Genomic DNA, 288,358 nt, shown 5'->3' on the forward strand with positions numbered 1-288,358 from the left:
AACACTTACCTTAATTAGTTTTAAAGTATATGAGAAGTTTATGCATAAATATTAGATGGACATTACTGCTACACACACCATTTGGCAAACCCAAAGGCAATGCTGAACTAGAACACAATAATTCCACTCAAATTGTGCTAGGTTTTATTACCCTCATCTTGCAGAGCTGAGGCTGGGTGGCTGGGTGGCAAAGGCCACCTGCTGTGTTTGTGGCTCAGGTAAGTTTTGAAGTGGGACTTCGCAGCCAATTCCTTGGCTGTTTCACTGACTCATGCTGTGACATGAATGTAATGCCCATCATAAAATGTCAACCTATATTTATTGATGACTAATCCCTCTGGTCCTTAGTACTGTAGGGACTGAACTTTGAGAGAAACTCTCGATTTGATTTAGATACCAGAAATAAAGCATACTACTTTCACAAGAAATAGTTCTTAGTCAGCATCATATCTTAACGAATTTTCACTTCATGCAGTGAACACAGCACAGCTACTCCTGTTACTGACTTATATTTGCTGGATATTTTGTACTGAGATGGTGATTTTCACACACACCTCCCCAATTTGGTGTCTGTGTAGATCAGTTGATGGGAATTATTCGGGCTGTAGTTCTTTCTCATTGGTCAAATCAAGGCCTTTTCCAAGAGGTTTCTTGTGGAGTAAGGGGCCTCTGAAAACAAACAGGTTGGGATTTCCTGGCAACCATTCAATATACACAGTAGTTACAACTTCTCCTGATGTTGACTCCCTCTTGTTGTTTCAAAACAGACTCTATAGTATTTTTTTTTTAACAAGACTAAACATGTAGGGGTTTTCCTTCTCTTCTTCCAAAATAAGCAACTGGGCTTTTAACATGACTAGCAGGGTAGAAGGCCCACACCACAAACTTGCCTCTAGGTTTTCACTGTATATGAGTAATTGCATCACTACTCCTCAGTCCTTACCTTTCTCCTTTTTCCATTGGGTTCTTGAAGGAAGAAGCTGTCATGGACAGACACACTACGTAGCTCACATTTCTGCAGTACAAATACATTCTTTCCACAAAATATATGTGGATTGGTAGGCTCCTTGTTCTCTTTATTTCAATAGGAAGGAAGGTATTATGTGTAGAAGTTGGTAGAAACATAGCCCTGAATGGGCCACTATTAACAAACATAACCGATCCAAACCATGGCTTAAATCCAATGTCACATGAAAAGACTTCCTCTTGCTGTTGCCCACTCCACAGCCCCCTGTGTGTGCCCCAAATCTGCTCCAGAGGGTCTCCCAACCCTCTGGAGCAGATTTGATGGAACGCAGAAGGCTGCAGTGGTGAAGAGTGAACAGTTGTTCCAGCAGTTTCCATTCCACTGATGGACAGCCAGGACTGGATATAACCCCCACAACTTTCAATGTGAAGCTCAAATCTAGCCTGAAAGCAGATGTGGACAGATAAACTACAGCTCGAATTTGTTGCCATCCATGTTGACTCCCATATATTTCAGGGCATGGAGAATAGTCTCTTCCTAAAAGTGAGCAGCTCTGGTTCTGCCTAGATCAGAACTGCATGCGAGCCACTCTTAGCTCCCTGGAGGAAAAACAGGAAATAACAAATAAGTAAATACATTCCAATAAAATACATTTAAGAGTTAACATAGGACTATGGCACTGCATCGCGAATCCTGGCTAGTATAGCTAACAGTAGGACTGCTGTTAGATGCTGCCGAATGACCACTACCTGCAACTTTGTACCACCTTGAGCTTGACACTGCTTTATGACTGTCACCTTGAGATATGAATGAATGATAGCTCAGATACACCACCTTTGGCCATCTCCAGACCATGTGTCATTTACATGAAGTCTAAATTCTGTAGAAAATTAATTAATTAAATTAATTATTAAATTGTTGTTGTTGTGAGATATTTGTTAAGCCTTTTAGCAAACCTGAATCACTTCATATTCAGTTTACTCCTCAACACTTCTGGCGTCAGTTGTCCTGTGCTGTCTTATCTTCCCCTGCCCTTTTTCAATGTTTATAAAACTTACATTGAACTTACTAAGCCAGCCTTCTCCAACCTGTTACACTGCAGATGTTTTGGTTTGCAGCTCCCAGCATTCCTGACCATTAGCCATGCTGACTGGGACTGATAGGAGTTGAAGTCCAAAACATCTAGCAGGCATCAGGTTGGGGAAGGAAGTATCAAGTATCAAAGGTCCACTTCCCCCCACTGAAATGAATGGGAAAGTGAAGCTACCAAATGCATAAGCTAATCAGGGTCCATACTATCCTCAATAACTTCTCAAAATAGGGTATGGAAAATAATTTCATATTTTGAATGTATCACCAATTCCCTTTCCCCCCTTCTCTCTTAATTATACCACTTCAAGAGCACAGGAGATTTTTTTCACTAAAAACAATTTTTTAAAACCTTGTACATTTCAATGCAAAATGCTATTCATTTCTGTACAAAACCCCCAAAACCATTACAAAGAATTGCTAGAGTCTGTTGGACTCTAGGGGATTAATTCTGCTCCATATTGGGTTTATCTTGATACAGGAATTAACACTGTCATAGTGCAAACCTGCAACACTGATTTCTGCCTTGTTATGGGGAAACCAGTTAGGCTGTTGGGCTACACTGGACTTCTATTATTTATTATGAGCAGAGTATTTTACCTATGCATTCTGTTTTGTTTTCTCTTCTGTTTTCTACTCCACGCTTTCCTGATAGTCCCATGAGGACTTCCTCACTGGTGTTAACTTAATTTGCTTTAACATTATAGGTCCAGTGTACCTATGTTTTTGGAGTGTGACACTAATAAAATCTAGTTCTGTGTTAAAATGGAATCATTTTTAAATTAATCATTATTTCCAGTTAGGGCTTAAAGAGGTCTTTTAGATCCTCCAATAGTAGGTGGATACTGTCAAAACAAATGGTGTAGGAAGGTTAAATATTTTAACCAGGCTTTCCAATAGATGGGAGCCGTGTTTTGATTGTATGTTTCTTCATAAACGTCTACCACTCTGTCAACACTGCAAAACTGTGTTTAAACTATTTTTAATATTTCAAAGTATTGTTGTTGTTCAGTCGTTAAGTCGTGTCCGACTCTTCGTGACCCCATGGACCATAGCATGCCAGGCCTTCCTGTCCTGCGCCCTCTCCCGGAGTGTGCTCAAATTCATATTCATTGCATTGGTGATGCTATTCTAGCCATCTCATCCTCTGCTGTCCCCTTCTCCTTTTGCCTTCAATCTTTCCCAGCATCAGGGTCTTTTCCAGGGAGTTTTCTCTTGGCATTAGGTGGCCAAAATATTTGAGCTTCAGCTTCAGTATCCGTCCTTCCAATGAGCAGTCAGGGTTGATTTCCTTTAGGATTGACTGATTTGACCTCCTTGTAGTCCAGGGGACTCGTAAGAGTCTTCTCCAGCACCACAGTTCAAAGGCATCAATTCTTCAGCGCTCAGCCTTCCTTATAGTCCAGCTCTCACAGCCATACGTTGCTCCTGGGAAAACCATAGCTTTGATTAGACGGAGCTTTGTCGGCAAGGTGATGTCTCTGCTTCTTACTATGCTGTCTAGGTTTGCCATAGCTTTCCTCCCAAGGAGCAAGCATCTTTTAATTTCATGGCTACAGTCACCATCTGCGGAGATCTTGGAGCCCAAGAAAATAAAATCTGTCACTGCTCCCATTTCTTCCCCTTCTATATGCCAGGAAGTGATGGGGCCAGATGCCATGATCTTAGTTTTTTTAATGTTGAGTTTCAAACCAGCTTTTGCACTCTCCACTTTCACCCTCAACAAGAGGCTCTTGTTGGGTTAGATCTTTAGATCGTCTTCGTTTTCTGCCATTAGGGTGGTATCGTCTGCGTATCTGAGGTTGTTGATAATTCTCCTGGCAATCTTAATTCCAACCTTTGATTCATTTAACCCAGCATTTCTCATGATGTACTCTGCATATAAATTAAATAAGCAGGGCGACAATATACAGCCTTGTCGTACTCCTTTCCCAATTTTGAACCAATCGGTTGTTCCATGTCCGGTTCTTACATTTCAAAGTATTACTCATACTGTAATTGTATTTTTATCCTTGATATGCTTACTTTTTAAATAATGAACCACATAACAGTGTACCAAAAAGGACAATCAATATTAAAAGCCAAAGCAATTGTTACAAGACAGACAATGAATTGGAATCATAATCATAATACCTTATATTCCAGTAATGTTAAGGAAGATTAGAAACATTGCATAGATGTTAATAGAATGACGGGATGGAAAACAGAATTTCAGGGCATGTCTATGTTATGAATTTAAGCTGTTTTAAAAGCAGCAACTTCCCCCAAAGGAGAGTGTACTTTTGCAAAGGTGCTGAGAACTCTTTAGAAGAGAGTCATATCCCTATCACAGGCCCACAATTTTATAGGTGACAGTAATGACAGCTATTCAATTTGAAACTAGTTTATGTTCGCATTAAGATGCCCTCTTTCACACGGACTGGGTTTGCACAACTCGCGAACCCAGAGTTAGTGCTTGAGTGTGGTTTACTGGTGAACTGTGGGTTGATTGTTGAACCTTGGGTTAGTGTGTCGTCTGAATCCAGGGCATTTTCAGCAGGGTGGCTTGTTAACATGCAGTGTGGCTGATTTTTCTCGAACAGCAGCCTTGAGAATCCATGGTTTGTTGTTGGGTTGTTCAGGGTGGTTAACAAGCCACACTGCATTGTTAACAAGCCACTCTGCATAAAATGTCCTGGGTTTGGACAACACACTAACCCACGGATCAACAAATAACCCACTGTTCAACAACAGCTCACACTCAACCACTGAGTGTGGGTTACTGTACTATGTGAACAGCTGGTCTCAGAAAAGAAACACACTGACCTGGTTGCATGACACAAGAGCCCACCGTGGCTTAATTTACCTGCAGGGATCATTTTTGCTTGGCGCCTATGGTGTTGTGTGAACCTCAGCGGCAGGAGTTGTTTGAGGTTTAGACAACCCTCAAATAGCCCATGGGTTTTTTCAGAGTTGTCAACCCCTCAACCCGTGCCTTTTGGGTTCGCATGACAACCCACGGCAAACCTGACACCTGCAGGTGCCATGCAAAAATGGTGCCCACGAGCACTCAACACAGTGCAACAGCCACTGCGGGTGAATTAAGCCATGGTGGGCTATCCACCATTCATTTGCTCCGTTGAGATACCTTCTAAATGTGTGTGAAATCATCTTCATGAATATGCATTTGTGCTTTCTTGGCACAAACAGACATGGCCATGAGAGGCTGGTTGATGCAATCTTGAGTGTAGGGAGGCTTCTCATTGCTAGCATTACTGTAGTTTCCAAATCAAACCAGTATGGTCTAGCTATGGGTGTGGATCAGCAAATTAAGAACAGCTAGTGGAAACATGCCTAATAGAAGGCAAAAGTAGTTCCTAAGCCAGCTCACCCTCCATGGCAATTAACCTTCGGCTCATTGTTTGTCAGCTTGCACTTTGGTTCCCCAAACTGCAACAGCTCTGTTTCAAGTGTGATTATTGCAGTAATTCCTGAAGTAGATTTGTGACTACTAATTTGTGCGTGTTATAGTGAGATGTGAAGAGAAGTAGAGGCCAATTCTTTGACAGGAATGTATTTTTCAGATGCCCTTTCCTCGCCAAGTTAGTGTCAGCGTGAAGAAATAACTCCACATTACAAGATAAATAAGAGAAAGGTTAAGCGAGACTGAGCTCTGGAGATCCAGGTAAGCAGAAATGGCCTCAGAGAAGAACGGCTGGTGTGGCTAGAGCACGTCACTTCCAGAGCTGCTGTTCCTGGCCAGGGAGCTCCAGGAGCACCTGAATTTCTGTAGACGGGAGTAGGGAAGCAGCACCCGTGTGCTTGGGGCTGCTTCACTTGCTCACAGCCGTATCTCATGACTGGAGACTTCAGAGGGATGTGGGAAGCAATAACTGCCTGTCACCAAATAGTATAGATGATTAAATGCGACCACCAGACATTGAGTTCAAGCAATGGTGAATGAGGAAGTGAAAGGAGATGTGGTACAGTTGTTATATAAGAATGAGGACACAAGGGTGGGAAGCTGCACGATACTCAAACTATTATTTGTTTATAGGTGGGATCCAGATTTAAGAAATAACTCCACATTACGAGGGTCAACTGTGCTGGTGAAAGTTGACTTCCCCACCCCTTCCTTCCCACCACAGACCCTCCAGAACCCAGAAAATGTTACACAGAGAATTGGGAAGTCCTGCTGAGTGGGGTGAGCTGTGGTGTGTGGGGAAAGGGATTCCCCCAAATTAGGCGGAGGGATCTTCTGTTCTTCTCATGAAAGGCAGATCCTGGATCCTACCCCATGTTTATTAAAAGTATTTCTATTTTGTTTTTTCAGCCCACCAGGGCCCTCAAAGTGATGTACAGCAGAATCCAATAAAACTACAACATAAAAACTAAAGGTGCCCTGCACCAGTCGCAACATATGGAGAGGCAAGGGGATTTGGTAGAGCAGAGCTAGGAATCCCTGGGGAGCACCCAGAAGTCTTAGCAGTCCTGAAAGCTGAAGGGGAAAAAAAGTTTGTTTCCCCAAAAAGGTGGCCACCAGCTGCCCTGTTACCCACCTCTACTTTGCTTATCAAATGATGGAGATAGGATGAGCCGAGGTAGCATGAAATTAAACAAAAAAGTTGGCTACTTGAGGGTGGGCGTACTGCCACGGTAATGGCAGGATGGGTAAATCAAAAAAGACGTACAAGTGGCATGGGCCTTTTTCTAATTATTGGAGAAACTGTTATGGCTCCCCCATCTCTCCCGCCATTACATTCTTGAGTCATCAAGTGAATTGTCTTCGTATCTTATCAGTTCTTGACCCAGACTGGCAGACAGTAGCAAGAGTGCCTATTCATTGCTGTACAGTGGCACTCAAGAACACACAAGAGAACTGAAAACTACAACGACTGTTTTAATTGGGTTTCATTTTAGATATGGAACATACCGTTTGATCACTGTTTTGTACTAGAACAGACTGATGGCAGCACTGGGGGTGAAGTAGTTTGGCATAAAAGCCTGGCAGAAAATAATGCATGTGGCTCAATTGGGAAGAGAAAGCTTGCTACTGTTCTTTGCTGACTGCGTATACAGTTGCAGCAATACATTCCAATTGTGATTGTGCTCAAGAGGCTTAACAACTGGCTTGTTCAGAGGGATGGGGGAGGAGTGGAACAAACACCATCATGCGATAAAATTCCGTGTACAAAGGCAGATTGTCTCTGTTGCAGCTGAAGTTCCAGTTCTGGTGCCAAGAGTTGATAGCTGTTTCTTAATTTAGCTGTCTCATGGAATGACTGCAGTTGGCTCCTACGGTTAAGACTATGATGAGAAATAGTCTCAAATAACTAGATGCGTGAAAAATGTAACTTGCGACCAGAATTCATCAAAACCATCGACATTATGCTCTAGCAAAAGGCCTGCCATTAGGACAGGTTGGGTAGAGACTTCGTATGCTGCAAGAGGTGCGCTGCATCCCCCTGTGGAGACGTTTGTCAGCGAGGACTGAGCCACCCATGGTCAGGTTTGCCCCCACCCTAAGTAAATGTTACCCTTAAAGGTGGCCTAAAAATAACTTTAAATAAGTAAGTGCTGCCCTTTACTTTTCCCTATAAGGACTAACAGCAGCCATTCACTGATATGGGGGAAAGTAAAAGGGGGCATGTAGGGACATCACTGGGATGGGGACTAAACCCGTGCTCTGCCCTAGACAATTGGAGCCGTTTCTATGCAGCATCCCTTCTTTACAACTGAGCTATATTCTGGGTTCTGTTCTTTGGCTGTACTGGAGTATGACTTAACGTTTGAAACTGGCTTTTGTGTTTACACACATGCCATTTTAGAAAGCTTCTATTAAAAACTTCTCTGTCCCTCCCACCCACATTCCCACATTCCCATGGTCATGTCGCCCACCTGCACAAGGTTTCCAGGCATTCTTGGCATCACTTCAAACATCCAGTCTTAAACCTTTCCACAACCACCTCCCTGCACAAGTTCATCCATCTGCTATTCACCCTCTTCTTTGTCTCCTCTTACTGGTATCTCTGTACCTTTTCACCATGTAGATGCCAGCAAGTGGAAGAGCCTCTTTATAGCCCAAACACCTCAACTCTCCTTTCCTTTACCTTTTCTAGTACATCACCACTGCCGCCTAAGTTTCTCTCATCCCCACAATTGTTTTGTCCACTCTGCAGCCTCTTCTCCTGGTTTTCCATAAAGGGAAGATAGAAGAGCCTTTGAGTAGGGCTCTGTAATCTCCATATTCTGGAGAACCATCCCTGGCCTCAAGTGCAGTCCCCATTCCCACCACCAAATCTGATGCTGTGGCAGTGGCAAAACCATTGGTGGCAAACTGTGACGTGGCCTAAAAAGGCCAAGTTTAGCTTTAAAACCTTGGGTTGCTTTGGAGGCTGCTGCCACTGTAATTCAGCAGCATGTGGGGCGTGGCCCGGGAGGGTTCTGAGAGCTGAAATTGGAGCCTGGAGCCCCCAGTGTTGCCATCCCTGCTGCTGAGGGTCTAGTATGCCGTCAGTGCAAAGAAGTGTGTTAAAATCTAGGACTGCCTTTTACCATTGTGATAGGCGTATTGGACATGGCTTTAGTACATGGTCTAGTGAGATGGTCAAAATGTTGTTCAGCAACTGAGCCAGATATGTTGGAGTTGATTCAAATATGCATGTACACATTGTCTGATAACTCACAGTTGAACAAATGAACTGTCTCCATTAAAGTAGTTTAGTGAAGTGGTGCCAGGTGAGATGAAATCTCGTGTCTGTGGTCTTTGGCTTTTGATGGCTGCTTCATTTATACAAGTCAGCACTTTATGTTTTAATTCTGAGATACTTTGAGCATGGTTACACTTTTTTCTAATATACTACTCGTGCTTATGTGTGCTATGCTGCTACTGTGGTCATCCATAAACAGCCTTCTTTATAAAAAATAAGGGTGAAATCCTACGTCCGCTAGATGGCATCTAGACGGCCATAGGATTTTTCGGTTTCCAGAAACCTGACTCCCTGTCCCTTCACCTCCTGCCTCTGAGGCATGGGTCATCCCCAGCTCATAGAATCATAGACTACTAGGGTTGGAAGGGGCCTACAGAACCATCAAGTTGAACCCCCTGCTGAATTCAGGAATCCAAGTCAGAGCAACCCTGACAATGGCTGTCCAGGTTCACCGTGAATGCCTCCAGTGTGGGAGAGCCCACTACCTCCCTAATTGGTTCCATTGTTGTATTGCTCTAACAGTCAGGACGTTTTTCCTGATGTTCAGCCAGAATCTGGCTTCCTGTAACTTGAGCCCATTAGTCCGTGTCCTGCACTCTCGCATGATCGAGAAGAGATCCTAGCCTTCCTCTCTGTGACCACCTTTCAAGTACTTGAAGAGCACTATCATATCTCCCCTCAATCTTCTCTTCTCAAGGCTGAATATGCCCAGTTTTTTCAGTCTCTCCTCATAGGGCTTTGTTTCCAGTCCCCTGATCATCTTCGTTGCCCTCCTCTGAACCCTCTCCAGTTTGTCTGCATCCTTCTTAAAGTGCGGTGCCCAGAACTGGACACAGTACTCCAGATGAGGCCTAAGCAGTGCTGAGTAGAGGGGAACTAGTACTTCATGTGATTGGGAAGCTATGCTTCTATTAATGCAGCCCAAAAGAGCATTTGCCTTTTTTGCAGCCACATCACATTGTTGGCTCATATTCAGCTTGTGATTGACAACAATTCAAAGACCCTTCTCGCTTGTAGTATTGTTGAGCCAAGTATCCCCCATCTTGTAACTGTGCATTTGGTTTCTTTTTCCTAGGTGCAGAACTTGGCATTTATCCCTACTAAATTTCATTGTTATTTTCAGCCCAGCACTCCAGCCTATCAATATCACTTTGAATTTTGTTTCTGTCTTCCAGGGTATTAGCTATCCTGTCCAATTTTGTGTCTTCTGCAGATTTGATAAGCATTCCCTGCACCTCCTAATTACCTCTCCCCAGTTTGAGAAGATCCCATTGATAAGCATCCTTTGAGTCCGGTTCTGTAGCCAAGTGTGGATCCACCTGATAGTTGTTTCATCTAGCCCACTTTGAGCTAGTTTGCTAATCCGGATATCATGGGAAACTTTGTTGAAAGCTTTGCTGAAGTCGAGATGTATTACATCCACAGCATTCCCACAGTCCACAAGGGAGGTTACCCGATCAAAGAATGAGATCAGATTAGTCTGGCAGGATTTGTTCTTGACAAATCCATGTTGGTGCCACACTTGGAAGAGCAGCATGGAGCAGCCGAAAAGGGGGAGTTTCTGAGACCAGGGAGGGGACCGTGGAAGTGCTGGTATGACACTTCCTATGCGCCGTCTGGTCTCCCCGCACCCCCCCAGCTCCGAGGTGCCCCACCTAGGCAGCCCACATCGGCTGTCTAGCCGCAAATGCAGAGCGGCCAGAGCATGGAGAAGATCCCCTCCACCCATCCTGCATAACACCCATAGGATTGCGCCCTAAAGGTACCAAGATCTGAAGGGAAACTACGCTGTGGGGATAAGATTAGGATAACAACCACACACTTATGTTTTGGGGGTAGGTGTTTTTCCCCCCTAAGGGCTCTTGGAACCCGGATAAATCTTTAGCATTCTCACATTCCTAGCATTACAAGCAGTTACTGTTACAGTCACTTAGTGCTGAGCCTGCATATGTACTTGCCTGAGATGCAATAGCACTTCTATGGGTCTGAATGGGTCTGAAGAGTGTAGATCCTTACATCCTTAGCCCTTCAAATAACATCAGCCAACTTATTGTCCTGTGATGTTTCTACTGCTATGCTGGTTATTTTTGTGTTGCAATTACAGTCGCATGAGAGGAAGGCTCATCAGAAACTTTATCACAGGAAGTGTCTATTGAGCTAGAGTATGGGAACGCGAACAGAATTGTGCATGTACATCATTTCAAGTTTTTTTAAAAGGTAGAAAACGCGAAAATGATGACAGATGTCTTACTTGCTGTTTACGAAGGGTGCTTTATAACAAAATCAGTATAACAGGACAATGGACAGTGTGGCCAGTCATGCATCACGCGAGAGAGGCTGAAATGATCTTGTGTCAATGGGATGATGTGTGTTCTTGCTGGAATTGAGTAGCAGCTTTGTCATAAATTTAATGTAGCCTATTGTAGGAGAAATGCTATTTTTCACTTCTGTTCTAAGTGAACAACCAGAATGTCAATTTAGAATTCCTCCCACGCCTGTTGCAGCTAACAGAGAAGTTAGTCAGCTGGATATAAATACTCAAAGTGATATAATTCATGAATTAAGAAATTCTGTTAGCGTGTTGCATTATGATATGGACTTCTGATTGTGTTGTTTAAATGAATGAATGAATGAACTCCAAAATAAATGCCTCCTTGCTGGCTTCCAACAGTTTGGTCAGGCCTGAGATGTTGCACTTTCAAACCAAATTAAATTATTCTCTACCACTATACACATCTAGGTTGTATGGTTATTGGTCACCTACAGTACTATTGCATCATCCTTTGAGGCATATACTGTCAGAGCTGCTGTTCTATTCCATGCTTACTATTATAGACATATACAGCCATTAACCAAATACAGTCAAGAATGCTCAGGATATTGTTGTCGCCCAGATCAAAGTTCTAAACCCTTGGTTAGCACCCAATCATAGCAGTGGAACAATTTGAGGCGGGGGGGCAGATTTTTCCAGCTGGATAAAGCAAAGGGGGAGAAAAGAAATGTGTGAGGAAAAAAGAATCTGTGTATATACCCCCTCTGCAACTATGTGACAGCGATCCTTCATGTGCCCATTTCTCAACTTTGAGCTAGAAAAGCTTCAAAATCAAGAATGGAGGAAAGAAACAGACGATTGTGCAAACACTTGTGTCTCTTGCACACCTCGTTCCCTAAGGTCTATTCTATCCTACTTCCACCTACAGCATAAGTGGTGAAATCTAGATCCATGTGTTCCCTCATCTGCTGTGTGTGAAATTTATGTGAAAACTAGGCCTCCAAAGCAATAGGGAGAAGCAGGCCCAATTCGGAGTACCTCATCATATGTCTGTTGATAAACTTTATTCTTGACCAACATGTTTGTTAGGTCCTTTCCCCTGCACTGAACTTTTGTTTATATATCACCAAATACAGACTTACATTTATTTTGCTTCTCTCATACACATCTATATCCGGGTTAGACTTACTGCATATCTTCCCCAATACTTTATTTTCTTTCTTTACTCATTCTAAGTTCTTGTCACAATCTGTGGGAGCAACCAAATGCTCCAGGGCTGAGCTTAAATAGAAATAAAGACTAACACAAAACAATCATGTAGATCATGGCACAGGATATTTCAATGGAACTCCTGATTCATAATGAACAAACTAGTTTCCAACAAGCTGACCTGCTGTGGCAGCGTTCCTTAACTAGCACTGCCACAGATGTGTTGGACTACAACTGACCGGGGATTATGAGAGTTCTTCTCAAACACATCCGGCGTGTGCCAGGTTGGAGAAGGCTGTGCTAGGGGTTCTTCTTGTGGCTTCATTCCAAACCGAGTGGTATTTGTTGCTTTGGTTCTTGATTGCCACACAGGATAGGCAATCTGGTACCCTCTGGATATTTTGGACTACAACTCCCATAAGCCTCTGCCAGTATGGCCAATGGTCAGGCATTACGTTGTAGTCCAAAACACCTGGAGGACACCAGGTTGCATACCTCTGATCTGTAGTATCTAGCAAGGCTAGTGTAAGCTTCCTTGAAGTTGATGTTCAGTTGATGAGCAGCTACTTCCCATTTGGGAAAGGTTTGTGTTTCAGTAACTTCAATTTAGTTATTAAAATAATAGTCTAACTTAGCAGAAACATTTGCCTCATATATAAAGTATTATGCATCCTTGCCACCTAAAAGCATGTTTTCCAGAATTTTTGGAGTGGATTAGAAGTGATTTCAGAATTTGACTCTCAGGCCTGTTTCTTGATTACAGGATTTGGGGGCGGAGAAATGTTATATGAACAACATAATGATAATCACACTGGATTTATCACAGCGGCTCTAAACAGTGCCCATGGCCAGATGATGGTGATCACATGTAGCCAGCAAATTGTGCTTCTTGTACCAGCAGGGCAGAGGCAGCTGCTGTGTTGCATGTGAAAGCATAAAAAGCTACAATGATCTTTTATTGCTTACATTGAACAAATGTATGGAACAGCCATTCTGTGCTAACACAAGAATGGCAACTGTAAGCTCTGTTGCAAATACAACAGCTGTGTACGGCAATGTTCTCTTAATAAGGAAAATCCAGGCTGTTGCCATTGAAAGAAAAGCCATTTTTGCCCCTCGTGTCTAGTTTCCTCTGAAATTAGGACATTTATTGGGCCTCCATTTAAACACCACAATAACCAGTACTGCAGTGGTAGATATACACTGTGCCGATCATTTGGACTTGGGCAAGATCAAGCATCTAGCTTAGGAATCTCAAATTTGTAGCACAGACTGGTGATAGTGGAATGAAATTAAAATGCCATTATTATTAAAGAAATCCAAACACCACATGCTCACACCTGTGAGATTTAAGAGCACTTTATTGTTCATTAAGGCTACTTTTAAGTACAAAAAAAAGATGGCCTGCCAAACCTTTTTTAAAAATCGCCAGGTGAAACAAGGCCACAAAAGAATGATATATTACAGATTTACAAACATGGAGAGCATTGTTCAAGCTGAACTGTAGATAGCGTGGCTCTGTGAAAAAACATCATGTAACAGTGAGGTTAATATCCTTCCTCCTCTTCCCACCCTAACCCCTTTGGCTTTCACAAAGTAATTGTATTTCCCATAGGGTGTTTTTCCCCAAATGATTATACATCACACTGAGCCTGTAATCCCAAGCACACTTACTTTGAAGTATGTTCTACCAAAATCAATAAAAATTTGCTTCCAAGCGTCGTGTGGTTAGCACTGAGGTGCTCATCTTTGTCCCACCACAAATCCATTTACCTATCACAGATAAGTAAATATTAGGTTGTAATATTGTGCTTAAAATAAACGTGAAAGAAGTTACACATCCCACAGAGTCCATCTACAGTCATTAGTACTTTCCTGTTAGACCGCTCAGTAGCCTGTAGCAACAATACACTAGTGGCTATTAATTGCTAATGCAGTGTTCTTATAGAATAACTGTGTTCCTGCACTTTTACTGTATTACAGACATCTACAAACAAAAAAAAGATCAACTTTTTTCTCCAAACAGACAAAAAAGAGAATGATTACAATAAAGGAAAGGGAAAAATTAAATAGCTACATATCATTAACAAATTAATTGTTCCTCAAAAAATACCTACAAATTTCTCTGTACATTCTTTACGCACAGCGTAATGATGGTCTTAAAGTTACCTATATAAAAAGTGTGTTTTTTTCTGCAAATTTCTTACAGGGAGTAGGGTAGAGATTGCCTAAGGAGATCGATCATTGACTACCCAATATGATGATAGTGAAATGTGTGACAGGGGTGGTGAGGGAGGAGCTTCTGTTGTCCTTTTCCTGCTTTTAAAATTAGGCAGCCACACTCAATATGGAAAAACAAAAACAGATAATCTTCTGGTCTTTTCTACCCTGTGCCTTTTTCATATTAAATAGCTTTAACATTTTAAAAAGATGTAAAAGCCAATATGGACCCAGTACTGTAACACAGTCCAGAATACATCACATGTACTTCTGTCTTTCACCTCTTCATAAACTTCCTCAATAGAGCCAGTCTTTTCAGGTAACCCAGTATTGAAAGGCCTAGTTGTAACTGTACTGGGGGATGGTGGAATGTGTGGGGTGTAGATAAGGAGTGGGTGAGCTGCTGCATTTAACAGAAAGCTGAGAAGCTCATTACATAAGCCTGTTCTTTATACCTGCCTCTATTACCTAGTTCGTGGGCTATTAATACAGCAAATGAAATAAATGCAAGTAACATCTTTATAAACATTTAAAAAAAATGGAGGAATGTATGGTGCCTTGGTCTGGATTTATAAGCAGCCTCAAAAATTAAAGATTGCATTTCACAATCCGTTGTTTAGATAAAATATTTAACAAGATAGCAGTTTCTGCAACTAGTTAGCTTACACAGATATTTTTAATTTTTGTAAGTTTGTACTAAACAGTGGATGCTGCAAATGTGAATTGTTTATTCAGTAATGAACGCAACTACAGCATCCTGTACCTCACTGCACCGTATATTCTATAAACTGCTTCATTTGAGGCCTGACCTGAGGCGACTATCCACGGGTGCTGGCTGCTACTAAAGTGAATATCAAATACAAATATCAGAGTACAACTGTACCAGCAGTAAGTCTATCTAGGACTGTTACTGAAAAAAAATAAACTAGTTCTCAACAAAGGCTAATAAGTATTATATTTCTTACTGTCTATACATTAATAGATACCAGCTATTTTTTTCATAAAACATGCATCTTTAAGCACTATTGAACCCTCTGACCTCAGCTCTATTCTAACAAACTGCAGTGTTAAGAAATTTAAATGCCCATTATCGGTCAATTATGCAGTCCAGTTGCAAGCACTAAGCACCTGAAATCTAAAGAGAGAAAGACCTATAACCTGTATGAGACTTCCCCTTCCTAAGCAAATTTTGCTTTCTTGCTTTAAAGAGAGACAGAGACATCATCTTTAGACTTTTTTTCCAAGCAGTTTGCCCTCAGAATATAAGCATCGTGCGTGAAGTTGCTATGCAACTCTAGACCTCCTCCAATAGTGCAAATCATACATGACAGTTCTTTTCAAGTATATACATACAAAGTTACTTCACAAGGGGAGAAGAAAGCAACAGAAGCAAACTCCAGACAAAATTCTACTCTCAAGAAGCTAATCAAAGCACACAGCATTTGGGTCAACCAACTGTACAGAATGGCTTTTTTTTTCTTTTTCTTTTTTTGCCCATTAACTTGCTTCTGTGTTTTTTTAGAAAAGGGGATTTGCATCAGAGGTTTCTTTGGTAACTGAGGCAGGGGAAAAAAGAGTGCTACATCGTAGGATTTATTTTTTAATCGAATAGTTCCTGCTATCATCTTTTAAGGGCACACATATAAAAAAAACAAGCAAATGCACACAAAATGTGTGTTGAAACTAATCGCCTCTCATGTCCTCCCTCCCAAACACTATTTTGTTTTTGAGTACTTTTCCAAGCTCAGTCAAACCATGCAAATTCATGTTTGGGCGAAGAAATTGTGGTCCTCTCTTCATGAGACTACAGAAGGTGAATGATTATGATTGACCATATGAGAGGAAGGAGGAGAAGACGACTGGCCCCTCCTGGAGGCAGATTCAGGACTGCTGGACACTCCATCCTTTGCAGCTTTAATCTGAAGCCATGTATCTCCAAGTGCTTTGGCAAAGTGGTCATCAACTGATCCTGTGATGGATACAGAGTTTGTCGCTGTCTCAGGCTCCTTGTAATTCTTGCCAAGGCTTCTGCGGAAGTGCTCTTCCACCACTGGATCACAGGCAGTGGTCGCTACATTGGGAAAGGGGGAAAACTAGTAAGAAACTAACAACTACTGACGCTTACCCATATAACAAAAAATGCTTATAACTTTCCTATGGAACTTGCAATAGTCCTGCAATTACTGTCTTAATTTACATAAATTACATTGTCTCATTAATGTATTTATAATAGGCAATGCATCTGTCTTTTAGGGATAACCAGGAGGAATTTTTTTTTTCCTAGAAATGGTAGATTACACATGGGGGAAAAGAGTGATTATTTGCCATTTTAGTTTTAGAAGATCGGGTATTTGGAAAGGTTATTCCAGTCTCCATCTTCATTCCTGTATTAGTTGGATTTGGATTTCTAATACAGTCTTGTATGATGCTGACTACCAAAAAACAAACAAAGCTGGAAGTATGAGGAGGAGCAATAAGAAAAAGATAAATCTATACAAAAAGGTCTACATGAAAAAGGTTCAATCTCCACACAAGGCTGCCATTTCAACATGCCCCAGGTATTTTTTTTTCTTGCATATGTAAACTATCTTGTCTGTACATTTACTGAACTGTGCTCCTGGAGAATCACTATATGTACACAGTACAATTATCACAGAAACTGAAAACCAGAAAATCATGCGGGTTTTAAAGAATGGTTCCAAAAAAGGATGTAAGTGGTTTCAACACAAACAAAAATTGAGAATTTTTTAGAACCAATTCACTATACATAGTCCTTGGCTTTTTATTTTATTTTTATTTTTGTTCTTTTTTACTTTCTTCTTTAAAAAAGTCATGAAGGCATGAGCTTATGAGCTCATATCTGATCCTGCATAATACCGACACTTTCAGATATGCTGAAACTTGAAGGGGTTAGATCCAGAGCACGTTAATCGTACTTTGGTCCCAATGGAATCAGTAAGTCCTAGGTGTTTGAAACTTTTGTAAATCGCCCAGAGAGCTTTGGCTATTGGGTGGTATAAAAATGTAATAAATAAATAAATGTGACTAACTTGTTCTTGATCCAACGCAAGGGAGGGAGAAAGGCGGGGTATAAATGCAATAAATAAATAAGGAGAACTAAGGGCCCTCACCTACCCCACCCAGAGCATATGTTTTATGCAAAAAATAAATTTGTTTAACCATTCCTAACATTACAGTTAGGCTCCTTGCCACGCTACATGTGGTGCATAAGTAGTACTAGGGAAGACAGCAAAGGTAAGAGACATATCAGACTTATGAAAATAACCCCCCCAAAAGGCTGAAGCAACACTATTGCTTCCAAGGACAAAGAGTTTGAAAATTTTTGACTGGGGAACCTAGATTTTTCTCCTTCAAAGTATTTGCTCAAATGTTCTGGCATGACTGAAGCTTTCTGCTGCCAAAAACAGGGAGGAAGATCCCAATAAAAGCTCTATTCCAGTACACAATTACACATTTAATTTGACCCTAGCATACCCTCTCCCTAAAAAAACAACCCCACGTTACTCTTAATGCAGTACATATGTTAGAATTATTTGATGGCCATACGTAGCTTTCAAGTCCTCGGAAAGAAAACTGTGGAAGTGAAGCATTACTTACTGCTAGATGGCCTCCGATAACTGCCTGGTATGGCAGTACCACATCCACTGTGCGCAATTGGACAATGTGAGAGATTACAGTTACGATTGCTTGCAGAGGCACATGTGATTACAGATGGACGGTTCTGAGGGGCAGACAAAAAACCCGCAAAAAACAGTCATTAAGCACAGCTGCTCCCCCAAATCAACAGAATAAAACATGCATCGAATGAAACAAAGTGCAGTCAATGGTCTGGTAGCTGCTAGTGAATGCTAGCAGTGACATGGAGGAATTTCTTACACAAGTTCTAAATCTGCCCTCCAGATGTTTTGAACTACATCTCCCATCAGTCCCAGCCAGCATAATTAATGGCCAGGTATTATGGGATTTGCGGTCCAAAACATCTGGAGGATGCAGGAGGATGTTCTAAATCACCATAGGGAAGGGAGAGGAAGGTGAAAACTTGATTTCAGCAAAATCGTTACGACACTGGATCACACTCTCACAAAATATGATATAGGTACTTCAACAACATTTCAAATTCTTTAATGAAGTATAAAGCATCTACATGTTGCTTTAACATGTTTCCAAAGACTGATTCACACAGTATATGTATGATTCATCCAATACTAACACTTACTCACTGTTCTTGGTTGTGCATTCACATATAAAAACAATGTTCACAATTAGGCCTTTACAAATATGGCTAGTGGCAACTGCTGTGATTGCAGCAGTTAGGGGGAGAAATGCAGACTGTGATTATCCAGTTCACACATTACATCTCCCCACAGCACTGTATGCCCCCCGAAGATGGTTAGAGATTGCTCACATAGGGGAAAACCCCAGTGTGTGTATAGGGTCTGTCCATCACACACCCTCCCTGCAAATGAGCCTCAAGGCTCATGCCAGCTGCTTGCCCACTCCCTTGCTGCTATCTTCACCACAGACAAAAGAAATTACCACAGTAGCACAGGAAGGAACCGTAACTTAAGATGCCATAACTTAAGAACAATACCTAAGGGCAGAACAAGAAGATACAAAAAAGCCTCACTCAGCTGCTGTTCTTCTTAACATCTTGTCCTACTTATTCACATCTGGGCAATGATATACTATGTGTTTCCCCACTGCTGGTCACATCATTTGGCTGCCAAGGACTGCCAAACCCAGCATAATGACATCTGCACATGGGTACATGAAACCAGACATTACAGAGAAGGTGGGGCTCAACATGAGACTGTTGGTGACAGCCTCATGTTCTTGGTAATGTGTACTTCTCCCCTAGTGAGAACAGGGCGATACCTGCCATGCTGCAGGGTGAAGTGACCTGCTTCAGTTGGCATCACTGAAAAGGCGGGAAATAGATGAAGGCAGGAACTGGTGTCTGAGTGATACAACAAGACTTCTTAAAGTGTCGCCTGAGGGCAAAGGAGGGGATCACTATTTTGGCTCCCCTTCAGGCAGCAAAATATCCTGGGGTGGCGCTGTGAGCAGTAAAAGCATGTTCAAGGTAATGTATTGAAACAATACCGGAGACTGACACTTGAAACTTGCATGTGTAAAAAAAGGTGTGTGTCCATGCTGCAAATCAGCAACCCTGGATGCCGACTGGAACATGTGAATCTAGTCCAAGTGCTACTCCTGTCCAGACCTTCTGACCTCAAACAAGGGATAATCAGTAGCAAAGCTGCATTTGTTGACTCAGAACAATGCACTGAATTGGTAACAGATGCCAAGTTACTTGCTTAAGTAGGCACCGAGCTTGAAAGTCTCCCAAAACAGCACAAAAAGTCCACCACTAATAAGCAGGGTTCGATAATCTCGCTAACCTCCGCCCCCCCGCCCCTTACCAAGGCAAGAGGATCCCCCAGGTCTGGTGAGCAAGATGAGGCTGAACCTGGAACAACAGGCAAAAGCGAGCTGACTCGCGTTTGCCTCCCCTGTTCGGCTACCGGCTCAAGGGGAAAGGCAGAGGCTTGCCTCTGCGCCTGAGGGGCACTCCAAGCACAGGGGTAGAGGAAGACAACATGCCTCTGCTGCTGCCTCCCTCCTTCAGCTCTGACCTAAAAGGGGAGAGGTGGGGGCACATTAGCTTGTCTCTGCATCCCTTTCAGTTCTGTTGAGAGGCCAGGGTCTTCTTTCCTCCCTGCCCACTCCCCCCTCCACGTTTAGCGATAGAAAGAGGAACAGATTTTCTACTGACCTTGTGCTGCGGTTCAGATGTAGCATAAGGTCAGGGACAACACCCGACCTGGGTCCTGGCAGCAACAATTGGTTGGCTAGTATGGCCAGCCAAATTTTGTAGGGTGCTGCTGCTATGAGACTTGAACCCAGGTCCAGTTCAAATTGGAATGCCCTGGCTCTCAGAAGTAGTTTAAAAGCCTGCTCATAATCGAGAGGCTAGTCAGAATCAGACCCCAGGTCTTTCAACATCCTTCCTATGCATTAGCCTTAAAAACCACACTGACATACAAAGCAGCAGAGATCTCATTCTTTAAAGCACAAGTACAGTCAAAGCACCCTGAGAAGAGATTATATTTACTGCAAGATCAAAGGTACCCGAGACAAGTTTCAGCAACTTAAAAAAAAAAGCAACAGGTTGCTACTGTTTGTTCTGCTTCTATGGAGAACAATGTCATTTGCATCTTCCTGAACTGATAAGGAAGGCAAACATGTCTAAGATACTATAACAAAGGTAGGGAGGAACAGTAAGGAATATTAGTCCCGTTGGTTTATTCCTTCGTATTCTTCATGGCATGACTGGATACAGCGTATCCTATGTATTAGCCAATTCATACCTTAACAGAAAACTGTGGAAGCAATTTCCACATGGCCCAGTCACATTTGTAAAGGATCTATGTGAATTGAGATGACAAGGCTGCTTCCCTTGCAAGGCCACAGAGAACCCTACACCCACATCATTGTCCCAATCCTCCCTGTATACAGATGTGACTACATCAACATGGTCGCCGTTCCCACATTGCTTCAGTAACATCAGTTAGGCCTTTGTAACGATTAGAGTAGCAGGCACCCTCTTTACATCTTGTAGAGGTGTCATATAAAGACCCACTGGAATGAACAGAGGCTTTGCCATGGTACTGCTCACTAGACTGTTCTTTTTTTTTTTTTAATTAGCAGTAGTAGGATTAGTTAATCACCTCATAAATAATTTTCTAGGCGACATATAATCAATTAAATATTTAAAAAGATTTTTAAAAAATAATTGCAATACCATCAAATTGCACACTAAAAACCAAAGCTAGCACACAGGAATATGACAATTACAAACACAGAGAAGATTAGCATCCTAGCATATCGGGAGGTTGAGACGCAGTGCATCCAATGCTGCAAATACAACAAAACGTTTAAGAATCTGGCCACAATCGCCAGAATATAGTCCAGTAACAACAGTTCCGGAGGTACTCTTAGTGGCAGAGCTGGCTGCCAAGCTGAGAAACAATAGTAAGACTTATCAAAGAGCCCTAATGTCGTCAGTGGAAGCCTCTCCCTTCCTCGTCTGTCATCACTGGACCAACTATGGAGAGGAGGAGGTGGTGTAAGCAGAACAGCAGCACTTGGGTTTGCACAATGGATTATACAAAATAATACACCCAACTGATAATACAAGCACTTTCAAGACAGAAAGATTTCAGATTGTATCCCAGATGAGCGTACAGTACATAAGGATTGTAAGAAAAGCATGAAATACCCATAAAATGCCAAATAAAAATAAAAGGGCCAAAAAAGCACAAGTAATGCTGGATGGGAAGCTTCCCAAACTCATGAAAAAACTACCCTAATTTACAAGAAGAATGCTGGTAAGTGGAATGACCTTCCCTCTGCAATATGTCAGATACCAATGATCATGTGCTTTCAACGATTACTAAAAACTTGTTTACCCAGGCTTTTCTCAACCATTAATTTATCTAAATCCTGTTATGCTTTTAATGCTGTATTGTTTTGTAATACGTTGTGACCCACTTCAGGATTTTTAGTGGTACACGAGTAATGGTATATACATGTTCACAGATAGACAGATAGATGGCAGAGCCATGCTTGATGTTTATAGAAAATCACAAAGGCTCAGCTCAAGATACGTGCAAATATGTCCCTCTTATCACCCTAGTTCACTTAGCATGCAATTTCTAATATGCTGGTACCTTTAAAAACTATCCTGCTTTTTACCACCAGTAAAACAGTGGAGGAGCAGCAGTGAGGGAGTAACAGCTTCAGACACAACAAACTTGAGGGGAAAAAAGCATAAGTGAGGAAGGCAGTTTTATTAGCATCTATAGGAAGTCCCTAGAGGAAGCAAAAGATGCCCTCCATAGTAGTAATTTTTAGGACTACTAAAAATCCTAAAATTTAACATTAACATCCACCCAGGAAAAGAGTGCTGATATTTGCACTGCTTGCTTCACACTATAAACAGGAAGACCTGGAGAGGGAAATTATACTAGCCTCCAAGTAAGTGTTAGAAAAGATGAATTATCAGTCAGCACAAGGAAGGCAAAATGGTTGCAGTGGCTCCACACACTGGGGACTCAGCAGCTTTTTGCATCTCAAGTGAGCAAGATTTCAGTGATCGCCCTCTTTCCAGGCTAAAGAGCAGCAAGTCATGCCGGATCCTTTGCCCCCCAAACAGGCACGAACATCTCCCTTATCATATTCTCTCATAGTCTCTTCCTTGCCTCTCAGTGAGCAACGGAGATTTTTCAAACCTTATGTTATGTCTAGGTCTTAAAAACATTCTGTGGAAATTAAATATCTAACAGCTCTTTGAAGATTTTTCTAATAACCACTAGGAAAGTAACTGGCGACATTGCGGGTAAACTCAAACTTTAATTCAAATATATGGTCAGGAGTTCTCCAGTTGACTGGAATTCCGGGCAGGGGGCCTACCTTCCTCCATCCTCTCAATCAAGAAAGACTTTGGGCACTGGCTTGCTATTGCCTTGTGTGAACTCAAGAGAAAAAGACAAGGGGGTAGGGGTGAAACCTCTGCTGCTTTTTCAGACAGGTCTCCTTAGGAGCTATGACTATGACCTGGTCTACACCAATAGCAGCTGAAGTGATAAAACCGTCTTTGGACTGCACTACTTCAGCCAATAGAGGCAGAAGTGTGCGTGAACACTTCAAACACATAACATTGCCAAAGAAAGAGCACGCCAAGAAGATGATTGGACTAGAATCCTTCCTTCTTACACCTAGCTTTCTACATTCAGAGAGAGGGTTTTTTCTGTACATAAGATCTGCCAAGCATGCTGTTCCGACGCCTGCAATCTGATGATGTACAATCCAGAAACCATCTTCTTATGTTTGTGCAGACCAATACCTATCTTTGGGGAGCTATGGATGGTCTGCAAGCAAGAAACTGTTGCTTTCAAAAGACAGCTGCAGCTGCTGAGGACAACTGGTTGATCTGAGGCAGCAATAGTAACAAGTCCTCCTGCTCATAGAACCATAGAATAGTGGGATTGGAAGGGGCCTACAAGACCATCGAGTCCAACCCCTGCTCAATGCAGGAATCTAAGCCAAAGCATCCCTGACAGATGGCTGTCCAGTAAAGTGCGGTGCCCAGAACTGGACACAATACTCCAGATGAGGCCTAACCAGTGCTGAGTAGAGGGGAACTGGTATTTCACGATTTGGAAGCTATACTTCTATTAATGCAGCCCAAAAGAGCATTTGCCTTTTCCCACCCACATCACATTGTTGGCTCATATTCAGCTTGTGATCTACCACAATTCCAAGATCCTTTTCTCTTGTAGTATCGTTGAGCCAAGCATCCCCCATCTCGTAACTGTGCATTTGGTTTCTTTTTCCTAGGTGCAGAACTTGGCATTTATCCCTGTTAAATTTCATTCTGTTGTTTTATGCCAGCGCTCCAGGCTATCAAGATCACTTTGAATTTTGTTTCTGTCTTCCAGGGTATTATTAGCTATCACCCAATCTTGTGTCATGTGCAAATTCAATACGCATTCCCTGCACCTCCTCCTCTAAGTTATTAATAAAAAATGTTGAAGAGCACTAGGCCCAGGACTGAGCCCCGAGGTACCCCGCTTGTTACCCAGTTTGAGAAGATCCTATTGATAAGCACTCTTTGAGTCCGATTCTGTAGCCAACTGTGGATCCACCTGATAGTTGTTTCATCTAGCCCACTTTTAGCTAGTTTGCTAATCAGGATATCATGGGGCACTTTGTTGAAAGCTTTGTTGAAGTTGAGATATATTATGTCCACAGCATACCCACAGTCCACAAGGGAGGTTACCTGATCAAAAAATGAGATCAGATTAGTCTGGTAGGGTTTGTTCTTGACAGATCCATGTTGGCTTCGAGTAATCACTGCATTGTTTTCAAGGTGCTTACAGAATGATTCCTTTATAACCTGCTCCAGAAGTTTCCCAGGACTGATGTCAGACTGACTGGTCTGTAGTTCCCAGGTTCCTCCGTTTTGCCTTTTTTGAAGATAGGGACAACATTAGCCCTCCTCCAGTCATCTGGCACTTCAGCCGTCCTCCATGATTTCTCAAAGATAGTAAGACAGTGGGTCTGAGAGCTCTTCTGCCAGTTCCTTTATAGAGTCGCTCACCATGGGACCTTACTTATCATTGTTCTGAGTTTGTTAAAATTGGCTTTCCTAAAATCCAGGGTACGTATTTGGCTGCACTCAGCTTTTGCTTCTTTTAGAACCAAGAACTCAAGTATAACATGGTCACTTTCCCCCAGGGTTCCCGTTAACTACTACTTTATCCACTAAGTCATCTCTATTGGTTAGGATCAATTCAAGGATAGCCGATCCTCTAGTTCCTCCACTTACTGTAGGAGGAAGTTATCAGCAACACAAGTCAGGAATTTCTTGGAAGGGGCCATGTTTTGCAGAACTGTCTCCCAACAAATATCTGGGAAATTGAAGTCCCCCATTACTACTACATCATGCTTCCTTGAAACATTGACAATTTGCTTTTTGAAAGTTTCATCCTCGTCTTCTTGGTTGGGTGGGCGGTAGTAGACTCCAACCACCATGTTCCTTTTATTCTTTGCTCCATTTATTTTAACCCAGATGCTCTCGATGGGGCTACTGAGCTCATCCTCCTGTATTTCTGTGCAGAGATATATATTTTTAACATATAGTGCAACTCCATCTCCCTTTCTGTTCCTTCTTTTCTTTCTGAACAGGTTATATCCTTCAATTGCTGTATTCCAGTCATGGGAGTCATCCCACCAAGTTTCAGTTACACCTATCAAGTCATAATTTCCCTCCCACAACATTCAAATTCGTTCTGTTCGTTTCCCATAGTCTGGGCATTAGTATATGGACACTGAAGACCATGTGGATCTGGCTTTCTTCCTACATGTTTTTGAAGACTATTATTGGGCGCTATTAGAGCTGTTCTCTCCGTTGTGGTGCATGAGCCTTTGTCCACTGTTACTCCCAACTTTACGTCTCCCTCCCCTGTAGGATTCAGTTTAAAGCTCTCCTGATGAAGTTCTTCATGCTGTGGCCAAACACATTCTTCCCAGGCCTTGTGAGGTGCAACCCTTCCCTTGCCAACAGTCTATCTTCCAGGAGGTATAGCCCGTGGTCCCAAAATCCAAATCTCTTGCGTCAGCACCACATTCATAGCCAGTCATTCACCCAGAGTATTTTCCTTTCCCTTTCTATCCCTTTTCTAACTACTGGAAGGATGGATGAGAAAACTATCTGGGCCCCAAATTTCTCGAGTTTCCTTCCCAAAGCTTCAAAGTCTGACGTGATTTCTTCATAGCTCTGCTTGGTGATATCATTTGTTCCCACATGGATGAGAAGAAAGGGATACCTGTCAGTGGGATTTATGAGTGTAGGCAACCCTTCAGTCACATCTCTAATCCATCCTCCCAGGAGACAACATACCTGTCCATGGGTCACGAAGTATGTCACGAAGTCCATGGGTCTTCGTGACATACTTGGGTTTCAATCCCAAGCAGCAAGGAGTCTCCCACTACTATTACTCTTCTCTTCTTGTTGTAGGCCTTGGTTTCATTGCCTCTGCTTAATTGACCTTCAGCCTCTTGCTTGCTCTCATGTGGGGTCCCCTGTAATTCTTCCTCTGCAGGCTGTCCTCCAGTCTCATCCTCAAGTACCTGAAAATGGTTCCATAGTTCCACTACTTCCACTGGTGCAGACTGTCTTCTAGTTCTTCTGCTCCTGCCACCCTTTTCCACGGAGCATCCTCTACTTCATTTTTCCTCGCCTCAGCATTTTCCTTTTCTGCCTCAGCTTGCTGATGCTCTTCTAGCTTCTGTACTTCACTTTGCTGCTGTAGTTCCATCGTTCTTTCTAAGAACTCTTCGTCTTCTCTTATTCCCTGGAGGGTCGCCACTCGCCACTCCAGTCCTTTTACCTTTTCTTCCAACAGTGTAATCAGCTTGCACTTGTTGCATGTGTAGGCCATGTTGTTCTCAGGCGAGAAAGCAAACCCTGCATACACCTTGCAGGTCACCACCACCACCAGGTCTTTTCCTTCCATAGTCTCTATTCCCTTTTCGTTTCTAGCTTTCTGATGGTACTGGGATAGCCTGTGCTTTGTCCTATATTCACTGGGGGTTAACAACAGAGTCCTATTAGTATGGAAGTGTGTGTTACAAGAAAAGAAATTGAAAACAAAATTTGTAAGGGACCTCCCCCTTGACTTCCCCTGCCGAACTCCTGTTTGCTCTCCTTGTTCGCTTGCTCCGATGGCTCGCTCTGTGGGAGCCTGCTTGCATAGCCCCTAGACCAGCTGGAGCAGCTTCCTCTGCTCTGCGCAGCTAGGAGGCAGGAAACAGACTGAAACTCCCCACCCACATAGCTGCTGGGAGTACTCAGGCCACACCCTCTCAATTCAATTGGAGCTCTCAGGAGCACATGGTGAGCACACAGTGACTCAGAATGGAAAGGCCACCCCCTTGGCTTACTCCAGCCCACTCACCACTTTGCTTTTGTCTCCTCTTCCACTACAGCTCCTCTGCCAGATTCCTGTTTGCTCTGCCTGTTCGCTCGCTCTGATCACTTGCTCTCTGGGAGCGTGCTTGCTTGTATAGCCCGTAGACCAGCTGGAGCAGCTTCCATTGCTCCTTTTTCTTCCCCAAGGGTATAGATCTTTGCTGCCTTTGAAGGTGGCCCTGAAGGCTGGTTGAAGAGAGCCTCAACCTCCTTACTTCCTCAGAGGTCCAAACAGCTGAAAGACGGATGCGCGCGCACACACACATTTTTGAGGGAATATATAGTTTTCTACTCATCATCAAGCTATGTTGCTTGTCAGAACAAATTAAATCAGATCTCTCAAAGATTTGTGTATATAAAAAAAAGGTTTGCCCTGTATCTCCCTTACACTCAAGATAACTTATAACCAATTAAAATGTTTGTAAAATTGTAATCTGCATTAATGGACTTGCAAAGTTATAAATGAGAAGGAACTAGGAAAGTTAATCATGTGGATACAGACACCGTATATAAGCAAGCACAAATAAGCTTTGGAAAAACTAGGTGTTCAATATATACACGGCTACCCCAAAGGGCTATCCATCAAGAAGCCAAATACCTGCTGCCGTTCCACCGACGTCATTGTAGGAGTGATGCTCACAGACCTGGTAGCATCCATGCTGTTTTTGGTCAGTGCTAGAGGTTGATCCATGGTTAAACTTGGGATTGAGGCATATATGTGATTAGCATGAAGGCTCATTGTTGGTGCAGCAGCCCGTTCTATTGGACTCCGACTTCTTTCTCTGTGCTCTTTTCTGTAATCCCCATTGGCAGGCTTCATTCTAAGAGGAAAAAACGCAGACCACTGTTTAGCCTGATGCATTTAATTCAGGGAACACACTCTGGAAGAAGAGGAAAGATTTCAGCATTCCTTTTGTTTCCCTGTTATCTTTAACTAAACACATGAACGAAGTATTCAACAGGTGAACTGAAACCTATATATGCAATTTTAAAAAGGCAACAGAGCTATTAGTTAGTCACAACTAACTGTTCGCAGAATATGTATATATAATCAATTGTCCATAACTTGCTCATCCAACATCTCCATCACAGCGCACACTTTTTATGCCCCCATGCTGTGAACAGACATTGTCCCATTTCACCATTGACTGATATTGACTGAAGTTCATGACACATTAAACTTCACTTGACTCAGTCACTCTTGTCGTTAAGAGCAGAAAACCTCCCAGTGAGAATACCCTAAACCACCACCCCTTAAAACAGTGGCATTTTCACAGAGTATTGGAAAGCTGGTAGTCTGATTCAGCATGGGTGCTGGCAGGCAAAGAAGCAGCTGGTGCAACAGCTGTTTTACTGCGGTACATTGGGCTGGAAGGGAGCGAAGTCAAGGAATTGCTACACCAGACAGCCACAGTAACCTTTGCCACCACCTTTAGGCACCATCAACCAGTGGAAGAATGCTGGCTTTTCTCATCCCCATCCCCTGGTCCCCATTGTCAGAACAGAGGAAGGCCTCCATGAGCCAAGGGGGTGCCACTGGGCTGTAGCACACAAAAAGGGTGTTTGTACAATAAGCATTCACACAGGACTGCTTTGCACAGCAACAAACCCAAGTTTACTGCAGAGGATGTAAGCTACAGGCGGCCTGCAGTCAATGCCCGCTCTCCAATGGGTGCACAGGTATGACACACACACACTTTCAAGCACCTAATTGTCCAATTTTTAGATATACTCTTACAACACTTTGGATGTACACATATAAAATGAAGTATGTGGAGAGGCCACAGACAGACACTGTGCCAGTGAACAACAGATTTAACTACCCAGTAGTAAAAGACCCAATTCTCATGACCACAGTGGCCCTCCATGGCTGTTTAAGCCACAGTATGCCATGCTGGGCAGTTCTTGAATATTCAAGCTGCAGCTGCAGCTTGTTGTGTCATCTGAACCCAGATGGCAAGGACTGTGTGAGGGTTAAACAACTCTTGCATAGCCTAGAACAGGCCATGGTTATGCAAGCGTTGTTTAACCCTCGGCAGTACCTCTGCTGCCCAGGTTCGGATGACATGACAAGCATTGAAAATGGCCACCTGCACATGCTAGCATGCACTGCAGCCCACCATGGTTTAAATAAGCCACCATGGCTTTTTTTTTGGTCATGCAAACCAGCCCAATCCTTTATGGAATATGGATGCTGCCAAACCTGGATACAACACAGATACTTCCGCAAGAGGACAGGCTGTGTTTATTTCTCCAGCATTAAGATTTCAGAGTTAATTTATTTCAGGGATTCTGCTTAACCTCAATAAAGTACAACTTTTTCACAGAGATACTAATTATGCATTGTAATTACACTTCCATGAAAAAAACTTTGTTTATAAAATAGTGCATTTTTAATCTCTGTATATTGTATTTTTAATGTTTTTAATCTTTGTAAACCGCCCAGAGAGCTCCAACTATTGGGCAGTATAGAAATGTTAATAATAATAATAATAATAAGGCGCATGATCTTTGTAAACATAGACCATTCCTTCAGATAAACACTAGCTATATAAAAGGTTCCCTCCTAATTTGCTGACTTCTACTAACTAAAACTGAACAATAATTAACAGTTATCAGCGTGTGTGTGTGTGTGTGTGTGTGTGTGGTAAGGCTTTACAATGTGACACTCCCTATTATCAAATCATTCTCCCTCCTCCTCCTCTCTGAAATGTACTAAGAAACTGAAGCCATTTATATGACTGTCAGTTATCGCAATTCACTACCACCAATGTTTTTTGTGTAAACAATGGTAAACTCAACCCTTTAAAAAGAGGTCTCATCCTCCTGAACTTTTAATGTAGAAAAACCCCTTGTCCTTTTATTTTTCACCCAATTCTGTCCCATGCTGAGGCAAGCAAGAATTCTGGCCACTTTGCAAGTAACCCTGCTTAGGATACAGGGGGAGGGGCAGCTAGTCCGTTAAAGGCGCAATCCTGTGCACGTTTAGACAAAAAAAAAGTCCTAGAAATCTCAGCATGCCCCAGCCAGCCACGCATAGGATTGTGCTCTAAACCACCAATTTAATGGTTGTTGAAGACGTGAGGGAAACAATGTTAAACAGAAACTTCTGCACAGTGTGCAAGGCTCTGGGCCACTCTTCACCAATGCAGAAGAGCTTCCATTCATAGATGACATTTTCTCCAGAGCAGCTTAGTCCTTTGGGAGGCCATTTTGGCCCATGTTACTGGACATGATGTCACATTTAGCAGCCAACCCTTTATCTTACAATACATCTCAGATACAGACACCATCCTCTTCATGTACCTCTAGTACCTGGATAATTGATGACCCATCAAACCAAATGCAACCCACCAGTTCTGTAATGTGGCCAAGTGCTTGGCATCCTAGTTTTTCCAGCTCCCAACAGGGAATAAGGAGACTTAATGGGCCTACGATGGGCTTCCTTACACAGCTAGTGGGCTGCATTTCGCTTGGAGAGTTACATGTTCAATAGGCCTATGCTAGCAGCACACTTGCCACCACCTCCATGGCTGCTCCCATTAGATATACATGTAAAAATATTCTGCCCATGTGGTTCCTCTGTGGGTGTGGCATAGTAATACAGACCCCTAGCCACAGGGGAGGCAGTGTAACTGTGGCACGAGAAATCAATTGTTTAGGGAAAGAAAAAGATTTCCTATATCCTTTCTCATATGTATGAGATTTGATATATAGATGAATATATCCCAGTGGAAAGTGTAACATGTGCACGTACAAGAGCTCTGTGGCTCTGCCTATGCAGAGACTTTTCACTGCCATGGACTACTAGTTATGAACATAGGAAGCTGCCTTATAGGAAGTTAGACCACCGGTCCACCTAGCCCAGTATTGTTGACACTGACTGGCAGCAGCTCTCCAGGGCTTCAGGCAGGATTCCTTCCTAGCCCTACCTGGAAATGACAAGAGATTGAACCTGGTACCTTCTGCACGTCAAACCCACTGAGCTGGGTTTTCAGTTGTCGGGCAATAGCATGGTGCTGGCGAAGCAAATTAGAGATAGCTTTAGCCTGAGATTATAAAGCTGTCTAGTTTATGGACAGTGTTTTTCTTTCAGTTTTCTGTCTTAAGAGACTTGAGAATTCAAATCAATGCTAAGGCAGACTTTATTACCTACTATTTTTATATTTCCAAAAGGGCCTCATGCATTGCTTCTTTGCCCTGGCATGCCTCTGTGTAATCTGAGATGTTAATACAATGCACAGTTCTTTATTGAACTAAAGTTCAAAAAAACTTTCCTCTGTTACCATCTTAATGAAACAAACTGCAGAGAGCTTAAAACACACACACACACACACACACACACACACACATCTTCAGCCAAGGAAAAGCACTGCTGAATTGTGCCCACTACTTGGTCCTAATGAAGCTAAAATCTTTCTTATGCTTCTATTGCCTTTGGACACATGGGTTTACCTTTTTGGCACACCTACCAATACAATATGGCCCCTTACTGACCCTGTGCATTTTGTAACAAGGTATGAACATGCTATCTGAATTTAGTTCATACAACCTGGATTTAGTCTAACACAATTATAGTATGAAGTATCTCTTAATGTATGAACAGATTTATTACTATGCACAGCCTTCGTGTATGAAACGGTACTGCCACCCCCTCACTCAAAGCATAATCTGTTATTTTTCCTTGTGTTTAAAACAGACATTGTTTTCCCTCATTTTCCCCAGTGAATCATAATCCAGGCTCCAGTGCTTACCCAAGCATCATGTGCTTAGATGGATGACATACCAAAACCACACACATCCTGACTGCTAGAACCAAACTGTGGCAGATTTTCATCTTTGTTAACTGAAAGCAATGTTTGAGCCCATGTACTGAAAAGGTTCAAGTGGTGGTTACGACACATTGTCCTTAAACGATTCTTGTGTTGTAGAACTGCTAATGCTGCCTCTCTGTTTATTGGAACAGAGCAATAGGTAATTCACACCCATCCTGGAGAAAAGACTTAGCTTTGCCAACTGTTTAAGGAAGAAGGCAGAAAAAGAGAGCAAGAGAGGGGCCCAGAAAAGGGGACCGTTCCCTTACATTCATTTCCAGCACACAACTCTTTACAAGCAGAGCAGCCAAAAGCACCATTGGCAGAAAGCTAACATCTTACAATATCTTTTTATAAAGCCTCTATTTAAGTTGGCTTGATTTTATGATATACACCTCATGAACTGTAATTGATGCAATTTTACAATTAGTAATATACACTTACACAACCTAGAACAAAACGCTAAGCAAACAGACAAAAACAAAATGACACCAACAACATCCCATATTCTAAAGTGCTTAGGTGACTTAGTAAGCAATCCTAAACATGCTTACTATCAAAGACATTATGACTTAAATCTGAGTAAACACGCATAGGATTGTGCTGCATAGTACCTAGTTCAATTTGTGAAATCAAAAGGAAAAGAAAGAAAAAAACACTTTTGGAAAGTTCAACTGCTTGGTAGCCTGGAGGCCAGTCTTTCTCGCTTGACCCCCTAACAACCTGTCTGTTCACTGAGGTCATTTGCAGAGGTGCTCTTCCAGGTGTCCCCACACATCCCCAAATGTGATAGATGGTGATGGGACCTTCCCAGTTGTGGTGCCCCACCTTAGGAATTCCCTTCCCAGAGAGGCTCACCTGGCACTTTCATTGTTATCTTTTCAATACCAGCTAAGACCTCCATATTCTTCCTGGCTTTTGACATTATTTAATTGTTTAAATGCTGCTTGAATGTGCTGTTTCAACGTTTTCATTAATTGCTTTTTGCTATTTTATTTTTATGGTTATTTTTAATGTTTGTGAACTCTGTTGTTGTTGTTGTTCAGTCGTTCAGTCGTGTCCGACTCTTCGTGACCCCATGGACCATAGCATGCCAGGCCTTCCTGTCCTGCGCTCTCTCCCGGAGTGTGCTCAAGTTCATATTCATTGCATCGGTGATGCTATCTAGCCATCTCATCCTCTGTCGTCCCCTTCTCCTTTTGCCTTCAGTCTTTCCCAGCATCAGGGTCTTTTCCAGAGAGTTTTCTCTTCGCATTAGGTGGCCAAAATATTTCAGCTTCAGCTTCAGTATCTGTCCTTCTAATGAGCACTCAGGGTTGATTTCCTTTAGGATTGACTGATTTGACCTCCTTGCAGTCCAGGGGACTCGTAAGAGTCTTCTCCAGCACCACAGTTCAAAAGCATCAATTCTTCGGCGCTCAGCCTTCCTTATAGTCCAGCTCTCACAGCCATACATTACTCCTGGGAAAACCATAGCTTTGATTAGACGGACCTTTGTCGGCAAGGTGATGTCTCTGCTTCTTACTATGCTGTCTAGGTTTGCCATAGCTTTCGTCCCAAGGAGCAAGCGTCTTTGAATTTCATGGCTACAGTCACCGTCTGCGGTGATCTTGGAGCCCAAGAAAGTAAAATCTGTCACTGCTTCCATTTCTTCCCCTTCTATATGCCAGGAAGTGATGGGGCCAGGTGCCATGATTTTAGTTTTTTTAATGTTGAGTTTCAAACCAGCTTTTGCACTCTCCACTTTCACCCTCAACAAGAGGCTCTTGAGATCCTCTTCGCTTTCTGCCATTAGGGTGGTATCGTCTGCATATCGGAGGTTGTTGATAATTCTCCCGGCAATCTTAATTCCGACCTGTGATTCATCCAACCCGGCATTTCTCATGATGTACTCTGCATATAAGTTAAATAAGCAGGGTGACAATTTGCAGCCTTATCGTACTCCTTTCCCAATTTGAACCACTCGGTTGTTCCATGTCTGGTTCTTACTGTTGCTTCTTGACCCTGGTACAGGTTTCTCAGGAGACAGGTAAGGTGGTCTGGTACTCCCATCACTTTAAGAATTTGCCACAGTTTGTTGTAATCCACACAATCAAAGGCTTTAGCGTAGTCAATGAAGCAGAAATAGACGTTTTTCTGGAATTCTCTTGCTTTCTCCTTGATCCAGCGAACATTGGCGATTTGATCTCTAGTTCCTCTGCCTCTTCGAAACCCAGCTTGTACTTCCGGTAGTTCTCGGTTCGCATACTGCTGAAGCCTAGCTTGTAGGATTTTGAGCATCACCTTGCTGGCATGTGAAATGAGCGCAATTGTGCGGTAGTTTGAACACTCTTTGGCGTTGCCCTTCTTTGGAATTGGAATGTAAACTGACCTTTTCCAGTCTTGCGGCCATTGTTGAGTGTTCCAAATTTGTTGGCATATTGAATGCAGCACTTTAACAGCATCATCTTTTAGGATTTTAAATAGCTCAGCTGGAAGACTGTCATCTCCGCTAGCTTTGTTGTTACTAATGCTTCCTAAGGCCCACTTGACTTCACTCTCCAGGATGTCCGGCTCAAGTTCAGTGACTGCACTATCATGGCTATCAGGGACATTCAGATCTTTCCTGTATAGTTCTTCTGTGTATTCTTGCCACCTCTTCTTAATCTCATCTGCTTCTGTTAGGTCCCTGCCTTCTTTGTCCTTTATCATGCCCGTCTTTGCACAAAACGTTGCCTTGAGATCTCCGATTTTCTTGAAGAGATCTCTAGTCTTTCCCATTCTGTTGTTTTCCTCGATTTCTTTGCATTGTTCATGTAAGAAGGCCTTCTTGTCTCTCCTTGCTATTCTCTGGAACTCTGCATTCAGTTGGATATATCTTCCCCTTTCTCCCTTGCTTTTCGCTTCCCTTCTTTCCTCAGCTACTTGTAAAGCCTCATCAGACAGCCACTTGACTTTCTTGCATTTCTTTTTCTTTGGGATGGATTGAGTTGCTGCCTCCTGAACAATGTTACGGACCTCCGTCCATAGTTCCTCAGGCACTCTGTCTATCAGGTCTAATCCCTGAAATCTATTCCTCACCTCCACTGTATATTCATAAGGGATATGATTGAGGTCATACCGGAATGGTTTAGTGGTTTTCCCTACGTTCTTCAATTTAATCTGAAATTTTGCAACAAGAAGCTCATGATCTGAGCCACAGTCAGCTCCAGGTCTTCTTTTTACTGACTGTATAGACCTTCTCCATCTTTGACTGCAAAGGACATAATCAATCTGATTTCGATATTGACCATCTGGTGATGTTCATGTGTAGAGTCGCCTCTTGTGCTGTTGGAAAAGAGTGTTTGCTATGATCAGCGTGTTCTCTTAGCAAAACTCTATTAGCTTTTGTCCTGCTTCATTTTGTACACCAAGGCCATGCCTGCCTGTTATCCCGGTGATTTCTTGATTTCCTACTTTAGCATTCCAATCCCCTATGGTGAAGAGGACATCTTTTTTTGGTGTTAGTTCTAGAAGGTGTTGTAGGTCTTCATAGAACCGATCAACCTCAGCTTCTTCGGCATCAGTGGTTGGGGCATAGACTTGAATTACTGTGATGTTGAATGGTTTGCTTTGGATTCATACTGAGATCATTCTATCGTTTTTGAGATTGTACCCCAGTACTGCTCTTCCCACCCTTTTGTTGACTATGAGTGCTACTCCATTTCTTCTAAGGGATTCTTGCCCACAGTAGTAGATATAATGGTCACCTGAATTAAATTCACCCATGCCTGTCCATTTTAGTTCGCTGCTTTCCAAGATGTTGATGTTCAATCTTGCCATCTCATGTTTGACCACCTCCAGCTTACCTTGATTCATTGATCTTCCATTCCAGGTTCCTAAACAATATTGTTCTTTACAGCATCGGATTTTCTTTTCACCACCAGACACATCCACAGCTGAGTGTCCTTTCGGCTTTGGCCCAGCCGTTTCACTCTTTCTGGCGCTACTTGGAAATACCCTCTGCTCTTCCCCAGTAGTATATTGGACACCTTCCGACCTGAGGGGCTCATCTTCCGGCGTCATATCTTTTAGCCTTGTGATACGTTCCATGGGGTTTTCTTGGCAAGAATACTGGCGTGGGTTGCCATTTCCTTCTCCAGTGGACCACATTTTGTCAGAACTCTCTGCCATGACCTGTCCATCTTGGGTGGCCCTGCACGGCATAGCTTATGGCTTCACTGAGTTACGCAAGCCCCTTCGCCACAACAAGGCAGTGATCCATGAAGGGGTTGTGAACTCTACTGGGAAATTAATTATTAAAGGCATGATATATAAATTCCTTGAATGGACGGATGGATATTCACTAGGCTAGTGGGTTTTTGCAAGCCAGAGTTAATGTTTTTGATGTATTCAGCACCTGTTAAAATGTAAGCACACAATGGCCCAATTTAGCTTAAGTTAGCCGGGAACAAGTCTGAATTGATGAAGTCCAAAGTGGTACAAATCCATTCTACTAACTTAGGAGTCTACCACTGCATACAAAGATCCATTACGACTTCATTTAAAAACGTTTATATAACTTAAATACTCTCTAATCACAACTATTACCCTTAATTTTATATGTATGTATGTATTTCTATCTATCTATACCGGCCAATAGCCAAAGCTCTCTGTAAGACTAATAGCCCATTTCCAAATACTATTTCCCTATTCTGCAGATCCTGCACCCCCATTCTGAACTTCATTATTTCTTCTTCTTCAGCTGCTAAAAATTCTACAAGGCCAATTGCAGCAGGCCAATTGTTTTTTTCAGTGATCCCTGTTGCAAGACATATTGTCGATGTATCCTGCATGTTGAATTTAGTTTTCTGGAAACTAATCAACATAAACAGACATGAACTGTTCCAAGTAACTTAGCTGAAAAACTGAACTTTATTCTATTCTGACCAGGCCCCAAACACAAAATGAAAATGATATACTCTTTCCTCTTTTCTTGCCCAACTGGGTGTAATTCAACTTCATTGGAAATGCACACACGGATGTGCAGTTTCAGAGTGCGCTGTGTGACGAAACCAGCACCAGCAATGACTTTAACAAAGTACTTTGGTTGGCAAAAGTTCTACTTTTTTACCCATTTAGTCACCTTTATAAAGAATCAAGCAGGTGGTTAGTTTTCATATTTGGCCTCAGGCAAAGTATACCGCTCAATAAAGGCACCCAGAATTTTCACATGCCAGCTTGAAGCTTAGTCAGCGGTCAATTAAATGATACTTTCCTAGAGTCAAGTGTTGAACATCCTAGCCTGCCAGAGAAAGTAAATTTCCCTAGCTTGAATTTCAGTCCAGTGTTAGTTTAATGGACAAAATTCCTAAAGTCAAGAGTGAAACCAACCAGAATCAATATGTAGAGTTCAGAAGAGGAAGCTTCAGGAGAGAGGTTGTTTTTTCTTAAAGCCAACTGGAAGACCACCTTGCTGACCCTATCCAGAGTAGGGTTGGCGGAGAATTTCTCCCTGAAACTTCGGGGGGCCGAGCGCCAACATGTTCGGCCCCCCGAACAAGTTTCGGGGAGAAATCCTCTGAACCCCCCCAGCCCCCCGCACCCCCCCCCGGGACGGGACTTACCTTCGCCGAATGTCCCTCCCGGCGGCGGGTCCGGCCGGCGGTTCGGCGGGTGTTCGAGCGGGGCGGGAGCAGCAGCCGGTCTTTTGACCGGCTGCCGCCGCCGCCATTGCAATAAAAGAAAACAAAACAAAACACGCCCCCGTGATAGGCTACGTGACGATTCACGTAGCCTATCATGGCTAGATTTGCAAAGTCAGCCGTGATAGGCTACGTCAATTGTCGCGTAGCCTATCATGGCTAGATTTGCAAAGTCAGCCGTGATAGGCTACGTCAATTGTCGCGTAGCCTATCGCGGGTGACTTAAAAAAAAAAAGCGCGTACGAATAATGGCGGCCCCCATAGGGAGCCGCCATTCCCATTCCTTATTTGGTCGCTGTAGTCTACGTAAAGATTTACGTAGACTACAGCGACTAAATAAGGAACGCGAATGGCGGCTCCCTATGGGGGCCACCATTAGCGTACGCGCTTTTTTTTTTTAAGTCACCCGTGATAGGCTACGTGACGATTGACGTAGCCTATCACGGCTGACTTTGCAGATCTAGCCGTGATAGGCTACGTGAATCGTCACGTAGCCTATCAGGGGGCGTTTTGTTTTTGTTTTTTAAACTTTCGCATTCGCGGCCGGGCGAGGCGGGAAGCCTCCTCCCCGGCCTGAATTTCGGCCGGGGCGAGGTGGGAAGCCTCCCCCCCGGCCTGAATTTCGGCCGGGGCGAGGCAGGAAGCCTCCCCCCCCCGGCCTGAACTTCGCGGGGGGAGCAGCGAAGCGCCTCCCCCCCACCACGAACGTCCTTCGACGACAGGTAAGGGACTTTCGTCCACCCCTAATCCAGAGGCCTGAACAGCTTGCAAAGGCAGCCATTGTATTATACTGTTCCTTTCTAATGTAAGTAGCTAAAACACTGGAGGTGGAAATCAGTAAACCTGTTACTAGTTAATGAATTCTCAAAACAATTTAGCTCCACATACTATGTAAGGTCCCTAAGCAATAGTGTTGTATACTATGTGTATAATTATAATCCCAGGGTGAATATTCAGATAAATGCTTCACATATGCAAGGAGAGAATGTTGTAATAAAGTGGAATTAAATTCTACAAGAAAAATGTATTTAAAAGTTATCAGTTGCTATCCATATCTTTAGAAAGACAACACTTGAAAAGAACTGCATGCAAACAGATTCTATTTCATTGCTCCTCTGATGGTTGCTTTACTTTACTTTACTTAAAGTGACAAAAACTGTCCAGAAAAAGTCCACCAAGACAGAAATACACAAGGTGTATTCAGACACAAATGTTCCTTCTTCCCTTTCCTCCATGGGTAAAAGGTGGAGATTGGATGCTTCTGTTTCTGGTTTGCAGTTTCATCAAAAGTCAGCAAACTGCAGTTTGCACAAACCATGGTCCTCTAGTTCGGGGGGTCTTGGTCTGCAGGTAAACTGCAGGTAAAGAGAGGTAAAGTCTGCCAGTAAAGAGAGGGAAGGGGGAGTGTGACCCTGTTGATTCTCCTGGACCTCTCAGTGAATTTCAATACCATTGACCATGGTATCCTTCTGGATAGGTTGTCTGGGTTGGGAGCTGGAGGCAGTGCACTGCAGTGGTTCCGCTCCTACTTGGATGGCCGAGTCCAGAAGGTGGTGCTGTGGGATTATTGCTCTGTGCCATGGCAATTGTGCCATGGGCTTCCACAGGGCTCTATCCCCTATGCCGTTTAACATCTACATGAAACTGCTGGGGGGGGGGGTTATCCAGAGGTGTGGGATTTTTATTTTTATTTTATTATTAAATTTATTAATCGCCCATCTGGCTGGTCACCCAGCCACTCTGGGCGATGCACAACATACAATAAAAACAGTTTAAAACAATAAAATTCTACAATAAAAACATTTTCTAAAATACCCTAACCCACCCCAAATGCCTGCCTGAACAACGTTTTTAATGCACGACGGAAGCTCATTAAAGAGGGGGCATGACGGAGTTCCCTAGGGAGGGAGTTCCACAGAGTGGGGGCCACCACAGAAAAGGCCCTCTCCCTTGTCCCCACTGGTCTAGCTGTCCTGGCTGATGGGACAGACAGAAGGCCATCCGAGGCCGATCTTGTTAAGCGGCCTGTCTGGTTCTGCTGGAGGCGCTCCTTAAGATAGGCTGGGCCGGAACCATATAGGGTTTTAAAGGTCAAAACCAACACCTTGAATTTGGCCCGGAAAACAACTGGTAACCAGTGCAACTCCTTCAGCACTGGAGTGATGTGATCTCACCGGCGGCTGCCTTTAATCAGGCGAGCCGCCGCGTTCTGGACCAGCTGCAGTTTCCGAACCGTCTTCAAGAGTAACCCCACATAGAGTGCATTACAGTAGTCTAAATGAGAGGAGACCAGGGCATGTACTACCGATGGGAGCAGATGGTCGGGAAGGAAGGGGCGCAGCCGCCGTATCAGATGGAGTTGAATCAGCGCTGTCCGGCTCACAGCTGACACCTGAGCCTCCATGGACAGCTGGGAGTCCAAAATGACCCCCAGGCTGCGGACCTGGTCTTTCAAGGGTAGCCGTACCCCATTCAACACCAGGTCAACATCCCCCAGCCTCCTCTTGTCTCCCACCAAAAGTACCTCAGTCTTGTCAGGGTTCAGCTTTAGCCTATTCCTCCCCATCCAGCCACTCACCATCTCTAGACATTTGGACGGGGATTCTACGGCCAACCTTGGTGAAGATTTGAACGAGAGGTAGAGCTGCGTGTCATCCGCATATTGATGACACTGCACCCCAAACCTCCTGATGATAGCCCCCAGCGGCTTCACATAGATGTTAAATAGCATCGGGGAGAGGATGGAACCCTGTGGCACCCCACAAGTAAGTGGCCACGGTCCAAAACCTCCTCTCCCAGTGCTACCCTCTGGTACCTGCCGGAGAGGAAGGACCGGAACCACCGCAATACGGTGTCCCCAATGCCCAACCCCTCCAGGCGGTCCAGGAGGATACCGTGGTCAACGGTATTGAAAGCCGCTGAGAGGTCGAGGAGAACAAGGAAGGAGCATTCACCCCTATCCAGAGCCCTCCTCATATCATCTACCAAGGCGACCAAGGCCGTTTCTGTCCCATGCCCAAGCCTGAAGCCCGACTGAAATGGGTCTAGATAATCAGTTTCTTCCAAGTGTGCCTTCAACTGCACCGCCACCACCCGCTCAATCACCTTGCCCAAAAATGGCAGATTTGAGACTGGGCGAAAGTTGTTCAAACTTGAGGATCCAAGGAGAGCTTCTTTAAGACCGGTCTTATCACTGCCTCCTTGAGGGCTGATGGCATCACTCCCTCCTCAAGGGAGGCGTTCACCACCGCCTTGATCCCCTCACCCAGTCTCTCTCTGCAGCTCATAATGAGCCAAGATGGGCAAGGATCAAGTAAGCAGGTGGTCGGCCGTACCGATGAAAGCACCTTGTCCACTTCATCAGGAGGAAGAAGCTGGAACCGATCCCACAAAACCGGTTTTGCCACAGGCCGCCTCTCGCTCACTAACTGTATCCACAGCGTGCGGAGTAACACTCCTAATCCGATCAATTTTCTCTGCAAAGTGCCTTGTCAAGGCCTCACAGGAGGCCTTAGAATGCTCCAGTGGTTCCGGAGCCATAGGACCGACCAAGCTCCGGACCACTTGGAACAGCCTCCTGGGACAGCACTCTGCAGACGCGATGGAGGCAGTATAATATTCCTTTTTTGCTGCCTTCACCGCCACGTGATAGGCTGAAGATATAGCTCTAGCCCGTGTCTGATCGTCTTTGGAGCGAGACTTCCACCACCGGCGCTCTAACCGTCTCACCTCCTGTTTCAGAGCTCGTAACTGCAGATTGAACCATGGTGCAGTCCGAGCCCTGTTCAGGGGGAGAGGGCGTTTCGGAGCCACCTGATCTAATGCCCCAGTGATTGCGGCATTCCAGCCACCCACCAGGGTCTCGACTGAGTGGCCGTTGGCATGCCCCAGAGAATCCCCAAGCGCGTTCAGGAATCCATTTGGATCCATAAGACGCCTGGGGCGGACCATTTTAATGGGTCCTCCACCCCTGCGGAGGGGTTGTGGAACCGAGAAGTCCAATGTCACCAGATAGTGATCTGACCATGACAAGGGGGTGGTGGATATACCCCGACTTCCAGATCACTCCCCACTTCTCCAGAAACAAACACAAGGTCTAGTGCATGACCGGCTACATGGGTGGGCCCAGTTAGAATATGGTGCAGCTCCCAGGAGGCCATGGTCTCCATGAAGTCCCGAGGTGCTCCTGTGAGAATGGCCTCTGAATGTACATTGAAGTCCCCCAACACCAGTAAGTTAGGGGACTGTACACGCACATCAGAGACCACCTCAAGCACCTCGGCCAGGGAGTCAGTCGTGTAGCGGGGTGGACGGTACACGAGCAGAATCCCCAGACTGCCCTTCGCGCCCAACCTCCAGTACATGCACTCAGCAACCTTGGTCTCCCGGAGAGGGGGTCTGGTGAAGACCAAGGACTCTCGGTAGATAACAGCCACTCCCCCTCCCCGATCCCCAGCCCTTGGCTGCTGTGCATACGAAAATCCAGCTGGACACATGGCTGCAAGGGTTGGAGCAGCAGCCTCGGCCAGCCAGGTCTCCGTAATACATGCCAGGTCTGCACCCTCATCCAGGATCATGTCATGGATGTGGGAGGTTTACTGGGTAACAGACCTGGCATTGCAGAGCAGCAAAGGAAGGCCAGAAGATGGGGTCACGCCTCCCCCAGCCATCCTTTGGCTCTGGACAGGCCCGGAGCAGGGGACAGCTACTACACATCTCTCCCTTGTTCCCCTTACCTGGCATGGCCTGCCCCTAGCGCTCCGCCAGCGCCTGCCGCCCAGCCTCGGTATCTTCTGGCCCCCAACACTCCCCCCGCTGCCTCCATCAGGTGGACACATGTCCCCTCGCTCCCGCCTATCAGGCAGGCTACCCACCCCTAAAACCACAACAAAATCCCCCAGGAAAAACACACACACACACCAATTAAAAATCCCCATAAAATAATGCCAGGCCGGAGTCCACAGGGAAGGCCAGGTGGTGGTGGTGGTGGTGGTGGTGGTGGTGGTGGTGGCGGCGGCGGCGGCAGCAGCAGCAGCCACCGCAGGCCCAGCAGCAGCAGGCGCGCCTCTTCCCCGGTGATGGTGGTGGCCTCTCCTGCAGGCCCTGGCTCTTCCAGACCACCTCAGCCAGCCAGCTTATGTAGCCCCTCCAGGGAGGGCAGGTGGAGCAGCACAGCTGGCTCGGTACCTGGGGGCCTGGTCCTGCAGGGACTGGCGGTCTGCCAGGCAGAAGTCTCCAGGGAAGGCCTGGTGGTGGTGGTGGTGGCAGTGGCAGCGGCAGCTGCGGCAGCAACAGCAGGCCCAGCAACAGCAGGCCCAGCAACAGCAGGCCCAGCAACAGCAGGCCTTCCCCGCTGGTGGTGGTGGCCTCTCCTGCAGGCCCAGGCAGGATGAGGTGCCATCAATATGCAGATGACACCCAGCTCTCTCTCTTTCTCATCAAACCCATGTGAGGCAGTGGCTGTTCTGAATCAATGCCTGGGCACGGTAATGGACTGGATGAGGGCCAATAAACTGAACCTCAATCCAGACAAGATGGAAGTACTGTTAGTGGGTGGTTTGTCTGCCCGGCTAGGTGATATTCAACCTGTTCTGGAGGGAGTGCACTCCCCCTAAAGGATCAGGTTCGTAGTTTGGGGGTGCTCTTGGATCCAGAACTGTCACTTGAGGCACAGGTGAACTCAGTGGCACGGAGCACTTTTTATGAGCCTACGCTGGTATACAAACTACACCCTTATCTGGACAGAGGAAGCCTAGCTACAGTTATCCGTGCTCTGATAACTTCTTGTCTGGATTTCTGCAATGCTTTATACGTGGGGCTGCCTTTGAAAAAGGTCTGGAAACTTCAGCTAGTCCAAAATAGGGCAGCAAGATTGTTAACAGGGTCTGGCCCGTGAGCTCACATTACACCAGTACTTTTCTAGCTGCACTGGCTGCCAGTCCATTTCTAAGCCCAATTCAAAGTGCTGGTGTTAATATTCAAAGCCCTTAATGGCTTGGGGCCAAGTTATCGATCGCCTCTTCCCATATGCTGTGGCACCCCGGCTGTGGAATGAGCTCCCTAGTGAGGTTTGCCTGGCACCTACGTTGTATTCCTTCTGGGGCCAGGGGAAGACCTTTTTATTCTGTCAGCCATTTTAGCATTTTAGCTTTCTAGTCTTTTAGCTTTGGTGTTTTAAATCTGTATTTTAAATCTCTGCATTGCTGCTAGGTTTTATTCTGGTTTTATTCTGGTTGTATTGTTATATTACGGTTTTAATGCTTTTATATTTTATATTGTTTTACCCTGCACTTTCTGGTTTTAATTTTTGTGAACTGCCCAGAGAGCTTCAACTATTGGGCAGTATAGAAATGAATGAACGAACGAATACATAAACTGCAGTTTGTGCAAATTAATTTGTTGGCTTCAGACTAAACAGCAAATCTTGATTTGCCATAAACCAGGCATGCAAGTTTACAGTCTCCTACCCTTGCATGTGTAGAAAGGAGTGTGCAGACTTGATAACAGCTGTTGTCTGAACATAACCACAGTTTTCCCCCTTCAAATCAGTAGATGAGTTGTACTTTTAGATAGCATTTGTCTAATTGTCCTTTTAAAGTTCTAATAGATTTGTACAGCCTAAGGGAATTATCAGGCTGCCCCAAAACTTGAAATGTATAGTTTGGATCCAAACTTAATCATGCTTAGAAGAGAGATCCAGTGAAATCAATGACAGCTGTTATTCATGACTATCATATCCCATTGATTTCAATGGCTCTACTCAAGACATAACTAGATCCAACACTCAGTGTGTTTTCCTGTGAATAAGAGAAAACTTTTTCTTTTGTTTCCATTTCCTTAATTTACGTTTGTCATAATTACAAAATAAAAAACAAAGAAAAATAAAATAGAAGCAAGCATAACCACTATAACAAAGCAAACGTTGCATGTGGATTTACATCATCATTAAATGTGTCATCCTGGGTACATACATCATTACCTATATCATTGTCGTAAGCAAGCCCAGTGTCATTTCACTGTCTTCCTTCTATAATACACACTATATTTGTTAGTTCAGACCACATAAGGCTTATATTACAAGCAATATCTCATATCCAGAAAAACCAGCCCTGTACTAACAGAGAATCTTTTTCTCCCAAATAAGCTGCAGTTGACATTTTTGCTGCTATGCATAAACTCAAAGATTAACTTTTTCCTGTGTATTCTTAATGTGGCTCAAGCCAGCAAACGGGAAATAAATTGATGTACTTGATTTGTTTATACACAAACATAATTATCCTGGAAAAGGCCACCCAGTTAACAATGTAGTAGTAGTTTGAACCATAACTTTAGAAGAACTACAGCAACTGAGATCAATGCCAAACATCCCTTCATTTTGATGAATCCATTCCAAAATCTATTTGAAAGCCTTAGAACAAAAGGTGAAGCTAAAATATTTGCATGAGGGTCTAATTTTACATACCACATGCGATAAATTGTTGTTCAAGTGTTTCTTCACATAGCACATAACGGAAGCCAAATATGCAGCATTGACAGATGCCAAAAAAACTGAGTAAGGAATCTTAATCCATTTCACTGGCTTATAGTCACAATGTATTTAAAAATAATCATTTGATTATGTTTATTTTTTTTCTTTTCTTTTTTACTTTCTATGGTTTTACATCCTGATCACAGATGTTCTACCAAGTTTCAGGCAGAACATCTTCAAGATGAAAATATAATATGTTGAGCAATATATCCTGTAAAGCGTAATTCAAGCTTGGAAATAGCCACTCTTGTGCTAGCCTATTCTGAAAAAGAATTACCTCCATGAGATGATGAGGAAAACTTTTGTAAATTACAAAATTCTAGCTTGAGTCTTTCCTTTCAGGCCACTTATGTGCCACAAATAGCTAACACAAGTATGGCCAGACAGACTAGTAACTTTTATGGAGTTATTTTCAAGGCTGAAGAGAGTTTATAAGGCAGCTTTCCCCAACTGTCCAGATGGCCAACGGTCAAGAGTGCTGGGAGTTGAAGTCCAAAACATCTGGAGTTTCACCACTGGAATTTTATGTGCAAAATATGCTCCCTCTTTATTAGGGAACTAAGGTAACTGACTGTCAACGAATCTAGAAAAGTGAATTCCAAAATTCCTTCAAAGCCCTCCAGAGCCTTTTCCCCTCCAATCTCTCCACGATCGAGGTCCAAAGACCAAGACACTATTCTTGTCTCAAAAGACTCCACTACTTCTCACCCTTCTGGGAGACCATTTCAGGCCGAACAGCTCTAGGGTGCCGATTTTCTTAATTTCTTAAAATTCCTCCTGAAAACCCATTGTTTTCATAAAGCCTTTGGCACAACTCCCTAGTTCCTATGCCCTACTGTAACTAAGCCTGTAATTAAACCCAAGTACATGTAACTGAAATAATGGCATATGCTTCCCCTGTTTACCTGCTATGTCCACTTCCCTCCATTTCCTCTGTTGTCTTCCCTGTGTCAAAATTTTGATTGTAAGCTCCTTGGCCCCCTTGTACTGAGCACCATGCACACTGAAGATTCATAGAATCATAGGGTTGGAAGGGGCCTACAAGACCATCAAGTCCAACCCCCTGGTCAGTGCAGGAAGCCTGATTCCCAGGCAGTCTCCCATCCAAGTACTAACCAGGGCTGACCCTGCTTAGCTTCTGAGATCAGACGAGATCGGGCACATCCAGCCCTTTGCTCGTTCTATATATGCATATGCAAATGCAGAGACAATGACTAGGATTCATTTAAATTTCACAGGAGGCAAACCCAGTGAGTTTCTCATCTAAATAATTTCAAATAAAATAAATGCATCAGTTAATTTACAACCTGCCCCAGATCACCCAAACCAATGGAAAATGTTTTTTTCCCCTAAGTTTAATAGACATGCAGGGAAAGTGGGGGGTTTGGGGAGGGCAGGCACAGCATGGGAGGGGAGAGTTGAACTTCCCTCCCCGGCTGCAATCCCCTCAGAAGTCTCCCCCTGCATGGCAATTCAGCTGAGATAAAGCCTCTTCCATTTGGCACCAGTAGAGACAGGGCTCTGGGAAATAGATCTGGGGCCCTAGGAAATGGATTTGGAGCCAGGGTCCATGGGTCAGGCATAACAACGCTCCTGCCGGACAGTATTTTTACTTCATCCTAGAAGCTGGAATGGGATATGGGAGAGGGAAGTCACCTCTTTTAAACGCCACTATTAAGGGCCTGGTATCTTTAGATGGGATTGTACACTTACTTTTTTAAAAAAATTATATGTGTGTGTGTGTGTGTATATATATATATATATAATATGTATATAATGATTGTGCTTTAATGGGTTATGAAACCTTTTGAAGACACATCAGTTATTGTTTTAGTCTTGAATAAACTGTATTTGCCCCTGTTGAGTATATTTTAAATGGTGATCATTCAAGCGAACCGTTGTTAATTCGGTACCTTTAGAAAATGAATAGGCAATAACCTCTTTTGCCTCCTCACATCCTTATAAGAAGTGTGCAGCAGACGTCCATGTTCCTCAGATCCACCATGTGGCACATCTACATTTTGTCTAGCCCCAGGTAATACTGAAGTGATATAAATACATTCCACCCTGGATAATGCTGCACAGGGGTTGGTGAATTTGCAACTAAAAGCCACATATACGACCAAGACTTTTTTGTTGGGTTACTCATTTCACAACATTTTCTTTTTTAAAAGCATGAATTTCTAACCCAGGTGATTGCAGAAGGACACAATCTTGAGTATGTATGGGTATAGCTTTTTGTCCTCAAAAAGGGGTTAGCACATCAAGTATTCCCCATTTTCTGTCTGTCTCAAGTAAATATCATTGCAAAAAAAAATGTGAGGATATTAACATAATTGAAGTGATCAATATACATGAAGGCAATGTTCCCTAGGACACATGTGGGCAAACAGTGGTCCTTGGAGGTCTTCAGTGCATGGGCGCCCAAGCCCCTGAATTACACAAACCTGCCACTCAAGTGTTCAGGGGGTGCACAATGTGATGGGGAAGATGGTATGTGGGGAGGGTCATCCTCCCCATTACTCCCTATTATCTGTCTTTCCCATCACAATTGTGTATCCCCAGCCCACCAAGCAGACATTTGGTAGGGAAGTGCATTTGAAACAGGAGGACAGTACGCAGCAGGGCCATCCCTGCTTCCCTCCTCCACATATAATTCATGCCCCTTCCCCCTGCCCCACTAATCTGATCAGCACACGCTTAAGTTGTCCAAAGCACTAATCAACTGGGCATAGAATCATAGAATAGTAGGGTTAGAAGGGTCCTACAAGACTATCGAGTCCAACCCCCTGCTCAAGGCAGGAATCTAAGTCAGAGCATCCCCGACAGATAGCTGTCCAGCCTTGTCTTGAAGGCCTCCAGTGTGGGAGAGCCCACTACCTCCCTAGGTCATTGGTCCCATTGTCGTATTGCTCTAACAGTCAGGAAGTTTTTCCTGATGTTCAGCCGGAATCTGGCTTCCTGTAACTTGAGCCCATTATTCCGTGTCCTGCACTCTGGGATGATCGAGAAGAGATCCTGGCCTCCTCTCTGTGACAACCTTTCAAGGACTTGAAGAGCACTATCATATCTCCCCTCAGTCTTCTCTTCTCAAGTCTAAACATGCCCAGTTCTTTCAGTCTCTCTTCATAGGGCTTTGTTTCCAGTCCCCTGATCACCTTTGTTGCCCTCCTCTGAACCCTCTCCAGTTTGTTGGCATCCTTCTTAAAGTGCGGTGCCCAGAACTGGACACAGTACTCCAGATGAGGCCTAACCAGTGCTGAATAGAGGGGAACTAGTACTTCCCGGGATTTAGAAGCTATGCTTCTATTAATGCAGCCCAAAATAGCATTTGCCTTTTTTGCAACCACATCACATTGTTGGCTCATATTCAGCTTGTGATCGACAACAATTCCAAGATCCTTCTTGCTTGTAGAGCCATGTATCCCCCATCTTGTAACTGTGCATTTGGTTTCTTTTTCCTAGGTGCAGAACTTGGCATTTATCCCTATTAAATTTCATTCCGCTGTTTTCTGCCCAGCACTCCAGTCTATCAAGATCACTTTGAATTTTGTTTCTGTCTTCCAAAGTATTAGCTACCCAGCCCAATTTTGTGTCATCTGCAAATTTGATCAGCGTTCCCTGCACCTCCTCTTCCAAGTCTCATTAATAAAAATGTTGAAGAGCACTGGGCCCAGGACTGAGCCCCGCGGTACCCTGCTTGTTACCCAGTTTGAGAAGATACCATTGATAAGCACTCTTTGAATCCAATTCTGTAGCCAACGGTGGATCCACCTGATAGTTGTTTCATCTAGCCCACTTTGAGCTAGTTTGCTCATCAGGCTATCATGGGGCACTTTGTTGAAAGCTTTGCTGAAGTCGAGGTATATTATGTCCACAGCATTCCCACAGTCCACAAGCGAGGTTTCCTGATTAAGAATGAGATCAGATTAGTCTGGCAGGATTTGTTTTTGACAAATCCATGTTGGCTTCAAGTAATCACTGCATTGTTTTCAAAGTGCTTACAGACTGATTGCTTTATGATCTGCTCCAGAATTTTCCCAGGGATTGATGTCAGATGGTCTGTAGTTCCCAGGTTCTTCCTGTTTGCCCTTTTTGAAGATAGGGACAACATTAGCTCTCCTCCAGTCATCTGGCACTTCCCCCTTCCTCCATGATTTCTCAAAGAGAATAGACAGTGGCTGTGAGAGTTCTTCTTCCAGTTCCTTTATTACTCTAGGGTGCAGTTCATCTGGCCCTGGAGATTTGAACTCATTCAAAGTAATCGGGTGTTCCTTGACCATATGCCTATCAATCTCAAGCTGCAATCCTGTGCCTTCAGCCTGTACTTCACCTTTGCCAGGGGGGTCATAGACCCTCTTTTGGGAGAAGACTGAGCCAAAGTAGGAACTGAGCACTTCTGCCTTTTCTTTGTCATCTGTTATCATTTTGCCATCCTTATTTAATAGCTGAAGTACCATTTCTTTCCTTTGTCTTTTACTATGCACGTACCTGAAGAAAGCCTTTTTGTTGCTTTTAGCATCCCTCGCTAACCTCAGTTCGTTCTCCGCTTTAGCCTTCCTGACGCCATCCCTGCAATTCTGTGCTACCTGCCTGTACTCTTCTTTTGTTACTTGGCCTTCCTTCCTCTTCCTATATGTGTCCTTTTTTGTTTTCAGGTCATCTCTAAGCTTTTTGTGAAGCCACATTGGCTTCTTCTGTTGTCTTCCACCTTTTTTTCTTGTTGGAATTGTTTGTAATTGTGCCTTGAGAATTTCCTTTTTTAAATAGGAGGGAAATAGGAGGCACAAAGGAATCTAAGCACGCAAGGAAGGATGGTTTAACCCTCCCCGTCCCTGCATACTAAGATGAGGGGGAAGAAGAGTGTGTGTCTAGATGTGGGGAAAGTGTGTGTGTGTGTGTGTGTGTGTGTGTGAGAAAGAGAGAGAAAGAGACAGACAGACAGACAGCATGTGGGGGGAGGCTGTATGTACATACGTTTGTGTATGTGTTTTGTTGGCGGGGGGGGGGGGAGACCCAAGGACAAAGTGCAGAACTTGATGTTCCCTTTGTTCAGTTGAAATTGGGAGGCTACAAACCTTCCCACTGCATAGATCAGCACTGAGAGAATGGCGCCCTTAGCAAATTAAATTTAAACCCTACCAGACTGGGGGTGTGGGCTGCTCTATGACCAAGAAATCACCTTTTGACTTGGTTTTTGAGCAGTGAGGAGCATCTAAGACACTGAAAGCAAGAATTTGGGACGGGGTCTGCACGTTTGCCTGCCTCACCAACCCAGTATGTAGGATATCTGAAGGGGGCAACACAACAGAAATCAGCAGCTACAGGATAGGAGACTCGATTCCTACTGCAAGAATGATATGTCTTGCCCCCTATTCCCCACTCAGACACAACAAGCACAGGGCAATGAAAAGGGAGCTATCCAAAATCACTGCTTAGTGCTGTTCCACCTGTTCTGGAAGGGGCTGCACTCCCCTTAAAAGATCAGGTTCAAAGTCTGGGGGTGGTCTTGGATCCAGAATTGTCACTAGAGGCACAGGTGGACGCTATGGCACGGAGCACCTTTATCAGCTTAGGCTGATATACCAACTGCCCTCTTATCTGGACAGAGGTAGCCCAGCTACAGTTACCCATGCTCTGATAACCTCTCTTCTGGATTACTGCAATGCATTATACATGGGGCTGCCTTTGAAAACAATCCAGAAACTTCAGCTGGCCCAAAACAGGGCAGAAAGATTGTTAAAGGGGACTGGCCAACCTGATATTATGCAGTACTTTCCCATCTGCACTGGCTGCCAGTCTGGGCCCGATTCAAAGTGCAGTATTAACTTTCAAAGCCCTTAACTGCTTGGGGCCAGGTTACCTGAAGGATCGACTCCTTCCATATATACATGCCTGGACCCTAAGAACATCTTCGGCGGCTCTTCTCTGGCAGCCCCCACCAAAGGAAGTGAGCTGGGTGGCTAATAAGAAGAGGGCCTTTTCTGTTGTGGCACCCTGGTTGTGGAATGAGCTTCTCAGAGAGGCTCGCCTCGCACCTACATTGTGCTCTTTCTGGTGTCAGGTGAAAACCTTATTTTCCCAGGCATTTTAATCTTTCAGTTTCTGTTGTTTTAAGTCTGTTGCTGTTGTTCAGTCGTTAAGTCATGTCCGACTCTTCATGACCCCATGGATCATAACACGCCAGGCCTTCCTGTCCTCCGCTCTCTCCCGGAGTGTGCTCAAGTTCATTTAAGTTCATTTAAGTCTGTTAAAAAAGGTAAAAGGTAAAGGTGTCCCCAACCAGTTGTGTCCGACTCTAGGGTGCAGTGCTCATCCCCGTTTCTAAGCCGAAGAGCCAGCGCTGTCCGAAGATGCTTCCGTGGTCATGTGGCTGGCATGACTGAACACCAAGGTGCATGGAACGCTGTTCCCTTTCCCGCCGAGGCGGTACCTATTTATCTACTTGCAATTTCTTGCTTTCGAACTGCTAGGTTGGCAGAAGCTGGGACTGAAGACGGGAGCTCACTCTGTCACGCGACACTCAGGTCTTGAACTGCTGTCCTGCCGAACTTCCAGTCTGCAGTTCAGCGTCTTAACCACTAAGCCACCGCGGCCCTATTTGTATTTTAAATCTTTGCACAGCTGCTAGGTTTTATTTTGGTTTTTATCTTTATTTTAGACTGTAGCTTTAAACTTCTAAACTTTTGTATTTATTTTATTGTGTTGTATTTTATGGTTTTAATTGTTGTGAACCTTCCAGAGAGCTTCAGCTATTGGGAGGTATAGAAATGTAATAAATACATAAATAAATAACTTAGGGGGCTCGGTAACCAAATTTGCATGCATATTTTTTAATGCTATATTCTTAACTTTGTAATTCTCAGGAGTTTGAACAAGAGCTCACAAGCCACACTAAAGTCAAACTCAAAACAGAGGTTACATGTTGCCTACCTCCTGGGGTTATAATGAATCCCATACTAGAACTCCCTTTCTACAGCAGGAAAGTTAGCTGCCTGCTAAACTGATGAAAAAAAGGTAAATGGAATTCAGATCTGAATATAATTTGGTACACAGCCATACAGGCAAAGCAACTGTAGACATGAAAAGTTTGAATATATACCACAGGTAGCCATGCAGAGTTTGTAAGCATATATGAAAATTGGTGTTTTTACCAACCAGCTAATTTTTTAAAAAAAATCTGGATGCTGCATAAAGCTCACATAAAAAGTTTGGCAACAAAGCAGAAAATCTGAAAAGCCAGGTCAGTTTATCCTCCATGTTATTTATCTGCATATCAGTAATTTATTCTGTAGCAAGGCAACTTACGAAAGACAGGCCTGCAAACTTCCCATTAAAGGAAATGGTCAGATAAATGAAATCAGAAGCGTCACTCACAACACATCTTTAAAAAAAAAAGTTTTGCAATTTTCTTTAGGACAAGCACTAAGATCAATTAGGACAAGGCCTTCTCTGTGGTGATTCCTGAGCTTTGGAATGTCTTCTTGACTACTTGATCATTTCAACTGCTTTAAGACTGCTTTTGATTAACCTGCAAATGACTCAAATGCAAAAGGATAACTGTCTACTATATCAACTTTCTTCTTCACATAATGTCTAGATATGGCAGTCTTGTAATGTATGCTGCTTTGGGAGTGCATGACTCTAAAAAGTGGCTTATAAATACCTTAAACAATGAAACAAGTTTGTACATTCCTCCCCTTTCACCCCATGCTTGGAAGAAATCTTGTCAAGTCACATCTTATATAATATATCCTACAAAGTAACTCCGTGTAGGAAAAATGTCTGAAGTGTAGTTTGGGAGGGAGAGATGTTGCACTAGACAACTGCATACATCTCATGCCCAATTAATGCATTCACAATTGGAAGAAAACATTTGCAACCACACTTAAATCATCACATATTAACTTCTAAGCAGGAAAAGTAGTGTGTGAATGGTTCAGTGGAAGACCACACAACTCCTTGCCCTAGCTTTAAAAATGCACAATTACATTGCAGGCTGCCACGTGACAATAACAGTATTTCCTTGCCACCTGAGCTCGTCTGTTTCCAATTAGAAAAATAACAACCTTTGTGTGTGTCAAGTCTGACAGTATGAGGGTCAGTGTTTAGCAATAGTTACAGTCAGTGTCTGGCCTTTTCTTTTACGGGCAGAGGATGGTAACTAAAGGTGTTAGCAACATGAATCTGATGCATATATGGGAAGAAAATCACTACTACCTCTCCAGTAGAGCTACTGATCCACTCTTACACTTCTCTGTTCTGCACTTAAAGAGTTTAAATTAATTGCAGCTGAAAACATGGTGCTGCCATCTGGTTTGAAAACGCAAGATCTGGTTTGAAAAAGCAAAGATCAGGGAATAAATGAAAGCACTCTTCCCCTCCCCCCACCTCTTTTTGTGTGTGTACTAACCTCACTTTAATCATTGCCAAAGAGCATGAAGACAGCCCTGTGTCCTCCCACAAGAAAGCCTTGGGCCTCACAAACTTGGCAAGCACTCTCCTGCTCAAAAAGCTCAGCAGGCAGAAGCTGTGTCAAAATAAGAGTCCTGCCTCCTACAAAAGCTGCACTAAAAAAACAGCAAGGATGGATTTCATCTACACTTGTTGAATACCATTTTTGTGGAAACTTCTCTTCATTCCAGAGTAAAGTTTTCATGTTTTTGCTGAAGCGAGTCTCCCCTAAGTCCCCTAACCAAAAAAGGGAGAGGAAAATGTGTCTTAAGTCCCCCATGGAGACAGATGCCAAGAGATGGTTCTAAGAGTTGAAACGAAAAAGAAGAGCAAAACCACGGGCCCCAAAGCTTAACGGTCCCCTAGGCAAGTCTGAGATAGGCTTATTTGCCTCAGTGGACCAGTACACCGGTACTTAATGCAATTGAGAGATCATACTGTATTTCACATTGCAAAGCAAGGAAAACAGCAAGCTGGTACTCTGCCTGGGGCTGCCACGTGGCAATGTTTTTTGGCTGCCCGGGCAGGTTTTTTTTTTTTTTTTTTTTAAATCCTCACTTTCACCGCTGGTCACTCAGTTTTAACATGCAGCTTTTGGGTTAACTAGAGGCTCATTCAGCATTCCATATGCAAGTCTGTCTGTCTCTTTGCAATGCCATCACTCTGTTGAACACAAGATGATGGAATAAATTTGGTGCAAACATTATGGCCACAATTCAATATTTTATATATTATGATTTCAAGTTCAAATACAAGCTTAATCCCCACACCCTTTTGCAGGAGAGGAAATTACAACATGCACTGAGTTATCCCCCTTAAACAGACATCAAAATGAAAGTGAGCATGCAGGTTCTGAAAAATATGATGCATTTCAAGTAAGAAACCCAGCTCAGCCTCCACACCCATTTTCAAGAGGACCAGGAGCAAGTGATGCCCCCGAAACCCTGTACTTTGCTAGCTTCCCTGTACTGGCAGATGCAACACAATGACCCATTTCTTCCTCCCGAGGAAACAACAATCCCAGTTGTATGTCCCAACCTAATCTACACAGACAAATTATATGGAGAAGGCTCAGATAAGCACAGGTCCTGAACAGAGCTTCCGCTATTGGGCAGTATAGAAATGTAGTAAATAAAACAAAATAAAATAAAAGACGGCAACTACTCACACCGCCTTGGGAAGAACCACTGAACATTTTGAAAACTGTTTTCAAACATGCTTTGTATGTCAATCCATGTGTTAGTGGGCACTAGGTTAGGTGGTTAAGAGACTAAGTGGTTAAGAAAGTAAGCTATGATGCTCAGACTCCCTGGTTCAAATCTCAGTTCAGCTATGACCCATTTTCTCTCATTCAGCCTCCATCTCTAATATGGGATAATAGCTCTGGCCTACCTTAAGGGGTTGTTGTATATATTATATTGGCTTGGACTGGTTCAAACAACCACTTCCATATTGGATCCTTGCCCCTCTTCCCTTATAAAAACTGGCAGGGAAGGAACAGCTGGCTGGGCCAGGGAGGTGATAAATGCCTCCTTGCAAGAGGGAGAGGTCCCGGGCCACCTCAAAGGGGTGATGGTGAGACTACTCCTAAATAAACCTTCCTTGGACCCAGAAAATCTTAATAATTTTAGGCTAGTGGCAAATGTTCCTTTCCTAGGCAAGTGTCTTGAGTGGGTGGTTGCCAACCGGCTCCAGACACTCTTGGATGAGACTGATTATCTGGGTCCATTTCAGTCGGGGTTCAGGCCGGGTTTTGGCACAGAAACAGCCTTCGTCACTTTGTATGATGACCTATATCGGGAGAGAGACAGGGAGTATGACCTTGTTGATTGTCCTTTATCTCTTGATGGCTTTCGATACCATCGACCATGGTATCCTTCTGGGGCAATTGTCTGAGTTAAGAATGGGAGGCATGGCATTGCAGTGGTTTTGCTCCTGTCAGGATGGTTGGCTCCAAAAGGTGGTACTTGGGGCATATTGCACAGCCCCGTGGACTCTCCAGTATGAGGTTCCACAGGGGTCGGTTTTGTCCCCTGTGTTATTCAACATCTACATGAAACCATTGAGTGCGGTCATCCAGAGTTTTGGAGTGCGCTGTCATCAGTATGCTGATGACACACAGCTCTATTTCTCCTTTTCATCTTCTTCAGGTGAGGCTGTGGATGTGCTACGTAAATTGGTACCTGGCTGCGACAATGGACTGGATGAGTGCTAATAAACTGAAACTTAATCCAGACAAGACTGAGATGCTGTTGGTGGGTGGTTCTGCTGACTGGATGGAGGGTGCTCAACCTGTTCTGGATAGGGTTGCACTCCCCCGAAGGAGCAGGTTCGTAGCTTGGGGGTCCTCCTGGAGCCATCTTTGTCACTTGAGGCTCAAGTAGCCTCAGTGGCACAGAGTGCCTTCTACCAACTTCGGTTGGTGGCCCAGCTACACCCCTATATGGACAGGGATAGCCTGGCTTCAGTTGTCTATGCTCTGGTAACCTCCAAGTTAGATTACTGCAATGCACTCCATGTGGGACTGCCTCTGAAGACTGTTTGGAAGCTGCAGCTTGTGCAAAATGCAGCAGCCAGGCTGATAACGTGGACCAGAAGGTCTAAACATATAAGACCAATTCTGGCCTGCTTGGACCGGCTGCCTATATGCTTCTGAGCCCAATTTAAAGTGCTGGTTTTGACCTATAAAGCCCTACACAGCTCAGGACCACAGTACCTGACAGAACGCCTCTCTCAGCATGAACCAACCCATACACTATGCTCTGCGTCCAAGGCCCTCCTCCGGGATCCTCCTCTGAGAGAGGCTCGGAAGGCAGTAACAAGAGAGAGGGCCTTTTCGGTGGTGGCTCCCCATTTATGGAATATTCTCCCTGACAAGGCCCACCTGGCGCCAACATTGTCATCTTTTCAGCCCCAGGTTAAAACTGCCCTCTTCTCTTGGGCATTTGGCAGCGTATAACGAGTCTCTGACTATCTCTGGCTGATTGTTTTAAGTTGTTTTAGGTATATGTTGTTGTTATGTGTGTTATTTGTTTTATGTCATTATGTGAATGGTTTTTATATTTTATATAATGTATTTTAATGCTTTTTAATTTTTGTGAAATGCCCAGAGAGCTGTCTGCAATCATCAGTGAAGAATAAGAACACTGCCTGTAAAAGCCTACATCAGGGATGGGGATCCTCCAGCCACAGAGATTCCCATCTGGGCCACAGAGGCTTGGGCTCCCTCTGCAGGCCTGTCCCCTTCCTAAACCGTGTCTCCTGGGGGCTTGGGGAGGAGGTGGGGAAAGGAATCCTCACTGTTATCTCTGCTCTGTGACTGGATATAACAGTGGGGATTCCCCTGTGTGCTGATCCCCCTCCCAACTAGAAAAGCCCAGGCAAAGCGAAGCCTCCCTGGCCAAAGTGGGAGGCAGAGTGCCACACAAGGGATTCCCCCACTTAGTGCACCACTCGCTCTCCCAATTGGGAGGACAAGCGGTACGCAAGTATTTCCCTAGCCAGGAGCCTCAGCTGGGGAGACCTTCCTGGACAGAGCAAAGCTCAGCTACCTCAGTCCTCTTCACTCCTCAAAAGGAGTGAAACAAACTAAGCAAACTCAGCTTCAGCCGCCCCTCCTCCTCCCCCACAACAGGAAAGGTGCAGGGTGGCCAAACCACCCCAGCAGAGACACCAGGTGGGCCATCCACCTAGTGCCTCAACCGGGGCTGCTTCACTGCGTGCAGGCCTTCCCTGGCCGGTGATGCCCACACACAGTGGAACCTCATCCCCAGCTAAAGGGCCTTGTGGAGGATCCAGCCAGCACTTCAGCCAGAGAACAAATGATGTTGGGGTCTGTGGCCACACTCACTGACATCATTCAGCTGCAGAGGGCTGGGTGCAGCTGGTTCATCTGGTCCCTCACACCGAATAAATTTCCCACCCCTGGCCTAGAGGCACGTACCAATTTAACAGCAGCACACCCTCCTGCCTGGTGTATTTTTCAAAGATAGAAAGGTGGTATAAATATTTTGTAACTAAATAAAATAAATATATCTAGGGTAGCTGTTACTGGTGTTCAGATACTGCACGTAATTTATTATATTTGGTGAACGCAGTAAAAGCATTTCAACATTATCACCCAGGATATGGACCACTGGCACATAGAAGAGCTTTTTTTTTTCCTGAGTGATTGTTAAATCGATTCATAAATCAGACATGCAGATTTTTTAAATCCAGACATGAGATTTTTAAAATCAGGCTCAGTGTTGATAGCATTTGTGAAAACAACCACCCCTCTGTTAATGCATACATTTAACTAACCCACTCCCAATGTGAGATCAATTCATAAAGATATACTTAAAACAATACAAAAACATACACCTTTACCTTTAATTTTTTTAAAAAATGTTTTTCCACTGATAGACCCCCAAAATCCATCTCAACATCCTAACAATTGCCCTTTCCTATTCTCAAACCCTTTTCATATTTTGCCATGTCTGCAGGCTTGTGGCCTCTGCATATCATATTTCAGATGGGGGGTAATAAAGAGGTAGCAATGATAAAAAGTTTAAATATGCAAGTATCTTAATTGGCTTAAAGATTCAAGAAAAGAGCCAAAACATCTTGTGCAACCTTTTAGCACTACAGAAATCCACTCTTGAGCGAGTGTTAACACTTGGCAGTTTTAGACAGAATTAATGCCAGTTTGGGGGTGGCGGGGGGTGTTGGAGAATACAGTATAAGAGAAAAGTAAAAGATATTCTCAAATTCATCATTTTTAGTCTGGGGAAAAAAATCTTATTCAACTAAAAGTAAACGTAAGATTTTATTCCAAATCCTGATTTTACAGTCATTGTCTATAGCAACTGTGTCCATAACATTCTAACTCTCAAGAGTGCAACTTTCTAGTAAATGGTACATCTGTCAAACTGCAGGAAACATCTGGAAAAATGTTTGAACAAAAAGTAGCAAATTTAAAAACTTTTGCTCCATAAGTGCAAAATCTAGAGTACAGTTTTAAAGAGGTGGCTTGGCTATGATCCCATGCAGTTAATGCACATGGGTTCCGCTGAAATAAATGGATGTGCATGCATATCCAGGTGGTAAACTACAATCAGCCTTGTTTGCTTTGATATGTAGTTAGGGATGGGCCGTGGTTTTCCCAAGGTCTGCGAATGGCAACTGCCATTCTTTTTAAAACCTGGAAGCCATCCTGAGCTCAGTCTGGCAGGTGTAGAGGTAAGGGGAGCCAGTCCACTGCAGACCCTACAGGTCAGATTCTTGGGAATCTGGCTTTGAGTCTGCAGTGGATTTCTCCAGTATCCCTATATGTAGTACACTTTACCCTTGATGTTTTACCTACACTGGTTTGTAACTGTTTGCATCCATATACGTTATAAATGAAAAGTGCTTATATGCTTATTCTGCTGCTTGATTGTATGTGTACACATGGTAAGAAAGGCTTATCCCCAATTTTTATATATAACAGTGTACATGGTCACACAGACCTCTCCTCTTATACCTAGGTAGGTGCAATATCACATTAAGTGGCCAACTTACTACCATCTATCTTTAGTGGTCCTATTGAACATTTACCAGACAAAGAAATGCTGACTTTTATGATGGTAGCATCTTGTCAATTAATAGCAAAGAATTAGAAAGAATCTACAGATTGATCAATAATTGTGTGGTATAACTACCTTTGGAATATTGTGTTGGCTGAAAAACTAGCTAAATAGATAAGGGCACAAAGACAACAAAAAGAATCTGAGACCTTCCATACAATCTGGTATAAATTCATTGATTTCATTAACAAACAAGGTTCCCAGAGAAACCACCACCATGTCATGGATAGATACAAAAAGATACATTTAGATAATTACAACTGAATCTTAAACCCTTGAAGAACTTCTGTGGATAAATACAAGGTTATTAACACATTGAAACTCCTGTGATCCCCATTGACTGTAATTGGATTTCCTATGTAATGTTTGCACAACCTGAAGTTAAAGGTAGTCTACTTATATAACACATTTTCTACAACCACATTGTGCTCGAAGCAGCTCACATAATAGAGCTGATTAATTTCTGGTTAAATACAATAACCAGAAATTATAATACTTTATAATATAACATTAACAACTCAACAGTTACAGTTCATTTAAGACAACTGCCATCAGTCTGAGCCAGAATGGCCAGTGGTCAGGGATGACAGGACTTGTAGTCCAACATCTGGTGGGCCACAGTTCCCCAAACCCAATTTAAAATGTAGGAAAAGTTTAAGTAAGCATTAGGACATACCAATAGGTCAGTTACCAATATCCAATACCAGTAAAATCAACATTATGTGCACATTAAGTGATTCATTCAAAAGTTCATATTAAGAGACCTAACAAAAAGATTCTTAATCTACATAATATGAGCAGCCAGAAAGGAAAATAAAGAACAAAACAACCACAAAGCACTTCAGACAGCCCACTCCTCTCCACAACAGAAAGAGACCCTCCTCTCACCAAAGTTCTGTATTCTAAGCCAAGAAAGGGCTTGGCCATTCCCCTCCTGGCTGTCTCTAGGTGCAGCAGAATACAAGGAGAGGCAAGATGGGAAAAGCCTGCTATTCCTGGGCAGATATCCTTATTAAAGGGTATAGTGCATAAGAAAACACAAAAGTCTTTACACATCAACGGTAGTCTGAAGGCTGATGACCCCCGAACAAGGTTATACTTAACTCAAAAGGCCAGAAAGTCCCCTCACTATTCTTTCTGGCAGTAGCTCTTAGGGTTGGGAGTGGGATAAGGCTGTTCCACTTCACAGAACTCTGTAAGGCCAGGCGTATTACTAGCCCAAAATCACCCAAGTGAGATTCATGGCTAAGTCAGGATCTGAACCCAGATCTCTCTGTTCCAAGTCCACACCAGCTCTTATTTGAAAACACGAATAAATGCGAAATAGATATGTACCTGGAAGCCACATCCGATCATGTGAATATCCACCACTCATTTACAGAGTTGTCTCCCCTTTAAACAGTATGGTGTCCATCAAGATACACACAATGACTAAGCAGCAAGTTAAGCTGCCAAGTAAAGTGAAGAGCAGTCCTCAGTAATGGCAAGTTACTGAGAATTTATCATGATATTTATATAAAGAAAAACTGGACTCCAAAAAAAAAAGTACTTTCTTCATGGGGTTGATAGGGGAAGAGAGAGAGGGGAAGAAAGAAGTTTAACGTTTTAGGGTGCAATCCTATCCTATGCCTTAGGGCTTTTTTCTGTCTAAATATGCACAGGATTGTGCCCTATGGCTTCATGATTTTATTTTTTCTTTTCTTTTTCTCTCAATGCTTTAAAAAGGCATCAAGCCATGGTAACTGAGAAATTTTAGAGTGACCAAGGATGGCCAATCAGCAATGTGGTTGGGTTTTCTGGCACACAGTTGCTTGGTCATCTGTGTTACTACACATGTGGCATAATTTTTTTCGGGCATGCATTCTTATGAATTTTTAAGGTTTTTTTTCCCAAGCAGTAAGGCTTCCCCACATTCTTCCACCTGGTTCACAGTCACATGTATTAGCAAGTCATGGCTGGTGATGCTGACTAGAGAAACTTTTCCCTCCTTGTTAAATCACTATACTGGCTTCCGTTCCTGTCAACTCCATGATCAATAGAAGTGCCCCATCCTTACCTTTGAAGCCTTCCATGGCCTTGCCCTCTCCTTCTCTCTTCCCTCTCATATCCTGATACATTCCTGCCTGTAACCTTTGCTCCTCCAAGTCTTCCACCCTCCAACATTCAAAGGTCTCCTGCTCCCTCAAAATTCTCTATCCTTTCTCCCTTGCTTGATATTCTTCCCCAACACAGTGAGGGATGCTTTCAAAGTTCTCAGTAGCTGAGAGTCTTACTAGAAGCCAACAGCATGTATACTGGGATAGCAAACCTTACTTTTTACTGCTAATGTGAATGGTAGGTCAGTGGGTGTGCATAATTGGGTTCACAGTAAGAGTTGAGAAGAGAACAGTCTCCCAAATCATTTCCCCAAAGGTCCTTTATTATGAAGTAGGCTATAGAAAAGATTGGAAGATCCCCAAAGTAGAAAGCATATGTTGCCCAATCCTTATACTGGCAGCAAAGGAAACACACACTACAGTTCATTCATACACATTTCCTCTACATAAAGATGATCTCTCTGTGAGAACAACATCACATAGGGAGGAGATCTTAGCCTTTAGAAGGCAGCTTTCTCTGCAACCCAAAGGATTAGAAACAACACACCTGAAATTCTCATGAAGTCAAATTCTGAACAGAATATAACCAGTGTGTCAATCAATAGTTAAGAATTGCAACTTTAAGAGCAGCAACATGGAAATAAATTGAACAGAAATCCAAATAAAAAGCCAATTTGTTAAGTAGCACAACAATTAATTCAATATAGAAAAAAAATCTATCTCTACAACACATGATCTCTTGCACATGTTCTTCTCCTTAAGAAAATGCACCCCACCCCCAGACATTCAAGCTCTGAAAAAATATCGATGGTAGGATGATGCATAGGCTGGGGCATGAGCTCATGTGTATCTTATATAGATTTGGTAGAAAAGCTAATGAAAGTCTTGCTCTCAAATGAAGAAAGTAAATTAAGAATATGCTTGAGGTTAACCATGAGTTTAGCTGCCTTCCTGAACAAGGCCAGATTTAGTAAAAGTTGCTTTACTTTTTTAAACTGGGAGCTCTAAATGTTTCCCAAGCCAAGACTCTTGTTACCATATAGCACATCACACATGATCCATTTGGTCCATTGTCAGTCAAGCTATTCAACAATAAATGCAAGTTCTGAGATGCACCCGATCTCATCTGATCTCGGAAACTAAGCAGGGTCAGCCCTGGTTAGTACTTGGATGCGAGAACGCCTGGGAATCAGGCTTCCTGCATTGAGCAGGTTGGACTTGATGGTCTTGTAGGCCCCTTGCAACCCTATGATTCTATGAAGGTTTGCATTTCATTCTATTCATAACTTCGATAATGGAACCAAAATGTCTTGCCATACAACAGACCACCAAAAAAATCCAATTCCAAAAAGCCATACTTTGCAGATCAGTTGGTCACAGAGTTAGCAGGGCAAGACAGGACAATAATATTGAACACAAAATGAAATGTAAGCTCTTATTAAACACCTATTTTATGCTCACCATAGTTACAGTGCACTGCTAGGCCCGTTTCAAGTACATCCACCTGCAAGCTTGCATTAGTCTTTGGAGAAAAGCACAAAACTAGAGACTGTGTCCTAAGTCCTAAGTCAATCAGAGACTCCATAGGAATCCAGACAAAACTGGACCACCCCTGAATCCTTTCTCTAATTAATCTCTAAAGTAGTTCTGCAAAAGGTTGCAGCTTCCCACTTGTTTATTTTTAATACACTAAATTGTATATACAATGTTACCAATAAACAAATAAAAAGACTCAAACCTCTTAAGGTAGAATCAGAACAATACAAATCACAACAAAACATTCTGCTTTGACACAACTACTAAGTAAGATTCCGGAACACAAAAATCAATGCTTCCAAATAAGTTTGCAATACTGCATGAAGGATGGCTATACATATCTCTCTACTTTCTGCAAAGACAGGATAAAGCTTATTTACAAGCTCTACAGATGAGTTAAAAAATAAAACCAGGCTGTTACTTTTTTTCCTACTTTCTTAACTTTTTGAGACTTTTAGAATTTGCTTATTTTATTTGTTACTTGGAAAAGAAAATGACCCAAGGAGAAATGATCAAGCTTTCCAGCTCAGGGCAAGGACTCTTAAGGCAAAAACGATGCCTGCTGGGAAAAGGCTGATGTCAGCTCAAGAGCTCCCTGCAAGGATAAGGAGGCCTTTGTTTTCAGCTGAACTGTGAAAATGAGAAAATACCTCCAGCCTGACAAACAAGAAACCCACACAACATAGGTCAGGCCTGAGACCTCTACTTAAAGGGACAACACTTCATTAGTGTTACACTTGCACTGCAACTTCCAGACGCGTTCTACATAAAACAGAAGCCACACCAAAATAAACCAGAGGCATCTTTAGAAGTGTGTGAAACCATCCCACAATTAAAGTTGACAGTTGGTATGGGTTCTCCCCCACTCCTCACCAAACGATCTAGGTTTGCGTCTTTGTTGAAACCACAATACATAAATACCTCCTGAATGGGAGAAGATTTGAAATAGTAAGCATGGTTAACAGTATCTGAAAAAAAACCAAGGAATTGTGGGTGGTGGCAAATCAGACACGGAAGATCAAAATATAAATTTAATTTGAAAGCAATTTAACATTCAGCATTCATAACAATTATTCATTCAGAACAGATTATATCATTCCTCCTCAACTTAATATAATTGATACTAAGTTTTCTGGCTTGCATTGGGGCGGGGGGGAAGGCTGTGCAATGGGTAGCACTATACTGCTTCAGGCCCATGTGGATGCTAATGATTTTCTGGGTCCTGCCCATCTCTGTCTTCCGACATGGGAATGGCATCAAAATAATACTTGTGGCTTTGATTGACCATTTCCATTTTCCTTGTGTGGTCCTGAAGGGATACCACCAGTCACTCCTCTCCCAACCTAAGTTATATCTTCACCCAAGGCTGATACACAAGTGAATTCAGGTAAAAATGAAGAAGAAACCTTCTAATAGACATTCTGGGTTCCAGAACACTGTAAATCACCCTCATATTGGATGTGTCCCATATAGCAATAACTCTATTTGGGACACTGTGTAAAGCATTTTCCTGTAAGCGACATCAAAATAATTTTTTATTCAACTTGCCTTGTTCGGGAGTTGCAAAGTGGCTTCATTCTTATCTGTTTTCCTATCGTAGACTAGACTATCTGATTAAACATTAAAGTTGCATCCAGCAACATAGGAGGTATATCATGCCAATGAAGTGTATAATTGTGGTTGTGAGCATGATTTACCACAACTTGGATATATGGCAACACACACCTTCAATAGGAATTCAGCAGAAAGTGAAGAGGCACACAGCAGCAGAAGACTGTAACTGAAAACAAATCATATTGCTAGCTAAATTCTTTGGCCAGTGCATTTGTTTATTATTCCTTCTTAAGAAAGAATAGCAAACAGAATGCAAATTCCCATTTCCTGCACTAAACAAAGTAGTATAGAAATGGGCAGCTCAGCATTCAGATGGCTATTTTTTTCTTCATCCACCAGTGCTTTTGTAATCACCATTCAGTGGGACACCTACGGAAATGAGTGTTTTCTATAAATTGGATACCTAACATACCATTAAAAGCACTGGAATTTATTTATTTTTTTTGTAACCAAGACATTTTACGTAGGATTTGTTCTAGCAGGGCCACTTTTAAATTCTTATTTGTAATGCCATTAAACTTTGCCAGCAAATTAGTCGGCTTTTCCAGATAAGCTAAGAATGTAGTACAAGGACCATCTAAACATTAAATGTAGCCAAACTGAAACTGGGTACTTCCAAACCTAACACATACTTTATCTCTCACATCTGTAGTGATTTCTTATTTTTTGCCACAAATTAAAGTGCTTCTAATGGTTTGTAGGAGCTCTGCATCAAGTCTTAGAAAGGGAACAGATCAAAGCAATAATTCCACTATAATGGATCAATCAGTCCTCTGCCTCCACCTGCAGCTTCCTATACTCCATACAGAAGGATGTATTATCACAGCCATTGTACATATTACTATGGTTCATGAATACGCTTAGACTTCTGTAAATCTAAATTAAAATGTAGATTTTAACATCCATTTTGGGTGATGTTCTGTTTTAGGATTTCTAGAGAAGTGAATCTGAAGGTATCTGCATGAAATGAAACACTCTACATAACTACTACTTGCATTTTATTACCATTGTTTTTGAATTTGGAAGTCACATCTTCCCACTGGTCCCAAAATGATGTAATAATTCAAACATGCCTTAATTTTTCCTGTATAAAGTTATATGGATGTTGAAACACAGAAACTAAGTACTACACCTTCTTTTGGCAAACAATCATAAATCTTACTTTAAAGAGTGATTTTAATGCGGTTAACTGGGCATAAATACTGCATGTAAAAAAGAAAAGAAAAAACAGTCTCACTGTGAGTTTGCATTACTTTTGTACCGGAGCTCTTATTTGTAACAAATTCCAAATTGACAGTCTGCAGGCCTCTCTGACTAACACTCCTGTGATTTATTTCAGGATAAAATGCCTCAGTCCACATCTTATGACTGAACACAACAATCCAAAGCTGAGTGGAATGTGTGGAATGTGGAGTGCTTCTTGAGCTGAGGCAGCAGGCAAAAGTACATAGTTATCAAGTTGGCTCTGACTGAAATACTCCAATCGCTTCCTCTACACAGAAATGAAAGGAATTCTCTCAGCTTCTACTTCATGCCAACCACAGTTAGATTCTTAGGAATAAGAACACAAAATGGATAGAAACAGTTTTCTTCATTTCCAGCAGCCCACATTTTACCTGCACAGTACAATAACCTGTTGGCATGTGAAAATAGAAGCACGCAACTAATGTTTAGTAACAACCGTAGCCTGACCAGCTGTTGGTGTGTAGTCTGCTGGGCAGCTGTTCCAAAATTTCCTGGCCTAAAAACAAAACAAAAACCGAAACACTTTTTTTTCCTCTCAGGGTAGGAAGGCTTAAAGCATAGGAGATTAGTGAGGGAGAAAGTTAAAGCAAATAGAAATGGTATTTTTAAACATACCTAAGCACTTCCTGTCTGTAGGAACATGTAGAACTAAGGCTGTGGCAGGAAAAGGTACTATGTTCTTAACTGGATTTACATCCAGGGTTTCTGCTTTGTGAAAAATGAAAACAGCAGAGTCCACAACATATTCATTTGAAACTACTTTGATTTTCAGTCTGCCACATGAAGATTTGAATGAACAGCGGCCATAACGGTGCATTAGAAAGGCGCAGCCACTTTTCATCTTACTTAAACTGATTTGTAACAAAGAACAGAAGCAGACATTACAGATGCCATGGGGCTGCTACTGCAAAGTACATTCTATTCTATTCTATTCTATTCTATTCTATTCTATTCTATTCTATTCTATTCTATGCCAGCTCCATCATTTATAGCAACACCCTATGATGCAACACTGCTACACTAAGGATTTCCCTGTTCCACATCCCTGAGCAGGACAGAAACATACAGCATTGCATAACTACGTTACAGAGGGTGAGGAGGAGAATTCAACGTAAGGATACCAGTTTTGGTGGCCACTGTGTTCTGTGTCTTTGTAACGTGTTGTTCCATCCTGCATTACACACCTGTGTTGTGATACATACTAGATTGCCATTTTTCAAAACAAAATAACATTTGAATAAAAAAACTAGTAATCCACTAAGCACTTTATAAATAGTAACAGCATTCATTAGTTTATTCTAAACCTAAAACCATGCCACAGAAAAAAAATTAAAACTTACAGATGGGGACTGAACATTCGACTCATTTTAGAGACATGCTCATTTTCACAGTCTAGGTCATCGTCTCCTTGGTCCATGCTGAACTTCCTCTTGCAAGGACTGATAGGCGGTGGCCCCGTCCTATGGTTGGTTACAGCAGCGGATACTGGGAGGGACTGCATCCTGGGTTCTCCTCTTAGAGCAGCTTCGCCTAAGGAAAAAGCAGAGGGATAGTGGGGAGGTTTTAAAGGAAACACACAAATACATTATGAAGGGGGCCCTTTAAAATCCGCACCCTCTTAAAGCAAGTGTTTAACAACCCAATTGCTTTGTCAGACTTGTTAAAAACTTTTTAGAATGTGGTTAGAAGGTAAATATTCTTTTTCTTAAAATAAAACTTAATTTTTACAAATCAAATACTTGTTAAAATTCCATTTCTAAAATATAAGTATAGGGCGGGGGGGGGAGAAAAAGAGCAGTGGAGGGACAGGGAAGTACAGTTGACTCACCTCAGGTACACTTAAGTATTAACCTGACACATCTTTAAAGTATTTTTATTGGCAGACATTCCATTTTTATAGAAAGGAACAACTCAATACTGAATTTCATTAGCTGGAGATAATAACTTAGCTATCAACTCCATACAATTTAGTTTCAAATTGTTTTATTCTCCCTTTCTCTCTGCTCAACCCAGTATTGTTCCAGTATTGGTAATACAAAAGATATGCTTGAAAAACACCAGATTATTTTTTTAACCTGTATCTTCAAAACTGTAATTCCCATTCCCCCCCCCAATGTAAATATCATCAAGATGTTTAACTTCACAGATTAAACATCACGTGCTTTCCACATGAAGAAAAATTAACACCATGCACTTGCTCAATTCAAACATAATGACAAACCAAGATTTTCTGCTACAAGGCACAGCATTTCTATATCGATGATTTTATCCGGGTTTGTTTTAACTGAACATAGTTAGCACAAATCATGGTTCCCCAAGCTCAGACATCATGGGAAACTGTGGTAAGTTCAAAAGCAGAAGCATGGGCTTGAAGGTTCATGCAGGCTTGTTCTTGAAATGAGACCATCATTTGTTGTTGCACTTGAACTGAGCCACTGTCAAGAAGTGATCACCTATGTGCATTATGAAGTGGGACTGTCACATAAAAAGGTACTCTGTGAGCATGTGCACATATGAAACGGCTATACATTTCACCAACAAATAATTTCAACTTTGAATGGAAATTCTGCACATACAATGAGAGGAGCATAGTTTCGCAATGGATATCTTAAGGATGTAAGAGAAACTTTGTTGGATCTGACTAAGTTCCATCTAGTTCAGCATTGTCTCCCTGCAGCTACCCACTGAATGCCTCTGGGAAGCCATCCCCAGGGCCCTGTCAGGGAAAATCAGGGACCAGAGGTAGTTGCACCTGTTGAGTATAGACCTACAGGATGTGTTCCATACCTCAAGGTCCCTGTGGTAAGTAGCTTGAGATGGAAACTACAGCCTAAGATCCATCAAGAAAAGGGAGTGCTCTATTGACCAGGTAAGGGCACAAGACCACACACAGGTTTGGCAGATGCAGAAGCTCCACACTTCTGTGGTCAATGACTGATGTTAGACACCCCTATTCCATTCTGCACCAGAGGAAAATTCAAGTCCTATTCTGGTTTTCTGATCCAGTGTTCAGTAAATGCATGAGGAGGGGGAATGTGCTAGCCCCACCCCCTTAGTTGCCATTTCCATCACCCTCTACACATAGAGGGTGACTTTCTGAAGAGGAGAGCTTTCTCTATCCTTAGACGCTATCCATACGATTTGGAATCCTTATTATCCAGGATTCCAAACTGCGAAGAAAGCCTCTGTGGTTAGAAGAGATTCTCCCCTTCAGAAAGTTGTCCTGTGTTTACTATGCACAGAATCAGAGTGCCTGAATAGCACTTCAGACTCATGCACACGTGTGCACACCCTCACACCCAAACTCCGTGGCACCTCACTAGGCTAGGTTCTATTCTCAAGCCTCAGAGGTCAAGTGCCAAGTCCTTGACAGTTCCAAGCAACTGGTACTAAGGGGCACAGGTCTGTAAAGGTAGACTCAATTTGGCAGTCATTAAATTGTATAGCCAATCCTTGTTTCAAAGCCATTGCTACTGCTTATAGTAGTGAATTCTAGAAGCTATGCATTATGTGAAGCACATCTTCTGGTCTCTCTGCTATCTAATCCATTTTATTTATTCACTGCATTTATTAGACGGCATTCTAATATTATGGTGGAAAAGGAAAGGGAAGAGAGAGGGAATTCACAGTGTACTTTGACTTCTATTATGACCTTCCTTCATTTCTTAACTAAAGAGCTCCAAACCCTTTTCCCAGAGGAAAGGTGCTCCAACCACTTGATCGTTGTAGCTGCCATTTTCTATACCTATCCCAGTTCTATGATATCCTTTTGAAGATGAGGTAACTAGAGATATTCTTCACATAGTCACACTATAGATTTATAAGCAGTACTATATCACTATATATAGCTCATTTGTGCAGAAAGTAGCTCCACTCCTGAGCTAATTTTCAACTAAATAAAATAGTAATAAACCCAGGGAAGAAACCATATGAAAGCATTTATACAAACATTCTATAGTTGTGATGATGGTAAGATTTTTCCCATCAATCTATTAATTGTATGCATAGCACCTTATGCATAGCACCTTATGCATAGCATCAACCATTTATTCCATTTGTAACAGACTTCTTCCAAAGACAGACTTGCTTAAGGATATCTCTAAGTGTCCTGGCAGAATGAGATTTTGAATAGGAAGTCTCCCTGGCCCATTGCTAGGGATGTACGGACTGTGTAAAATCCACGCCGTCTGTGTTTTGTGGATTGTCAGGTGCCTTTTGTTCTGTCATCCGCGCACAGAGGGATGTGAATATTTTTTTTCATCATGCGGAAAAATACGGAAATAATTACGTAAGTATTTACGTAAGTATTTACATAATCTACCCCAGTACGTAACATTTAGTGTATTGTCCCCTATTCCATTCTACATTTCCTCAGCAGAAACTTACATATTTTTCTATGGATTTATATGCGTAAATTTTGGGAAAGTAAAAAAATCATCCGAAAGTCCACGGACTCCGCAGGGCCTGAGGGGGTCACTCTGCAGCAGATTCCGCAGGTCGGATTCTTAAAAATCCAAGCTCATTTTAAGCCATCTCATATTTCTCCAGCATCCCTACCCATTGCTTTACCAACTTGTGTTTTTTTTTTTCTATTTGCAATTTATAAGCATAGAGAGCCACACTCAATAGGAAATATGAAAATGATGCTGTCACCACCAGCACTCATCTACAAATCTCTTAGGCAAGCCTCTAAAAATATGTTCAGGTCAAACAAAAGTATGTAAGATCCTATGCTGATAGCATTTAGCTTCCACTCTTTAAGACCAAACTGGATCCTTCACTGGATCCAATAGAGATTCTGCAGGGAAAGGGAAGCCCACTTTTATCAATCCAACAAGCAAAAACTGCTCTCTCATCATCTCAGATACAAGCAGGTAGCCTGAAAGACAGGATCCATTCACAGGGATGGTTAGAATATACAAATAACTGGATTTCAAATTTGCTTATGCTTTTTACACAACTGTAATTAATATTATCAACAACAAAGAGAACATGGTGCTACTTTGCCTAAGTGCCATCACCCAATGATAGTATAACTATAAGAAAACTCTTATATCTGAGAAAGGAAATGTGTTTGTTATCACATATTTTCATATCCTAGGCAATGCAGAGCTGACATATAAAAAGAGCCCTGTTTAATATATACAACAAATACTATTTTGTTTTGAAAGGAACCACTAGGGACAAATTTCTACTATGTTTACCAGTAAAAATAAACATTTTGCCAGTTTAGTAGGCAAGATATAAACTTGCAAATATACTGCGGCCTATAAACACACCACAAGTAATTACTTCTATTCAAGACCCTGGCACCAAAACTAAACTGTAACTTTCCACCTGAACGCTAAAAGCAGAAAGAGTATGCTCCACAGCAGGCCAGGCACTCTAGTTAACCATCTAGACATCCTGTTGTGTTAATACACAGATTATGATTAACTCTGGTACTTCTCTCCCACCTCCCTCCCCACCCCACACACACTTCTTCTTTTTGCAGGGGAAGGGGGAATATATACATATACATTGATCTTAAGCGTTCTCCATGGAATGTGTAGCTGTATTTCTTTTCAGTCTTTAATGTTTCCCATTTGAAACCATGAAGTTACAATGTTAGCTTCTGAAAATAATTTAAAATGTGAAAACACACATTTTGTTGGCCCAAACTTGTGCAAACGTACGTAGGCCTAACAGTTGCACAAAACAACTGTTATAGGAACACTGCTCAAAAAGTCACATAATCCTACACCAAAAGGTAGAGAGTTCAAAAAAACCATTCCATCACTTCTATTTTATATTTATCTAAGGCAATATAATATAATATTCATCACATGTGCTATGCTGATACCACAACAAAAAAGCTTTTGCTTCTGAATTGGTAGCTTTATCAAATCACTTATTCCCAAATGGCAAGAAAGACTATTCCTTTAATTTTACAGTGTTTGACACCAATTTCAAAAGATGAAATCTTGGTCACTTGTAGCTGATTGATACATTCCACATTACTTTCATTGTGCTTCTGTGCTCAAAGTCACCTTTGAAATCTTCTGATAATTGACGAAAAAATATAATAGGAATCCAATAAGAATTACTATTATCCAACCTATACTCTATTTCGTTTTGACAACAGTAGAACCTCCTAAGCCATCCCCTCCCCCAAATGTTAGGAAATTATGTGCATCTAAGGCAGATACCTATTTCAAAGAGTACTAAATAATGAAGTGCATAAAGTAATAATTCATTTTACTAAGTACCACCATGTGTGTGTGTGTGTGTGTGTGTGTGCATGCGTGCGTGCGTATACATACATACATACATACATACACACACACACACATATACACACACACACCCTAAAATAAACATATGATTCTGTATTTTAAGAGCCTGGATGTTAAATATTTCTACCATCCACCCCCCACTCTGGAGGGGGTTCTCCAGAGCTTGGGGGCATGCAGGGGTGAGGAGAGCAAGGGCAAGTCCCATTGCACAACACTGGATTTAACCCGTTGAGTTTGTACAGGCTGAAGATGAGGGAGAATTTTGATAGGCTGTATCTACATCTGCAGCCTGTACAAACATCCTTTGAATATTACAAGACGTGTCACCAGCTGAATGCAGAAGTGACTGCATGTTTGGCTAGCAGTGCTACTTCAGTAACACCTGAAGGCACTCTTCACAAGACAAGGCAAGGCAAAGAGGCTGAAGTTGGCTTCAGAGTTTCAATAAAATAGTCACAGCACAACCTTGAGAAATTTCAGTATCTCATCAGATCTCTTGTGTAATGTGCAAAATGGGAACTTGCTACTCTCCCCTGTGATGAGATACAGGAGTTCTGTGTGCATGTAGACCTCAGGCGTCTCCTTTTTTGCCCATCACTCTAGGTGCCAGTACCTTACATCCTGGATTGAGAGAGATGAAGAAAGCACATCTGCATGGACATGCTACGCCTATAAAGGCAGCTAAAAGGCAGAGAGAAAAGCCCAGGCAAGCAAAGAGATGGGGAACACCACCAAAGGTTTTGCCTGTCTGTCTTAACTATTCTGTTGTACTCAGAACCGGGATAGGTAAAAGGATAGAATTTTCCCCATTGTTTCAATATGTGTTTAAGGATACCATTAGATAGTATCAGCCAGGCCAAGCTCAGCTAATCATAGTGTCTACAATAGTCACCATTTGAATGGGTATAGTATAGCACCCCAGAGAGACAGACAGAGAGAGGGAGTAAAATATCTTTTCTTCTTTCCAATACCAGGGTTACAAAATGGGAGAGAAAAACCACAGCTCAGTCTATCAAAACAAAATGCTGCCACACACTGCATTTGTCTTCCCCAGTCTGACCACATTCTATGGTAACCAGACTGACATCATCCCACTGGCAAGGTAACACACTGATAAAACTAATGCACTTAAAAAAAAATCCCCAGGGCCATACCCCAGTCTTCCAAATTCATTACCGTATAGGCCTTTGTCTGGCCTACAAGCGAATCACACACATAAGCAATGCATATTCATTGCACCACTCAGAATGCTTCTCTTTGTCTCAGCAAGCAGCTGAGCAGGGGCACTGCATATCTGCTCCTCTCAAATAGCTCCACTTATAGCTCTATTCATCCACTTTTTTTCCAAGATCTGGAATGTTAGGCAACATGATGAAGTATAAACAAGATAACCAGAGATAACAATGTGACGTATTGTCTGCCTCCTGTAATAGTACATCAGCACAGCGATATAGCTACAAGCTCAGAGAACAAAAACCCTTGCAGTTCAGGTATAACCATTTTCAGATAGCACATTTAAGTTCCCTCCTAAGTCTGGCAAGACTGACCTATATATCTCAAATAAGTTCATATGAATATACTTATCATGCTAGGAGATACAATACCTTGTAGCTCCTAGGTATTCCCTCAAGGAATACCTTGAGGGTTCCCCCCTACCACCACCACCTTTCACACACCAAATTACTTCTGGTTATCTGTAGACATTTTTCTTTACAGTTAATCCAGTCAGCAGTCCCCTTCCTCCCACAGATAATTAATAGTTATAATTTAACATGGCCTAACAAGATAGCTGAAATGCCTTTAATATTGCCCTAATGTCTGTATTAGAATGGATGCTTCCAGTTGAGGTGTTTATTGTGCAGTCTCCCTGCTGACGTCTTCCATTTCTATCCCCCTCATGTTTTACCACCACTTCTTTCATCTTTTTTCTTACCACAGAAAATCCATTAAGGAGGAAAAGATAGAATAGCGGCACCATGTCTTTTGATTGGTAGTGTGAGGAGCCATCTGTCTGGAAACACCCAAAGAGTGGCCTTAAAAAAATAGTTAAGGATGTGAGAGGTGGACATTTGGATGCCTGCTATATTAAATTTCATTCAGAATAAAGGGCCAAACTAGACATGATGTGGGCAGCCACATTTATTCATTCATATATCTGTTCCTTCCTGTTTAAAATAGTGGGTAGGGAGTCTACTTTTTACAACAAAATATGTGAACCTTCAAACCTCACTTCCTTGCCAACACTTGAAGCACTTCTCCCCACAAATTGGCTCTGATACCAGAAGTGAGCTGGGCTAGGGAGAAAAAGTGTTTGAAATGACAGAGCATGGGGAGGTAGTAAGACAGGAGAAGGCTCGGCTCCCCACACCTGAAAGCACATTTCATTGTAAAAAGTAGACCACTCCTCTCCTCCATTTTAGTTGTGAAAGGGGCAAACACAGGAAAAGCTAGCATGTCTGTCCCAACACATCTAGTTTACCCTAAGAAACAAGGTGTCACTTGCCTAAACACACCTGGTTATCACTGAGGTGGTAAACCTGCACTGTGTCTGGGCTGTATCACTTGAGAATTCAGGTGGGGTGGTCGCATGATTGAATCATTCTCCATACCAAAAAAAAATTCCCTGCACAAAGGAAACAATATATGAGAAAAAGGGTTCTACTCTAGCCTTCTTCTTGACATCCTAGTTTTCTATATGCAGTCTTTTTGAGAAAAGAGCATTCAGTCACAAGACCTCCCACCTGTCATCTGAAGCAGCACAGTCCAGACATAGGGGTGGGTTTGTGGGTTTGTTTTTGTTTTTTTTTTTGAGAAATCATTGTTCTACATATGACAGTTTTAGCACCTCACGTTTATATGGAATTGTCAAGGCCCTCACCTTAAGGACCCAGAAGTTACTGTTGCTTTTATTTTTCACACAATTTTCTCCATTTCTGTTCAGGCACAAGGGTTGTTGCTTATCTACCCATTTCAAGATGGGTATCAGCAGGAACCCCAAGGTTTGCAGAAGTAAATATACATATTTAAACGATCTAGGAAGGACCACAAAAACAGACCAATGAGGACTGAACATATTCAGTGGCTATTAAATGCTGACCGACTATCCAGAGAGTGGAGCAGAAAACGGAGTGGGAGAGAAAATAGAATTGAGTATGCTTGAGGAAGGCACTGAACAGGAAGACTCCATAGTGCAACATTTTGTTGCAGGTCCACGTGTAGGTACTATTTAACAGGAGTATATCCTGATATTTAAATGGAGTACCGCCAAGGTGGGGCACTTGTGGCTCTCCACATCTTGTCACTTTCCAACTACCATCAGTCCCAGCCAGCATGGCCAATGTTCAGAGATTATGGAAGTTGCAGTCCAGAAATATCTGGAGAGGCACAGGCTCCCCATCCCTTCTGTACCTGATCAAAAACTACCCTGGTCTGTTCCTGTCCTTTAACAAGGGTTTAATATGCAGAAATCAGCATCTGAAAGTAAACGTTTTCACCTAACTGCTGTTGATCAAACTGCTGTGAAAGGATCAGCTAGAGGCGCTTCATACTCATAGGTGAATCTAAAGTACAGGCTTCTAGCACTTAGTACTAATCACTAGGATAATTAAGAACTTAGGGAAAAAACGTAATTTCTCTGTTATCCAATGGCTAATATACATACAAATTCCACTGGATGCTCTGTAGGTGGCCAACAGAATTAAAGTGAGGACAAGGTATGTTGGAGAAGTTTCACATCAAGTAGTTTACTGAAAAACCTAGAACTCAACGGAGGGTAATGCTATTCTAGGCCCCATATTTGCCATGGTACATAAATATGTTTACGTGTAACTTTGGTGAACTGTATTATTAGTTAACTCGGTGTTTTACTGAGACACAGACAGCACTGTCATTCATACTGCCTTCTGTACATAACCAACAAAGCTAATCACTTCAGCTGTGATATTGTGATCTCCAGTATTTTCAGCTGCAAAAGGTGCTATATTAGACAAATGTATATTAATCTGTTATACATATATACATTATATTACACATTTGTGGAGTTACATTTGAATTCACATGAAAACTCTGATTGCCAATGACAATAATTCAGCCTTTGGATGCAAAAGCTGGGGTCCGCAACATGGTGCCTATGGACTCCCTGCCCCTCCTGAGTTTTAAAAACTTTTTTAGATTTGTTTTTAATTTTTAAAAAAATCAACAGGTCTTCAACAAAAGTCCCTGCAAAGTGAAGCAACTACCTCCAGTGCCACACCATCTTTATTTCCAAGAATGCCTCTGGGCCTGCATGGGCCCCAGTGGCATTCTTAGAAAATAAAAATGGCGGGTGTCCTGAGCCCAGTGTTTTGTTTTGAAGTGTGGCCATCAGCCCCCAAAAAAAGAAAAATGTAAACTGGGGCTGGCAGGGAGCATCCAAGGGGGCTAAAGGGTGGTTGGGAGAAAGGGGAATTTTTCACATGCTCTGAGGGTGTGTGTTGGGGGGGAGAGGTACCTGTTTTTTAATGGGTGTGTGTGTTAGCTGGTTTGTTGGTTGGATTATTGTGGGGTGGGGTGCGGTGGTGTGTGTGTTTGCCTGTCTGTCTCTGTGTGTACCGTAAATTTTGCCTGTTCACCGTGCCCCAATTTTTGTGTTTGTGTGGTTTGGTTTTTTGGTTTGGTTTTGTATTGCATATATGCCTGTGTGTGTGATTACATGTGTGAGATTTTGTGTGTGGAGTGGGAGGTTGCCTGGTTTGGGTGAGTGTTTTGCCTCCATGTGTGTGTGTTTCTCTATCTATCTATCTATCTATCTATCTATCTATCTATCTATCTATCGATCTATTTTATTAAATTTATCAATCGCCCATCTGGCCTGTCACCCAGCCACTCTGGGTGATGTACAACAATAAAAACAGTTCATACAATAAAATTCAACATTAAAAATATCACATTTCTAAAATTACCCTAGCCCACCCCAAATGCCTGCCTAAACAACCATGTTTTTAATGCATGGCGGAAGCTCATTAAAGAGGGGGCATGGCGGAGTTCCCTAGGGAGGGAGTTCCACAGAATGGGGAACCACAGAGAAGGCCCTCTCCCTCGTCCTCACCAGCCTAGCTGTCCTGGCTGATGGGACAGGGAGAAGGCCACCCGAGGCTGATCTTGTTGAGTGGCCTATCTGGTGTTCCTGGAGGTGCTCGAGATAGGCTGGGCTGGAACCGTATAGGGTTTTAAAGGTCAAAACCAACACCTTGAATTTGGCCCGGAAAACAACTGGCAACCAGTGCAGCTCCTTCAGCACTGGAGTGATGTGATCTAGTCAGCGGCTGCCTTTAATCAGGTGAGCCGCCGCGTTCTGTACCAGCTGCAGCTTCCGAACCATCTTCAAGGGTAACCCCACGTAGAGCGTATTACAGTAGTCTAAACGAGAGGAGACCAGGGCATGTACTACCGATGGGAGAAGATGGTTGGGAACGTAGGGGCGCAGCTGCCGTATCAGATGGAGTTGATACAGCGCTGTCCAGCTCACAGCTGACACCTGAGCTTCCATGGACAGCTGGGAGTCTAAGATGACCCCCAAGCTGCGGACCTGGTCTTTCAAGGGTAGCCACACCCCATTCAACACCAAGTCAACATCCCCCAAACTCCTCTTGTCTCCCACCAAAAGTACCTCGGTCTTGTCAGGGTTCAGCTTTAGCTTATTCCTCCCCATCCAGCCACTCACCATCTCCAGACATTTGGACAGGGATTCTATAGCCAACCTTGGTGAAGATTTGAATGAGAGGTAGAGCTGCGTGTCATCTGCATACTGATGACACCGCACCCCAAACCTCCTGATGATAGTCCCCGGTGGCTTCACATAGATGTTAAAAAGCATCGGGGAGAGGATAGAACCCTGTGGCACCCCACAAGTGAGCGGCCACGGGTCCAAAACCTCCTCTCCCAGTGCTACTCTCTGGTACCTGCCGGAGAGGAAGGGCCGGAACCACCGTAATATGGTGTCTCCAATGCCCAACCCCACCAGGCGGTCCAGGAGGATACCATGGTCAACGGTATCAAAAGCCGCTGAGAAGTCGAGGAGAACAAGGAAGGAGCATTCACCCCTATCCAGAGCCCTCCTCATATCATCTATCAAGGAGACCAAGGCCTTTTCTGTCCCATGCCCAAGCCTGAAGCCCGACTGAAATGAATCTAGATAATCGGCTTCTTCCAAGTGTGCCTTCAACTGCATCGCCAACACCCGCTCAATAACCTTGCCCAAAAAAAGCAGATTCAAGCCTGGGCAAAAGTTGTTCAGAACTTGGGGATCCAAGGAGGGCTTTTTTAAAAGTGGTCTTATCACTGCCTCCTTGAGGGCTGATGGCATCACTCCCTCCTCAAGGGAGGCGTTCACCATCGCCTTGATCCCCTCACCCAGCCTCTCTCTGCAGCTCATAATGAGCCAAGATGGGCAAGGATCAAGTAAGCAGGTGGTCAGCCTTACAGTTGAAAGCACCTTGTCCACTTCATCAGAAGGAAGAAGCTGGAACCGATCCCACAAAACCAGTGTGCCACAGACCGCCTCCTGCTCACTAACTGTATCCACAGCGCACGGAATAACACTCCTAATCTCATCAATTTCATCTGTCGGTGAAATTGGTATTTTGTTGTGCTTTGCGAGGGCAAATATGTGAGGAAAAGGTATTCAGCAGAGATTGCTGTTAACTGTGGAGGAGTTGATTTTAGGTGATATGATTCTCTTATTCTGGACAGTAGTGGCATTAATGAATGGTAGTGACATAATTTTAAAAAATTGTATCTTTAGTTTTATATTTTTTCAGTTTTTAAAATATTGAAATAATTTTAAAACATGTATTTTATAACATTTTTTTAGTTGGCTGGAATTCTAAGTAAACTTTTGGATGTTCATAGAAAGAAAGCTTCCCATACTCTCCTCTGACAGGCAGCCTCCCGTGCTTTATCCCATATTATTCAGGTGGTGCTGACCCTCCGGAGAAGCTTTTATGGGTCACAGATGGCTTCATGTGGGAGCAGGAGAACTTCCCTTCTATGAACTTAGTTAAGTTAATTTATCTCAGGATCTAAGCCATTGTTTGTATCATATATTTTGTAAAAGCCTTTGGCAAAAATAATAAATATTTAAATAATAAATATGCTGTGGGCATGCCTAGAAATTAATGTAAAATTTGTTTTCCCCCGTTAATCCTCCCTGTTTGTCCCCAAATTAATTATACTTTATTTTTTCTCCTTTCCAATGTGTGCTACTGTTATTTCAACAGAAATTTGTACTAATCAATATTTTGCAATATGCCATTTTCACAATTCTAAATATTTCCCAATTGAACTGCCAATTTTAACCATTTATTGGTAGAGTTGCTGGGTTTCCTAGGTGACTGAAGATTATATTTCATTTCTGCTAGACTGGATATCAACAAATTACAGTCTCTAACAATACTAACACTTACAGACATAAACACAAGTTCCTCTTGGGAACAAACAACCACCAGCTGTCCTCATTTTCTTCTATTTATGAAGAACAGTTTTACTCCAAATAATAAAAAGATTCAATTCCTTAAGGTATTATAAAAACAATTCAAATTAAAGCAATATATTTCACCTCCATGTTCTTAAAGGTTTGACTCACCCCATACAGAGAGAGAAAGAGAGAGATCCATTTCATTAGTCCCAACTGTCCCCAAGTATGCACTCACATGCAGAAGGCAATTCCCACAATCACAATGGCTGACAAAAGCACTGTAACAATCAGAGAAATTGTTACCGAGTGTATCCATGATTTAAAATTGAAATTTACAAGAAAATAGTTATCAAGAGTAGGCTTATGTCAAAAAGACCTTTCTATTTACTGCAGCAGGTTCTGTAACAGCCTCAGTGTTCCTTGTTTCTACTTTGTGACCCAATGGAAAACCTTGCAGCACATATAAATGTGAAGCATTACATAGAAACAGAAATATTTTCTATAGGATACAGAAAATCAATACAAATTGGACGACTGGTGGCATGCAAAAACTGGTGAATGGAGATGCACATCAAAAGATTTACTGAACCAGTTCAATTGGGCCCAAATGAGCTTCACAACCCAGATGGGGATGCCTGTCCAGATGTGCATCCTCTCAGCTACATGCACAATGATTGCTTCTGTCCCTGGATTTCCCTTGCTGATTTGAAGCATATATGCTTAATTAAAGAGAGTAACAGAAGCCTAACCACATTCCATGGAAATTTATTTTGTGTAAATCATTTGGATACATGGGAAAGCTATTTTAGCTTACTCTATAGATGGATACATTTACAAAACTAGAGATAAGATACCTCTATATTTTGCCTTTGAAAATGATTTCAGCATCCACACATTAAGGAGCCTGTGATCATTTAAAAAGCAAAACAATTTTCAGTCAACACACGAAGTTGTCCACCTAAGATGCAGTACATTAGATATGGAGTTCAAATTACCACTGCTTTCCAAAGTTATAGCATCACTGGATCTGTGTCTTCTTTTTCTCTGTTATCCAGAGAAGTGACTTGTTTGAAACAGAAGACACAGGAAAGCTAAACTGATCAAAGGCCTGTCTGTCAGGTGAAAATGATCAAAGCTTATTAACTGCCCTTCCACTTCAAAAGTACATTTGTGCAAGAGTAAGGTTACAATATTAAAAATGAGAACTTGTGTTTATAGTAGCATCTTAGTGGACACATTTTGGGTCTCTTGACACATTTTGCAATACTAATTTTTGAATTTCAGTTTTGCAACTAAGGGGATGAACTGTTGGTTAAATTAACCTTTATTTTACTTATAGACAACAATGCATGTATTTACTTATACTGCAGCAAGATGCTAATCACCACAGCTGGCTTCCCCACCCTCTTTTTATTCTGAAGAGGTAATTTGTATGTGCAAACCTTTTGGCAATGTCTTCCCAGCAGATGCTAAGCCAACTCCCTTCATCACTCTTAGCCAGCAATTTAGAGACGCTCTCTCCGATTCAGACTCTAGTTCACAAAACCTTATGCCATAATAAATTTGTTAATCTTTAAGGTGCCACAAGATTCTCTGTTGTGTTTGATTTCCTATTATTCAGCCTACACTGGATGTTTATATTCTTTTAGCCTTGCTGTCAAGTTGTTCTCTCTGGCAAGAATCTGGGCATTCCGGTTTCCAAAATCTGGAATTAAAGTAGCCTGCACATTTAAGTCAAATATGTCAATTCAGAAAAAAGATTTTAACAGACTAGCTGCCAAGCAGAGTCTGTCTAGTATCTCCTTAAATATTTTGGGTCCCTTGCAAACTAAATAAACATATCTACTTTTCGTAGTCTATTAACAACTTGAGCTGCTAATCATTGAAAGGCATCTCAGTGCACAAGCTCGTTCCCTCCTGTATCTGTTACCTGCATTAAACATTTAACAACAGACAAGAAACAGAAAAATTTTCATCATCTTCATGCAATTAAAAAGTAAAAAAATGTTCCACACCGTTTTATGGCTCGGACAAGAGAGGAGAAACAAAGATCCTGAAAGGCAAGGGACATTAGAATTACTTTAAGAACTCTAGCCTTTGCATCCCTCATAGACCAAATTAATTTCCTCTTATCTTCAGATTAGAGCTGCATATTGCTTAATATATGAAAAACATGTTTGATAAGAGAATAGTATCCAATATTCTTCAACCAAGATCCATACTAGCAACAACAACAAAAAATTAACTATCCCGACTTTAACTCTTGAGTAACAGCCCAGATTTTCTAGGCTTTTCTTGTGACAAGACCCTTGGAACAAGGAACTGATTATAGTCTAACCAGAATGGACGGCTGTATGCTGAGAATGGGCTAGGATGAGTTCACATTTCTTCTGTCCCATTATGGTAATCTCTCTGAGGGGAAGAAAATACAGAGCCACTTCTTTCCAGGAACAACCAAGTCATACGCTATTGACATGATAAAGGAAAGGCAAAAATCATAATCAAGAGCTTCACTTGGATTGACTGTTTAAAAACAGAAGTCGTTTGAAACGGAAGGAAACTTTTGTAAACGCATGTTATCACTCTTGTAATCCAGAGAAACAAACAACCTCTGGTGTTATTTTAAGTATTCTGAACAAGCAAAGCAAACTGATACATGAGAGTAAATCCTTTTTTAAAAGCACTTATCTGGATTCCATGCTGCATGCTCCCAAGTAATAAACAAAGGGCATAGCAAATGTTATAATCATAAAGTTAGGTTTTGTAACCACTATGGAAATATGGACTGAAAAGGTTAATTTAGACCTGCAAGGGCAGCAGAGAGTCCTTCTGAAAGGTGAGGAAAAAAACAATGCTAGTAGAGAAAGCAGTAGGTTGCAACTCAAGGCACCAAGGATCCTGTACTCAGATACTCAATGCATACCAAGTTGATGTTTTTTCCTTTCTGTGCTGTTTTTCTGAATCTGAGAGGAGGTGGTAGGAAAAAGCCCAGCAAATGACCCCCTCATGGTTAACTTGGAAGGCAGGATAATGCTTCCTATTAGCCACTGCACTGACAAATCCAGGCAAGATAATAAATGCTGTAAAATCAGGAACTTTTTAAGAATAGAAGAAAATCAGTTTCAGACCTGGGATACCCAAGAGCTGCTATTGTTTCTTTCTATAGGAACAAGCTACCCATAGTGTCATGTGACAAAAAGCAGAATTCTGTGGATAACACGATACATAAAATAGATGGCAAAGGAATACATTAAGAAAACATTACATAAAATTCAAAAAGACGGGCTGTTCCCAACATGACTCATTTCAGAAGAAAAGCTTAGGTAATTGCTCTGAAACTTCTAGGGACTTTCATACATGGAATTCAGTGGCTGACAAATAACCAATTACTTACCCCTATTGACTGTGCTACATAAGCAGGACTAGAAAATGTTCATTACAGCATGTCCAACTGTGATGTGTTTTTGAATTTCTTTGGCACCAACTCACTTTTTAAGTGAAATTCTCAGGACTATCAAATGCCTTGGTCATCCTAGGCTGACAATTTTCATCCTTTTTTCTTCACCAGATAATCCCTGAGAATACTATCCATATGAATAAGGAACAGGAACCATTTGGTTGGAAAAGAGACCAGTGTGGAACAGAGGTGGTGAGGAATTTGCACCTCCCAGCCAACTGGGAGTTGGGAAGGAGGGGACAAGTCACACATAGTCAGGAGTCGGTTAAAAACTGGCCACAACTTCTACTGGTTACAGCTTACAGAGTTTGGTGTGGCACAGGGCAAGAATCCAATCTTCAGGCAGCCTGACTGCTGGGTGATTCACTGCCTCAGCTCATATGCTGGGATAGCACCGTGAGTGGCAGGCCCACCACAGCATATGATGGGCCAATTCTGTGAACTGGGTGCGTGGAAGGCATATCAGCCCCCAAGCTGGGCTGGCACCTTAAAGCCTCAACTTAAGATCATGTAGTTGGATCTCTCCTTTTGGTAGCAGGTGCCCCAAACCCCTGCCTACTCCCTGAAATGGATCCTGCCGAATCCCTCTAATGCCAACAAAGAACAAGTTGAGATGTATATAAAACAGGAACCAACAGGAACCCCTGAAACACACAGCTAATCACATAAACAGATAGAATTCCTTCCCAACCCCATCAACCAGTAGCTAACCACCGTCCATAGCAACAAATAATCACTGGACCATGGGTGGGAAGTTGGCAACTGTACTAGATGAAGCCTTGGGGGTACCTCCTATTTATATCTCAGGAGCAGACCATAAAGGAAACTCTCTCTCCCAGGTCTATCCCAAGACTCTGTCCCCAAGAACCACCACCACTGGCAATAGTCTCTCAGGGTTATTCCCCAGTCACACTGCAAGAAGAGAATTCCAGCCATCACCCTTCACTTGCACCTAGAATGGCAGTGCAAATGGGGAACAGCACATTGCTGCAACAATTCACTGAGAAGGGCGACCATATTTAAACAAACAACCCCTTCCCCCACAATTCATAGTACAAGTAGGCAAAGCTCTCTTTAATGTTCCAGATGATGCTGTTTTCCTGTAGCTATTGAAAACTGACTTCACAACCACTCCAGAGAAGCAAATGGGATTGAACGATGAAGCTCATGATGCAGTAAGAGGTTCAGATGCTTTCTAAAGCAATCAAATTGTGTGGCTGTTACTGGGCGTGTGGGTGGGCAAGTGCAGGGGAGAAACAGATGACATATAAATGGTGCTGACATGGAATACTGTCTTAAACAAGGAACAAAGCCCCTTCTTGCTACAAAAAAGTCCTTAGATAAAAAGTCAGGGATGTATAATTAAACCTTTAAACAATTTTACAGTTCAATTTAGGTTCATTAAACTAGATAATGATTTTGTGTGTCAATGAATCTGGCTAACTCTTCTCCTTGTTCCAACCCATTATCTATTCAGTGATCTCTTAAAAAAATAGTATTCAAAACTATTTAGTGATCAAGAATGTACAAGGTACAGGAAGATGGTCCAGCCTAATGACAAAATGTTACTTTATTTGGAAAGATAAACAGCCAACAGATATGATTAACACAGTTATTGGCAGGAAATAAAACGTGACAGGAAATCTGAAGCAAACTTGCCATGATCACAACAGAGAGCATCACTCCCCACTCTGGTGAATGTGATGCTGAGAATGACAAGGATCATGTCCCATATCTCTTTCACAGCTTGGAGCAGCATGGGACGACAAGGGTTCACTCCACTCCTGCAGCTGTGCTGAGCTGCTGAAGTGGTCCAAACTTCAACATATAAGATATAAGATCCCTCCCCTCTCCCAAGAGGTTGGGGAGAAGGATCAGTCACAAGCACAAATTCTATCTGGCTACCAAGGATAACAACAACTTGCCTCACTCTGGTATGATGGTCCTGAGGTGCCCAGAGAATACATTCCCAGAAGAAGATAACATTTTTTTGTTTGTCCACCATAACCTGATGTAATTATTAGCCTTGTGTCCTTGATTTTCCTGACTTTGGCTTCATATGATTACATCATGTTGATCAGAGGTGGCTGAGAGTGCTCATTAGCCAATAAGTCATATGATCTAAAAATTAATTTGTTCCATTATTTTGCAAACAGAAAAGATCTATTCAAGAAGTATCAAATATCATTAAACGTGAACCCCGTAAAAGAGTCAGAAACCACAAATCCAATTTTATTCTGCAGTCCCAAACTGGAATATCTTCAGGTGGCTTGGTTACCTAAGCTCCTAAAAACATGAAGCTGGAACCTACAAATTATACAAGGCTGGGTCTTGGGAACTGATACCTGTCCTCAGGAATTATTTTAACCTGCCTAGGAAGATCATACCCATAACATCTCAAATGTGAAACTAATGGCTAGTTATTAACTTACACTCATCTGTGTGGGGTTCATTTAAAATATTTTATACTGCCTTTCCACAAAGGCATTTTAAAACAAATAATTAAATACACTAACCATTACAATACAAACCAGTAAAATAGCTAATAAATCATTAATAAAAACCATCAAAAATTAAATGCTGCCAAAAACTTGGACGAAGAAAAACATGTTTGGATGGCACCTAAAAGATAGCAACACAGACAGCGTGACCAATGTGCCCAGAGAGGATGCCACCGCATGCACACAGAGACCTGTCTCTAATAGCCATGGGGTACATCTGAAGGTGATAGTGGTGGTGGTGATCTAAAGCAGGACCTTCACAGAAGATCTAACACATACTATATGGATGCATATATTCCTTCAGATACCCCGATCCCATACCATTTAGGGCTTTCAAAGATGAAACATACAAACCTATAGCCAGTGAAGATTTTAATGATGGAATATAATCAGTTCTGCAGGTCCCAATTAATTACCTGGTTGCCATACTCTGAACCCACCAATGTTCCTGAACAGTTTTCCTAGGCAGTCCCATGTATAGTGTGGTAACTGAACTTTGAAGTTCCCAAAGCATGGAAAGCTGTGGCATGAACAGGTTCGCCAGAAGGGCCACAGCTAGTGCACCAGCCAGTTGGTAAAAAATCCCATGTTTAAACTGGGTTGCTCCCAGACATAAAACGTTTAGTGTTCTTAACACAACATGCATCTGGGCTAAACTGCTAACTGTGTGTAACCTTGCGTGGACACAGTTCTTTTATACACCCAGTACAACTTCTAAACCAGATCCTCCATATCATAATGGCTAGCTGCACTGCAGTGGCACAGGAGCCCATTCTGAACTCTTATTTGCTGGTGCAACCAGTCTATAGGAATTTCTCATACTGTGGTGCCATATACGGAGTGGCCCAAAAGTAGGTATACAGTTGTTTAGAATGTTGATGGGAGGGGGAGAGAATGTGTGAGTAGAAGATGTGTGGGTGGAGTCAGAATGACAGTTGGGAAGAGTGAGTGACAGGGAGTGACAGTTAAATCAGTTAAGTGTAGAGAATGAGGGGAGTGAGGCCTTTAAGTAGGTATACAGTTGTTTAGTTATTTTTTTTTACTGATATTGTGAATGATGGCAGCGAACTTGAGTCAAGAACAAAGAAAGTGGATTCTAAAGCAGTACTGGAAAACTGAAAATGCCGAGCAGGTGCGTGGCAAAAAGCATATGACAATCCTCTACCAACATATCTGACAATTTATCGTCTTAGAGATAAATTTGAAGCAACAGGTGCAGTGGGTAATGCACCGAAATCTGGACATCCTAGGTGTTGTCACCCACTGTCACTCACTCTTCCCAACTATCATTCTGACTCCACCCATCAACATTCTAAACAACTGTATACCTACTTTTGGGCCACCTAGTATATTAGGTTGGATCAAGATTTACACTAGATCAACTGTGCTGGCAGAAAGAGGTGGACTTTCCTGCCCCCTTCTTCCCATGGCAGCCCCTCCAGCTCCATGAAAATGCTACACAAAGAGTTAGGAGATCCTGCTGAATGGGGTGAGCTGTGGTGAGTGGCAGGAGGGAAAGAGACCTAAAAATCGGACAGAGAGACCTTCTGTGAGCAGATACCTTCCTCTTTGGATCCATCTCATTGTTTACACAAACTGGTTCACACTACCAAAATAATCCATGGCTTATTTAAGTCACCGTGGTTTATTTAAATAATTGCATGTACCAGGCATAATTTCCATAATCACCGACCAAGTATGGCTTGTTGTCCAAAACCAACAAGCCATCCTGCCCAGGTTTAGACAACAGAAGCTGCACCCAGGCAGTGATTATGGAAATCGCGCCCACATGATCAAAATAACCCATGGTGGCTTATTCTGATTGTGTGAATCAGGCCAAAGATAAGAAAAATATATGATCAGACTGATGTGCAATCTCAGATGATGTTCCCTTCATGAAGCACTAGAAAAACTGTCACAACATTCTAAAAGGCAAAAAAAGGCTTTTTTTGGTATTCTTTTAAATATTTGCATTGTATTGTATATTTTTAACCACTTGTATTACATTTTAGTCTTTTAACTGTTTGTAATTTGCCCAGAGAATTTTGTTATTACCCAGATTAAAAATATAATAAATAAATAATAATATATAAAAAGACTGATGTTTCTAGAAATACAGGACAAAGCAAGAAACACGAGTTGAGTATCAGTGATCAAGAAGCATGCAACTTAACTTTTCATATTTTGAGGCTACCATATTCATGACTTGTGGAGAACTACAAACGACCAACATTTAAAATCATTTACTACTATGTAGCAAACAATATGTAGTAAACAGATATTTAAACAGAGGCTGGACAACCATCAGTCAGGGATGCTGTAGTTCAGGGGTAGGCAATCTGGTGCAGGTAACCTGGACTACAACTCCCATTAGCCCTAGCCAGCATGGTGAGTGGTAAGGGATTATGGAAACTGTAGTCCAAAACATCAGGCAGGGGCACCAGGTAGTTGCACCCTGCAGTGGAGGGACTGGATGACCCTTCAAGGACTTCTATGATTCTCCTAAGCCCAGGCCCAGGTCAGTGCAGTCCAAAAATGCCTTTAGCTTCAGCCATTTTCAGGAGTCCTAAACATTTTAGGTTTTCAGCAAAATGTTTTCAGATTTCAAAGTTTTAGCATTTTTGCACTTGTTAAAACTTTGTGTTATGACATTTTTGTTCATGTCGCAGCCTAGTGTCTAGACTCAAACAGTGAAAAGTTATCTTTAACTCTAGTCTGTGGTTTCAGTGTGTTCAGCATGAAAACTGTGTATGTCAGCATTCTTCTAGCTGGCTCCATGTGATTTAATTTAAGCCAACCACAGAATGACTGTGATAGCTTTCTAAGATGCCACAGCATGCAAGCTGGGAGTGGGGGATTGAACAGAAGCAATGCACACCAGATGTTAGCACAGAACATCTAAAATTATTTATCCAGATCTAGCATACAAGAAAGAATCTTCCTTCCATGCTATAAACATTTGCATCTAATCCAAGAAGCCAGGATGCTTAAATTCAGTTAGTAGAAATCATATGTCACCTCTGTCTTCCCACCCATTTGTTACAATGAGCTGTGTGCTAGAGAGGGTTCCTGAATTTCGAGGGGAGAATTTTTCTACATAGCTGAAAATCACTGGCTTTTTCCTACATGATATTACACACCCAATTCAATGTCTAAGCCAGGAGCCGGCAAAGACATTTCAAAAGGCCAAAAAGTGACAACATCTGTAACCTAATTTCTTATGTGTTCTCCCTGGACTAGCAGGTAGATTGTGCACCATAAAACATATATTGAAAATTTAGTTCTGGAGGACATACTGCCAGTTGCCCATCCCTATGATAGGAGTACAGGAATAGGATTTCATATTGAACTGGCAACATAATTTTCAATGCCCAGGTTTGATTTGCTTGCAAGCCTGCACTTTACTTAGTAAAAGATAATAATGGATTATGAATCATATATGACCAGCTGCTGTACCCTTCATGATAAAGTAATATCGGTACCTGTTTCAGAAGGACAATGTACTTCATCCTACTTCCGGGGTCTCCAACATGGTGCCAGTGGGCAACAATATGCCCGTGGACACCTCTCTTGGTGCCCACCAAGCTCCCTGCCGCTTCTGCCTTTTATTTCATTTTTCTGGAGGGTTTTTTAATTAAAAAAAAATTAACTGGGAGGCCTGGATGCTGCAAAAAGAACTGCGTACCTCCAGTCCCATATTTATTTCCAAGAATGCCTATTAGCCCCAGTGGGATTTTTAGAAAATAAAATGGTGGGTGGCTGCGGCCCGATGGTTTTTACTGAAGTGTGCCCAGCTGCCCAGTAAAAAGAAAAAGGTAAGTTGGGGGTGGTAGGGAGCATTCTTGGGTATAGAGGTGGGAAGCAAGAGGGGTCTTTTGGCTATGGTGTGCTTGTGTGCACGTTAGCTGGATGGATGGTTGGTTTTGTCATAGCGTGTGCTTTACCTGGGGTTTGTGTATGTGGTGCATGTTTTGCTTGTGTGTGTTTCCCTGAGCATCACCAGTTTGACTTCTGTGAAATGGGTATTTTGTTATGCTTTGTGGGGATACATATGTGATTTGGCATTTCTGACTCAGACCCCACTGCCTTGTACTCAGTTTCTTGCCTAAGTTACTTCTCCCTGAGCCTCATCAGTTTGTCCTCTGTGAAATGGGTGTTGGAGCAGAAAGCTGTGGGTTCAAAAGGGTGTATTTGTGTTTTGAAGCTCAGACCCCACTCTTCCTTGTACTTAAGTTCTTGGGCATGTTGCTTTTCTTTTAGTCTTACCAGTTTGTCTTCTGGGAAATGGGCATTTTGTGCCCAGCCACACACACCATGGCAGCAATTTTGTGAATGGGCAAGCCCTGCCCATGGCAGCCATTTTGTGAGAGCACCCACAACACACACTCAAAATTCCAAATTTGTCCACTGTGTGCCCAATAAGGTTGGGTACCCCTGCCCGACCCAAACTCTATGATTGCTTTCTATGTTATAATGTAAAGACTTCTTCCTGCTTCCATCCTAACAACCATCGTCCACCTTTCCCTCTAGCTCTAACACAATGTGCTTAATTAAAATATGAATTTGATCAAAGTACTACAGTACTGATTCAAGAATACCTGTAATGGACATTCATTCCAATGAGACCTGTGCAAGTGGAATTACCACAGACTTTGCTCAAATACAACTTTGACAAATTTCTAGTTTTGTATGTGCTTTATGTAAGGACAACAAATTCTAACATTCCATTTTTTTCTGAGAATCCTATATTGTTGGATTGATTCCAAGCTCTGATGAATTTATATTGAAGAACTGTATTTAGAATATCAAAACTTCATGGCAGGAAGCTTCATGGCGGGACGGTAGGAAAAGCTGGGGGTGGTGTGTGTGTGTGAGTGTGTGTGTGTGTGTGAGAGAGAGAGAGAGAGAGAGAGAGCACACTGTTAAGTAACAGCACATGTACATTAATACAGGAGTGGACAATCTGAGGCCCTCCAGATGTTTTGGTGTACAACTCCCATGATCCCTCACCATTGACCCTGCTGGCTAGGGATGATGGGAGTTGTAGGCCAAAACATCTGGAGGGCCACAAGTTGCCCACCCCTGCTTTAAAAGAATTGTTTTACTGCACTAGAGTATTAAAAAATGGTAATATTATATTATTATAGCAACATCTATTTTTAAGAGCATGCAGAATTCCAATTCTTCCTGTCTTACTCATGAAGATTTCTTTGAATTTTAGAGGTTGCATATCCACTCACTAAAAGATGTTGGTCCAATTTACAACAAAAGACACAGGGCCCATACATATGTGTGTGTTGTAACATACAAGAAATTCACTCTTTTTAGGAATACTACATGGCTAGACATCCAATAAAATAAAATACATTTTAGATTCAATCAAATATGCTCAACGCACCATTAAAAAATATATTTAAAAATGTTAAATATTGATCAATTCCCCTCATCAGCAAAAAGAAAGCAAGAGCGTATACTAACTTCATTCTTCAAAGACAAGTTAAGAAAGGGAAAAAAGACAAAATTCATTTCCTTAATTACTAGGAAAATTCTAATTCCAGATTCTAATTCCAAAACAATACCATTTTAAAAAAGCTTGATTAGATCCCAAAAATTCTACAAAATTATCTCTTTATATTTTCATATTTTCTAGTGAACTTGTTACAAGATATTAAAAAATTAGGGTGTTATGGGTTTTGTTTTGCCTTTTAGGGTGCTTTCCCCAAACATGAATAGAATTGTACTCTTACACTGCTATTTTAGTATTAAATTATGTAAATGTGTGCTGATCATTTGGATAGCTTCAAATGCATACCAAAAAGTATGGATTTCCACTGCAATTAAGAAGAGAAACATTTATGGTGCTTTTGTTCTTATCTAACATAACCAATTGTAATAATGCAAAATGGTGCTTAAAACTCATATCCCATACAAGGCTAATAGAACAGCTAGGAGTTAGTACCAGAAAAGCACCTAAACCACTGTTCTACTTACCAGACTCACAAATGTCAGCAGACTTCCATTGCTCTTCCCAGCTGAAGTGATTAACGATGTTTCAAGACAACATAGTTAACTACTTGCACTCTTCAATATGGCTCACTGTAGTTTCACTTCCAAACACAAAACGAAGAGTTTATCTTTACCAGACAAGATGGTATGCAAATTCCACACAGTATATATGCAGTTATCATACTGTTGGATTAAACCAGTCATACTAGTGCCAAAATGAAGTTGCATTCTGTGGCACACTTGATGTATACATGACAGCAACCAAAATTTTGGTGCCTTAAACACAGCTCCATGTAACACTATCAATTATCTTCAGAGTGCATGGACTTTCACTGGAAAAGGAACAAAGGGTCTCTGTGTCAAGTAATAATTCTATGCTAACATTCAGGGTGACACTATAGTCTACATATACAGGCAAAGGATGGCAGGTGTTAAAAAATTAAATTAGCAGAACATCTCTTAATTCTCAATGTCCATAATCTAATTTTTGTAAACTTTCCTTCATAAAAACATGTTATAATTGCTCCTTCTTGCCATTATCTGTGAAGACTTATGGGCTCTCTCATTCTAGGTGACAGTTCTTGGAAAGAGTTTACTCAACTGCTTAGCACATTCTCTGCATGTAGCATGTTGCTTTCCAACACCTATTCAGCCAAAAGCAAGAAGTAAAAGCTCCATCTGTATAGATCTTAAAAAAAAGAATTAGAGAGAAATCACTGTCATGCAAAGCAGACGGGGGTGGGGGGATATAAAGCAATAGTGTTTTTGTATTCATACTTTAGTTGCCACATGATGCAGATTTAAGACATTCTGCACAATACAACACACTCTCCCGGACTGAAGAAATTTAAGCTCTGTCAAATGTCTTCCAAAGTGCTTTGATTTGCATACACAAAGACCAAGCACTGTTAACAAATCTGACTTGCAAGTTAGCAAGTCACAAGCAAATTGCTCATTAATGCAGAACTGAAATTTGCAGAGTAGCTCTCAGGCTCTACTTCCAATATTGCACATCTATACTACAGGCTGCTTTGGAAGACAAAAGACAAACAATGTTTGCCTTGTACCACACTGCCAAACATTACTTGCAGCCAACTAGTGCTCATTGTTACAGGAAGTAAGTGAAGTAATTATGTAATATGCAACTAAGTAATGTAAGCTGTCATACAAAATGGGAGAAAAAATAGTGGTCCTGTTCTTCACATATGGATCCAATTTCCTTTGTTATAAAATCCAGTCTTCTAGACTGACCATATAAGATATAGTAGAAATAACACTATTTTGAGTTTCATAACATGCCTAAAGGGAATTCTTTACAACTTATTACATTTCTCATTTCTTCCTCAGTTATGCTCCCAAGAATACAATACCAAAAAAAACAAAAAACAAACAAAAACAAAAATGGAAAAAGAGGAGCAAAATCCACCTTGACCACAGAGGCATCTGCATGCTCCATGGAACACACTCATATCTGGATAACGTTGTTTCATCTGCAGGCATGAAAAGTACGTTAGATGTCAGTTCCAACAAACCACTTTGTACAGAAAAGGTCTCAGTGACCATGTGTTTTACGCATTAGTTTTTCTTTTTCCACAGACCCGCAGAACATAACTCTCAGACTATAGCGTAGTTCAAACTACAGAGCTAATGCAAGAACCTCAGAAACATGCAGAGACCACCACCAGGCTCATGCTGAGGTACCATGGGGGGGGAGTACAGAACCTTACATGGAGACCAAGGCTACCCTTTTTCAGGCTACCATCCTCTCACAAATTGCAGAAATGATGTGACTAGCCTCAGCATAGAGGATAGATCTCATGAAAAATGTTCACTGAGCACTGTGGAGCCTTGGAGCACAACAGTTCCTCATGTTCTCAAGATACCCACCACTGGGCCAGGGTGTGTCTGCCAGATACAAAATGTTATGGCTTCCACATAGAGACCACCAAAACTTGCTTCTAGGCAGCAGCACTCCTAACTGAGACTGTAACACTTGTCAGCATGCCATTACTGCATGCACCAACTTGTTCAGTCTACACATGAACATCAGAAATTTTTGGCAGTTACCAACACAGAACAGGTCCATGGAGCAGTAGTTTTTGGGACAGTTGTTGGGACCCATCTAGAATCAGAAGCCTTAAGAAACTGAATATGAGTTTCTGTAGCAGCACGAAGTCAGAGTTCCAGTCCAGAGCACACCACATAGTGCTTCTCATTCAATATGAGGCTTAGGAAATGGCACAGCAAGGTCTCCTTCGTTGCCCTTTTAGTGCAGTAAAATCACAAATTCTGTGTGTTTCTTGATGCTTAAAACAAAATAGCATCAAAATTACAACAAATAGTTAAGTGAAGAATAACAAATGTGAACATTAGGTCTGGCAAAAACATTTATATTCTTAGGCATCAGCATCGCATATCTAGGTATTCGGGTGAACAGAAAATATTTATTTATTTACAATATTTGCATATTGTTCTATATGTAAAACAGATTTCGGAGTGGTGAACACAAAAGATAAACAAATAAAAGAATAAAAACATTAAATCACCATATTAAAATTATGGTAAAAAAAAATACAACAGCATGCTAATTGAAACCATGACCAGTCAATTAAGGAATGCCTCCTGGAACAGTGCTGTTTTCAGGAGGCACCAGGGCCTGCCTGACCTCTTCATACAATAACCTCTTCATACAACGGCTACTGCACTCCCCCCCCCCCGCAACATGTCTCACATTTATTTTTGTTAATTCCATACCCACCACCTCTACCAGTACACCACAGTGCTGACCTATAAAAAGCAGAAGATGTAATACTGCAATAGGTAAAGTGATTGATCCAAGTCAGAAATATTTGGCCTCCAAACCATAACTGGATACATCAGTTCCCATTCCTGAAGGCAGCCCCATGGCACATTGGGAAAAAAAGAGCAGAGTTGGCGGGTAGGTTAAAGTTAGTAAAAAAAACAGTAACCACCTATCTGGAACACTTAATCAACATTATGTCAAAGAAGAGCAGTTAAGATGAGCAGTATCTTTACAGACCTTTCAGTTGTAAAAAAATATATATACACACATTAACCAATAGGAATGATCACATTTTATTCTACTCTTGCCTTTCCCCCAATAAGCTTCTGCACCTTTAGCAAATTATTCTCTCACTGTCTTTTGCCTTTCTCCTTACTGTTGTCCATCTTGCCTATTCAGACTGCAGGTTTTTGTAGCAGTGACTGTCTCTGTTCTCTTCTCCACATATGATCAGGATCAGATTTCAGCTGAGACTTTACATCATTGTCATCATTCTATTTTATTACATTTATGTGTTGCTTCCCATCACAAAAAGCACTTTCATCTGAAAATGTATCCCAATACTTTTCCTGCTCTACCCTTTCTAGAAAAGAATGCCTTATTCTGTTGGAAAACAGATTCCAATTTTTTTAATTTGTATTACTTCATCTTCCTCATTACACTGGGTAGCAGGATCATGGCACAATGGGTGAAGATATCAAGAATATGCCTGACTGTTTGTCTGTACCACTACTGCACTCTTCTGAATGAACCTTCTAATCTAGTTCCAACTTTTGCTTCACACAAACATGCTAGCCAGCTCAAATCACATCTACGCAGATGCAGTGTTTTCCTGTTAAGTAAAACAGATCCCCCAACAGGAAGCATGCTTCCATGTATTCCCATCAACAAGACCATCAGGTTATCAGTATTATTTTGTCAGTGGTATTGTGGAAACCAAATTCCCACCCTAGTCCCAGACAGAAGAGCAAAGCTTATGATTAAGCAGATAATCTCTACAGTAAAATGCCTCTATAAATGAGCCAAAAAGGATATGAAGGTCATGCATAAAGAAGAAAGTTAGTTACTTTTCTTTAGGCCTTAAATCGATCATTTGCATTTTTGGTCAGTTCGTAAACAGAATGATGATGCATCATACCATAAAAGCAAACAGTGCACATTTAAACACTGTGGATGAAGTAAAAGCAAACAGAATTGGTACAACTCCCTAAATTAATTCCTTTTGTTGAATAATTGTCTGTTAATTGGAGACTTAATTGCAAAGGGTGAGTTTGAACAAAACAACAACCCACCCTGGCAAACAAGCCACACAGTGTGGGTTCACCATGGGTTGTTCTCTCCCTTGTTCCCCCTCAGTCTTCCAGCCAGCTCTGGCACATACCCCAAGGGACTTTGTGGTGGAACCCACCTTGTGTGCCTGTCCCCTCCCCCTCCTCACTCCAATTGTAACCCTTTTTTTGTTCCCTGCCTTTAAAAAAAAAATCATGCCCCGACATTCGCCCCGATATATATACACACATACATACACACACACACACATTTATATTACTACGAATAATATAAAAATTGTGGTTACTGCAAATGGGAGCTGCAAAAAAGGGGTTGACCTTAGATCTCTCTTAAAAGGACTTGCTGGAGACTTGGGCAAGAGTGGCAGGGAAGCAGGGCACCCACAAGTGTCAGTTCAACACCTAAAACCTGGGGTTCACCTTGCTAAAGGGGCGATCTTGACTCCCTTTCCTGACCTGTCAACAGCTATTAATGTTGCTTATATGCAGTCCCACCTTGTCAATTACCTTGTATGTTTCATACTGCAGTTCCTTCCCTTTGACAGCTGAAACATACAAGGCAATAGACAAGGCAAGGCTGTATATATTTTTGACCCCCACAAGTACACACTTGTGAAACTATGAATGCTGACAACCCCCCCTAAAAATTATGAATACATTTGCACAAATTCTTGGGGCTGAAAAAATTATATATATTCCAGCCCCATTTGCGCAAATGTCAGGGCATTAAAAAAAAAATTAAGGCGATGGCAAAGGAGCGACACCCCTTCCAAAGTGCCGTTTGGGAATCGGTAGAGGGGCTGTCACTGCAGCAAGGGTGAGATTGCCTGGGAAGAGCGGCAGCATTTTTTTCCACTCTTGCCGAACAGCTTGCTGCCCAGTCAGTACAACCCACGATGTGTTGGCTCTGCCGGGTTCAGACAACATGCCAACCCACTGTGGGGTAAACAACGCCTAGAACAAGCCATGGGTCATCACAGTGGATTGTTGGAGAAAAACAAGCCACCCTGCGGTAAGCGGTCCAGGCTCAGATAACATGACAACCTACCATGGCTTGTTTCAAATGACAATACATGACAGGTTGTTATGTCGTGCGAACCTAGTCAAAGCAATACTTATAGAGAGGACTTCAGAATTATTATATTTTACGGTGACTGGGAAATATTCCTTTAGTCAGGCCGACTGAATGTTAGTAGGCAAGAATAATTGATAATTTTTTATTAATGGGAGTGAATGGTTAGGAGATCAACTGAGGTCTTCCTAGAACATTTGGAAGAGGAAACCCATCAGATCCTGAAGAAGGTGACACACCCCATCTCCCCCAGTTAAGGGGGAAGGGGCTGATATAGGGGTGTGTGAAGAAAGGGGATATTGGAACAAGCACAAACAGACACAGAAGCAGAGACTGCAGTTAGTAGTTACATGTAAGCGGAAAGCACCTTCTAATGTGGGGTAGCAGATCTGCTTCCTACCGCTTGTCTTCACTTATGTTCTACTTGTATATTTGTAAATAAACTAAATATTGCAAAAGCACCATAAGACTCCAACACACTCTCTGTCAAGGATTCTAAGCCCTCCCACTGAATAGTGAGGCAACAGAGACCTGCTGTGCAATCCACAAACTCTTTTATTCAGTTAATAGCACTGGGAGCTGTTCTCTGGGCCTAATTAGCTAAATAGGGTTTTTGTTCAGGGAGCTATTGAAAGCAGGGCAGTTGCCTTTCAACTAATGGACGGGTTTCCCACCATGCTCAACAGGCTTTTTCTGGGCTCCTCCTTTCAGGGAGGATCCTCCCAACCCAACTTCTGATGGGCAGCCAATCTGGCAGGATGTCTCCCACCTCCTCTGAGCATTATGCATTTCTGCAAATTTAAAGTCATATTTGTGTAAATTAATATGCCTAAGTTAGGTGTAGGCAACCTTTTTGGGCCTGTGGGCACATCTGTCAATTTCACTATCTGTCCTGGACACCACCACAAAATGGCTGCCATGGGAGGTATGGCAAAGGACAAGTAACCTGCCCGAACGACTGAATATAAGACAAAGATGGTTTCTGAGCCCCAAGTCACTAAAGTCAGTTTTCAGCACCAACAAAACTTATTTCACAGTGATCCTACCAAAAAAATTAGAAGTGTGAGGAGTAGGGCACCTTGGCAGGAACCCAGAAGGTATCTGGGGACACACTGGTGCCCATGGGCACCACATTGCCTACCCCCTGGCTGAAGCAATATAAGAAAGAAGTCAGAACTATGCAGGCCTGGCCTATGCACCTGGCATGATGGGCCAAATGCTGGTGCCCACCACTGTTGACATCAGCCTCCTTTTAAAATGTTTAATTAAAAAAAATGTATGGCCCAGCACTCCCCAAAAGAAGTGTCAAGTGAGACAGCTGCAGCCATTGTAATCTTCATTCCCCAGAATGCCTCTGGGCCCCAATACAGGGCCCAGAGGCATTCTGGGGGAATTATAATGGTGACAGCTGCAGCCATCTTATCCAGCACTTCTCCACAGTGAAGCAGGCTGCTCACTACAACCTGTACCCATTGCTGTGTGCAACCACCCACCCCACCACCCGTGGTAAGCTCACAGAGAAGCTACAAAGGCAAGAAACCTGGTGTGACTGAGTTTTAGAGTATTTCCACAAGATCAATGTGTGCCCCACAACTGCATTTTACTACGTAGCGAATACTTCACTCCTCCCATAGTATCTTATCCATTACATGCATTAGCCTTGCAGCAAGAAGACAGCCAGTCTACTGTTTGCTATGCCCTAGTTTTGTTTTTTAAGTAACTATCTACATGGCTGTGTCCTGCGGATGGGAGGAGATTTACATATCCTCACTGAAGGAGGCTGAGGGGAAGACTGCAATACATCCCCCACACCAAAGACACAGACACATATAAGCACGTGAGAGGTTGAACAGATAAGCACTCATCCAATAAGTAATTTAATAGAAGAATCATACAAAAATGATGCGGACAGGGAAGAAGGAGGATCAATTCACCAGTCATCATTTATATCTTAACCACTATCCAGGAAGTTGACAACTATTTTCCATATGGCCATAATATTAGCAATTATAATTCTAAGTGAAGGGGAGAAATCACATCTCCATAAGCAACAATATATTGTCCTTTACGTGCTGCAATATCCCAATAATAAAGTGCTACCTCAAGACAGGACATCTGGATCCCTACTTCAAACTCTATCTATCTATCTATCTATCTATCTATCTATCTATCTATAACATACATATGAAGATTACTTGGAAAGTTCCTTAAGAGCTCAGCTCTCAATTGAAAGGCCATGTTCATACAAGGACGTTATTCAGACGGATGTGCTTCACTTCTATAAAGTTCACATGCTCTTTTTATGTACGCAAGGAAGATGTACTGCAAAGAAGATTATGTTCATTAAAGTTAAATGAGGATGTTCCCGAGTTCTCCATTGCTATGCTTGATTCTCTCTTGTGGAAAGAAGCATTCTAAGAAGATGCAGAGCAGGCATTATTCTGGAAGTGTTCATATTAACAGTAAATCAAGAGTAAAGGTTTATATTATGTATGTTCCCAATGTATATTCTGTGAGCAATTGCTCTAAGAAAAGGCAAACTATTTTTCCCCCAGTAGGAAAGTTATTTCTCTCTTACTAAAATCAATGGGATTTAAAAGTGGGATGCCAACCATCATTGTTAACACCCTTCTGAAAGATAAAGATTAGGCAGTGGCATGAAAGCTTCCTGCATTGAGCAGGGGGTTGGACTTGATGGCCTTGTAGGCCCCTTCCAACCCTACTATTCTATGATTCTAAGATCATTCAATATCCAAGATACATGTGGCAGTCTTTTATAATCTTTAAACCAAAAGAATATAAATATCTTGTTATAAAACCTTTCCAAATGTTGTTCTATGTTTTTCACTTCAGAAATGTTTAATTTTAGGGTTAAAGGTAACAAATGAGAAACAGCAGCAAATAATAATTGAATATTACAGACTCAAGACAACAAAAAAGCCTTTTTGAAAGGACTGAACTACTACTAACAAATGCTGCCAAAGCAGTAAAATTTGAAGGGAAAAATGTTGAGAAACTTGTTGGAAAGTAAGCAATCTCTGAGAGCATCCCTGATAAGGTATCAAACCACCACACTGATTTCTGCCCTCTTCTCCACCACCACCCCCTTCCAAATTTATAAACACTAATATTTGCATTTTTAATTCATGAAGCTAGCAGTCACACCCCTAAAACTGACTAGCAGAGAATACAGAACCACTGCCCTCCTTAGTAACTTGAAAACGCAAGCCCTGTGATTTCAGCTAACATGCTTCCGACGTGAACATTTTGGCAAGGCCTCATTTATTTGTTTTTGTCCTAACCTTAGCAGATGTATATTTAGGTATCCTTGACAAGTTCTTCACAGAGAAAGGTAGTAACATTTACTCTCTTAACAAACATGGAAAATTTTCTAGCTGAAAATTTAGAAAAAAGAGATTTGTGCTATGTCTCTATGTGTGGCAACAGAAAAACAGCCCTACTGCCAAGCAGAATTAGCTCAGTGGTGCCATTCTTTCCTTGCTAAGCCAAGCCATTACAGCTTCTTCAAACTGCACGTACATAAAACTCAACTAGTTAAAAAGCAGCTAAGTTCTACCACTCCTGTTGCCAGGATTTGTAAAGGGAAAAAAACACTACTATAAAATTTGAGTACTAGGAACAAACAAATCTATGTCAGCAAAGCACAAACATGGGGGTGGGAAGGGAGAGGGGGGAGAGAAACCACCCTGAAGATGACCATAAAGTTATGTTTTCTAGCAGCTGTGTAGCTGTTTCTGCTAGGGACAGACTGTTGAGGCGGTTCTTGAGGGAGGAGATGTGGGACCGAGGGGAAGAAAAGGGGAGGCAGCCCTCTGTGTCAGAGCTTTCTCAGAGCTGTACAGGAAATGAGAAGTCAAACAAAGGGCCACTCTGTATTCTGTAGTACAGACACCCTTCAATCCCCAGAGCTGAGCAGTAAAAACTCTTTATTATGCCCTAAAAATGATAATCGGCCTCAGACAATCAACAACACAGTACCCTACAATTCAGCCCTTGTCACAATCCATCTATATTCTATGTCAAAGTAAAGCACGTACAGATAATGCATATTTTCAAGAGAAAGCCATCCAGTCCACACATAGGAAAGCTATCAGTGGCTATAAAAGCATTAAACAAAAGTCCCATCTCACAACTGCATTAAATTTATAAACACTTCACACATAAGAACAGACAATGTCTTATCTTAAAAAGATGCAGTCAGTGCCTCACTTTGAGGTGGAGGAGAAAATCATTATTTCCAACTGAAAATAATGAAGATTGTAAAAGATTTTTTGGAATCCCAACTGTATTTAGGAAAAGGCACAACACTGCCAAAACTAGAAAGCAAGAGAGATCTTAACCTGAACTTAAAGAGGCATAAAACTATAGTGTAATATTAATCTAAGTTACCTTCATATTGTCGGAGAATGCCAATATTGTTGTTCATCTTGTCCAAGTACTGATAGTTCAACAGGTCCATCTTCATAAATAGCATTTAGTGGGCTAGCAAAGAAGACCAGCTTGCTTGCTTTCGCCCCCCAAAACAGCGACAAGAACACAGGCAAATGCTGTTGAGTAGCTCCTGGCTCTTTTCCGACTTCCACAAGCTCAAGGCCCAGCCTCCGACTAATCAAAACAAAGTATATTAAAAACGAATTGGGAAAAAGGGGGGGAGGGAGGAAGAAAGCCCCATCAAGGGCTTCAAAACAAGAGAATTTAAAGTATATTGTGTCCTCAATTGCAATTAAAATTGCTTATAGATCTCACTCCTAATTGAGGGGGGGAAACTGGAACGGCAAAGACTTCCTAGGACAAAGACATGCTAATTCTCCTCACAGCCCGCTGCAAGTTAACTGCACTGACATGCAGGCTATGCTTGGTATGACTCCTATGTAAACTAGCTTCCTCTTTCTAGCAGACAGAGATGACTGAGCATGCTCACTGAATCCCTGGAGCTCTTCAAATGTCAGGGATATTTTCTGCACAAGATCAGTCTCTAAATGTACAGAGTGTTTGAAAGCAAGACAGAGAAGGAGGAGGAGTTGAAGACGGCACAGAAGGGGCCATGTCAGATTCTGCCCTTACAGGAAGCAGAGTTGCCACTGAACAATTGGAAAAGGAAAAAGAAATAAAGCCCAGCTCTTGGTAGAACATTAACTCAATATGCAGACAACCTATTTTTCTGAAAGGATTTTTGAGATGTCTGAAGCAGAAGTCAATTTTTTCTTTAAGTTTTCCCCTTGATTTTTATGCCATATACTGCTTCAATTTAATTTTACTTCTAAGCTATTTACAACTCTGAATGAATCTCCCCTCAACATATGTTAATAAAAACGTTATGTCTTTATTAAAGAATAAATACAGCAGGCTTTTAGATAACGTACCATCTGCATTTGAGGCAGAGGGGCCATATAGTGAGAAACACTTATTGTTATGGGTTTAATCAGTAAATTAAATATCTATAGAACATTTGAAGGGGTTTAAGTTATAAAAGTTGCATTTCATCTAGGGATTTTACTATTTAAGCCTTCTCTATCTTGAAAGAAACAAAAGGGATTGTTCTCTCCACCACTCATATTTCAGGATGTGGTTTGTTTTGCTACACTTCAAACCTTGATCCTAAATGTTCGTAGTTGTTTATACAGATGCATGTGAAACATCCCATCAGATGGAACATCTGTAATGAGTGTCATCATTATATGAATCCTGAGTCACTGAAAATCAGTCTGTTGCTTCCCTACAATAGATCAATGCCTAAAAACCAATTTACTTTCCAAAAATTAAAGTACCAAGGAGGAAAGCCAGGAAATTGGAGATAATACTTTGACAATAATTTCCTCTGATTTTTATGTACTTCTTTGCCAGGTACAATTTAAAATTATTGGGTTGGATCCAGATTTAGTCACACTTAGAGTAGGCCCACTGAGTTTTAAGTTAGACATGACTAGGTGCCAATTATTTCAGTGGGTCTACTTTAGGTATGACTTAAATCTAGATTCAACCAATTTTTTCAAAGAAAAAGGCTGTAATCTTAAAATTGAATACCAGAAGTACACTTCACTAAATGGTTTACTTGTAAGTAGCTGAAAGGGAAAATGGAGTACCACGCTCCCGTAGGGCTTGTATGTCATGCTCCATTCTCCTTCCTAGACTTCAAATGCCTTCATTTGATACATGTTCAAATAGAATGCCACCTACCTAAAAGAAGACTGAATGGATTCCCTCTCTCAAATCTAACATCTTTAACTACAATGTCCTCTTAAATTTAAAAATGACATCGGTTTGTAAAAGGTAGTGAAAATTTCTTTAAGCAGCTGACTTCATGTACTTAAAATGGGGAAGGGGGACAAACAGGGGAAACATGGTCTTGTTAAGATGATGCATTTATTTTATATACCCACTACTAACAGATTGTTCTGAAGAAATATTATGATTTCATGTTATTATACAAAAATGGTTAATTACCTAAATAAGGACCGTGCAATATTTTTCACTTTCCAGAAAGCATGAAAAAAATTGCAGTCACATAACTCCAGCCAAAAAGAACACAGGAGCTCTATTCTGGGAAGTGTGCACCTTTGATTGATTTAGGAAATGGAGCGTTCCAGTTTACTTCCTTGCTCAGTTCCTTCTCTGTCCAGTTTCAAAATGTGGTCTGACCATGCCCACTTCTTTTGGTTGACACCAGTTCACTGAGAGAACCTGGCATTCTTGTTTCAGCTACGCTAGGGCAGTTTTTTAAATTCTGGATGTGCTATGTAGCTAGTTTTTTTGGCAAGAAGGGGTGGCATAAGCAGTGGCACTGTTTGAGAATCAGAGACTTGGGAAAAAATTAAGGAGGGATATGATGGAAGTTTTTGAAAGGTTGCTGAAAAGAAGAGGGAGACCATTATCAGGTACCTTGAGTGGAAAAAAGTAGTGATGTTAAAGTTGAAGCAAAGTAAATTTAGTTTAGATATCAGGGAATGCTTTCTAATTTTAAGGAACAATTCAGGAATAAAACAAGTTTCTAGGTAATGGGAATCTTCTTCACTTGAAGTTTTACAGAGGACACTGCATAAGAACCTATTAGAGACAGTATTGTGTCGGGTTCAAACTAAAATCTATCATAATGTTTTGATCCTGGATTTTAAGTCTTAAATCAGAATGTTGTATCAATGTTTATTGCCTTTCAAAGGATGTGTGCAGCAGTTTAGAGGACTGCACTTTCTGCTTTCTTCATAGAAGGTACTCCAAGGATCCCCTCAAACTGCCCTTTAAATTCTTCAACTTTTTTTTAAAAGAAAGCAATACAAGGATTTGGGGTGAAAGCTTTTAAAAGAGAAATATTACTGGTGGATGCACTCTGTCCTGGACTCTTTGAACACAAGTCAACAATTAAGGTATCAAACAGCAATGAACTTACGAGTAGTGCACACTTGTAGACTACTGTTTCCCTCTTCCACGTTTAACACTAACCCACTAAATTACTACTGTATGACATGGTTTGCATGTAACAACAACCAATGGGCTGTTGGGGATGAACGTGAGCAAGTGGGCTGCCTCCCACCTACTCAATGTTTCCACTTTCCATCCATTTTGCTAAACAAACCAGGAATGCCCAAACCTAGCGATCTGGGTTGCCGAGTGTTAAACAATCCGGAGTTTGAACCCATGGTTTGCTGTTGAGTCCAAACTCCTGGTTGTTTAATGCTCAACAACTGTCACAAATCCCTTGGCCCCCTCTATCCTTAAGCACTCACACACAAACAAACAAAGAGGCTTCAGTCTCACGCCTTTAATTCATTATTCACAGGTTCATTACAGATGCAGGGGATTCAAATGGGATCATGGAAAGTTGTCCGCAGTTTGAAAGGCAGGCTTTCTGGCTAGGCTAACTTAGGGAGGGAGGTCCCGCCCCTTGCGTCATGCTTCCCTGCGTAGCCTCTCATGCATCACTAACAGGATCGACCATCTGAGCTCCGCCCCAACGCCTCTCTCTTAGCTCTGTGCCACCACCTCACGTCTCTTCGGTCACAGTCCTCAATCCCCTCCTCCTCCTGCTTGCTGCTTCTCACAGAGGGGGCCAAGGAGGAAGCTTCAACTCTTCATCTGGGAGTTGGTAACCTGAGAAGCACGCCTATCCATTTCTGAACTGGCTTGTGAAAATGCCTCCCCCAGTTCTGGCAGCTTGTCTTCTGAATCTGATCTGCTAACTATCTCCCTGCGCTCAGAATCAATCCTGACAACAACCCAGAGTGCCGGGTTCTGACATCAAGACTAACAACCCAGGAATGAGGTAGGTGTTCCTGAGTTGTTTAACAAGGCAGATGCAAAGCAGAAATGCCAAGTGGATAGGAAGCAGGGCGCTGTCTTGTGCTCTAGCCCAAAACACCATGGGTTAGACAACTCATGAATTGATGTTACATGCGAACAAGGTCTATGGCTTTCAAATCCCATGTGTATCCAACCTTATGATGCTGTGTTATGATCTTACCTTCTATCCCCTAAACCATTTAATTATGGGATGGTATCACAAAACCTTGTTGAATCCTTTCTCTATCCAATCAATCCCGATTTCTGTCTGACAGCTGGAATTAGATGTGTCTGAGTTTTTATTATTTTGTAGGCAATTCTGGAAGAATCTGACATAACAATTTATCAGGTTCTGGAAATATGTTGACTAGCTAACCTGTGTATTTCGCCCAGAACAAGAAAGAGACCTGGATTATAACCAGCCTTTATGTTTTCATAAATGGGGGATTCAGCCATTCCTTCTTTGTTCAAAAAATGCTAAGTATAACCTGATACCTGCAACACCTGAAGGTGAAGGTGTCCCCAGCCAGTCGTGTCCGACTCTAGGGTATGGTGCTCATCTCCATTTCTAAGCCGAAGAGCCAGCGCTGTCCGAAGACGCTTCTGTGGTCATGTGGCCGGCATGACTGAACACCGAGGTGCATGGAACGCTGTTCCCTTTCCTGCTGAAGCGGTACCTATTTATCTACTTGCAATTTCTTGCTTTCGAACTGTTAGGTTGGCAGGAGCTGGGACTGAAGACGGGAGCTCACTCTGTCACGCGGCACTCGGGTCTCGAACTGCTGTCCTGCCGACCTTCCGGTCTGCAGTTCAGCGTCTTAACCGCTAAGCCACCACGGCCCCACCTGCAACACCTACCAATGACTAATCCATTAAGTCTGCAATCAAGCTTCAGATCTCATGGCCCCAACATCTGGCCTAATATTTGGGCTTTTTTTGGTTCCCCCCCCCCCCACACGTTTTGTACTATCTAGCCTGATGAAGAGTTCTGGAGAACTTGAGCATTCTGGAGCATTTTGGTTGGTCCTAATAAAGGTATTGCCAAATTGTGGATTTAGGAAAAATTCAGGTTCTGTTGATTTCTGTTAATTTTTTATCACAATTCATTTTTAAAAAGCAAGTTATGTTACATTGACTGAATCTGTACTTTATGTTTAAAGTTTACCATCTCTATAAAGTCAGTAGTCAGGCTTCCTTCATTTGACTTTTAGTTCTGAAGTTGGAGTCCCTTCCACTTAGCATCTTTCTATGTTTAATTCACCCTTTTGAATTTCTTTACATCCTCAATGCTGTTCCTTTACAGATTTTGGTAGTGGCATATTGTTATCTAGTCTGCTAATATTTTTTCTTTTACTTTCACAACACAGATCGGCTATTCCTATGGGCCCATTACACCAACGGCCACAACGCCAAGATTACACCATTGCTATGCTAGCGTAAATGTACTAAATTTATTTTCATTTCCATTTATTATATTTCTGTAACACCCAACAGCCAAAGATTAAAAACCTTAAAAATACAATCCTGTAACAATATAAAAACCATTAACATACAATATATAAACACACACACAATTTTTAACAAACAACAATACCTGCAACCCTCTGTGCTCTCAGCAGCAAGGTAGAAAGCAAAACAATATCAGTAGAAATTGGAGATAATGCAGCAACCAAAGACCACTCCCATAGCAACCCTGGCAACTCCACCATTGACCCACCAATCACAACACTGAGCACTGAATACATCTCAGTAGTAGCCATGCAGGGAAGGCACCAAAGTGCAGGAATGACAGACACTGTGAAAATATCATGGAACCAGCCCCACACCACTCCCACATACAAGCACATTGTCAGGAAGAACACATAGTCGCCAGTTTGCACAATCACACGGGGGTTAACAAGCCACAGTGGCTTGTTAACCAACCCTGCGTGTGCTGGTTGTGTGTTGGCCGAATTCATATAATTACCTTTACTGGCGCAACTTGTTGTGACATCTGAACCCAACAAGGGTGAGTGGTTAACAATTCATTCAGAAGCCATGGCCTGCTATTGGGCCCATTCACATGTCACAATCAGCCAGCTGAAAACAATCCAAGGTGGGTTGGTTAATCAGTTGCTAAGCCACCTGCTGCCAACACATGATCAGGCACCCACTGGCTTGCCATGCTTATTTCCCCCTTCGTCAACTGCCCACTCCCAGCACATATCCCAGGGGCTTTGCAGCACAACCTGCCTATACCCCTGCTGTGATGAGATCCTGCTCCGTGCGCACAAAGTTCTTGCCTTTCGAAGCACCTGCGTTGACATACATATGCCATATCTTCAGGGGGTTCGGGCTTCTTAGGATGAGATGGCTAAGGGTTTTATTTATTTTCTTTCTTTAACATTTAAAAAAAAGTCTCCTTGGCTGCTCCTCGTAGCCGGTTCCTCTTCCTAGCACAGCTGTGCCTGAATGCGTGATTGAGTTACACTGAGTAAGTGTGTGTGCCACAAATTTGGGACCATGGCAAATTGGGAGGGGGGATTTAAGCTTTCCCCACTCTTGTTTTCATGCCGAAATTCCCCCCAACCCCCTGGGGGAAATGGTTAAAGAGAGGAAAAAATAGACTCCCCCCCCCCTTTTTTTTTAATGTCCTAGCAGGGGAGGGGGAATTTCAGCACAAAAACAGGAGAGGGGTAAGCTTATATCTCCCAGTCCCAAACTGCTGTGGTCCTGACTTGGGGGTGTATGCGTTTACCCCTAGGTAAGTCAATCATGCATACACGTATTGCTGTGCTAGCTAGCACAACTCACAAGGGGATTAAGCCAGTCGCTGTCAAACAAAGCCCTGAGCTGGAAGAGGAGGGGCAGAGGGCACTGCGAGGAGCAGCCGGATTTTTCACTGCTCTTGCTCAGTGTCTCTGTAGCCCTTTCAAGCCATGAAGAACCCACTCTGCTGGGTTTGGATGTCATGGCAAGCCACCCTGAAAACAGCTACCATGAATAACCCAACAATAAGCTATGGGTTCTCAGGGTGCCTTGTGCGTGGCTACAAACCATGCTGAGGAAACTGCGCCAGGTTCGGACATCATGCCAAGCCACCCTGAAACAAATGGGTGAAAACCCACCGTGGGTTGTTGTGTCATGTGCACCAGGCCTTTGGGTTGCTGGTGGTTTGTTAACCAGCCCAACCACCCATCCTCGCTGAGTTCAGACATTGCAAAAAGGCGCACCGGCGAGGGTAATTATGTAAATCTGGCTGGCCCATTACCAGCATGTGCAGGGTGGTTAACAAGCCACCACAGCTTATTAACCACCCTGCAATTGCCTGAAGCGGTCCAGAGAAACGCACTTATTTAAATACCCACAAGGAGGCTAACAATAATATCAATAAAAGCAGATCAAAAGTATTACAACATTCAAAGCAACAAAACATAGACATCAAACAGAAACAAAAGGCACGTTCAGTTAACAGTCGGACCAAAAGTCCTCAGAAAAAGCACTTTTCTCACCGTCCCTCAAAAGTCAGTCGACGGTTAAGCCAAAGAGGTTTTTCAGAGGAGAGCATTTGAGAGCCTTATTAACACCACAAAAAATGCCCCCTCTCATCTGCTGCACCTCAGACAGCAGGCAGACACAAAGCTGAGCATAAGGAGATGACCTGAGCGAACAAGCACATTGATATGGCAGGGGGCAATGCCCCACACACTGCCTTTGAATGGGGCTCGGAAACCAACAGGAAGCCAGTGAGGAGTACACATTATAGAAGTTATATATATGTCGGGTCCCAGTTGATCTAGTGGCTGCATTTTGAACCAGCTGAAGTTTTTGAATGTCACTCCGCACGTACAGTACGTTACAACAATCTAATCTGGATAGTACTATGTGATAGTAAGAGACAAACCCAACCACTCTGAGAAAGGGCAGCACTGGATAGAGAAGCACTCCAAGTTGTGAACCTCTAAGTCACACAACCAGAAGAGACAAAAGAGAGGCTCACAATTGGGCCTTAGCAGCCTGAAGGGCCTAGTCCATTACACAACTCCTTTCCATTCCCACCCCCACTCACAGGGTGAGTGAAAAACAGCCATCGCACCCAATACTGAGGGACACTTATGTGGACCAAAGCTCAGAGAAGTCTGAGTCTCTGTAGACAGAGACGCAGCCTACAGGCTAGATTTGATACTGGGCTATGAATGGGCTGAGAAATAGCTCCACACATACCTGAGACAGAGCAGTGAGATAGTTTATCAGAGTGACTAGCACATAGAACAACAGCCTAATTCAGGTAATTTTCTGATGCAGTCATGACCCAAGATGCCCCTAATTTTTCCCCATCCAGATACTCACCGACCCAAGACATTGATTGATTGCCAGTGTCCGTTGTCTCACTTCCCACAAGATCCTACTCTCAGTCCCCAACCTGTTACAACAGGGCAGCAGTACTGGTTTGTTTATCATTACAGCAGCAGTAACAGAGAGAGGGAGGAGAGGCCAGGAGAACCCTGAGTTCTTGGGACCTTCTCCCTAATTTCTCTGGTGCAAGGGTACAGACCTTCAGAACTGGTGGAGTATAAGAGCGATGAATCCACTGCCCTCTCCCACTGGGACTCCCCCATCACAAAGCCATCTGAGGCGCATATCAATAGGGGAGAAGTTCACTTTCCAACACCTATCAGGAGAACAGACACAACTCACACAACATAGCTTTTATTGAACAGTATCAGTGGTTGAGTGAGTTTTGACAGCATGACACAAACACAGGGGTACAATCTTATTATATTCATGTAAGGGTCCCATATATGTGAACACTGCTTGATGGACAAAGAAGTACCTCTACCCCTAGACTGGATATTTCTGCACCCTTCGGGATGGCATAGGATCCTAGGGAAGAAAGACGTAGCAACCCAACGCAAAAAAAGCTGGTGCCCCACCAGGCACTGCTGCTGTCGTAGGCTTCGCCAGTGATCTGCCTTGCACTGGGGCTTCTGCTAGTGTTGAATGGCTGTCTGTCAAAAGACAAGAGAAACGTGGGATGCTAATGAATAACAGGTGGCAGCACCAACAGACTGGTGTGGCGGCGGGAGCTGCTCATGTGGAGTTCACAACTGTGTTTCAGAAATGGTGCTACCCACGGTGTTATTTCATGTTATTATATGCCAAGCCCCACTCCTCTATTGGTAGCTCTGTCCCCCCATGTCAATGTTTGGAGAGTTGCCTACTGGATGAAATAATGTAACCATTGAGGCTATACTCACCATCCAGGGTTAGGGAGCTGTAGTTGAACTCTGTTCTGTTCCATGTACTCTGGTTATAATCCTGCAAGGAAAAAGTACTCATGAGTGTTTGTCAGTGGCAAGCCAGTAGGCGAAGCAGTGTTTTGTTTTCAACAACAAAGGTGGCTGGGGTCTTCATAGCCTTCCCCAGTGCTTGTGGGCAGCTCACTGGGTTGGATGGCATTGCAACCAGCAGGGCCCCTGGGCTGCATAGTGAATATTTACCCTGTGTGGAAGACCCCACTGTAACCAGTTGAGTAAGTCAGGGTGTGTGTGTTAAACAAATACACCATTTCTCCATATTGCAAAGTGACAGGGAGAGAGAATCTGTGGCCATGGGTGTTTCAGTGCTCTGTACCTCTTGGAGTGCTTGGGAGTCAAAACAGAGGATATTCATGAGTCATACTTTAAGGTATGGGTTGCCCCTTTGCAGTGAGGTTCCCCTTGCTTACCTGCGAAAGCTGTCTTTTCCTTCATCCCAAGTTGCAGAAGTGGAGTTACATTTCCTATTGTGTGCTTGCGTCTCGAATTCTGTGGAGTATCTGGCAGAAGACAGGTTTTATTCATTGCCCCTTCTTACTTTGTGGTTTGCACAAACAGCTAAGGCAAACTGCTCCCTCTGTACAAAAGGCCCTTTCACCCAGGTTTCCACTTATACACCTGTATACTCCTAGCCCTTGCAGACATGGAATAAGAGGAGAGGTCCTCTTATGGATCAGTAACTGGTTAAAGAAGACAAAGCAGAGAGTAGGAATAAATAAAGTGGAGGGATGTAAACAGTGGAATCCCACAGGGATCTGTATTGGAACCAATGCTTTTCAGTTTGTTCATAAATGATCTGAAATTAGGAGTGAGCACTGAGGTGGCCAAGTTTGCTGATGACACCAAATTATTTAGGGCAGTTAAAACAAAAAGGGGCTTGCAAACAGCTTAAAAAAGATCTCTCCAATGTAAGCAAGTGTAAAATGTGATGCAAGTTGGGGCAAAAAATCCCAGCTTCATGTGTATACTGATGGAATCTGAGCTAGCAGTGACTAATCAAGAAAGAGATCTTGGGCCTGTGGTGGACAGCTCAATTAAAATGTCAATCCATTGCGTGGCTGCTATGAAAAAGGCAAATTTTATGTTAGGCATAATTAGGACAGGAATTGAAAACAAAGCTGCCAATATCATACTGCCCTTATACAAATCTACGGTGCAAACTCGCTTAGAACACTGTGTACGGTCTAGTCATCACACCTGAAAAATAATATTGCAGTGCTGGAAAAAGTCCAGAAAAGGGCAACTAAAATGATCAAGTGGCTGGAACAACTCCCCATGAGGAAAGGTTCCAACATCTGGGACTGTTCAGCTTAGAAAAAAAGGTTCAGTAAGGGGAGACATGATAGATGTGTACAAAATTATGCATGGTGTGGAGAAATTGGATAGGAAGACATTTTTCTCCCTCTCAAAGTACTAGAAGGCTATCTCATGAAGCTGATTGGTGGGAAATTGAGGACAGATAAAAGGAAATACTTCTTCACACAGCGCATAGCTAAACTATGGAATTTGCTACCACAAGGTGTAGTGATGGCCACCAATTTGGTTGGCTTTAAAAGGAGATTGGACAAATTCATGGAGAAGAAGGCTATCAATGGCCACTACTCCTGATGGATATACGCTATCTCCAGTATCAGAGGCAGTATACCTATATACACCAGTTGCTGGGGAACATGGGCAGGAGGGTGCTGTTGCACTCATGTCTTGCTCGTGGGTTCCCCGAGGGCAGCTGGTTGGCCACTGTGTGAACAGAATGCTGGACTAGATGGACCCTTGGTCTGATCCAGCGGGGCTCTTCTTATGTTCTTATAGTGACAAAGTGATGAAAGCCCATGATAATGTGTTTTGATATGCAGTGTATGTTACCTTGCTGGGGCTTAAATTGTCCTGGTGCTGTGCAGTCATTAGCTTCTGAGTTAATAAGAATCCTATCCTCAAATGTGGCTGTAGTGACATTCCTCAGGGACTCTCTACTGACTCCAGCGCTTTTCTTACACCATCTCTTTTGCAAGCGTAATGTTAATGGTGTTTTCAAGGGAAGGACTAATTCGAAATAAGTATGGAATCTGAATTAAGTGCTGTTCTTCCCCTGCCACACAAACTCTGATTTTCTCTTTGTGCTGGTAGTGTGTCACTGGTGTAGGGTTACACTGGCAATTTGCATTACCAGTTCAGCCCCCATGTAAATTCACTATATTAGCACAGCTTCTCATTTTACCAGTGCAGAATGAGTAGTGATCCTATCCTGGCCTAACCAGTATAACTCCAGGATAGGATGTACTGTACCAGACCTATTTGTTCAACCGAATCTCTTGGCATCCAGCATGCAAGTATTCCTTTTGTTTAAGAAAATCCCTAAAAAGAAAGCTAGTAGACATCTTGGCATATTGTTTCCATTTCACTCCCTGCATTTTTTCCTCTTTTACATACTTGATTTTGTTCTACTATTGAAACATTATCTCCAACTTCTATTTTCACTGTGGTAGAGAACTGCATAAAATTAAATGCTAAACCCAACCAGTTTTTTTTAATTACTAAGTTATAATTCAAATAATGCAAACAAAAAACATAGTAATATAAGATATAAACAATGTACTTACCTTAATTAACAAGCCGCTCTACACATATGTTAATAAAGGTTATTACAAAAAAGTTGTAAATTCCCCTCTAAGTAAATTCCCCTTTTACGTTACCAAAAATGTGCTTTGTCTGTTTTTCCAAGGAAATAATTCCCATTGGTCTTATATAACAATTCAGTGAGAATGTAACCAGTATGCAAGTAGCTCAGATTGAAATGCAATCAGTGTTAAGCATGTGTCATTATGGAATTTGTTCTATACATGAGAAAGTCTAATATCAGCATATTTCATTATCTACTTTTACTGATGATATTTATTTATTTATCTATTTATTTATTATTAAATTTATTAATCGCCCATCTGGCTGGTCACCCAGCCACTCTGGGCAATGTGCAACATACAATAAAACAGTTTAAAACAATAAAATTCTACAATAAAAACATTTCCTAAAATACCCTAACCCACCCCAAATGCCTGCCTGAATAATCACGTTTTTAATGCACGACGGAAGCTCATTAAAGAGGGGGCATGACGGAGTTCCCTAGGGAGGGAGTTCCACAGAGTGGGGGCCACCACAGAAAAGGCCCTCTCCCTCGTCCCCACCAGTCTAGCTGTCCTGGCTGATGGGACAGACAGAAGGCCATCCGAGGCTGATCTTGTTAAGCGGCCTGTCTGGTGCTGCTGGAGGCGCTCCTTAAGATAGGCTGGGCCGGAACCATATAGGGTTTTAAAGGTCAAAACCAACACCTTGAATTTGGCCCGGAAAACAACTGGTAACCAGTGCAACTCCTTCAGCACTGGAGTGATGTGATCTCGCCGGCGGCTGCCTTTAATCAGGCGAGCCGCCGCATTCTGTACCAGCTGCAGTTTCTGAACCGTCTTCAAGGGTAACCCCACGTAGAGCGCATTTGTTGTTGTTCAGTCGCTCAGTCGTGTCCGACTCTTCGTGACCCCATGGACCATAGCACGCCAGGCCTTCCTGTCCTGCGCTCTCTCCCGGAGCGTGCTCAAGTTCATATTCATTGCATCCCTGATGCTATCTAGCCATCTCATCCTCTGCCGTCCCCTTCTCCTTTTGCCTTCAGTCTTTCCCAGCATCAGGGTCTTTTCCAGGGAGTTTTCTCTTCGCATTAGGTGGCCAAAATATTGGAGCTTCAGCTTCATTATCTGTCCTTCCAATGAGCACTCAGGGTTGATTTCCTTTAGGATGGGCTGATTTGACCTCCTTGCAGTCCAGGGGACTCGTAAGAGTCTTCTCCAGCACCACAGTTCGAAAGTCTAAACGAGAGGAGACCAGGGCATGTACTACCGATGGGAGCAGATGGTCGGGAAGGAAGGGGCGCAGCCGCCGTATCAGATGGAGTTGATACAGCGCTGTCCGGCTCACAGCTGACACCTGAGCCTCCATGGACAGCTGGGAGTCCAAAATGACCCCCAGGCTGAGGACCTGGTCTATCACGGGTAGCCGTACCCCATTCAACACCAGGTCAACATCCCCCAGCCTCCTCTTGTCTCCCACCAAAAGTACCTCGGTCTTGTCAGGATTTAGCTTCAGCCTATTCCTCCCCATCCAGCTACTCACCGTCTCCAGACATTTGGACAGGGATTCTACGGCCAACCTTGGTGAAGATTTGAACGAGAGGTAGAGCTGCGTGTCATCCGCATATTGATGACACTGCACCCCAAACCTCCTGATGATAGCCCCCAGCGGCTTCACATAGATGTTAAATAGCATCGGGGAGAGGATGGAACCCTGTGGCACCCCACTAGTAAGTGGCCACGGGTCCGAAACCTCCTCTCCCAGTGCTACCCTCTGGTACCTGCCGGAGAGGAAGGACCGGAACCACCACAATACGGTGTCCCCAATGCCCAACCCCTCCAGGCGGTCCAGGAGGATACCGTGGTCAACGGTATCAAAAGCCGCTGAGAGGTTGAGGAGAACAAGGAAGGAGCATTCACCCCTATCCAGAGCCCTCCTCATATCATCTACCAAGGCGACCAAGGCCGTTTCTGTCCCATGCTCAGGCCTGAAGCCCGACTGAAATGGGTCTAGATAATCAGTTTCTTCCAAGTGTGCCTTCAACTGCATTGCCACCACCCGCTCAATCACCTTGCCCAAAAATGGCAGATTTGAGACTGGGCAAAAGTTGTTCAGAACTTGAGGATCCAAGGAGGGCTTCTTTAAGAGCGGTCTTATCACTGCCTCCTTGAGGGCTGATGGCATCACTCCCTCCTCAAGGGAGGCGTTCACCACCGCCTTGATCCCCTCACCCAGTCTCTCTCTGCAGCCCATAATGAGCCAAGATGGGCAAGGATCAAGTAAGCAGGTGGTCGGCCTTACAGATGAAAGCACCTTGTCCACTTCATCAGGAGGAAGAAGCTGGAACCGATCTCACAAAACCAGTTTGCCACAGGCCACCTCTTGCTCACTAACTGTATCCACAGCGTGCAGAGTAACACACCTAATCTGATCAATTTTCTCTGCAAAGTGCCTTGCCAAGGCCTCACAGGAGACCTTAGAATGCTCCAGTGGTTCTGAAGCCACAGGACCGACCAGGCTCCGGACCACTTGGAACAGCCTCCTGGGACAGCACTCTGCAGACACGATGGAGGCAGCATAATATTCCTTTTTTGCTGCCTTCACCGCCACGTGATAGGCTGAAGATACAGCTCTAGCCCGTGTCTGATCGTCTTTGGAGCGAGACTTCCGCCACCGGCGCTCTAGCCGTCTCACCTCCTGTTTCAGAGCTCGTAACCGCGGATTGAACCATGGTGCAGTCCGAGCCCTGTTCAGGGGGAGAGGGCGTTTCGGAGCCACCTGATCTAATGCCCCAGTGATTGCGGCATTCCAGCCACCCACCAGGGTCTCGACCGAGTGGCCGTTGGCATGCCCCAAAGAATCCCCAAGCGTGTTCAGGAATCCATTTGGATCCATAAGACGCCTGGGGCGGACCATTTTAATGGGTCCTCCACCCCTGCGGAGGGGTTGTGGAACCGAGAAGTCCAACGTCACCAGATAGTGATCTGACCATGACAAGGGGGTGGTGGATATACCCCCGACTTCCAGATCACTCCCCGCTTCTCCAGAAACAAACACAAGGTCTAGTGCATGACCGGCTACATGGGTGGGCCCAGTTAGAATATGGTGCAGCTCCCAGGAGGCCATGGTCTCCATGAAGTCCCGAGGTGCTCCTGTGAGGATGGCCTCCGAATGTACGTTGAAGTCCCCCAACACCAATAAGTTAGGGGACTGTACACGCACATCAGAGACCACCTCAAGCACCTCGGCCAGGGAGTCAGTCGTGCAGTGGGGTGGACGGTACACGAGCAGAATCCCCAGACTGCCCTTCGGGCCCAACCTCCAGTACATGCACTCAGCAACCTTGGTCTCCCGGAGAGGGGGTCTGGTGAAGACCAAGGACTCTCGGGAGATAACAGCCACTCCCCCTCCCCGATCCCCAGCCCTCGGCTGCTGTGCACACGAAAATCCGGCTGGACACATGGCTACAAGGGTTGGAGCAGCAGCCTCGGCCAGCCAGGTCTCCGTAATACATGCCAGGTCTGCACCCTCATCCAGGATCATGTCATGGATGAGGGAGGTTTTCTGGGTAACAGACCTGGCATTGCAGAGTAGCAAACGAAGACCAGAAGATGGGGTCACGCCTCCCCCAGCCATCCTTTGGCTCTGGACAGGCCCGGAGCAGGGGACAGCTACTACACCTCTCTCCCTTGTTCCCCTTACCTGGCATGGCCTGCCCCTAGCGCTCCGCCAGCGCCTGCCGCCCAGCCTCGGTATCTTCTGGCCCCCAACACTCCCCCCACTGCCTCCATCAGGTGGACACATGCCCCCTCGCTCCCGCCTATCAGGCAGGCTACCCACCCCTAAAAACACAACAAAACCCCCCAGAAACACACACACACACACACACACCAAAAAACACAATTAAAATCCCCTTAAAAATAATGCCAGGCTGGAGTCCACAGGGAAGGCTTGGTGGTGGTGGCGGCAGCAGCGGTGGCCGCAGCGGCGGCAGCAGCAGCAGCAGCAGGCCCAGCAGCAGCTATATTCATTATAGCTAGCCACCACAATTTGAGGGTGTTGGTTTTTGTTTTACTTATAATACTATAATGTTTTAAACATCACCAAACACACACACACAAGTTTGTGGCACCTTGAGGACTAAGCTTCCTTGGCTTCCACAGAGCTGAGCCGCTTCATCAGATGCTTAAAATGTAATCTTCTTTTGGCAGATGGAGTGTGTGCGCGCGCGCACGCGTGTGTGTGTGTGTGTGTGTGTGTGAGAGAGAGAGAGAGAGAGAGAGCGCACCTATGTCTATATATATCATATGCACAACTTCAATTCAATTCAGACTTAAGGGCACAATCCTTTACATGTTTAGACAAAGGAAAGGCCTATAACTCCCAGCATTCCCCACAGCTGGCTGGGGAATGCTGGGAGTTGTAGCAGTTTTTTCTGTCTAAACATGCATAGATTTGCACCCCTAATTGAGAATGTGGGTTTCTTTCCCACTAGGGCTATTAGATGAGCACAGCATAGCGTTAAAGAACTACTGTGGATGAAGCTATCTTGCAGCCCTCCTATGCCGAGGTGCACTGAGTGGATACTTGGGAGCAGGACTATTTCAATAGTAGATTCCCAATTATGGAATACCATTTCCAGAGAGGTCCACCTAACGCCTACTTTGTTATCTTTTCAGCACCTGGCAAAGCCCTTTTTATTATCTCAGCCCTTTTCATCATCTGATTCTCTGCATAGTTTCATCCTAATATTTTTTCTTTCTATGCTGTTTCAGCCTGTGTTGCTGCTTTTAACTAATTATTTAATTGGGCAGCTTGTTTTTAATGTGGATTCTGAAATTCATTTATGATTTTATTGTATGTCACCCTGAGAGCCTTTAGCTTTAAGGAAACTAATACATTTTAGAAATAAATAAATAAATAAATAAATAAATAAATAAATAAATGGTCACTGTGTTCTAATCTTGTATATATTTGGGCTCTGCATAAATACATCATAGACCTTCTACTAACTCTTGCATTTCACTGCCTTATGAACCCACTGCTTACTGCAATTTTTTCTCTCTTTGTACCCATGTGCAACTATGTAAGTACCAGCCAAGGATAAAACTTTATGTATCTGAAAAAAGTGGGATCTAGTTCATGAGAAAGCTTATGCCACAATAGTTTTTGAGATGCCACAAATTTTGTGGGGTTTTGCTGAGACAAGGGAATTGTTGCAAGAATTTTAGACATATTTATCTTTCCGGATAAATTTTTAGTACAATACTGTCCCCTACAGGCCACTGTGAAAACTACATATACTTCTTCAATTTTCAATAACTGTTGTGGAATTGTATATTGTTAAAACTTGGCAACTGTCCAAAGTGGTTGCAATTAATTTTCATTTTTCCTTGCAATGTTCATTGGGGTTTGGTGACTATGAGCTCCTCATGTTTTTGCTAGCAATTCATTCAGACCAGCAACTATGAGAATTATTGTATTTATTTTTTTATAATTCTGTCCTCATTATTGTGAGTCACCCTCAGAATATTTATATTGAAGGGTAGAACAGAAATCTTATCAAATAAATAAATAAAATTTTGGCATATGTCTATAAATCATCAAGAGAAAAATTTAGAAACATTTTGTGTCTATTTCAGTCTCCCAGAGCCTCAGTTGTTTTTGCTCCTAAGTTTAATAAAGATGAGATGGCTAGATAGCATCACGGATGCAATGAATATGAACTTGAGCACGCTCTGGGAGAGAGTGCAGGACAGGAAGGCCTGGCGTGCTATGGTCCATGGGGTCACGAAGAGTCGGACACGACTGAACGACTGAACAACAACAACAACAAAGTTTACTTTAAACTCCTATGATACATTTTTAAAGGATTGGATTTGAGGTAAAGAAGTGAAATCTCTTGACCAGTTACAGCTGGAGATAGGAGGAGTCTGAACACTTCTGAGTACTTACAAATCAGATATTTTCTGATAAGATCAATGAGAGAACAGAGACAAATTAGTGTTAACACAGTTTTAATATTTATTTACTTACTTATTTATTGCATTTATATCCCTCCTTTTTCCTCCAAGGAACCCAAGGTGGTTTACATAATCCTCCTCATCTCCATTTTATCCTCCCAACAACCCTGTGAGGTAGGTTGGGCTGAGAGTCTGTGACTGGCCCAAAGTCACCCAATGAGCTTCCATGGCTGAGTGGGGACTAGAACCTGGATCTCCCAGCTCCCAGTCCAACACTCAACCACTATATCACACTGGCTCTCAAATATATGTTATTCAATACTCCGAAGAATGCATAAGAACAAAAGAACATAAGAAGAGCACTGCTGGATCAGACCAAGGGTCCATCTAGTCCAGCATTCTGTTCACACAGCGGCCAACCAGCTGCTGACCAGGAACCCACAAGCAGGACACGAGCGCAACAGCACCCTCCCATCCATGTTCCCCAGCAACTGGTGTACGTAGGCTCACTGCCTCTGGTACTGGAGGTAGCTCATAGCCATCAGGACCAGTAGCCATTGATAGCCTTCTCCTCCAGGAATTTGTCCAACCCCCTTTTACAGTCATCCAAATTGGTGGCCATCACTACACCTTGTGGTAGTGAATTTAATAGCTTAACTATGCGCTGTGTGAAAAAGTACTTTTATCTGCCCTGAATCTCCCACCAATCCGCTTCATGGGATGACCCCAGGTTCTAGTATTGTGAGAGAGGGAGAAAAAAGTCTCCCCATCCACATTCTCCACACCATGCATAATTTGTAGACCTCTGTCATGTCTCCCCTTACCCTCCTTTTTTCCAAACTAAACAATCCTCACTGTTTAGTTTGACCTATAAAAAGCAGAAGATGCAATACTGCAATAGGTAAAGTGATTGATCCAAGTCAGAAATATTTGGCCTCCAAACCATAACTGGATACATCAGTTCCCATTCCTGAAGGCAGCCCCATGGCACATTGGGAAAAAAAGAGCAGAGTTGGCGGGTAGGTTAAAGTTTGTAAAAAAAACAGTAACCACCTATCTGGAACACTTAATCAACATTATGTCAAAGAAGAGCAGTTAAGATGAGCAGTATCTTTACAGACCTTTCAGTTGTAAAAAAATATATATACACACATTAACCAATAGGAATGATCACATTTTATTCTGTTGTAACCTCCCCTCATAGGGGAGATGTCCCAGCACCTTGATCATTTTAGTTGCCAAAGCACTCTCTCAAAGTTAACAGCTTCTGTTACATGTCAGAAAAAAATTAAACTGGCATATATAGCGAAGTGGGTGACAAAAGCAGAACTATTTATGGATCAAAATTAATACATACATGAAAGCTTCCTCATTACAGTGAGAATTGATTCAAAATGTTATGGTTATGGCATCAAACGCCAGTAACATCGTTTAAAATTATTAGGAACTCTTCAGATTTGTGTTGGAAGAATGGAAGAGAGGCAGGGGGTTTTATTCTCTGTTGGTGGTCTTGTGTTTTAGTCAGGGAATATTTTAAATTTATATTAAAATAGCTACTAATGCTACCCTGGTGAAAGAATGACACGGACCCTGAGCTATTTTAAAATCGTATTATTCTACATGATTGTGGCTAGCATAATATATGCTAAGCATTGGAAGAGTCCTCAGACACCAAAATTATGAGACTGGTACATCAAGCTATGGTATATAGTAGTACTAAGTAAAGTCACTTGGGCACTGTGGCTACAACAGAGGACTCAGATCACCAATTGTTTCGAGGCTGAATAGAAACGTTTTACATTCTACTGAAGAGGCAGGGAACCTGCATTCTGAGGTTTGCATGCAGACTTCCCGTGAGTGTTAGTTTAATTTTTTTAGTATTATCTTAATCTTCTTAATCTAAATTGTTAAGAGCAAGATCAAATCCTTCACTCCCAGAATGTGTTTAACAAAACCTTTTAATATCAGTAGGAAAGAATGTTTTTAAATTGCAAATAATTAGTGCAGTAGGCTTCCCTTTCTGCTTTAGGCCCCACTGCATTTTCAAAAATGTACTTACCTGTAACAATTCAGTTGCATTTGTGTATATTGAGTTAATATGGGCCAACTATATCAAGAGTTGATACGGTGGGGTCCATGACTAACAGTGAGGAAGCCCTCACTGTTCCACGTGTCACACCAACCACAAACTTGCTAATCGTCCTAGTTCCTTGCAGATGTGGATGTGCTTCAGCCCAGCCCGCAAATTGGGGCGGGCCACTTGCGGCCAAGAACTCTCATCAGCCCTACCTAGCATAGCAAATAGTGAGCGATGATGGGAGCTATAGGCCCAAACATCTACCCTCCCCTGCCAAAGAATTGGACGACGGATTCCTGACTCCCAGCCAATGGCCTCAGGCTCCCAACTGCAGTATATAATCCAACTTTCCTTTCTTCAATCTCAGAGTTGCGACTTGATTAGGGATTTTTTAAAAAACAAAACAATACAATACAAAACCCAAATATTAAAATAAACTAGGGCACAGAGAAAAATTATCTCTTCAAAAGAAAGCACTGGTTCTACACGGATCACATCACACAAACACAATCATATCATAGCCTGTATTCAATACCTCTGCAAATAACAGGGAATGCTTGGGTCTCGCAAAGCAACTATACTAAGTATTTGAACCACCATGGAAAATAATACCACCATCCACATCAGATTCCCTATTGTCATTCTACTTCAGTCCCTCAAACACTGTTACCAACAGCACCCAAAGGCATTAGGAAGGAGCAAATGTACAAAATATTCCAGGCAATTTTTCCAAAGGATGTGGAGTCTGGGTACATTTCATCTTCAATGGAGGGATTTAGGAATAAGTTTGGTCATAGAGCCTTATGCTCAGTAGTTTCATCCAAGGAAACCAGCATGTGTTCTCTCCCTGTTAAGGAAACAGCACTGTTACCCAAGACTGGAATTCTATTTGGAAAAAATGTTAAAATTTATCTAACATACTGATATCATCTGCAATACTGCAAATTCTGCTAAGGGCAAAATGGGGAAATGTGATTAATAAAATGTGTAATTGTTGAGAATTGCCTGAAGAAGCAATTTCCTGGCTCACCATCTTTTGCTCAATACCACACCCACTCCATTTAAAATAGTTCAGTAATTTGCAAGTCTTTTTCATGCAGAACCTGTCTGACCTGTTGAACTACAGTACATTGAAAAGACAAAAGATACTGGACAGAGTACCTCTTTCCAATTATGTTAGTATATACCTGTCTATGCAGTCATAGGTGGTACTACACATGGGTGGGCAAGTACCCCTTTCCTCCCAAATTCCCCCTACCTTTGCCCTTCGGCTGCAGAGCTCAGCATTACAGTGCCTTGCATAAGTATTCACCCCCCTTTGACTTTTCCTCATTTGGTTGTGTTACAACCTGGAATTAAAATGGATTTAACTGGGATTTTCACCATTTGATTTACACAACATACTTAACACTTTGAAGATGCAAAGTGTTGTTATTGTGACACAAACATTAATTAAATAAAAACATGTTGGTTGCATAAGTATTCACCCCCTACTCAATATTTGGTAGACGCACCTTTGGCATTAATTACAGCTACGAGTCTTTTGGGGTAAGTCTCTACCAGCTTTGCGCATCTGGATCCTACAAGTTTTGCCCATTCTTCTTGGCAAAATTGCTCAAGCTCTGTTAGGTTGGATAGGCACCATTGGTGAACAGCAATTTTCAAGTCTTACCACAGATTCTCAATCGGATTGAGGTATGGCCTTTGACTGGGCCACTCGAAGACGTTTAGGTTCTTGTTTCTAAATCACTCCAGTGTAACTTTGGCTGTGTGTTTAGAGTCATTGTCCTTCTGGAAGGTGAATCTCCACCCCAGTCCCAGGTCCCTTGCAGACCAAAACAGCTTTTCCTCTAGAATTGTCCTGTATTTGGCTCCATCCATCTTGCCCTCAATCCTGACCAGTTGCCCAGTCCCTGACAATGAAAAGCATCCCCACAACATGATGCTGCCACCACCATGCTTCACCATGGGGATGGTATTCTCAGGGAAATGAGCACTGTTGGCTTTGTACCACACATAGCGTTTTGCGGTAAGGCCAAAAAGCTCAATTTTGGTCTCATCAGACCAGAGAATATTTTTCCACATGTTTGCTGTGTTTTCCACATGCCTTTTGGAATTGGCAAAATTCAAACAGGATCAGCAATGGCTTTCTTCTCGCCACTCTTTCATAAAGCCCAGCTTTGTGAATCATCCAGGTGATAGTTGTCCCATGGACGGTTTCTCCCATCTCAGCTGTGGATCTCTCCAGCTCCTTCAGAGTTACCATTGGCCTCTTGGTTGCTTCTCTGACAAATGCTCTCCTTACCCGGTCACTGAGTTTTGGTGGACGGCTTTCTCTAGGCATAGGCAGAGAGCTTCGGCTATTGGGCGGTATAGAAATGAAATAAATAAATAAATAAATAATAGTTGTGGTTGTGCCATATTCTTTCCATTTTAACAGTGCTCTGGGCGATGTTCATAGTCTGAGATATTTTTTATAACCCAACCCTGATTGGTGCTTCTCCAGAACTTTATCCCGAACTTGTTTTGATAGCTCCTTGGTCTTGATGATGCTGTTTGTTTATATATGCTCTCCAACAAACTCTGGGGCCTTCCAGAAACAGGTGCATTTAATCTAAGATCGTGTGACACTTGAATTGCACACAGGTGGACTCCATTAAACTAATTATGTGACTTCATAAGTCAGTTTGTTGCACCAGAGCTTATTTGGGGGTGTCACAGCAAAGGGATTGAATACTTATGCAATCCAGACTTTTCAGTTTTTTATTTCTAAATCATTTGTAAAATATGTAGATTTCCCCTTATTTCAACATTATGGACTATTTTGTATAAATCAGTGACAAGACATCCTAATTAAATACATTTTAATTCCAGGTTGTAACACAACAACATGTGGAAAAGTCACAGGGGGATGAATATTTATGCAAGGCACTGTATTTCCTCACTATCTGGCACATACAAGACAGAGCTTGCCCCTACGCAGAACCTACATTACCATTTCCTTGCTCTTCTCATGCCAATGTTTTTTTTCCTAGTGTCATTACTATTGGCAGTATCCCGTTATAAACAGCTGGGAGGCAAAACTAGATTAGTGCGGCTCAGAAAATGTGTGAGATCCAAACTATGCCATAATCTGAAACTAGACATTATGCATTTCTTAAATGCAGCTTGCTGAAGTCAAGAGGAAAAAATGGCAGTAGATGTAGTACTGAAACCTTGGAGCTGAGTTCCTGATTTTGCAGCCTAAGGCACTTCAGTGCAAGTAGGGAGGGGTTGCACTCCAGTAACTGTGGTCATAAGGAAGCTGAGTCAGATTTCCTCCTGGGGCTAACTAGAATGCAGAGATGGAAAGAAATCTGCTCTGACAAGTTTCCAGTATGTGTTTCATGGAAATAATCTCTTCAGAAGTCAGCAAGCATATTATTGACTGTGTTTTCACCGATTTTCTTCTCCATTTGGAAAGGGCAGGGCTAGTTTATGTATATGATATTTATAACAAACCAAGAACCCAGTACATGGCAGGCCCACAATATTGCCCCACACTAGCACTGGCCGGACTCAGACCTGCTCAGCTTCAGATAAGGAATTACAACAAGCACCTCCAACACACTCTCTGGGGACTAGTTCTATTGAAATCATGTTTTTACTCCATAATTGGGTCATTCACAGACTTGTGAACTCGGAATGAAGACACCTTTCAAGTTTTCTCTCATTCCCCTTCATGTAACCTCTGCTGGCCTGCAAGCAATTAAATATTTCTATTTTACGAAGGGAGGATGGAGTTAGGAATAAGAAACGCTAATTAAATCAAGGCAGAAATGAAAGTACTGCTTACATGAAAGATATAGGCTGCAATCCTATACCCAGTGACTGGGAGTAAGCCCCATTAAACCCAATAGGATTTATTTCTGAGTAAGCATGTTTAGGATTACACTATTAAGCAACAACTGAGCCATCCATATTTTTTTCTTGTGTTTCTAAGTAACACAGCAAACTAGGGGCAGCATCCACTTCGGCTGCGGTCCTTCACCTGACGTAGCAAATGGATCATGATGCCTTTACAGGCTGTAAATGTGGTATCTTCCACCCTAATTGTTACCATAAGGCAAGACCATTCAGTTGATAAGTGAAGGTCAGGTTGTTAACCCTTACCTCATAATTGCTTTTCTGTTGTCCATATGTCAACTATACTAATTCAAAAAGAGAAGAAGTAATTGCTGTTCATATCTTTGTCTCTGCACTTCTCTCATTTTCAGATATAAAAGTAACTATTCATGATCAGAAGGTGCTACTACTGCTCACCTTTTGCAAACATTTTCACATGAGTACTCTCAAGCTGGCTTTAGCATGGCTACACATATGAATAAAGCTTCATATTACAGGGAAAGGGGTTAGAAAAGCCATCTGTGGCACACATGACTCCCACTGCTAAAAGCTTATAGTAGAATCCTTTGAGTAATGGAGTAGAATTAACTTTTTCTCTGTACTGAAGCAGACAGACCAGACCCTCTCTATGACAAGAGACTGTATTCTCACATTTCACTTCTCACTCTTTTGTTTAAAATGTAGTATGCTCTTTAAAAAGAGAAAAGAAAATTTAATTCAGGCAGCACAGAAAAAGGATATCTACAACACGCAAGTTATGTTTGTTTAACCATTTATGTTCCTATTTCAACAGAAATGGGCCACATCACAACATGTACACACTGCAGTGTTCCAGTACAATTTTCATGTCTTGCTTATTGATTTCTGTTCTCAAAGAGGGTGGTCCTGTTGTTGCCTTTACATTGTGAGAGAGATGGAATTAGACACTTGCATTGAGCTAAACCTGGTAATTTACAAAACTGCACATATTTACTCATGAGAATTTCATTTACAAGCTTTGAAATATGATCAAAGACCTGTGAAACAGTGAGAAGGGTCACCTAGCTACTTTGTTGTTATACCCCTTTTATTACTACATGTGAGATTCTGGTAATACATATTTACTAGTATGAACATGAAGCATAGATCACATTTCAAACAGATGTTTTCAGTCAATCACCAGGTGGAAGAGATACAGTGTGTTATGCACCCAGACACTATAAGGGGAAATCTATGTGCTACATGCAAACATATACATGAGGACATATCATTGCACATTTTTGTTAAGAAAAGTAACTTCAATTGCAATCTTGAGACTGCCGTTTTGAGCAGAGAAATGGCAGGAGAAGGGGAGCCTAATCTTTTCTTTGCCTGCAGCTTTTTCCTTTCAAATCCCTCCCAGGAGAGTCTGAAGAAGTAACCAGGATCTGAACAGCTTTACACCCAAAAGAAATCTTGGGCCACCCCGACTGGTACATCCACCCAAAAAGCAGACCATGCCCTGAGTTAACACAATTCCTTATTTGTGGGAGTATTTCTAGTGTAAAGTAATGTCATTCTTGGAGGTCTTCTGTTAGGCAGCGGTGGTACAAAAACAGCTTATAGGGCATGAGTAGCATGATGCCTTAAAGCAGCCTCCCCCAACCTGGTGCCCCCCAGATATTTTGGACAACAAATATCATCATTCCCACCCAGAATGACCAATCAGGGCATCAGTAGCATTTGCAGAAAGTTGTAACAGGCAGCTAACAAATGCAATTGCTCTCCTTGGTGTCTGTTTTGTAATTATCTTCATGGTGGCTTGAATTTATACTGATGCATTTTTTGCACTTTTCTTAAATATTAATAGGCTAAATCAGTATTCCTCTGTCTATCCTAGGAATCTACAACTGGTGGGTTAAAATCCACTCTTAAGGGCCAAACCAGACATGATGGGGCTGCCACTCATCTGTTCAGTCCATTCACATATAAAAAAACAGGAAGGGCAGCTACTTTGACAGGAAAATGACAGACATACACCCCATGTGCGCCTTACCAGAATTGAGCATGAAAGGGAGAAACATGCCCGAACTAACTGAGGAGAGACAAGGCGTAGGAAGCAGAGAGGAAAGATTCAGCATCCTTTGCCTCCATGGTCCTTTTACTTTAAAGTAACAGAACAGCACTGGACAGGACAAATGGGAGAAAATACATGTTCCTAACCCCCACATCTATTTTGGCCTCAAGTCACAGGACGCTCAAACCAAGCTGCTGAAACAGGGCACTGCGAACAAACCACCACCAGAAATTGAAGCAGTTTTATACTGAAGTCAGAGATTGGAGTGACGGCTCCTCAACAATACACATTATATTGTAGTGCTGAAATTCCCATTGTGTTCACCACTTTAATAATTTTGTTGGGAAATGGTATATAAATGTGTGAAATAAATAAACAAACACAATGTTCTGTGTGTCTATGGCTGACGAGGGGAAAGAGATGGGGATCTCCTTCATAAGTGTGAGGATCGTACCATAACTGCATTTTGAAAGGCTATATGCCCTTTTGTACAAGAGAAGGAAATTCTCTTCCATTTTAAGATGGACAGAGTATTGATGTCAGATCATATTTGTGGAGCTTTGCTTCAATGTTAAGTAAACATGAATGGTCTAAAGGCTGCTATTAGGTCATTGTTAGCAAATCCCCATTTCTTGTATTGGCATTTATTCTTATATAAATATGGGTGTGGGGCTATTTTCATTTATATTTGTTGATTTTTAAACAGGGATTCAGGATAGAAAGGAACAAATCAAAAGGCAAATATGTGACAGCCATACGTATATAAATCAGAAGTGGTTCTAGACTTACTGGTCAAACTTATTAAATGATAAATACACTGTAAGCAGCCGAACTGTTTACTCTAAAGCCTTCCCAAATTCACCTTTTCAGTTCAAAATTTTAATGTATACTTTATTTTAGACAATATATAAATGATTCATACCATGCTTTTCTATATAAAATAATCAAGGCCACTAATAAAACTCCATATAAAACATAAAATGTATTAAAATAATTAAGAACATACAAAAACAAAATGGCAACATCAGATCAGAATTTTCATGTGACAAGCAGAAACCAAAAGCCTACTTCAATAAACGTATTTTTAATGTATTCTAATAATGACAATATTACAAAATAAAAGGCAAAAACTACTCAACCAGCAGCAACAACAAAAATTAAAAGCATTTAAAATGTAAAATGAGATACACAATTGATATTTATAAATGAGTCTTAACTTCCCTTTGAAAGGTGAGCAGATCTCTCCCAAGGGAGGGTACTCCACAATCCAGTTGCAACTACAGAAAAGGCCATGACTCCTGGGCCCACACATTGCACATCTAACTGTGATGGAACACAGAGCAGAACCTCTGATGCCAAACTAAGGCTCAGACAAGTTCATGTAAGACAATGTAATTCTTAAGCTAACCTGGCCCAGGGTTTAAAGGTCAAAACCATTTAAACCATTCAGGGTTTAAAGGTCAAAACTAGCATTTTGAAATGAAACAAAATGGTAAACAGCAAATCGACATAAGAATAAGTTAGTGTAAAGCTTACTATGAGAAATCTACCACACCAATTTCGCTCATTTTTTTTAAAACTGAAGCTTGAGTAGTGTAGACATGCAGAAAATTTTCAAACTCCAAAAAAGTTCAATGCTCGAGCTTTAATAGCAAAACAGTATGTTTATTTGCTGCATGCCGAACAGTCTCCTGTTGCTCTATGGTTCATTGCTGGTGTATTTGTTCTGTGCCAAACAGCACCTGATCGGACATCACGTCTCTTCAACCTCTATTACCTGCATTCTCCCACTTTCCTTTTTTCTGTTTGGGTTTGTTTTTATTCATTTTGCTTCACAGGCAGGCTTTATAAGGCACTGCTAGGCCTCAGGGGGCTGGGCTCCCTCCACCCCAGACTTGTTGTTCAGTCGTGTCCGACTCTTTGTGACCCCATGGACCATAGCACGCCAGGCCTTCCTGTCCTCCACTCTCTCCTGCAGTGTGCTCCAGTCCATATTCATTGCATCGGTGATGCTATCTAGCCATCTCATCTTCTGCCGTCCCCTTCTCCTTTTGCCTTCAACCTTTTCCAGCATCAGGGTCTTTTCCAGGGAGTTTTCTCTTCGCATTAGGTGGCCAAAATATTTGAGCTTCAGCTTCAGTATCTGTACTTCCAATGAGCACTCAAGGTTGATTTCCTTTAGGATTGACTGATTTGAACTCCTTGCAGTCCAGGGGACCCGTAAGACTCTTCTCCAGCACCACAGTTCGAAAGCATCAATTCTTCGGCGCTCAGCCTTCCTTATAGTCCAGCTCTCACAGTCATACGTTACTACTGGGAAAACCAAAGCTTTGATTAGACGGACCTTTGTTGGCAAGGTGATGTCTCTGCTTCTTACTATGCTGTCTAGGTTTGCCATAGCTTTCCTCCCAAGGAGCAAGCGTCTTTTAATTTCATGGCTACAGTCACGGTCTGTGGTGATCTTGGAGCCCAAGAAAATAAAATCTGTCACTGCTTCCATTTCTTCCCCTTCTATATGCCAGGAAGTGATGGGGCCATTTGCCATGATCTTAGTTTTTTTTAATGTTGAGTTTCAAACCAGCTTTTGCACTCTCCACTTTCACCTTCAACAAGAGGCTCTTTAGAGCCTCTTTGTTTTCTGCCATTAGGGTGGTACTGTCTGCATATCTGAGGTTGTTGATAGTGCTCCCAGCATTCTTAATTCCGACCTGTGATTCATCCAACCCAGCGTTTCTCATGATGTACTCTGCATATAAGTTAAATGAGCAGGGCGACAATATGCAGCCTTGTCGTACTCCTTTCCCAACTTGGAACCAATCAGTTGTTCCATGTCCGGTTCCTACTGTTGCTTCTTGACCCTCGTACAGGTTTCTCAGGAGACAGGTAAGGTGGTCTGGTACTCCCATCTCTTTAAGAATTTGCCACAGTTTGTTGTGATCCACACAATCAACGGCTTTAGCATAGTCAATGAAGCAGAAACAGACGCTTTTCTGGAATTCTCTTGCTTTCTCCATGATCGAGCGAATATTGGTGATTTGATCTCTAGTTCCTCTGCCTCTTCGAAACCCAGCTTGTACTTCCAGTAGTTCTTGGTTCACATACTGCTGAAGCCTAGCTTGTAGGATTTTGAGCATAACCTTGCTGGCATGTGAAATGAGCGCAATTGTACAGTTGTTTGAACACTCTTTGGCATTGCCCTTCTTTGGAATTGGAATGTAAACTGACCTTTTCCAGTCTTGTGGCCACTGTTGAGTGTTCCAAATTTGTTGGCATATTGAGTGCAGCACTTTAACAGCATCATCTTTTAGGATCTTAAATAGCTCAGCTGGAATACTGTCATCTCTGCTAGCTTTGTTGTGAGTAATGCTTCCTAAGGCCCACTTGACTTCACTCTCTAGGATGTCCGGCTCAAGTTCAGTGACCGCACTATCATGGCTATCAGGGACATTAAGGTCTTTCCTGTATAGTTCTTCTGTGTATTCTTTCCACCTCTTCTTAATCTCATCTGCTTCTGTTAGGTCCCTGCCTTCTTTGTCCTTTATCATGCCCGTCTTTGCACAAAACGTTCCCTTGAGATCTCCGATTTTCTTGAAAAGATCTCTAGTCTTTCCCATTCTGCTGTTTTCCTCCATTTCTTTGCATTGTTCATTTAAGAAGGCCTTCTTGTCTCTCCTTGCTATTCTCTGGAACTCTGCATTCAGTTGGGTATAGCTTCCCCTTTCTCCCTTGCTTTTCGCTTCCCTTCTTTCCTCAGCTACTTGTCAAGCCTCCTCAGACAGCCACTTGGCTTTCTTGCATTTCTTTTTCTTTGGGATGGATTGAGTGCTGCCTCCTGAACAATGTTACAGACCTCCATCCATAGTTCCTCAGGCACTCTGTCTATCAGGTCTAATCCCTTAAATCTATTCTTCACCTCCACTATATATTCATAAGGGATATGATTTAGGTCATACATGCATGGTTTAGTGGTTTTCCCTACGTTCTTCAATTTAAGCCGAAATTTTGCAAGAAGAAGCTCATGATCTGAGCCACAGTCAGCTCCAGGTCTTGTTTTTACTGACTGTATAGAGCTTCTCCATCTTTGGCTGCAAAGGACATAATCAATCTGGTTTCGATATTGACCATCTGGTGATGTCCATGTGTAGAGTCGCCTCTTGTGCTGTTGGAAAAGAGTGTTTGCTATGATCAGCGTGTTCTCTTGGCAAAACTCTGTTAGCCTTTGTCCTGCTTAATTTTGTATACCAGGGCCATGCTTGCCTGTTATCCCGGTGATTTCTTGACTTCCTACTTTAGCATTCCAATCCCCTAAGATGAAGAGGACATCTTGTTTTGGTGTTAGTTCTAGAAGGTGTTGTAGGTATTCACAGGACCGATCAACCTCAGCTTCTTCGGCATCAGTGGTTGGGGCATAGACTTGAATTACTGTGATGTTGAATGGTTTGCCTTGGAGTCGTATTGAGATCATTCTATCATTTTTGAGATTGTACCCCAGTACTGCTTTTGCCACCCTTTTATTGACTATGAGTGCTACTCCATTTCTTCTAAGGGATTCTTGCCCACAGTAGTAGGTATAATGGTCACTTGAATTAAATTCGTCGATGCTTGTCCATTTTAGTTCGCTAATTCCCAGACTATATTGTTTCAAACAGGGCAAATCAGAGATTGGGGGGGGGGCTTCTGCTGCTCCTCCCATGATGTCCTGCACATGTGTGGGGTTTGTGTATTTGTGCGTATGAGAGAGGGGCGGTAGTGGGTGGGGTAACATGGCAGGAGTGGCACAAGACTGGCACCATACTGGATGTCTCTGGCTCAGGGCAGGTAAGAGAAAGGCAGCATTTTTTCCTCTCCCCGCCCCAATCACACCTTTGTTTTCAGGCCCAGGTGAAGGTGGGGGTGGGGCTTCTTGGGTAGGGGCTTGGAACAACCCCTTTCCCTGCAACAGAGGAGGGGTGGGTCTGTCTATGCTTTCATGTAATGGGAGGGGTTCTTATTGGAAGCAATTGCCGACACAATGAAAGGGAGGTGAGTTGGGAGACCTCATCTATGGCGGGGGAGGGGTTGGCTTTAATGTAGTGGGAAGTGGTCATATTATTCGGGTGCTCATTGAACATAACCTGATGCAGGACGTAATTGGAAAGCTGAGAGTGGAAGGAGGGAGGACAAGAATGAAATGCCCCCTGAAAATTGTTCCAGTCGCAAGGGAAACAGCCAAACATATTTTCATCCAATCATTGTCAGACTACTATCGCCTGTGGTGACATGGGCTTTACACTAGTATAATGTAATATCAGAGTCATATCATCCAATGTGCAGGCCGCCCCAGTTAACATTCAAGCAGATATATTCTGAATCAACAGAAGTTTCTGAACTGTAATAGAAAGCAGCCCCACATAAAATAGATTACCATAACGTAACCTTTACGTAGCTAAAGACATGAATGAGCCAGGTCCAATTTCTGTAGGGAAAGTCACAAGTAGTGCCCATCCATCCATTTGAAGGGGATTTTGGAGTAACTGCCTTGATTTTCTTGATAAGAGCACAATCTATTCAGATAGTTCTATTTTTGATCCCATTCGCAGGTCAAACAGGTCAGCATTTGAGGTATAGACTGCACAAGTCTGAAATGAGCCCATAAATCAACACATTACTGGATTTATAAATCATTCAGATACGATTAAAATCTAATCACAGCTAACAAATAAAATTAAAAGCAGTTATGAAAAATAAAAGCTCATTAATACTGACTTCTCTCACCCTTTTATTCATAAAATATGGAAAGGCTCTGATAGCAGAACTAACACCATAGAACAAAAAACACACAAGATTTGGCAAATATGGCAACATTTGCTTCCATCTCCTTGCCTGTAAGTCTATAAAGCCAAATACAAAGCCAAAAGTTGTAGCATGAAGTTCTTTGCAGTTCTTCAACACCTGATAAATTTCTACATCTGCATTTGGTCGTTCAGTACAATCAGCTTGGAGGGATACAAAACTTCGTTGTCTTTATGTTCTAAAATAATCCATCATTTTACTGCTTAATAGACTAAAAAAACAGAGACCAGTGAAATTCATTCATTCCTTAGGAGGTCTGGAAAAAGTTTCTAAGTCCCAGGATCCAACACCAATTTCAACAAACCTGGGCAACAAGGTGCCTAGCACTTTCCAGCCTTGCTTAGTGGATTTATTTAACCTGCCAACCATTTTTAGCCACTAGGACAACGAAGCCAGAATCCTTTCAGAAGGATTTCTGTGTAATGCAGTGGACACTCAAAAGCACTCCACAAATATTAGACGTACTTTATTATTATGGGTACGTTATTATTCCGAAAGTATCTACTGAAAAACTGCAGTAAATATGAAATAACTAACAAACAAAATAATGTATCAAAAGAGAGTGGATATGAATTTCTAGTAGCACAAACAGGCATATGTATATTTAGGCAACGTTACCAAAAACATATAACCTAGACAGGATTATTTTTTTTTACTGTGCTAACCTCTAGGTATTCCTTTTTGCTTGGGATAGTGTACATGTACTTGTAATTAAATAAAATTCCTGTTCCAAAGACCTTATAATTTTAGCACATGACAAGAGGCAACAGGTGGCTACAAACAAATGGACAAAAGAATCTGTCAAAGCAATTACAAGCAATGTTTTGAAAGGAAGCTGTGTTTCGTTTCCATTCCTAATATTGAGACAGGTTTTCTGTTGGGCCAAACCATTCAAATCTGACAGAGATCTGCAGAAATTAAAACACGTATTTTTGACATTTATTTTGTTATCCAGTTTGCATTGGAGATGTTTAGAACAATTATACAAATTTCTTACAGTTCCCAAACAAGTTCCCTAAAGTGCTGAATAAACTCTTTTATAAAACCATGCTCCGCACCAGTTTCTAATCTTGAACTGACACAATATCACACTGAATCAACTAATAGGACTGTAATGTAGCAAGCTTTGGTCTATCTAAATACTGCAAACCCAAGATCAGAGGTGGAGTTTCTGTGGAGACTGCCTTCTTTAAAATCATTTAACAACAGTAAATCTATTCTGTGCAGCAATTAGCCTAACATTTCAACTTTGCTCACTCTCCTCATTTAGAACAAAAATCTGTTTTTAACCATAACAGGTGCTACCCAAAGATATCTAGAAGCCAACCCCTAGCAATGGCAGCACTTTGACTAGACCATTTATACCCTCTACTAATATACTTTAAATTATTTGGCCTGAATCCAAAGAGCTTTGTCAGATGTGGCCAAGGAGTTAAGCATGCCCAAAGGCATTTAACTTTCTATGAACACCATATTACAAATCCCTTTGTTTTCAAAAAGCAATATGCCATGCAGCATGGGACAGAGGGGTATCTAAGAAACAGAAATTCAAAGACCTTTTGTACACATGGAACTAGTACAGTTCTTTGGATCCTGACCTTTGACTTTACAAGATAAATACAACATACTTTTCAATCTGGATAGGAGTTTACCCTGCTTAGATTAAAGCTGTACATGTTAATGTCCAACCTGAATGCAGTCTCCCTGCCATGTACTGAAACGTGCCAAGTACGTGACAATCCTCATGTTCTTGCACTCCCAGGTGTGCACAAAAATAGGTGTATATCAAGCCCTTTGTGGATCTTTTCGGCTATGCTTGGCTTGGTGGTTAACAAGTTGTGTAGTAATGCAGTTACCTTATTAGCAGTTCATCTTATTCCATCACCGGGATATTAAGTAGTAGCACAATTATAAAAACAGACCCTGATCCAGAGCAAGTTAGTTGCACCTACACTACAAGTTATTGAAATAACTTGGGACAATGTAGAAAAAGAAATTATTTCAGCTAAAACAGCAACTACACGGAACAATTTTCCCTGGACCAGATCAAAATGTTTGATACCTAATGCCTGAACATAAGTCTATCAGTTCTGAATGTATTTTGGATTATTCTGTAAAGGTGGACTGATGTATGCATGCCTTTGTAGAAAAAGTTCAACTTGACAGCATCTGGATTCCATCTAAAGCATTCAGAGTTCTAAATAGTAGAACTAGTATCACCAAGAAATACCACTGTAGGGGTGGCTTTGCCACTACAGAACACAGTAGCTGCTTAGCTCACAACATACCAAATGTAATATCAAAGTGGACCATCGAGGCTGAAACCTGGCCAGTGGGAAAGTATCATCATAGTCTGCCTGTCTGCATTTAGGTCAGTAGAGCAGCTCACAGTAAAATGATATGTTCCCTATGTGCAGAAAAAAAGTCCAACAAGATTAACATATTTTAGTCTGATCTTCTGTATGTATATGTAACTATCACTTGATCATAGGAAAAAAGGTTTAGTCAGTTATCACTTTCATAACAACCTTCTCTAGTATTGCTTTGCACAACACTGAACACATTTAACATTTGTTTTAGCTAACGTTAAAACATTTAAAACTGCTATTGTGCATTCTTTTAAAACTTTGCTCTATTTAATTATTGTGCATTGTACAATGAGCTTATAGTCAACAAATACAATGAAAGTTAACTAGTCAAACAAAGTAAAAACAAACTGTGGTCCCATTCTTGTCTCAGTTACATTAACAGTATAATGTTCTTAGAGCAACCCTCATTTAATTAGATCACTCGAAAACGATGTTTGGGGGATCAGAGGCTTATAGGCCACTGTCCCATGATGAAAGGAAAACAGATTTCCATGAAGTGGTCATGTTTGGCTACCCCTCACAGAACTCTGCCATGGTGGGTTAGTCTCTCTGAAAGTACAGTTTTCCATATATTGGTGAACCAACCCTGCAGCCGTCAGCCAGCACCTGTTTTCCAATGATGTACTATTTCTAGACACACTGCTAGCAACAAAAACAGGATTACCTCACAGTGTGGCAAATTCCCTCTTACATTATCCATTAGAGAAAGCAGTGGTAAGGGGACTCTGGCACAATGATACTGTCAAGTTTTTTGATCCCTCCAGCACACACGCTCAGGCATTTTGACACCAAACAGCTAAATCAGTGAGATTTCTTTATTGGAGGAAATCTCATGGCAAAAGCTTGACAGTTACACTCTTCAGAAATCATATAGCTGATGATCAGTAGCTACAGGCTCGATGTAATTCCAGAACAGTTCAAAACTAAACAATACCACCGTGACCAAGATCCTCATCAATGTTGTTTCCCCACTGCCATCTCCACAGCTCTGAACACAAGAAAAGGGACTCGGAATTCCAGGTGTATCTAACCCAGGCAATCCATACACAGGGTTTCAAACCCCGGACAAGAAAAGGAAATGATTCCTGGAATGATCCCTCAGACAATCAAGAGGTAAATTCTTGAAAGGCCTAAGCAAAACCACACCTCACGGACAGTTAGTCCAACTGTGACTCTTTTGTTGATAACTCCAGGCTACATGGTCAAGGCCTATCAAGACCAAGGGAAGAGTAAACCCGCACACACAAAGAGTTCCGTGCCACCGTTTTTGCACTGGTAACTTCACACTGCCCGAGTCCAGGCAGAGGAAAGTTTAAAGCTTATAGATCAAATCTAGCCTGCCAGTACAATGAGCTGACAACAAACAAAGACACACAATCTACAGCAAATGAGAGTTAAAGTTTATGAACAGTACTTTTCATGGCAAGTCTTTAACAATCCAAAGTTCCAATTAAGGGAGAGTCCATGTGCAGAATGCCTCCAAAAGCCCAGACGGGCTTTTGATGGATCCAAACAGAGAAGGCTTCGGGCAATGAAGACAAGATGTTCCTAACAAAGGCTCTTCACCTCTGCATCAGCTTCGAAGTTGTGACTGTAAAACACCCTCCCCAGATCCCTTGACAGACAACGGCCTTTAGCCTATCAGCAAAGCCCCTGTCTAAACAGGGTGTCGCTGCTCAGCCCTCCAGAACTGACACTTCAGCCTTGGCGACCTTGAGCAGGGGGCTGGACTCGATGGCCTTGTAGGCCCCTTCCAACCCTACTATTCTATGATTCCGGTGACTCTCCTTGGCTCTGCTCTGGGAACACTGACAGAGATGAGCTCACACAGATTCTGACATTCCAGAGGCTGAATAGGCCCAAGCCCTTCTAATTAATTCCTGGCTATAACCTACAAGGCCCACTGCAGTGCAGAAGCTGGGGCCTGACAGATACAACCAACATCTAAAATCACCCCAAATACTCCAGACCAGAACTGTTGAACCTGCGGAAAGTCCCACCACATATGGACCAGCATCCCAGCACTCCCACATCCTCTCCAGCAAGTGGGGGCAGGGAAGGGTTCATCCAATGAAGTCGGGTTGGAGTGAAGTGCCATCTGTATACTGATTGTCAACTCTTTCAAATTGATACCGTCTCTTTGCATGTCATCCGTCACTGCTTCCAAAAGTATGTTATAAATGTTAGATAAGAGTCCTTTCATGTTTGCATGGTTTGAAAGCAGAAAGATTCAAAGTTTGTTAATGACTTGGTTAATGCCATGTTTTTGGCCACCGTGTGAGCAAATACTTTAATCTGGAGTTTCTGCATCCACCCAATTTATGTTCCAGCTAACAGAACATTCAGTTTTGCAGCTGAAACGGGCTGCTCTGTGTCTACAAGATCCCTCAGTCTATAATACCTTCTAGCTTCCCATTCCCTGTATTGTGTTTCACTGTAAACACAATGCAGGGAAACCATATTTTAAACCATATTCTGTTTCATAAACAAATATGCACTTTTATAACAAAAATGGCCTGACAATTACTTGTGCTCAGTGTGTGCAAGGAAGAAGGGAAAACATGAGGTGTGACTTAATACAAGTCACAAGTGAGGAGCCACAAGAAAATGCTGCAAGGTATCCCAGGCCCTTGACAGTGGTGCTTCTCTTCATTTTTTGAGCAGTAGGAGAGGAAGAAGGACATTTTTTCCTTTCCCATACTTCTACGTACTGTGGTATACTGCACTAGACTTGGATCCAGCCCCAAACTTTATTGCATATAGCAGAAGAGAACACTTCTGGGAAATAAGGAAAAGAAGGTGTCCTTTTTCTTTTCCTCCCTTCTGAAACCTGCCTGCATAGTGCAAAGAAGCCATTTTTTAATCTTATAGCTCACTTGCCCCCAACCCCAATGCCCACCTCCAGGTTACAATACATTCTTAGAGGCTCAAGCAGGCCAATTCCCTCCCACCTCACATTTTCCCTTCTTCTCACACACACTGAGCACAGGTAATTGTCAGGCCATTTTTGTTATTTTTAACATTTTCCCACTCTTTTACTTTACAAGCTAATATACAGCCCCAAGTATAAAGAAACCACTACATTATTTTTGGGTGGCCTATTTCGCTTCCAAACCAGTACGTACGAGACCGCACAAGCTTGGTATCAGAAGTACAGAATAAAGATATACATGATGAGCATGATATGGGACCTTCTCAAACTGGGGAGAGGTAACGAGTGGGGTACTGCAGGGCTCAGTCCTGGGCCCAGTGCTCTTCAACATTTTTATTAATGACTTGGAGGAGGAGGTGCAGGGAATGCTGATCAAATTTGCAGATGACACAAAATTGGGCAGGATAGCTAATACTTTGGAAGACAGAAACAAAATTCAAAGTGATCTTGATAGACTGGAGTGCTGGGCAGAAAACCACAGAATGAAATTTAATAGGGACAAATGCCAAGTTCTGCACCTAGGAAACCAAAAGAAACCAAATGCACAGTTACAAGATGGGGGATACGTGGCTCAACCACACTACAAGCGAGAAGGATCTTGGAATTGTTGTCGATCACAAGCTGAATATGAGCCAACAATGTGATGTGGTTGAAAAAAAGGCAAATGCTATTTTGGGCTGCATTAATAGAAGCATAGCTTCCAAATCCTGGGAAGTACTAGTTCCCCTCTACTCAGCACTGGTGAGGCCTCATCTGGAGTACTGTGTCCAGTTCTGGGCACCACACTTTAAGAAGGATGCCGACAAACTGGAGAGGGTTCAGAGGAGGGCAACAAAGATGATCAGGGGACTGCAAACAAAGCCCTATGAAGAGAGACTGAAAGAACTGGGCATGAGAAGAGAAGACTCAGGAGAGATATGATAGCGCTCTTCAAAGCCTTGAAAAGTTGTCACAGAGAGGAGGCCAGGATCTCTTCTCGATCATCCCAGAGTGCAGAACACGGAATAATGGGCTCAAGTTACAGGAAGCCAGATTCCGGCTGAACATCAGGAAAAACTTCCTGACTGTTAGAGCAATACGACAATGGAACCAATGACCTAGGAAGGTGGTGGGCTCTCCCACACTGGAGGCATTCAAGCTGAGGCTGCACAACCATCTGTCAGGGATGCTCTGACTTGGATTCCTGCACTGAGCAGGGGGTTGGACTCAATGGCCTTGTAGGGCCCTTCCAACCCTACTATTATATGATAACTGGAAAAAAAAGGTCTTCCAGTAACATCTGCCTATAAACATGTATTATGCTCACCCTTTTTAGGGACAATCAAGCCTCTGCCACATCCTTCCCTCCCCCAAGGGCATCCCCAGGAGTGCTATGCATGCTCAAGTGCATGGACGGGTGGAGGCAAAGTGACCCTAAGTTTGCAAGATGAGTTGCCTAATGTCTGAATATGAAAATTAGAACTGGGATCCAAAGGGAAATGCAAAGAGCCCCACAATTCCTTCAGATAACCACTTCCCAAATTAGCCCTGCACATGAGCGAAGTTGTCTCCCTCAACTTAGGAAATGTCAGAAGCAGTCTTCAGTGCCACACGTGGACTTGCAGTCCTAAGAGTGGGAGCGCATGTATTTGTGCAAATGTAAAAATGCTTACATCCATAAGGTCGCCATGAATTTGTAACATCAGCTATACTTCTCCTTAGAGTCACATGCAATTTTTCTTACAGTGGCATGCTTTATTTGTCTTTGCACTAATGCTACTTTTTCAAGAATACAGAGGGAACAGGGTTAGAGAAGGTGTCTTCCCCCTTCTAATCTAACCCTTTCTGAATCTCAGAGGCAAAATTACTAGGGCAGACCAGATGTTTAAATGAACTCATTAAAAAGGAAAATGGTGAATACAGTGCAGAGAAATTCCATTCCACTTACAACTTTAGCAGGATGCAGACTAATGTGCAAACAAACAGGAGGAATTATGATGGCTTATCTGATGTTTAACCTCATTGTTGTCAGACAACTGAGTTCAAATAAAGCATACATGCTCAAAATAGTACTGTATGATTTCCAAGAGCAAGGCAGCTGCTCACAAATCAACAGCACGAAATTTCAAAAACAGTCTTGCACAATACAACAATTCCACACTTATGGTTCAACCATATTTTTATTTATTTTATTTATTACATTTCTATACTACCCAATAACCAAAGTTCTCCTAAGCAGTTCACAACAATTAACACATTGTTAATTGTTAATTGTTCACAACATACATTCTGGGTAGGGGTAGGCAGAAGATAGATTTATTTATTTACAACATTTGTATACCGCTCCACATCTAGACAGATTCTGGACAATGGTGAACAATACAAATACAAAATAGGATAAAAGAATAAAACATCATGTTAAAACAATTACTGTCTTTAATAAGAAACAGAATTCTGATAAAATCATAGCTGATTAATTAGGGAAAGAAGGATCTCCAGATGTTTTGGACTTCAGCTCCCCAAAGCTCCTGCCAGCACAGCCAACTGCCATAATGGCCCAAAGAAAAACCCCAACATAAAAGCACCAGTAATTGTCAACATTATAAGCACTGCTCCATGTGCTTTGCTCAATGGAGCAAGCAAGCATATTGCTTCTCAGTCCACAACCCATGCTCCTTAATGGTGGGATGGAAGGAAGTTCCCCTCCTAGTTTGTAAGGATCTGACCAAGAATCTACTTACTGCTGCTAAAGTAATTATTGTTGAGCACTGGAAAACCACTACAGTACCCTCTAAAGCGGGCCTGTAGCCGGGGGGGGGGGGGCGCCCCCTAAGTTGTTGTTTTTGGTTTGTTTGTTTGTTTGTTTGTTTTACAAACTTACATTTACTGAGGAAATTTTAGAAAACCAACAAGAAAGCTTTTGTGTTTCTTCTTAAAGGTACAGGTGCTATTATTTGGGGGCAGTGCCACAGTGGAATCTGCTCTGATATTCCTAATAGCACATGCAATTGAGGCTATACTGGAGATGATGGAATATTTCAATTTATGTGAACAGTTGCACCTATTTTTAAAGGAGGGGCATATTGCTCAGTTTTATAAGGCAGTTCTTTAAAATGCCTGCTGGTTCAACAATGGACCGGACATTTAGATTCAGTTAAAGTTATACATCCAGACAAATAATTCATTCTTTCTGCACTCAAATTAATCAGAGTATCTTCCCTCGTGAAAAAATTTTATCATCTAAAAACTCTCTGAGCGCGAGGAGCCTCACTGACGAAGCGTCAGCAAACAAGCGAGTTAAGCAAGTGTACGAGGGAAAGGTAAGTGAAATAACTTAATTACCTACTAAAGTACCTCAGGTAACAACTTAAAATTGATAAATAGCAGCTGAAGCCAAAATGAGGGCACAGCTAAATCCCAGAGGGTTAACCCCTTACAAACTAACAAGGAAAGGAAAGGTTCCCCCTGTGCAAGCACTGAGTCATTGCTGACTCCTAGAGGGACGCCGCTTGCGCTGGCGTTTTCATGGCAGACTATAGCACGGTGGTTTGCCATTGCCTTCCCCAGTCGTGACTACCTTTCCCCCAGCAAGCTGGGTACTCATTTTACCAACCTCGGAAGGATGGAAGGCTGAGTCGACCTGAGCTGGCTACCTGGGACCCAGCTTCCGCTGGGATCGAACTCAGGTCGTGGGGAGAGTTCCAGTTGCAATACTGCAATCTAGCTAGAATTTACAGGCCTTGCATTAACAAAGACCACCGAGTGGTTGAAAAGACCATCAACTGCATATTTTAAAATAACCCCAAGCTTAGAACGGGGGAATAAGAGTCTGCTTAAAGCACGAAAAAAAGGGCAGGCTAGCTTCAGATTAGGCTCAGGCCTTACAGAGCAGTTCACTAAATATAGTAAGTTTAAGGGCTCAGCATATCATTTTAAGTTTTTTAAAAAAACACAGGAAAAGGATCCAGACCTTGCAAGCCACAGCCTTCCCAAATCACCTACTCTTTTTTTGCTGTCCCCTCCAATGATCCATTGAATAGAGGAGCTCCACTCAACAGGTCTCCCATTCACTACTGTTAAGAGTCCTCTGTCCTGAATAGGAATCACCATTCCCTGGGGGACCTACTGACCTACATTCCCAGCCACTGAAAGCCAGCGCTCATCAGGAGTTCACACACAGTCTCCCTTGCTTTTCAAAGGAGACCCTCCAATCAGATTCACTGCAGCAGCAGTGGGGCCTGTCTACAGAAGGAGGCATGCTTGCGAGGGAGCCAGCTCTCCAAGTGCGAGGAGCCCCAGTGGTGAAGCATCTCAGCCCCAGTGACAAAGCGTCAGCAAACAAGCAAGTTAAGCAACTGTGTGAGGAAGCCAGGGCAGTTAACTCTCCCCTCCTTACTCCGCACTTACGGTAAGTAATTGTAAAGAAATAACTATAAATAATCTCCCCACCTTCTCGTAGTAAACAACGAATTCTCCTGGACCTCTCAGTGGCTTTCGATACCATTGACCATGGTATCCTTCTGGATAGGTTGTCTGGGTTGGGAGTTGGAGGCACTGCACTGCAGTGGTTCCGCTCCTACTTGGATGGCCGACTCCAGAAGGTGGTGCTGGGGGATTACTGCTCTGTGCCATGGCAATTGTGCCATGGGGTTCCACAGGGCTCTATTTTATTCCCTATGCTGTTTAACATCTACATGAAACCGCTGGGGGAGGTTATCCAGAGGCGTGGACTGAGGTGCCATCAATATGCGGGTGACACCCAGCTCTACCTCTTTCTCACCAAACCCAGGTGAGGCAGTGGCTGTTCTGAATCAGGGCCTGGGCACGATAATGGACTGGATGAGGGCCAATAAACTGAAACTCAATCTAGACAAGACGGAGGTACTGTTAGCAGGTGGTTCGTCTGCCCGGCTAGGTGATATTCAACCTGTTCTGGAGGAAGTTGCACTCCCCCTAAAGGATCACGTTTGTAGTTTGGGGGTGCTCCTGGATCCAGAACTGTCACTTGAGGCACAGGTGAACTCAGAGGCATGGAGCACTTTTTATCAGCTTAGGCTGGTATACCACCTACGCCCTTATCTGGACAGAGATAGCCTAGCTACAGTTATCCATGCTCTGATAACTTCTCGTTTGGATTACTGCAATGCATTCGGGGCTGCATTTGAAAACGGTCCGGAAACTTCAGCTGGTCCAAAACAGGGCAGCAAGACTATTAACAGGGACTGGCCAGCGAGCTCATATTACGCCAGTACTTTTCCAGCTGCACTGGCTGCCAGTCCATTTCCGGGCCCAATTCAAAGTGCTGGTGTTAACATTCAAAGCACTTAACGGCTTGGGACCAGGTTATCTGAAGGATTGCCTCCTCCCATATGTGCCTGCCCAGACTTTAAGATCATCTTCAGAGGCCCTTCTCCGTGAGCCCCTGCCAAAGGAAGTGAGGCAGGTGGCTACTAGGAGGAGAGCTTTCTCTGCTGTGGCACCCCAGCTGTGGAATGAGCTCCCTAGTGAGGTTCGCCTGGCACCTACATTGTATTCTTTACGGCGCCAGGTGAAGACCTTTTTATTTTCCCAGGCATTTTAACATTTTAGCTTTTTAGACTTTTAGCCTTGCTGTTTTAAATCTGTATTTTAAATTCCTGCATTGCTGCTAGGTTTTATTCTGGTTTTATTCTGGTTGTATTGTTTACTGTTTTAATGTTTTATATATTTTGTATTGTTTTATTGTGTGCTCTTTGGTTTCAATTTTTGTGAACCGCCCAGAGAGCTCCGGCTATTGGGCAGTATAGAAATGAAATAAATAAATAAATAAAGTTTTCCAGGGAAATCCCCCCTCCAAAAAACAGTTATAAAGGTAGAAAGCCAGCAGTGGGGAGGGGACTATCCAGTGTAATGCACTGAGTGCCACATGTATGACTATCTAACTCCTGGACAGAAGTCATGGGTGTGTGCTTGGTGTAATGAGCTCCTGACTCTCAGGGATCAAGTGCGCTCCCTTGAGGCCAAGGTTGCTCACCTGGAGAAGCTAAGAGAGGCACAGAGGTTGGTGGATGAGACCTTCAGGGACCCATTAGTTGTGTCCCACCCCCAGGGTGACAGTTCCTCTGCTGTCATGGAGAATGCAGGTCTTGGGGAAGGAAGGCGTCATTCTGAAGAGGGAAATGATCCCTTAGAACAGCAGTCCCCAACCTTTTTGGCACCAGGGACCGGTCTTGTGGAAGACCAGGGAGTGGGTTTCTGCTGGCGGACTTCCGGCCGCTGGGACGCAAATGGTGTCCGCATAGCAGATGCCAATGGCGTCCGCATAGCAGACACCATTTGCGTCCCTATTCTTTGCATTAATCAGCTATGTAAAGATTTATGTAGCCTATTACTTGAAGAATAGGGACACAAATGGCATCCGCTATGCGGACGCCATTTGCATCCCAGCGGCCAGAAGTCCACCAGCGGCCGGAGCCAGCCGGCAGCTCCGCGGACTCACTGCGGAGCGGAGCTGGCCAGGGCCAGTGAGGATTCCAGGGGGGGAGGGACGGATCGCCTCCCCCCCCACGGACCCCCACATACCCAAGGTGAGGGGGTTTCATACACCCCTGCGGCCCGGTTGCTAACATACCACGGACCGGTACCGGTCCGTGGCCTGGGGCTTGGGGACCCCTGTCTTAGAAGGTACCCATTCCTCAGAAGATGAACAAATATCCTCTCGCACCAAGGATGTGCCTCCGCAGGGAGGGGGGCCTGTGGTAGTGGGAGATGCAATCATTAGACACATAGACAGCTGGGTTTGTGATGGGCGTGTAGACCGCCTGATGTATTGCCTGCCTGGTGTGAAGGTTGCAGCTATCACACGCCATCTAGATAGCCTAGTAGATAGGGCTGGGGTGGAGTCAGTGCTCGTGGTCCATGTTGGTACCAGTGATGTGGGGATATGTAGTCATGAGATCCTGGAAGCCAAATTTAGGTTGCTAGGTAGGAGGTTGAAATCCAGGACCACCAAGCTGGCTTTCTCAGAAGTGCTACCTGTTCCACGTGCAGGGCCGTCCAGACAGGCGAAGATGAGGAGTCTCAATGCATGGATGAAACGGTGGTGCCGAGGAGGGGTTCAGATTTGTTAGGCACTGGGGAACATTTTGAGACAAGGCAGGCCTGTACAAGAGGGATGGGCTCCACTTGAACCAAAATGGTACCAGACTCCTGGTACTAAAAATAAAAAGGGTGGCAGAGCAGCTTTTAAACTAAACCCTGGGGGAAAGCCGTCAGGACCTGGGAAGCATCCAGTTCAGATTAAATCATCCCAAAGGGATGAAGATGAAAATGTTTTTGATTGCCCAAATGTAGAAAGTGAGGAAATAGGCCAGGAGCACATGGTAGAACATAATAGCCAGTCAAAGGGGCCAACATCCCATAGCAAAAGATGCACACACCAGAGACATCTGGGGAGGGACACCACGTAGGTGTTTCTATGCAAATGCTAGAAGCCTCTGTGCCAAAATGGGAGAGTTGGAGCGCTTGATTTTAAAAGAAAACCTGGATACAGTGGGCATTACAGAAACCTGGTGGATGGAGAGAACCAGTGGGATATGGTCATCTCTAGATATAAACTCTATAGGAAGGATAGGAAAGGGCGTACTGGGGGAGGTGTTGCCCTGTACGTCAAAGAGGGCATAGTGTCAAGCAGACTAGAACACCTAAAAGGGATAGGCTGCTCCACAGAAACACTGTGGGTACCAATACCAGGCTCCAAAACTAATTTAGCGCTAGGAACATGCTACTGTCCCTCAGACCAGAATGCTCAGAGTGACCTTGAGATGGAAAACGAAATCAGGGAGGCCTCCAAACAAGGAAGTGTTGTAATAATGGGCAACTTCAGTTACCCCCACATTGATTGGATAAATGTATGTTCCAGCCACAAGAAAGAACTTAAATTTATAGATGTCCTAAATGACTGTGCAGTAGAACAGTTGGTCATGGAACCGACCAGAGGGGAGGCAACTCTGCATTTAATCCTAAGTGGTTTCGGCCAGGACCTAGTACGAGATGTAAATGTTGTTGGACAATTGGAAACAGTGATCGCAGTGCTATCAGATGTAATATATATTTAAGTGGAAAATTGCCCAGAAAGTCCAACACAGTCACATTTGACTTCAAAAGAGGAAACTTCTTTAAAATGAGGGAAGTGGTGAAACGGAAGCTAAAAGGGGGAGTCAAAAGAATTAAATCCCTTCAAAATGCTTGGAGATTACTCAAAACCACAAAAATAGAAGCCCAGTTAAAATGTATACCACAGGTTAGGAAAGGTAGTGCCAAGTCCAAGAGGTCACCGGCATGGTTAACAAGCAGCGTTAAGACCACTATTAGAGAGAAGAGAGCTTCTTTCAGAAAATGGAAGTCTTGCCCAAGTGAGGAAAACAAAAGGGAGCACAAGCTTGCACAAAGACGATGCAAGCAGACAATAAGAGATGCAAAAAAGCATTTTGGAGAGGATATTGCTAACAACATCAACAATAAAGAATTCTATCAATATATCAGAAGCAGAAAATCAGGTAGGGAGGCAGTGGGATCACTGGATGACAATGGAGTTAAAGGAGTACTGAAGGAGGACCAGAAGACTGAAGAGAAGCTGAATGAATTCTTTTTGTCTGTCTTCACTGCAGAAGATATAGGACAGATACCTGTGCCTGAACTGATGTTTTCAGGAAGGGAGTCTGAGGAATTGAGGCAAATAGTGGTGACAAAAGATGAAGTTCTCAACCTTTTTGATAAAATGAAAGCAAATAAATCACCGGGCCCAGATGGTATCCACCCTAGAGTTCTCAAAGAACTCAAATATGAAATTGCTGATCTTCTGACCAAAATATGCAACATAAGATCAGCCTCCATACCAGAGGACTGGAAGATGGTCAATGTAACACCAATTTTCAAAAAGGGATCCAGGGGGGATCCGGGAAATTACAGGCCTGTTAGCTCTGTTCTGGATAAATTGGTTGAAAGCCTTATTAAAGTTAAAATTAGTAAGCATATAGAAGGATAAGCCCTGCTGAAAAAGAATCAACATGGCTTCCACTAGTGAGTCCTGTCTCACTAACCTTTTAGAGTTCTTTGAGAGTGTCAATAAACATGTAGACAGGGGTGATCCAACATACATTGTTTACTTGGACAAAGGCTTTTGACAAAGTCCCTCACTAAATACTCCTGAGAAAACTTAGCAGTCATGGAATAAGAGGACAGATCCTCTTATGGATCAGTAACTGGTTAAAGAACAGAAAGCAGAGAGGAGGAATAAATGGTAAAGTCTCCCATTTATTCTCCCAGTGAAGTGGCCAAGTTTGCAGATGACACCGAATTATTTAGGGTGGTTAAAACAAGAAGGGATTGTGAAGAGCTCCAAAAGGATCTCTCCAAACTCGGAGAATGGGCAAATGCAGTTCAGTGTAAGCAAGTGTAAAGTGATGCACGTTGGGGCAAAAAATCCCAACTTCAAGTATAGCCTGATGGGATCTGAGCTAGCAGTGACTGACCAGGAAACTGGCGTTGTGGTGGACAGCTCAATGAAGATGTCAACCCAGTGTGCAGCCACTGTAAAAAAGGCAAACTCCATGTTAGGCATAATTAGAAAAGGGATTGAGAATAAAACTGCCAACATCATACCGCCCTATACAAATCTATGGTGTGACCATACTTGGAATATTGTGCAGAGTTCTGGTCACCACACCTAAAAAAAAGATATCATGCAGCTGGAAAAGGTGCAGAAAAGGGCAACTGAAATTATCAAGGGGCTGGAGCATCTCCCCTAATAGAGAAGGTTACAACAGCTGTGATTGTTTAGCTTAGAAAAAAGGAGGGTAAGGGGAGACATGATAGAGGTCTACAAAATTATGCCTGGTGTGGAGAATGTGGATAGGGAGACATTTTTCTTCCTCTCTCAAAATACTAGAACCCAGGGTCATCCTATGAAGCTGATTGGTGGGAGATTCAGGGCAGACAGAAGGAAGTACGTCTTCACACAGCGCATAGTTAAACTATGGAATTCGCTACCACAAGAAGTAGTGATGGCCACCAGTTCGGATGGGTTCGAAAGGGGGTTACACAAATTCCTGGAGGAAAAGACTATCAACGGCTACTGGTCTTGATGGCTATGTCCTACCTCCAGTACCAGAGGCAGTGAGCCTATGTACACCAGTTGCTGGGGAACATGGGTGGGAGAGCCCTGCTTGTGGGTTCCTGGTCAACAACTGGCTGGCCACTGTGGTGTGAACAGAACGCTGAACTAGATGGACCCTTGGTCTGATCCAGCACGCCTGTTCTTATGTTCTGAAAGTGAAGCTATTGGATTGCTCAATCAGATCAGTAGTCTTTCTTTTCCCTTTCTTACTGAAACTGTGCTAAAAGTACTGGGTTATCTTAAACCTGTAACATCACAGCTGCAGCAGAAGAATCTGGATATCAATGCAGCATTGAAACATACTGACTGTATTGGGAAGCAGTTGCAAGAAATGCGAGATACATTTCTAAAGCAGCCAAGAAAGCATTGAATCTGCTGGTCATGAAGCACCATCAAAATGTCTTCGTAAACTCCCTTGGACCTCAGGAAAGCTGATTTTAAGAAACTCAGAGCACTGGTAAGTAGGATTCCATGGCAGGAAAACCCAGCAGGAACAGGAGTTTGGCGGGGGGGAGGAGTGCTTATCGAATATGCAGATGACACAAAATTGGATGGGATAGCTAGTATCTTAGAAGACAAACAACATTCAAAATGATCTTGTGAGGTTAGAAAACTGGGCAGAAAATAACAGAATGAAATTTATCAGAGACAAGGGGGTACACAGAAGGGGCCTCCTCGAAGATTGTTGTACAATTGGGCATACCCTGGTAACGGTGCATTGCGCTGGCTAATTCTTCTACCACCTGATCGAACCGCAGATCGGCGGTGTGGGGGTGGCTACATTTTGGCGGAGCGGAGTTTGGTCTGGACACAACACCACCACGACGATCAGAGACAAGCACAAAGTTCTTCATTTAGGAAAAGGAAAATAAAATGCACTGATATAAGATGGGGGATACCTTGCTTGGCAATAGTACGTGCAAAAGCATCTTGGAGTTGTACTCAATCACAAACTGAATATGAGTCAGCAGTGTGATATGGCTGTAAAAAAGGCAAACGCAATTTTAGGTTGCATCAATACAAGTTTAGTTCCAAAATCACAGGAAGTGATTGTTCCACTGTACTCTGTGCTCAAATACTGTGTCTACTTCTGGACACTACACTTCTTAAAGTGTAGTGTCCAGAAGTAGACACAGTATTTGAGCACAGAGTACAGTGGAACAATCACTTCCTGTGATTTCATCTAAGTATTTAGATAAATTGGAATGAGTTCAGAGACGGGGAACTAAGACGGTGTTGCACAGAAGAGGGCTGCAACCTGATCTCTGTCATTCAAGACTGCAAGACACGAAATAACAGGCTTAAGGTACAGGAAGGTCGATTTCAGTTGAACATCAGGAAAAACTTCCTAACGGTCAGAGCAGTCAGACAATGGAACCAATTTCCTAGGGAGGTGGTGGGCTCTCGGTTGCTGGAGGTATTCAAGCAAAGACTGGATGGTCATCTGTCAGGAATGCTTTACACTGGATTCTTGTACTAAATGGCCACTCCCAATTCATTGATTCTATGATCAGAATATTCCTGTTGTAGCTTATTTTGGATTTTCTACTAGTTATTCTTTATTTTTTACCATTGTTAATCAGTGGCAAGAACAATTGTTCAAGCTGCTTAGTAAAAAAAATTGAATGTAGATAATTGCAGTATGGCTGCAAAAACAAGGCTTAAATAAAAACAGTTTACAGTTTTGTCTTTAAAAGGTCTGCAGACAAGATAAACTGCCCCCTACTTTTGGGGTGCCCCCAACTTTTAGGGTGGCTATAGGCCTTCTCTAAAGTACACTGACTTAATAGGTCCTAAGGTTCTGCAATGTCTTTGAAATTAACAGAGCAACTGTTGGTGGTGAGATGTACAACATCTAGTGTTTAGACTATTTCCTACATGGAGGAACACAGAAGTACTGTGTCAAAACCAGAAATGTATAAAGACATTTGCTATAAAACCCTTTTTTTATTAACCTATACTTGATTCATGACTGTCCATATTCATGTGTTATATCTGGGGTTGAAGGAAGGATATGTTTAAGGTACAAGCAATACGTAACTCCTGCATAACAGATTGCAAGCAGTGGGCAGAATCCAATGGGGCACTTATGCCCCAGCTGATTCTCATGTGCCCCAGCTGATTCTGTTATACAAGCGGTGGGTCCAGCCAATTGTGCAACACATATTTAGTGCTTCCCAGAAAGAGCCAGGAAACAAGCAGAAACGCTTGTTTCTTGCTTGGGACAGATCAACGGAGTTCCCTTATGTGAGCTCCGCTGACCTGCCCCATTCCAGAAATTAGCATTTTCACTAATTTCCGGTTGCCCTGGAAGTGCTAAATCTTTATTCCGCAAGTGGTGAGCACCGTTGCAGATGGGAATTGGCAGTGTGTAAAAGAATCGGCAGAGGCGTAAATACCCCGTTGGATTCTACCCCAAGATCTATTTGTCTATCATTTCAATAATATTTGCATTTTTAAAATATACCTTGAGACAACCAAAAAGAGAAGTTTTCAATACACTGGGGTCTTGGGTTTGCCTGTCATCATTCTCTTCACTTGTGTTTCAAAGGAAGGATCTATATTTCAATCTCATTCAATAGGAAGTTTGCTGCTAAAGACTCCAGGCCAGGGTAGATCTTACCAAAAGAGGCTGTGGGATCTGTGGGAGGGTCCAGATGGCCTTTGTGGCTAACCCGTTGCATCCACCTGGAGTTGGGAGGCCTCAGGTGGGATGAATTGGGAAGGTCACCCCCATACCCAGATGGGTATGGCCAATGAGATAGGCTAGTTAAGGGATAGGCTAGTTATGCCCATGCCTTGCTCTGGGTGGCTCTTCCAAACAGACATCAGGCTAGTGGCCTGTAGTAATCTGGTTAGGTTACCCCGCCCTTATTTCCTTCTCCACAGATCCTGAATTAAATAAAAGCGGCCCTTGGCTCAACCCATAACTTGTGTCTCATCTCTCATTTATTCGTCTAAGTCTGCAAACTCCCTGACACCAAAAAAAGATTTGATCTTTTCCAGGAAGCAAAGACCCAATTAGATGAAAATGATCTAGTCAGACTTTCAAACAAGAACAAGGCCAAACATACAGAGAAATGCATATAAATTGTCATTTATTATACACGACTACTTTCCCCTCTGGTTTTGTCATTCTGTCTGAATTTGTCATGACCCTTTGCCTAAAACTAATTTTACTATACAGTGGAAAAGGTTTATTCCCTTTTCCTTCAGGGTCTTGAGGTATCACAAATTTCTGGCATCGGTGTATGTGGGCAGACAACATAGCAAAAAAAGGGGGGGCTAGTAATATTTATACGGCTGAGTCCCCCAGCAAATGTGGTTAGGATCAAGATGGCATGAGTTAGCTTTGGTTACTGGTTAACATGAGCATCTGTGGGTATTTGCTATTTTTAAAAAATACTTAACTCCTTCTTGTAAAATGAGAGTTAAACACATTGTACAATCTCACATATCCACTTGCTTCTTTCTCTTGCTGATTTATGGCACCTCATGATGATACAAAGAGCTCCAATGCCTATCTGCACTTACTCTTACGTCCCTCGCTGCATTCCTCCCCCACAGAGCCTGTCACTACTAACATATGCCACTTTTTCTATCCCAAATGAAAGCAAACGGGGAAAGCAGAGGCTCAGTGTGCAGCTAAGTGACCGCTGCAACCACAGTGTCCTGTACTTCAGTGTTCCTCCAATTTACTAAAGAGGAGAACTGGCGCTGAAAGACCAGACCAGTCTCAAACATGGAAGATGACAACAAACCTTCCATTTGTGAAGACTTCCATGGGTGTTCACAACTTCTACCACCTTTTTCCTTACCACAAAAAATCTGTTAAGGAAGGAAAAACAGTTGTACAATGCTTTTTGATTGGTAGAGCTGTTCATCTGAAAGCACCCCAAGGAAAAGTGTGAATGCATGGAGGCTAAGCTGTAAATGAGCACAATACGTGAGACTGTAGAACACCTTCACTGCTTACATGGCTCGGAAGTTACAGCAGGATGCTTTCCAGGTTTTGTGCAGCATGAATATATTCGTAAGTACCTTAACCCTTATCTTAAACTGAAGATTTTTTTATCCTAAAATTTTCTTCTTGTTGCTTTAAAAAAGAAATTCACTGAATTGTACAAACCTTGCATTGGGGAACAGCAAAGTTTAACTTCATTGCAGCTTTGTAATTTTGTTCGCCCCTGCCAAAGAACACTTCTCTTTCCCAGTCTTCTTACTTGTAGCTACAGCAGCAGCTACAAACATTCCCACTCATTAAAGAGCAAGAAAAAACAGTCAAACAGCAGAAAGTTGCTGCCAAGGGGAAAAAGACCCTTGAACTGTTGCATCTCAGGCATTTCTCAGCAGATCAGTGTGAAATCTGGCCAGCTTATGGTGCTCAACACATAAACCCGGTTTGCACATAACAGCAAGTGTTAGTGAGCCCGCATGCTGGTGCATGTGGCTTGCTCACTCCCGCTTGGCTCCTCCTGCCACCAAGAATAGCTAAGCCTAGTTACAACTCTGGCTTGTCAGGGTAGAAACAAGCCAGAGCTCCTGATTTTGACACAATGCTAACCAAAGCAGGTACGGAATGTCCCTGGTTTGCTGAGCCGCTCCCACTGGCAGGAGGAGCGAAGTGGGAGCAATCAAGCCACATGCACCACTACATACAAACCAGGCACGCTCAGTGTAAATGACGAAGTCTGGACAAATCACTTTCCTTTTATGAAAATTTAGAATGCCCACACTTTATAGCGATGCAATGACATTTGGCCTACCTGGTTTCACTATACAAGGATTCCCATGTCTGTATCATAAGTAATGAAAACATTAGATGTCCTACAGAATTCAAATAATGGGTCATGTGTGTACATTCAAGGACTCTCTTTACAATCCCTATATCCATCAGAATCTCTACATTCAAATGATAATGTTGTGCTGGACCATTCCATGAATGAGTTCACACAGCAAGGAGAGACATACTTTCTTTGTGGCTGTACCCCAGATTGTTAAATAATCCTTGTGTTAAATGAAGCCGTCTTCTGTGCAGACATTTCAGCTTGCACACCAAAAAAGCAGGAAGCACTGAAATAACTTTATGAGGACAATCACTCTACAATTAACATAATAGCTGAACAAACAGCCTTCCCGACCCTGGTATCCTCCAGGTATTAGGGACCACAACTCCCAGCATTCCTGACCATTGACCATGCTGGAAGGAGCTGATGGGACTTGACATCAGCTGGAGGAGACCAGGTTAGAGAAGGCTGCCTTAAACGATAGAGATCTTTACATGGTCCGTATTTCTATTGATGAAATTTAATATCATTTGACTCTCAAATTAAGAATCTGCAAAGACAACACAAAAGTGTCAGGATAAGTTTAATTTAAATAAAGTCTGACTCTACTTTCTCAAAAATGCACTAACCCCAGTGATTCTGTTAGATGCACTACTCAAGCTATTGCCCTATTATGAATGCTGTTTGGTCACAGCCATATGTGCAAGTAAACATAAGGGTAGAGAGCAAATACAAGGAACCGCTAAATAGAGTGTTTCGGGTCATGGAGATACTGGGGAAAGTATACCCTCTGGCTTTGGGAAAAAACTGTATGGACCGAGACACAATACTAAACTATGATTTCGTGTCACAAGAAATGCCACATACACACACTTCCTTTGCACACTAGCAGACAAAAGTTGAAGCTTCTGTTTGAAATTTGTAATGAACTGGTTTCCCATTTTCTCTGAACATGGGAAACTGTGCTTTGTGCACACTATAGTTCACAAATCAGAAGCAGGAGAGGTATAGTGTGCAAGCCCAAGGCTCAGCATCATACATTCATTTGAATGCTCCATAGCCTTAAAGAATATCTCATACTTAATATTTTTATAGCAAGAAATCAGTTACTGTGTTGGAGTGCACATCAAATCAATTTTAATACATGTATGAGTCACCTTTCAGTCTGAATATGGCATATATCACATTATATGTAATCAGTGGAAAAAATAGTAATCTAAGCAAGTCCCTGTGTGATTTACTATCTTCTTTAGGCCTCTTCTTCAGGGATCTCTTGCAACTTGACTAGCTAGGCTCCAAATACATTGACAAATTACTAAGCAATCAGGCTACTGGACTAAACAGAAGAACAGCGAGCATGCCCAAACTGATACATCAGTTTTGTATTTTATCCAAGACAATACTAAAGAACACACAATAAAGTATTTCAGACAGTAAGTTACCAGTATTCAGAATACTAACTATATTGATTTGAACTGGATGACAAGGGTGGTGATTGTTCACTAACAGTTGATTCTTTTGAAATGAACCTGTCAATTTCTCCTGACTTAAGGCTAATGGCGCCTTACTAAACAGTAGGTCATATCTATAGCTGCAGGTCTAGTTCACTGTATATATTTGGTAAGTTAGCCCTCAGCTAACATTAAGAACATCCAAGTTACTTTTATGAATTACTTCTACTTACTATGTGCTTTCTTTCATAAACTCTTATGCAAAATTAATCTCTTGCTTATCCACTACAGTACTTTGCACTGTATGGGAAGGCAGCTAAAGCAACTCTGAAGGAAAGAACATTTTTAAAAGTTATAAACTTAGCACATCCCAGCTTCCTAGGAAAACTGGTGTACCTGAATAATGCTTTACATATATGCTTCGTAAACCCAGATTAATTCTGCTTGATGCCCGCACTGAAGGGAAAACTTTATATATCCTTATATTTAACACCACTTTAATACATCTTTCAACAAATGCAGTCATGAAGAGGCCACAGGATAAGTCTTAATCTTGGTGAGCAAGACCGCTGTAGGGGGCTGGGGGATCAATCAGAACAATACTAGGAATGCCCGTGTGTGTGTGTGTGTGTGTGTGTGTACGTGCGCACGTATGTATGCATGAATGTGTATCCTGTGTGTGTGCTACCCACTCTGGCTTCTCTCTCCAGCCATTTCTTGGCAAAGAGGGCTCCCTCCACCCCCCCCCCCTGTACAAGCGTATGGAGGAATTGTTCTATTCACTTCTAGAGGAGGAAAATAGCTTGGCAAGCACTTAAGCCTGGCCTTGCAAACACAGAGGAAGTCCTTGGGAAGAAAAACAGAAAAAAATATGTGTTTTTTCTGGTTCTTTTCCCTCAGGCCTTCACATATCTAGTTAAGACTAACTATCATCTAACAGCCATTTCTCTGGCTTCAGACACAATAACACGATTAGTTTAAAACAGAAGCAAAAACTTTAATTCTTGCAGCTGTTCAGGAGGAGGGGAGGGGGAAGCTCACAAGCTGAGCCTTGTTCACATAATGCTAAAATCAGTGTTAAGAGTTACATCTGAATGAAGCCAGTTCAGGCATAATAAATAACCACGGTTAGTTGAAAACATAGGCAAATGCTTCCAATCTCCTTCTCATGGCTGCAGCAGAGACCAGTCTCATTCCCATGGCATTAACCTTTGATTTAGCATCATGTCCAAAAATAGCCATTATCTTGAAGTCTCAGTAATATGACGAAGAGGTTAGCTCTCTATTACATGAGAGCCTGAGAAGCTCACGTGAGTCATGCTTCTCATTCTCCTGAAGCCAACTTTATTCTTTGTAGTTCTTGTACAGTGAAGATGACAAGGGACAGTGTATACATGCACGCACTTCTCTATTCAGAGCAATTTTAAAATGTTAACCTTACAACCATGTTTAAAAGAATTCTTGCATCCAGCTATTTATGTTTCCCAAAAATTGTTTGCCATTTGCCTAAACAAATTTCACCTCTGAGACACACCAACGCTAACAGACTTGAACTTTGCAGTGTCATGTTTGCACTGTGTTGTTTGTGCTCCTGTTACAAGTGACTCCCTTGCATGATTACATCAGATACGATGGCAGTTGGTTTAACAAGTTTGAACCATGATAAGAACAACACTACTTGTTATCAAAGCCGAACAAATTTGCTTAATGATCAAGTCATGACAATGATGAAATAAGAACAAATAAATGAATAGAATGGCTATGTTTGTAATGCTGACACTCTGACCTAAGTAAGTGTTAACTATTTAGGATCTATTTTAAGGTAGAGAGAAGCTCCTAAGGAATAAAATAAAGATACTGGTAGTTAAATCAAATGATTGTTCTATTATAATCAGAGCAGCTCTCTTCTAAATGCAGCAGCAAGTACACCAGGGTGTGTGAACACTCATCTCCTATTGAAGTTTATGGTTTGCTTTCCCACTGTAACCCATGTGTTTTATTTCACTTGACAGACAATAATAAAACTATATCATTATGATCCAATCAACCTGTAGCCTTAGTGTGAATTGGTCTAACTCTCTTCATTCTGCATAGATTTCTGATCTTTCTGTCTCTCTCAGTGCGGAAAACATGAAATTAGTAATCCAAGTTAGTAAGCACATTACAGCAGAATTACTACTGCTACATTTAAGATGTCTAGCGTTTTTTAAAAAATCACTCACTGAAGGAGGTGTACATGCAGGTGCAGCAGCTGTCTTGGGTTATTTACTAGAAAACATAGTTTACTTTACTGACAGTTCCATCATAACAAAGTTGATAATTTTCATATTGTGCAAAAGAAAGCCTACCACTACAGGATTTGCAAATGAAGTGATTTCAGCAACTATTAGGTGTTATAATAAGATTCATTCTTAATTTTAATTCATAAAGGAATAATCTTAAGATTTGTATCTTTAATCCACCTCTATCCCAGAAGTTCAGAGTAGACAGGTGCACCAAAAAGTATTTTAAAAAACAAAACAAAAAAGACAAAGAACTCCTAGCTTGAATGCTCACAATTTAAAGTAGGTTTTTTAAAAAAAGGTGGGAGAAACCTTGAGAACAAAACTATAGGGGAAGGTGACTGATATTTCTTATACTGACATCCTTCCCAGCTATTCCTGGAAACTTCTGAAGCACTGTTTTCAACTTATAAAAGAAATACCTAGTTTTCATTATAATTTTGGTTCCCTAACAGAATACAACAGCCCAGCCAAATTCTAAGATTTGATTCCACCTTAACAGCCTTTTAGCAAATAAGGCAGCATATAAATATTAATAACGAATAAGTTCCCTGGCCAGTCCTGAATCCACAAGTATAATTTTGTTTCATCAGATTCACATGCCAGGGTTTTGTAGTAGCTCCACTAAGCAGTCTAAAACCTTTCTACTTGTTGCTATGACTGAGAAATTCCATATAGAAACATATGGCTAAACATGGCATCACACTCACTCAGATTATTCAGGCCTCGTGCCTCAGGTCTATCTTAATGTCATGTTTATATGTATACTTCCAACTGCTCAAGATGAAGCTGGACAGCCATCTGTCAGAGATGCTTTGACTTAGATTCCTGCATTGAGCTGGGGGTTGGACTCGATGGTATAGGCCCCTTCCAACCCTACTATTCTATGATTCTATATTTCTGATTACTCAGTAAGGCAGCAAACATATCTTGTTAACTATCTACTAACCTCTGTTACACATTTATTCATTCATTCATTCATTCATTCATTCATTCATTTCTATACTGCCCAACAGCCAAAACTCTCAGTGCAGTTCACAAAAATTAAATCCACAAAGTACAGCATAAAAGCAATATAAAATATAAAAACTTAAAACTACAGTATAAAAATACAACCAAAATAAAACCTAGCAGCAATGCAGAGATTTACAATACAGTAACAAATTTAAAACAGCAAAGCTAAAAGACTAGGATGCTAAAATGCTGGGAAAATAAAAAGGTCTTCACCTGGCACCGGAAAGAGCACAACATAGCTGCTAGGCGAACCTCTCTAGGGAGCTCATTCCACAGCTGGGGTGCCGCAGTAGAAAAGGTGCTCTTCCTGGTAGCCACCTGCCTCACTTCCTTTGGAAGAGGCTCCTGGAGAAGAACCCCTGAAGATGACCTTAGGGTCCAGGCAGGTACATACAGGGGGAGATGATCCTTCAGGTAGCCTCCATTCAGATCATAAATGGAAGGTTCCCCAGTCTTCCTTTCATCAGGCTCCTCGAGCTCCTAGAAGGGTTCAGGTGCCCTACTTGAGGAAATGCTGTTTGGATGACTAAAACGTTTTATGTGAAGAGTTGTACTTATTTGTAGATTGCTGAGAAGATAAATGAAAGGGGGTGCATGTGTGTTTCTGCAAGCATTCTCTCCTTTCAGATCTGTTAGGGCAAGGAAAGCCATCACATAATGAAGAAAGATTGATGTCCTTTGCCAGAACTTCTAGCCATGGTGGCACTATTAGAAAGTTAGATGCCTGTCCAAAAGAAGCTATATGAATTACACAGCTATTTAGAGGCTTTAATAAATATGCAGGGGAATGGATGACACTGTAGTAAGAAGGGGGAGGGAGGAGTTGGTAACCAAATGTGGGATACCATGCCAAAAGATCCTGTGGAATTCTATAGGCCTGAAGGAGGTTGCCATGCCCCCTCTTGGCATGGCAATATGGATGATGTGGAGCTCCCTAAGCCAAAGATCACAGAGAAGCCGCCTGTATCAAGGGACCACGAGGCAGATCCATTTTCCATTTCATAAATTCATTAGTAAACATGAATGGGTGCCAACTGCAGATTCAATTATTAGGCAAGTGTGATAGTTTCAAAGTTTTAAATGTTTTCAAGTGATTACCCCTAGCAAGTATGTGAGAGAACACATATATGTCGTTGAAATTCAGTCTGAAATGAAACTAATAAGCAGTAACAGCAAAACTGAGTGTCTAACAACCTCAGTAGAAGCTGAACTCTTTGCCAACGTATCATACACAATTCTTTGAGTTGCTAAAATGTATTTGTGTGTCAACAGTTTCCAGTACCTTTGTTTTTTTCCTTAAATATAAACAATGTAAGGGATGTACTTGCTATTATCTTTAAATTCCAATAAAGTTTCTAAATAATGTAACATTTAAATCATATTAATGGTGCTTTAATTCTTCCCTCAAATATTTTAGGTCAAACACGTGGTGTATTGGGACAAAACATTATCATGAGGTAATTTTCTCTTTGTTGTTTACTAAATACAAGTATAGTAAATATTCCCTAGTGCATTGGTAAATTTTCTGATATAAACTGAAAATTTTCCAATGCACATTTCTCTATGCAAATAAGCCCAATTTCCATAGGAAAACTTTCCAGAAAATTTTCTGGAAACCCCACACCACTACACTACAGAGAAGGCTCTCTTCCTTTTGATTGCACAGGCAGGTTGGTACCGGACAGACAGGTGCTCCTTCTGGTATTTGGGTCCCAAACCATGTACTGCTATAAAGGTAAGTAATAGCACCTTGAATTGGGCCCGGAACAACAGGAAACCATCAGAATTGGTGTAACATGATTCCATTTGGCTGTACCTGTTAAAATTGTAACAGTCACATTTTGCACTAGCTAAAGCTTCCAGAGCATCTTCAAGGGCAGGCACACACATGACACATTACAGTAATCTAATCAGGCAGTTACCAAAGCCTGAATCACCATGGCAACGGATGGCCATAGCTGGCAGCGAAACAGCTGAAGCCGGTAAAAGGTATTTCAAGCCACTGAGGCCACCTGAGTCTCAGGTGACAAGGGTAGATCGAGATACCCGCTGCTACAAACCTGCTCTTTTATAAGAACTGCACGCCTGTCTAGAACAGGCCGCATACACATTTCCTGGAGATGAGAAGTATCTACCCACAGTGACTCATGTCAGGATTCAACTTTAGTTTATTGGCCCTCATCCAGCCCATTGCTGAATTCAGACATTATTGAATCCAGTTTAGCCACCTCACGGCCTCACCTGACTCAGATGATAGAGAGAAACAGAGCTGGGTTCAAACACTTCAAACTCCTCTGGTGATCTCACTCAGCAGCGACATATACATGGCAAAAAGCAAGGGGGGAAGAGGGAACCTTGAGGGGAACCCCCACCCCCAATGCTACTTTCTGGAACAGAACCTGCTCTGAGCCCCAAATATTTACTTATTTAAAACATTTGTATCCCACCCTATATCATTAAGGTCTCAGGGCGGTGTACAGATAAAATCAATTTAAACAGTATAAAACGTGTAAGAAAACTGGCATTATTCTGTTCTCATTCTCCCTCTCTTTTTGGTGGTAGGTGGATAGTGTAACTAGAGGTAATGCATATGGGAATTCACAAGTTGTCAGCCCTGGTTCACATTGAAGTTCTATGAACAGTGGAGAAGGGTAAGCACTCCAAAGGCCCAAGGCTTGCTCCCATACCCAATCACAAAAAATAGTTTACACTGGGCAGTATGAGGTTCATTCATTTGAAATTATAATTCTTTGAGGTGCAATAAAATATCTCTCTTAAGGGAAGTATTATTGTGACCACGTTCTTTTGATCTATGATCTGTTTCTGCTATGAAAATAGTTGATTAGACAAGGGTTACTTTTTTTTTTAATTGAAAACAAATAACTGGTAAGTTCACATTGTTGTCCAGAAGGTTCACTGAAATTCCTGAATTACCCAAACTCTTACTCAACTGTTAACATTTTACCAGAAACTGAAAGAAGTTGGCATGTTGAGAGTATGGCCTTATTTGTCTCTATTGTTTCTCACAGCCAGTTATATTTTCAAATTGTTAAATAGACTGGAAAATGGGGCAACTGTCTATTTTGGTGCCTAGATTCTTTTAAAAAGAATTATAATATAGCTTTGTGCTCATTAGCATAATCACTGGATATAATTCCCCATGAAGGTAGAGAGATGGCTAAACATTTTTCACATCTGTTTTGAAAGATGTTCATAAGACGGTTCAACTGACTGTAAAGTTACTGTGTTTTCAGATACCAGTGCAACAGTCTGGCACTTTCAAGCTGCAATTCATGAAGAAGAATGCCTGTCTTTCAGTTTTCTTTGTGTTATGCTGTTGGAATGATTGTTAATAACATAATGTGCTGCTACTGGTTTAAAAATGCAACAGTATATCATTTCTCTTGGATCATCCATGTGAAATGGGAAAATCAGTTTTAGACTTTGTGCATAACAAGCTTCAGCCCTATTTTTTATGCCTGACATTTGATGAATATTCCTAGAAGGTAATCTGCTTTAGTGCGACACAATTTTTTTCTGAACTGTTAACTGTTTAACATTTTTTTAATAAAACATAAGCAGCTGGGCACAAAGTAGTACCATACAAAAATGAATTTATATTTTGTATGAAGCTCAGCTTGTAAAGAATGGATTTTTAACATTGATCTAAATTTTGAACAAGAGTAAACATAGTCCAGAATACTTAGATATGGATTTTGTTTACTGTTAGCTCAAAACTACCCTGCTATTCTACTGCTAATGACAGCAACTTACTCTTGTTCCTTCTTCATACGTCTGTATGAGTTCTTGGGAAAATTAAGCAGTTATTTATTACATTAGGACAGTTTACCTGCTCCCTCCCAACAGACTGTAGCAGCAATTGTTCAGCATCTACCAGTTCTATACTCTTATCTTTTTCCAGATGGAGGATGTTTCTTTTATACAGCAATTCTATATTTCTTTAATATAGTGTAGAAAGTTAAAAAAAAAATCACATCCAGACTAAGGAAGGCAAAACAGGCCTCTACTCTTCTTTTAGGTTCTTAGCCTAGGGACTATGGCTACAGCTGCAATCAGAAGTACAAACGCTTAGAATGATGAATTAGATGAGCACTAGAAAGCTGGTCAGGGTTTAACTGGGGCATCATGCACAATTAATCCCTCCCCTATTCCCATACCAGTGTTACTTATTACACACACACACACACACACACACACACACTTTAAAGATCTCTTCCTTTAAATGAATGGGGAACAACACGACTAGGACTCATGCTACATGGAAAGAAACATATCAGGGCATTTTTATTAATTAAAAGGAACGTTGACATTGACCATGGCTCATCATGCCTTATTTAAGCCATGACAAGCTGCAGCACCCACAGTTAGTATCCTGAATATTCAAGCCACAACCACAGCTTGTTGTGTTATCCAAACCCGGGGACTCTGGGTTATGCAAGGGTAAAAACAACCCTTGCATAACCCACAGTCCCTGGGTTCAGAGAACATAGTTGCGGCTTGAATATTAAAAATGGCCGTCGACACATGCCACAACCCACCCTGGCTTAAATAAACTACGGTGGGCTGTTTGATCATGCCAACTGGCCCACTGTCTTGCATACGTTGCGCACTGAAAATATGGCTTAGCTAACTAAAAAAAATAATAACACAAACAAAAGGAATGAAAAGCTGCAGCACTAGCAAACCATAAATGAGGTTAATTACAAAAAAATTCCATGTAAAATCAAAAGACAGGTGGAGCAGAACACAAGGCAAAGCGAACCAGAGAAGAATTACAATCTAGGCCAGGGGAGATCAGCAACTCCAATGTGTATTCATAAATGTATTCAGTACTAATTACAGTACATATAATAAGCAAACCCCCACATTTATTCTTTGATAACTATTTGTAGAATCTTAGGCCAAAAGCTGTTACAGTTGCTTCATCCATACCATCTACTCTTTGGTACTATTAAATTCTCATTGTACAACTCTTGAGAATTCAGGGGAAAGTGTTTTCCCTCAAACATACCTATTTAAATTATCAGAATTTCCACAATGATTTCTATATCACATACACAAACACACTATGAGAAAAGCAACAGACTGAGCAAAGTATGAATCTATTTTGAAACCAATTAGGACATTTTGTTCCACACACACCAAATTAACTTCTTAAACCACATCCTTTCATTTATGTATTTTATATATCAGCTGTGGAACAAAGTCAAGAAAGGAATGTACAATTTCTAGTGTACCAAGGCTCAGGATGAAGACGTAGGTTCAACTTTGGACTTACGCTTTTCATCATCAGCATGCACTAGGGATGCTGCTCTTGACAAAACATCCAATGGAGTCTCCATTCCTGGCAGGATCCTGAAAAAAATATAAATATTTTGTTATTTTGAGTCAACAACAAAGGGAGAGAAATACCTCTTCCATTAAATTACCAGCAGACAGTAATAATGTAGTTGTTCAGTGAGGCCCTGACTGTGAGCTCCCACTTATGGAAGGTGTTTCTGCCTGCCTGATGTTTGGCAAAAAAAAGAAAAACCCTTTCTCCCAGAGCTCCCCATCCCCCACCCCCATTCAATAGGGTCCCCCAACCTTTGGGATAAGTTTTTCAAAGGGCTCGGTGGGAGCTACCAGGAGTAGGAAGAAACAGAAAAGTCTCCTTTCACTCAAGTTTCCCATCATTGGTCTGAACAGAAACCATATAAATAGCAAATACTAAATACAAATGTATTTCACATCTTGATCTTATTCTACCTTTCATGATTCGGTTACAGAGAAACTAATTAAAGTGCAATGCTCAGCTAAACCAAGCAGCTTCTTCCTTGTAGGCACCAATGCCAGTATCAATCTGAAAAGACATTTATCTGAAACTGAGCAGAGGGAATGCTTCAACCTTCAGATTGTTGTTGCTACTCAGCCCACCTAATAATTGTTTTCATTACACTGAACAGATTAGAAGATCAAGGGAATCCTACATTTTTTGTGTTGTAAGACAAGTGAATTCCAGGAGCACTATATGCATACCAAGCCAAATCATTATTGCTACGCAACACACAAATAATAACATTTAGCTTAAAAACCAGAATGCAGTGCTGGAAAAGTTCCATGTGGCTAAAAATTTGATGCTAGTGCCTAGGAATTTGAAATACGTTCCCAGGGCTGCCAGGAATACAAAAATCCCTCTTTCTAAAGAGGTTCACAAAATGTAAAGACCACTATTACAACAAAGACAAGAAAGGCACAGAACATGGTACAAAGCAGACTAATTCCAAGAGCAAATAGATTTGTCCTTATTCTAGCAATTTTATACTCAACTAGGCAAATCTGTTTGGATGCAATAGTTTATCTCATGTTCATGGTCTAACTAGCTCTGCTGCTTACATTCTGGCAGCCTGCTAGCCTGCAGAAATGAATGACCGGCTGACTGACTCGTAGCCCACAGCAGCTCTAATATGGATCTGGAAGGCTTGGACTACTGCTGCTTCTGCCTGTCTGTACTGAGAGCAGTATGGCACAGCAGTTAGAAAGCCAGACAGGACCAAACAGTCCCAAGTTCAAATTCTCACTCAGCCATGAAGTTTACTGGGTGACCTTGAACCACTGGCTATTTCTCAGCCTAACCTACTTCACAGAGTTATTGCAAGGATGAAATTGGAGGAAGGAAACCCATGTACGCTACCTTGAGCTCCTCTGAGGAAAAGCAGGATATCTACTGATGTAAACAAGGTAGCTCCCAGACACTTCAACAAGTACTTTACATATAACAGTGTCAAAACCTAAAAGAACTTCAGTAGGAAAGAGCAGAAATTTAAGAATGACGAAAAAAGTTGAAATGTCACTCAGAAAACTCCACATAAAGTAAGCCTCATCTTACAAGAGCTTCCAGCACGATGTATCTTAAGACCAAAGTACATGCAACGTTAATCACTTAATTTGCCCTTCAGTGAAGAATTCTTCTTTGAGAAATAGCCAGCATGCCCCCTCACCTTTCAGACTGGAATCCTGGTATGAGAAGAAGTCCCCCACTGCAGTCCTGATCCTGATTCAGTGTCTTGCACCTGTAGTTTGCGGGGGGGGGGGACTTTGCTCTCACTTCAACTGGAGCTTTTTCCTTATGTAAATTGCAGGCACAGGGGACCAGTTCAAATTGGGATCACACAGAGCTACTAGCCTGGCTAGGGTCCCCATCTAGATTGAGGGACCCTGCTGGCTACTCAAAGAAAAATCCCTCACTCAAGGGCAAACCATATGATTAACGCTGCATGTAGTATGGCCCTTGGTCTCATCTACACTCTGACTATAAAAGGTAAAAAGGTAAAGGTGTCCCCAACCAGTCGTGTCCGACTCTAGGGTGCGGTGCTCATCCCCGTTTCTAAGCCGAAGAGCCAGCGCTGTCCGAAGACGCTTCCGTGGTCATGTGGCCGGCATGACTGAACACCTAGGTGCACGGAATGCTGTTACCTTTCTCGCCGAGGCGGTACCTATTTATCTACTTGCAATTTCTTGCTTTCGAACTGCTAGGTTGGCAGGAGCTGGGACTGAAGACGGGAGCTCACTCCGTCACGCAGCACTCGGGTCTCGAACTGCTGACCTGCCGACCTTCCAGTCTGCAGTTCAGCGTCTTAACCACTAAGCCACCGCGGCCCTCTGGCTATACCAAACTATAATTTGGATATACATTAATCTGTTAGACAGGTTTGCATACGAAAGATCCTACTTCAGGACAGCCAGATGGACTGTAAGGCTTTCAGATTTTATGACTGTCAAAACACAAGCAAACAAAATGAAAATGGGTGTTTTAGGAAGTTGTCATTCCACACTGCTATCCCAGATAAAAATTACCTTCATGATAGGAGCCACTGTTTGGTTTCAGTTTGGCTTCCCTCTTCTTTCTGAAGTGTTAGAACAGGACGACTGGGTTCATACCACACAGACTCATTGTGGGTATTTAATCCACAATGAGCCATGGCACCCACGATATGCCATATGCAGCCTCTGTTCAGGGGTTGTCATGCAAAACCAGTGAGCGTGGGTTATATGAGGGTTAAACAACCGTGGCATAACTCTAAAACAGACCATGGGTTTATGAGGGTTAAACAACCGTGGCATAACTCTAAAACAGACCATGGGTTATATGAGGGTTGTTTAACCCTCGCATAGCACACATTCACTGGGTTCACAAGACACAACCCCCAAGCAGGGACTGCATATTCAAAATGGCAGCTACATGCACCCTGGCAGCCTCACCATAGGTTAAACAACTCACTGTGGGCTGTCATTTCATGCAAACAGCCCCAATATGTCCCAGTACAGAGAGTTGGACTACATGATCTTCAGGCCCTTCTGTTCCTACTAATCTACTTCATGGTGACTGTAAACTACCTGCAATTGCAAACTGTCCTGCATAAATGCAGCTGCACAGATTCAGTTTCAAAACCAGGCCGGTTAGTTTAGTTTTCTTTCCTTAGGACACAGCATTCCATCATGTGGCCAATTCACCCTGTTGGAGGAATCTGCTGAAAAAGTAAAGATGTGGCACTAAAGGCAACACACTCTCCCCCCATCAGATTGTAAGAGCACAAGTTCTAGAAGAGCACAAGAATTTTAGCCATGAAAGAAAGAACATTTCACAGCCTATAAAAAAAAAAGCTACATAGAATTTTACCAGCGTTACATTCCTTCTTGGCAGGGAACAACTTCACATGTACCCCTATGTCTTCAGACACTGTCCCTCACTGACTCTGAACTAAGGTGATCTTTTGCTTTAAGAAACTCCCAGTGCCACACCACAAGCTGAACACATCCAGAATTTAAATCAAGTTACATCACAGCTGTCGAAGAAAGGCGTGCCCATCAACAACAGCATTCACTGTGGTGGAGGTAGGATTGAAAGATCATTTCTCACAGAACCAGAACCAGTAAGTAAGTAAGTAAGTAAAGTAAATAAGGTGGTGCCAGTGTTTAGTTCACGTGTAGTTAGAAGAAGATAGCAAAGGGTTGAAAGGTATTACACAGTCATTTCAATGACCCTCATAATCAGAGAAAGGTAACGAAGACAGCCATGCTACAAATCAAAAAGCCCATGAAGTAGCAGACGCCATGCTGGCACCGAAGAGTCCGAAAAGGGCCACAAGGGATGTACAATCCAGTAATAGAAGAAAGGCACATAACATGCTAGATATAACAGTAGCAGTCTACAACTAGCATCAGAATGGGCAAAACTAGAGTGGCAAGCATCCACCACAAAATTTAACAAATCAGACCCTACTTGTTCATCATAGGAGTCTGTGGACCATCAACTTCTTCCAGACCTTAGCTCTGAGGGCAAGTGGGAAGCTTAGACGTAAGAAGTGGGTAAGCGACAGATGGCAGAAATCGTGCAGAAATACACCCGAACAGTAGCCTCAACTTATTTCTTTCTCCCTCATTCCCAGTTCCACTATTCTTTGGCCAACCCAAAGCTGTTCAAAGATGTTACTTGTGTGCCACTCAGCACCTAGCATGGTGTTGGTCCTCAACCGTTTGGGAAACATGCACATGCTAAATAAACAGAGACAGCAGCAACCCTGAGCCTGCGTGTGTGAGTCTGTGTGTGCGAGAGAGGCATCTTGCAGAAAGAAGCCCAGGGCTTGGCTGGAGAGTGCATCACATGGGGCAGGCTCTCATCTCTAGGGGTGCTGCCTGGGTCAATGGGTCAGATATGGGTCATTTGTAGGTTAGTTCTATGGAGCAAATGCATGAGCTCCGTGCCAGTTGGCCGGGCTAGAACATTCTGGAGCGAGGGACAAATTAATACCAGCAGAAAAGAAAAGACAAGTCAAGACAAGACAAGACAAGACGAGGGGTCTTTTGATGTGGCGTGCCTGACCGGGCACTGTCTCCCCGCTTTCTTTTGTGCATATATTTTAACGTTTCAAAATGAATTCTGAAAACAAAGACGCTATACCGAAACGAAAGAGATCGTTCCCGTCGCCCGACTCGTGGCCAGAGAGATTCACGGGATGGTTTGGTCCGACTCTGACGCGCTAGCCTGCAGGGACAGGCATCCCTTGGACTGCCTGCCGGAGCACGCGGCAAGTCTAGACACAGCACCGCTCCGCTCCGCAGCGCAGGGCCCGCTCGAGGGCGGCGCGGGCCGGCTCCGGCCACCAGCCGCAAGTCTCCTGCAGGGGCCGCCAAGAGTCTCCCGGGAAGCCCGCCCCGCTCGCAACTCCCCTCCCGCGAAGTTGCCGCACTGCACTGCCGCCGGCGCCAAGCGTGCAAGGGGGCGAAGGTCTTTGCGGGCTCGCGCGGCAGCCTCTCCTTCCCCCGCACTCACCAGGTTGCACCCACTCCGCGCTGCTGGGTCGCGCTCCCCCCTGCAGAGCCGGGCTGGGCCAGGAGGGGGGCGGAGATCAGCGTGCTGCCTGCGGCGGCGGCGGCGGCGACTCCTCCGCGTCCTGCTCGCGCCTCCGGCAAGCCCAGCTCGGCGGGCTGCGCGGGCTCCAGCCGGGGAGCACCCTGCTTGCTGATTGGTCGAGCGGGCGGCTGGTCCCCGAACAATGCGAGCCTTGCAGAGTCAGCAGTCGCGTTCGCAGCCGCCGCGCACTGGCCGAGGGAAGAATTCCAAGAATGATGGAATTCTCCTCCTAGCAGGTGGGGAGAGCCACGCTGCCCCATTGGCTGGGGAGCCCATGAGATCAGCATACATTAGGATAATACGGCCCTGACATCACATCCTCAGCAGGTAGAAATTGAAGGCGGCGGCGGGGGGGAGGAGGAGAGAAAGACACCTCCGCGGAAGATAGACGCGCGCGGGGCGGGGGAGCAAGGCTCTCATTGCCCGACCTCAGCTTCCTCCTCCGGGGAGGCGAGTCCGCGCCGGGTTGCAGCTGGCATTTACCCCCCGCCCGCTCCAGCTCGCGCACAAAGCGGCCTCGCCGTTGGGCAAACTCCGGGGTTGTCAGTGCAACGTGCTGCGCCTCTAGGAGGGAAGAGAGCAACACGAGTGGACGGGTGCAATGTAGGAAACGGCCCAGCCGCCCAGGGTCTCTGACGAGGCAGGCAGCCTCTTCAGCTAGTAGATAATGTGCTGCCACTAGCGGAGAGACTTTTGTATTTTCGCTCAGAGCAATACCCCGCTACGTTCGGTGGGGTGTCAAGACCAGAAAGGGGGGATTGAGGTAGTCATTCTGCTTTAGACACGTGGAAGAGGCGGGCCCAGAGCGCAAATAGTGATTTAAAAACCGAACAGCTGTATTAACCATTGAGCGCTACCATGTTAATAATGATTAACTATAAATCCTGGCTCAAGTCATTCCTTTTACATCCTCCTTTTCTCTCTCACTAAGGGCGAAATCCTATGCATGTAGGACTTTCTTCTACAACTCCCAACAACTCCCAGCATGCCCCAGCCAACATGTCTGTCTGGGCAATGCTGGGCGTTGAAGACCTTTCCGCTTCAACAAGCATAGGATTGCACCCTAACTGACTTCGCCAACTGCCTTGGAATGCTATCACATTCAGCTCCTCACCAACGTTCTTAAAGATCCGCCCAAGAACATTACAAGGGCTTACTCCAAAGGAACTGTGCTTAGGATTGCCGCTGCCAAACATCAAACTTTTGAAAATAATTTGCTTTCAAATGAATGAGTTGTCTATTATGTATATCGGGCTGACACAAGGCATTTCACTTCCTGAGATGGAGCAAAAAATGGCACCCCTTACCTGCCCCAAGTCAAGGTGCATAGTACCCAAAGACAAGCATGTTGCTTTGGAACACAAGGCAGGAAATCCCACAAGCATCTCTCGCCATCTTTGAGAGTAGAAATATAACAAATGATAATCTGCTGCCTGAGGCCACAGTCTAACAGTACAGCCGTCCCCGCCCTGATTTATATATAACCTGATATATTATTGAAGAGAACTCAAATAACTATACAGCTCCCAAAAAATAGCTACCTTTCCTTGCCAAGGCTGTGTTCCATGTTGTTTTGCAGACAATCAGTCAGTGATCTTGCTTCCAGGATACTAGGATAGATTGCTTCCAATTGCTATAATCAGGATGCAATCATTACTTTGCAGTAGCCTATCAAACCTAGGAAGGACCCAGGAACTGCTAACAAAACAAAGCGCACTAGCCAACTCACAATGCTGATTTGGCTTCAAACTCTCAGAAGTTAGATAAAACAATAAATTGTACTTTCCACGTGGCTGCAGCAAGAGAGGTAAGAGTGGGGCCTCTTTCACCAGCCTGACTTGGATCAACTGTCACTTAGCTTGCCCCTCCCAGAACAGTCTCGTGGTGGCCAGTGCACCTTGTCATTGTTTGACTTCTATAGTTTAAGGTTGCATACTGAATACAATGTTTAGAAGGCCTCACTTAAGATACCACATTGCGGGGGGGGGGGTGGCGGCAGCTTTTCCCTCCATCCCGTTTGAAAATAGGTGTGGATGTTGAGGTGGGCTTTGTCCTTGAAAAACAGAATGTTTCCCTGAACCACCTTTTATTTGGATGTCTCAATTTTCAATGGTGATATTGCATTGCATTTTACATCTTTCCCTACCCTCACCTAGCCTAAATTGGATCTGTGAGTCGAGTTGGGGTTCATACTTGAAATGCAAAATGTCCTGAACTCTCCCCTTTGAAAATGTGTATGGAGGGCTAGCTGGTATTTGAATCTGGGACATATAATTCTGCCTTCATCATGTACCAGCTTTCATTTTTATAATCTCAACAGCAATAGAGTTATCACATTACAAACACACACACACACACACACACACACACACACACAGAAAGCCAAATAGGTGAGTTACATTAAAAACTTTGCTTAGAATTGACTAATAACTGGTACATGAATTTGCTTATTTCCTCCTCCCTTCCTGTATTTTCTTTTCTTGCATGTTTGTTAGAAGCTAACTACCTTGAACACAGTTTCAAAAAATAAAATAAAAACCCTTTGGGAGCGGGCGATTGTGGAACTCCCTCCCTAGAGAACTCCGCCATGCCCCCTCTTTAATGAGCTTCTGCCACGCATTAAAAACGTGGTTGTTCAGGCAGGCATTTGGGGTGGGTTAGGGTATTTTTAGAAATATGTTTTTAATGTAGAATTGTATTGTTTTAAACTGTTTTCATTGTACCTTGCCCAGAGTGGCTAGGTGACCAGCCAGATGGGCAATTAATGAATTTAATTAATAAATAAATAGTAGTGACAAAGACATTGTGTGCTTAACACCATTTTCCTACTACAACTCCTCCTCCCCTGCCCTCCGCCTGCAATTTTCCCTCATGGGGCTTCAAATGTATGTTTTTCCTTTGCACACATACGTCAATATCCCAAGGTGGGAAGATTATAAATGAGGCATTCAGAAATAGCGTTCCATTTGTCCTTCCAAATATATGGTTCAATAAATTGGCCATTCTGGGCAATTTTCACCTAGAATAGTGTCTTACACCTTATAAAGAATTTTAAAATAAAATAATACAACAGAAGTAGCTGCATATGAAAACAGAACTATTGGATTATGTGTCAGGAAAGCGAATATACCAAGTTTAACAAGCTTCAGGCTTTCCATCTGGTATTATTGCCTGTTTACCACTGAAGACATTACTGGCTGTTTCCGTGGCAACATTTTGATGCCTGACAACTTGTGAAATCAGCAAATTTTGGAACAGAAACACAAAAAACTGACTGAGAGATGCACATATAGCCATAAATATCAAGAATAATTTATGCCACTCACCAAATATTTTCAAGGGTGTCATAAAATCTTAGGAAGCTTAGTGTTATTAAAGGTCACCATTAGTACACCTGGATTTTTTATGTCTTTGTGTCACTATAGTTGATTCTATGGGAGTTAACTCTATCCACATCTTGCCTTAATAAAATTATTGGTCACAGTTTACAACTGACATCAGCTTTATAAAATGCACTTCAAGGAAACTTTAATCTAAAACAAGTCACTTAACTCCATATGCAAATAATTTGAGAAAACATTTCAGCGTTACTCAGCTGTAAAGCTCCCACTTCGTACAGCCTGACATCCAGACATATTCAAATGACAACAAAAAGTCAACCTATATCAGAAACACTCTGCATTAATGACAGTGTTGTCCATATGGGAAGACTTAAGGATATTCTCCAAAAGTTGTTTGAAAAAAAGGGACTTCATTACTGACAATTTCAAGTTGTGTCAAACTGAACTAACTCCAAATAGCAAGATGCTCCAAACTTTGTTATACTTGATAAATATATTAGTTATTGCAACAAAAAGTTTGCTACAGTAAATAAGTTTGCTACAGTAAATCAAAAGCAAAGACGCCACATAGAGGATTTTACATTTGAGGGTTCTATTCCCTCCAACACTAGGTAATACTATACAATATGGCTTTTTTACCTCATGTACTACTTAAAACTAATCTCATGCTTTGCTAATATAAAAACGGTCATATTCCTCTTTACTTCTGTTCTCTGTACCTGTGTGTTTCACCCAAGAAAGAGACAAATCTGGGTTACAGCCAGCCTTTATGTTTTCAGAAGTAGAAGTCAGTCATTGGGTTAGGCCCATTCACATGTAACAATACCCCATGGGTTAAACAAGCCATGGGCTGTTGAGGATGAGTGGGAGAGAATGGGTGAGCTGCCTGCAGTATGCCAGCCACTTTTAATCAACAACCTAAGATCAATCAGCCCATAGGTTGTTGAGTACGACATGCAAATCTGGAGCACTGGGTTAACCATTTCTTTGTCCCAACAACAAACCATGGATTAACCACTTCTTTGTCCCAGAATTCTAGGTTTAATCTGATATCGGTAGCACTTAGCAGTAACTAATTTATTCAGTCTGTAATCTCCATCTGGAGACTGAGTCTAAAATGCAGAGTTCAAGGCCACAGCATCTGCCCTTTTTCTTTCTTTTTTCTTTTTCCCCCATCCCCTGCTTTTTGTGCCACTTAGCCTAAGGAGGAGTTCTAGAGCACTTAAAAGTTTGCCCACAGTTTTGTGACCTTTTCGTTGGTCCTAATAAAAAATATTGCCCAACTGTGGATTTTGGAATTAAATATCCATTACCCTTCTCTTGGTGACATTACAGAACAAGTGCCTTCTTATTTGAGGAGGTGGGGGCAAAAACACGCACTTTCAAGAGAGTGACCGAGTATTTCTGGGGTGCAGTAGTAATATCTCTAGCTTTTTGGTGTCAGTGTCTTGAGTGCATGATTTGCTCTTAGTTATACGCAACTCTCACCTGCAGAGCTTTAGAACTGTAGAAACACTGACATGAACCAAGATCCACTTAGCTAGTTCCATGCACCCTAGTGTGCTATGGACTTGTGTTTCTTGAACAGCATCTCTGCATGCTACATGAAAAAAGACATTTGGAACTGAAGGGGTTGTACACACATTTTGTGACAGATATCTATTGTTCAAAGAAACCAAAGTCCACAATCCTACTGGATGAGCACATGCCCTTTGTCTAGTGTACAGTAATTATTTCGGTTCTAGCCATCATAAACAGTCTTCCTTAAAGAAAAAAAAATCCCCAGTATTTTTCTTTAAATCAAGATGTTGCCTTTTAGAAATGTTTGGTGCTTCCCCAACTCACTCACCCTTCAAACACTGTGTAGGAATGCTGCATATGACAGCATTAAAATTTCAGTGCAAGAGAAGCATTGTAAATGGGATGGGATGGTTCAGACATGCCAGAATTATTATAACTCAAGATCCCATAACAAAGTAGCTCTTTGATGTAGCAAGACATGGAGATCAGTCAAACCACAAAGACTGTGTTTAGTATGTTCATTCCTTAAATGCAGCACAGTGAGTACTACATTTACATGCAAAACTCACTATTGCCCTCCATTAATCATTGTCCGATATTTAATATTTACAATACTTAACAATATTTAAGAAGTTTTATATTTCTCTTATATTGGAAAATGTTTATTTCTTCATGCCAAGGGCAGAATGCTTCTGGTCAATTAGCAGAAATGTAAAGTGCTATGCATTCATGTTTAGCACTGAATCTACAATTTCTCACATACTCTGTCCCAAATAGAGTAGATACAATAGTTTCCCCATGCTTGTGCAAATGTAGCCAAAACTGCACTACTCATGCATAAGAAAGAGGTGTCAGCACACTCAGGAATACCTTAAATTTAAAAAAAAATTAAGAGCATCAGAACAAACCCCAAACAGCCCAATAGGGACTGTATGGCCATGGAATGTTGACTGACAGAGGAAAAAACCTGACAACGTGGAAGGAGAAATGGAATGAAACGGCTGGGAAAGGAAAAAGGAGGAGACTCACAGGTGTAAAATGGGTACACAGACCTATTATTGTCTGGATAGGCCATTTCTTGGTTCACAAGGAGAAGCTATTTATAGATGTCCCCAGGGACCGAAGCAAGAGCTTCCCATAGGAATCAAATGGAGAGAAATCCAACATTTTAATGCATCTGAGACTGGGCACAAGTATGTCCACCTCCAACCCAAAGCACCAAAACGGAGGAAGAAAGCAACAACAGCCCAGTGATGACCAAGTGTGTTTGGTGAACACAGAATGCTGACTGACAGGTAGACAGAGTGAAAAGGAAAACCAGGGTGGGGGTAGTGAAATGGAGTGGCTGAAACCTTGAACAGAAGCACTCCACACTGCCTCATCCAAGGAATGCATTTTGATCTAAATGTTACCATTTGTTGCTTCAGCCTCCCTGCTTTCTTTCTACCACTTTGTACAAACTGGAAGTATAACAATTTTAGCTAGAGGTTTGTTTTTTTTATTTTAAGAGCAATAGGCATTCATTAAACACTTAGGTTGAAGTATGCATGTTTACTATAAAGTCTCACTGACTGCCGATAAGCGTGCACAGGATTGTAGCATAACTGGCTTATTGAGGTATGAGGTTTTATGGGTGACCATTTCCTACATGAAATGCATCCTCACTCCAGTCCCCTTTACATGTACCTGATGTGGTTCCCACCTCTGTGGTTTCTGCCATGCCAGACAGGATCCATGTAAAGTTTGCTTCCATTCACACAGTTCCACCAACTGCATATTTAGCTTACACAGAAATGATGCAGCACCCAGGGGACCAGGACTCACTTGCATAGAAAGGTAGGAGACAGAAGCCTTTACATTGAACGCAGCCATCAAAGGGGCATCCACCCACCTGTGCTTATGTCTGGTCCATTTTGATCTTACACCCTGTAATGGTTACTGTCCATTTGAATTAGCAAAGGACTTGACATCAGAAAAGCATTTTAAGTTTCAAAAGCATGCACGATGTTAAGGTTCATTGGACAATTCTTTGCACAGATTGAAGATACAAGTAAAGTCTCCATCTATATATAATGAGTAGGGTAAATTAACTTTATTTTAATAGTGTTGTTAGATAAAGTACTAAAAACAAGCATATACATTTGAAGATGTTCTGTTGAACCAATATGATATACTTTTTACCAGATGTTAGCGCAAATTTGTAAACAAGCCAGAGTAAGGGTTGAGTGGGGATTTTTTTATTATTATTTACAATATCTGTACACCGTTCCACATTCAAAGACCTTGAAGTAATGAACAGCAGACATGATAAAGAATAAAAGCACTGTGCTAATTTAGAATCGTTTTAAAACGACAAAATTCTGATAAAACCAAGTTTGATAAACCATGGCTGGTCACTCAAGGAAGGCTTCCTGAAATTACAATGTTTTCAGGAGGCGCTGAAAGCAACAAAACATTGGTGCCTGCCTGGCCTCCAAAAGCAGGGAATTCCATAGGAATTCAAGGGCAGCCCCACATAGATCGGATTGCAGTAATCCAGACTTGAGGTTACTAATGCCTGCACCACTGTGGCCAAGCTATCCCTGTCCAGGAGAGGCTGTGGCTAGTGAACCAGCCAAAACTGATAAAAGACACTCCAAGCTGCCACCGCCATTGCACCTCTAGAAACAATGATGGATCTAGAAGTCCTCCAGACTACCAACCTGATCTTTCAGAGGGAATACAACCTCATCTAGAATGGGCAATGAGTCTATCTCCCAGACTCAGGAACCACTCGCCCATGGGGCTTCTGTCTTTCCGGGATTCAGCTTAAGTTTACAGTCTGTCCTGATTCAGATGTCACAGGGAAATAGACCTGCATGTCATTGGCATACTGATGACATTTGGCTCCAAATCCCCTAATGATTTCTCCCAGCAGCTTTGTTGTTGTTCAGTCGCTAAGTCATGTCCAACTCTTCGTGACCCCATGGACCATAGCACGCCAGGCCTTCCTGTCCTCCGCTATCTCCCGGAGCGTGCTCAAGTTCATATTCATTGCATCGGTGATGCTATCTAGCCATCTCATCCTCTGCCGTCCCCTTCTCCTTTTGCCTTCAATCTTTTCCAGCATCATCAGGGTCTTTTCCAGGGAGTTTTCTCTTCGCATTAGGTGGCCAAAATATTTGAGCTTCAGCTTCAGTATCTGTCCTTCCAATGAGCACTCAGGGTTGATTTCCTTTAGGATTGACTGATTTGACCTGTGCAGCACTTTAACAGCATCATCTTTTAAAGTGCAGCACTTTAACAGCATCATCTTTTAGGATTTTAAATAGCTCAGCTGGAATACTGTCATCTCCGCTAGCTTTGTTGTTAGTAATGCTTCCTAAGGCCCACTTTACTTCACTCTCTAGGATGTCCAGCTCAAGTTCAGTGACCACACTATCATGGCTATCAGGGACATTAAGGTCTTTCCTGTATAGTTCTTCTGTGTATTCTTTCCACCTCTTCTTAATCTCATCTGCTTCTGTTAGATCCTTGCCTTCTTTGTCCTTTATCATGCCCGTCTTTGCACAAAACGTTCCCTTGAGATCTCTGATTTTCTTGAAAAGATCTCTAGTCTTTCCCATTCTATTGTTTTCCTCCATTTCTTCGCATTGCTCATTTAAGAAGGTCTTCTTGTCTCTCCTTGCCATTGTCTGGAAATCTGCATTCAGTTGGATATATCTTCCCCTTTCTCCCTTGCTTTTCGCTTCCCTTCTTTCCTCAGCTACTTGTCAAGCCTCCTCAGACAGCCACTTTGCTTTCTTGCATTTCTTTTTCTTTGGGATGGATTTCGTTGCTGCCTCCTGAACAATGTTACGGACCTCCGTCCATAGTTCCTCAGGCACTCTGTCTATCAGGTCTAATCCCTGAAATCTATTCCTCACCTCCACTGTATATTCATAAGGGATATGATTTAGGTCATACCTGAATGGTTTAGTGGTTTTCCCTACGTTCTTCAATTTAAGCCGAAATTTTGCAAGAAGAAGCTCATGATCTGAGCCACAGTCAGCTCCAGGTCTTGTTTTTACTGACTGTATAGAGCTTCTCCATCTTTGGCTGCAAAGTCATAATTAATCCGATTTCGATATTGACCATCTGGTGATGTCCATGTGTAGAGTCGCCTCTTGTGCTGTTGGAAAAGAGTGTTTGCTATGATCAGCGTGTTCTCTTAGCAAAACTCTGTTAGCCTTTGTCCTGCTTCATTTTGTACACCAAGGCCATGCTTGCCTGTTATCCCAGTGATTTCTTGACTTCCTACTTTAGCATTCAATCCCCTATGATAAAGAGGACATCTTGTTTTGGTGTTAGTTCTAGAAGGTGTTGTAGGTCTTCATAGAACCGATCAACCTCATCTTCTTCGGCCTCAGTGGTTGGGGCATAGACTTGAATTACTGTGATATTGAATGGTTTGCCTTGGATTCGTACTGAGATCATTCTATCATTTTTGAGATTGTACCCCAGTACTGCTTTTCCCACCCTTTTGTTGACTATGTTGACTTCCATTTCTTCTGAGGGATCCTTGCCCACAGTAGTAGATATGATGGTCACCTGAATTAAATTCGCCCATGCTTGTCCATTTGAGTTCGCTGATTCCCAAGATATCGATGTTCAATCTTGCCATCTCATGTTTGACCACCTCCAGCTTACCTTGATTCATTGATCTTACATTCCAGGTTCCTAAACAATATTGTTCCTTACAGCATCGGACTTTCTTTTCACCACCAGACACATCCACAGCTGAGTGTCCTTTCGGCTTTGGCCCAGCCGCTTCACTCTTTCTGGCGCTACTTGGAAATACCCTCTGCTCTTCCCCAGTAGTATATTGGACACCTTCCAACCAGAGGGGCTCATCTTCCAGCGTCATATCTTTTAGCCTTGTGATACGTTCTATGGGATTTTTTTTGCAAGAATACTGGAGTGGGTTGCCATTTCTTTCTCCAGTGGACCACCTTTTGTCAGAACTCCCCACCATGACCTGTCCGTCTTGGGTGGCCCTGCATGGCATAGCTTATGGCTTCACTAAGTTACGCAAGCCCCTTCGCCACAACAAGGCAGTGATCCATGAAGGGGCCCCAGCAGCTTTACATAGATGTTAAACACTGGGGACAAGATGGTACCCCTTGGAACCCCATATTCATAGCTCAGTTGCCAAGTGGCTGAGGAATAGTTACCCAATATTCCTCTTTGAAATTGTCCCTGGAGGTAGGATCAGAACCACTGTAACACAGTGCCTCTGATACCCTTCCCACAGAGTTGATCCAGGAGGATACTATGGTCGATGGTATCAAAAGCCAATGAGAGGTCAAGCAGAATTAACAGGGTTGCACCCCCCCGTCCCTCTCTCAATAAAGTTCAACCATCAGGGCAACCAAGGCTGATTCACTCCTGTAATCAGATCAAAACCCAGACTGGAATGGGTCTAGATAATCAGTATCCTCTGAGAGTGCCTGCAGTTGCTCCATCACAACCCTCTCAAATACCTTCCCTGAAAAAGGGATATTTGCGACTGAGCGGTAGTAGTCTAATACCATTGGGTCCAGAGTGGGCTTCTTCAGGAATTCTTGCACTACTGCCTCCTTAAGGACAGTAGAAACCACCCCTTCCTGAAGAGAAGCATTTATCACGCCCCAAACCCACCCAGTCATACTCCCTCGGATAGCTTTTATTAGCCAGGAGGGACAGGGATAAAGAGGGCACATGGTCGGTCACATTGCTGCAAGCACCTTGTCCACATCATCAGGCTGCAGCAACTGGAACTGATCCCACAAAATTGGGCAGATGGTGGTGTCAGACACCTCAACTGGAGCTGCGCTAACAACAACATCAAGTTTGCTGCAGAGAAAAGTGAACACCTGGAAGAGCTCTGCTGGATGGCTACTTGAAGACGCAATGGAGGCAGCAAAATAAGCCTTCTTTGCTGCCTGCACTGCCACGCAGTGGGCACGATTATGTGCTCTATAGTGTGCACAGTCATCTTCACTTTGAGTCTTGCACCATTTGCGCTCTAGCTGACATCCAGCCTCTTTCATTGACTGCAGCTCCCCAATATACCAGGGAACAGAATGGGCTCCACAGTGCCAGGGAGGGCACTTGGGTGCAATCAAGTCGATGGCTCTCCACATCTCACTGTTCCACAGTGAGGCTAGGGACTCAGCTGGATCACCAGCTCTCTCCACTGGAAAACCCTCAAGAGCATTCAGAAATCCATTGGATTTCATCACACTCCTGGGGCGGACCATCCAAATGGGTCCTCCACCCACGCAGGACGGAAGTGAGTTCAAATCTCACTAGGAGATGGTCTGATCATGACAATGGGATTATTTGGACCACCCCCACCCCCAATCTTCAGACTACCCAGCTCACAACGTGGAGCAAAAACCAAATCAAGGGTATGCCCTGCTTCATGTGTTGGGTTGATCGCAAGCTGACAAACTGACATGGAGGCCATGAAGTCCTGAGCTGGACTACAGCCTCAGCATGGAAGGTGAAGTCAATCAGAACTACTGTCCTGGGTTCCTCCTCTGTCCAACACCACATTTGAGACTGCCTCTTCGAGCTCAGCCAGGGAGGATGCTGGGCAGCAGTGTGGGTGGTACACCAGCTGCATCCCCAATCTGTCTCTATGGCCCAACACCAGGTGCAGCCCCTCAAAGCCCGCTCCAAGATGGAGTGATTTCCTGGTAATGGAGATTCCAGTTCTATGAACCACAGCCCCCTCACACACACACACACACACACACACACCTATTTTGGTGCTGCACCAAGTACCCAGATGGACAGAGCTGAGTCAGATAGACCCCACCCATCTCACCCACCCAAGTCTCAGTAATACATATCAGGTCGGCCTTGTCATCCACAATCACATCATAAATTAAAGCTTATTGTGGACCAACCTGGCGCTAAATAGCAACACCTCAAGACAGGAGGGCTCATTGGATGAGCTACCAGGCACATGAGAGCTAGAGGAGGGGTGTAGAAGGGGAACAGTGTATAAACATTGTGGCCATTCTACTTTGATGTCCCAACCCTCTCCTCCTGCCACATCTCCTTCTGCCCCAAGTCACTGGAATAGTGGTACCCTGTGTCAGAGTTCCCCAAACACATCCTTACCACACCAGAACTACCCACACACTCTCAGCACCCACCCACCATGCAAACATACCCTCAACCATTCAACACATGCACTCCACTCATCCAACAATCACTCCCAGCCAAGCTAACACAGTCACAATTTGGAACTTGTGGTTATTACCAGCTACTGGTCACATCTAGCAACACAGAGAACAAGTAAAGTACTTATTTCCTAGCCATTCAACCAGCTTCCATTAGTTCATGCTCATTCCATCTCTCACCTGGAGTGTGGCAAACAGTTCTTCCCCCTGGCTGTTAATCATGGGAAGTCCCACTTCTAACTACCACAGGCTCCCACCGTTGGCAGAAGAAACTCTGGCACTTAAAGCCCCTATCCCCTGTCTCTGACACAGGGTGAGCAAACAAGGAGATGTAGATACAACTGTTGTCAGCATGGATCCCTGCTGTTACTCAGGGACACCCAACTTGGTTGTTGTTGCTGTATTGTGGATTGTTGTGTTGTGTGAACCCAGCCATGTTAATAAACCATGGTTTGTTAACATGGTTTGTTAACCACGAACAACTCACAAAGAAAACCCATTGTTTGTTGTTAGGTTGTGAACAACCCACACTCAATCCGTACTCTGGCTTGTTGTGTTGTGTGAACCAAGTCATACTTTCAACACATATGATATATATTACCCACACATGAGTTTGTAAAGGACAGCTTGTAATATGACTTTGACATTGCTTTGTTTATAAAGATGCATTTAGGAAGTTGGTGACCTATATGTTTTGCATCTTTCAACTATGTAAAACATGCGACCTGGTCTGAATAGCCCAATTACAGTAAAACAAAATAAAATCTCTACTTTCTTATTGCATATAAATAAAATAAAGTAAAAGTAAAGCAAAACAAGTAAAAATATAAGCGATTCATGCACAAACAGACTAAACAATGTGGTTATTTAAAAAAAAAAAAAGATATTTTTTAAAAAATCTAACACACAAGTACTACACAGTTTAGACAAGTTTAATTGGGATCCATAGTGCTGTAATTCCAGGCTGACAGTTGAAGTGAACATATAAACATACCCAAACTTTCAGAATTGTACGAATGTGGGGATGAAATGAGGAAGACATATTGTTTGTTATGTTTTTATTCCATCCTCCAAGAATCTCACTGCAGCCTTTTAACCCTTTTTTTAAATCACTACAACAACCCTGTAACATAGATCAGGCTAATAGGTAGTAACTTGCCTTGTGAGTTTCATAGATGAGGAGACATTTGAACCCACGTTTCTCTGGTTCAAGTCTTTGTTCACTGCACCATACTGCCTCTCATACTGATTTAGTGATGAAAGTGCTGGTTTTGAAAAGATATGACCTAGCATGAACTAGTGCTCTCATAGCACTATAATGACTATATCATAAAAGTCTAGACAGACATATTTTAGAGTCTGGGTCAGACATTGCTTATTCTCCTCCCCTCCCCCTTGGTGTATGAGGTGTTCCAAAAGACAGTTGAACCAGGGAGCTAATGGCTCATGCTTCTGCATTTTGTACAAAGGGAAATCAGACCGTCAACAGATGGAAATGGATACCAAAGGGACACTTGGGACCATCAACCCTAACTACACTTACACACTGATGGATTCTGAATTTTCTGTTGCGGAAAACATCAGCACAGTATGCTGAGGCAGTGAAAATGGCAGAAAGTGTCAGAAATTATTAGGAAAAAGCTAAACTAGAAGAGCCAATAAAACAGGAAATTAACATAAGAATCGACAGGATGCATCAGATCAATGATTCATGTAATCCAGAATCCCACCTCCCAACTGTGGATGAACAGAAGCCTCTGAGAGACTCAAGGCATGCTGGAGGCAGCCATCCCTTTTGCTCCTCTTCAGCATCTCTTCTTCAGTGCTACTGAATAGGCAATTCCATGAAGGTGTAATAACTCATAGCTACTGATACACCTATTTTTAATTCCAGATCTTTTCTGTCTAAACCTTTTCCAAAACCCATTGAAGGTAGTGACTGTCACTACATCTAATGGTAGTGAATTCCATAAGTTAGACAGTGCACTGTGACCAGATATACTATCTTTTTCTGCCAAAATATTTAAATGGATGGTCTTGAATTGCAACATCTGAGGAAAAAATTCACACACACCCCTCTCCAGCTTATACCTTTGTAAAACTTCTTTATAGTTTTCCCAACAGTAATATTTTTTTTTGAACTGAAAAGCTCCAATCTCATTAGCTTGCCAGGAAAATCTCGTCCCCTATTATTATTTTAGGGAGCAATCCTATGGCCGCTAGACAGCAGCTAGACGACCATAGGATATGCTGTTTTCCAGGAACCGACCTTGGAGCCCGGTGCTCAGAGGTCAGTTCCCAGAGAACCAACTTCCCCCCACTTCCGCACTGCCTCCGAGGAGTGTGGAGCGGCCAGAAAGAGGTGTAGCTGGGAGCGTTCCGGGGTGGGGAGATCATAACTGCCTGTACGACATATCCAACGTGTTGTATGGCAGCCTCCTCCCCCGCTCAGCCCTCCCGCTGCTAGACAGCCGCGATCAGGTGTCTAGCCGAAAAAGCAGGGCAGGAGAAGTGTAGAGGGAATGATCCCCTCTATGCTTCTCCTGCCCTGCTTTGGATAGGAGGTTGCCTCCAAGTTTGGAGGTGGCCGCCTACCTAGATAGGATTGTGCCCTTAATTAACTTTTCTGTATCTTTCCTTATTGTGGATATCCTCTTTGAGATTAGGCATGCAATATTCTTTGGACACAATCCAACAGAAAACGAAATATGCTTCAGTCTGTTTTGGAATATGCTCTAAATGTGAGCACACTATAGATTTCTCAAATAGCATTCATATTTTCTATTTGATTGTTAATCCCTTTCCCAAAATGTAGTTCCTGGCATTTAATGTATAGTTATTTCTACTACCTGTACAGTTTCTTTACCAAAGTAGTGCACAATGTAACAAAAAGAACATTTTAATATTTTATAAAAATAAATAAAACTGCAAAATGCTTTTTAAATAAACAGTCATTTATAATCCTTTGGAGATATCATCATAAAAGAAAGCTTCAGCCAAGATTTAAAGAGCCAGGTTTTGGCTAGCTGACTAGCACCAAGTGTTAGGCAACTAGCCAAGTGGCCAGATGCAGTTCTGATAGAAGCTCAAGCCACAACATACACACTACCACAGAGAATGCCTTACAGATCCATGTCTTCATAGATCTCATTTTTGTGAAAGTGGACTAAAACAAATTTCGATCTTAAGGATATGGGAGAAACATATGGGATTTGCCTTATCCATTGCTGCAGCATACTGAGCTAAAGTTTCAATGAACTCTCTGCTATAAGACCAAGGCAGCAGGCCAGTGTGGTGTAGTGGTTAGAGTGACGGACTGGCCCTGGGGAGACACTGGTTCTAGTCCCCAGTCAGCCACGGTGTTCACTGGGTGACTTTGAGCCAGTCACTGACTCTCAGCCTAAGCCTAACCTACCTCACAGGGTGTTGTGAGGATAAAATGGAAAAAAGCAAAAGGATCATGTACACTGCTTTGGGCCCCTTGAAGGAAAGGTGAGATATAAATGTAATGAAGAAGATCTCTTTCTTGGGTAGTCACAGCCAGTTAGACCTGATGCGTGTGAAGTTGGGATTTTCTAACCCAACATGCACAATTTTATAAGCTTAATCTGTCATTTTCTTGTCTAGTACTTATACTATATTTTGTCAGATTCCAAGAATTAAAACAGATATAGGGTTATCACTTAAGGGATATTTAGCGATCCCCATTCTTGTCAGCTAATTGTTGTGTGCTTGATGACTGGCAGCTATGTGGGCGAACTGACTCAATCCAGCCCTGTCTGTGTGATGCAATTTACCAATGCTCGGAGTAACATGGATGACATCATATCGTTTTCATACATGCAAGTCCCCGTAAGGCGTTGTGGTCATCAATTGATGAAAAATGCATGTGTGAACCAGCCACATACTATGGGCATGAGTATCCACCCCAAGTCAAACTGTGACAGCTAGCTGATGCTGTTTTGTAATTATTGTCTTTTATGATGTGTTCCAGCTGGCATTCCTTACCAGTATATTTAACAGATTCATAAAGCAAAGGAGCACTATATAGGCATAGGCAACAAGGTTTTTAAAAGGAGCCTGCAGCTGAGTTTCAGGTTCTGATAATCTAAATATAGCACTGGGACATTTGAGGAGTTAGATATCTAACATCCTAGAGCAATGTGCCATGCAATTATGTCTCATATATTTGGGGGGGGGAATAGATGGGGGATTGAGCAGGTGGAGAATAAATCTTTCCTGAGTCTGGCTGGTTTCCCCCCCCTCAAGTTTGCATCCTCTCCAAAGTAGCTGTCCAATTCTGTGCAAAGCATTGCATATTAAACAGAATTCATCCTAATGTTGTCTGTTGTAATGCTAGACAACGTAACACCCCGTGGGATATAGAGATCTTCACACGAAGCCTGCAAAACAAAACAAAAAGCACCAAAGACCCTTCAGTTTAGACTGCAACATCTGGCAGGGGCTTGTGGGTGTGTGCGTGTGCATGTGTGTACACACTTACATTATTTGCTCGTATCAATGTATGTTGATAGTGCTGAGAAAGAAAGGAACAGAATAGGTGCCAAGCAGTAGACTCAGTTAACCACAATTACAGATATAGGACGAGGAGAAAAAAGACACAGAAGGTCTCTAGGAAGGAGGAATTTGGGTATTAAATCTAGGATGGCAAACCCAGCAGAGCAAGAACTAGGAGAAAAACAAAGAGACAAGTATAAAGAAGTGATTTGCATGATGCAAGTTTCTCGAACTGCATGGCATTAGATTAAATATCCACTTATCTAACATTAAAGGGTTTTTTTTGTAAACCTCAAGTGTTCATTTCCACATTTTACAGGGAATCTTTAATGCAACAAACCACACAAACTCTCCAAATCCATCACTGTATCTGTGTAATCCCTCTCATGTTTGCATATTTGTCTATAAGGAAATAAGTGTTCTCTTAATGCCCCCACCCTTGACATTACAACTCAACAGGGTGTTTTCCATTAACAAAAATAGGAGGAGGAGCTCACAACATGGACTACTTTAGCCCATGATTCATTCATGGCTGCATGCCAAAAAAACTGAATACACTGAAGGCCTGCAGCCTCCAGAGGAAAGGTAGGCTACTTTTTAAAAACCACAAAGACGTGAATGATTTACAGAGAACTGAGAGAAAAGGCTTTCAAGACTTCCCAGCTAAAAGGGAAAAACTTTCTTAGGCCCTGACCCTGGAAAGATTTACTGTGCAGACTACAAAATTTGCAAGCATAAACAGTTGGAATAAACTAGCCCCTACCCCATTAATCTAGGCTTTTTAATCCTCCCTCTGAGGGTATGTAATGACCTATTTTGTTTCTGTACACAAAACAAGTTCACCACAAACCTAGCCCAGAGATGCACCAAATACTTCAGCCACGTCGGAGAAATAAAACCGACTAATGTTACAGTCAAGCTCTATAATAAAAACAACACCTGTAACGTGAAAGAGACTCTGCCATTGACTTCCTGGGCCTTGGCTCTACACAGAACATCTGCTGCACATAAAAATGTTTAATTAGCTGTTGAACTGAGTGTAACTTTTTTTTTTGCCTCCAGAACATTACATTTACCCTCGCTCAGCTAGCAAGGTTCAAGGTGAAGGCAGCTAGTTCTTTATCAAGATGTAGGGGTCAACCTCCAGCCTCTCTCTGATCTGATCAAGTTACTTTTAATGTTTTGACCCATATTTTTCATGAGAGCGATCTCTCCCAAAGTGGCTACTTAAGTGAAGCCTAATCTTTAATAGGCTTGGTCACTCTCAAATGTACAAGTTTTCCCAGGTCCTGTATTGCCTGTCCTACGAAAGTGGGTATGTGAAATGCGAGTACACTTGGATAGAAAATTATACAAATGAGACTTTAGATGTGCATCTGTTCACTCTTCCAAAATAAAAACCTGTTTATAAACTGTAAACCTATACTTCTTCAGCACAGCAACTTAGTTGCCTCCCAATTACAATAGTCAAAGTATGTATGCTTTGATGCTCAAGCAAATGTATAATATGTTTAGCCCTTGTTTTGTAAACTTGGCTTAGCGTGCACTGTACCATTTCTCGTGTGCATGATAACATACAGCGATGCTCACAGAGGCTCTTTCTACAATAAATTAGCTAAGAGTAGCACGAATTGTTACTCTTCAGCAACATTCAAATAGGATCATGTATCAGTTACATTTCAATGCCCTTTGGTTTAATGGGGAAAAGGGGAAATTTAAGGGCTAATTTGAAAAAAGAACAGATTAGTTGCATTCAGAGTTGTGTGAATGCTCCCCTAAATACATTCTGGAAGAGTTGGGAAAAAACATGCTGCCTTACCATGTACTAGCCCAGGGGTGGGGAACCTCTTTCAGCCCAAGGGCCAATTCAATTTTGGAGATCTCAGGCAGTTGGGGGGGGGCACATTCCAGTGGTAGATGGGGCCAAAGGCTTACAGAACAATACCAGCATATTGCAGCATAAAGCCCTTACTGCCAGTAACGAAGCCTTAGGAGAGGCATTTCAGCCTTTTGGAATGGAGGTGTGTGTGTGGGGACTGCAGAAAAGGGGGAAGCCCCAAAGCGATCAGTTGTTGAGGGAAAGGGGGTGGGCCAGGGGAAAGGAGCAAGGCCACCTGGGGAACCCTGGAGTGTCAGATTTCGCCTCCAGGCCTGAGGTTCCCCACCCCTGCACTTGGCACTCCAAGTATATATTAGGAAACATTGACTTTTAAAACAGAAGGTACTAGAGGCAGTATTTTCTTTTGCAAAAGGAATTATTTTATTACTCAAAATGCAGTTATAAAATACAGAAGTACATATCCACAGAGAAGATTATTCACCAAGAAAGAAAGGAGGAAAGGCACCGATGCCGGAGGGGCAGAGGGAAGGGAGAGATGAAGCCTCAAAGATGCACACACACACAAAATCACGAAGAACCCAGTTCTTCAAGAATAATAGCTGTCTTGCCTTCATCTGGATTTGAGGTTTCATACCTTAGAAACTGCACGTCTCATAGCACTAGCAAAAAAGTTTAAAAAGCTCTCTTCTGCAGAGCTTATGGTTCTCTTATGGCTGCCATTTACTCTCTTTCTAAAATTAAACAGTGCCCGTCCTTAAGATGTCCTCCTTGGACTCCGGCAGTTGCAAGAACTGTAGCCAGTGGCTGACCTCCCCCTTTTTGGCATGGTGCTCCCAGTGGGTAGCAGCTCAATTCCAGAAATGTTTGGATGAGACTGTCTACCTGGAGCCATTTCAGGGTTTGACACTGAAATCACTTTGGTTACCCCAGAAGATGACCTATGAAGGAAGACGGGAAATAGCATGTAAATATTTTAAATAAATATGTAAATAACATAGGATTATATGGATGTGGCATTACTAGCTTCAATTTTTAAAAATGTAGGACTCCATTTTAGGGTGTCAGCAATACCAATCGGTTCCATTTATCATGTGAATTTCATATACCACTTGTTCAGACTCTATAACCTTTGGGTTAAATCCCACATCACACCAGCAGAGGGGCCGCTACAGTAACAGGAATTTCTCCCTCTCTCTTTCCTGCTGCAGTCCTCTGTGCCACCCCAAAATCTGCTCCTGAGGGTTTCCCAGCATTTTTGAGGGCATGTGGAGGCTGACCAGGGGGTGGGGTGGGGAGACTGCCCATTTCCCCCCATCTCCTGGTTCCGCTGATGCAACTGCTTCCATCAGCAGAATAACTATAGTTGGATGCAGACCTTTGGTGTGTCTGTCTTATCAAGTGTCCTGAATTGCTCTCAGGGTTCTGCCAAGATCCAGCCAGAGGTCAAGCAGAAACTTTCTCCTCCCTAGTCTACCTAATCATTAAGCATTTAGATTCAAACTGCCTTTCAATAGCATGAAGAATGGAAACCTTTTATTACCTTGCAATTCTCAGATTGGCTTTTCACAAGCCTCTTGAATTAGGTAGCAGAATACACAGGTATACACCTGACTCACACAAGAGTACACCACAGCAACACAGGAAGCTGCCTTCAACCAAGTCAGACCACTGGCTCATCTAACTCCGTACTATCTCCTCTTGATTGGCAATGGCTCTCCCGTGTTTCAGAGAGGAGCCTTTTCCCAGCCCCAGAGACTGAACTTGCATTTATGTGCCCTGTCACTGAGGTACAGCCCTACCTCAAGCATAGCACTGGCACATGCAGACGTTTTCTCACAGCTTGCCTAGGGGAGGAATAACATCTAATTGTACCCCTCCAGTCCCACATTAAACATGGGTCTGCCCCATTTATGTGTAAAGACCAGGGTCTGCAGCTGTCCTGTGACGAGTTCATTCAATCCCATCAAACTCAGTGTCATGTACATAGGACTGCAACCTTTTGGTTTTCAGCTGGTTCAGGAAAGCTTTGATATTTAAGATCTGGCAAGGGACACCACATTCTGAGTTAGAAGCCAGAGCTAAAATCTAGAGAGGTGCACAGTACTGTTCATTGTGCAGGATTCAGGCACATGGGCAGATTGGCCTTCGAATGGCTTCTTAAATACATTCAAAGTTCAAAAAGTATTCAGGGGATTTCACAAAAGAGCTCTTTAGGAGGGAAACAGCTGGCAGTGCATGTCCAATATTATGAACTGTCCCCAAGCAGGTCCAGTATTATGAACTGTCCCCATGCAGATCTTTACTATATTAACAATCAGTTATACTTTTGTCCTTTGGGCACACAATAATCCTGTAAGACTGAAACGTAAAGCCTTCCATCAGAAGAGCCTCCTCTATCCCCTATTTCAATAGCACTAAAACATGAGCAAGTTTTTCTAAGTTTGATTAAGAAAACAAGATATCCAAATACCGTAAACCTCTAGCCTTTCTCTGTGACAACTTTCATAGCATATATACATAAATAAGCCCATTATACTATTTATAATGAAATAGTCCTTATTTTTGTGGTTGCATTTTCCTATTTTTATTACCACAGAAATTGAAAGCTTAAATTATGCCTTTGAAAAACCTCTGGTTTGAGTTTTCAGGGCCTCATGACAACGAAGCCTCCGTATGTACATTTATAGTTACCTACCTTGAGCCCATGAGACAGGATGGACTATAATAAAATTAAAATTACTTTTTTAACCTGAGGTCTTGAAAGCCTCCTAAGCAAACATGATTGTATAACAATTGATCATAGTATAATCTTCAAAAGGAATGTCCTTTTCAGTTCCCTAGTTCCATCTCACCAAGCATTTCTCTTTAAATGCAAAGGCCACTTACACAGAGGCCCCAAAACACTCCAGAGGCCCTTGCCCATGTTTCTATATGGTAAATATCTCTGCAGAAAAGCCATTTGTATAAGTAAATAGCTTTAGCGAGCGGCCAGAAGGCTGCAGTGTGGGGGCAGAAACTGAAGAAGGGAGAGAAACACATCCAAACCTCCTCCCCCAAACCAATACATATTCATACTTTGCTCTATGAGAGATTACTTCTAGGATCGATGCTGTTATTTGAATCTCCCGTTAAATAATATAGTGCAATAGCGATGGCTATCAATCTTTCCTGCTCAGCTCTGAAAGAAAAACAAACTTTGGCTGCCCTCCTTTGTGCCCCAGTAAACTAAAGTTCATAGATTTGGAGTGGTGAGGGAGGAAAGCAGCCTATACACGAAGGAATAAGATAACTGTTCTCTGATTTTAACTACAGGCTGACATTAAAAGCTCTCTGTGAACTGGCAGTGCAGCAGAACTCTTAAATTATATATCCAAACACCCACACATTATTGGACCCAGAAGCTCAACTATAGCCTGACCTTATTTTGAAATATGACCCGCTCACCAATATTTGGCTGTGAATTATGCTGCTGTCAACCATGCCTTAAAAACAAATGGCTGACCTTTTTCAAAGTTACTTGACATGCAGCTCTACACAGCAAGAGTGCCATGAGTAAAAGAGTTCAATTCAGTGCTATCCAGTGTTTCCCCAGCTGTGATTAGACTATTGCGCGTCCTTGGTGAAGTAAAAAATGCAAAAACATGGGCCATTCCTGCAGAAGAGCTGTTGGCACAAGCATGATCAGTGACAATATAAGAATGGCAAAGGAGGACATTTTGAAGGAGTGAAAGACACAACACACTCATGACACAGACTCAAAGGCAGGAAAAGAGCAGTTCTAAACAGGCACAGAGGGATGGGGAAACCCACTGCAGATATTCTTCAAGGAAGCCGAAAATGAAGATCTTCCCTGTTGATCTTATGTGCAAGACAGTCTGTACATGAATACCACAAAACATGTTTCTGCATATTCTTAATTTTCCAAGGCAAGGTGATGCAACAGGTAGAATTAGAATAACCTTTAGCCAGAAGAGGATCAGTCAATTTTTCAAAAAGTCCAAACCCACAGATGTCATGTCTTCCTTAGCCATCCTTTTGACATTTTGTACAGCTTCTTCATGCTGTACGTCAACGATTTTTTCATTCCTTTAAAAGGAAAAAGAGAGATATAAATTTCAGAAGAACAAAGGATGTAGAATTTTAATGGGCCAGAATTCAGCCCTTTACATTCAGAGTCAAGTAGTCCTTGCCTGTCCCTAGCCATGTCATGCTGCAAGAGTTCCCAGGTGCATATGAGAATTTAGAGATCACCACTTACAGGGGCAGCACCAAAGCTGTGGAGTAGCGTCCCTGTCAAGAGCTGCATGGCCCCTGTTAAAGGCTCTCTTATTTCAGCAGACTTTTCATGTATTAACGTAACTTGCTAACCTTAAACAGGGAAGCAGAAGAGAATAAATTTCTACATGGCTCTGCAATGTTATTTCCCTCTCCTGCTTTTCTGAGAAAGTTCTTGATGGTTGCTCTCCATTAACTACAAATGTAGTTAAGTTCAGAACAACTCCACCAACTAGTGTTTATACTATATTACTTGGTGAGACATCCAACAACTTTATGGCTGATTCTGAAGTCAAGGGAATTTGACAATATTCATCAGACAATCCATTTTAACTAGTCCCCAATGCATTTCTGAAGAGTCTCATTTCTAAATATTGCTCCTTTATAGTCTGTCATGATTTCAGACATAAGCATGCTAGTTGCTGCAAGGACGGCAAAGATGACCATCTTCGAGATTTCAGTCAGCACTCTTCTGATACTATGTAACTAAATCCCACACACACCGAATTGCTTAAGTACTTCCTTTTAGCCCTGCCATTTGTCACGTTAAAAACTTCCTGGTATTTTCCCTCTGAGAAAACGGGCCCATTTTCTCCCCCCACCCCACTCCTTTCAGGCTAGATCTGTGCCTGATATAGCATCTTTTGCTTTCTATTTCTTCCTTCCATATAGCCTGAAAAACAGCTGTCATGTTTCATGGTTGACATAAAGTATCTGCACCTTGTAACGCATGCTATATGCAAGCACAGCAAAATGCTCGGTTGATTCAGAATGAAGTAGAACAGGATTCTTGCTTCCAAGCAAGAAATGGGCATAAGCGATCAGTGTGGCAAACATGACTGCATACTTGAACCAATGGGAACATCCTTATGAAACAATAAGAATAAAGGCAGGTTTGTATCTTACACAGAAGCGGGGAGAAGGGAAGCATGAGTCCTTTGCACTTCCGTTACTCATACTTCCTGTGAAGAGACTAAACTTGTAACCTGCCCATCTCCTGCGTCTTATACTTATAGAACTCAAGCACTATTCAGGCCTGAATAAGGTACACCAGCATATGCCAACCTGGCACCCTCCAATGTTTTGAACTACAATTTCCAACATTCCTGACCATTGCCTGTGCAGGTGGGGTTGTGGGAGCTATAGTCCAAAACATCTGGAGGGTGCTAAGTTGGGAAAGGCTGAGGTAGGCTAACATGAGGATGAGGGCTGGGGCCGTACACACCAGCCCAGTGCCCTCAGCCCTCCACCCCCCGCCCAGTTGAATGGGAAAGTCTGCAGCAGGCTTCTACTTGCAGTTACTTGAACATGAGTAGAAGCTACCAACGTGACTGGGAACCCTCCCTTATCACGGTCCCTGACCAAGGAAAAGATTCTACTCACATGCAAGTGAATGCAAACCCAGTGGAGACCACTCCCATTCAACATGAGGAAGTTGAGAAGTGAGGAGGCAGGGGGCCAGCTTGCAAGAACATTGGGGCAGCAAAAATCCCTTGTCTATATACTCTATTCAGGCATAATACAGAATACACACACAAAAAATCTTTTAAAAACCTGGGGGGAATCTCCGCACAGCCCACTGAGGCCCAACATGGTCAGTGGGCACAGAATGCTAAGCGAGTGCTGCAAAAAGAAAGAAAACTGGGGTGGGGGTGAGGGGATGGAACACAGTTCCCTGTAAGAGGGCATAGCTGACTGGGTGGAATCTTGAGCAGGACCGCTCCACACTGCAACATTTTGTTGCAGGCACCACCTGTAGTTTGGGATCGCTGCTGTCCGCCCCAAGCTACTTTCTTGCCTGCTGCAGGAACCTCTGCCCCCTGCCCAGAAGATCACACGCCCTCCAGATGTCCTGTGCGGGGCATGGCCCACACGTGGAGAGCCACTGATGCTGCCAGGGAAAGAGTGAGCGTGTCTGAAACAGCCTTGGCAGCTCCACGCTGTTGCTCCTGGAAACAGATACTGCCGGCCTGTGTATTTGTTTGCTCAATGTGTATAGTTATATAAGCAGATATTATAAAATTTCATAAATCTCCAGGACTCTCCCCCCAGACGGAAACAGAGCCCAGGAGGGGACGACTTTAGAGAAATTCAGTCCTCACACATTGACCGGGAAGGGGGCATGGTTGTGCCCGGTGGCTGTGTCCCCCTGCCACTGATGCAGCTGCTGGTCACGCCATGTGCTTGGCCAGAGTGCAAAGCAGCCCTTTGCAAGTGGACCGTCTCTGCCTCAGTGGGGATCCTAGGCCATTCAGCATCCCCCCTTGTGGGGAGACACTCGTCATGCATAAGGCCACTTCACATGCTGGCTGAACATGCAGTTGGCAGGGGGAGCATTCATACAAACAGCCCTTGATAACTTACTGCTCAGGGAAACAAGCAGCATGATGATGATGATTTTTATGCACCGTCATTTTCTATTACAGATACATACCTTTAGTTAGAACCTCAATGTTGTATTGTACTGAACTCTGTCTTAGATTGGTCAGTGGGTTCCCTTCTTTTCCCTTGGTCCGTCCAGGTTCTTAATTGGTGTTCTTGATTTATACATAAGGCCATGAGACTGTCCAGTCTCAAAGAGCCACCCTGGCTACTCAACAGCTTGTGGAGTGGACGAGGGAGGCTCAGTCTTTAAAAATAAAATGGGCCTGCTCGAACCCCAAGCAGCTGCTGGATGTCCACTGTCCTGAATGCCTCTAAGTATGCAGTTGTGAAGGGCCTTCACTCCTGAACCTGCACAGTCTCCTTAGAGACAGAGGGAGGGAGTGGACGGCGGCTACATGTAAATCAAGGCTGCCAAAGAGCCAAGGTGCGGGAATGCCGTCAAGGCTAGATGGCTCCAGAACCTTGTTCCCGTGAACTACTGATGCGCCCCCAGTACTTGGGAGGGGCAGCTCCTACCCCACCTTTGCTGCAAATAAGAATCTGAATGCTTGGATATTTTTTCCCTACCGTACCCAGGAATACCTAGAAGAGTTATCATTCAAAATTTAATAGCAATGCATGCTTTGGCAGAAAGCTAACCCTGACTAAATCATTACTACAAATATAACAAAGCATGATTTTATTTCACATACGGTTGCCAAATGCAATAATATATTATTATTTTTTAAAGAAACAAACCATGCAACGTTCCTTAGAAGCAGCTAAATATAAAAGTTTTCAAAGCTTTAAGTTCTAAAAGACCATAAGGCCAAGAAGAAAAATAAATCAATGGATGGTGCCACTTCTAATAGAAACCAGACCAGAAGTCTTGCCACAGATTTTAGAAAACATACAACCCTTTTTCTTGAAAAGCTAAATGGGGCATCTGACAGTAAACAAAAATATAGGGCTCAAACTAGTTTAAAACCACACTGGCAGAGAAAGATGAAGGGAAATCCTGTTAGATGGCTGAAGGTCTTTGTTGTGCTCTCTGCCAAATTATGTTTGCAAGCAGAACGTGCTGGCTACATAATGACTACCATCTAGGATCTAACTGTGTACTAACAGATGGTCTGTAGATATTTCAGAATTTAACAAGGGTTATTTTACCTGGGCTTCAGTGTGTGACCACTTAAGTGTTTATAAATACTGAAACAAGTAACTGTTGGATTGCTGCACGCTAGCTGAGTAACATGTAATGTTGACAACATATCCCAGGTTCTAGAAGTCAGCCATATTCAGAATGACTGCCAGGGAAATTGGGGGCAGGGAAGAGATGAAAGGCAAGTTTGCTAATGCAACGTCTGGCTTTAAGATTCTGCCTCAAGCCTGCCATTAAAATTTGAATAAAGTCTGCGTGGGAAAGAGGAAAAAGGGCGTAGGAGATGGGTGGATAATACGGCATGATAAATAATACTCATACAAGTCTGTGCTAGTTCAAAGATTCATTAGGAGAATTACAGTTGTAACAAGAGAAGGATGTTTAAGTGGTTAAACCGGTATCTTTGTATACAGCCGAACATGTGAAAAACACCCACACAGCAACCAAACTTAATTGTGTTTATGTTCTTAAGACATCTGCTATACTGCTACCATCAGTGCAGTTATACAGGGAGGACACAAACTTATCTATCCGTAAATTAAAGTGTGCTAGCAGTCTAGGGTCAAGACATGCAGGGATTCCTACCAATTAAACAGTTTTAAAACAGATGGCTACTGCAGGTGTTAGCAACTGGCCTCTAGTGGCAAACATCTCATATATGAAGTATCAACTGGGATCAGGGCTCTCATGGAAGGCACTCAATTTTCAGGAACTCAGAAAACATTAGTTATCTTTATAGCCAAGGTAAACAAAGAAACAAAAGAAGCCCAATAGCTTCCTTCTTATTCTACAGAAAAGTCAACAGCAGTAGCTAAATTAAATACTTCAGGTGAGTTTCCTAGGCAATTTACATACAGCACAAGCACGTGCAAAGTAGAGAAGAAAAGAAGACTTTGCTATCCAAATAAAAATTCAGAATGGAGAAGGAATCCTTCTCAAGGCAGAACTACACATTATACCTGTAATGAAGCTACTGGCAAAAAGGCAACCCTCAGCTAAGTTTCCCCATTTCTCTCAGTTACATGTAGCACAGCTTCCCTTATGTCCCAAGGCCATTATGCTGTTCATTTGGCCTCTCTCACTTCACACCAATTATTGCCAGAAGCAGGGGATGAAGCATGGTTCAGTGTTATAACATCAGGACATAAAAGCAGCGTTCCCCCACCTGGCACCCTCCCGATGTTGTGGCCGTCAACTCCCATCATCCCCAGCCAGCATGGAATTCTGGGACTTGTAGTCCAAACATCTGGAGGGACCAAGCTGGAGAAGGCTACGTTACAGAGTGAACGGAAGGGACTCAACACAGAACTGTGTTTTTGGCAGCAGCATTATCAGAATGGCAGCAGCCATTCTTAAAATGTCTGGTTCTGTCCCCACGTTAAATGAGAAGGGGCACAGCTGGGGAAGGACTGCAGTTCAGTGGCTGAGACCATAAAGCAAGACGGTTCAGCCCCTGGCAACTCCAGGTAGGGCTGGAAAAGACTCTTCCCTGAAATCCTGGAGCGCCAGTGTGGAAAATACTGAGCTAAATGGACTGATGGCTTAGCTCAGTGTAAAGCAGCTTCCTGCATTCCTATATTTAAAGACACTGTTCTGCAAAGATATTCAAATATCAAGTACTTTTGATCAGCTATTTGAATCAGGTCCGATTCACGGTTTACAGAGACAGGAACATGTGTCATATTGACGGCACTGTGCCCATCCACCATCAGTCCCCAGCTGTCTGAAGATATAAATCTTAATGGTGTCAATGTGGCAAACACACACGCCACTATAAAGTGTAAGTTGGCTCTAATTTTGCCCTTTTAACATGTTTCCTCCTAGAGGAGGTTTGAAGAACAACTTTTCAAACAGAGCAAAACAAACAAGCCCAGATCAAAACAGAGTTCTACACTAATGAAAAATAGAGCCGTGAATTTTAGTACTGTTCCTTAATGCTCATTTCAGTACTTGTTAAACGTACAGCTTGTTTAACTCTACAATACCCAGTTCAGTGAGTCACGAACTCACACAGCCACCATTTCAACAACTGCAGAGATACTTCTCGGTAGCTCGAGAGCACAGTGCATCTTTGTTAGCCGAGAGAGCAAGGCAGCGTTTGCCAAAGTGATTAGAATGGATGCGCTCAGTGGCAGACGAGAATCTCTTGCAAAGCACTCTGTACACAGCAGCTGCCAGATCATTTCCCACACCTTCAGAACCTCACCAGGCTGCTGGTTCTTAGAGCACTTGAATCAACAGGCTTGATTTTCATGCAGCTTTCAGCCCCAAGGTATGCGAGATCATTATTATTCATTTCTATAATAGAATTAGCCTTGCGTGTATATCTTCCTCAAGAGTAAAATCCATCAGGAAAACACAGCACCACATGGCCTTACCAGCTGTTAGGATGGTTTTAGCACTCTGAATTAGACTGGACGATCTCACAATTCCTGAAATGCCTAAAGGGAGAGAGAAAGGATAAACAAAAACAGATGTTATCCATGATATTATTTTTTAAAAACAGGTTAAAGGTCAAATATTTTTCCAGTAACACAATAAACCCAGCATGGCAGCATACCTTGGCAGTTATCCCACCCAACAGTTTATTTGGCTTTTGTCAAGTAGATCTGAAAATTCATTCCAATGGTTTATTTATTAATTTATAGATGAAACACATGCATTTACATAAAAACTACTTCTGAAGGCCATTTCATTACACGGAGGGCAAACTGAGTTTTGCTACTGATTGTACGCTCAATAGGAAGCTGCAGCCAATCATGGCTTGTTGCCGATTCTGATGCAGCTACCAGCCCTCTTATTAATTTGTTTATTTTAAGACTTTCTAGACCACACTTCTTCCTAATAGATTCCAGGGCAATAAAACAACACACAAGAAAAACACCACAAAATACCACATCATACTTCAGATAACAAACTGAGAGGCAACAAACCCATAAAACTATACTGCAGTCAGAGGCAATTTGCCTGGGCAAATAAAAATGTCTTGACCTGGCACTGAAAGGATTGAAAAATTGGTGCCTGTCAAACCTCCCTAGGGAGGGTGTCCCAAAGTCAGAGAAAGCACCACCACAGAAAAGACACTCTCTTTCATACAAACATAACACACTTTACTAACCAACGGTACTTGGAGAAGGATCTCATCTGAAGATCTTAATATGATTTATGCATTGATTATTATTTTCAGGGGCTGACTATGTATTTTAAAGTAAGTTGTAATCTGCTTTGTGAAATCTACCCTGAAAAGCAGACTATAAATCTAAGAAATAAATACAACATACAAACAAACTGGCAGGATAGTATGAGAGAGGTGCTCCTTTAGGCATTTAGGTCTTTAGCCACTTAGGACTTTGAATGGAAACACCAGTACCTCAAAATGGGCTCAGAAGCAAATAGACAACCAATGTAATTATTGGTGTAATATGGTTTCACCTAGGTAAAACATTCAGAGGTCTAGCAGCTGAATTGTGGAACCCCATGAGGTCAAGCAGAAATCTCTCAATGCTACTTTTTGGAACCAACTTTGCATCTATGAACTGAGCCACTGCATCACTGTCTTCCCTAACCACAGAACTAGTCCAATAAGATACCATGGTTGATGGTATCAAAAGCCATCGAGAGACCAAGAAGAATCAACAGGGCCACACTCCCCATCTCTCTCCCGACAGAGGGAAACCAAGGCTGTTGAAATGGGACCAGATAATCCATTCCGTACAAGAACACTTAGGCTTGAATCACGACTAAAGGGGATATTTGCAACTGGACAATCTTAAGGATGGAGTGAGGATTTCTTAAGGAGTGGTACCACTACTTCTTTCAAGGCATCCAGGACCACTGCCTTTCTCAAAGAGACATTAATTACCTCCTGGACCCAGACAATCAATTCCCTTTGACTTGATGTAATCAGCCAAGATAGGCAAGGGTTAAACATACCGGTGGTTGATCAAACCTCTCCAAGCACCTTGTCCCCACCCTTGGGCCACATTGACTGAAATAGAGTCCATATAACCAGATCAGATAGTGCTCTGGACACTTCCACAGGGTGTCTTATCTGACAAGCATGCCCACATAATACACAGCTTTGCAAACACATGTTCGTTGTATTCACAGTAAGGCATGAATACTGGATGGCTCACCTTTGGCAACGGGCCTCATTTTCAATCAGATACCAATGCAGTGTCGAAGATGTACATGGCAGCAGTTTCTCAAGTGGAAGCAGCAACACAATTTTTATAGCAAAATCTTAATTCACATTTATTTACATATGCTATTTTGCTAGATTTTGAATTTCAAGAATGGCTGTCCATAAAGCACCAAGACACAAACAACATCAGGTCTACTTTAGTCAAAGTTAAGCCTGTTTAGCTTGGGGCCTCATTGGCTTCAAAATGAGACTCCAAACATGAGCTTCGCTATGCTCAGATTAAATCCATGTGGCTTAAGATGGCTGAGCTTTAATTTGGTTGAGCCCATGGAAATTTAAGTAATCTCCATTTTTACAGAACTTTTATGGAGTGTCATTATTTTACACATTTTACAGATGGGGGAATTGAGGCTGAATGAGTAGAATTTCCCAGAGCCATTCAGCATGTTTATGACTCAGAAGCTATTCAAGTACAGACACTGGGTTACATGTATAATTTGACATCCACTGGGCATAACAGCCCTCAGGACTGTATTTTGTTCAGTACGCATCAAGTATTGGCTAGGAGCCAAAGAACCATACAACTAATTCTGCACACCCAAAGAGGCTTTGGACTTGCTTTTCCTCAACAGTAGCTCCCCATGCCAGATGGGAAACTGCTTTTGAAACCAAGTAGTATGTGACGTGGAATAGAGAAAGAGAGGGATAGAAAGGGTGTTTGTGTGTGTGTGTGTGTGCGTGGGGGGGGGGGAGAGAGAGAGAGAGAGAGATCATAGAATCATAGAATAGTAGGGTTGGAAGGGGCCTACAAGACCATCGAGTCCAACCCCCTGCTCAGTGCAGGAATCCAAGTCAGAACATCCCTGACAGATGGCCGTCCAGCCTCATCTTGAATGCCTCCAGTGCTTCAGAGCAGCAGATACGCAGAAGAGGAAGGCAATTTGGTGGTTTCTGCCAGCAACTGTTATGCAAAGGCATACAACAGCCTTCCCAACCTGGTGTCCTCTAGATGCGCTGGGCTACAACTCACATAATCTCCAGCCAGGATGACTGAAGCTGTAGTCCAACCCATCTGGAAGGAACCAGGTTGGGGAAAGCTGGCATATAGCTTCCAAATCCCCCATTACTACTACAGTCCCCCATTACTACTACATCATGCTTCCTTGAAACATTAGCAATTTGCTTTTCAAAAGTTTCATCCTCGTCTTCTCCTTGATTGAGTGGCCGGTAGTGGACTCCGACCACCATGTTGCTTTTATTCTTTGCTCCATTTATTTTAACCCAGATGCTCTCGACGGGGCTACCAAGCTCAGCCTCCTGTATTTCTGTGCAGAGATATGTATTTTTTTTAACATATAGTGCAACTCTACCCCCCTTTCTGTCCCTCCTGTTCTTCTTGAACAAGTTATATCCTTCAGTTGCTGTATTCCAGTCATGGGAGTCATCCCACCAAGTCTCAGTTACACCTACCAAGTCATAATTTCCCTCCTGTATTAAGAGTTCAAGTTCATTCTGTTTGTTTCCCATACTCTGGGCATTAGTATATAGACATCGAAGACCATGTGCTTTATAGTCTGGCTTTCTTCCTATATGTTCCTGAAGACTATTATTGGGTGCTATTAGAGCTGTTCTCTCCATTGTGGTGCATGAGCCTTCATCCACTGTTACCCCCAACTTTACATCTCCCTCCCCCGTAGGATTCAGTTTAAAGCCTTCCTGATGGAGTTCTTCATGCTATGGCCAAGCACATTCTTCCCAGCCTTTGTGAGGTGCAACCCATCCCTTGCCAACAGCCCATCTTCCAGGAAGTATAGCCTGTGGTCCCAGAATCCCAGAATTCTGGGTAAGGGCACAATCTCAACAGGCATGCCCAGTCCTTGGGCACACCTAAAGCAGCATTTTGAATTTGTACTTTACAAATAAAAAGTCTCCAAAGAAGCCAATGTCTCACTACAAATATGTCAAGATAACATTCCCAGCTGTTTGATGCAATCACATATATAAGGATGTTGAGTATATTCCCATCTTGCCAAGGTTTTTTTTTTTAAACAATAAGTAAAATATTAAAATTTAAAACTCTGAAGTCAACACATACAAGACTGACCCATATTATTTTTCATCAATAAGCCTACCCCGGTGTACTACTAATCCACAGTCAGGATCATGAGCGACTTGCAATAAAATTTCTTCCACATCTCTGTTCTTCCCTGGAGGATCCATGAGAGAAGTTATTTGTTGCTGCAGGGTCCTTGGCAGAGCCATCAGCTGTACAAATTGACCTTCTGGACTTTTATCTATCTAAAGATAGAGAAGAACGAATAGACACAGTTTGTTTTCTTTTTAGTGACACTGCAATAATTTAAATATCAAACTTAGTAGCCACACTTTGCAATCAGACTGCCAACATATAGCACAGTGCTGACTTCAATTCCCCACCTAAGCCAACCCTCCATTAAAGAGGCACAAAAAATCACAAGCAGCAGAAAACGGAAAGACCCGTTGTCCATCCTTCCCAGTACTGTCTACGACTCTGACTGGCAGAGGTTCTCCAAGCCATCACGCAGGCGATTTCCACATCAACTGCTACCTGATCCATTTCACTGGAGAAGCCCGGGATCGAACCTGGGACCGTCTGCATGGAAAGCAGGTGCTCTACCACTGAGCTATGGGCTTTCCTACGTGCTGTGCATTTTAAGTACTGTAAACACAAAAAAGCTTTCAGACTCATCCAATAGTCTTTAATATTTATTCAGACATCCAAAATGTTCCATTTGACTCAAACATGAGAAGAGTTTTATTCCTACCGCTCTGAGAAGTCTTTACATGAAAATGTGAGCTGGTGTAGCATAATGAATAAGAGTGATTGGGAACACCCCAATTCAAGTCCTACTTTTGCCATGAATTCAATAGCTGGCTTTAGGCAAGCCACACTGGGTGAGTTCGAATGACACGACAACCCACCCTGTGAATAAACTACACAGTGTGGGTTATTTTCGGAACAACCCACAGTGTGCCTGACAGATGATTGGGCTTACTGTGGGTTGTTCTCCTCCTCCTTCCCCCTCAGTCCTCCACCCACTATCCCAGGGTCCTGTGCAGCACAACCTGTTTTGTCTGCCCGCCCCGCCCCGCCCCACTCCTTGTTCTGATCGCGACCCCGGTTCGTTCCACAGCTTTAAAAAGAATTGGCCCCAGGAATCTGCACAAACATATTTGTAATTTTTGGTGGTGGTGGTGTTTCACAGCTGCGCAAGTGCACCCTTACGGTTGTCAAATATATATCACCTGGCCTTGCCAATGGCCTTGTAGGCTGCAGCTGTCAAAGGGAAGGAAGTGCCATTTCCAATACAAGGAAACTGACAAGACAAGATGGCACATAGCCTACTCTGATAGCCCTTGACAGTGACAGGTCAGGAAAAGAGGACAAGATTGCCCAGTTAGCAAGGTGATCCCTAGGGTTTTAAGCACTGAACTGACCCTCGTGGGTGCCCTGCTTCCATGCTGTACTTCCCCAAGTCTCCAGCAAGTCCTTTTAAGAGAGATCTAGGCTCCCCACCCCCACCCCTGGTTTTTCATGGCTCCCATTCGCAGTGACTGTAGCAGTAACTGCTTCCTGCTTGAAGTGCTCCCCCCACCACTTTTCTTTCAGTGAGGGAAAAGATACAAGTACCCATGGATGCGGAGGGTGGAAAAATGGCCTTCAGGGAAGGGCATAACCACCCGTCCCCTACTCCTCCAATCAAATTCGCAGCCTCTTCATGCTGCTTCATGCTCTCTTTTCAAAGAGAGAGTCAGGAGAAAGCTACACTAACATCATTGCCACCACATTTGTATCCCACCTTTCTTCCAAGCAGCTCATAGTGGCACACAATATTCTCTTCCCCCTCCCTCCCATGTTATCCTCAGAACAACCCTGTGATGTCGGTTAGGCTGAGAGGGAGTGACTGGTCCAACACCACCCAGCAAGCTTCATGGGTGAATCAGGATTTGAACCTGGGCCTCCCCAATCCTAATTCAACACACTGCCCACTATCAACTCACTGTTGATAGTACCAGGATAATGATACTGATCTTCCTCAATAGGCTGATGTAAGAAAAAATGACATGTGGTTAGAGATGTGAAGCCTTGGAAGAAAACTGGGGGAACAAACCAGAAGCACCTCAGGAAAACAGGTCCCCCACACCACATTTTCCAAAAGTTCATGGGGGGACAACCCTCATTTTTCTGCACCCCTCTTTTTCTGGTCCCCTGCCCCAGACTTCACATCTCTACATGAGGTATGAAAATTGATTGGAATGGATTAGAATCATTTAAGTGGTGCTATATGAATGCCAAGTACTCGTGTTCTTCCACAAGTCACATACTATTTAGAGAATCAAGTTATGTATTTTACTCCTGTCTAGCAAGGGCCTCTTAAGAATTTACAGGTTATACATCAGAGGGCGCTGTACTCTGAGACAGGAGGCAGGGTTTGAACCTGACACCTTCCCCCCTCATCAATTCGCTCCTGCTTACTTATTTTTATGATTATGACTGAGGATTGGCCTGGCGACTGCAGTTCTCTGCTTTCATATTTTACACAAGGTGCGGAAGGGTGCCATGAACATTCATCAAGTTACCATTCAGGGGTTTGCATCTGGAGCACGAGTGAGAATTAAATCCACACTAGCCAGGATATTATCTTGTGCCCACAATAAACTCAAGAGGCTGCCAAATTTGCCATTACAAAACACATTATACATACACAGCTTGCGGCATTGAATGCATATCATTCCATTCCTGTAGGAAGCTCAGCAGCTTGCTGACAAGATCAGGTAGTGAGCTATTGCATCTTAAAACAAACCTGTGGAATTAGAACCAACATGTCTACCTACACATACACACACACACACACACACACACACACACACAGACTTAGTTCATGTAGAAAGAAGCAAACAGTGCATCTAGTTCCACACATCAAAAGGGCTTTCGACTTGCGTTTCCTGAACAAGAGCTATGCCTCCTCCAACAATTGATTTTTGCAACTAAGCAGAGTTTAAAAACAAGATTGTGACATGTGGGATGAAGGGGCTGGACAAAGGGGAAAAAATGTCAGAAATCTTCCTGGGCTAGCATGGCTATGGTCACCTGACACTGGCCAAGATGTTTATAACCCAGCCAGAGCTTTCTTCAATTCTGGGCAAGGAACAGCTTGGACTCCTAGACTGTTCTTTCCGTAACTGACAACGGGGCCCTGTCACACACATAGGCCCACTGGATCAGGGTCTCAGTCATTCCTGCTGTAACTGACAACCCTCGGGCCATAGGGCTATATTTAGCAACCTGTTTCCACATGAGATCTGTCTAGCAAATAAGCGTTATTTGGGAGACATTAAATAAAGCTATACAATCTTAACCTTTGGCTATTTGGTTACAGACTGTTACAAAGCCCCGCTGCCATTTTGATTATTTCCTTTTTAGCACAGCCTTTCCCAACACCGAGATTAGCAAAGGGCTGGATGTGCCTGATCTCGTCTGATCTTGGAAGCTAAGCAGGGTCAGCCCTGGTTAGTACTTGGATGGAAGATCACCTGGGAATCAGGTTTCCTGCAATGAACAGGGGGTTGGACTTGATGGTCTTGTAGGACCCTTCCAACCCTATGGTCCTATAACCTGGTGCTCTCCTGATGTTTTGGATTACAACTTCTTGACCACTGGCTATGCTGGCTGGAGCTGACGGGAGGTGAAGTTCAAAACATCAGGAGGGTACCAAGTTGGGGAAGGCAAATCTCCATTCTTTCTGGGAAGGTAGACCAAGCCGGGACTCGAGCACCCAGGACAAGAAGGCAGGAAGCTTTCCATGGCATAGAGATCCCAGGAGTGGCTCTCGCTCTCTGCCAGGGGCATGGGACCTCCAGAATAAGCGAATGCCTTGCTCTCTGCCAGGTCTGTGATGCAATCAAGCCGTCTGGACACAGGACACCCCTTCTGCCTGGCTCATCTAGAGCCATGACAAGGAATGTTCTCTATGCCTGAGGCATGCCACCACTGAGAAACATGTTAGTGCCCATCAAAGTTAGAGACCTATACCCAAGATATGCCTATGGCCGTCCTCTTGCACTCTGCATATTTGCACTCTTCACCCATGGTGGGAAAGGACTTGCCAGTGATCTAGATCCCTTTACCCCACTTATGGTCTTGGGGAGAAGCCCCTTCCCAAAATCAAGATCAGAATGTTTTATTTCATTCATTCATTCATTACATTTATACCTCACCTTTCTTCCACTGTGGAACTCAAGGTGGCTACATGTGGCTCCCAGGTGGTCTCCCCTCCAAGCACTGACCAGACCCAGACCTGCTTAGCTTCAGCAAGGTGGCTGCCTCATGTGCCTTCAGACTATGACCCAGGACTAGTTTTGCAGTTAGCAATGAGCTAGTCGCCTGTCACACAGTTCCAAGGAGTTTGTCCCTTGCCTAGCAAGGAAGCTGTTCCTACATTTGTCAGCACATGCATCCTTGAACAGTTTTGGAGGGCTCAAGAAGGACCCATGTTTTGTTTAGTTCCAAGTTCCATGCCATACGGAACTCAAGGAGACCTACAAGGGCTTAGCCTGCCCTCATTCCATCACAGCCTGGTCCCAACGTTACCGTCTCTAGGCGTACGGCCCATCTGTTATTCTACTCAACCCACCCCAATGTTCCAGCCCCCAAAACAAAGTCCTAGATCACAGCAGAAACCTGAGGAAGAGTTCCCTTCTACCACCTTGGCTTTGAAATATGTAATATTTGCACTTAAACTTTAATTTCCCCAACTGAGTTCCCTCTCTCACCTCGCTAATCTCTCAGAAAGCTACATGTGTACCACAGGCCATGTTATTTACATCCTGGTCGATATGTCCAACCCAATTAGACACATGACTGTAACAACAGTTACTGGGCAACTCAGAAATAGAATATCTTGTCCTATTGCCTGCCTGTTTATTAGATATTTGTCTCTCCCTCCCTGCTCCTTCCAAAGCACTAGCATGTTGCCTCATCCCTCTCTCGGTTCCCTCACTCTATCCCCAACTCTCTCTATAGAATTAACCACATAGCTGCTATTCAAATGGTTCATATGTACTTACTTTTTATATTTCTATAATAAGTGATATATTTGATTACTCTCTTCTCTGGCTGATTACCTATTGTTTTTCCCCAATCTTATTATTCCCCAAAACCATGACTTTTGGTTACAGATACTAAACATGCTGAGATGCATGTACCTGCCTGAAAAAGCTGTATTATTTGTAGTTTTTTTAAATGATGAAGACCGAAAAGGCCTATTGCCTGAATTTCTGTTGCAAGCCATCTAGTTTCAAACTATTCTGTTTCCAAGATCTTCTATGCTGTGAGGCCATAGCAGGGCCGGCCCTATCTGGAGCCAAGCTGATGCAGATGCATCTGGTGGCAGGATGGGAAGAGCGGAGAATTGCGCTGCTCTCCCCCTCCAAAGGGCCTGCTGCTTCTCGTTGCCGCTGGTCTCCTGCTTGGCCAGCCAGCCACTCCCACCCGCCCAGCCGCATGCTTGCCCCTCCCTCCCTCCGACCCACCACTCCCACCTTGTGCCCCAGCCATGGAGCTCTTGGGAGAGGTCAGCCGAACTATAGTGAGAGGTAGCCAAACTACCTCTTGTGATAGCTCAGGACTTCTCGTGATAGTTCAGCCAACCTTTCCCAGGTGCCTTGCAGCTGGGGCACAAGGTGGGAGCAGTGGCTGGACAGGAGCGGTGGCCGGGTGGGCATGAGATCAGCCAGCTGGGTTGGCTGGCCAGCCAAGCAGATTGGGCGGGTGAGTGGGTGGGAGGCGGCGGTAGCATGGAGGCTTTTAAAATCCGAATAGGGGCCCTTGAACCTACCCTAGAGTAAAAAAAAAAAAGTGGGGGGAGAAAAAAAAAAACGCTGCCAGACACAGATTTAAAGTAATGCCTGTTTTGGCCCTTAGTATCAAGCAAGGCTATGTTACTTCCCAGGCATTGGCTTAAGTAGTAATCTGTGAGACAAAGTCCAAGGGATAACTGCAGCTATCACTCCGTAACCTCAATAGGTGAAACTGCTACTGCCTGCCATCATGGTGGCCTCACTCATATCACACAATTATTCAAAAATGAAAGCCCAAATGGGTTGTAATATACCCATGGCATATTTGCTTCTTAAGCTGAACGTACGAGCTCACCCAAGTGGTCCAAACCAAGGGGGAATGGGTGGGAAGTACACACTCACAAATACTATATCATTAGTAAGCTTTTAAAAAGTTACAGCAATAAACTGCTTACCTCTAGCTTGCCCAGCTGGTGCTTATACACCACTTGTGGGCAATCTTGCAATATGTTACTGTAGAGCTTCTGAAAATGTAACATGTTGGGCTTCACTATGTTCATAACTTTTGACTTATCTTCTCCAATTATCATTCTGAAATCACCTAAACCGAAGCGAGACGGTCAATATACATACTATCGACAGAAAGGCACACAATTTGCATGGGGATTATCTTGACTTTTAAGTTAAGTTAGGTTGCAAACAATGGGTTTGGAATAAACTATTGTTAGTGAAACTTCTCATGCAGATGTAGAGCAATTGTTCATTCCCCACCTCCTAATGGCCAAGTTGCCAAATTTTCTAATACTCCATGGGCAAAACATGAAGGTTATCTTCTCCCCAAATTGTTTCTGGTTTGGTTTTCTTGCTAAAGTTTCATTTCTGTTTTTTGAGAGGACAACTGCCAAGAAGAAAAATGCTTTTATCTCCTATGCCCAGCAAAATGGGAAAGGTGGTAACTCATACGTGTGTGTCTAAAGGGGATAATAATTTTGTTTTGTAAAGAAACTGGAACCGAGTCCAGTAAACACAGCAGGAAGTAGTTTCACGGGAAGAACACAACTTAAAACCACAAGTCAGAATACTGACCACGTTAAACTTTCCACAGTAGGAGAGCCTTTGCTAACCTGGAAAAAAATGCTGAGGCAGCCCAGAACAACAAACAAGGCCACTTTCTCATGACGTAGGGATATAGTCAAAATTCGCACTGTGTAGTTTCTAAGCCAGGGAGCTCAACACAAAGAAATAACAGTTGCAACATTTGTGTTGCAACAAAAAGGACATTTGTGTCCTACAAAATGTGCCTTAAGCTTTCCTGAGACAAAAGCACCTGGGCCGTTACTCAGCCTTGTCCGACAGACTGTTACCTCAGGGAAGGTCAGAGGTAGTTTGTCAAAGGATTTCCCTTACCACATGCAAGCATAATATACTCACTCAGCTCTGAATCATGCTGTGCCAACAAGGCTTCTTTGCAATTCCGAGACCACTGAGTTAACAACCCTGCACCGTAATGCATTATATAAGCCTGTGCTTCTCCCTGCAAACTTAAGATCTCAAGCAGTAAACAAAATCCCTGTCAGTTCAACTGTATTAGACATTACAACCCCAAGAAAGAAAGAAAGCATAAGTTGCAGTGTACATATGTAATGGTGTACATAGCTACTCTCCTTTGTCTTTTTTCCTTTGTTGAATTTTGGGTTGTTTTAAGTGTTGGCCTATACATATTTTGTTTTGGGCTTCTGGTTTTATTGAGATGCCACTGACAACTGCTGATGTCTGGCAGGTTTGTTATAAGGTATGGAGGTGTGCTTTGTTGGATTTTCTTTATGAAAGCCTTTTTACCCTGCCTTTTGGCCCCTTGGGTCTACAAGACAGCGTACAGTATCATTGAAAAGTTTAAAACATACACACAGATCAATATAGGAATAACAAGCAGTTAACAGCACCAGTGACTAAAACCAACAATCCCCTGAACCAAACCACCAGAGAGCCCAATAACAGAGAACCTTCTTAGCCTGCTCGGGAAGGAGCCTGGGGAAGGAGGACCAGCCAGCAGCTGCACCAGGTGGATCCTGAGCCTGAGCCTGCTTCTGCCCCCGCCCACAGGTACTTAAGGCGGGGCTGCCAGAGGCAGCGCCTCGGCGTCGCGCCAAGTGCGACGCTAAGTGTGCACTTAGCGTCGCACTTGGAGTCGCAAGATCTACCCACCTGCTTCTCCAGAGACACCAGCAGCCACAACACCAGCAGCAAATAGCAGCAGCAGCAGAGGGCAGCAGCTTTAGAGACCAGGGGAGGGGGCAAACGTGGACTATCTGCTCCTTCTTAGCTGCTGTTCTCTTTTATCTCTTTTATATTCTTTTAAACTGTTGTATATTTTATATCTTAATATTTTAATATGTGCCTGGGAGGACTATTGGACAACTCAGGGGGTGGGGGAGGTGCCACCATAACTGTGGTCACGGGCAGGGGGAGGTATGGCGTTGGGGGGTTAACAGGCCAGCTGAGGAGAAGAGGGGCTAGACACCTTACAGCTGTCCCCTCTTCTGGTTCTTCCCCCAACCTGATGGTTCCTGGCAGCCTTACCAGTCTGCCCTCGGGTCTGGTGCTGCTGCTGCTGAATGCCAGGTTGGCCCAAAATAAGACCTCCTTCATCCATGATTTGATTGTGGATGAGGGGGCTGACCTGGCATGTATTACTGAGACCTGGGTGGGGGAACTGGGAGGGGTCACTCTCTCCCAGCTGTGCCCTCCTGGGTACTCGGTGCAGCACCAACACTGACTTGAGGGTCGGGGAGGGGGGGTTGCCGTGGTCTATAGGAATTCAATCTCCCACTCCAGGCTTCCTGCTCATTCGAGTGCAGATCTTGAGTGTCTGTACCTTGTGTTGGGTACCCGGGACAGATTAGGGATTCTGTTGGTGTACCGCCCACCCCGCTGCCCATCGGACTCCCTGCCTGAGCTGACGGAGGTGGTCTCGGACTTGGTGTTGAGGACCCCCAGGATGATGGTCCTGGGGGATCTCAACTTCCATGCCGAGGCCGCTGTATCCGGGGCGGCTCAGGACTTCATGGCCGCCATGACAACCATGGGGCTGTCCCAACATGTCATCGGCCCAACGCATAAAAAAGGACACACGCTTGATCTGGTTTTCTCGACTGGGCAGGAGGATGGTGATCTGAAAGTAGAGGAATTAACATCTGTCCCTTTGTCATGGTCAGATCACTTCCTGCTGAGGTTTAGACTTCTGGCGGCCTTTCCCCTCTGCAAGGGTGGGGAACCTATTAAAATGGTCCGCCCCCGGAGATTAATGGATTCCGATGGATTCCAGAGGGCTCTGGGGGATTTTCCTGCTGGTATGGCTGGTGCTCCTGTCGAAGCCCAGGTCGCTCTGTGGAATGCAGAGATGACTCGGGCGGTTGACACGATCGCGCCCAAGCGCCCTCTCCCTCTGAGCAGAGCCCGGCCAGCTCTTTGGTATACACCTGAGCTGAGGGCAATGAAGCAAGAGGGGAGACGGCTAGAACGCAGGTGGAGGAAAACTTGTGCTGAGTCTGACCGAACACAGGTAAGAGCCCACTATCGAGCCTACTCTGTGGCGGTGAGGGTGGCAAAGAGGCAGTTCTTTTCCACCAGCATCGCATCTTCTCAGTGTCGCCCGGCGGAGCTTTTCCGAGTGGTTCGCGGCCTGTTACATTCTGGGCCAGGGAGAGAGACGGTGGAACCCTCGGTAGCACGCTGTGACGGGTTTGCGTGGCACTTTGAGGATAAAGTCGCTCAGATTCGTCATGAATTGGACACCACCATTAATGCAGTTCCATTGGTAGAGGCGTTCAGAGCACCGTCTGGTCCAGTTTTATTGGATGAGTTTCAGTTACTGAGGCCTGAGGATGCGGACAAGGTGCTTGGCCAAGTCCGATCGACCACTTGTGTGCTTGACCCTTGCCCTTCATGGCTTATTAAATCAAACAAGGAGGGGTTGTCCGGCTGGGTCCAGGAGGTTGTAAATTCCTCCTTGAGAGAGGGAGTGGTGCCTGCTGCTTTAAAAGAGGCAGTAATTAGACCACTCCTGAAAAAGCCTAACCTGGACCCAGAGGATGTTAACAATTATAGGCCAGTGGCCAACATCCCCTTCCTGGGCAAGGTGCTTGAGCGGGTGGTTGTAGGACAGCTCCAGGCACTCTTGAATGAAACGGATTATCTAGATCCATTTCAATTGGGCTTCAGGCCTGGTTTTGGAACGGAAACTGCCATGGTCGCCCTGTGGGATGACCTCTGCCGGGAGAGGGACAGGGGGAGTGCGACCCTGTTGATTCTCCTGGACCTCTCAGCGGCTTTCGATACCATCGACCATGGTATCCTTCTGGATAGGTTGTCTGGGTTGGGAGTTGGAGGCACTGCACTACAGTGGTTCCGCTCCTACTTGGATGGCCGATTCCAGAAGGTGGTGCTGGGGGATTATTGCTCTGTGCCATGGCAATTGTGCCATGGGGTTCCACAGGGCTCTATTTTATCCCCCATGCTGTTTAACATCTACATGAAACCGCTGGGGGAGGTTATCCGGAGGTGTGGGCTGAGGTGCCATCAATATGCGGATGACACCCAGCTCTACCTCTCTTTCTCATCAAAACCAGGGGAGGCAGTGGCTGTTCTGAACCAGTGCCTGGGCACGGTAATGGACTGGATGAGGGCCAATAAACTGAAACTCAATCCAGAAAAGACAGAGGTACTGTTAGTGGGTGGTTCGTCTGCCCGGCTAGGTGATAATCAACCTGTTCTGGAGGGGGTTGCACTCCCCCTAAAGGATCAGGTTCGTAGTTTGGGGGTGCTCTTGGATCCAGAACTGTCACTTGAGGCACAGGTGAACTCAGTGGCACGGAGCACTTTTTATCAACTTAGGCTGGTATACCAACTATGCCCTTATCTGGACAGAGATAGCCTAGCTACGGTTATCCATGCTCTGATAACTTCTCGTCTGGATTACTGCAATGCGTTATACGTGGGGCTGCCTTTGAAAACGGTCCGGAAACTTCAGCTGGTCCAAAATAGGGCAGCAAGATTGTTAACAGGGACTGGCCTGCGAGCTCATATTACGCCAGTACTTTTCCAGCTGCACTGGCTGCCAGTCCATTTCCGGGCCCGATTCAAAGTGCTGGTGTTAACATTCAAAGCCCTTAATGGCTTGGGGCCAGGTTACCTGAAGGATCGCCTCCTCCCATATGTGCCTGCCCGGACCTTAAGATCATCATCAGCGGCCCTTCTCCGTGAGCCCCTGCCAAAGGAAGTGAGGCGGGTGGCTACTAGGAGGAGGGCTTTTTCTGTTGTGGCACCCCGGCTCTGGAATGAGCTCCCTAGTGAGGTTTGCCTGGCGCCTACATTGTACTCCTTTCGGTGCCAGGTGAAGACCTTTTTATTTTCCCAGGCATTTTAGCTTTCTAAATTTTTATCTTTGCTGTTTTAAATCTGTATTTTAAACTCCTGTACTGCTGCTAGGTTTTATTGTGGTTGTATTGTTATATTGTGGTTTTAATGTTCTATATATTTTAAATTGTTTTATTGTGTGTTGTTTGGTTTTAGTTTTTGTGAACCGCCCAGAGAGCTTCGGCTATTGGGCGGTATAGAAATGAAATAAATAAATAAATAAATAAATAGCCAACTGACCACATGGCTAATGGCCACAGATTATGGGGGTTATAGTCTTAAACATCTGGAGAGCACCAGAATGCCTATCTCTGGCTTAAAGGGAAGGAGTGAGGGAGTGGAATGAACCTCTCCCAGGAGGGAGTTCCACAGACTCTGTGCCAACTGCCAAAAAGTATCCATCCCAGGTCACCAGACTTCAGGTGGCAGAGGAACCTGGAATCAGGGCTCTGAGGAATATCTTAAAAGAACTGGTAGCTTCGTATGGGAGAAGATGACAGCAAGCTTGGCACAGGTTGGCACAGTTCCTTCTATGGAGAGTCAAGCTGAAACTGTTGGTAGATGTTCATCAGATGTTGTTATAGGAACCCTTGGCAAGTGAGACAGCAAGCGTAGAACAGGATGCGTGGGTGAGTTATAGCTGAAGTCGATGACACCTCCTCCATCCAAGTTGACTAACTTTTTCTAGCTCTTTAATAAGGTGATGACAAAAATAAGCTGAAGGTCATACTAACCACAATAGGAGAGTCCGGCAATCTGCATATAGAGATCTTCTTCAGAGAAAGTTTCAGGCAGCATGAGAAAGGCTGCTGTGACAGCACTCTTCAAGTTGCTAGCGAGGGCAGCTTGCAGGTTAACATTCTCATTCTGGGTAAGGATTTTCACCTGGAAGTAGTCAGAGAATTTGGAGCAAGGCATCAGGTACACAACAATATTCATTATCAGCATGCAATTCATAAGCTGGGGATGGCGACCATGTGGTTCTCCAGATGTTGTTGGACTGCAACTTCCCACTGTTCCTCACCAGGCTATGTTGGCGAGGGCTGATTGGAGCTGCAATCCGAGCACATCTGGAGGGCCAAACTTTCCTCACCCGTATCATTAGTGAATATGAAACCCAGAACAATGCCATTATGAATTCATGGAGATGCAGTGACCTAGAGACCTCTTAACTTCCTGAAGCTCAGTCTTAAGCAATGTAGATATCCCTCTTTGTAAGTAGAACATTTACAGATCAATGGGAAGAATTAAGACACTTAAAATCAACACAGTACATCAAAGTCTGTGCATTTCTATGACAGATGTGTTCTTAAAGCTAGATCTATTATGATTTAATTGACTTATTTGTAAGCAACCTTACCCTAGTTTTATGATTCCTTGCATCCTACAAGGCTGAATACCAGAAGTGATGCCAAAACACAAGCCATATATTTATCCATCAACACTTCTATTTATGTCAGAAAATGCCAGGGTTTGGGTAAGAAAAAAAGGCTCCACAGCTCCCATGCAAATATGGTGTTCATTTACCAGATATGAGAAGGAAAACTCCAGCATTACAGTGGAACGTAGGAAGCTACCTTATATGAGGTGGTCAAACTACTTGTCCATCTAGCCTACTCTGACCAGCTGTAGCTGTCCAGGACCTCAGACAGAAGCCTTTCACATCACTGCCTGCCTCATCCTATTAACTAGAACTGCTTGCACATGTATGAAGCTTCTACCTAGTCAAAATAGGAAGGGATGCATATAAGCAGAACTGTGCCTCCCTGAATTGTGATTGGAAGTTACACCAGTTGCTGGGGAACTTGGGCAGGAGGGTGCTGTTGCACTCATGTCCTGCTTGTGGGCTCCCCATGGGCAGCTGGTGAGCCACTGTGGGAATAGAATGCTGGACTGGATGGGCCCTTGGTCTGATCCAGCACAGCTCCTCTCATATACTTAAAGATTTACTCATGGCACTATGACACAGCCTTCCCCAACCTGGTACTTCCAGATGTTTTGAACCACAACTCCCATTAGCCCCAGCCTCCACGGCCAATGGCCAGTTATGATGGGAATTATGGACCAAAGCATCTGGAGACCACCAGGGTGGGGAAGGCTTTGAGTTATAACACATTGGGCCAACAGCTGTATCAGAGAACAGAAGGGGGAGCAAATTTACTTTAAAAGGCCATGGCCAGGATCCAAAGAACTGTGGAACTAAAGCAGTGAGCGGGGGGGGGGGTGTTAGACGTGTTCTTCTTGAACATCAGCCCCTCCCCACCACCACCACCACCAATGCAAACAGCTTTTGAAACTGAAGGGAATTTCAAGAGTTTATGATTTAGCAGAGGGGTTGGCTATTCATGGTTGAAAATCCCACTGAAATAGCACAGGCCCCTTGCCTAAGTGCCTTTTTGAATCCCAGTATGTGTATGTGTGTGTGTGTGTGTGTGTGTGTGTGTGTGTGTGTATTCTTCTGTAGCAAGGATATTTGAATAAGTGGTCTTGTTTTATCGGAGGACTTTGCGATTTAGTGGATAAAATTAACCCATGTGCATTCACTGATTTTGCAGGATGGCTTAATTTGAGACAACCCGTATTCAACCTTGTTATGTCTGCCCATAGAATGAACAACGGTGCGAAAGGTTTTATGCACTTATGCCATTCCCAACCTCGTCAGATTTGGCCTAGAATATTGCAAGGTAAGTATCACCTCTAACCTAATTACCAATGTCTTCTTTAAAAAAAAAAAAAAGAATTCCACAAGATGATTTTGGAGTGAAGGAGACAGCTGGAGCTAGATGGAAATGAAACAAATAGACTGCTATTATTACAGCATTCAGTTTTACAAACATGCAGAAGGTACATGGGCAAAAGCGAATCCATGACAAAGGGATGATTGTATCCAGAACTTCACAACTGACGATATATATTTCTGAACACAACCCTGGAGACCCAAAACAAATCTGTGGGGCATGCAATATCATTATTCTTCCATTATCTCCCCCTGCATTTGAAGTGTGGTTTTCGTTAGCAACATAAAAACTGAACCATCTGAATAGTTAAAGGTAATCTGGTCCTGGGAGAGGCTATTTGAACACATGTTTTCAATTTGCTTTCCTACATGTTTTTAAAGGCCTAATTTTACAAACAAGCAGTTTTCCCCCCTCAAGGAAGAGGAAGGAAAAAAAGTCAGTATGATCTCCTAGAACCGAAAATGGCAGCTGAGAAGACAATAGGGGAATACAGTGGAAGACAGCTGCTTTTGCCTTCTGTCTCTAACGGCCAAATTACACAGCCAGTTGAATAATCAAGTGACCAGACGGCCAGTTCACCTCTACTAAGAACAACTGTGTTTACATGCTAGGAAAGCTCTATCCGTAACAGCTTATCTGCTTTGCTGAGTGGGGGGAAAACAAGCAAGAGCTGCAGCTCTGTGACTCACCCCTTTGACTCGATTTATACTACCACTTAATATGGGGAAAGTAAAAACAAGCAGACTTTTCTCCTGTCTTACAGTGTAAAATCTAATCTCCAAAAACATAAGACGGACTGTAGTTCAGTGAGAGAGGACATGTTTTGCATGTAGGAGGTCCCAGGTTCGATCCCTGGCATCTCCAGGTAGGCCTAGAAAATATCCTGCTTGAAACCCTGGAGAGCCACTGCTAGTCAGAGTTGCCAGGACCAGACTAGATGGACCGATGGTCTGACTCAGCTTGCTGAAGGCAGATTCCCGTGTTCCTAATGTGTCCTTATGTGGTAAGGCCCATCATCACCATGTCCTGGTGATGCAAGATGGAGACATAACTTTTCCATATGATCCTAAGAAACAGTCAATGTAGCCCAGTCCTAACCATTTTAATCCGAAATAATGTCCACTGAATACAGTGGGATTTAATCCCAATGAAGCATATATAGGATGACAGCCTTCGCTTCCTAAACCAGACTCTTTTAAGGATTCCTCATCTAACGTCTTCTTACGAAGCCCATTCTGTATCTTTGCATGACTACATCTCCCGGAGGTCTTTGGAATTTCATGCCCCTTCAATCAAAGTCCAATCGCAAGGACTGGCATGTTCTATCATGTTGTATTCCGCAGGGATAAAAACCCACTGCTCCATCTATATAAATCATATATTTTCAGTGACTGGTGTAAGATGATACATGCCTATTGCCCCATATTACAAATGAGAGACTAAGGCAGAGAGACAGTGGCTTGCTTAAAGTTACCCAGAGAGACTGCAGCTAAAGTCCGCAGAAAAGCCATAGCTTAGTGATAAGCATATGCTTTGCGGACAAACGTCCAGGCTCAATCCATGGCTCCAGTTAAGAGCATCTGAGACAGGGCGGTCAGGGAAGACCTCTGACTGTGGTCCTGGAGAGCTCTACCAGGCAGTGTCGACAGCAGTGGGCTTGGTAGACCAGTGGTCTTACTCAGTATACATTCATAAGGGCAAACTAAGTAGTAGTTGCCTATATAGCATGGCACACACCTGGTCCCTTGTCTAAATCGGGTTACTCTGCCTTTGTGTGCTATTGCCAAAGTATTAAAAAACACAATTAATACTCAATTAACAACTACAGCTACAACAAAAAACAAACAGAAACAATAAAAACAGTTTTTAAAACGATCAAATGGAGCAGCGTCATGGTATCAGTTACAAGCCTAGGCAAGGATTGCACTAGTGCACTTACCATGCATGTCTTAGTGACAGAAGGCCTAGCACAGGCCTGAGCAACCTGTCTCCCTCAGATGTTCTGGCCTACAACTCCCATCGGCCCTCACTATTGGCTATATTGGCTAGGTCTGATGGGAGTTGTAGGCCGAAATATCTGGACAACCACAAGTTGCTCAGTCCTGGTCTTGTTTAAACGAGATGCTAGGCACATGCAGCACTACACAGATAAGTTCTTGCTGGCTCAGTGTCACTTTTAAGTCAGCCTTCTATTGAATTCTAAACTGTTTAATTAGGAAAACACAGATTTAAAAGCCCATTTACTTCCATTTGCCTTTAATAGGTAGAAGGGTGAAAATGCATATACATTTTCTGAGGAATAAGTTCCAATGAATGATGTGAGACTTCATTCTGTATGGACAAACATAGAATCAGACTGTAAATCTTTTAGAAATACTCATATTACATTATACATACACATACACACACACATATATATGCACGCACATGCACATGCACGTACACACACACACATACACACCCCACTCTTACATTGGCTCTCCTAGCCAAGTTGAAGATGAGGTCCACAACCACACAGCTTCAGCAGCTACACCACATCTGATGCTCCCAGACCATTAGGTGCACGTACTCCCTGTTTAACCATTTTTGAATTCTATCATAAGCAGCATCCAGCCAAGAGGCTACCTGTTGACTTATTTAATAGGTACAACTTCTATTTTCTGATGAACATTGCAAACCTATGCATGTTTACTCAGGAGTAAATTCCACTGTGTTCAAGGTAAATGTTTAGGATTGCAGCCGTAATGTACCAGCTGCAGGCATATACTACCTTTGCCAGATACTAGAGCTGACCTGCCTTACTTAGGAATTTTGAAATAGAAGTTTTTGTATTGTAGAAGCCAGAGGTGTAAAAAGAGAGATATCCCTAGTACTGCAGGGATATTTAATGGCCAGCCAACCATTTTCTTAAAACCAAGTGGACTGAAACTGACAATTGTATGACAAGCTTTATTAATGTGCTTCAGTAATTTGTAGTATTTTGTTCCTAAAGAGTTTTCCATCTCACTCAGAGACTTCAGTAGTGGCCAAAAGTGGAGATGGGATCTCAGTGGATTTGAAATAGGAGCTAGGAAATATTATTTATCTTGCTAACAACTGGCAGATGAGAGATCTGGAAGTATCAGAGAGGGAGGTGGATATTTTCTACCTTGGTGGCACATTTCACTTTCACAAAATTTGCCATGTCATCTCACACAGTTTGATTAGATTAATTCCCAAGTCCTTTTTATCCAACAGTTCTTCTAAAATGACTCCTTTGAGCATAAATATATGTAATAATTTTCTCAATTAGTAGAACAACTTCCCTCCCTATCTTTAGGTAGACACAATGGGAAATACCCTTAGCTGTTACCTTATTTCAGTTCTCTCTCTCTAATAGTTTATACTAGCTAAACAAGCTTTTCTTTTTTTTTTAAGTGCTGAATAAAGTTGCAAAAATCCTGTGTGTGTGTGTGTGTGTGTGTGTGTGTAAGCATTCACATTTCATTTTCATTTTAAAATGGATTCACATTTAGAGATTCTTCTTCTCTTCTGGTTTGATTTTAGTACATGCAGAATGCAAAGTGCACTGAAATGTCATCTTAAGGCAAAAAAACCCCTTCTACTATAAGCTTAAGAGCCACCTCCCCAGTTTAAAAAAAAAAATACTGGGCAGGGGGCCTTGATAGTTGTGACCATGGGCAATTCATGTCTCCAAGCTTAATTAGTTTGCTTTCTGTAAAATAGATCTTGTAGAAGCCAATATGAGGCTGAATAATGCCTGGTGTTCAGGGCTCAGACCTTACCCTTGCTTGCATTTGATTTGTGTCCTTGGTCAAGTCACCTGTTCCCATGTATGTCAGCATTCCATTTTCATCTGTAGCCAGCCAAATGCTTCTAAGAAACTTACAAGCAAAGCAGGAAAGCAACAGCATCTCCCTATTTATGTGCAACATTTGTTATCTAAAAGTATACTACCTCTGAACATGGAGGTTCCATATCTAGCTATCATGGTCTGATAGGAGGGCTTTCAGGGGTACAGTGGGGGTGGAATATGTGGGAAAAGCCTAAGTGGATGGAGATATGGTAGGAGTGGCTTGGCAGAATGAGTGGGACTTGTAATACTCCCTACTTTCTGGAGGCACCAAACATCCCTGAACTCCCCTCCCAGCAGCCAGGAAACACTACATGGTCCCAAGGTGGCATCACACATTTTAAAGTTTAACAGAACATAAATTTACTTAAAACCACAGTTGAGCTGGGAAAAAAAGCTACTACTGTGTTTATCCAGTTCTTCAACATGAGGTTAGATGAGAACTTGGCTAATCCAATCTTATGTGGTGTCCAAAGCAAGAAGCCAGCAAACTCTTGAGAAACAGCCAGAGAGGCCTGGGAAGAAGAAAAGAGTTCACAATTCTCAATAGCCATTTGTGCCCTACTGGAGATGTCCTCAGCTGAACTATTTAGATTATATTCACGCTGTTCCAAGAATATACTTGACCTAAAGTTAATACATAGGGCAGTGGAAGCTTGGGTGAATATTCTAACGCGCACACACACACACACACACACCCCAACAAAAGAAAGAAAGAGAGATGTGGACACATTTAACTAGATACTTCTTAACTGGTTAAGACACAATTAGCTAGGATACAACACTGCAACACTGAATGCCACGAATTATTTTTGCTTGATTCCCCTTTTAAAACAGGGGGAAATGGGAAACCCAGAATAACAGTTCCATCATGTTTAATATGCCACTGTCAGATTTGTGCAAAGGCCTTGTTTTTCAGCATTCAGGTTTAAATCTGTTCTCAATCACAGAGAGGAAAAAGTCAATAAAAAGGCATTGCATCATCTACCTGAAACATCAAAGAAGAGAATGTTTTTATATTCAGGTATGAAAAAAAAAAAAACCAGGCTTCACAGATCAGCCCTGAAGCTGTTGTCACTAAGATTTAAAAACCAGCATCCAACTTCTAACAATTTCTCCAAGAGAAATAGTTTTAAAATTCCAACAGCTATAATTATTCACCTTGCAAAGTTTAGATGTGGAAAAAATCCCAAGAAAAAGAAACTCACGTTCCAAGATGGCACAGCTGAAATAAAAACCTAAACTAAATAATATGTGCGTGAATTCTTAAATCCAAAGGGAAAGATCCAACAGTGTCTGGGCACTAATACTATTGACATTGCACTAGCAGAAACCCACATCTGTGCAAAGTCAATAGCATAGTGTGACAGTTTCACAGAAACCCACTGGATCCTTCCTAATACGTCTGAATTTATATTTTGTTTTTATTTACATGTCTAGTCTACAAATTCCCAAGATTTCAGAGCAGATCACTAGTTGTATATAAAACTTGTTACTGAAGGCCTTTAGTTAAGACAGGTAAAATATGACAAATGCTAAAGACCTACCTTCCTACAGACTTAACCTAGATCACCAACTGCCTGCTGAGACAGAAGACTCTGATAAAAGTTCCAAGAAGATACTGCACACCAATTTAGACATGTTATATCTGCTATGGTACAGTCTTCTCAGGGATTATCCCATTTCAAAATGCATACTGGGATAGACTATATGGAAGCAGCTTCCAACAAGACCTCCCTGCATGCATTTTAAGGTGGTGGAGTCCTGTGAGATTTGAACAGTATTCATGGCTACATATATGAATCAATATCAGGCTTGATCTAGCTCCCAGATGAAGGGAAACATGAATGACCACACAGATAAACTGAAAAGTCAGGTCCTGTTGTTTCCAAGACTAAGTGCAAGAGAAGAAGTCTCTTCCACAAAGTTTACTGGCAAGAGCCAACGTATAATCTTCCTTTTGGTGTATTATTCTAGACACACACTCCTCGTGTTATTTGCTGCTTCTTGTGGCAGATTACCAGCTCCCACTAATGGTTTCAGACGATATAGAGGGAAAATATTACACAGCAGGATAAACTAAAATATAAACACAACTCAGTTGGGAATTCAGAGGCGCCTAAAAGTTACCACTTGAAGACTCTCTCCAAAGCTGATTCCACCTCCACCCCCAACGCCACCCCACACAGACAATCATCAGATGATTCCTTTATATTTCAAGCTGAATTTAGATTTTCTCTTCCACCATTTTCTTAACTCTGCTTCCATCTAGTGGTCAGAAAATGTGAAATGTACATTATGCAAACTTTTCCAAGGTATATAAACAAGCAAGGCACTTTTAAAACTCTTTATCCTTAAGGGCATCCAGAAACTCCTAGAATGGGTGGTGTTGGACTCTTGAGCAAGAGGAATTGTGCTAAAACCAGCTTTATTTTGAAGAAAAAGCAGCTGTGCGCGCCCCCCAGCCGATCCAGAATGTGTTCCTGATCTGCGTTGCTATATCACCTGCTGAAACTCACCCACCACATCGTTATTTGCCCCCAAAGCTGGAAGGGGGAGGGGCAGGATTTGCAAGGCCTTGATCCAGAACAGAAGCACATTCCAGAACAGAACCCTACAACTGTCTTTTCTTCACATTAGAAGTGGCCAGTTTAAGCACACATTTTAAAAACCAGAAATAACACAACATGTACTTTGGTCCTTGGGTGGAAAGCAGGCGCAACTTTGCCAGCATTGCAAAACACTTCAGAATGCAAGTTAGTTGCCTAGCTAACACCATAATAAAAGTACAGCCCGCACCCATGTAACCCACCACCATAATTTTGACACCACTTTCTACACTGCTAGCATTTTCCTGTTAGTATGGCTTTTGTCATCTCAAGTAGACGAATGTGGTGAAGTACCGGCTTTTGCAGACGCCCAGCTACATAGAGAGTCTTCCAGCGAAGCAAATCTTGCATCAGAGTATCAGTACTAATGACACCATATTTTATAACCTGAAACGTGAAAAGAAATGAGAGCTGAATCACAAAAGTGTACATTAGAGACTGTTGCCAGAAGCAAAGATGGAAGGATACAGGTGCACAAAGGATAAATCATTTCACCATCCTTTTAGGGAGTGGTTCTCAAAACATGAGAAAACAATTTTTTTCTAGAAACCTACTTTTCTAGATTTTAATTCTGAGAAGGAACCGATGGGCAGGCAGTGTGAACTCTTCTTTAGGAACTTTTGATGGGAACCGCACTTCTCTCCCATTCTCCCCAAAGCTCCTCAACTCAAGTGCAAATGGCTGCAGATATTCTTACCTGCCATTCAAAATGTCTCTGGATGCTGCAGACTTATCCCTATTTGCAAGAGTCCCAAAACCAACCAAGAGGTTTGATGGCTTAGCAGAGAAGGAGTGGAGAGCTTCATGGGCACCGCTGGAGGTCCCTGTGGGTGCCACATTACAGACATCTGTGCTAGACTTTTCTTCTAGGGATGAAGTGCTATGTGGTGTGCTTAAACCCTGGCCAATGGAAAACCTCCTGCTAATGTGGCTTTGGAGTGTCAAGCAGAAGCTAAAGGAATTTGCACTTGCGATGTCTATTCACTTTCCTCTTGGGAAAGGAGGCTCTTTTTTCAGACATGAAAAGGGGGTGAAAAACACTCATGTTATTCTTGTTAGCACATCCCCCAACATCCAGAGCAGCCTGGAAATACACATGAATTCTAGAATAGTATCTTGATCCCAATGATAAAGATTTGGGGAGGGAAGATGTTTCATTTTAAGTTGGTGACCCACTTTTGGATGGGTTTCTCCTACCTCCCCCCCGCTCCATAAAAACAGCTTGTTTGTAATATAATTTTAAAAATCAGAATCAATGAAATAACCAACATTTAAAATCAAATAAATGCATTTTTCATAGAATATTGGTTGTTGTTGTTGTTCAGTCGTTCAGTCGTGTCCGACTCTTCGTGACCCCATGGACCATAGCACGCCAGGCCTTCCTGTCCTGCGCTCTCTCCCGGAGCATGCTCAAGTTCATATTCATTGCATCCGTGATGCTATCTAGCCATCTCATCCTCTGCCGTCCCCTTCTCCTTTTGCCTTCAGTCTTTCCCAGCATCAGGGTCTTTTCCAGGGAGTTTTCTACTATTTACATTTCAGGGATCTAAAACTCAGAAAGCCTGGCAGAATGAAAATAGCTTTACAGTTCTGCCAGCTTTTGGAGATATCCAGTTACACAGAGGCTAGGTTCAGACAATACGATAACCCACACTCAAGGGCTGATTATAGGTTGAGTGTGGATTGTCGTTCACCACAAACAACCTATGAAGAGAACCCATGATTTGTTGGTGGTTTTTGAACTGTGGATTGTTCATGGTTAACAAACCATGGCTTGTTATCGCAGCTGGGTTCAGACAGAATGGTAACCCATGTTGTAATAACAACCCATGGTTCAATGACAACCCACACTCAACTATACTCAACCCCTGGGTGTGGGTTATCTTGTTGTGTGAATCCAGTCAGTGAGTCTTCCAGTAAAGCTGTAATTGCTGTATATCTGGCTCATATCTGGCATTATCTCCTGAAAGACCTAATATCTGGCATTATCTCCATTCTGACATTGACAGTGGCTAGAGTGTTGGACTGGGAGCCCAGAGATCCGGGTTCTAGTCCCCACTCGGCCATGGAAGCTCACTGGGTGACTTTGGGCCAGTCACAGACTCTCAGCCCAACCTACCTCACAGGGTTGTTGTTGTGAGGATAAAAGGGAGAGGAGGAGGATCATGTAAGCCGCCTTGGGTTCCTTTCAAGAGGAAAAAAGGCGGGATATAAATGCAATAAATAAAATAAAATAAATAAAATAAAAGTTTTAACCTGCATTTCTTACCCTGCCATCACAAGGCACTAGTGTATTGTAGTAAATCCCTGCTCCATAGTTCTGGATGTTACTGATTGGCTTGGGCCCAAAACATTTTAGAAAGGAATAATGATTCCGATTCTTTAACAGGTTCGTCATATGCCATGTTACGGAATCATCAACAGCAAACACAAAATCCAGCATATTGTTCTACAAAACAAAAGAGAACAGGATATCTTGATCTCTGTATGACACAATCATGTTACAAATATAAACAAGGTGTAACACCACAAGACAACATGAAGATTTGAAAGCAAAGAACCTTAAGATATACATCAAAGCAACAATATCTTTCTCTACATATATTTACAAGCAAAGCTTCAGTAAGCAAGCCTCCCCACTTCAGTTACAATGGGTTGGATTCAGCACAAGTTAGTTGCACTTGGGTCCCATGGAAATCAGTGTAAAAAGTCATTGCTAACTTATGTCCCACTGATTTCAGGGGGAACCAAAGTCTGCAACTTTAACCGTTTAAATGCATCAGGATCTGACTACAATTAATAATAAATTAATTAATAATAATTCAAATTTCGGTGGTTTTGATCCTACAGTGCACACAGTACAATGTACATCATCAGATTCCAGATTCATGGAGTCTAACAGCCACTGAAAAGTATCCCACCAATTACCAAATCCAATTATCACAGGCCACTAACAAGTTGGTATGTAAAAGACCAAACTGGTCAGTGTGGTTACATTAAGAATCACCTACCCTGCAAAGACGCTGCCTCACACCACAACCCTGTGCCTGCTTACTTGGAGCTAAGTCCCACTGAAGTTAATGGGGCTTCCTCCCAGGTATGTGCAGACTGGACTGCAGCCCTACAGAGAGGATGCTGGCACAGAGGCTTAATTAAAGATTGTCATAAGAGATTTGTGCTGCACATTTACTTGAAAGGGACCTCGTTGTAAACAGTGAGACTTACTTCCAAGTCAACATGACAAAGTTCCACTATTAGCTACTGGTTTGGTCTGCAATAAAGGATTATGCGTGGATGGAGAGGAGTCCCACTGGGTTGTATTCAGTGTTAGCCCTACTTGACATAGACCCCTGTGGGTATCCAGTATCCACACGGGATACAGTCTGTTCTGTTTTCCAGAAAGCCTTCTCTCTGTCCCATCAGCCAGGACAGCTAGGCTGGTGAGGACAAGGGAGAGGGCCTTCTCTCTGGTGGCCCCCACTCTGTGGAACTCCCTCCCTAGGGAACTCCGCCATGCCCCCTCTTTAATGAGCTTCCGCCACGCATTAAAAACGTGGATGTTCAGGCAGGCATTTGGGTGGGCTAGGGTAATTTTGGAAATGTGATGTTTTTAATATTGAATTTTATTGTATGAACTGTTTTTATTGTTGTACATCGCCCAGAGTGGCTGGGTGACCAGCCAGATGGGCGATTAATAAATTCAATTAATTAATTAATTAATTAATAATAGCACAGGGGTGGTCGCTAAAACGAAGACCACACGCCAGCTCGCTGACACGCAGGAATAGCTTGGAAAGGGGCCAGCGCTACCGAGGCCCTTGCCGGCCTTAGCGCCGGAGAGCGGGCAGAGGGTCTTCAGCCCCTTCCCCTCCTAGGAATCGATGCCTGTCCACGTACCTCAGCTTCCCGGGCAGAGGCCCCCGCTTGCTGAAAGACCCCGGACCCATAAGCAAAGGCGAGGCTGAACTCCTGCGGGAACTGAGCTAAGATCCTGCGGAATTTCACCGCCGAGCTCGGCAAGGACATGCGGGCAAAGCAGCGGCAGCGGCAGCGGCAAGGCGCCCCTCGAACACCGGGCTTCCGCGCCGGGACTGGTAGCGCGCCGAGCAGCTGGAGGTTTCGGGCGGAAGCGTCGCGTCGCCTCACCCTCCACACCCGTAACCGAGGACAGAGGGGAAGGGAAGTGGCACCAAGAGGAGACCGCCAGGCAGCTTAATGGGGACGCCCTGAAGTCACGGCGCCCTCTCTGGTGCGGGACTGCAGTCGGCGGTACGACTGTGTGCCGGTGCGCTTCAAACGAAGACAGTTCTCTCTGAACACAGCTCGTCTCTCAAGGAGACCTGGGCTGGGGTCCAAGTTACACATGGGAAGATGTATCTTTCCTTGGGAAGATTTCCCTCCTCCTTGAAATATAATCATAATCCTGATAGGCACAGAAAGAACCATGTTTATATACCATGGTTATACGTTTATGGTTCTGAATGATCCAAATTCTCCCTCTCCCACCCACGGACTGAGGAAAGGAAACGTTTGTGCCCCTACTCATGATTCAGTAGGTGACACTGCACCACCGCGGTGCCTCCAAACTAGGCAAAGTGGCGCCTGTTGAATTTCCGCCTGTTAGCAGCTGTTCAAAGGTACAGGAGCTCTGCCTGGAAAAGGTGGCAATCACATTTAAGTGTAGTTGGAAGAAGGGTCTGTACACGAAGTATACAACCACTACGCGTGAAGAATGCACACGTGCCAGTTTCACCACATACATGCAGTGGGGATTCTTCGTGGTGTATGGGGGATTATATTTATGCTTGTCAAAAACACATAAACCAAAATGTCACCCACTTCAAGCAGGGCATCCTAAAAATGCATATATTCCTTCAAAATAGCTATAGGAATATAGCTGATTTCCAAATTGCCATTCAAATATGGAGCTAATGGCTATTGACTACTTTAGTACTATTGACTATATTTACTATTGGACAAAGTAAGTTTGACTGCATTGCCCAAATTAGTCCTATGTATTTGTGCACATACTTACTCTCTACTGCATCTTCAGATTCAGAAGGATTCCTGTGGGCGCAATCCATTTTTAGAGAAAAAGCCTACAACTCCCAGCATGCCCCAGCCAGCTGGTTAGGGCATGCTGGGAGTTGTAGGCCTTTTCTCTGTCTAAACATGCATAGGACTGCACCCTTAGTGTCCTAAAATTCCTTAATTGTATTATGTTATAAAATATAATAAAGATATAGAAATAAATAATACAATTACACTGTCTAGGCATCTATAGTGAATAAATTGCAAAGCAGCCTTCTCCAATCTAGTGCCCTCTAGAGCTGAGCTTTCCAAACTGTGTGCCGCGACACATTAGTGTGTCGGCGGCAGTGTGTCGGCGTGTCGCGTGAAAGGCAGAAAATTGTGCAGAAGGGCACCGCGGAGCGCTCTTACTTGCGTTTACTTCCCTTGGCCCCTCCCCCGGAACTTCCTAAAGCGGCTAATGTTAAAGCAGCTAAGCCTTAGCAGTTAAGGCTTAGCTGCTTTAACGTTAGCCGCTTTAGGATTGTGTGGCGTCTTGACATAGGACGCACGTGATTGGTGGTGTCGGAGCGGTACAGCGAGGAGTGTGGTAATGCTGGCTGCACGAGGAGAATTTGGAATTCTCATTGGAGACTCCTTTAACGGAGCAACTAGTTGTGAGTTACACCACCCCCAACTCTCAGCTGTGCTGAGCGGAGGAGTCCCCTGGAGGTCCTGGACTGGGACTGCACCAAGCGGGCCGTCCACCATCTTGGCCAGTCGGAACGGAGCTCAGTGGAGGCCAGAAGCCTCAGAACCAGCGTGCTCCCAACCACCCGGGCGAGCGCAGCTGCAGACTGTCACCCAGTCAACCCACCTGCTGCTGGCTGAAGGTAGGCCACCCTCCCAAACCCAATGTGGCAAACAGCAAGCCACCCACTACGTGGCACTTATAATTTGATTTCTGCCATTTATTTTTACTCTGCTGTAATCGTGGATTGACCACCCACTGGCAGTGTACCACCGGAGAGTGCTGGAACTGGACTCTGGACAAAGGCATTGCAAATATTTGCAGCAATATAGCCTTGTAGTGAGACATATATATTTACACCATTTTTGTTGGACTTTTGCTTCTCTACTTCATGTGTTTTTGCAGCTGAGCTCCTACCTGGGCCTATGTGTCCTAATATGTATTGTAAATACTTTACTTAGTTTTGTTTATTTTTCACATTTTCTCCTGGTCCTGATTCCTATCTTTATCTCACTTTATCACTGTGGGAGTGGAGCGCAGGTGCTGTTATTTTCATAAGAAAAAACAGAGAAAGATAAGCGCTAAAAACAGTCCTGTTATTTTCATATTTAGTTAATGTTAAAACCTAAAAATAAATCCGCATAGATTTATTCATTAAATTGCAGTTGAATTACCCATAAAATGGATACGTTTCTAATTAAGAAAAGGAAAGCTGGTGAAGATGATGTTTGCGATGAACAAAATGTAGCTGCTATAGAGGAAACTACGCAAGAATCAACTGTTGAACCGTCTGTATTAGTATGTAAGAAGTGTAAAGGAAAAATTCCCAAGCCTCGTTTATACAATAAAGATTATATGAAACTGGGGTTCACATTTTCTGGTAATAAAAACAATCCTTGTCCCCAGTGTTTAGTTTGTAGGGATTTACTTGCAAATGAAAGAATGGTACCAAATAAATTAAAGCATCATTTTACCTCAAAACACTGTCATTTGTCAGAAAAACCAGTAGAATACTTAATTGAGCTTTCAAAATCTATAAAGAAGCAGTCTGCATCATTCACAAAGAGAATGAAGACATCAGAGAAAGCTCAAAAGGCAAGTTACTTGGTTGCTCAAATAACTGCCAAAAACAAGGACCCACACGCTATTGCCAAAACCACCATAAAGGAATCTTGCTGTGCTATTGTTCGAACAATGTTTGGGCCCAAATTTGAGATAGAAGTTAATAAAATCCCTTTGGCACATAACACGATTGGAAGACGTATTCAAGACATGTCTGATGACATTAAGCAGCAAATGAAGGATATTTTTCAAGACGATAATATGATCTTTACATTGCAATTAGACGAAGCAACAGATGTCAGTGGGTTAGCACAATTATTGTTTCATTCATACTGACAGAATTATTGAGCAATTCTTGTGTTGTCTAGAACTTCCAATGAGAACTAGAGGTGAAGATATATTTAAAACTTTAGATTGCTTCATGAAGGAAAATAATTTGCAATGGTTAAATTGTGTAGGAATATGCACAGATGGCGCACCCTCAATGGTCAGTTCAACAAAAGGTTTTATAGCTTTAGCAAAGAAAGAGAATGAAAATATTATAATTACTCATTGCTTTTTACATCGTGAAGCACTTGTCGTGCAAACCATTGGAAATGAATTAAGAAAAGTTTTGGACAAAGTGGTTCAAAGTGGGTCAATTACATTAAAAGTAGACCTCTTCAATCAAGATTATTTGCTCATATTTGTGAAGAAATGGGGACAAGGTTTAAAAAGCATCTACTACACACAGAAGTTCGTTGTCTCTCAAGACGTCGAGTGCTTTGTCGTGTATATGAATGGAGGGAAATGATGCTTAAACTTTTTGAGGAAAATCAGCAAAATGAATTCTGTAATCTAATTCATCAAACTTTGGTGCACAAAATTGGCATATCTTGCATATTTGTACATTAGAATAAAATAAAAACCAGTATGCAAGGAAACCCCTTCATGGATTACTGCCTTGTTGTGGCAAAGGGGCTTGCCTAACTCAGTGAAGCCATAAGCTATGCCGTGCAGGGCCACCCAAGACAGACAGGTCATGGCAGAGAGTTTTGACAAAATGTGGTCCACTGGAGAAGGAAATGGCAACCCACTCCAGTATTCTTGCCAAGAAAACCCCATGGAACGTATCACAAGGCTAAAAGAGATGACGCCGGAAGATGAGCCCCTCAGGTCGGAAGGTGTCTAATATACTACTGGGAAAGAGCAGAGGGAATTTCCAAGTAGCGCCAGAAAGAGTGAAGCGGCTGGGCCAAAGCCGAAAGGACACTCAGCTGTGGATGTGTCTGGTGGTGAAAAGAAAATCCGATGCTGTAAAGAACAATATTGTTTAGGAACCTGGAATGGAAGATCAATGAATCAAGGTAAGCTGGAGGTGGTCAAACATGAGATGGCAAGATTGAACATCGACATCTTGGGAATCAGCGAACTCAAATGGACAAGCATGGGCGAATTTAATTCAGGTGACCATTCTATCTACTACTGTGGGCAAGAATCCCTTAGAAGAAATGGAGTAGCACTCATAGTCAATAAAAGGGTGGGAAAAGCAGTACTGGGGTACAATCTCAAAAACGATAGAATGATCTCAGTACGACTCCAAGGCAAACCATTCAACATCACAGTAATTCAAGTCTATGCCCCAACCACTGAGGCCGAAGAAGCTGAAGTTGATCGGTCCTGTGAATACCTACAACACCTTCTAGAACTAACACCAAAACAAGATGTCCTCTTCATCTTAGGGGATTGGAATGCTAAAGTAGGAAGTCAAGAAATCACCGGGATAACAGGCAAGCATGGCCTTGGTGTACAGAATGAAGCAGGACAAAGGCTAATAGAGTTTTGCCAAGAGAACACGCTGATCATAGCAAACACTCTTTTCCAACAGCACAAGAGGCGACTCTACACATGGACATCACCAGATGGTCAATATCAAAACCAGATTGATTATGTACTTTGCAGCCAAAGATGGAGAAGCTCCATACAGTCAGTAAAAACAAGACCTGGAGCTGACTGTGGCTCAGATCATGAGCTGCTTCTTGCAAAATTTCGGCTTAAATTGAAGAACGTAGGGAAAACCACTAAACCATTCAGGTATGACCTAAATCATATCCCTTATGAATATACAGTGGAGGTGAGGAATAGATTTAAGGGATTAGACCTGATAGACAGAGTGCCTGAGAAACTATGGATGGAGGTCCGTAACACTGTTCAGGAGGCAGCAACTCAATCCATCCCAAAGAAAAAGAAATGCAAGAAAGCAAAGTGGCTGTCTGAGGAGGCTTTACAAGTAGCTGAGGAAAGAAGGGAAGCAAAAAGCAAGGGAGAAAGGGGAAGATATATCCAACTGAATGCAGAGTTCCAGAGAATAGCAAGGAGAGACAAGAAGGCCTACTTAAATGAACAATGCAAAGAAATTGAGGAAAACAATAGAATAGGAAAGACTAGAGATCTTTTCAAGAAAATCGGAGATCTCAAGGGAACGTTTTGTGCAAAGATGGGCATGATAAAGGACAAAGAAGACAGGGACCTAACAGAAGCAGATGAGATTAAGAAGAGGTGGAAAGAATACACAGAAGAACTATACAGGAAAGACCTTAATGTCCCTGATAGCCATGATAGTGTGGTCACTGAACTTGAGAAGGAGTTCAGGGGAAGGAGCCTGCGGAAGGAGGACCAGCCAGCAGTTACACCAGGTGGATCCTGAGCCTGAGCCTGCTTCTGCCCCCGCCCACAGGTACTTAAGGCAGGGCTGCCAGAGGCTGCTCGGGAAGGAGCCTGGAGAAGGAGGACCAGCCAGCAGCTGCACCAGGTGGATCCTGAGCCTGAGCCTGCTTCTGCCCCCGCCCACAGGTACTTAAGGCGGGCCTGCCAGAGGCAGTGCCTCGGCGTCGCGCCAAGTGCGTGCTTAGCGTCGCACTTGGAGTCGCGTAGGACCTGAAGATCTACCCACCTGCCTCTCCAGAGACACCAGCAGCCACAATACCAGCAGCAAATAGCAGCAGCAGCAGGGGGCAGCAGCTTTAAAGACAAGGGGAAGGGGCAAACGTGGACTATCTGCTCCTTCTTAGCTGCTGTTCTCTTTTATCTCTTTTATATTCTTTTAAACTGTTGTGAATTTTATATTCCAATATTTTAATATGTGCCTGGGAGGACTATTGGGCAACTCAGGGGGTGGGGGAGGTGCCACCATAACTGTGGTCACGGGCAGGGGGAGGTATGGCGTTGGGGGATTAACAGGCCAGCTGAGGAGAAGAGGGGCTAGACACCTTACAGCTGTCCCCTCTTCTGGTTCTTCCCCCAACCGGATAGTTCCTGGCAGCCTTACCAGTCTGCCCTCGGGTCTGGTGGTGCTGCTGCTGAATGCCAGGTCGGCCCAAAATAAGACCTCCCTCATCCATGATTTGATTGTGGATGAGGGGGCTGACCTGGCATGTATGACTGAGACCTGGGTGGGGGAACTGGGAGGGGTCACTCTCTCCCAGCTGTGCCCTCCTGGGTACTCGGTGCAGCACCAACACCGACTTGAGGGTCGGGGAGGGGGGGTTGCCGTGGTCTATAGGAATTCAATCTCCCTCTCCAGGCTTCCTGCTCATTCGAGTGCAGATCTTGAGTGTTTGTACCTTGTGTTGGGTACCCGGGACAGATTAGGGATTCTGTTGGTGTACCGCCCACCCCGCTGCCCATCAGACTCCCTGCTTGAGCTGACGGAGGTGGTCTCGGACTTGGTGTTGAGGACCCCCAGGATGATGGTCCTGGGGGATCTCAACTTCCATGCCGAGATCGCTGTATCCGGGGCAGCTCAGGACTTCATGGCCGCCATGACAACCATGGGGCTGTCCCAACATGTCATCGGCCCAACGCATATAAAAGGACACACGCTTGATCTGGTTTTCTCGACTGGGCAGGTGGATGGTGATCTGAAAGTGGAGGAATTAACATCTGTCCCTTTGTCGTGGTCAGATCACTTCCTGCTGAGGTTTAGACTCCTGGCGGCCTTTCCCCTCTGCAAGGGTGGGGGACCTATTAAAATGGTCCGCCCCCAGAGATTAATGGATTCCGATGGATTCCAGAGGGCTCTGGGGGATTTTCCTGCTGGTATGGCTGGTGCTCCTGTCGAAGCCCAGGTCGCTCTGTGGAATGCAGAGATGACTCGGGCGGTTGACACGATCGCGCCCAAGCGCCCTCTCCTTCTGAGCAGAGCCCAGCCAGCTCCTTGGTATACACCTGAGCTGAGGGCAATGAAGCAAGAGGGGGACGGCTAGAACGCAGGTGGAGGAAAACTTGTGTTGAGTCTGACCGAACACAGGTAAGAGCCCACTATCGAGCCTACTCTGTGGCGGTGAGGGTGGCAAAGAGGCAGTTCTTTTCCACCAGCATTGCATCTTCTCAGTGTCGTCCAGCGGAGCTTTTCCGAGTGGTTCGCGGCCTGTTACATTCTGGGCCAGGGAGAGAGACGGTGGAACCCTCGGTAGCACGCTGTGACAAGTTTGCGCGGCACTTTGAGGATAAAGTCGCTCAGATTCGTCATGAATTGGACACCACCATTAATGCAGTTCCATTGGTAGAGGCGTTCAGAGCACCGTCTGGTCCAGTTTTATTGGATGAGTTTCAGTTACTGAGGCCTGAGGATGCGGACAAGGTGCTTGGCCAAGTCCGATTGACCACTTGTGTGCTTGACCCTTGCCCTTCATGGCTTATTAAATCAAACAAGGAGGGGTTGTCCGGCTGGGTCCAGGAGGTTGTAAATTCCTCCTTGAGAGAGGGAGTGGTGCCTGCTGCTTTAGAAGAGGCAGTAATTAGACCACTCCTGAAAAAGCCTAACCTGGACCCAGAGGATGTTAACAATTATAGGCCAGTGGCCAACATCCCCTTCCTGGGCAAGGTGCTTGAGCGGGTGGTTGTAGGACAGCTCCAGGCACTCTTGAATGAAACGGATTATCTAGATCCATTTCAATTGGGCTTCAGGCCTGGTTTTGGAACGGAAACTGCCTTGGTCGCCCTGTGGGATGACCTCTGCCGGGAGAGGGACAGGGGGAGTGTGACCCTGTTGATTCTCCTGGACCTCTCAGCGGCTTTCGATACCATCGACCATGGTATCCTTCTGGATAGGTTGTCTGGGTTGGGAGTTGGAGGCACTGCACTACAGTGGTTCCGCTCCTACTTGGATGGCTGATTCCAGAAGGTGGTGCTGGGGGATTACTGCTCTGTGCCATGGCAATTGTGCCATGGGGTTCCACAGGGCTCTATTTTATCCCCCATGCTGTTTAACATCTACATGAAACCGCTGGGGGAGGTTATCCGGAGGTGTGGGCTGAGGTGCCATCAATATGCAGATGACACCCAGCTCTACCTCTCTTTCTCATCAAAACCAGGTGAGGCAGTGGCTGTTCTGAACCAGTGCCTGGGCACGGTAATGGACTGGATGAGGGCTAATAAACTGAAACTCAATCCAGGCAAGACGGAGGTACTGTTAGTGGGTGGTTCGTCTGCCCGGCTAGGTGATATTCAACCTGTTCTGGAGGGGGTTGCACTCCCCCTAAAGGATCAGGTTCGTAGTTTGGGGGTGCTCTTGGATCCAGAACTGTCACTTGAGGCACAGGTGAACTCAGTGGCACGGAGCACTTTTTATCAGCTTAGGCTGGTATACCAACTACGCCCTTATCTGGACAGAGATAGCCTAGCTACAGTTATCCATGCTCTGATAACTTCTCGTCTGGATTACTGCAATGCGTTATACGTGGGGCTGCCTTTGAAAACGGTCCGGAAACTTCAGCTGGTCCAAAATAGGGCAGCAAGATTGTTAACAGGGACTGGCCTGCGAGCTCATATTACGCCAGTACTTTTCCAGCTGCACTGGCTGCCAGTCCATTTCCGGGCCCGATTCAAAGTGCTGGTGTTAACATTCAAAGCCCTTAACGGCTTGGGGCCAGGTTACCTGAAGGATCGCCTCGTCCCATATGTGCCTGCCCGGACCTTAAGATCATCATCAGCGGCCCTTCTCCGTGAGCCCCTGCCAAAGGAAGCGAGGCGGGTGGCTACTAGGAGGAGGGCTTTTTCTGTTGTGGCACCCCGGCTCTGGAATGAGCTCCCTAGTGAGGTTCGCCTGGCGCCTACATTGTACTCCTTTCGGCGCCAGGTGAAGACCTTTTTATTTTCCCAGGCATTTTAGCTTTCTAAATTTTTATCTTTGCTGTTTTAAATCTGTATTTTAAACTCCTGTACTGCTGCTAGGTTTTATTGTGGTTGTATTGTTATATTGTGGTTTTAATGTTCTATATATTTTAAATTGTTTTATTGTGTGTTGTTTGGTTTTAATTTTTGTGAACCGCCCAGAGAGCTTCGGCTATTGGGCGGTATAGAAATGAAATAAATAATAAAATAATAATAATAATAATAATTGAGCCGGACATCCTAGAGAGTGAAGTCAAGTGGGCCTTAGGAAGCATTACTCACAACAAAGCTAGCAGAGATGACAGTATTCCAGCTGAGCTATTTAAAATCCTAAAAGATGATGCTGTGAAAGTGCTGCACTCAATATGCCAACAAATTTGGAACACTCAACAGTGGCCACAAGACTGGAAAAGATCAGTTTACATTCCAGTTCCAAAGAAGGGCAATGCCAAAGAGTGTTCAAACAACTGTACAATTGCGCTCATTTCACATGCCAGCAAGGTTATGCTCAAAATCCTACAAGCTAGGCTACAGCAATATGCGAACCGAGAACTACTGGAAGTACAAGCGGGGTTTCGAAGAGGCAGAGGAACTAGAGATCAAATCACCAACATTCGCTGCATCATGGAGAAAGCAAGAGAATTCCAGAAAAGCGTCTATTTCTGCTTCATTGACTACGCTTAAGCCTTTGATTGTGTGGATCACAACAAACTGTGGCAAATTCTGAAAGAGATGGGAGCACCAGACCACCTTACCTGTCTCCTGAGAAACCTGTACGAAGGTCAAGAAGCAACAGTAAGAACCAGACATGGAACAACCGATTGGTTCAAAATTGGGAAAGGAGTATGACAAGGCTGCATATTGTTGTCCTGCTTATTTAACTTATATGAAGAGTACATCATGAGAAACGCCGGCTTGGATGAATCGCAGGTCAGAATTAAGATTGCCGGGAGAATTATCAACAACCTCAGATACGCAGACGATACCACCCTAATGGCAGAAAGCGAAGAGGATCTAAAGAGCCTCTTGTTGTGAGTGAAAGTGGAGAGTGCGAAAGCTGGTTTGAAACTCAACATTAAAAAAAATGAAGATCATGGCATCTGGCCCCATCACTTCCTGGCATATGGAAGGGGAAGAAATGGAAGCAGTGACAGATGTTATTTTCTTGGGCTCCAAGACCACCACGGACAGTGACTGTAGCCATGACATTAAAAGACGCTTGCGCCTTGGGAGGAAAGCTATGGCAAACCTAGACAGCATAGTAAGAAGCAGAGACATCACCTTGCCGACAAAGAGTCGTATAATCAAAGCTATGGTTTTCCCAGTAGTAACGTATGGCTGTGAGAGATGGACTATAAGGAAGGATGAGCGCCAAAGAATTGATGCGTTCGAAATGTGGTGCTTGAGAAGACTCTTACGAGTCCCCTGGACTGCAAGGAGGTCAAATCAGTCAATACTAAAGGAAATCAATCCTGAGTGCTCATTGGAAGGGCAGATACTGAAGCTGAAGCTCAAATATTTTGGCCGCCTAATGCGAAGAGAAAACTCACTGGAAAAGACCCTGATGCTGGGAAAGATTGAAGGCAAAAGGAGAAGGGGACAGCAGAGGATGAGATGGCTAGATAGCATCACCGATGCAATCAATATGAACTTGGGCACACTCTGGGAGAGAGTGGAGGACAGGAAGGCCTGGCGTGCTATGGTCCATGGGGTCACGAAGAGTCGGACACGACTTAACGACTGAACAACAACAAATGCAAGGAAAAGGAGAAAATATCTTAACAGCGGTAGATAAAATTTGTTCTATGAGAGACAAAATAGCAATTTGGAAAAGGAAAGTGAAAGAAGAATTCGAAATGTTTTCCAAAACTGCTGAGTGCCCCTAAAATGTTTTATCAGTTCACTAACTGTTGACCATTTAACATAGCTCGGAGAGAAAGTTCGTCATTACTTCCCAAATGTTGAAATCCAAGACTATGATTGGATCAGAAATCAATTCCTTTCAACTGCAACAAGGAACTTTTCACTTATTGAAGAAGAAGAATTAGCTGACATAAAAAATGATCGAAATCTGTTAATGATGTATGAAGTGGGTGACTTAGATAGCTTTTGGATTTGCATTTCTAAAATGTATCCAAACATAGCTAAAAAAGTGTTAAAAATTTTTCTGCAGTTTCCTACTACATACATTTGTGAAGTATCCTTTTCAACGATGGCAAACTTAAAGACACTGAAATGTGGAAGCTTAAAAATGCTTGATGACGAAATGCGAGTGTCTTTATCTAATATTCCACCAAATATTTAAAAGCTGTGTTCATCCCATCAACCTCATACATCCCATTAAAATGTAAGTAGTTATTGGTGTTATTCAAATTTTTAATTCTTGCACAGATTTACATACTGTTACTCATAAATGACAACAATGTATGTTATCTTACAAATCATATATTTTTAAAAATATAAATGAAAGGTTTTCATGAGATATGTTGTGTCCCCATACATTTCGTTATTACAATTTATGTATGTCTCCGTATCTCTTATAACGGGTTAGTTTAACCTCCGGTTTGCTAGAAAAACTGAATTACTGTGTGGCGAAATGATGCATGTCTAAAAAGTCTGTCACCAACATGAAAAGTTTGGAAAGCTCTGCTCTAGAGGTTTAATTTTTGTGAACCATCCAGAGAGCTTCAGCTTTGGGCAGTATAGAAATGTAATAAATACATAAATCCAGTTCCCAGGATTCTTGACCATTGACCATGCTGGCTGGGGCTGATGGGAGCAGAAGTCCAAAAAATCTGGAGGACACAGATTTGGGAACGGCTGTGTGATTTTAAAGGAACATGTGACATATATAGTTTAGTGGGATTTACTCTTCTGCATGCATGCCTAGGACTGCAGACATAGAGATTAAAAAAAATAATTTTTAATGCTGCAAACCTACATATACTTACCTGGAAGTAATACCCATTGAACTCAAGGATAGTTACTTCTGAGTAGACATGTATGGGGTTGCGCTGTAAGTGGATGTGTTTGGTTTTAAGGCAGTCTAATCTTGTTGCTGGAGTCCACAGTACGCTTACCTAGGAATAAAGCCTACTGAACATATCTGCTTCACTAGATTGAAGATTAGGTAATCAGAAATCTTGTGTAATCTGAGAAGTGGTGTTAATATATGTAGATACAGATGGTCATACTTACTCTGAACTACTAAGCAATCTCATATGATTATTCTGAATCTCAGACTGGCTAATGAACCTCAGGGGATACAGGGAGCTGATAATTACTCAACCAGCTACTGTATGCTGCTGCTAGCAGGGCTTGATAGGGGAACTATTAAAATCTAAGAATGAACCCTAAAGGGGCAGCTGTGCTTTTAGATACCTTTTCATTTATAGTTAAATGAAAACACAAAGGGAAATGACTCTAAGCTTCATAACTCAATTACATTGCAGTGGTGACCAAAGTTTTGAACCCCCAACAACCACTGAAGGCTTATCTTCTGTAACTCTCCTTCTGTTTCTGTTTCCCCCAAGTGACTCTGCAAACTCACACACATGCACCGTTGCTTCCCCCTTCCCATTCACCAACAGTATTGTTATCAGGGTTACGTGAACGTACTCCACTTCCAAGAGGTGAGAAGTTTCAGGGTTCCAGAACTTACCCACAGTTCAATTTCCAAGGAGGACGTCACTGCAGGCTTTTGGCACTTCAGTGATATGAGGTTAAATTACACATACATACAGTCTGAGCATAAGGTGCAGTTTCACAGCATAAACACCCCCAATAGATTCCTGTTGTCTGTTAGATTCCTAGGGGAACCCATAGTACCGTAGGATTTCTTGCAGAGAGCCAAGTCAGCTCTCTGCCTCCTTTTCAGACCCGGTTCCAGCCCAAAGTGACTTCCTGCTTCACACCTTACTGGCTCTTTCCACTTGTCTAGTGGGGATGGGGGGAAATGAGTCACCTCTGCCCATCACCTATGCCTTCTTATTATTTATTATTTATTATTAAATGTATTAATCGCCCATCTGGCTGGTCACCCAGCCACTCTGGGCAATGTACAGCGTATAATGAAACAGTTTAAAACAATAAAATTCTACAATAAAAACGTTTTCTAAAATACCCTAACCCACCCCAAATGCCTGCCTGAACAACCACGTTTTTAATGCACGATGGAAGCTCATTAAAGAGGGGGCATGGCGGAGTTCCCTAGGGAGGGAGTTCCACAGAGTGGGGGCCACCACAGAAAAGGCCCTCTCCCTCGTCCCCACCAGTCTAGCTGTCCTGGCTGATGGGACAGAGAGAAGGCCATCCGAGGCTGATCTTGTTAAGCGGCCTGTCTGGTGTTGCTGGAGGCGCTCCTTAAGATAGGCTGGGCTGGAACCATGTAGGGTGGGTTTTAAAGGTCAAAACCAACACCTTGAATTTGGCCCAGAAAACAACTGGTAACCAGTGCAACTCCTTCAGCACTGGAGTGATGTGATCTTGCCGGCGGCTGCCTTTAATCAGGTGAGCCGCCACGTTCTGTACCAGCTGCAGCTTCCGAACCGTCTTCAAGGGTAACCCCACGTAGAGCGCATTACAGTAGTCTAAACGAGAGGAGACCAGGGCATGTACTACCAATGGGAGCAGATGGTCGGGAAGGAAGGGGCGCAGCCGCCATATCAGATGGAGTTGATACAGCACTGTCCGGCTCACAGCTGACACCTGAGCCTCCATGGACAGCTGGGAGTCCAAAATGACCCCCAGGCTGCGGACGGTCTTCCAAGGGTAGTCGTACCCCATTCAACACCAGGTCAACATCCCCCAGCCTCCTCTTGTCTCCCACCAAAAGTACCTTGGTCTTGTCAGAGTTCAGCTTCAGCTTATTCCTCCCCATCCAGCCACTCACCGTCTCCAGACATTTGGATAGGGATTCTACGGCCAACCTTGGTGAAGATTTGAACGAGAGGTAGAGCTGCGTGTCATCCGCATATTGATGACACCGTACCCCAAACCTCCTGATGATAGCCCCCAGTGGCTTCACATAGATGTTAAATAGCATCAGGGAGAGGACGGAACACTGTGGCACCCCACAAGTGAGTGGCCATGGGTCCAAAACCTCCTCTCCCAGTGCTACCCTCTGGTACCTGCTGGAGAGGAAGAACCAGAACCACCGCAATACGGTGTCTCCAATGTCCAACACCTCCAGGCGGTCCAGGAGGATACCGTGGTTCTTGGGCCATCTTAGCTCCCACTGAAACGCACCACTAGAATGCTAGTGGCTATCAACTGTCTTTTGTAAGACCTTAACTTTTATTGCCTTGAGGCATCCACACTGATAGCTCTAATTACAGAAATACTACAAACCAAGGGTTATGCAAGGGATGTTTAACCCTTGAATAACCCATAGTCGCTGGGTTTGGATGACATGCTGCAACCCATTGGGGGTTCATAATAGTGGCTGGCCGCACCCAACATGCACTGAGGCTCATAGTGGGTTAAATAACCCACAGTAAGCCCAGCATGTCATGTAAAACAGTGAAGAGTGAAGAATTACAGAGTTAGAAGGGATCCTGAATCCCTTTGCAGTCGGGGGCACTGGGCTGTAAAGAATCCCAGAAAAGTCACTCGGCTCTGCAACCGCACAACAATATCTTTTCCCCCTCTTGCCTTTCCTTCCTGTTTTCCTCCCAGCCTGTCCCACCGTTCCAGGAAACCCAGGTCCTTCTCATTCCAGACTCTCTTGCTTCCAGCAATCAACCCGAAGTCTCCATTGTATCTGTAATTCCATATACTGCAGGAGCTATTGTTAGGGACTCACTCACATTCCATGTAACTCCCAAAATATAATTAGTTTTTTCATGTTATATTAAATATGGGCATAAAGTTCAGGATGTAGAAGTAAAGAGAACTGCATTATTTTCAAGAGATATCTGCATATTCGTGTCAAAATTGTATTGTACTTCAATTAAACAGATGTTCATTGCAAACATTAACTTACATGGACACTTGAGATACAAATGAAGGCTCTGACATTCAAAGAGCTAGTTTTGGTGTGCGTGCCACAAACTGTAGAGCTAGATTCCTGAAGTGGGCTGTACTAATTCAAACTACGGGTGAGAGATCACAGTTTTGAAAGCATGGTGGGGTATGTTTTTTTAAACAACTTCCTTAGGGAGTAATCCTATCTGGATTGATGGGAGCCTCCGAGCCCTGGGGTGACCACCTATCCAGTGCAGGGCGGGACGAGTGGTGAGGAGCGGATCTCCTCCTTGCTCCCCCCGCCCGGCTTTCGCGGCTAGACAGCTGATTTCGGCTGTCTAGCCATGGGACCTCGGAGCGCAGGAAGCGGCAGCCAGACAAGACATAGGATATGTCATACCAGCATTTCTGACTTCCCTGCCCTGCCCCCGGGGACGCCCCATTTTCGCCACTCCACGCTACTCTTATGAGCACAAAGCACCTATGAGGTGACGTGGCAGGGGGTGGGGGTCTGTTCTCCCGGAACTGACCTCAGAGCGCAGGCTCCGAGGTCGGTTCCTGGGAACCGACCTATCCTATGGCCGTCTAGCCGCTGACTAGCGGCCATAGGATTGCGGTCTTAAAGTACAAAACTAACACAGCTAGGAGCAGACAGGGCTTCAGTCTTTCTTTCTGATGCACCAGTTTTTAATTTGCAGGTATTTTTTGAATGTGGGTGAGTAATCAAACAAACGCATTCCCATTCACAGTCTGAAATGGTACAACCCAGTCTACCACCTCAAAATTCTGCCACCTCATTGTGCTGCATGTGTAGACCAGGCCTAACACCCACGAGTGACTGGGGGTGGGGAAAGGGGGCTTCTTCACATGGAGCTTTTAGCCAGCTATTGAACTTGGTGACTCACGGAAATTTGCAGGCCCTTTAGATGACCCTGTCAAGCTCCAGGGCATCTCCTGCACTAAATGGCCTTTATTTCATTTTTTAAAAGATCAGAGAAAATGAGCAATCAAATTACCGTGCTTGAGTTCTGCGTGAGTTCCCTTGTGAAAAAGGAAAACTCGCAATAAGATGAGCTAGACCAATGAAACATATGGAAGACTCAGATAAGGGGGAAAAGGAGGGGGGAAAGACTGGGGGAGGGGAGGAAGCACATGTAAAGTGAGCCCGTCTGATCCTACATTTAAAACGGAAGCAGAAGGCCCCATTTTAAATGTGGGATTTTAGGCTGGTATAGAAATGCTCCCAGTGATTCCATGGGGGTGTGCACCAGAGAGGATACCGGAAGCAACTTGGAGAAAAGGCTGTGAAGCTGGAGCTGGTGGGACAGTCAACCCCACTCCATATCTCACGGTCCTTCAGTCAAGCTGATGGTGATGTCAGTGTGATTCAAGGAAAGGGTGAAGCTGCCTTGTTGGCCCAGCCCCTCATATGGGGGGACAGGTCCAGCCAGCTCAACATTTTATGCTACTGTAGGCGACGTGGGGACAACCTTACATGAACAAAGAATGTTGTTGTTGTTCAGTCGTTCAGTCGTGTCCGACTCTTCGTGACCCCATGGACCATAGCACGCCAGGCCTTCCTGTCCTGCGCTCTCTCCCGGAGTGTGCTCAAGTTCATATGCATTGCATCCGTGATGCTATCTAGCCATCTCATCCTCTGCCGTCCCCTTCTCCTTTTGCCTTCAGTCTTTCCCAGCATCAGGGTCTTTTCCAGTGAGTTTTCTCTTCGCATTAGGTGGCCAAAATATTGGAGCTTCAGCTTCAGTATCTGTCCTTCCAATGAGCACTCAGGGTTGATTTCCTTTAGGATGGACTGATTTGACCTCCTTGCAGTCCAGGGGACTCGTAAGAGTCTTCTCCAGCACCACAGTTCGAAAGCATCAATTCTTCGGCGCTCAGCCTTCCTTATAGTCCAGCTCTCACAGCCATACATTACTACTGGGAAAACCATAGCTTTGATTAGACGGACCTTTGTCGGCAAGGTGATGTCTCTGCTTCTTACTATGCTGTCTAGGTTTGCCATAGCTTTCCTCCCAAGGAGCAAGCGTCTTTTAATTTCATGGCTACAGTCACCGTCTGCGGTGATCTTGGAGCCCAAGAAAGTAAAATCTGTCACTGCTTCCATTTCTTCCCCTTCTATATGCCAGGAAGTGATGGGGCCAGATGCCATGATCTTCGTTTTTTTAATGTTGAGTTTCAAACCAGCTTTTGCACTCTCCTCTTTCACCCTCAACAAGAGGCTCTTGAGATCCTCTTCGCTTTCTGCCATTAGGGTGGTATCGTCTGCATATCGGAGGTTGTTGATAATTCTCCCAGCAATCTTAATTCCAACCTCTGATTCATCCAACCCGGCATTTCTCATGATGTACTCTGCATATAAGTTAAATAAGCACGGTGACAATATGCAGCCTTGTCGTACTCCTTTCCCAATTTTGAACCACTCGGTTGTTCCATGTCTGGTTCTGACTGTTGCTTCTTGACCCTCGTACAGGTTTCTCAGGAGACAGGTAAGGTGGTCTGGTACTCCCATCTCTTTAAGAATTTGCCACAGTTTGTTGTGATCCACACAATCAAAGGCTTTAGCGTAGTCAATGAAGCAGAAATAGACGTTTTTCTGGAATTCTCTTGCTTTCTCCATGATGCAGCGAATGTTGGCGATTTGATCTCTAGTTCCTCTGCCTCTTCGAAACCCAGCTTGCACTTCCGGTAGTTCTCGGTTCACATACTGCTGAAGCCTAGCTTGTAGGATTTTGAGCATCACCTTGCTGGCATGTGAAATGAGCGCAATTGTGCGGTAGTTTGAACACTCTTTGGCGTTGCCCTTCTTTGGAATTGGAATGTAAACTGACCTTTTCCAGTCTTGTGGCCACTGTTGAGTGTTCCAGATTTGTTGGCATATTGAATGCAGCACTTTAACAGCATCATCTTTTAGGATTTTAAATAGCTCGGCTGGAATACTGTCATCTCCGCTAGCTTTGTTGTTACTAATGCTTCCTAAGGCCCACTTGACTTCACTCTCGAGGATGTCCGGCTCAAGTTCAGTGACCGCACTATCATGGCTATCAGGGACATTCAGATCTTTCCTGTATAGTTCTTCTGTGTATTCTTGCCACCTCTTCTTAATCTCATCTGCTTCTGTTAGGTCCCTGCCTTCTTTGTCCTTGATCATGCCCGTCTTTGCACAAAACGTTCCCTTGAGATCTCCAATTTTCTTGAAGAGATCTCTAGTCTTTCCCATTCTGTTGTTTTCCTCAATTTCTTTGCATTGTTCATTTAAGAAGGCCTTCTTGTCTCTCCTTGCTATTCTCTGGAACTCTGCATTCAGTTGGGTATATCTTCCCCTTTCTCCCTTGCTTTTCGCTTCCCTTCTTTCGTGAGCTACTTGTAAAGCCTCATCAGACAGCCACTTGGCTTTCTTGCATTTCTTTTTCTTTGGGATGGATTGAGTTGCTGCCTCCTGAACAATGTTACGGACCTCCGTCCATAGTTCCTCAGGCACTCTGTCTATCAGGTCTAATCCCTGAAATCTATTCCTCACCTCCACTGTATATTCATCAGGGATATGATTGAGGTCATACCTGAACGGTTTAGTGGTTTTCCCGACGTTCTTCAATTTAAGCCGAAATTTTGCAAGAAGCAGCTCATGATCTGAGCCACAGTCAGCTCCAGGTCTTGTTTTTACTGACTGTATGGAGCTTCTCCATCTTTGGCTGCAAAGGACATAATCAATCTGATTTCGATATTGACCATCTGGTGATGTCCATGTGTAGAGTCGCCTCTTGTGCTGTTGGAAAAGAGTGTTTGCTATGATCAGCATGTTCTCTTGGCAAAACTCTATTAGCTTTTGTCCTGCTTCATTTTGTACACCAAGGCCATGCCTGCCTGTTATCCTGGTGATTTCTTGACTTCCTACTTTAGCATTCCAATCCCCTATGATGAAGAGGACATCTTTTTTTGGTGTTAGTTCTAGAAGGTGTTGTAGGTCTTCATAGAACCGATCAACCTCAGCTTCTTCGGCCTCAGTGGTTGGGGCATAGACTTGAATTACTGTGATGTTGAATGGTTTGCCTTGGATTCGTACTGAGATCATTCTATCGTTTTTAAGATTGTACCCCAATACTGCTTTTCCCACCCTTTTGTTGACTATGAGTGCTACTCCATTTCTTCTAAGGGATTCTTGCCCACAATAGTAGATATGATGGTCACCTGAATTAAATTCGCCCATGCCTGTCCATTTTAGTTCGCTGATTCCCAAGATGTCGATGTTCAATCTTGCCATCTCATGTTTGACCACCTCCAGCTTACCTTGATTCATTGATCTGACATTCCATGTTCCTAAACAATATTGTTCTTTACAGCATCGGATTTTCTTTTCACCACCAGACACATCCACAGCTGAGTGTCCTTTCGGGTTTGGCCCAGCTGCTTCACTCTTTCTGGCGCTACTTGGAAATACCCTCTGCTCTTCCCCAGTAGCATATTGGACACCTTCCGACCTGAGGGGCTCATCTTCCGGCGTCATATCTTTTAGCTTTGTGATACGTTCCATGGGGTTTTCTTGGCAAGAATACTGGAGTGGGTTGCCATTTCCTTCTCCAGTGGACCACATTTTGTCAGAACTCTCTGCCATGACCTGTCCGTCTTGGGTGGCCCTGCACGGCATAGCTTATGGCTTCACTGAGTTACGCAAGCCCCTTCGCCACAACAAGGCAGTGATCCATGAGAACAAAGAATATGTCGTAACATAGTTCCAGATCTAGTTGGGTTTAGAGCTTTGCAGGAATGGTTTGCTCAGGTTTGTCTCCAAGAGCAATTTACTGCAAATTTGTTGTGTTTGGAGGTCGTTTGGGGCACATGACAGTGTGGCCATTCTGCAACCACTCTGGAGTTTTGTGCCGAAAAAACGGTTTTCTGAGACTACTTTTAGTCTGTTTCCCTTAATTTGGCTTATCTGTGCTTCTGTTGCAGTGTGCACCACCCTCCACATTTACTCCAGCATGATAGCCCTGCCCAGGGGTGTGTCTTTCACCTGGCCGTGACCTCACTGGTTTCCCCAATGTTTTCCCCGCCTGTGTTTCCCCAATATTTCTGCTATTTCACGGCTGGTTGTCAGAGTTCTGAGCTACCTCATGGTATTTACTTCACCTTGCCTACCACTAAACTCTGGTGGCCATCCCTGCATAGTACAGGTGTGCTCCGATCAGCCTAACTTTTTTTTAAAAAGTAAAGCATAAAAGTACAAGGTCGAAGCAGTGCATGAGCAGCACTACATCATGAACCTGAAGTAAGTGCTCCAGGTTCACCAACCACAGCTGCCTATGGACTGTCAACTGTATGGATCTTGGACATTTTAGCTTACACGGCTAAAAACACCATGGAGTGAGGAATACATACACTCAGCGAGACCGCAGTTCCCTAGGTAGTTACTGGGGAACCCGCAATTGTGCATTTAAAAGATATCTCTATCGCACTATAGCGAAATAGTGCATTTGTGTAGCAATACCTATACCCCATGGCACTATGTTTTGTGAACCGCCCAGACAGCTTCGGCTATTGGGCGGTATAGAAATGAAATAAAGAAATAAAGAAATAAATATGGTGCTATCGCAAAATAGCACATTTGAACAGGAGTAGCACAACTCCTGTTGTGCTACTGCGGTTCTAGAGGGACAGTAATTTAAAAAAAGGGGGGGAATTGGGCATAGGTTGCGGAGACAGATGCTCAAACACACTGGCCAGAGAAAGCAGAAAGGGCAGAATAAGGCGAGAGTGGGAGGGAGTAGGTGAGAGGGAACAGGTTCTCTAGGTGCTGATGTGGTTGAGACTCCACCTGGTAGCCACCCAAACAATTTGCAGTAAACTGCCGTGTGACCTGCCGAGAGTCCCAGGCTAGCTTTGGGATAATCCAGGCTTTCAAGCCCCATGTGTCCCCAGACAGAGCAGATTTGACTCCAGTAAAAACCACAGCAAAGTGGACAGCAAACTAAACCCACTGCTGTGGATATCCCCCCCAGGAGTGTGATGGATTCCATGGCTCTTGGGGATTTTCCTGTCACACAAGTTGGCAAGCCTGTTCAAGCCCCGGTCAACCTTTTGAACACAGGAAGCTGCCTTATATCAAGACAGACCATTGCTCCATCCAGCCCAGTACTGGGGGGCAGCGCTCCAGGGATCAGGGTACTGACTGGGGGGCAGCGCTCCAGGGATCAGGGTACTGACTGGGGGGCAGCGCTCCAGGGATCAGGGTACTGACTGGGGGGCAGCGCTCCAGGGATCAGGGTACTGACTGGGGGGCAGCAATCCAGGGATCAGGGTACTGACTGGGGGGCAGCGCTCCAGGGATCAGGGTACTGACTGGGGGGCAGCGCTCCAGGGATCAGGGTACTGACTGGGGGGCAGCGCTCCAGGGATCAGGGTACTGACTGGGGGCAGCGCTCCAGGGATCAGGGTACTGACTGGGGGGCAGCGCTCCAGGGATCAGGCGGATTTTTTCCTAGCCCTACCTGGAGATGCCGGGGATTGAACCTAACCTAGGACCTTCTGCATGCAAGGCAGCTGTTCTACCACTGAGCTGTGGCCTTTTTGGAATGGAGAAATGGCCTGGGGTGGGGTTGACAGAATTGCTCCTGAGTGTCCTCCCCCCCCCCCCAGGCTTTGAGTCTAGTTAGCTTTTTGGTGGTCTGAGTTGTTGACAGAAATAAAGCATCAGGAAAGGTGACTAGAGCAAGACTCATGATGAATATGACTTAACACAGGGCTTCCCACAGGCAGCCTGTTGGCCACTGTGTGAACAGAATGCTGGACTAGAGAGGCCTTTGGTCCAATACAGCAGGGATGTTCTTACATTAGAGCTCATATTAGAGCATACTCTATGGTGGTGATGGTGGCAACGGAATCTTACTTCTTGTCACCATGGCATCCAGTCAAAGCTGGCCAGTGGAGCTGTTCCAAGTAGTTAAAGGACTTTTACCTCTTGGCTCCGAGCTGGAGGGGAGGACTGCTGAGTGACCAGTTTGCAGGGATTTTATGGATCAAGTCACTCATTATCCATTCGAACTTAGACGCTGGAGTTACAGCAATGCCAGTAGATGTACCGTTGGTACCTGCTTGCTTCAGTTTGTGCAGCCTGAGGATGTGGAGGGGATGCTTGGAGAGGGGAGGCCAAGTTGCTCATCCCACGTTCATCCTGGCTCATAACAGCAACCAACGGTGAAACTGGCCAAGTAATTGGCGTGAGTCGTAAATGCTTCATTGTGGAAAGGGGTGAACGTAGGAAGAGTACTGCTGGATCAGACCAAAGGCCTACCTAGTCCAGCATTCTTTTCCTACAGTGGCCAACTAGATGCCTATGGGAAGCCCACAAGCAGGACATGAGTGCAACAGCACCCTCCTCCTGTTTGTGTTCCCCAGCAACACATATCGAGAAGCAGACTGCAGGGTGGCCTCCAGGGATGCTGTCAAGTCCCTGAACTGATGCCTGGAGAGGATAATGGACTGCAAGTGAGAGACTGATGGTGGGCTATCAAACTGAAACTGTATCCAGACAAGGCAGAGGTAAACCTGACCCAGGAATTAGGGTCCAGCCTGCCTTGAATGGGGCAGCACTCCCCTTGGAAACACAGGCTTATAGTTTGGGGGTTCTTCCGGACCTGACCTTGACCTTGGATGCTCTGGTTTTAGTGGCCAGGAGAGCTTTTGCCCAGTCAAAGCAACTACACCCCATCCTGGAGAATGCAGGTCTGGCCAGATGCCTTAGTTACATCATGCCTGGATTATTGCCATGTGTTCTTCATTGGGCTGTCTTTGAAGAATATTCAGAAATCACAGTTGGTCCACAACACAGCAGCCTGGTTGTTAACAGGGGCTGCATACAGGGAGCGTGTGACTCCTTTATTGAACCAGCTGCATTAGCTTCCAATTTGTTTCCAGGTACAGTTCAAAGCCCTGGTAATGACCTTCAAAGCCCTGAACAATATAGAACTAGGGCATTTGAAGGACCACCTTCTCCCATACAAGCCTGCCCATCTGTTGAGATGATCTTTGGAGAGCCTGTTGTATGACCTAACCACCTCTGAGAAAGGGTTAGTTGGGACTAGGGGGAAGGCTTTTTCAGTGGCTGCACCTAGGTACAGGAAGCCCCTTTCAAAGGAGGCCCATCTCATCTTCTCATTAATGACTGTCCAGAAGCTGATGGTGACCTTCCATTTTAAGAAGGTATTCGATTTGTAATTTTAATGTGCTCTTTTAATTGGTCCCTATTCTTTCTGTAATGTTTATTTACTTGTTTGTTTTTAAATGTTTATTCCCTAACTTATCTCCAAGAAGTTCTAGGTGGCATACAACAAAGTCAATAATTTAACTATTCAAAACATCCTTCCAATTTACCATATAACATAAAACACAAAAAAATAGTAGCAGAAAACCACAATGCAACAGCAATCGCCTTTAAAATATTCAGAGTTCTGGGGTTTATTGTTTATTCACACAGGTAGCCTGTATTGCTTCCAGCATAGGTAGCTGCTCCAGTTCCAGAATGATGCCTGATTTGCTCCTTTGATTAAGCCCTTGAGATTCTGTATGATTACCTCTGCAGAGCTAGCAAATGGTGGCACAATTGACTGAATGGAGGAAGCCTATGGCTGATGGGAATAAGGGAAAAACAACACAAGAACTAGCTCCAGAGGCCTCATGTGAACTGCTTGCATTATTGGTAGTGGATGCTGTTAACTAACTCTTGGTACGTTTTATACTCATTCAAGCTTTTGGTGTGTTTTAACTAAACTCAGGACTGGCACAAGCTCTCCCAGTGCCTGAGGCATGAGAGCACAAATGCACCACTGCACCCATGAACCAGAAAATAGGAGTTCTTGCTTGCATGAAGCGCCTCCACAGATACAGGAGGCTCTCTTCTTCAGAAGTCACCCCGCAGAAGTAGAGGATGGATGTGTTAAAGGACAGGGGCGGGACTGAAGCACTCCCTCTCCTCGTGTGTTTGTCCTATTCAGGTACAGAACACCTGAACAGGGCTTATGATTCAGCTCTCCTGAAGAATGTGCTAATTGAGTCTGGGGGAAAGCAGCTTGAGTGTGGCAGTTGTGGAATTGAATTTTGAAGAAACACAGAGGCCTGGTGTGGGGTGCTTCCAGATGGAGAGCTTGTAGCTTTACCAGTAAGAAATCAGTTTGCAGTTATTCCATTTTTCCTTCCTTAACAGATTTTTTTTGTGGTAAGGAAAAAGAGGGAAGAAGCTGCAAAAAAAGGCAAATGCTATTTTGGGCTGCATTAGTAGAAGTACAGCTTCCAAATCCCGGGAAGTACTAGTTCCCCTCTACTCAGCACTGGTTAGGCCTCATCTGGAGTACTGTGTCCAGTTCTGGGCACCACACGTTAACAAGGATGCAGACAAACTGGAGAGGGTTCAGAGGAGGGCAACCAAGATGTTCAGGGGATTGGAACAAAGCCCTATGAGGACAGACTGAAGGAACTGGGCATGTTTAGTCTTGAGAAGAGAAGACTGAGGGGAGATATGATAGCGGTCTTCAAGTACTTGAAAGGTTGTCACAGAGAGAAAGGCCAGGATCTCTTCTCGATCATCCCAGAGTGCAGGACACGGAATAATGGGCTCAAGTTACAGGAAGCCACATGAGGCAAGGCGATTGCACAATAAAAGCCTCATCTGGAAGCACCCTTGCTCTCTGTGAGAATCCAATGCTATGGCTCTTGGAGCCCCCTAGAAATCTGAAAGGGAGAAATATTTGTTGAAGTTAATGCTATGAACCCACATCTTATTCTCAGCCTGTATATATGTGTAAATAAACCTTACATCACAGAAACACCATATGTCTCCAGTGACCTCCTTCTAAGGAAACCAAGCCTAGGTAAAAATGCCTTCACCCCTGGAGTTCTCAGCCACTCAGAGGACTGAGGTACAAAGGGGTATAACAATAATTTTTATTATGTCTTACAACTATTGTGCTATTATTGTCTTTAAATTGTCTGTTTTGTGTGAGCTGCTTTGTGAACAATTGTAGAAAATGTAGTATATATAAATTGACTATGACTATTGGCATCTTGGAAATTATCAACAAGTTCCCTGCCTATTACTTTTGGCAGCCTGGTTAGTACTGCTCCCTGAGGGAACTCTTTATGAGAAGAGATGAGATGGCAGTTCTAGGAAGGCATGAAAGAAGGCAGCCCATTTTTTCCGTTTCTTGCCCACACTGGATGTTCCAATTGCATGTACATTGGAAGTCAGAATGACCAAGAGACAGAAGCAGAGGGAGTGTTAATTAATTAATTAAATTTATATCCCACTTTAAAAAGTGGCACTCAAAAATGGTTAGATTTATTCTAATTGCTAGATTTATTCTTCTCCATCACAATCTTATCTCAGTAATTTCTGAACAAATATGGCATTTCCATTTCATGTCCATCTGGTGAGCTAGCAATCCTGCAAACTAGCAATGTGACTTCAGCTGTTGGACCAACTTCATCTCTATTCACTCAGCAGGAACACAATTGGACTTAATCCAGTGTGCTTTCTGTGGCTATAGCAACACATTAATTCTATTCTCCATGGCCATCTTGTTTGCTTTCATCACCCTGTAATTGTCATTCACTTTTGTTTTAGTACTTGTTACATCACACTGAGTGTTATAATTATGAATTTCATTCTGTTTTCCTCTCAGATTTTTTGAACATTTGCATGTGCAAAACTCTTTGAGCAATTAAGAGCAGTTGGCTTCCCAAGCCTAGATTATTCAGTAGATGTTTTTGGCAGATATTTAAATCCCCAGCATATCAACTCAGGCTAGTTATTAATGGCCTGTAATAAGCTTGGACAAGTTTATGTAAATTAAGGAATGAGTTTGTAGATTTCTGTCTCTGTGGCCAGGGTTTGCATTGTTTATTAAGGCTACAAGCCTATACACACTTACCTGGGAGAAAATCAAATTCAATTCAGTGGGGCTTATTTCTGAGTAGACATGAATAGGATTGCCCTATGCAGGGGTCCCAAACCATTTTGGACCCATGGACACATTTGGGAATTTGAGAAACTGCTGTGGGCACCACCACAAAATGTCTCCCGTGGAGTTTGTGGCTACTCACATAATGGCTGCCATAGGGGCCTGACTCGTCAAAAGAGGGAAGAGAAAGAGTGAGGCTGGAGGCTGGGAGTAGATAGAAACAGCAAGATAAAGGAGGGGGGAGGGGGAGAGAAGGAGCAAGATTAGGAGCTAGGAAGGGAGAGAAAGAAGAAGGAAGCAGCTCTTTCCTTCTTTTCTTGCCCAGCAGCAGGTTCAGGAACAGAAATAAGAACCTGGTGCCCTAATGTTTTTCAGCTTTTTTACATTAAAAATAAATTTTTGAAGGGGCAGGGAGTGAAGGGCTTTGCAACCGCCGCTGGAAGTTCCTGCTGGCACCATGGCACCCACAGACGCTGCATTGGAGACCCCCTGCCCTATAGGGCTGCAGCAATCTTAAACCCACCCACTAGAATTTGCACCACTGAACACAGTGGGACTTACTTTTGAGTAAACATGAAAAGGATTGTGGTGCACATATAGCTTTTGTGTGTGTGTGTGTGTGTGTATAATATGTTTAAGGATTTGGTAAAAATCGCCTGCTTATGTTAAACCCTCTTATCAAATCAATATTATCTTTTTGAATGTATTGCTAATTAATCAGGAATAGATTTATTTTGTACGTCTTTTCTTGCTCTCCCAAAGTCAGGGCAGCTCTTGGGTTTAGTAGCATGTAGGCAGAACAGATATTGTAATCCTTAGTAGGGAATGAGAGCCATTGAACACAGTGGGACATACTTCTGAATAAACATGCTTAGGATTGTTCTGCAAATATATTTTGTTTGTTTGATTGTTAAGTTAGTATACCACAACCTTTAGCACACATTGCTCCGAGGGGGACTAATGATGAAAGCATACACACATTACAATTGAGCAAACACTAAAGCAAAATGAAAAGCTGATGAAATAAATAAAAGCAGGAGAGCCAATACATTTTTTTCACAGTGGATTAAGGGAGCAATCCTATGCCCCCCAGATTGCATCTGGGGGAGCATAGAATAGTTCGGCTTCCTGGCTCCAAGGTTGGAGACAGGGTTCCAACCTCTGAACCAGGAAACCGTGCTCCCCTCCCCCTCCCCCTCATAGCCAGCATGGAGAGAACCACGCCGGCTACTTCTCTGCACTTGGAAAACACACTGCAGAGACGGGGAAAAGGAGGTGTTCCCAGGGCGGAGGGGGAGGAAACTGGGGTGGTTGCACTACACCATTTCTTATGGCTGCCCCAGCCTCTCCCCCCCGCCCCATTCAAGGTGCTACTGCTAGACGGGAGTAATCGCCCATCTAGCAGAAATCCAGAGCAGCTGGAGCACAGAGGGGAAGATGGCCTCTGCTGTCCTCCTGCCCTGCATTGGATACTCGGCAGCCTCCGAGTTCGGAGGCTGCATGCAATCCACATAAGATTGCACCCTAAATGGTTTAGGGAGCAATCCTATCCATGCTTAGACAGTAAAAGTCCTACAACTCCCAGCATTCCCCATCCAGCCATTTTTTCCTGTCTAAACATTCATTGGATGGTGCCCTTAATAATTAAAAAGCCTTAAAAAGAAAAACATCTTTTCCTAGCACCAAAGTTGGTAGAAGGCACTCCGTGCCACTGAGACCACCTGAGCCTCCAGTGACAAAAATGGCTCTAGGAAGACCCCCAAGCTATGAACCTGCTCCTTCAGGGGGAGTGAGACCCCATCCACAAGAGGTTGAGCACCCTTTATCTGATCAGAAGAACCATCCACCAACAGCATGTTGGACTTGTCTGTATTGAGCTCCCATTTGAGCTTCCCTCGTCCAGGCCATTGTCACAGCCAGGCACCAGTTATTGTCACTAAGAACTAATGTTTTTGGTCTTGTGGGGCAATTTTTTCTAACCACATAAGAAATGACGTAAATGTTCCCTAATGAAATCCCATAGTTTATGCCAACCAACTGATATCTGGAGTATTTGTATGCTTCCCTAGGGGCAAAATCCTATGCATGTTTAGAAAGAAAAAAAGTCCTACAACTCCCAGCATTCCCCAGCCAGCAATAAGAATGATGGGAACTTGAGTCCAACACATCTGGAAGGCACTACCTTGTGTCCCAAGCCCTTGGGGGCTTTAAAGGAGAGCACCAACCCTTATCTCTGTACATAACGCATGTTGAAGTTAAAGAATAGATCATAGACACTGGCAAGTTGTGGAATATATAAAACGCATTCCTCTGTGAATCAAGACTGTCGTTTCTGAAGTGTTAAGACCAGAGGTTTTCTCATAACACATTTCATGGTACAATCTCTATTCACTCATATGAGGACTGTGATGGTGGATGGCTCTGAGAATTGCATTCCATATAGCTGAACTTTAAACAGTGCAATGGACAGTGCTGTAATAGCCTCCCAGCCTTCTGCCTCAAGAGGGGCTACGGTTACTATGAACCTCAATATCAGCAAGAACACATTCTAGTTATACCAGTTTCCCACTCCTTAGTATATGTTTAGAGGGCACATGTCTGTGTGCATGTACTAACAAAATTTGAAGTAACAGAGTCCTTATTACCCCTGCAGTGACTGGAATTAATAACAGTAATGCATTAGTTACATACATCCAACAACAATTGCAGGCAACCACCACTTGAGGTCCTCTTTCCCCAAAACTACCATTAGGCATTTCTAAAACTTGCAACACTTTCTAGTGTTATTTGTGCTTCCACACAAAAACACCCCTTTTGTGCTCAATCAGTACAGTTTTTATTGTAAAAACAACAACAACATACACACAAAATGGGGGTACGGACTGCTGTTACTGGACTAAGATGGTGTTGGTGAAAAAGTACTCATGTTTTTGAGTTACACAGATCTTTCCAGCATAATGCAGAGTAGTTACAACCTTATTACACTCAGCTGAGCGCGTGCCCGCCAACATTTCACAGATGAAAATAGGGATGCCGTCTTGGAGCCCTATGATGCAGCCTGGCTGGTGGACAAAGGCAGAGAAGACACAATCGGACTCAGATAGACTACAAGGAATTAAACTTGCCTGCAAGCCGATGGCTCCCCATGACAAAAGCAGTGAGGCAAGGCATGCACTACGCAGCAAGTCAAGTACATATATAGTAGACATATGTATATGCACTATGTATACCCCACCTCCATAGAAATTACTATGGTGCTTTACACTATGAGATACAGATATAATTAGAAATGGTCCCTTGTCCCAAGGAATCACAATCTAAAAAGACAATTTTGTCCACTCAAGAGACCTTTAAGATACTGTAGGGCCTAAAGAGTGTCAGGTGCAAAATATATCCAGGGCCAGTTAGGTTATATGACCTTCAGGTCTCTTTTGTTGTTGGCGTTTTAAGAACGTTCCTTGTTTGCATTATATTTGATTCTGTTAACCTGGAGATTTAATTTTATTAAAGTCTCTAAATCTGAAACACTTCCATCTGCAGAGAGACTGTTCTTCAACTGCATTTTATAATTGTGTTTGTTTCTGAGAGAAGCATTGCCAGAAGTCATACTTTTTTCTTTCTTTTTTACAAAAGCAGGAGAATAATAAGTGTGTAGAGCAACTGGAAATGTGCACTTGCTCTGCCTGGGAAAAGTGACTGCTGCAGTCAACAGAGTGTACAGTTTGCACGGTTCAACACATTTTGATGTGTTACGAAATGGCCATGGCAATGTACGTCCACCTCATTAAATGCATTGTGCTCTTTAACTTCATATAGGCTCTTCATGGGGTGGCAATAGAAAATGCTGCACCTTCCCACCCACACAAACCCTACAGTTGCAACTCACTGTTCCTAGAACAGTGTGCTATGATTTATCGCCAGCAGTGGAAGCCACTTACCCAAACACAAATTCCTTCAGGAAATCAGGACTCTGTCAAAAGAAAGCATCAAAAGGGCTGTGTTTCAGACCAAATGTGCATTTTAGTAGAGGGCTGCTTCACAAATGGATTGTTGAGGTATAAATATCTGTGATGCTTTGGCAAAGTTCTGAGCTGTTCTGCCTGAAATACTGAATTTTAGTGGGAATCTTTCAAAAGAATAAGATCAGAAATTATCAGTGGCCCTCAAAGTCATTGAGAGATCAGGAATAAGGGCATATTTCCCTACCATAACCATGTGGCAGCAGCCTGCTTGTGATGGCATTCCCTTCTCTGCTATTTATGTAGACGTGCAACAATGAGATCTTTTCCTTGATTGGCTCAATACTTAACATAGTTCTTATTGAACTTCCTCAGGCTGCCTAAACAACAGGACAGCTTTGACCTAAACAATAGAAGTCTGCAGTGCTCCTAAGCACCCTGTTCTTGCCCTGGTATTGTCTTCCAGCTGGTTCTTCCACATCCTGCTTTACTTTTGTCCTTGTTTCCGTTGGTGGATTTCTTAGGTTAAGGCCTTGGCTTCAAAACAAGACCCTTGCAGCTTCCTGGGCATGTCTCTTCATAAGTAAATCCTATTGTATTTAATGTGACTTACTTCCAGATAAATGTATACAGAATTGCAGCTTTGGAATCCTTTTGCATTTTTTTAAAATTAAAAGAATTGGCAAGTTTATAATTTATTTATCCCACTTCCTTCTCCACTGCCATAATACATTTTTGGAGCCTAGAAACAGATTTTTAAAAAGTAAAGTAAAGAAAGGATTGCTTTAGCCATATTAAGAGTCAGTTCCAGTTTGACTCTGGAATAAAAAAAAATACCACATAGGGCAGGAGTAGGCAATGTGGTGCCCTCCAAATATTTTGGTCAACAATTGTCACAGTCCCTGACCATTGGCTGGTGCTGGTGGAAGTTGTATTCCAAAACAACTGGAGGAAACTACGTTGCCTGCCCTGAGACAGAGTTTCTCAAATGCTGTTATGTCAGTAAGGCCATAATGTGGTCCTATTACCACCTTAATCCTAATGTGGAACCAGGGACGACACCAAAGAGTAGCATGGGATAGGAGCCACCCCTCCAACAACTATTCCCACCATCCCTTAATGGTCTTTGATCCTCCTTCACTCCTCTAATGAATTATGTTAGATTCTAGAATCTAGAGTTATCCCCAGGTGGTACAGGATAGAAGAACACCTTTACCCAGCAGGATGCAGGTGAGTGATTTCACAAATGTATTTGCAGATATTTCTAGGGATCTTCTGTGCAAGACTACTAGATTATGGTACATTTCAAAGCTTGCCACATTAAGGTCATTCCATTGGAGATCTAGACCTGGTTCGCACATAATGCTAACCCATGGTTTATTTAATCCATGGGTTGTTGAATTTCAGGTTGTTGTAATGTGTGAAACCAGCTGCATTAACAAACCATGGTTTGCTAACCACAAACAATGCAGGAAGAGAACCCATGTTTTGTTGTTGGGTTGTTAACTATGGGTTATTTAAACTTGTTGTTTCACCAGGTTACAGAGATGGCAAGCAAGAGTGGTAAAAAACAGACAACCAACCAACTGCTCTACATGCCAGAAACAACCCAGAGATTGAGAAAACTAACCACAGTTTGTTCAATCTTCTGCCAGACAGGGCAACGAACCATGGGTCAAATAAACCATAAGTTAGTGCAAACCAGGTCCTAGCTATGCAGATTGCTTTAATGCATGGACCATTCTGTAACACACTCCATTATGCACAGTGCTTTTAAATTTAAAGTAAACCATCCAACAGAGCTTGCTGGGTTTGTGAACATTTCAGTGCTCAGAGAATGTTATTCAATAATGATTTAGGACGTTGTTGTTGCCATGATCATACAAAATGAAAGTTAATATGTACTGTTTAATTGAGTTGGCTTATCTGTGGAAAAATGGGTTTACTTCAGACAGATAGACAGTCAGAGAGAGAGAGAGAGAGAGAGAGAGGTGGGGTGGGTGGTGAAGTGGGGGAAGAACTATGCTATGTGAATCTGGAACGACAACAAAGACCAATGCTTAATGAATAAAAGCAGGATACAAAGCTCCTAATTATTTTCTCTTCCAAACCAAATCAAACTGACACACTCTCTCTCTAGTATAAGATTTTGCTTTGTCTCAGAACATTGGCCATGCTATTAATCCATTGATCTTGCCTACATACGAGTACATGCTGCCCTTTTGGTATCGTATTTGTTCATTGTTCTTGAAGTAGAACTGTGCGGCACTATTGCATTACTAATGCATTCTGCGTATTAGATATGCAAGTCTTGGTTGTTGTTCTTAAAGATAATTGATCAAATCCAAAGCAAACATAATGCATAAATTATGTAGAAGCATAGTGCCCCTACCTCCAAAATAATTGTTGAGCATAGCTAACTCAGAATTAAAATTCACAGCACAGGAGAAGAAGCATAATAAAGTGCATCACTGGGAAGTAAGGAAGACAGGAAAATATATTGTTGTGATGTATTTAGCAGTTCTGTAATTCAGACTAATGTCTTTATGCAAACTACATAAGGTCATGGTACATAACAACCAAAGTTACAGCACAGTAACATAAGAAATGCATTTGTTTCCTGGATTTCCCCTGGAAGATAGTCGCAAATTGAATGCATTTCAAGTCAGGACCACCATTTTCACATATATACTTATGGGATCTGAGCTGGTGATGACGGATCAGGAAAGAGATCCTGATGGTGGATAGCTCAATGAAAACATCAATCCAATGTGCGACAACTGTTAAAGAGAGAGAGACAGAGAGAGAGAGAGAGAGAACAAATTCTGTGGTAAGGATGATTAGGAAAAGGATTGAAAATAAAATAGCATAATGACCTTAATATAAATAATTCGTGCAACCACACTTGGAATAGTGTGTGGAGTTTTGGTCACTGTACCTCAAAAAAGATATTGTAGACCTGAAAAAAGAGCTGAAAAAGGCAACAAAAGGTCTGAAGCGACTCTCCTGAGCAGAATGGTTATGACAGTTAGGGTTATTTAGTTAAGAAAAGAGGCAAGTAATGGGGGACATAATAAAGGCTTACAGGATTATGTGTGGTGTGGAGAGAATGGATAGAAAGATGTTTTTGTCCTGTTCGCATAACACTATAACACCGGGTCATTCAAAGAAGTTGAATGGTGGGAAATTTGGGATAGAGAAAAAGTAGTAGTGATTAACTCAGCACCTAGCTAAACCACGGAGCTGTCTGCCACAAGATGTGGAGATGGCCACACAGTTAGATGGCTTTAAAAGCCTGTCATCAGCTCAACCTAACAGAATTTTACTCTGAGACGTCTTACGCCTTTCCTAGTAGAACTGACAATACAATGCTTCTGCTGCTACCCACACTTTGCTTTTGAAAAAGAACACTTCTTATGTCACCTTTGTTCAGAAAAAATACACATTCTTATAACATATTCTCAGAACCAAACTCTACCCATCTCTGCTGCAATTACATAGAAAGCAGGAAGCGTGGGGGGGGGGGCAGTTTAAAGATCAAAGAAGGGTGCATGGCTAAGGAGGTGGGATCTTCCCCCTGCTCATCACTTTTCTTCCTGCAGCCCCTCCCCACAAGCCATTTTCTCCCAGCTGGGCTCAACAGGATATCAGTTAAGAGAAAAGTGATGTCAAAGGAGATATTGTAGTGCAGTAAGCCACAGACAGAGGGCAACCTCTGCACTCTTCATCCATGGTCCCCTTTTGCACTTAAAATCAGAGCACAACCCCAAACTGATAACTCTTATCAGACCAAGGGCCTTTCTACACAAGGCTTTTATTGTGCACTTGTGACTCCTCAGTCATGGTAGTTTGCGGGTCCTTTACATGACGTTGCCATACTCGAAGGCCTCTCCCATGCTCTGCAACCATTATCCTGTTGTTTTTCCTAATGAGTAAAGTGTGGTATTTTTTCTGAATGGCCTCTATAACCCTATAGAAATCTTGTGTAGCTGTACAACTCTTCTATACCACACTGCCACCTAGTGGTTGTATAATGAAACATATAGAAAGGCATTGGAAAAACAAAAAAGGGGGAAAAATGTGTAAAGGAGTTGAACTTAATCCTGCAAGGAATCCAGAAGCAGAAGACTTGGTAAAGGTGCGGGTTAAAAACTTCATGGAGAAAAGCACCAAAAGTCTCTGATGAGACACACTAGAACTCATCACTCCCGGTCTCATAGACAGTTGTCCTCACCATTACATCCTATGACCTTGCTATTGGCACCCTGACAAGGTGGCCTCTCTGTCCTCTTCCCTTGTGAAATGCTTGTTCTTGTCACTAATATGCATGTATTATGCATAGCTTTAAGAGCATTAGCTATGAGTGTCCCCATCAGAGCTCAAACCTTGAGTCTCTCTAATCCCCCTTTAAAGCCATCCAAGTACATCTTCTTGTGGTAGCAAGTTCTACAGTCTAACTGTACACTGTGTGAAGAAGTACTTTCTTTTGTTTGCCCTGAATCTCCCATCATCTAGCTTCACCGGATGACCCCGGATTAGCGTTATGAGAGAGACAGAAATGATCTCTATCCACTTTCTCAACACCATACATAATTTCACACAGACCTCTATCATGTCCATCCCACCTTACTCACTCTTTTTCAAAGTGAGGATGTTTCATGTGGCCTACAGAGGTTTGGACTTACGTGTCTTCAAAAGCAGCATGGCAAATCTCTTTTGAAATTGAGAGAGCTTCATAAGCAGTTTTGTGATATGGCATAGGCAGGAGGGGTGGGGGGAGGTCTGCTATTCAAGGAAAAAACATTTACCATTCACTGAGCATGCCCCAGAACCTGAATGTGCACAAAGAAGCTCCTTAGTTCCCAGTCCTTAAATGTTCTGCAAACCTACCAATTTTTCATAAGTAAAAATGAGCATCAAATTGCAGAATCATTTGTGTCCCCATCTTAAACTGCTATGCGGAGCTCAGAATATTAACAAACAGTCCCTAGAGCTAACTTGAAGAGACTAATACAGAACATTTCTACACGAGGCTGTTAATCCACTGTATCTATTTTCAGTTTCATCACAGAATTGAGATTGAAGCAGTAGATGAAGAGCATTTCTTCTGCTTTTCCACTATATAACCTCTAGGTGGCAGTGTGATATAGCAGAATAGCACAAATACACAAGTGAAAATAGCTTTCTCTTTCTTTTCTTTCTTTAAATAATACCTTGTTTTCCCTTCTCTAAAAAAGCCTAACTGAAAAGTGCTATTTAAAAACAGAAGCAAAACAGGAGGTCACAACGTCATCTAAAGAAGCTGTAAACATGTGTGAGCAGGGAATGGCAAGCATACAATAAATGCCTCATGTTGAAAAGCTCACAGTTTCACTGAGTTCACAGTAAAATGGCTGTCTAATGGAGAGAGATCCAGAACAGATTCCTCCTGCCATTCCTAAGATGCATCCAAGTAACCCATTGACTAGTAAACAAGTCAAAACTCAAAATGAGTTTAGACATTGTTGTTGTCCCTATAAAGAGCTCTAGGGGAATCTTTAAAACTGTTTGGGGGAAAAATGCTTCTACTCTAATTGTTCAATAGCATAATTAAAATAACATCTGCTGAAAAAACCAACTGCAGTTTAAGATTACATACCACTACCAGATCACTACATAATCATTTGGGAACCAAATATAGCTAATTGTAAAAACAAAACACACAGAGCTTTCTTAGCTATCATCCATGATATTCTCAGGTTTAATTGTGTATTCAAGGGTGAAAAGATACATCCATGTCTTTTAAGGGTTCCATCTTGACTACTTCACATCTCTCAATAATGTATCGTAAGAACATAAGTAGAGTTACGCTGGATCAGACCAAGGGTCCATCTTATCCATCATTCTGTTCACACAGTGGCCAACCAGCTGTTTATGGGAAACCTACAAGTAGGATGTGAGTGCAAGAGCTCCCCCCGCCTATCTATCTATCTATCTATCTATCTATCTATCTATCTACCTATCATCTATTTATATTTCTATACCCCCCAACAGCCAAAGCTGTCTGGGCGGTTTACGAAGATTTCTCCGGCTCATGTTGCCAGAAACTGGTGTACATAGGCATACTGTCTCTGATACTGAAGGTAGCATATGGCAGCCCTGAGTAGTAGCCATTGATAGCCTTATCCTCCTTAGAAATTGTCTAATCCCTGTTGTGTGTTGTTTGGTTTTAGTTTTTGTGAACCGCCCAGAGAGCTTCGGCTATTGGGCGGTATAGAAATAAATAAATAAATAAATAAATAAATAAATAATCCCCTTCTAAAGACATCCAAATGGGTGGCCATCACTACATTTTGTGGTAGCGAATGCAGCACAGGCTTAGCACACAAGTGGGCCCTGGCTAATTTCTTCCAGGAGGAAGGGCTAAGAAGAGTCCCCTCCCTCCCCCCGCAGAACTAGAACAGTCTGATGCCTGGCACACAGAGCAAGTGCCTGATTCAGGTAGCTATCTGAGCCAGTCATGTCCCCTTCTTCCTATAAAAGTATGCCTATCCCCTGTCCACTGGGTAACTTCCCTTGATCTGCTGGCTCCTTTCCTGGCACAACTTGTTATCAGTATACCTGCTTCTATTTCAGTTACTCTGAAAAAGATGTTTACAGGCTGCCCTGTGCTGCCCTGCTCACCACCTTACTTCTTCCAAGCACTCCAGCTTAAGTGGTGTGACTGTTGGGTTGCTAAGGCTCAAGAACTGCTATCCATGCATCACATTGCTTTCTTGAGATTAACTTTGGCGTCTTTTCCCACATGTGTAATTGAAAATAACCCTAAGGGTTCAGGACTTCCAAGATATTTCCTCCATCTTTTCAACAAATTATTAATTTAAACTGGGGCTCCATTACCAGGCACATTTGGGGTCAAGGCATAGGTAAGGGTGGTTTTGAACTTGCTATAATGATAAGCAACTTTGAACTCACTAGAGGTTGGAGGGGCTACATCAATGAGAGATTTGTGTGAGCAATTACCTGTGCCTCCAATATCTCATTTTGCTTATCATTTTTGGTGTGTTTTGCTCATGATTTTAAATTTATTTAATTTCAAATATAGCTCAAGTTTCAGAGCCAGCAGTTTCCATCATCTTAAAGTATGAGATAAACCCAGTGAACATGACTTCATTGCACAAATATGAGTATTTAATCTCACTTTCCTACATGATTAAATAATTCCCTAAATAATTTGCAGCAATGTTCACTTAGAAATAAATCTCTCTAAGTTCAATGCAGTTTACTCCTAGGTACATATGCATAGCAATGCAGCCTTACTTACAAAATATTAACCTATCCTAGCCCCCAATCTGAAAATTAACTAAAGTAAAATCAGTAAATGAACCACATACTAATCAGTACCCAGATTATTCTGAAACATCAATATCTAGTCTTGGCAAAGTCTTTCACTATTACAAGGCTCATCAACAGGTAGAAGAAAAGCAGAAGAGCAAATGTAGAAATACTGACAGCCGCTCCCACAGAATCCATAGCAACTACACAGCCACACACCAATCACAGATCTTCTTCACATGGGTCTTATATTCTGTTATCAAGATTGGTTGCTCATGGAAGTTTGCAGGTCCTTTACACAACGTTGCCAGCCTCCAGGGCCCCTGCCACAGTTTATGACCTGTATCCTGCTTTTTAAAAGATCAGAGATAATGCTATAAAGGAAGTTAATCTGATCTATCGGCTGTGTGTAATGATGGTGTTGAACTATAATCACAGCACCATCTAGTGGCTGTAAAATGAAACATATAGAAAGATATAGGATTTCCCAAGAAAGGAATTCCCTGATTAAAAGCATATGTCCACCTGTGTACAGGAGCCAATCTTAATCCCACAAAGAATCCAGAATCAGAAAGCCCTGATAATACCCGTACAGACAGGCAGACAGAGAGGCAGAGGCAACAGAAGTATTATCTTTTCCTGCTTCTTTATCATAGAAGGGCTGCCTATGAACTGGGAGTACAAGTTCAGGTGTGTGTTATCAGAGAGAGGTTTGTATCCACCATTTGCCTCAACCAGCAACCCAGTAAGCATCCTCTTCCTCATCTCAACGCCCCACCCCCATTGACACTGATACTAGGGATGTCAGAGAATTCTGCCACGGACTCCAGTGAGGCCGGATTCTAAATTTGTGCCCCTGCTCTTTGCTGTGATAGGCTATGTAAATACTTACGTAGCCTATCACGGCTGCCTGTAAGGACGCAAATGGCAGCCGCTACGGCGCAGAGTGGAGCCAGCCGGGGAGGATTCCGGGGGGAGGGATGGAGCACCTCCCTCCCACCGCAGATGCCCCGGCGCAGAGCCAGGTAGATGTTTCGTACATCCCTAACTGATTCTGCCTGAGTTAACCAACATCATCAGTGCAGGAGAAGAAGCAAAGCAGGATTTGGGGACCTGTCTAGTCCCTTTGCTAAAGAACAATGGTTGATTATGGAGAGAGGCTGAATCCTACCACTGAGAGGTTTTCAAGACAAGGTACTCAAAGCATATCCTTCCATTGTGTGCTGGACTGTGAACACACCAAGCTCTCTCTGTATATGACCCACTATAGGAATAAAGACATTGGTTTTATCTTATCCATCAGAATTCTGTTTAATGTAGACAATCAAAGCTCTTTTATAGCCTTTGTCCAAATTTGGTGTGAAATCTCAGCTTGATACTACGACCAAACCTCTTGTCTAATATATTCATATTATTTAATATAGTCTCAATTTTCAGTCCTAGTTCTCGAGTTCTCCAGTTTTAAGAGCAACAGGGGAATGTGGATGAAGAGTGCAGAAGGCTCCCTCTGTCTGTGGCTTACCTCTGTCCAGTTCCTCCTTTGACTGTGACATCACTTTCTCCTGAACTGGTATCCTGTGGATGTGAGCTCCGCTAGGAGAAAATGCCTTGGAGAAAGGGCTGCAGGCAGGGGGAGGATTCCACCTCCTCACCCACGGACCCCCATTCTGAAATGGGCCCCTGACCTCCTGCTTTTTATGCATTGCCAGCGGATCTGGGTTTAGTTTGGTTCTGAGAATTTGTCATAAGAAACTGTTTTTTCCTGAGCAAAGAAATTTGGGTGGGTGGCAGCAGAAGCATTTTCTTGTCAGTATTTCTACCTGGAAAAGATTAACAGCTCTCACAATAAAATCCCTCCAGGTTAAGCTAAAAACATGTGGCTGGTTTCAGTCTGTCCACCCGCCTGTCCCTCTTGTCTGTCTGTCTGTCTTCCTTTTATCCTTTCTGATTTTTGCGCATGTGGCTATGCCAGATCATTACTGCCTGGAAAAGCTGACCGGATGTGTTTTGATAGAAAGGAACATAAAAGTGCTGCATTGACTCTTTCCCAGGAGCTCTAAATGGATGGCGAACTGGTTTTATTGTCAATCCATGGCCAAGATTAATGTGACAAACAAGTTACCTTATATGAGTTGCTGGTTACAGTTTGTGTAACTTGGTGGCAATGGGACATTTATTTCTATAGCTTGCTAGTTCCTATAGAAACTATAGTTTCTATAGTCCTATATAGTGCATGGGACTATATTAATAATGGGTGAATTCTCATCAGCTTGGTTTAGAACTGACTCATTATTTACACATTTTCTCAGCAAACACTCGGAAAAATGTTTCACTTTTTGTGTTAATGAAGGCAAATTAGACAAGTTAGAGGAAATTAGAAAATGTTAGCCAGGGTATGAATATGCCACCCATGCTTTAGAATAGCATATCTGTGTCCTGGCTAGCATTTTCTAATTTTAACAACTTTGCCTTTATTTATTTATTTATTTATTTATTATTAGCATTTATATACCACTTTATCTACTAAAAAGCCATCAAGGCTTTTATAAACCATTCACTTTTTATAAACACTAAATGTGAGCAGTAAAGACAGTTACAATTTGTTTAGAAGAAGTAGGCCCAAAGTACACATGACTTTAAAGGTGCAGCAAACTGCTATGTCATTTTTCGCTAGAGTACGTGCAAGGGCCTCAATCGAGACTGCGGACCTGGTATGGAGGACTGGGAGGCTCTGACCCTTCCTCTCCCACTGTGGTCCCGATCTGGATTGGGGGGGCCCATGCCTGCAATATATATTGCCAAACAGTGATCCATTAAAGCAATTGGATCACTATTTGGCAATATAAAGCCACCCATGCTAGAGTCCCATGCTAGGGTCCCAATCCATATTGGAACTCCAGTTCTTACTCTGGAGTAAAAAAAGATGTAGCTGCTTGCTTCATCTTTAAAGTGACATGTGCTTTGGCCCTCAGCGGAAGGCAGAAGGATGTCACATATTTGTATTTACTCCTTAACAGCTTCATAGTCAGCCACCTCATGTTGTCATGTAGCAAGCAGAGCTTGGTTGAGTAGAGCAACAAAGGATACTCATGTAAGCAGAAACAGGCCAGACCTATTCTACGCCAGCATCCTGGTTCACACAGAAGCCAAACAAATGCCTGTGGGAAGTCCAGAAGCAGGACACAAGCTCAACAGCCCTCTCCCACTGTGTTCCCCAACCACTGCTATGCAAAGCTATACTGCCTCTGATCCTGGATACAGCCATTAGTAGCCACTGATAGCCTTATCCCCCATGAATCTGACTAATCCCCCTTCAAAGCTGTCCAAGTTGGTGTCATCACATCCTGTGAAAGTGAATTCCATTGTATAACCATGTGCTATGTGAAGAACTCCTTTTCTCTGTCCTAAATTTACCACCATTCAGCTTCTTTAGATGACCTTGGGTTATGGAGCTTTTCTACATGAGGCATTTATTGTGCACTCATGATTCCTTACTCATGGTTGTTTACGGGTTCTTTAGATGATGTCCTGATCCTCCAGTTTCATTTCTGTTGATTAGAAGCTCTTTCCCAGGAGGGTTTAGAATGGGGAAAATGGGCTATTATTTCTGAAAGTGCTGTTTCCACTTGTATATTTGTGCTATTCCGTTATAGCACAGCTCCACCTAGAGGTTATGTAGCAGAAAAACAGGAAAGGAAAAGCTCTTTGTGTAGAGTTCGGATCTCAATTCTGTGATTCCGTGATAGAATCGTAGATACAGCAATTAACAGCCTCATGTAGAAAGGCTCATAGTGTTAGCAGAACAGGATGAAAAATTCTTTCTATCCATTTTCTCCACATCATGCTTAATCCTGTAAGCCTCTCTTATGTCTATTTAGTTTAGAAAAGAGGCAAGTATGCCCCATTTCATGCCTCATTTCTAAACTAGGGGCCATCTACACAGCACTGCTTTCAACATTCGCTCCGTTGTAACTGTGCAGTATTGCAGCTGCAAATTAGCTTCTGCTATGGTACACACATGATTTGCTGCGGACTTCTCCAGCGGAAAAATCCGCGGTGCCCTGACACATGGCTGTTAAAGCGAAGTAAACTGTGGCAATTGTGCTGCTTTTTTTTTTTTTTTTGGTAACCATTATATTTAAATGCTCAGCTGTGCAGCCATGTGAGGGTGGGGGTGCAACACTTTGGGTTTTAGTGGCTATTTTGTATTTTAGGGGTTCTTTTGTGTCTGTCTTTTCCTCTCTGGTAAGATGTGGGTAGTCTGCTCCTTTGTTACCATGCCAGCTGCTTGTACACAATCACAGTGGCAGTCCTCCAGCACCACACTCTTGCGATGGTTCGCACATGCGAAGGGACGTGCCCATGTGAGAGGTATGTGCCTACCCATCGTTCCAAAATGGATACCTCTCTGTTACTGCACAGCTGCAGAGGAACAGGGAGGAATGGGGAAGAGTGAAAAGGCATCACAGAGTGATGCAATCACTAAGCACGCCTACCCCACGCCCACAGCAAACTGCGAAGTCAGTTCGAGGAAGGGACAGACAGGTCAGCAACCATGGTAAACCTGCAGCAAGCTAAAAAAATCGCAGCAAAACACCTCTGCAGAAATCTGCATTTTCCCTGAGAAAACCATGGTTAGGCTGCAAAGTGGCAACTGCGTCATATGTTCTGAAGGTCTTGGATTGCAGCAACCCTGGAGTAAATGGCTCATGTAGATGGGCCCTAAATAGCCCCAACTGTTGTAACATTTCCTCTCAGGAGAGTTGCTTCAACCACCTGATCTTTTTGGTTGCCCTTTTCTGAACCTTTTCTATCTCTACAATACCCTTTTTGAGATGTGATGACCAGAACTGTACACAGCATTCCAGATGTGGTCACTCCACATATTCCTATTATGGGCATTATGTTATTGGCTGATTTATTTTGGATGCTTTTCCTAATAATAATTGGCATGAAATTTGCCTTTCCACTGGGTGAATGCTTTCACTGAGCTGTCCACCATGACCCTAAGATTCCTGGTCATCCATCATCAGCTCAGTGTATATGTGAAAGTAAGATTTTTTTGCCCCAATGCACATCACTTTATATTCCGCTCCATTTTCTGTTTTGTAGCCTCTTCACCCAGTTTGGAGAGATCCTCTTGGAGCTCCTTGCAATCCCTTTTTTGTGCTCCTTTTGGAGCTCCTTGCAATCCCCTTTTTTGTTTGCTTTTACTACCTTAATTTGGTGTCATCTGCAAACCTAGCCACCTCACTGCTAGCTCATCCCTAACTTCAGATAATTTACGAACAAGTTGAAAAGCACAGGACCTTCCCAGTACAGATCCTTGGGGGATCCCACCTCTTAACTTCTCTCCACTGTGAGAACCGTTCATTTATCTCTACTCTCTTTTTCCCATTCTTTAACCAGTTCCCAATCCCTAAGAGGACTTGTCCTCTTATCCCATGACTGCTAAGTTTATTTAGGAGTCTTTGATGAGGGACTTTGTTTTTTTTGCAAGTCCAAGTATACAGTGTTTTCCAGACCACCCCTATTCACATGCTTGTTGACACTCTAAAAAAAATGAAAGGTTAATGAGTTAAGACTTACCTTTGCAGAAGCCATGTTGATTCTTCTTCAGCAAGACTTGTTCTTCTATAAACTTCATAATTTTATCTGTAATAATGATTTCCACCATTTCCCTAGAACAGATTTAAGCTATCTAGCCTGTAATCTCCAGTATCATCTTTTTAACATTTGTGTTACATTGGCTACTTTCTAGTTCTCTACTACAGAGGTTGATCTTAGGGATGTTACACCTTTTTTTTTTTTAGTTTAGCCATTCGCATTTGAGTTATTTAAGAACTCTCCAGTGGATACCATCTGGACTTAGTGATTCATTAATTTTTAATTAATAAGGCCTAGAACTTCACCTTTTGTTACCACCATGAAAATGTCAGTTCAGGTATGGGTATCTGCCCAACATCTTCCACAATGAAAACAGATGCAAAGAAATCATTCAGCTTTTCTACAATCTCCTTATCATCCTTTAGTACACCTTCAACCTCCCTGTTGTCTAACAGACCAACAACCTCTAGATAGTTTCCTGCTTCTGATGTATGTAGATAATGTTTAAATTGTTGGTCTTAATTTTTGTTCCTTTTTGTTCTCTTCATTTGGGCAAGGCTTCCATTTTCTGAAGGAAGTCTCCTTGCCTCTAACAGCTTTCTTGACTCTGACTGTTAATCACACTGGCACCCTTCTGGATTTAGTGGTACATTTCCTGACCTGCAGTATACCTTCTAGCTGAGCTTCTGTTATTGTGGTTTTGAATAATCTCCAAGCATTCTGGAGAGATTTCACCCTTTTGATGTTCCCTTTCATGTTCCTTTTTACCAGTCCCCTCATTTTTGAAAATTTTCCTCTTTTGAAGTCAAAAGTGACTGTGTTAAACTTTCTTGGCAATGGCCTATTTACATATCCAGGGCTTGGAGAACTCTCAGCTCAGCATAGACAGGGCATGGGAGAAAGTAAGGTGCTTCTGTGTAGTGTCTTACTTGTGGCTTCCTCTGCCTGCTTGCCATGAGCTTGGAGTGGCCCAAGTCTGCATAAGCAGGAAACAAGGAGATAGGGGTAGCTGGAGCAAAGGGAAAATGAGAGGAACATGGGACAGAGTGACAGAAATGGGAAAGTAAATGGTTTTTCCCTCTCTGCAAATAACAGACTATTACATCCATCATATTGGGACACCCCTAGCTAGTTGTGTCTATCTGTCAAATGTTCCTGGGCAAAAGGAGTTATAATTTTTATTTGTGAAAAATGTTGCTTATATAGTGTCTTTGGGGCATTCCTCTGATCCAGAAGGTTTTAATGAAACATGACAGCTGGAAAAATCAGAACATATGGCAAGGTCTGTAATGGAATATGAAACATGTGAAATGAATGCAGGTGAGAACTGCAGAGACCATAGGGTTATGTGTTCCATTCAAGAGCTGTCTCTGCAAAGGGCTCACTACTGGTAGGCAGCTGTCAAGTTTTAGATTCTCAGCAAAATGTACAATTGATGAGAACAAGCTACTCTTTAATTTCCTGGGAAGAAGTTCTTCACAGTCACTGTGGTGGTACTTTGGTAGAACATGATAAAGAAGCATGTAGTTCAGTATGCACGCTCTCTTCTTTTGCAGAAACTTCTGCTCTCAATAGCATTAAGGTGTCAATTTTGATTAAAATGCAAAAAACTTTGATCTCTGTTTTACTACTTTTTAGGATGAATAGGCCCCTATTGAACATTCAAGCTAGTTGAATTAGTTTAGAAATCTGTATATTATATTTAATGGTGGCTATGCAAATGTATTTTCCTGTATCTATATGGTGTGTTCAAATCTTGTGAGATTTGCTGTAGCCAGTCAGAAGCAGTGTTGGAACAGAAAACAGACACCTGCAGTCTGCAGATGAAGGAGACCGATCACTGTTCAATGCATTGTCTGAAAGTATTTGTAGGGCAACTATCTTTTGAGAAGACGTGTGCTATTCTTGAACATGAGAAGCAGCTCTGTTTTCAGAATCAATAAACTGGAACCCACAGCAGAGTAACCAACCATTAGGAATCTTCTTACTCTCCTTGGATTTCCTTTCCCATCTCAGCTGAACAGGTGAGCTGAATGAATAATATATAAGCGCTCACAAATCCAGAACGTTGAAATGCCTGACTATAATTTGTGCCCGTAATGGCCAGCCTTATTTGGCAAGGGGTGGGTGGGGAGAGAATTCAGAGTGCTGAGGAAATGGTTGTGCTTTTGCATTCAGAACTTAGTCCTCTTTGCTTCTTCAACTGAATACTTATAAGAAGTCAAACTCCTCAACTCCACCCTGCTGTGTATTGGTGCAGAATCTGTGATCCAGATCATCCCTTCCTGTGCCTTTCTCTGTTTGGCTACAGCCTCACAGTTGCTCTTTCAAAAGGTTAGCCCAGGAAAGGGCTGCTGACAGTCCCTAGTTGATCACTGTTGTTTAGAGCTGCTGGCACTGCATTGCAGGCTGGTTTTCTCCTTTCATCCTCATTTACCTCTATATAGTTCATCATTGGACTTTTCTTAAACTTTCCTCCCAATTTGCATCCTTCTTGGCCTGTATTCCTGTTCCAGTTCACCCTTAGCGAAACCTCAGACCAGAATCCAATGACTCTTTTGCTCATAGCCACACATACTGAACCAATGTTGCTATTAAACAGCTGCCAATTCCTGTGCATTTTGCCATTTCCATTTCAAAGCTTGGCATAAATGCATACTCAAGGCTCATGCTTATCTTTGCATGGACAACTGTTTCTTCTGAAAAGCAGATCATGCAACCGTCACACTTTTTCTTGTATGTCCCAGGCTTTACACCCTAATCCTCTACATGTTTATTTGGGATTAAGTCCCACTGATTTGATTCCCATGTAACAATGCGATCCCATACAGAAGTAGGTCCTATCGAGTTCAATGGGACTTATTCCCAGGAAATTTTGCAAAGGACTGCAGACTAAGTTTGCATAAGATTACAGATTCTCTGCCGTGGTTATAAAATGTCAGGAAAGAAGAAGGTCTTCTTTCCTCTCTATTTGAAAGCACCAGAAAGTGAGGTCTTCGGATAAGAGAAAGAGGACATTGTAAAAGAAGAAGAAGAAGAAGAAGAAGAAGAAGAAGAAGAAGAAGAAGAAGAAGAAGAAGAAGAAGATTTTCTTAGATGACATCATGTCTGTAATGAGGATTATAGATCAATTTACTTTTTGAAGAATGTACTTCAGGTTTAATATTCTCACAGAACCCCCTTGGCTGGAAACAGATGGTAGTTCAGAGAGCTGGAAGTGGTGTGACAGAGCCATCATTGCTCATGGTGCATACATTACTTTATCCTGCCATCATGTCTGTGGTCAGAGAGGTTTTGCAGGATTACAGACACCTCAATGGAGGCTGGTGGCTCCAATATCAATGGGGTGGAAAATCCACCCTGGGTTTCAGTCAGAACCAGTCAGAACCCTAAGGAAGCTATCCAAGGTACAGAGCAGACCTTATAATGTTTTTTTAATGTGTTTTTTGTATAACTGTTTTTATTTTGTTATTGCTGTGTTTTTATTGTGTTTAATGCGTTGTTTTATTATTGTTTTAATCTAGTATTCTTTCTTATTGTAAGCTGCCCTGAGTGCTATTTTTCTTGGTAGAAAGGTAAGGTACAAATCAAATAAATAAATAACTCATTCTCTTAATTACAATGACAACAGTGAGGGTATTTTTTAATACTTGCTGTGAGGGCCCAATTTGCCCTGACCACAAGCCTTTTTAGGGCTCAAAACCAGCAAACTGATGCATGCCCAAAAGGAGATAAAGAACCAGTGCATCCTATGGAGAATGTCCTGCCCTTGCTTGGCAGGGGGTTCCAAGGGAGGACAGGGTTGCAATGGTGATACTGCCTAGAAAGGCTGGATCACATCTGGCACAGCAAGGTCACTTCCAGTAAGGCAAGGTCAGGTTAGGTTTCCAACATATCTGTCCGGATCCTAGCTAGATCACTGCCTGAAACTCACCCATAATGAGATGTCTCAGCAACATGCAGAGGCCTTGTTGAAGCCTTATGAACCCTTATGAAGGCTGGCATGTCTGGAGCTGCTGTTAACTCCACTCCCTCTGAGGAGCAATCTATTTCTTAAAGGGTCATTGTCTGATTCTTCAGCCTCTGGCTCCTACGGCATAGACTATATCAGAGGGTGCCTTCTGAGTCTAGTAAAGCTATGTCTGCTGTCCAGGAATGTCCTGGAGTAGGAGATGATAGGTCACTGGTTGAAGCCTCCTCCAACTCTGAGTCCTCCTCTGAGCGGGGTGGGTGGGGGTGGGGGTGGGGGCTTCAGCGAACATAGCAAACTGTAGAAATGTTTTGTTCTCCATGATTTACCTTTACCATTGTTTCATGATTTCATGTCATCCTTGTGATATTGTATACTGATCCTAAACATGTTTACTCAGAAGTAAATCTGTGTTCAATGGGGCTTACTCCCAGATTGCACCCTGTATCATATTCTCATGCCCTGCCTGTGGAAAACTATTCTGTCCAGAGGGTCAGAGACTCTTAATTGTTTACCACTTTCCCACAAGCAAACGACTTACCATAACCAAGATACTGAAAAATATGATTGAAGAATAGTCAGACTCTGAACAGTAAAAGGTAGAGATTTACCACAACATTCTTAAATGCTGGAGAAAAAACTCCTCAATTTTCAGGTGACATCAAATATATGTATCTAGGATGAAACTTTCCTTTTAAACAATTCTAGTACAATAAAGAATGTTCCGGTTTTATTGTGTGTAATTATGTTGAGGTTTTGTCTCTAGGCTCCTGACTAGAAGCTGGAGGAAGATGAGACAGTCTGCAATCCAATGTGCCAATGGTAAAACTTGGGTGAACAGCAGAATACAAAATAGATGTGGTGGTTTGAGTGCTCTTTATTGCTTAAAGAGGCATTTTTCAGAAGTTCTCCAAATATAAAACTAATTGTACACCATTCTTGATGTAAATGCATAAACACAAAGCTCATCATAAGCTGATATTTTCTAAAATAATTATACATAGAAAACTATTGCAGGAAAAAGATGGCTGTGTACATGTAATCTCCATCTTTAAGAGAGCTCTAGCCAATTTATTTATTTATTTATTTATTTATTTAATTTATTAATCGCCCATCTGGCTGGTCACCCAGCCACCCTGGGCGATGCACAACACACCATAAAACAATTTAAAACAATAAAATTCTACCATAAAAATTTTTTAAAATACCCTAACCCACCCCAAATGCCTGCCTGAACAACCACATTTTTAATGCACGATGGAAGCTCATTAAAGAGGGGGCATGACGGAGTTCCCTAGGGAGGGAGTTCCACAGAGTGGGGGCCACCGCAAAAAAGGCCCTCTCCCTCGTCCCCACCAGTCTAGCTGTCCTGGCTGATGGGACAGAGAGAAGGCCATCCGAGGCTGATCTTGTTAAGCGGCCTGTCTGGTGTTGCTGGAGGCGCTCCTTAAGATAGGCTGGGCTGGAACCATATAGGGTTTTAAAGGTCAAAACCAACACCTTAAATTTGGCCCGGAAAACAACTGGTAACCAGTGCAACTCCTTCAGCACTGGAGTGATGTGATCTCGCCGGCGGCTGCCTTTAATCAGGCGAGCCGCCGCGTTCTGTACCAGCTGCAGCTTCCGAACCGTCTTCAAGGGTAACCCCACGTAGAGCGCATTACAGTAGTCTAAACGAGAGGAGACCAGGGCATGTACTACCGATGGGAGCAGATGGTCGGGAAGGAAGGGGCGCAGCCGCCGTATCAGATGGAGTTGATACAGCGCTGTCCGGCTCACAGCTGACACCTGAGCCTCCATGGACAGCTGGGAGTCCAAAATGACCCCCAGGCTGCGGACCTGGTCTTTCAAGGATAGCCGTACCCCATTCAACACCAGGTCAACATCCCCCAGCCTCCTCTTGTCTCCCACCAAAAGTACCTCGGTCTTGTCAGGGTTCAGCTTCAGCTTATTCCTCCCCATCCAGCCACTCACCATCTCCAGACATTTGGACAGGGATTCTACGGCCAACCTTGGTGAAGATTTGAATGAGAGGTAGAGCTGCGTGTCATCCACATATTGATGACACTGCACCCCAAACCTCCTGATGATAGCCCCCAGCGGCTTCACATAGATGTTAAATAGCATCGGGGAGAGGATGGAACCCTGTGGCACCCCACAAGTAAGTGGCCACGGGTCCGAAACCTCCTCTCCCAGTGCTACCCTCTGGTACCTGCTGGAGAGGAAGGACCGGAACCACCGCAATACAGTGTCTCCAATGCCCAACCCCTCCAGGCGGTCCAGGAGGATACCGTGGTCAACGGTATCAAAAGCCGCTGAGAGGTCAAGGAGAACAAGGAAGGAGCATTCACCCCTATCCAGAGCCCTCCTCATATCATCCACCAAGGCGACCAAGGCCGTTTCTGTCCCATGCCCAGGCCTGAAGCCCGACTGAAATGGGTCTAGATAATCAGTTTCTTCCAAGTGTGCCTTCAACTGCACCGCCACCACCAGCTCAATCACCTTGCCCAAAAATGGCAGATTTGAGACTGGGCGAAAGTTGTTCAGAACTTGAGGATCCAAGGAGGGCTTCTTTAAGAGCGGTCTTATCACTGCCTCCTTGAGGGCTGATGGCATCACTCCCTCATCAAGGGAGGCGTTCACCACCGCCTTGATCCCCTCACCCAGTCTCTCTCTGCAGCTCATAATGAGCCAAGATGGGCAAGGATCAAGTAAGCAGGTGGTCAGCCTTACAGATGAAAGCACCTTGTGCTTGATATTTAAAAATATCAGTCAATAGTGTATTTCAAGAAGGGCTGATACCACTTAATTTTGATTCCTTAAAAGACTGTGTTTGCTTTGCAATGCTATCCTTATTGATTTCATCCATCTGTACTCCCTTTCCCAAGCTAATTTTATATTTAGCAGTGCTATTCATATGCTGGCCCTGTCTCTTTTCCCTTCAGGCAGTGGAGAGGTACCTGACCAGCCTCACTGCTTCTTTTCAGTACTCACAGAGCTGTCAAACACTCTATGGGCTCATTGGTCTTAAGCCCACGATCCTCAGAATGAGACTGAAGCATAGACATCTGTTCAATAATGCCATGCTGGTTGATTTCTTCTTCTTCTTTTTTCTTTCTTTCTTCTTTTTACAGTTTACTCAACTTGGTTGTTTAAGTGACACCCCTGTTCCTATAGCAACCTCCATAATTTTGGAAAATGTCTCAAGGAGGTAGTTTTAAATGGAAACCATCAATCAAAGAGAACAAACAACTTAGGAGAATGAGAAAGAGAGATCTGCAGTAAATAAAAATGGAAGTGTAGCCTAAGACATGAGGAAGTAGTTAGTTTACCTGGCACAAGATAAGATATGATAGTATTATCTCCTCTAAGGCTTGGAAATCCTGCATTGTGTCCTGCTGGGACAATATAGAAGCCAATCATAAGGGCCTATGAGGAATGTGTAGAATTTAGATGGATTCCTGATGGCTCTGGGGGATTTTCCAGTTGTCATGGCTAGTGGTTCTGTTCAATTCCCGGGTGACCTCTGAAATGGTGACTCAGGCAATCGATATGGTCATTCCTGAGACCTCTTTCAAGAGCTGGATTGTCTTCCTGGGTTCTTGTGTAGCTGGGAGTAATGAAATGGCACAGACACTAGTACAACAATGAAGGAAAACTTGTGACAAGTCCAACCAAACACTGGCTAGAGGCCATTTTAGGGCCAACTCTATGGGAGAGATGGCAGCACAGAAATCACACTTTTCTGCCTGTCTTGCATCTGCACAGACTCAGCCAGCAGAGCTGTCCAAGTGATAAGGGGCCTTTTACATCTTGGCCTTTCAGATGGAGTGGAGGATCCCTTGATGGCTCTCTATGAACCATTTGCAAGTTGCTTTGTAGACAAAGGCACCAACATCCATTCCAGCTTGGACCCCACTTAGATTTCAGAGCCATGTGTGCACTTCCTGCAATTACCTGTCCTGTTGCTATAGATATTTTTCTGTTTGTACAGCCTCAGGATGTGAATAGAAACCTTGGAGGTGGGAGGCTGACTGTGTCTGACCCTTGCCTTTCCTAATTGATTAAGAGGTGAGCTGCCCAAATAGGTGGAAAAGGTGATCAGTTTTTCCTTGAGGGAGGGCATGATACCAAGGAAGCTGTGGCTGAACCTTTATTGAAGAAATCCTCTTTGGATTCCATGATGTTGACACTGTTGGCCAGTGTCAAATATCTCATTTTTGGCCAGATGCTGGAGCAACGCAGTTGGTCCAATGTAGTTCCTGGGGGGTCAGAGGGATGGTTCAGTGGAGACAATCCTCCAAGCCATGGCTTCAAGGGTTAGAAACGTGTCATCGATTCACGTCTGTCTTACACTCCTATACACCATTCCCTCTTCCATTCCCAGGTCGCTTTCTTGTTTCTGTAGTGTGACTATTAGAACTGCTTAGGTCAGAAAAAGATCTACCATGAAGGCAACCCATAAGCCAATACCTTAAAAAAAAATAAAGTGTTATATCCAATTTCATACTTATAGGCACTTCTATGATGCATTAAAACCCACTATTGTCTTTCAGAGAGGAAAGGTCCCTGAAATATATAAAGACCAAATGTAATTTATCTCCTATGGTGATATTACAGTATGTCTTTAGTGTGGTTCAATTTTAAGACAGTAACAAGTTCACTCAAAAGGCCCATTGGGTAGGACTGGAAGCCCAGTTTTTAATCCTACCCATTCAACCTGTACGCAGAACACATCATGCGACGTGCTGGGCTTGATGAAGCCAAGGCTGGAGTTAAAATCGCTGGAAGAAACATTAACAATCTCAGATATGCAGATGATACCACTTTGATGGCTGAAAGCGAGGAGGAGCTGAGGAACCTCATGACGAAGGTGAAAGAAGAAAGTGCAAAAGCTGGGTTGCAGTTAAACCTCAAAAAAACCAAGATTATGGCAACCAGTTTGATTGATAACTGGCAAATAGAGGGAGAAAACGTGGAGGCAGTGACAGACTTTGTATTTCTAGGCGCAAAGATTACCACAGACGCTGACTGCAGCCAGAAAATCAGAAGATGGTTACTTCTTGGGAGGAGAGCAATGACAAATCTTGATAAAATAGTTAAGAGCAGAGACATCACACTGACAACAAAGGTCCGCATAGTTAAAGCAATGATATTCCCCATAGTAACCTATGGCTGCGAGAGCTGAACCATAAGGAAGGCTGAGCGAAGGAAGATAGATGCTTTTGAACTGTGGTGCTGCAGGAAAATTCTGAGAGTGCCTTGGACTGCAAGAAGATCAAACCAGTCCATACTCCAGGAAATCAAGCCAGACTGCTCACTTGAGGGGATGATATTAAAGGCAAAACTGAAGTACTTTGGCCACATAATGAAAAGACAGGATACCCTGAAGAAGATGCTGATGCTAGGGAAAGTGGAAGGTAAAAGGAAGAGTGGCCGACCAAGGGCAAGATGGATGGATGATATTCTGGAAGTGACAGACTCGACCTTGGGGGAGCTGGGGGTGGCGATGGCCGACAGGAAGCTCTGGCGTGGGCTGGTCCATGAAGTCACGAAGAGTCAGAAGTGACTGAACGAATAAACAACAACAAACTGAATGCTGCATATCTTCTACATAATTATCTGATATTCCTGTCAGATAAAATTTTCTTAGAGTCCTGGAGTCTCCTGCCATGTTTTAAAATATTCCCATAGGGACACTTGGCTAAATAAATATACCTTGGCTCAAGTGATATTATTACACAGATGGCTCAGCCTTGCAATTTGCCCATAGCAACATCACAGAAAATATATTTAAAGTGAGCTGTGAAGGGTGAGAACAAGAAATAATGACCTTGAATATCAATGATCATGCTCACATATCACTGAGCAGGCAAATGGTCCTAGAACCTTGAGCATCTGAGCCGCTTTGGAGAGTTCACATGCTGGACTTCCCACGTCCACTGTTCACTCAAATCTAGTCCCTCAGGAATTAGTCTTGCTTCTCCTGGGGAAATAGATTCAAAGTTGCAGGGGAGGGGGAGGGGGCAAGTTGCAACATTTTGAAATAAGTTTGTTCTTCATTGTTATTTATTATCTCAAGCCTACAACTATCTGTTAAAAATTGAATATACAAAAGAGAAAATCCACAGTTAAATCTAACAATTTAAAATTCCTTCATCCTAAAACCATCAAACAACAAGGAATTAATTAATGAAAGGGAAAGAAAAAGCCAGCAGAGAACACGCACACACATTTAAGAAAGATTCGAGGAAGATTTCTTCCACGACCTCTGTTAAAAACAACCACCCCAAGATTTTCCAAAAAGCAACATACTAGATAGTCTTGTGTCTTTTAGGCTGGGGACACATTGGCAGCATTCCCCAAAGTGGTTCCCCGCAGAGGTGATGAACTGCAATTCCCATCATCGCCAGCCAGCATGGCCAGTGTCCATGCTGGCTGGGAATGATGGGAGTTGCATTCCAAGACCTCTGGGAGGAACCAGGTAGGGGAAAGCTGTACTATGGCATCCCCCTTGGGGATTTAATATACAGTCAATCTGCAATTGCAGGAACCTCTGGTGCTGGATCCAAACAATGGTGGCTTTCACTAGCAGAAAAGGCTGCAGGAGGAATGCAGGATCGGAGAAAATCAGGCGCCCAGCCTTGAGTGAGCGTAAGTGCTTTCTGCTACTGCAAAGCCACCATTCAGTGCATCCCCTCGTTCTGAGCACTAACAGCTGCTTTAATAGAAGATTCTTCAGATACTTCTGGCAGATGCTCAAGCTCATTCTTTGTTAAACCTGTGGAAGGATGGAAATTCGCAGCTGGGGAGCATCCAGCAAGAAGACCTCTTTGCATGCCTCCACCATTCTGTGGTTTATGCCTTTCATCTAATCTGCTTTTGAGACGGCTGACTGCAAATCACTGCAGAGCAGCTTAGAAGGTTTAGCTTCTCCCTCCCCCACTCCAACTCCTGCACATTAAAACCGAGTGAGCAAGTCGGTGAGCACCCTGTGCAACAACAGTGCCGAGGTCTTTTGCGGAAACCCAAAGACACGAACAAATGGCCTTCCTATGTTTTATAGTTGTTGTATGGAAAGGCAATCCATCTCATGTTGGTAAAAGCTAAAAAGCAAGAAGTCATAATCAGCGCCGGCATCAAAGCCATGCGCGGTTGGGCAGCTGCCGAGGGCCCACGCTCCAGCAGGGGCCCAGTGGGAGGAACCCCCTGGAGTTGCTCCTCCTCTTCACCATCACAACCGGCTTCTTCATCTGCCTTCACCTGCAACTTGGGGGAGCAGTACTTGCCCCTGCTGACTTGCTCCCTGGCTCTCTGTCTGCCAAGCACGCAAGCAGGAGCAATGATGAGAAAGAGGAGGAGGAGGAGTGGCGGCAGCAGCTGGGGCCAGTGGCGGCGAGAAGGCGGACCCACTGAGCGAGGGGACCCACTGACAGTATTTTGCCTACGGGTCCTGAAAGACCTGGAGCCAGCACTGGTCATATACTCTGCTTTCCCTGTCCGCGCAGGGAAGCAAAGGCCTTCTCAGTGAAAATGAGGCCTGCGGTTTGCATGCCCGCTCCACCCGCACACCGGTGTCAGAGTTGTTCTTCCTGTCGTTAGGGTTTTCATAAGTCCTTATTCCAGAGCCATTGTTTGGACGGGGGCAGGGAGAAGGCTAAAACTAAATCATGGAAAAGGTAAGTTGATGAAATACAAGATTGTATTTAGGGATGTCGCAGAAATTGGCAACAAATTCAAATGAGATTGGATTCCCATGACCCTGACCTGTGGATTCCACAGCGGACTGGCTTTTTGCGAGCCACTCAGATTCCATGGACCTATGGACTGGTTTTTCACTTTTGGGAAGGATTTGCACTAATTCATATTAGCGCAAGTGTGCATTAGTTCTAATGTGGACTTGCGCAAATGTGCTAATTCTCATTAACTAATGCAGATTAGCACAAGTGCTCGTTAGTGCAAATGTGCACTTGCGCAAATGTGATGAGTCTCATTCACTAATGCGGATTAGCGCAAGTGCACATTACCGCTAATGCAAATTAGTGTAGTGGTGAGAGTGACGGACTGGGAACCGGGAGATCCGGGTTCTAGTCCCCACTTGGCCATGGAAGCTCACTGGGCGACTTTGGGCCAGTCACAGACTCTCAGCCCAACCTACTTCACAGGGTTGTTGTTGTAAGGATAAAACGGAGAGGAGGATAATGTAAGCCGCCTTGGGTTCCTTGCAAGAGGAAAAAAGGTGGGATATAAATGCAATAAATAAATAAAATAAATAAAATAGAACAAAATTCTGGCAAAAAACATCCGATTCCATCAATGTGTGGATGACGGAATGAAAGATGCTTGACTATCTGTGAAACACAGACGGAACGGATTTAACAACATTTGTACACTCTTTTCCAACAGCACAAGAGACGACTCTACACATGGACATCACCAGATGGTCAATATCGAAATCAGATTGATTATGTACTTTGCAGCCAAAGATGGAGAAGCTCCATATAGTCAGTAAAAACAAGACCTGGAGCTGACTGTGGCTCAGATCATGAGCTGCTTCTTGCAAAATTTCGGTTTAAATTGAAGAACGTAGGGAAAACCACTAAACCATTCAGATATGACCTAAATCATATTCCTTATGAATATACAGCGGAGGTGAGGAATAGATTTCAGGGATTAAACCTGATAGACAGAGTGCCTGAGGAACTATGGATGGAGGTCCGTAACATTGTTCAGGAGGCAGCAACGAAATCCATCCCAAAGAAAAAGAAATGCAAGAAAGCCAAGTGGCTGTCTGATGAGGCTTTACAAGTAGCTGAGGAAAGAAGGGAAGCAAAAAGCAAGGGAGAAAGGGGAAGATATATCCAACTGAATGCAGAGTTCCAGAGAATAGCAAGGAGAGACAAGAAGGCCTTCTTAAATGAACAATGCAAAGAAATCGAGGAAAAAAACAGAATGGGGAAGACTAGAGATCTCTTCAAGAAAATTGGAGATCTCAAGGGAACGTTTTGTGCAAAGACGGGCATGATAAAGGACAAAGAAGGCAGGGACCTAACAGAAGCAGATGAGATTAAGAAGAGGTGGAAAGAATACACAGAAGAACTATACAGGAAAGATCTTAATGTCCTTGATAGGCATGATAGTGCGGTCACTGAACTTGAGCCGGACATCCTTGAGAGTGAAGTCAAGTGGGCCTTAGGAAGCATTACTAACAACAAAGCTAGCGGAGATGACAGTATTCCAGCCGAGCTATTTAAAATCCTAAAAGATGATGCTGTTAAAGTGCTGCATTCAATATGCCAACAAATTTGGAACACTCAACAATGGCTGCAAGACTGGAAAAGGTCAGTTTACATTCCAATTCCAAAGAAGGGCAACGCCAAAGAGTGTTCAAACTACCGCACAATTGCGCTCATTTCACATGCCAGCAAGGTGATGCTCAAAATCCTACAAGCTAGGCTTCAGCAGTATGCGAATCGAGAACTACCGGAAGTACAAGCTGGGTTTCGAAGAGGCAGAGGAACTAGAGATCAAATCGCCAACATTCGCTGCATCATGGAGAAAGCAAGAGAATTCCAGAAAAACGTCTATTTCTGCTTCATTGACTACACTAAAGCCTTTGATTGTGTGGATCACAACAAACTGTGGCAAATTCTTAAAGTGATGGGAGTACCAGACCACCTTACCTCTCTCCTAAGAAACCTGTACCAGGGTCAAGAAGCAACAGTAAGAACCAGACATGGAACAACCGATTGGTTCAAAATTGGGAAAGGAGTACGACAAGGCTGCATATTGTCACCCTGCTTATTTAACTTATATGCAGAGTACATCATGAGAAATGCCGGGTTGGATGAATCAGAGATCGGAATTAAGATTGCCATGAGAATTATCAACAACCTCCGATATGCAGACAATACCACCCTAATGGCAGAAAGCGAAGAGGATCTAAAGAGCCTCTTGTTGAGGGTGAAAGAGGAGAGTGCAAAAGCTGGTTTGAAACTCAACATTAAAAAAACAAAGATCATGGCATCTGGCCCCATCACTTCCTGGCATATAGAAGGGGAAGAAATGGAAGCAGTGACAGATTTTACTTTCTTGGGCTCCAAGATCACCGCAGACGGTGACTGTAGCCATGAAATTAAAAGACGCTTGCTCCTTGGGACGAAAGCTATGGCAAACCTAGACAGCATAGTAAGAAGCAGAGACATCACCTTGCCGACAAAGGTCCGTCTAATCAAAGCTATGGTTTTCCCAGTAGTAATGTATGGCTGTGAGAGCTGGACTATAAGGAAGGCTGAGCGCCGAAGAATTGATGCTTTCGAACTGTGGTGCTGTAGAAGACTCTTACGAGTCCCCTGGACTGCAAGGAGGTCAAATCAGTCCATCCTAAAGGAAATCAATCCTGACTGCTCATTGGAAGGACAGATACTGAAGCTGAAGCTCAAATATTTTGGCCACCTAATGCGAAGAGAAAACTCCCTGGAAAAGACCCTGATGCTGGGAAAGACTGAAGGCAAAAGGAGAAGGGGACGGCAGAGGATGAGATGGCTAGATAGCATCACGGATGCAATGAATATGAACTTGAGCACGCTCCGGGAGAGAGCGCAGGACAGGAAGGCCTGGCATGCTATGGTCCATGGGGTCACGAAGAGTCGGACACGACTGAACGACTGAACAACAACAACAAATGTTGAAATGTTGAAATGTTGAAATTGTATTTCATTGTGGGTGCTCACTGTAGTCCTCTGTTCATTTTGGGAGCTGGTGATGATAAAAAAATGCCACAGGAGCAGTGCAAGGTCCTATCTCCCAGAGACGTCCCCTTGCTTAGATCAAGTACTTCTCCCTAGGTTAGAGCTTCTCTATGGTTATTCCCATCTTCCCATTCTGTGAGGCCAAGACGTGCCCCATGCAGAAACCAGCTAAGGCCACAAACATTCATAAGAAATTCTGATGCCAGCTTTGCTCCAAATAATAACCTGCCATGGCACTGATGACTTCTGGTGAAGCTGGGAGGAGGAGTGGCAAGAGGGGCTACTAGGGATGCAACAACGGAGAGGGGCAAGGTCCCCCACTTGTTCCACTGTCACAAATAACAACAATAGCAGAAAGTAAGTAATGGGCTATAGAATATCATTGTGGGGAACTATCCGACTCTCTCTCCCCACCACAGCCCTACAATTAGCAGAGATAATGCTAAAGAAAAAGCCTTTGTATTTGTAGTGTTATGCTGAGCTTGGCTAAACCATAGAGCACAAACGGACGCCACCATTTGTAGCATTCATCTAATAAATCTTACTTCATTCAGAGCACAACATCTCTGGCCAGCGAGTTCTGCACATGGTCAAATCAAGTTATGCTTTTCATGGATGGTTAAAAGCAGTTTCATGGATGGATAAAACTTGACAGGTGTGGATTAGCAGCAAAACAGCCTTGCCAACTGTCCAATTTTATCCTCTTGGCTGGTTTCTAGAACTGGAAAATGAAAAAGACACAACATTCAGATGAGGTCTGTCAGCTCGGTATGTGTGCACACACAGAACCTGCATGCATACTAAGTTATCATGCAGTCATCGTGACATGATGTGGACATGTGCTGCAGCGGTTTCTTTTGGGTTGGAAGTCATTGCTTCTATAAATGTTGTTCTTGAAAAATCTGTGATAATAGATGTCCTTGCATTTTTAGATTATGCCCCCGTGATGTGGGGATTGACAGATGGACAGCAAAAGTGGATAGTGAGAGCCCTTACAGTTGCAAAGAGACTTACACTTCGAGCTTGGAAGGAAAAACACCCACCACCCATCATTTACTGCTCTTGCTACGTTTGAGCATATCTCCTACAACTGTCAAAGTCGTATGGATCCTTATTTAGATATATGGACTGCTTATATTAACGTATATACTTGGAATGGAAATGTTAATCCTTCCCTCCTTCCTTGTGTTCATTTTTCTTTCTTTTTCTTCTTTTCCCTATATCAACAGAATATATCCCTATATCAATATACTGTAATGATGACAGTATATTGATGTTTCTGTCCCCCCACTTTTGCTGTTGCTGTTACTATTGTGTTGCAAATAAAAAGGTTTGTTTTTTAAAAAATGTATTCATCATGGCCGGGTTTTTTGTGCTGCCACATGGACATACATCCTCTAACAAGAAGTGGCCAGCACCATTTTTTTGGTAAGTTTGTCTGCCACCTTTCTACCAAATGGTGCTCAAGGTAGCAATAACACAAAGAATAAAATATAATCAAATGTATTAACAGAGAAATAAAATATAAGGTAGGGAACATTAGTCAGGTAAAGCATCAATAAAAACCCAGTTGAAATCAATTATAAACATATTTACAAGTCAGTTCATGGGTCAAGGGTGTTCAGAAAGACTTAACATGCATCGTATTAACTTTCCAGGGGCGGTCCTACAAATAGAGCCAGCTGTCCCACCACCTCAGGTGGCAGAGCACACATGTACCACCACCTCCAGCCATTGCCATCACTGCGCCCCCATTGCCACTGCGTCAACCTCCCCCCCACCGCATCGGCTTGTCTCTGTCCCCCATCCACCCATCCATCCACATCTCCCTCCCTCCCCCTGACTGCCCACCACCACGTCTCCCTCTGTCCCACGTTATTGCTACTGCCGCCCACTTTGTGGCTCCTCTCAGAGTGAGCGGCTGCTGGCTGAGCTCTCTCAAGAGCTGTGTTAGTTTGAAAAGCGGCTGGTGTGGTTCTTCGGAGAGCCAGCCAGTCCGAAATGCCTGGCTCTCAGGGGTCCTTCCTCAGAGCCAGGCATTGTGGAGAGGGGGTGGGAGATGTGGCAAAGGGAGGGAGAGGTGGGTGGGTAGGTGGGCAGCAACGGCAGGTCCTCCTGGTGGGGAGGAGAGCATGCAATTTGCCACTCATCCCGCTCTGCTGCCTGAGGTGGGGGATTCACCTCACCTCATGAGAGGACTGGCATACAAATGACCCAGCTGATGTAGAGCAGAGCCTAATCCTCTTTCCATTAGTTGAGTGTCTGCCTTCTTGTATCAGCTCATCTCTCAGTGAGAGTAGCACCCCTCAGGGCACTGCCAATCTAGGCAGGCAGACAGGCGGTAAGGCAAAAGATGACAAAGTTCATGGTACGCCTGGTCAATCTCTGCCCAAACGCAGAAGCAATTGCTTTGCAAAAGCAAGACACCTGGCACATTTTCAAGGGCCTTCCACTTAAAGCACCAGAATATTTGGAAACAAAAGTTAGCATCCATTAGCGAAAACTTGACAGCCAGATGTTTTAAAATCTCTATTTTTAAATCTTGTCTTAAACTTACAAATGCTGCTGATCCTTTCAGGCTTTTCAATGTTTAATTATTATGTTATAATTGTATTGTGTTTTTTACTGCTTCAGGTATCATTATAAGCCGACCTGGGAGTTTCACTGGTGTGTGCCAGTGTTGTTGCCATGGTTAAGTGTGGGGTGAGTGGGTATTTTTAGTTTATTATTGCATTTATATATCATGTTTTCCCTCTTGCAAGGAACCCAAGGTGGCTTATATGGTCCTCCTCCTCTCAATTTTATCCTCATAACACCCCTGTGAGGAAGTTTAGGCTGAGAGTCAGTGACTGGCCCAAAGTCACCCAGTAAGGTTCATGGCCCAGGTGGGGACTAGAACCCGGATCTCCGGAGTCTCAGTCCAACACTCTAACCACTACACCACACTGGCTCTCCAAACTGGGAATTGCAGTTCCTGCATTGCATGGCCCTCCAGTGGACCCATGGGCCTATCCTGTTTGCAGAGCAGTCCAATACTTGAGAAAACGTCTTGTTTTTATATTGCTGGGCAGTCATAGGAACCTGACTAAACTTTGCTGAGGTTATGCTGATGTCGGCTAGCTGCTGGAGTAGTGGGCCCATTGGATGGCTCCGTCAAGCACACCACGCTGCATGTTGCATTCTAGCCGGGGAGTCTAATTCGAAAGCAAGGGGAAGGGTAATTGCATAATGTAATCACTGACAGATGGGTCCCTGAATGCAAAATATTGGAACACCGCCACTACTCATCTGAGAACAGTTGTCAATGTTCTCCATGCTCCCTTTTAAGGCTATGTTTGTGGACCAAAACAAGCTTATTCGCTGGTACAGCACACTACAGTCTGTACGTGTTGTTGTTCTTGTTGCAACGCAGTCGCTGTGATTTTTTGCTCCAAAATTATAACCCCAGTATCCTGTACCAGTAAGTGGACTCCTGTGCCATCTTCTTTCTCTTTGTGAGCCCCCTGCCTTCAGTATAGCATATGACGCAATCGTAAGAATTGCTCATCCTTTTAGCACTAGAAGTCTGAAACACAGGAACTTAGCAGAGGGTGTGCTTACGGCTGTCTCAGCAGGGAATTTTGGAAGCTGCCTTATATCAAGTTAGACCCTCAGTCCATCCAGCTCAGCATCAGAGTTTCAAGCAGGGATGCCAAAGATCGATCCTGAGACCTCTGGCATGAAAGGCAGGTGCTCTGCCACCGGGGTGCTTCTTGGAACCCGACATGCGGTACACAGGCTGGATTGCGGAGCCTAAGGAGCTGGAATCTTTCAAATTCTTGGAATTTAATTGCTGATAATTGCAGGCAGCCAGGACTATGTTCAGGGCCTGTAACCCAGCTGCTACTATCTTTGAAATATGCACTTAATTTAATTTAAACCAAAGAACAAAACAAAAAACAACAACCCTTTACTACATTTGGCTGGGGACGTCATGTCAGCTTTCTGCAGTGGGAGGGGAGCAAATTTTTCAGCAAGGCTGAAAATCCTGTTCTTAGATATATCCAAGATGAAACATTTAAAAACCTGTATTTTAAGGGCATTGACACAGATACATTTTCAGACATCACAATATCTGTAGAAATGTTACATGGATGTTTTGCCACAAATTCCTATTACATTGACCCATTTGATTGTTTATATTATAATATCGTATACAAGTGGGAGCTGCAGCAAACTGTTGCAGTGTCTAGGAGACGTGCTGCTGTTGAGGGAGCCAAGTCCTCCTCCCAATTCCGTTCACACACGCTCCCCAAGACTTCCGGTTTTCCCTTCCAGCTGCCACTCAACATTCCATGGCTCGTGCAGTCTTCGTTGGTGGTAATTCTTTGTCCCTACAGTTCTTTTTATTTTAGATTTCAGTGGGGGGAACTTTTGCAAACCTCAGGGTTCCCCTGAACATTCTGATAGTTCCTTCTCCCTCTTCTTTCTCTGCAGGCTGGTAGCGAGCCTAAAAGTTCCGGCGGGAACCCAAAAAGTAGGGTGGGGGGCAATTCATCTGGTTTGCAGGCCTTTTAAAGACAACATTGTAAACTGGCTTTTTAAATTATTTGTAAAAAAAATATTAAGGGGGCAGAGAAAGTTTAGGGAGGGGACCGAGCCCCCCCAGCCCACAGGCCTGTTTCTCTGTAGGCCTGTTTTGGTTCCAATCCTATTGATTATTGTCACCTGAATTTCCTAATAGAGGGAGTTGTGCAGAACCTGGTGCTCCAAGGAACTGCTGGGTCTGAAATGCGGGACAGCATTTCCTTGCTCTTGTAGGACTTGATCCAGCAGTGAACATCTGCCAGCAGAATGGATTTCCCCTCTTCCCTGCAACCCTCCACACCCTTCAAATTTGCTGTGTAGGTTTGGAGGACCTTCCAGAGCAGATTTGTGGCCCATACAGAGGGCTGCAGGGGGTAGGAAAGTCCCACGGTGTAAATGGAAGTCTACCCTAGTCCCTGCCCAGGTGTTATACCAGGAGTGGAGAACCTCTGGCATGGGGCTCCAATTCAGCCCTCCAGGGTTCCCCACATGGCTCTGCCCCTTCCTCTGGCCCCACTCCTTTCCCTCAACCACCAATCATTGTTTCCCAGATTTTGTGTAGTCCCCCCCACCCGATTCTAATGTGGGGAAGTGCCCCTCCCAAGGTTTAGTTACTGGCAATGACAGCATTAAGCTAAAATATGCTGGTATGTTTTGTATTTTTGGCTCCACTCCTTTTGCCTTCAGACTCACATCATCACTGGAATGTGGTCCTTTAGACCTTCTCCGAAATGGAATTAGGCCCTGGGGCTGAATTCCACTGTGTTTTGCAGAAGCTTCTTCTCCACCAGCTGTATGGTATTTTCATCCAGTCTTCACTGGCCTGTACTGCACTGGCTTCTGAAGCACCTATTTGCTTACTCCCTTATTTACTTACTGTATTTATATCATGTCCTTTTGATTTGGAGGAATCCCCCAAGGCAGCTTACAAGGAAATTAAAAGATAAAATATAAGATGACAAAACAATATATAATAAAGCAACACATACAGCAATGAATCATACATTTAAACCCAGCAGCATTATCATAAAGGTCATGTACAACCATATCTGGCAGCTGAGAGCACAGGCAGCTAAATGCAGATGTGCTAGTAAACTGACTGCAAGAGTATCCCTCAAAAAGGAAAACACCACTTGAGGAATGTGGAAGGTTCAATCTCACAATGGTTATACTTGCTGTAGAAAAAACCTGCAACATGCTGTTAGAAAAAGAGACTCCATAACCGTTGGCGCCTCAGTTACGTAGGAGCCCGAGTGGCGGGAAAAATGTGGGCGGAGCAAAAAGGAGAACCATAATGATGCGCTCATGACTAATGGCTTGGTAAGCTGATACTGACTGTTTATTGGCTATTGGCTTGGTAAGCTAATGTACTGACTGTTTCATTGGTTATTGGCAAGAACAATAGAGGTGATAAGGTATAAAAGGCTTTTGCACATGTGTCTCGGGGTCCAGACTGCTCTGCACCCGTTTTGCAAAACGTTCAATAAAATAGTTTTGGATCCACTGCTGCCTGCCTGGCATCCTTTTCTTCTAAACCGAAAGCAAGAACTTTTTATCTAACAATTTGGTGCCGTGACTCGGATCCTGCTTCGGGGCACGTCCCCTTCGCACTGAGCAGAGGGGCCGCGGAGGAGAAGTGGCCACAGGCGGTTGTTTTACACTGCCTTCTCC

General features: G+C 43.2%; 2 protein-coding genes across 6 annotated transcripts; both read right to left on the bottom strand.

Annotated features, from left to right (window-relative positions):
* Window positions 1-14,437: 14,437 nt before the first annotated feature.
* Window positions 14,438-167,892, bottom strand: VGLL4 (vestigial like family member 4). Of its 2 annotated transcripts, XM_084839862.1 has the most exons (6): window positions 167,721-167,892; window positions 162,687-162,763; window positions 66,902-67,091; window positions 27,604-27,826; window positions 18,065-18,188; window positions 14,438-16,517 (listed from the first exon to the last, which is right to left on the bottom strand). In XM_084839862.1, exons 2-6 carry the CDS (start codon window positions 162,748-162,750, stop codon window positions 16,243-16,245), a joined length of 876 nt encoding a protein of 291 aa, XP_084695988.1. In that variant the 5' UTR covers window positions 162,751-162,763; window positions 167,721-167,892; the 3' UTR covers window positions 14,438-16,242. The 2 variants fall into 2 exon arrangements, with proteins under 2 accessions (XP_084695988.1, XP_084695990.1); XM_084839864.1 differs by lacking the exons at window positions 162,687-162,763; window positions 167,721-167,892 and adding an exon at window positions 100,828-101,300.
* Window positions 162,688-224,776, bottom strand: TAMM41 (TAM41 mitochondrial translocator assembly and maintenance homolog). 4 transcript variants are annotated; one of them, XR_014788513.1, is made up of 9 exons: window positions 224,511-224,760; window positions 222,883-223,062; window positions 220,908-221,000; window positions 212,148-212,298; window positions 206,454-206,599; window positions 200,292-200,457; window positions 196,394-196,456; window positions 190,174-190,300; window positions 162,688-162,763 (listed from the first exon to the last, which is right to left on the bottom strand). XR_014788513.1 is itself a non-coding variant. In XM_084839866.1 (8 exons), exons 1-8 carry the CDS (start codon window positions 224,637-224,639, stop codon window positions 190,227-190,229), a joined length of 1,002 nt encoding a protein of 333 aa, XP_084695992.1. In that variant the 5' UTR covers window positions 224,640-224,776; the 3' UTR covers window positions 186,620-190,226. The 4 variants fall into 4 exon arrangements, 2 of the variants coding, with proteins under 2 accessions (XP_084695992.1, XP_084695991.1); XR_014788512.1 differs by lacking the exon at window positions 162,688-162,763 and adding an exon at window positions 186,620-187,152 and having other exon boundaries at window positions 224,511-224,762; XM_084839866.1 differs by lacking the exon at window positions 162,688-162,763 and having other exon boundaries at window positions 186,620-190,300; window positions 224,511-224,776.
* Window positions 224,777-288,358: the final 63,582 nt, after the last annotated feature.

The sequence above is a fragment of the Heloderma suspectum genome, chromosome 2 (assembly GCF_057233095.1).
Source record: "Heloderma suspectum isolate Gila_16-S chromosome 2, 16-S_ref, whole genome shotgun sequence".
Taxonomy (NCBI): Eukaryota; Metazoa; Chordata; class Lepidosauria; order Squamata; family Helodermatidae; genus Heloderma; species Heloderma suspectum.

Excerpts from the sequence above, each read along its gene's own strand:
- VGLL4 (XM_084839864.1), bottom strand. The coding sequence starts at position 100,912 with ATGCTATTTATGAAGATGGACCTGTTGAACTATCAGTACTTGGACAAG. Across the intron at positions 27,827-66,901 it reads CGAATGTTCAGTCCCCATCT|AATGAAGCCTGCCAATGGGG; the intron begins GTAAGTTTTAAT and ends TTTTCCTCTTAG. Across the intron at positions 16,518-18,064 it reads TTATCGGAGGCCATCTAGCA|CGACCACTGCCTGTGATCCA; the intron begins GTAAGTAATGCT and ends TTCCCAATGTAG.
- TAMM41 (XM_084839866.1), bottom strand. The coding sequence starts at position 224,639 with ATGTCCTTGCCGAGCTCGGCGGTGAAATTCCGCAGGATCTTAGCTCAG. Across the intron at positions 223,063-224,510 it reads CCTCTGCCCGGGAAGCTGAG|AACAATATGCTGGATTTTGT; the intron begins GTACGTGGACAG and ends TTTGTTTTGTAG. Across the intron at positions 200,458-206,453 it reads ACCAGCTGGGCAAGCTAGAG|ATAGATAAAAGTCCAGAAGG; the intron begins GTAAGCAGTTTA and ends CTCTATCTTTAG.